This window comes from Myxocyprinus asiaticus, chromosome 11 (genome assembly GCF_019703515.2).
Source record: "Myxocyprinus asiaticus isolate MX2 ecotype Aquarium Trade chromosome 11, UBuf_Myxa_2, whole genome shotgun sequence".
NCBI classification, from domain to species: domain Eukaryota; kingdom Metazoa; phylum Chordata; class Actinopteri; order Cypriniformes; family Catostomidae; genus Myxocyprinus; species Myxocyprinus asiaticus.
Window position 1 is genome coordinate 17,338,611 of NC_059354.1, and position 231,023 is coordinate 17,569,633.

Genomic DNA, 231,023 nt, shown 5'->3' on the forward strand with positions numbered 1-231,023 from the left:
GTTCCACCACCTCTCGTTTTCCCCGTTAACTCCGCAATGCAATCCGTTCTGAACAGCTTAAAGCCCAGCAAATGTAATGCGCTGTCCAGAATGGCTTCACTCAGCCAGGTTTCTGTGAAGCACAAGGCAGCAGAGGTTGAAAAGTTCTTGTTTGTGTGAGTGAGGAGATGTAGTTCTACCATTTTGTTAGGAAGAGAGCAGAGATTCGCAAGATGAAGGCTCAGCAGCGCTGTTCGAAATCCACGCAGACGGAGCTTGACCAGCGTGCCTGCTCGTCTCCCTCACTTGCATCTCCCAAACAACACAGCCTCACCTCCAACTAAAATGTCCAGCAAAACGTCTGAATATTCAAAATCCGGGAAAAGACTGACTGGTAGTGCCATTCAACTGATCACAAAGTATAGTCAGGACATTACTGATGTAAAAAACAGCACCATCACTATTTGAAAAAAAGTCAATTTTTGATCAAAGCTAGACAGGCCCCATTTCCAGCAGCCATTACTCCAACATTTTATCCTTGAGTAATCATGCTAAATTGCTAATTTGGTACTAGAAAATCACTTGCCAGTATATCAAACACTGCTGAAAGCTATTTATTAAATGAAGCTTAACATTGTCTTTATGTCTGTTTTTGAGTTGCCACAGTATGCAATTGATTGGCATGTCTTAAGGTAAATATTAGGTCAAAAATGGCAAAAAAAGAAACAGCTTTCTCTAGAAACCCATCAGTCAATCATTGTTTTGAGGAATGAAGACTATACAATAGGCATGTAACCTCTAAGGAGATCTTCCGATGCTGTTTTCTTGGAAGGAGGTTGTTTCAGCTCAGCTCCTGATCTGTCTGTCTGGTCAAGAGGCTGCTCTGCTGCAGGGGGGTGGCCACTGGCACCTTCTTCACACTCATTCTGCACAGAGGAATAGCAGAAATAAAAAGACTAAGTAAAATTTAAGTACAACAGTGACAGGGGTTTCACATTGTTATAAAGGCAAGATTTTAATATTATTTGTTATCATTTGAATCATTACTCTTGCAAGAGTTAACACTTGAACACATTTAGAAAAATATGCCATAATAATCACAAATTATTAAAAAATCAATTTAGAGAAAGAGAGAGTAAAATAAATACAATACCTGGCTCTGCAAGAACAGCACAGCTTTCTCCTTCAGTCTGTGGAATACATCCTCACACTGGTCTTTCTCTAGATGAGGCAGAGCCCGGAATCTGGGGTCTAATGCAGTGCACTCCAGCAGGTGGTTGTACTCTAAAGTGTATCTGTCTGAAAGGTTGTTCAGTATAGCTCTCTTCATGTTGCTCACAATGAGAGATTCTTCTTCGTTGAATGCCATGTTATGCTCGATCATATGCTGTAAGAGACACAGTTGTATTTTTTTCATCACACAGCACAGTGGTGGCCGTTTTGAGTGGCTTAAGAAGCCTCACCATGTCTTCCGCATCACGGATGTCTAAGCCATCCAAAGTATTGATGTCACGGACATTTTGTCGAACGTCGTTGCTCAGGAGAGTCGCTGTCACAGCCGCTTGCTGTTCGAGATAGCATTCGATCATATCCAGACTGCTGTTGCAGCGTGTAGCGACATCGATGATTAACTTGTGCGCCGGAAGCTCCAGTAGTATCTGTTTGGCTGCGAGCGCAGCTGTGGCTGTGGAGCTTTGGTGAAAGAAGGCAGCAATGCGCCTCACTCTGCCCAACAAACGGCTCATGCGGGGCAAACTCAAACCCGCTTGGCTGGCTAAGTTCCAAGTGTGGGCAAAACACCTGACATGGGGGGCTAGCCCAGCCTCTCTAACAGCAACATCCATATTCCTCGCATTGTCCATGACAACAGCAATTCCATGGTTGGCCTTTTGAAGCCTCCATTCACTCACAGCTGATTTTAAAACGTCAGCAATATTAGCCTCGGTGTGTGTTTCGAACAGAGGGCGAGTTTGGAGAACAAAATTAACTATCTCCCACTTGCTGGTTATCACATGGGCTGTGACTGTAATATAACTCTGGGCAGCCCTGGAGGTCCAGCTGTCGGTTGTAATTGATACGCTATCTGCTTTTCTGAGGTTCTCAACTACCTTAGATTTTGTTTCCCTGTAAAGTGCTGGCATGACAGTCTGGCTAAAGTGGGGGCATGATGGGATGGTGTATTTGGGCTCCAATGTGTTGACCAGTATCTGAAATCCTTCATTTTCTATGACAGAAAACGGCCTCATATCTTTTGCCATGAAAACAAAGATGCACCTTGTGATCTCCGTGACTCTCACACTCGCCGCCGCGAATGGGGCTGCAAATCCACCGGTCAGTGTGGTTCGTCCTCTTAATAGCTTTTTACATGCAGACGGAGGTGTCTGGAGCTTCACACTGTGGTGACGATTTGTATGCTGCGCAGTTTGTTGTGCTATTAGTATATATTAACATCTTCTTGCAGTATCTGCACACAGTTTTTGTTTTGTCTGTTACCACCTCACCGGTTTCATTTTTAGTCTTCAGAAAGCCAAAATGCCGCCATGTTTGCTACTGTTTAACGCTACAACTTGCTCGCTGCTATCGCGCCTGTAAAGCGAGGTCAAAGTATAGAGCTTCAGTGCCCCTGCTGTTTAAAACGTGTATTGCGATTTGTTTAACATCTCAACCGACTTGAATCGTCACATATTTTCATCGATTTTCAACCAGCTCGGAGTGCGTCATTACATTCCTACTATACAATGCTTGAAATTGCCAAAAAAAACTGAAGATTTCATACAAAGGTGTACACTACAGTCTTCAAAGACAAAGGACAACTGGCTCTAGCAAGGACAGAAAGAGATGTGGAAGGCCCAGATACAACTAAACAAGAGGATAAGTACATCAGAGTCTCTAGTTTGAGAAATAGACGCCTCACGTGTCCTCAGCTGACAGCTTCATTGAATTCTACCTGCTCAACACCAGTTTCATGTACAACAGTAAAGAGAAGACTCAAGGGTGCAGGCTTTATGGAAAGAATTGCAAAGAAAAAGCCACTTTTGAAACAGAAAAACAAAAAGAAAAGGTTAGAGTGGGCAAAGAAACACAGACTTTAGACAACAGATAATTAGAAAAGAGTGTTATGGATCTTAACCCCATTGAGCTTTTGTGGGATCAGCTAGACTGTAAGGTATGTGAGAAGTGCCCAACAAGACAACCACATCTATGGCAAGTGCTACAGGAAGAGTGGGGTGAAATGTCACCTGAGTATCTGGGCAAACTGACAGCTAGAATGCCAAGGATCTGCAAAGCTGTCATTGCTGCACGTGGAGGATTTTTTGATGAGAACTCTTTGAAGTAGTTTAAGAAGTTCTGATTTTTTATTTTAATTTTTTTTCAAATTGTAATAATAATTGTTCACATTATTAATGTCCTGACTATACATTGTGATCAGTTGAATGCCACTTTGGTGAATAAAAGTACCAATTACTTTCCATAAGAGCAAAATCTGAACATTATTCCAAACTTTTGGCCGCCAATGTGCATTTCTTTTCCACACATATAAATCAGTTTGTAGTAGATGAATATAGGGATTTTGAGTGAAGTTAAACAGATCTTAGATCTCAGAATTAATACCTGCTACATTTACCCCCCTTTGAATACACCAAAATACTTAAGGTACACCAAAGACAACCAAATTCATTCATACACTTTGCTCAGGTTTCTAGAATGTCTCTTCACTTACTTCAGCTTGAAAATGCTACCTTCTTAAAAGGCTGAGAGATATCTAAGGGTGATCATGCCTTAAGGAACTCCCAAAATAAGATGGTGCCTTTTACACCATACCAAACCTTATCCCAACATCTTTGACTCATTATGTAACAAATACATGAATCCCTTTGGATTAATTACTTTACAGTCTTAGAAACATGACTTAGGGTAAATTCGCACTTGAACAATAAAAGAACCCTGAAAAACAAAGTGAGTAGTGACTGGGAATTTTGTGCCATAGTCTCAGTGAGACGACTGACTTTCTTGACCACTCTACCAGTGCGTGTAACTCGTTCTTGAGTATTTCCTACACCCTGAATGTCTCGGTCAACAGTCCCATAACTAGACTGTTCTATATTGGATGTGACTCTTACTTCTATAGTAGGAGGGGCTCTGTCACTATTTGAGTCAGTCTGACATCTACAGTGCTCTGTAGCAAGACTGTCAACAACACTGAATTCTTCAGAGGAATCACCGTCCTGACTTCGCTAGGTTCCCCTGTGTAGGAAACTGCACAGATTCGTCCTCATTTTGTGAGCTTTGATCCTTAGAATGTCCTGATTCATTCAACACCCAAAGACTTGTTCAGCTCTCTGAACTTTCGTTTTCTAGACAATCCACAAGATCCTGGGATTGTGAGGCAACTACAGACTCCTCTGCGTCATCACATTCATCAAGGTATGGATTGCTGGTTCCTCCAAGTTTAGTTTGAACAGGTAAGAAACTGATATTCAACAAGAGATTTCGATGTACCACTCTCTTAACTTCTTTCTCATCTTGTACTACATAGGTGTGTGTCTGAGGATTCCATTTTATGACTACGAAGACAGCTGCTTCTCACTTATCCACAAGTTTCCTCTTCCCTCTCTCTCCTTTGTTTGCAATCAGCACATGATCTCCAACATTTAAGTGACTGCCCTTTACTCTTTTGTTATATCCCTGAGCTTGTTTTTGTTGCTCTTTGACAGCATGCTGTTGTGCAATGGTTGCTGCTTCATGGAGGTGGGAAAGGAGTGTCTTACGTGACTACCATAATCAACCATCACAAGATCTTGGAGCACCTGCTTGAACATCACATCTACAGGGAGTCTCGGTACGCAGCAGAACATGAGATAAAAGGGTGAATAACCGGTTGTTTCATGTACAGTGGCCTTGTAGGCAAATGTCAGTGTCTTGATTTGTTGGGGCCACTGATGTTTAGCTTTTAACGGCAAGGAACGCAAAATATTTCCTAGAGTCCTGTTAAATCGTTCGGTTCCTCCATTTCCCATTGGATGATATGCTGTGGTGTGTTATTTAGCAACTCCTGATAATTTAGCACATAGCTCAGCGATTAAACCAAAAAAATTTAAACTCGAAATTGGCTCCTTGATCAGTGTGTATGCGTTCTGAGAAGCCGTAAACACAGAAAGCATGATCCCACAGCTTCTTGGCCACTTGCTTCACCATCTGATTCGGACATGGGAATGCATGAGTTAATTTTGTAAAAAGGTCTGTGACCACTAACACGTCAGCTGAGTTTTTCTTACTGTCTTCCGCACTCCAGAAGTCAATTAGAGGCATTAAGCCTCCTAAATATACCAGCCTGCTTTGTGATCTTTCCTTTGCCCTTCCTCTTTTGACCAGCAGTGAGGGCAAACAAGGGTCTGGCAATGGTAGAACAATTCGATATGAAATGTTGATAGTAAAAGACCATTTCCAGAAAAGATTGAATCCTCTTCACTGAAGGAGTAGCTCCATCTTCCTCCATAAGATCAGTCTTGGTCATACGGGATATCACATCTACATTTTCAGTCTATGGAAGACCACTTCTAGCCTGCTCAAAGCTTCCTTCTCAGTAGCTGCAAATACCAGTAGGTCATCCAAATAGCACAACAGGTGGTTGAAGTTTAAATCACCAAATATACTTAACATCATTCGCATGAATGAGCTGGGCTATTACGCAGACCTTGTGGCATGCGATTATATTCATGCAAGCCAAGTGGTGTGGTGAACACAGTGTATTTTTTATCCTCTTCGTGCATGGGAATGTTGTTAAAGCCGAACGTCAAGTCTATAGTACTAAAATAGGCATTGCCGCCTAAAGCTGCCAGACAATATGATTGATGTGGGAGTGGGTGTGCATCCTTTAAGGTCCTGGCATTGAGCCATCTGAAATCGGTACAGATTCTCAGACTGCCTTCCTTTTTCCATACCATTACCAATGGCGAGGCGAATTCACTGATAGATTTCCTTATTATCTCTTGTTCCTCCATTTTCACCAGAACTTGCCTCAACTTCTGATAATGAGCCGGTGGAACTCTCCGGTACGGAAGGTGGAATGGTCGTTCGTCTGTCAGGCGGATGCAATGAGAGAAGCCTTTTGCTTCGTCACAATCCAAGTCATGTTTTGAGAAGACATCATCGTAGCTAACTAAAAGCTGGACTAATTCCCACTTGGTAGAGTGATTGACCTGGCACGAATCTATATCTACATCCTTTAGGCCCACTTCTGCAAGTTTCTTCCTCAAATCCTCACAACTCGCTATAGGGTTAGCCTTCACTTGGTCATTGGTCTTAAGCTGGCTAGTGTTCTGGAGAACCGTAAAATTTTCAGAAACCATACAGGGTGACACATCAGCTAACTTGCAGTTCCTTTTTAGGGTCATGGGCTGATTGGAAAGGTTCACTATCTTCATGGGGACGTCACCTCACATAGGTGTAACCATCCGGCCAACCATGATGTTTCACGGCATAGATTTTGAAGATTTAGGTTCAACAACCACTGTATATCCAGGGGACATAGGGACATCTTTCAGTAGCCTGCCCCACACGAGGTGTTCATGCTTAGCTAGAAGTTTTACAGCTTGTGTCAGTTTCACTGTCCCAATTTTATTTAGTGTTTCATCACCTTTCCATCTTGACAACCCATTCACATCATGTCATCATGTCATGTCACAACTGCGCAGGCCCGGTTCTACAGGGGTGCATGAGGGTGCTAAACACCCTCAAACGAACCTTAGAGCACCCTCAATTGCAGACCAGGGCAAACTACTGCCCGTGGGGCGACAATCCCGGTTCTACGGGGGTACTTGAGGGTGCTAAGCACCCTCAAACGAAACTTAGAGCACCCTCAATTGCAGACCAGGGTGAAATTTTTTTTGTTAGATGGCTTTTGGACCTTAATGTGGCCCCAGTACCAAAATAATTGGCAGTAATCATTTATCAGTGTAATGCAGCCTGCTTTATTCAGTTGTGTGCTGAATAGGGTGCCAAACATACCAATGATGAGACCCACATCATGACCCATGAGCATGTAAACAGGTTGATAATGTTTTGAGAATAAAACAACTTTGTCCATTTTGCGGCAAACATTAAAATAAGTTTTAAGAATCTATAATTTCCAAGTATTTTTTTTTACTATTAAAAATTTAGAATGTTAAATTGAATACTAAATTACCATTGCATTGAAATATGGTAAAATAAAAAATTAATAATTTTATTCAGCCTTTATTCAGTTTTACTAACACATGATAGAAAAGTAGCAGCAAAACTTCAAGCAATCGCAGAATGGTCCCATCAGTCTGTATACACTTCAGACACTTCAGAAAAGTTTGCATCATTCATTGACTGCATAAGTGCACTAGTACTTCTGGGCTTAAAAGATACAACTATGCAGAACTTTTGATCCTCTCTCTTTCATGTTCTACTTAACAGCTGATGTGGCCCCTGTACCAAAATAATTGCACACCCCTGCTCAATTAAACATGTAAGACTAATACTGTAAACTGGCAAGCAGATTTCCTTGAATCCCAGCAAACACACAAAAATCCCTGCATTTTGTGAACACACAAAATGCTGCATCAATTTATAAACATGTATGATTTTGCAAATCAATATGTCCTAATCTGCAGGTGCAGCATTTTGCTGTCATTTTCAGTGACAGATCATGTGGAAAAAACTAAGCAATAAATGTTTTGTACATTTAAAAAAAAAAAAAAAAAAAAAAATCTACCTTGTTTTAGTAGCATTTATATATGATTTAATCTAATAAAAAATTGTAATTACGATACATCTCCACTTTATACAGAGCACCCCCACTATTTTCAGAAGCACCCTCAGTGATTTTCATCTGGAGCCTGGCCTGCAACTGCGACACGCATAAAACTCATATAAACTGTAACAAATACATTTATATGTTTCTTCCACAAAATAATTTCCTCCTTTTCTTTACCACACATATAAATCAGTTTGTTGTAGATAAATATAGGGATTTTGAGTGAAGTTAAACAGACTAGAATTAATACCTGCTGCATTCACAGAAAACAAATATTCTGTGAGGTAACCTAAAATGTGCTTCATAGGGTAACGTCTGATGTTTTTTTTATTCAATTAAACAAATATATGACAATGTACATTATAAATTAGGTTACACCAACAAAAGTTATTTGTATGGGTTAAATCAAGTAGAAACAGATCCTTTAGGAAACATTTGCAGTGTACGGTGATTTTCTGTTTGCACCTTTTGACCAGAGAGGGGCGCTGTTTTCTAATTTATAAATCAACTGAGCGCACCTTAATTCTGTAGGCCTATGTCGATAAAATGTTATATATATTTTTAAGCGTACCAGAAAAATAGTCATACTTTGTGGTATTTGCCAAGTGTTTTTTTTTTTTTTTTTTTTTTTTTTTGTTTGCTTTTTACACAATGCTGGAGAGAAAACGACCACATATTTAAGGTTATTTTAAATATAAATTAATAACAACAACAACAAAGAGCGTGTGGAAGAATTTATACAGTAAATACTTATATTTAATCATGCGTTAATTGTTGTTTATTCTTATGACTAAAACACATTTAAACTGCTAAAGCTGATTTAGCATTATTTTGTGGCCATTGGAAGTACAGTGTTAAAGAATGAAGCCATTAAGGATACAGTATTTTTAAACATGAAATGAGGGAGTGAGTGTGTGTGTGTGTGTGAGAGAGAGAGAGAGAGAGAGAGAGAGAGAGAGAGACGATTTCTCAGAGTAGGCAAGGGAGGCAATGTCTCCTCAAAAATTCGGGTGAGCAAAATAAACTACTGTACATAAATAAAACAAATACAATATTACGAAATGTGAACTCAAACAATGTGTTTGGCAGTCATCTTTCTGCATTCATTCTGTCAAACAGCGACATCCAGTGGATAAAGTTTCAGTGGGAGGCAGCGTCTCTCAAGCCTCCCTTCAGCTCATTGTTTTCTCATTCAGTGCCTATTCGCTTTATGCGCCAGAGAAACTAGCACGCAGCCATCTTGACAGTTTTATCTCGGAACTTCCGTTCTAGCGGTTCTACGTAGATATCTATGGCGTTGATGTCAAAGTGTAATTAGTTGGTGAATTGGATTTACAGGTTATAGAGTTGTCAAAAGCTATCAGGAGTATTTTAAAGTGTTCAGGGGATGTCATAATAACAGAAAGCAGTGCTGTGAGATTTTAAAACAAGAGTATTTTATTCATAAATACACAAGATCCTGCCTTCAAGCTGTGGATATACTGATGTGCCTCTGTGCTCATGAAACTCCAAGAGACAATAAGAGACACCACAAAGTCGTTTAAAATATCTCATACGACACCTCTGACCATCTTCTCATGTCATTCACCCATCATGTTATAGTAAAGGTAAACAGATTTTTGTAGTTAAACCGGGACGGGGGAGGGGTGCAACTATATTTACACACACACAAACACATACACATGTGAAAGTGTATGTTTTATTTTATATTCCATTTAACAACAATTTTAATCACATTTAAGCCCCTAAAAATGTAGGGTGACAAATTAATTAAAAAAAGTACAATTGTAATTTTCTTAATGTTGAACTTGCATGTGTAAAAATACAAGCTGTCACTGTTTGAAATTTCATATCAACTACACATTTTAACACAAATTATTGACAAGTTGTAACCTAAAAATTAAGTGGAATTACACGTATAACAATTAAACGCCTGTATTATGAAAAAGTGCAGTGTGTCATAGCTGTCTGAATGTGATCTGCCAGATCCAATTTACCTCTGAGTGTGTTGGAAAAAACAAACATTTACAGTGACATTAAAAACACCTCACTAGCATTTTCACATAGTAAAGGGGTGCTGTAGACTCACACATCAACTCTTGGTGGAAAATATTTTCTGTGCTCCCATACGTAATCCATTTTGATTGACTCTTCTCAGTAGGTTCAATAAAACAGGAAGTTAGATGACAAAATTCGGAAGAGCGGAGCGCTGAAAAGTCAAGTAATTTTTATTTGTATAGCGCTTTTCACAACACACATCATTTCAAAGCAGCTTTACAGGAAATCATGCATTAACAGAAAATGAAACTGTAATATCTATAAAGTCTTAGAGTCATCATTGTGTAATTTGTTTAAATATGATTGTAAATTGTGAACAAAAATAAATAATTAAATAATAATTATATTTAGAACCCCAGTGTGCAAACCGATGGCGACTGTGGCAAGGAACACAAAACTCCATAAGATGTTGGTTAATGGAGAAAAATAACCTTGGGAGAAACCAGACTCACTGTGGGGGCGGAGCTGAATAAGGTGAATAGCGTGGTGTGAATGTGAGCGAATACAGCGAAAAGTCACGTGAGGGGAGACGCTGGCTCCGATTAGCGCTGATTCATTCAATACGATGTCAGTCAATCAATGCGATGATGCCCGCTTCTCATGCTTTCGTCCTCTGCGTGTCTGGGACGAACTAATGGAAGTGCAGAAACTATTTGCAGAGAAAACAACTAGGCCTAACTGACACAGATAACCACATTTTTGGTCACATCCAAATCAAAATGAACTTAAAATTACTTGAAATCTGAAATGGTGTGTGAGTGACATGCTTTTTTAAAGAGCACTCGCTCTTAAAATTACAGATCCGTGCAATCACGAACCCTGTGTTGTTTACCAAGGAGTAGATGACAGATGATCCAAAAATAAGATGACTATGAAAATAAGAGGTGAACAGATTAAATGTACATGAAATATGCTTGTTGCTGTAGTCTTGTAGGTATTGTTTTTTATGCAATGAAAAATGTATAATTATAAAACAATGCATACACTTGATGAGTCTTTGTCTTGATTTAATAAATAGTGTTAATATCACCTTACAAAAATAAGTATTTCATGCTTATTTACAGTGTAAGTTTAAAGGTATTTAATATGCATTCCCGTACAGAAATCTGATATATGGCAATTAACATAAATAATATTAATTTTTTGGGCGGCATATATGTACAGTTGAAGTCTGAAGTTAACATACACTTAGGTTGAAGTAATTAAAACTAATTTTTTAACCACTCCACAGATTTAATATTAGCAAACTATAGTTTTGGCAAGTCATTTAGGACATCTACTTTGTGCATGACACGAGTAATTTTTCCAACAATTGTTTACAGAAGATTGTTTCACTTTTAATTGACTATATCACAATTTCAGTGGGTCAGAAGTTTACATACACTAAGTTAACTAGTGCCTTTAAGCAGCTTGGAAAATTCCAGAAAATGATGTTTGACAATTAGCCAGTTAGCTTCTGATAGGAGGTGTACTGAATTGGAGGTGTACCTGTGGATGTGTTTTAAGGCCTACCTTCAAACTCAGTGCCTCTTTGCTTGACATCATGGGAAAATCAAAAGAAATCAGCCAAGACCTCAGAAAAAAAAAAAAAGTGGACCTCCACAAGTCTGGTTCATCCTTAGGAGCAATTTCCAAACACCTGAAGGTACCACGTTCATCTGTATAAACTATAGTAAGCAAGTATAAACACCATGGGACCACGCAGCCATCATACCGCTCAGGAAGGAGACACATTCTGTCTCCTAGAGATGAACGTAGTTTGATGCGAAAAGTGTAAATCAATCCAAGAACAACAGCAAAGGACTTTGTGAAGATGCTGGAGGAAACAGGTAGACAAGTATCTATATCCATAGTAAAATGTGTCTTATATTGACATAACTTGAAAGGCTGCCCAGGAAGGAAGACGCCACTGCTCCAAAACCACCATAAAAAAGCCAAACTACAGTTTGCAAGTGCACATGGGGACAAAGATCTTACTTTTTGGAGAAATGTCCTCTGGTCTGATGAAACAAAAACTGAACTGTTTGGCCATAATGACCATCATTATGTTTGGAGGAAAAAGGGTGAGGCTTGCAAGCCAAAGAACACCATCCCAACCATGAAGCATGGGGCAGCATCATGTAGTGGGGGTGATTTGCTTCAGGAGGGACTGGTGCACTTCACAAAATAGATGGCATCATGAGGAAGGAAAATTATGTGGATATATTGAAGCAACATCTCAAGACAGCAGCCAGGAAGTTAAAGCTCAGTCGCAAATGGGTCTTCCAAATGGACAATGACCCCAAGCATACCTCTGAAGTTGTGACAAAATGGCTCAAGGACAACAAAGTCAAGGTATTGGAGTGGCCATCACAAAGCCCTGACCTCAGTACAATAGAAAACTTGTGGGCAGAACTGAAAAAGCGTGTGCAAGCAAGGAGGCCTACAAACCTGACACGGTTACGCCAGTTCTGTCTGGAGGAATGGGCCAAAATTCCTGCAACTTATTGTGAGAAGCTTGTGGAAGGCTACCCAAAATGTTTGACCCAAGTTAAACAATTTAAAGGCAATGCTACCAAATACTAACAAATTGTAACTTCTGACCACTGGGAATGTGATGAAAGAAGTAAAAGCTGAAATAAATCATTCTCTCTACTATTATTCTGACATTTCACATTCTTAAAATAAAGTAGTGATCCTAACTGACCTAAGACAGGGAATGTTTTCTAGGATTAAATGTCAGGAATTGTGAAAAACTGAGTTAAAATGTATTTGACTAAGGTGATTTTAACTGTACATAGCCTATACAAAATTGATGATAAACTGGTTTAAGGAAAATACTGTATATGTTACATATAAAACAACAGCCATTTTTAGTATTTTGTTATTATGTTGTTGAATTTATAAGCAAAATATGTGACTTTTTATATTATATATTTTTATGCAAGGCTACTTTTTATCCGAATAAATATCATATGTTGTGATAAATCAGATTTCAGATTTGTATAGGCTTAACCTTAAAGCTATTTAAATGTTAACTGGAATTGAAATAGGAATTTATATTGGACTTGAAAAAAAACAAACAAACGCTGAGATGGCACTCTGTCTCCTCATTTCAAAAGTCCACCACACGGCACTGTGTGTGTGTGTGTGTGTGTGTGTGTGTGTGTGTGTGTGTGTATAAACTGTTCAGAAAGACTTAGGCTGAGAACTTGATTACTAATAAACTTACATGTATGTCATCCAAACCATTTAATTCTAAGGTATTTATATTGATTACAAAAAAACATATAAAAGGGTTCACTTCAAGTCCAAATGCATAAAATAAATCAATAGACAAAGATACTGTAAATAAATCCATTTTTGCATGCATATACATTTAGGCTATTCATAATCATTTACTTACAGAAAAAACAACCCAGCAAATAGGTAAAAAAATAAATAAAATAATAACCCTGCAGTTTTTAGAGTATACTGTATATTTAAATTTTTTTTTATTTTATGTATAAATAAATTATAATCTTTTCAATGTATATTTTTTTTATTTAAATAAATATATGAAATAGTTTAATATATATATTTTTTTAAATCCAGTAAAAAGAATAGAGGCACTTGGTCTTGTGTTTCACATAATTCTGTCAGACATTTCCAAGCAGCTTAATTATAAAGAGGTCAGATTTTCGGCACAGTATTGATTGGTAGTTCGACACCTCTTGCATGACTGTGCATATTCTCTACAAGTTTCTTGACATGATTATAGGGCCTTGTGACATTAATTACACTTAATTAGAAACACAATCTACATTCAGTTGTAACTGTAAGATCACAACTCTTCTATTTTCCTGTCCTATTTTGGAAACTTGTATCACATTGTATACTGCTGGGACAACAGCACCACATTTTAAGTTTGCTTTTCTAAGTTATGAAGGCTTTTTGTTTTGTTCTGAAGTTGCATCAGTCTATGGTAATACTAACGTATTAACACATTTACATATTAACGTCAGTTTAATTTGTTCTGAATAATAAATCAGACATTCTTGTCTGCCTGTTTTTATTCTCAAATATTTTCCCCTGACCACTGTACTTCATCCATGGCTTAGTTACTGGGTGTGAATAGTTCAAACTGGCGACTTGACTTTCCATAGTGATGTAATCACAACTCCAGTTCTGCAAATGTAACCCTATCCAATAACACGTCAGTCTAAGTCTCATTAAAAAAAAGATCTGTTCAAGCTCTCTCTCACCTGAGAATTTAAGCCATACCTTACTGCACAGTATTGGACTTTAATCAGGGTCGCTGAAGGGTACAACCTCAATCATCTTCAGTTCTGTCTGAAAGGTAATACAGAGCTTAATGTAAAGCCATCACGACCTATAGTTCAACAGAGCATGGGTTCTCTAGCAACTTTGTTTGCTTTGTTCTGTAAGTATGTGTGTCAATTGGTAAGGGCACAGCATGGTGACCTGCTGAGAGTTTGAATTGCAGGTGGTTTGTCACAATGCATGTTTAATTTTAAGTGCAGGTGAGATGGTGATAGCCCTACTGGGTTACTTCATTCAAAGGAGTTTTCAATAACTGGAAAGGATATTGAATTAGTTTAGCTAATGAGTAGCTCAGGCTTGGGCACAGAAAGCTTCCCTTGTTTGTAAGGAGTGGTTGTCCTCTATTTTATTGGGAGATAATTTAGTTTAGTATATAAACACATCCCTAAATTCTTAAATCTTTACACAAGGCAAGCACTGTTTCTTTACAGTTAATATTAATGCAATTAATATTATTATAAAATATTAGTAAGATTATTAATATAGTATGTTAATTCGTGCCACAACCCCCACCCCCCACAAGATGCCGCCCTGGGCAACTGCCCATGTCGCCCATGCCTAATTCCGCCACTGGATGAGGTCGTTGTGTCGCTGGCAGTGTGAACGCAGCTGAAGGCAGTAACGAAGGCAAATGGGATGAGGTAAGGAGAGGAGAAATAGGCAAGGAGGGGAAGAGTCGGAAAAAAAGGAAAAAAGATGAATTCAGTGTAGGTGAATCGGAGCGTGAAGAAAGAGAGGGTGAGGATAGTCTGTTGAATGTAGTAGTTAGATTTGAGGGAGAAGGAGGAGTGAAGAAGGCTGACCCAATTAAACTTACAAATATCATTAAAGGTCAAGTTGGGGATGTTAAGTATGCGAGAATATTAGGTGATGGAAACCTATTAATAGGATGCAAAAATGAAGCGCAGGTTGTAAAGGCAAAGAAAATGAAGAGCATTGGGAAAGTTAAAGTGATTAAGGTGGTAAATGTCAGGAAAAAAGACTCAGTGGTTGAGGAGAAAGTACTTCCAAAAGTGGTGTATTTTGGTTTTTAAGGTACAGTGTTAGAGAATTCTTTCTAAAAACCTATGAGATGTTTTAATTGCCAGGAATTCGGTCATGTAGCTAAGGTATGGAAGGGAAAAAGAAGATGTGCTAGGTGTGGAGAGGGTCATGAATATGGGAAATGCAGTGAAGGAGTAAAACCAAAGTGCTGTAACTGTGGAGGAAGTCACAGTGTAGCTTATTGGGGATGTGTAGTGTATAAAAAGGAGGTGGGGGTGCAACAAATAAGAACAAAAGAGAGTATCACATATGCTGAAGCAGTTAAGATGGTAGGACAAGGTAAACCAAATAAGGAAGGAGTAGCAACTAAAGAACAAGTGATGATGAAGGAAAGACAAGGCAAGAAGAAAATATGGTCGGAAAAGAAAAAGCTGGTAACATTTATAGCAGGTGTGATAAATGCAACGTATGAGATTAAATCAAAACGGAAAGGATTCAGATTATAGCGAAGGCAGCAAAACACCATTTGGACATGGTAGGGTTAAAATGGGAAGAAATAAATGATGAGCTAAGAATGCAGTCAAGCCAAGAGGCAGCATGTGTAGGATGTTAACATTAATAGTGTTAATTTTACAATGGAATGCGAGATGTCTGATTGCAAATGGACAAGATTTTAAACAACTTAAAGATAATAGAATAGGAAAACCAGATGTAGTGTGTATTCAAGAGACCTGGCTAAAACCAAATGTAGAATATATATTATATGGCTGTGTGGCAGTAAGATGTGATAGAAAGGAGGGAGGAGGAGGATGTGCCACTTTTATAAAACAAGGAATTCCATATAGAGTTATAGGTGTAGGAAGTGTGGGCTAAAAGGAAAGAGTTGGTAATCATAAATTATTATAATCCATGTAAAAGATTAGAGGCAAGGAATCTTAAGGAAATTGAAGGACAGAAATATGGTAATGTTGTGTGGTGTGGGGACTATTTTATGGGGAAGTGGAAAAATGGACAATAACGGTCAGGTAATAGAAGAAGTAACTGAGGAAATGAATTTAGTATGTTTAAATGATGGAAGTGGTACAAGAATAGATCTAGATACAGGAAAAGAATCAGCTCTGGATCTTACACTGATATCAAGCAGCTTAGCAGCAATATGTTATTGGTCAGTGCATCATGAAGGAACTATAGGAAGTGATCACGATCCTATTTGGTGTAGGATAAACATTGAAATTCCTTTGACCAGAGGAGGCTCGGGTGGGAAATGGAGGTATGAGAAAGCTAATTGGGATAAGTTTCAGGAGATAAGTAATGCCTACTTAAGCCAGGTCAATAATGAAATTAATATGGACGCACTAGATAATAGAATTAAGCAAGGAATAAGGTTGGCTGCAATAGAAGCTATCCCTAAGAGCAAAGGAAATATAAAGAGGAAAATAATGCCGTGGTGGGATGACAAGTACAAGAAAGCAGTGAGGAATAGAAACAGGGCATTTAAATTGGTGAAAAGGACTCATCATTTCCAAGATTTAATTCTATATAAACATGCACTGGCAATAGTAAGGTGGACAATTAGACATGCAAAAAGAACATGCTGGGAAAAATTTTGTGACAAAATTGGAAATTAAACACCAGAAGGAAAGGTGTGGAAAATTATAAAAAGAATGGGTGGGGATAGGACTGGAGTTATCCAATGCTGTTTGAGGGTAAAGAAACAGCAATAACCAAAAAAGAAAAAGTGGAGATGATAGTGAATACTTTTAATAATCTATCTGAAGAAGGAAGAAGAGGTTGAGAGAGAACAAAATCTAATTATAGAGAGGTGTTGTGTAGGAAAAATAGTAGTGATGGTGAACTAGATGTTCCTTTTAATATTGGAGAAATTAATAGAGCATTGGAAAAAAACAGGAAAACAGCCCCAGGAAAAGATCAGATATGCTACACTATGAGAAAACACTTAAGCGTAGAAAGCCTTGAGAAGTTATTATTGCTATACAATAAAGTATGGGAAGAAGGCAGAATGCCAGTAAGCTGGAAAGAGGCAATAATAATACCAATAAAGAAGCTGGGAAAGGATGATAGCAAGCCAGGAAATTACAGGCCTATTGCCCTGACATCACACATATGTAAACTAATGGAGCGTATGATTAATGAGAGATTAATATACTTCCTGAAGAGTAGAAATTTGGTTTCAAATTATCAAAGTGGATTCAGAAAAGGGAGAGGTACTATGGATCCAATAATTTGTTTAGAAGATGATGTAAGAAAAGCACAAGCAAAAATAAAGAATCAGTAGTGGCTGTATTTTGTGATGTAGAAAAGGCATATGATATGCTTTGGAAAGAGGGACTTTTAATTAAAATGCATTTATTGGGGGTTGAAGGGAAATATTTAATTGGGTAATGGACTTTTTAGATAATAGAACCATCCAAGTGAGGATGGGAACAGAGTTATCCAAGCAGTACATATTAGATAACGGAACACCCCAAGGGAGCGTGCTAAGCCCAACTCTTTTCTCCATTATAATTAACGATATATTCTCAAGTGTCACAGTAGACTTAGGAAGGTCATTGTTTGCGGATGACGGGGCGTTATGGAAAAGAGGAAGAAATTTAGAGTATATAATAAAGAAAGTTCAAGATGGTATTAGCCAAGTGGAAATTTGGGGAACAAAATGGGGTTTTAAATTCTCAATTGAAAAAACAAAGGTTATGTTCTTCACTAGGAAAAGAATCAGAGAAGACCAGATGAAATTGTATGGGAATTGTCTGGAAAGAGTTAGTAGCTTTCAGTTCCTGGGAGTATACTTTGACACTAATTTGACATGGAAACATCATATTAAATATGTAGTCGATAAATGTAAAAAAGTAATTAATGTCATGAGATGTTTTTCGGGACTTAAATGGGGGGCCAGTGTCATAGCTTTGAAATATATTTATATAGCTTTAATAAGATCAAGTTTAGACTACGAAAGTATTGTTTATAGCTCAGCGTCAAAGTCTGCGCTATCAGCTCTAGATATTGTGCAAGCCCAAGCTTTAAGAGTTTGTCTAAGAGCAGTTAGGACAACACCAGTGTGCGCAATGCAACTAGAAGCTTGAGAAATGCCATTAGGGCTACGCTGAAATCAGTTGGCAATTAACTATTGGATTAACTTGAGGGGGCAACAAAAAAGGTGCTGCAATCATGTTGGGAAAAGGAGAGGATACACAGAGAAAGCTTTGGGTGGACAGGAGATCAAAAAGCAAAAGATTTGGGTATATGTGATAAGGAATTTGGAGAAACTGTGATATGGCCTATTACACCAGTATGGGTGCTGGAGTATCCAGTTGTAGATTGGAGCTATTGAGGATTAGACATAATAACCGGACTTCTGATATCATAAGTGAGTACTATAGGTATAGGGATCATAAACATAAGGACAATGTTCGGATTTTCACTGATGGGTCAAAAGACTCAGAATCAAATGCAACAGGGTCAGGTGTTAGTGTGCCTAGTCTCCAATATATGGATATTAATAAAAGAGCATCTGACTGTCTAAGCGTCTATGCTGTCGAGTTACTAGCCATAATGTTGGCAGTGGAGTGGACTAAGCAAAACAGGGGTAACACATTTTATATATGCAGTAATTCCATAGTCTCTCTTGTAAGCATCCAATCAGGATCAACCAGTAACCATCAGGACCTGCTCTATGAAATTTTGTTTAGTTATTCTAGAATAACTAGACAGGGGGAAGACCATTCAGGCATCCAGGGTAATGAAAGAACAGACAAATTGGCCAAAAAAACAAAACAAAAAAAAAAACAAAAAAAAGCACTTAAAAAAGAATGTGTTGAAATCAGTAGCGGATTTAGGCATGGGTGACATCTGCAGTTGCCCAAGGCGGCATCTTGGGAGGGGGGGTGTCTCGTATCAGAAGGGAAAAGCATTGTGTGGAAGGAAATAAACCAAAATTGGCACCAACAGTGGGATAACGCGACAAAAGGGAGACATTTATACTCTATCCAAAGCAGAGTAGGTAATGTGAAAAATAAAGAAGGGAGTAGGAGGGAGCAGGTTATCATAAGTAGGCTTAGAATAGGACATAGCAACTTAAATGGTACACTTCACATCATGGGGAAACATCCTAAAGGTCTGTGCTCTCAGCGCCAGGTGGTTGAATCAGTGGAACATATTCTTGTATCATATGAAAAGTACAATCAAGAAAGGCAAGAAATGTTGTCGGATAGAGGGCAATATTAAAAATATGTTAGATTGTGCAGACAGTATTCAAATCTATTTAATTTTCTAAAAAAAAAAAGACTGAGACTTTAAACAAAAGGTACCTAGTTAAAAGGAGAATTGAAGATGGCAGTAATGCAACAAACCGGATGCCAACTCCCATAAAATCCCAAAGAAGAAGAAGAAGAAACTTTTATTATGTAGTGTGTATATGGCAGATAGGCAGGCAGCAGCACAGGCAGCACGAGGCGGGTTTCTCGAGCGCGAGACAACAGTAGAAATCACCGTCATACCGAGCCGGTAAGACACCTTTTTTTTAACCGTTTCAAAAATAGACTTCGGTCTTTGTATTTTACAAAAGAATAGACGTGTTAAAAAGACGTGTTTGTCCCTACAGAAGGGTGCTGGTAATATTGTATATGTGAAGAGAAAGTGTTGTATGTTCAGCTAACAGTTAGCCTCACTTTGGCTGTGGCTCAAAATCTAGTGTGCTGTCTACGTAGCTGGCTTAAAACGCGCATACGATGCCCAGAAATGCTGTCTAGGTAGGCAACTCACAAAATATTGATACACTGTCTGTATGTCTGCTGTGAAAATCGCTTGTTCATGTGTGTAAGCGTGCTCAGTGCCAGCCACACGGAAAGCCAAAACTATAACAAGCTGTTTCTTGAGGGAAGTTGTTGGTGTTGGCTAGTCTCATGGAATTCTGTTTGAATGTATTGGCATGTCTGATTGCCCTGGAGATCCTGAGAACAGCGGCTGCCTCAAACCTTACAAACTGCCCACCTAAAAAAGCGTTTTTGGGCTTTTTAGGTGCCCATCAATCATCCCTCGTCACACTACATTTCATTGGCTGACGAAATAGTCTCATATATGTACATATACTGCACACACGTTTACTGATCATCATGGTTAATATGAATGCAGTGGTGATTAAAGAGTGTTTGCCCAATTTCAGATGCAGAATGACTTTTAAAAAAAAAATAAATAAATAAAAAGTGATGCCAGATGTAGGCTATTGGCCACCTAGTAATTCCACCTGTGTTTTGGTCTCCACATTTAAGGGTCCCACATGGAAAACCTGGAAACATAAGGAATGTTTAAAATTGGGATTTCCAGGTCTGGAAATGTTATGGAAATTAGCTAAATCTGTAGAAGTTATGGACATTTCTATGGTGAATCTGCTATATTGTTCATTATGAAAGTTGTGGCGAGTAAAACTTACTCGCAAGCAAGTATGATAACATTGTCTGTCTGTTAAAGAAATAGTTCACCCAAAGGGAAAATGATCTTGTCATTTTCTCACCTTCATGCCATCCCTGATGTGTATGACTTTAATTCTTCTGCAGAACACAAAGATTTTTAGGAGAATATCTCAGCTCTGTAGGTCATTTTAATGCAAGTGAATGGTGGCCAGGCCTTTGAAGCTCCAAAAAGCAAATAAAGGCAACATTAAAGTAGCCCATACGACTCCAGTAGTTTCATCAATGTCTTCAGAAGCAGCACAGTTGGTTTTGGGTGAGAACAGACCAAAACATGACTCCTTTTTTACTGTACATCTTGCCATTGCAGTCTCTAGGCACGATCATGATTTCAAGCTCGATTACACCTCCTAGTGCTTGATGCATGCGCAGAGCGCTAGATGGCACTAGGACGTGCAATCGAGCGTGAAATCGTGATCGCCAAGGAGACTACTGTCAAGATTTATATTGAAAAAGGAGTTATATTTTTGTCTGTTCTCATCCAAAACTGATTGGTCAGTACAGTTGACATTTATAAACCCACTGGAGTCTTATGGATTACTTTCATGCTGCTTTTATATGCTTTTTGGAGCTTCAAATTTGTGATCACCATTCACTTGTATTGTATAGACCTTCAGAGCTGAGAATTCTTCAGAGCTATTCTTTTAAAAGTCTTTGTGTTCTACAGTAGAAAGTCATACACATCTTAGATGGCATGAGGGTGGCTAAATGATGAGAGCATTTTCATTTTTGGGTGAACTATCCCTTTAAGGGTCTTATTGGTGGCATTTGTTCATTAATAGGCTATAAAGTATTAATTTAAAATATTTGTACCTGACATATTAATGTAAATATTGCCAGCAACATTTTTAAAATGATTTCTAAAAATCCTTCAGTAATCGTGTGCGACAGGAAAAGTAATGGGAATTCACTGGTCAAAAAGTGTGGGAAACTTTATTTAAAATATCACAGATTACATTTGTCACACAGCAGGCAACTGCACTTCCGGGTTCTTTTGAGCAGCAGAATTTAATGGTGGATATGAGCAGTGCTGCAGTTATAATAAGTGTTATTTAATGTAATAATGTATATGTTAATAGAAGCTAATATAAATTGACATTTTTGGTTTACAGTGAAGAAATATGTTTTGGTTCTTTCTGAACTATCGGCAAAACCATTTTTAATTTGGTTCAAATTGCCTGCATAAATATGTCATACATGTAACAGGTTGATGAATACACATTTAACACACTTCTAAATCCTGAGAAATGTGGCATATTAATATGAAAACTACCATCAGACATGCAATATGCATCTTTACTTTATTGGTCTACTTATAGGAAATAATAATATTTGACCTAATAGCAGCCGGTTTCGACTGAACAAGTTACTTTACAAGTAAATTACAAGTTAATTTTCGAACTATTACATTATTTTTATTGGCATATCGTTTTGCAAACAGCAGCATATTTGCTGCAGTGGTGGACACGAGGTCCCATTCATCTTGTTAGATCTTACATAGTGGTAGAAGATCATTGTTAGATCATATCAGGCCTCTTATCTGTCATAGTGATTGCACTTTGAAATTAAAAACAGCTGTTTGTGATCAGTGTTTGTGTGATTCCCTTGTAGAAAGTTCACAAACATTAACAATAGCTGCGGATATTGGTTTTATAACAATGATGGGGATTTGTGAAATATCATAAATTGTCAAATCCTGATTTTGTCCTGATCCACTAACCCTGATAAAAATGTAAAGAAGCCCAAATCTCCAATAACCTTTAGAAACGGGGTGTTTCAACCCCAAAAATAGCACTTTTTGACTATTTGCAGCTGAGTTTGAGTGAAGCTCCCATTCAAAGCAGTACTTTTTTTTTTGGGTGCCAAAAGAACCCAGAAGTGCTGCCGCCGAGTGTTTTTGTAAACAGTCACTTCATCTATTGGTAACATGTTGAAATCAAATTTGAGAGACACAAGGGAATGTTAAAACTCAGCATGAGCATCAGTGACTAATTATTTAATCAATAACCAATAATTTCTCTCACTTATTTGTAGATTCTTCACCTATGTGTGTGCCTGAGCCCATGCCAGGGGGGTGTGAGATGGCAATTAATGGCCTCCAGTGGAGTTGAAGACTTGAGCAATGGGGCATCACGGCCAGCCCTCATCGTTCAAGCAAAGTCTGCTGTAGTCCATTCACCCAATGTTCGAGGGTCCTCCAACACTGAAAGAAAGAGATCGCAAGGTGCTGCGGGTGATTCGGTGTCTCAGCCTAATGTGAGAGTGCTGGATGATCAGCCCTATTGTGTCTCAGGGATCCCCTCACAACGTGCCTATCCACATGTGCCTATAGCCTCTTCCGCCTCAGCCGCAAGAGTCAGCCGAGCACAGAGCACAAGTGCTAATTCTTTAAATGGTGCTAGTAATGGTTTAAGGACACACCATCTTTTATCTAAGAGCTTGCCACATATTAATGCTGCTTCCACTGCATGCCGTAGCCTCAGTCAAACAGAGCCGACTACCTACAACTGTCAACCTCACTGGAACCTTGCTTCATTTAGGTTAAAGACAGGACTGCTAGGAAAACGGGCTTTTTCGCCTCAGCTTTCTGTTTGTCCTGCCTGTCCCTCTCCACCCAAGTCCTTCTCTCAAAGGGCCTCGGTAGTAATTGAGAAAACCATGCCTGCTAATCAGTCTTTGCCTTGGACGAGCAACAAGCTCAGGAATAACACCAATGGAGTTGTACGATCCCCCAATGCCAAAATTCCCTCATACTCCAAACAAGAGACCAGTGACTTGCACAGCACTGACACTATTAAATCTGGCTCTCACTGCAATGAAACCATTTCCAGAGGCCTCAAAGCTGATGCAACAAAACTTACCCAACCAACTGTGCCTTTGAAAGATAAATGCACAGATGTGCTTTTGAATCATAGCAAGGCAGCCAAGGATTTGCTTCAGTTTGAGAAGATATTAGCGGAAAATTGCAGAGAAAAAGAGCATACCCTTGAATGCTGTTTGGTGCGTGGCACCGGTCAAGCTGCTGTGCAAAAACTTGCCAGAAACAATGTACATTCAAGACACAGGACACTCAATGGTCTGAACAAGCAACCAGAAACCAACATGAAACTTTTCAGCAGTTTAGGTGGTGAAATAACCACAGGTAGTACTGTGCCCAACTGCCATACTACTGAAGATAAGGAATCGTGTTTTGCACCCATTGAAACCAACAGTGACCTCGGTGCCATTCCACAGGTAACAGGCCACAATATGGCCTCTCCTCAGTCACCTTCTGTTTACACGGTGACAAACCAGATATCTGCCATTCACCTCACAAAGGAGGGGTTATCTCATGAGGATCCAAGTCTTTGCTCCATGGAAATTATAGAAGAGCAGGATGATGCTGATGTTCAGAGGTTTGTGCATTTATTATTTAACTTCACTATAGGGCTGGGTGATATGGCAGAAAAATTCAAATTTTGATTTTTATCAAACTTATGGTCTATTCACGATTAGATTTTTTCAATATTTAAATGTACTCCAACATGATTCAGATTGTTTGTTCTTTATTAGGATGCAAGGCAACCTTGTTAGAGAAAGTTCTTTTCATTAAAGGAAACAAAGGTGTGCAAGAAAAATGTACAAATGCACCACAGAGGGAAGTTGTCAACAGAGTGTAAATGTAAAATAACTTAAAATCTAATAAACCCAGATGTTCAGAAATAATAGAATAAGAAACCTGCAAAATACTTCTTAGCCAGTGTAGGTATTCATTTGATCTAAACCAAGTCTATCTAAAAAGTAATCTAGAAATCAATATCTATAAATTATCAAGTTTATCTAGAAAGTACTCCTTGTATATCAAACAATTTGTGTGTACCGGTATATTCATAAACCCCTGCAGATAGAGACGCGCCCTGTAGCGGTTCAGGCTAAGCAGCGCAGTAACATGAAATCATTTATCATTACAAAGTTTGTTAAAATGATCACTTGCCAAATGTTGGCTACAGATGTAGTACACTTGAAACATGTCACAGAACAAAGCAATAATTAGCAATCTATCTGAATCATCATGGCAAAGAAGCGGTGGATGTTTGATTCTCCCATATATAGCCTATCCACATGATTTGAAATGAAGCGCCCGTAACTGGCATGTAACTAACGCTTTTTTATGGGTAAAAAGAAAAGAAAGCAGACCGTTCATCAACATGCACACGCTGAGGCCAGTTATGGTCTTTAGCTGGTGTATACATGCATGATGGACGAAGTTGAGCTACAGTCGCACAGTGTACAATCGTATTGGGAATATTACCGCTGTCTTTTATATCAGTCTCTGTTGTTAACTTGTCATTTTCATTTGGAACGCACACATGTGCAGCTGATCAGATCGGGAGCGGCATTAAGACAAGTGTTGAGAATACTTTTTCTTTTCCTTATTCAGCCTTTGGTAGATTTACCATGTATCTAACTATAGTGTTTGCAATGTTTTTATGCAAAATCTCGAATTTTCAATTAAAAAAAAAATATAAGTAAAAATGCAAATTAAAATTAATTAGAAGAATCAGAAAAAACTCACAGCCCTACTTCGCTAGTACTATTTTTGTAGGAAGTTCTGTAGAGGTCTTAGCGTTAGGAAGTGAGATTCATTTTAGTTAATCAATTCACTAAATAGTTCATTTCAATCCAAATTTTCAAAATATGGAATCACTGATTAGTTTTAAAACACCACATAAAAGCAAAGCATTCCCCCAAATCCCCATGTAGCATTTTTGTAGTAACAAATTAAAGGTGATGTGTAACTTTTTTTTAATGTCAAAATACAGTTTGTTCTAGTATCCCAGTTTATTGTTCATTGACAACTATAAGTAAGCCATTTTTGGGTTTACCTCCCCAAAAAATATAAACACTGAGCCTCTAAGGCACTATCAAAACATTGATGTTTATATTTTGAGCAGCCCACTCAGCTCCACCCATCCCTTTCTCTCTAAACCTATAGGGTGAGTTTGGGGTGTGGCTACTTGTAGTAAACTGTTGTAACAGTTAAAGGTTGGGTGAGGAGGAGGTGGGAACCGGCTGAATAGTAAACAAAGTTTAATGATAAAACTCAACAAAACAAACCTAAACAAACACAGACACACACATGCAGAGTGGCCGTGAGCATCTCTCTCTCTCGAACTGGTGCCTCCGGCTCGTCTTTATCTCCATCTTGGCTGATTAGCCCGATTGAGGGCCGGCCGTGTGTCTTCAGGGCCCGGCCCTGCCCTCCTCGTCACAACTGTTCAACCAGGAGATTATGAACATCCATGGGAGACGTGTTACAGAGGAAATGAAGCTTAGCTTTGCCAAAATTCGAAGACTTGCAAAAAAGAGACAGAGAACGGAGTAAAACCAGAGTGAACATTTACAAGATGGAGGACTTTGAGGGAAGTTTCGGGGTTTGATTCTTACTGTGTTGCTTCTCGACAAGTAAGCTACACTCTGGTATTGCCACACAAGTTAACTCATTACTGCCAAGCTTCAGATAAATTTGTAAGATACTCGGAATGTGTATCGTTATGCTTGCTAGTTACCAAGAACTATATCCTGCCTCTTGTGCTAGATCCTCCGCACACCAACTGCCGTTCAATCCGGCGATGTTGTCGGACAAGCCGATTCCTCCACCACGCTTTCTGTCCGGTGTGTTTTTTATAGTGGTCTTGTTTATTACGATGTTAAATGTTTATCACCTTTTATTTAGTATGGCCTAATTGTTCAAAGGGAATCGGAGAGTGCGTATTGGCAAAGTATTTTTTTGAAAACATACTTTATTTTTGTAATTCCGTTTGATGCCACTAGTAGCACAGAAATGATACACAGAATTTCACCTTTATTTTTTTATTTTTTTTGTAGTTTGTGATTCCTACATTTTCTTTCAAAGTTCTCAGTTTCATTGGAGTAATTTACAAAGGCTTTACAAGTTGTTTTGACTCAATCATGAAAGGTATAGTTCTCCCAAAAATGAAAATTCTGTCGTTTACTCACCCTAATGCTGTTCCAAATCTGTATGACTTTCTTCTGTAAAACACAAAAAGAGATATTAGACAGAATGTTAGTCTCAGTAATCATTCACGTTCATTGCATATTTTTTCCATACAGTGAAAGTGAATTGTGACTGAGGCTGTCATTTCATTTTGCTTAATATCTCCTTTTGAGTCCTATAAAAGAGACAATCATACGGGTTTGGAACAACATGAGGGTGAGTAAATGATGATGGAGTTTTCATGTTTAAGTGAACTATCCCTTTAACTGGAAAAAAAGGTTTGGAATTTGTACATCACTACTAGAACTCCCAAATTTTGTACATGTCTGTCTGAAATGTTTCTTGCATTTACTTTCAGACAAGAAATGCTAATAGATGGTGATGAGGAGGAGCTTCCGGATAAGCTGGAGAATAACTTCAGTGGCGATGGTAACAGAACTGCCTCTTACTGTTACTTCAACCTCAGCGAGCTTGCGAACCCAGAGCTTATTTAGTGTCAACCTTGGTTACCCTTTGTCTTTGTCTAACTTTGTTCCATTAAAGCCAATGTTGCTTTATTTGCTCCTCAGATGACTCGGATTGTGATATCTCCTCAACAACGTCCATGGCAGCCTCGTCAAAGTAATCAATTACTCTTATCTTCAAAACATTTAATCAAGCATGGAAGAATCTCAGTATTATATATTCTGTTTTTTGTGTTTTAAATTATGAATACATTTTCTTGATACAGATACACAGGGCTTTAAGTTTTTCTATGTTCACCTATGTTTCAAATCCCCATTTTTTTTTTTTTTTTTTTAATCTTTTTGCTTATTCAAAGATCTCATTTTATTAGCTAATCCTGGCTTTGTCTAGATTGCTGAGGGTTTACTCTTGACTAGTGATCGACTGATATGGGTTTGTTAATGGTCGATACAATGCCGATAAATCACACAATTTAATACAGTAAATGACATAAAAATAAAATTGCTAAAAATTTATAAACTCTTATTTAGTAGTATATTTACTCAATTTCACACTAAATTTTAACTTTGTAAAAAAAAAATATATCGGTTGACCACTACTCGACACAATTTTGAGTACAAAGTAGACTAAGACTATTTAAGTTAAATTACAGTGGTAGAGTTAATAACTTTCCATGCTTCTTTCTTCTGGCCACCTGACATTACTATGGTAACAGTACCATGAACACAGGAGTACCTGATTTTGTTCTGGTGGTTGCTGTCAAAGAAAAGCTTTAAAGCTAGAGGCCAGTAGAAAGGTCCCACAATTGTGCTTGTGTAATAGAAGTAGAACTATCCCAGTATAACAGGAAAATGAGTCTGTAGTGAATTGTTTCAGGTCTGTGGAACCATTGTCATGAGGTGACGTCCAGCTGATGGGTTTGTTTGTAGTAGGTGTTTTCTGGTTTCATTTTTTTTCTTTACCACTCAAAGTAAAGGCACATGGTGAGTGTAACCTCAAACTCTGTGAGATTTAGTGCCAGGAGTATCCAAAGTTTTAAATAGGAGAACCTCATCAGGCTACTTTGTGCTACATGACTGTCATGTGAGTTATGTTGTTCATATATCAGTATGCTGTCTTGAACCAAGTAATCAAGTCTTATCACAGTATATTATGTGTTAGTGTTAAATCTAAGTTTCTTATTTGAATCTATTTCTAAATGGTTATCATTGGGTTTTACATGACTGGCTTCAACACTCTTCTTGTACTGTGTTTTAAGGCTACAACAACAGCGTATAAGCGTATTTTTAAATAAGAATTCAAAACTAGTTTGCGATTCCTCTCCATTTTGTTCACAAGCCAATTCTGATCATATTTCTGAGCTCTGAATTGTTTTGTAATTTTTGAAGCAGTGTATTGGAGGGATGAGCAAAATGGTCACCTTATTAGCAGTATGGTGAGCAGTATTTTCTTTGCATGTAAAAGCTCTCAAGAGTAGTTGTGTCCCTAGTGTAACAAATCTACTGATTTGAACTATAAATTTCAAGACAATTACTGTCAGACTCAAATCACAATGTTCCTGTTTGTATACATTATCTGAAGGTCTCCTTTTTTTAAGAGAACTATGATGTTTTGAGCAATAAAAGTTTTCGCTATTTAGACTTTTGATTTAAGTTATTTTTACTTTAAAAAATTGTCTCAAAATGCCTGCTTTCTTTTCCACTCTCTTACAATCCGACCAGTTGTTATTTAATGCAAGAACAGGTCCTGTGTGAACGCTCCCTAAAGCCTAAAGTTTTCTGCATGCTGGTACATCTCACACACAGTGCACATGATGCAAATTTTGTCATCAGCACAGTCTGTGTGGACTGTCTGTGTGAAGCTTAGTTTTTCTAGAAACATGGACAGTCTGTGTGTGATGTCTGCACATGTACCTGCTGTTGACTACTAAAGACAATCACAAAATAGTCGTGGTGTGCATGCGTCCAGCACGTTCGTATGGTCTCACGATAAAGAGTATGCTTTGAAAGGCTGAGCGTTTGACTATGCACGAGACAGAATGACACATGTAAAAACTAAATGTACCCTAGCCTTTAGAAATGTATCTTTCGGGCTCTGGTGGACCCAAATTATACAGGGCTTCCTTAAAGGGATAGTTCACCCAAAAATTACAATTCTCTCATCATTTACTCACCATTATGCCATCCCAGATGTGTATGACTTTCTTTCTTCTGCTGAACACAAATGAAGATTTTTAGAAGAATATTTCAGCTCTGTTGGTCCATACAATGCAAGTGAATGGGTGCCAAAATGTTGAAGCTCCAAAAATCACATAAATCAGCATAAAAGTAATCCATAAGACTCCAGTGGTTAAATCAGTGTCTTCAGAAGCAATATGATAGGTGTGGGTGAGAAACAGACCACTTTCACACTCTTTCTGGGTGATTCATATTTTAAGCATACTGCCCCCTACTGGGCAGGGAGAAGAATTTCAAGCAAAAAAGGGCTTGAATATTGATCTGTTTCTTGCCCACACCTATCATATCACTTCTGAAAATATGGATTAAAACTCTGGAGTCGTATGGATTACTTTTATGCTGCCTTTATATGCTTTTTGGGTCGTCAAAATTTTGGCATCCATTCACTTACATTGTGAGGATCTACAGAGCTGAAATAATCTTCTAAAGATCATAATTTGTGTTCTGCAGAAGAAAGTCATACACATCTGGGATGGCATTAGGGTGAGTAAATGATGAGAGAATTTTCATTTTTGGGTGAACTATTCCTTTAAGACCAACTAGTTGACACATTGTTTAGAAAACACTGACTACTCTACTAACACAACACTATTTGGAAAATATGCAATTTTGCACATGCCTAGTGTAATATTGACTGTACTAATTAGTGCTTGTGTTTTCTAGTGTTGAGGATCCTATGAGTCCTGATGTGGAGGGGGATCTGGTGGAGAGATCCGCTCTTGTGCCCAGTCTCTTCCCCCACATGCCCCCCACGCTGTACTTCAGCACTTCCAATGAAAGAGGTTGGCACACGCATACACACAAGCCATTCAGGCCATTACCTTGAAAGCTATGACTTGCAGTGGATCTTTTTATTCATTTATAGTATGATTCCTTAAGTCCTTCTCTTTTAGATTCCAACCCTTGTATTTTAAAGACTGATTTTTGTAATATTTTCTCCCCATTTTACAGTGGAGCTGTTGCCTTCTGAACAGAGGAAGCTACTCAAATGGAAGATAACCACAGTCACTCCCAATGTAGTGAAAAACACCATCTCAAGATCACACTTTAAAGCCACCAAAAGTAAATTAACAGCTTTTTTTTTTTTCATGTTGTTTTGTTAGAGATGGTAAACTGTGTGAGAGTATTGAAAACGTGTGTTAGCTATTTTGTTAGTTACCATACTGCCATAGTTTCCACTGCTTGCTTTAGTCTGCAATCTGTTGTCACATGTTGTTTTTTATTCTAGAGAGTCATGATTGGCTGGGCTGCTGGGGTCACCATATGAAGTCACCAGGGTTTAAGGCCATTAGAGAGTACCAGAAGGTATGTAAAGTTATTTGTGCTATCAGACGTTGGTGTTTTTCCATCTTTTTATTAACATTTTTTTGTTGTGTAATTTTATATGACCTAGAAAATGATTCAGTCAAGTTACTGGTGTTAATTTGATGCTTTTCGTAATTGCCTAATACTTCCTCTCAAATGAGTGACAACAAGCATGCGTTTCTGTTTGGCAGCTGAACCACTTTCCAGGCTCCTTTCAGATCGGGCGGAAGGACAGACTGTGGAGGAACCTATCCAATATGCAGGCACGCTTTGGCAGGAGAGAGTTTGGCTTCTTCCCACGCTCTTTCATTCTCCCACAGGATATCAAGCTGCTGAGGAAGGCCTGGGAGGATGGAAGCAGCAAGCAGAAATGGATTGTCAAACCGGTACCATCAGAATAACAAGACACAATGAGAACTGTTACGAAATTGCTCTCTGAGATTCTTGTCATTGATGTGCTGCCATTTCTTGTTTTTAGCCAGCATCTGCACGCGGAATTGGCATTCAGGTCATTCACAAGTGGAACCAAATGCCACGCAAGAGACCACTCCTCGTGCAGAAGTATGTTGATAAAGGAAGATGTCAGAGACAGACAGTGTTTCAGCAATGTATATTTTTAACTGTTAAACTGGATGATCTGTATTTATGCAGATATCTTCACAAGCCCTACCTCATCAGTGGGAATAAGTTTGATCTGCGCATCTATGTGTATGTGACCTCTTATGACCCACTCCGTGTTTACATCTTTAACGATGGACTAGTCCGTTTTGCAAGCTGCAAGTGAGTATATGTAATTGCACTAAAAGTGACAGCATTTAAACATTTACAAATAGGACTTCGTGTTAAAGGAACAGTTAACCCAAAAATGAAAATTCTGTTTTTATTTACTCACCCTTATGTTGTTCCAAACCCTATGCTGATGATTTCTGTGCACCAAATAATAATTTTTAAAGAATCTTCATATGGATCTTTTCTATACAATAATGCACAAAGCTATCAATTGGCTTCAGATGACTTGGAATGTAGTGCACAAGTCACCTTGACATTTTTGGTGCTTGTCAGCCCATGGTCGCTATGAACTTAATCATTAATCAACTTAGTCATTTAATGGAAAAGTTAGATGTGAAGAATCTTTTTTGTGTCTGTGCGTTTCACGGGAAAATAACAGCATACAGGGTTTGGAAGAACATGATGGTGAGTAAATGACAGTATTCATTTTGTGGAGAAATTTCTCTTTAATTGCTTGAATTTTAGGGGAAACAAGTTGAAATTAAAACTTCATTGCAGGTGTCTTCTGTCTTTTACTTGACACAGGTACTCCCCTTCTATGAAAACCCTCAGCAACAAGTTTATGCACCTTACCAACTACAGTGTAAATAAGAAGAACTCTGAGTATCAGAGTAACAGCGATGACAAGGCCTGTCAGGGCCATAAATGGTATAAAGTGATAATGTTTTGGAATTAAGGGTGGGCCTGTTCTGTACTGGTTAGATATGGACCTCATGATAACCATTATAAGTGAAATAGTAAAACTGGCCTCAGGATAGTATGAACTCTAATGCTACTGGGAGTGTTTGTTAATCAGACTCCAGTTAAGTGAAGGTTGTTTAATGCAGGGCTTTGAAGGCACTTTGGCAGTACCTGGGCTCTCAGGGAATCAACACCACTCTCATATGGGAGAAGATCAAAGATATGGTCATCAAGACCATCATTGCGTAAGTGTCATTCAGTTTTAGTGTTTTTGGGTGATTTATTTAACTTTCCTTGTGTATGTGCACATTTATGTCTCTCTTCCCATGGCAGGTCAGACCCATATGTGAACTCGCTGGTGAAGATGCATGTCAGTTCTCCTTATAGCTGTCATGAGCTATTTGGCTTTGACATCATGCTGGATGAGAATCTAAAGCCGTGGGTGCTGGAGGTGAATATCTCACCCAGGTAAATCATACAAGAACTGCCCTTCACTTCTTAATACAAATTCTTCATACAAAATTGAAGAATGAATGGGTGTGATGTCTTTTCAAACAAAACCGGCCCAAAAGGAAGGTGTTAAATTTGTTTTGGCTGTTCGTAACAGCTCGCTAGCGTGAACTTTCAGGAAAACTTCATACCAGCTGCTAAACACCTTGCTGCCATTGGTCCACGTCTTCGGTAGGTGTGACCTGGAGCTCAGTCAATATGAACACACTGGTGTGCAGTTATTAACGAGCTGGTGCAAACTTACCTACATCTGTATGGTCATTTGCATTGAGACATTTTCCAAGAATATGTCATGTGATATTTTTTTGTTTAATTAGGCTACAAAAGGAATGTAATATTCTCAAATGCTCTTAAGTGCCCATTCACTCTATTGTTTCATATGCTGCTTCACTCATGTGCTGTCTGCAGCCGAAAGCCATTCACACATCTACCCAAAGTGAAATACGTCTATCATCAAACTGTGTTCTGCCCATTAACACACACTTTTATACACGCATCTTTGCAGAAGTATCAGTCATCATAAATTACAATAACAGATTGTAACCAGTGAAAATTATGGTAAACATTACATAAATAATATGATGGTATAGCGCATTAGCGCCTTGAATACAGAATGTAAACATTAAAAATGACACATTATCTACTGCATATACAGTACTATATATCATTATCGAGCAGTTAAACAGCTTCTTTTACTAATCTCGTGTGAGTTCTACTCATAGAATGAGGTATGAAGTCATTAACACATTTTAATGTTATATTAGTTGATGTTTTACATGTAGTCTTGTGTGCCCTTTAAATGTTCCTCTAAACACCTCCCCAAGCAGCATGGCCAGTGTCTGAATGTTCACAAATATTATACAGTTGCTCAGCTGTTTCAAACTTTTTTGTGGCTTTAGTAAACCAGGGCCTTTAAGCAGAAGCTCAGTTTTTAAACAAACCAGTTCTCAGTGTTAGTTTGCCAAGCTACAAGCTAATGAAGAGTAGTTAGACAACAGTCAGATGACTCTTGAAAAATTAATTTTTAGACTACATGTTACTAACAAAAACTAGCTAACTACATTGAAATTCTATTATGTTACTATTGGGATACATTATTGAAACAGAGCAATATTTATCTGGCACATACAATTAGGATCTTAATTAGAGTTACAGCCTTAAACTTGTATACATTTACATTTAAACAATAAACAAAAAACAAAAAAAACACTAACGATATTAGTCATAAAGAGCGAATTCACTAAAATGAATCAGGCTTCCCAATGCTCTTTATGATGGAGACATTTTAGTTGAACGTGTTTTAGCATAAGCTTGCTCATGTAATGTTGTATGTGCAAAACATTGACATACAAGCCATGATGTATCATTTTGTCTCACTACCCTGCTACAGGCTGGAAACAAAAAGCTTGATACCGGTAAAGCTATAATGTTTTGATCTATGTGAACAGCTGAACTGTTGTCATGCTGCTGAAAAATGAAGTCAAGTCTACAACTTTTAGTTAGTTACTCCTAGACACTGTCAATACGATAAGATCAAGATGTTCGTTAGTGATGGGATCGTAAATACACTGAACCTGAGAATTTGTCCCACAACAGCTGCACATTTAATGTACGTATGAAACAATTTCCCCTAGCTGTTCTGTTCCAATGAAACCCTGCCGCCTTTACCAATAATTTTTATCATAGAGTTTCCTCTGTTTCTTATATATCTCTCACTCTCTCTAGCCTGCATTCTAACACACCGCTGGATGTCAGTATTAAGGGTCAGATGATACGGGACCTGCTGAACCTTGCTGGCTTTGTGTTGCCATTGAGAGAAGACATTGCTCCATCCAGTTCCACTGCCAGCAGGTCAGTTCTGGTATTACAATGGATTGCACAGTTAAACAAGTCAGAGTAAAACAAAATAAAAGTATTATTATTTTGTTTATTTTTTTTTATTTTTTCAGGTTATTTAACGTTTTATTTTTATTTATTTTTTGGATCACTTCATTGCTGTATATTTATATATGCACAGTACTCATTTAATTTATGTAATTCATGTAAGTACATTAGTTTTCTAAATCATTTCTGCTTGTCTCTTATGGAAGTTTTACTGTTTTCGTTCAGTTTATGTGGAGTAGCACGAGAGAAATGGAGATCAGTCATTTCAGTTGATGAGAAAGTAAAGAGAGCCTTTTATCTGAGCCAGCACTTACGAGACCAGGTACTCAAACACACCCCATCTTTAATCATATATTGAAATATTGATGACTGATGGCATGGTGCTTACTGATGACTGCCTTCAATCTCACGCACATTTGAAAATATTTAAATTAAAACTTTCTATTTCCTTAATGTGTATTTTGTAGGATTTCTTTGCCACAGTTCTGGACGTGCTGACACCTGATGATGTGCGTGTCCTGGCAGAGAGTGAGGACGAGTTGAGTCGTAAAGGAGATTTTGAGCGAGTTTTTCCCTCTCACAATTCTTCCCGCTACCTCCGCTTCTTTGAGCAACCGCGCTACCTCAACATTCTCCTCAACCAATGGGAACAGAGATACTGGCTCACCAGGAGCAAAGGTGTGTAATGCGACTTCTCTCGGACATTCTGTTTATTGTGAAGACTGTCAGCATGTGTTTGCCATGTCACTTTCTGTACCACTGTCCCTGATTGTGTAACTGATGAGGTTGACTCATGTCTTACTGTGTTTAGGTATCAGCCTACTGAAGGATCTGTGTGAGAAGAAGGTGCACCTGGGTAACCTTGCAGATTCTGTTCATCACGTAAGTATTGAAGTCAGCAAAGCAGCTCCACAGTTCATGGCTGAAACAGACTCATGGAGTACATGATTCTACACTCTTGGAGTCAAATTACAGTGTTCAGTGATTAGCGACAGTGAGTACAGAAATGTACTTAACCATGAAATGGCATCTGTTAGTTATGTAACGTGACGTATTTCAGAATGAAGCAAAACATTTGGCTGGAAATAATATAGGACCGTTCTTAATTTTATCCCTCGGGATTTGATTGGATAGACTATGATATTTTTAGTTAATATTGTTTAAGCTCTGCAGATTTCCACAAAATATGAACACCTATCATTTATAACGTTTTACACATCCCTCACTCCTTGCATTAAAATATTTTCAGATTGTCTTTCAAGTTAGAATGAATTATTTTATTAAATGTTGCACATATGTGTGTTGTATTCATAGTGGTCTTCCAAGTCTTACCGTGGACACAGATCTGACACCCACAGTTTAACATCTTCCAGATGTCAGCTGTCTAGGTCTGGGTATGTACACACACCTAAAACCATCTCACTCTGGCTAAGGATGTTCCTTAGGCCTTGAACATCTTACATTTGACCTTATTTTCTCTCTCTCTCTACTCTCTCTCTCTCTCTCTCTCTCTCTCTCTCTCTCTCTCTCTCTCTCTCTCTCTCTCTCTCTCTCTCTCTCTCTCTCTCTCTCTCTCTCTCTCTCTCTCTCTCTCGTTCCTCCTCAGAGTGATGGTCAGTCAGAGGTCTGATGCTGAAGATGATGACTGGTCTGATCATGAGGTTCAGTCAGTATCTGCAAGTCTTCCAGACCTTAGTTTGTTGAGTACCGTTTGCCTGAGCCCCAATCCCAGCTCTAGTCTAGCCAGTGACAGCCTGCCTCGCCACGATGACCTTTGTGCTTGACAGTTAAACGCTGGCTTTCAAACAACGCACAAATATACATACACACGTGTATATATACTCGCACTGTATATATATACTCGCACATCGGTGTGTGTATATGTCATATCTCAGCTGAAGCTCCTAGCAGAACTCTCCTTGTATAATTGTCTGCTTGTGAGGGAGAGAACAGTGGAAAAGCAGACTGAATTAAATTGCCAACTGAATATGTTAAAGGGGATGGTTCAACCAAAAATGAAAATTCTCTAATTTACACACCCTCATGTTTTTCCAACCCGTAAGACTTACTTTCTTCCGTGAAACTCAAAAGGAGATGTTGGCAGAACATTAGCCTCAGTCACCATTCACTTGCATTGCATCTTTTTTCCATATAATGGAAGTGAATGGTCTAAATAAATAAGTCTAAATAAAAGTGAGTAAATGATGACAGAATTGTAATTTTTGGGTGAACTATTCCTTTAAATGCTAAATTCATTAAAAGTACTTTTAATTCTGGACCAGACATACAGAGTATTTATACATGGAAGTTTTGCTTTAGGTGGACCAGTGGGTGGCAGGTGAAAAGAGCTCTTTGAAATTTTGTTTCCATATGAGCCTATAGGATACTTCTATTTTGTTTACATCACAGGTCATTGCACAAACTTGAGGTTGGTACAGGCCTCTGTTTGGCTGGTTGTATTTAAACGTGTGGAATGAAAAATTTGAAGTTTGGAAAAGAGATACCATTGTGAGAATAGAAATTACTGTCAAGTCTTTTAATGACATTTGCATGCCCTGTTGAATGGAATTAACATGCTTGGGTTAAGAATTTTAAATTAAAATTGCTGTTTCAAATATGATGGTTGTTTTGTTTCTTTTGTTCACTCCATTTTTGAGTATCTCATTAAAAGCAGAATCTATAGGATGAATATTAGGAGTGTTGAATGAATATAGTGTACCATGTGGACCAGGATGTTCCTCTGCTCAGCAAAAACCTAAAATCTCACTTGTGCCTTTGGTTATTTTGAGTGTCACAACTATTTTGGCTGTCTGGTATTTCAACGGCATGGGTAAGCTATAGAAATAGTGTTGTATAGAGGCAGTGTGTGTATTTATTCACCACTGAAAATGCATGTTTAATCAACCATTATAATCAGTGACGCTTGCTAAGGCAAGTGTCATTATTACTATTGCTCATGGGGATTTGAACAAACTCTTAACCCCCTTAATATTTAGATAATTTAAATGATGACTTAAATCGTGTAGTTTTAAATTAAGAGGTGTGCTATTGGTATAATCGATTGCGTTTCCTGCCAGTCCAGTCATTTTAATTTGTATTATTAAGCGTGCTTTACAAAATACACAGTTTCAAAGCTGCTTTACAGAAAACAATATTTTGTCAGTAATCTAATAAATGTAAAGTCCCCAGTGAATACTTCATTAACATTTTTATTGAAAAACATGCCTTAACATTTTTGTCTTTAAGCCTCCAGTGAGAAAGCCAAAGGTGATTGTGGCAAGGAACAAAAAATTCATAAGATTTTATGAATAAAATAAAATAAAAAACCTTGTGAGAAACCAGACTCAGCTGGGGGAGCCAGTTCTTCTCTGTGTATACAGCATGAATATAATGCATACATCAGTTTGCCCTGTGTAATACAAGGCATTACGTAGATTAAGTTATGTAGCTTTTTTGGTAGGCAATGTTTAAAACTAGTTGGAAGTGATTTATTGTATGTATTCTCTTTTAAGGGAATGAAGTGATGCAAGCAGTGGCCAGTAAAGTGATATTAGAACTAGGAATGTTGCGGTTCTTTGCAGTTTGTCTGTGAAGTCCATCCTAAAGATCAAGATGATGCAGGCAGTGGTCAGTGAGCTGTGCCTAGTTGGCGGATGATAAAACAGGTTAAAAAGAAAAAGTTCTTTGACCTAAGTAGGCGTACACCCTAGCTACCCCATGGCAACACAGTGACAACCACTCCCATCGCCATAGCATTGTGGCAATGAGTTTTGCACGGGCAAATACCACTCAGAAGATTTGAAAATCTAGTGCTGAAATAACATGCCTAGATACACAAGCGTAAACTTTATGGAATTAAATATGTGCCTCTGGGACTTGAATTTGAACATGTTTACTTGAAATTTAATTTGCAGTTTTGAACTTGAATCACATCAAACTTGAAATTCAAATGTACGTGGCACGAATTCAGGTTAAATTTTTTTAACTGATCACTGATTCAGGTTTTTTTATTCAGGTTCGGGTAAATTTGACGAAGACATCCGGGGTACTCAGAGCAATCGAGCCTCCTACTTGACCAATCACAACATTGCTCACAGTTCACATTTGGAAGAGGAAGGATCCGCTGTGAAATAGTGCCAACGTGGGATCACGGCTGAAGTAGAGCCACCACCTCACTCTAGCGTAAATTACTTAATCTGCCCTGATGCAAGCTCCAGACGTTATTAGTGTGATTGATAAACAGGCTGTTAGATACATTAAATACATTTTTATCTGATATCTGACGTTTACTTTTCGATTAAGTGATTCTCGCTCTCAATGGGGCGCGTGGTAAGTTGTGCGTGGATCGTGGAGAGTAGCATGAGCTTCCACATGCGGAGTCTCTGCGGTGTCATGCACAACGAGCCACGTGATAACATGCGAGGATTGACTGTCTCAGAAGCGGAGGCAACTGAGACTTGTCCTCCGCCACCCAGACTGAGATGAGTAACCGCGCCACCACGAGAACCTAGTAAGTAGTGTGAATTGGGGAGAAAAGAGGATGAAAAAAAGGAGTTTGATTGCTCTTTCTGAGTACCCCGGATGTCTTCGTCAAATTTACAACAAATCTGAATATAAAGCCTGAATCGTATTAAAAAATTTAATCTGAATTCGTGCCACATACTGTACATTTCAATTTCAAGTCTGATGTAATTCAAGTTCAGAACTGCAAATTCAATTTCAAGTCCCAATGGCACATATTTCATTCCATAATACTGTAATCAAGAAAACACTTCATTTTAGCTGTGGTGCAGTGGGTAGTGCACATGTACACAGGCACTTGGGTTTAAGTTTGGACTGATCCCATTCCCCCTCTTTTTACTTCCACTCTCCTAAATACACATTGTGTATGTTCAGTGTCCAGAGATCCAGCCTTGGAAACGGAAATTGCGAACAAAAGTGGTCCAAAGGCATCATCTGGTCACAGGAGGCAAAAACAGTCTGCAAACAAGTCTTGAAATGTTTAATACTCATGGTTTTGGATATCTGTACAACAGAAATGATTAGGTGCTGTATTTAATACTGGTGTGACTGCTGTTTAACACTCAGTGCAGTAACTGTTGTCTAATGTCAGCAGTATGCTTTTCTGCTGACGCTGTTTTCAAGTCAGTCATAACTGTCTTAAATTCTGGTAGAATCCCTAATAGAGGTCAAGATCAAGTCATCTTAAACCTGTCCTTCTAAAATACAGGGACAGCAGCAAAGCTGAAGTATTGCTCAAGCAGTGAAGCCCTTTGTCTCACTCAGCCACCCAGACTGAGTGGTGGGACCCTGACATGGACCCTCTAATGGAGGTAAGACTCAAATAGGAACCTGCTACTTGAGTGCTCACATTACCTGATTTCTGATTACAGTGTGAGTCACATTACAGCAGCAGTTGTGCCATCATAGTGACTGATCTTAATATACTGTATTCTTCTGCAATTTTAAGACCCCAAAGTTTTCGAGCCGCTTGCATTGTGTTTATGTTTAAGGTTATTTTTTAAGCCCTGAACAGTGCATGGGAGACATGACCTCAAGTTTTAGAAGAATATTTCAACTCTGTAGGCCCATACAATGCAAGTGAATGTTGGCCAGAAATTTGAAGCTCAATAAATTGCATAAAGGCTGCATAAAAGTAGTCCATACAACTCCAGTGGTTAAATATCTATCTTAAGTGATATGATGTGGTGTGGGTGAGAAACAGATCAATATTTCATATTGTTGAGATAATGGACCCTCTTATGCAGGTCTCTGTGGCAGGTGCAGCAAAACAGTGTTACTGTGAATGCAAACTTTAATACAGTAAAAAAGACTCTATTAGCATAACATAAATATATATAAATAAATAAAAATTTCCAACATTCTTTTGAATGTCCATGTACTAAAATAAAATATGTGATGCCATGAGTGTACCTTCATTTACTAGTACTATTATTTTGAATGGCCATGGAAAATGAGGCACTGTGATAACAAATTTACCTGGTCGCAAAAAAGTAGTCTGTTAATTTACCCGATGAACTTTCACCTTTTGCTGACCCTTTATGCTTCGCAGAGCTAATGTGTGCTTCTAAATCACCTTTATTAGCAACTGACACATAAGTTCAGTTCCAGCTTTACATGTCATACATTCTGCTTCCCACGGATCTCGACCTGGACGAAAGCATGGGAATTTTTTGTGCAAATCTTCTGTAAATTTGCACTTTCATTTGGGCATTGTTTCTACTCAGCTGTCATTTGCTGCAACTGTTTGATGCTGAACACAACAGCGATTTGCGCGTTCACGGAGAGATTGACAGGCAGGAATTTGGCCAATAGTTGCTGCAAGCCTCTTATAATCGACCAATTGGTGTGCGAGAAGGTGGGACTTACAAAGAGGGGTTAAAGCAATGCAAATATGCGCGCACACACAATGAAGTATTAGACCAGATGACGGTATCATTCGGGCCGGGTAGGGTCAGGCCACACGGTCTCGGGTCGGGTTTCATTTTAAGGCCCGTGCAGACCTCTACGGCAGATTTCTGTGCGTACCCTCAGATTAAATCCTACAGGCGCCCATGCCAAAGAGCATATTGTGTAATTTAATGGAAACAAAGAAATCGTTTGAAAAGAAAAATCTAGAAATCTTCTTTAACATTTCTTAGTTTGAATTTTTTTCAAAATCCTAAAACTTTGTGCTTTATTTCCAGGTTTAAAATAGAGTTTGAATCCCATATGTTATGTTTGGACTTTTGCACCCCACGTATTTACTGTATATTTTGTTTTCATTCTCTTAAGGGAAAGTGGTGGCACTTCACTCCATTCATACGTCATTCCTAAAACTGTGTCACCAAATTACTATGTCTTCAATAGAACTTGGCTGCACAGAAAAACAACAACAACTTGAACATGACGATGCAGGAGGCCATTCAGGGCCGTTTGTGCTATATTAAAGGGGTGCTGAAGTGCTACCCTTATGAAACATTCAAAACCATCATTGATCGCATCGCTGAGGCAGAGGTATTAAGAATAAATAGTTGCCACTAGCTGGGATTACTTCCACATATTTTAATGTGAATTTTGTGAAATTGGATTAAAAATGTTAGATGGAAATACCAAGATGCGAATAAAGTTTTAAAAATGTGCATCATTTTTTTATTTTTTTTTATTTGGTAAGACTGTCTTCCTTCACATAAGCTAGGATGGAAACAGTTACCAAATATATTCCTATAGAATGTATATAGGAATAAAGATCAAAAGACTCAACAAGCCAAGTGAATACATAATTAAAGAGCATCTGTTATGGTTTTTCAAATATTACCTTTCATGTAGTGTTACAGTGGTGTGAAAAAGTGTTTGCCCCCTTCCTGATTTCTTATTTTTTTGCATGTTTGTCACACTTAAATGTTTCAGATCATCAAACAAGTTTAAATATTAGTCAAAGATAACACAAGTAAACACAAAATGCAGTTTTTAAATGAAGGTTGTTATTATTAAGGGAAAACAAAATCCAAACCTACATGGCCCTGTGTGAAAAAGTGATTGCCCCCTAAACCTAATAACTGGTTGGGCCACCCTTAGCAGCAACAACTGCAATCAAGCGTTTGCGATAACTTGCAATGAGTCTTTTACAGTGCTGTGGAGGAATTTTGGCCCACTCATCTTTGCAGAATTGTTGTAATTCAGCCACATTGGAGGGTTTTCGAGCATGAACTGCCTTTTTAAGGTCATGCCACAGCATCTCAATAGGATTCAGGTCAGGACTTTGACTAGGCCACTCCAAAGTCTTCATTTTGTTTTTCTTCAGCCATTCAGAGGTGGACTTGCTGGTGTGTTTTGGATCATTGTCCTGCTGCAGAACCCAAGTTCGCTTCAGCTTGAGGTCACGAACAGATGGCCGGACATTCTCCTTCAGGATTTTTTGGTAGACAGCAGAATTCATGGTTCCATTTATCACAGCAAGTCTTCCAGGTCCTGAAGCAGCAAAACAGCCCCAGACCATCACACTACCACCACCATATTTTACTGTTGGTATGATGTTCTTTTTCTGAAATGCGGTGTTACTTTTACGCCAGATGTAATGGGACACACACCTTCCAAAAAGTTCAACTTTTGTCTCGTCAGTCCACAGAGTATTTTCCCAAAAGTCTTGGGGATCATCAAGATGTTTTCTGGCAAAAATGAGACGAGCCTTAATGTTCTTTTTGCTCAGCAGTGGCTTTCGTCTTGGAACTCTGCCATGCAGGCCATTTTTGCCCAGTCTCTTTCTTATGGTGGAGTCATGAACACTGACCTTTACTGAGGCAAGTGAGGCCTGCAGTTCTTTGGATGTTGTTGTGGGGTCTTTTGTGACCTCTTGGATGAGTCGTCGCTGCGCTCTTGGGGTTATTTTTGTCGGCCGGCCACTCCTGGGAAGGTTCACCACTGTTCCATGTTTTCACCATTTGTGGATAATGGCTCTCACTGTGGTTCTCTGGAGTCCCAAAGCTTTAGAAATGGCTTTATAACCTTTTCCAGACTGATAGATCTCAATTACTTTCTTTCTCATTTGTTCCTGAATTTCTTTGGATCTCAGCATGATATCTAGCTTTTGAAGATCTTTTGGTCTACTTCACTTTGTCAGGCAGGTCCTATTTAAGTGATTTCTTGATTGAGAACAAGTGTGGCAGTAATCAGGCCTGGGTGTGGCTAGAGAAATTGAACTCAGGTGTGATAAACCACAGTTAAGTTATGTTTTAACAGGTGGGGCAAACACTTTTTCACACAGGGCCATGTAGGTTTGGATTTTGTTTTCCCTTAATAGTAACAACCTTCATTTAAAAGCTGCATTTTGTGTTTACTTGTGTTATCTTTGACTAATATTTAAACTTGTTTGATGATCTGAAACATTTAAGTGTGACAAACATGCAAAAAAATAAGAAATCAGGAAGGGGGCAAACACTTTTTCACACCACTGTATATAGCTGTTTGTGAATGTAAAAAAGTCTGAAAAGTGAAAGTTTCAAAAATCAAAGTGCACGAAATATGGAGTTATTGACTCCCAAAAGAAAGAACCGATTCTGAACACCTGAAACGAGTCGTTAGTAATTCCAGACTTACTTCCTGTACTAACCTACGTAATTTGGTAACAAAAAACCTGCCTCTGGTCTGTTTACATGTACAGCCAGTTCAGCCTCTGCTAACCGGCTAACTCACGTTATTGTCAAACTACATATAAACTACCACTGAGAAACGTCCTGTTCTCGTCGTGCTTCTGATAGTGGTTCGGGTTGATCTTCCGATGTATCACTATTGGAATCGGGCTCAAATTGGTAAGGTAAAACAGACATTTTTTCAGACGGAGCTGAAACTCGGATATGGTAGTGGCCCTTTCCTTTCCGACACGTGCTGTAAGCGGTACACCAATCACAACAGACTGGGACATTTGACCAATCAGAGCAGAGTAGGCTCTCTGAAAGGAGTTTAGAATGAATCCTTTAGAACGGATCATTGAACGAGTCGTTTTTGACACTGGGAAAAAAAAAGGTAATGCTGCAATTTAAATTATGAGCGAATTTAAGTGTTTTTTGACCTTGCATGTGGATGCATGTAGATCTATTGTATGAGACCTTTAAAACAAAATTAGGCACGTTTAAAAATCATAATAGGTGCACTTTAAACACATTGGATGGAAACGTTTTATTTATTTATCTTTGCGTGAAATTTAGATAATTTTATTTTTTTGTTACATAAATTAATTTCGTAACTTGGATGGAAATATGACTACTGTTGCATTTAATGTCATTCTAAGCTCCTGCCAGTTCTCTTCCAGTTTTGCCGTTGATATACTGAAATGTATAATTTATGGGTGAAGTGTCATTTTTTTTTTTAATGTTCTCCTGTCCCGGTTTAATATGCAGAGACAACTAAAATAAGCAACCCATAGCATGATTTTCCCAGAAACGTGTAAACACTGTGGTGCTTTCAAAACATTGCTCTGTTGTTTGAGCACCCTGATCAGCTCAACATAGCAACATTTGCTCAACCACTGGTGTGAGTTTGGGCGGGACTATCTATCTGGCCGACCAAGAGAAGACGGAGGGAGTGTTCATTATTTTTGCAATTCTGTTTGGTGTCACTATAGAGGCACAGAAACTACTCACCCTTAAAAAAAATTTGATTATAATGACAGGTGATATATTTGAGTAATCTCACGAACATCATAATTCTGTCAGGTTCACCGGCTTGTGCTTGTGGACAAAGAGGATGTGGTGAGGGGAATTGTCTCGCTCTCTGATTTGCTGCAGGTACTGGTCTTGACTCCTGCAGGCGTGGCTGCACTTTTCTCTTAATACCAGTGGAGGGCTCCCCTATCCATAACTGTCCTAATTTAAGTCCCTCCCCATACCAGATAGGCAGCCCATCTTATGTTCCTTTTGCTGCATGGTAGTCATGTTTCTCTGGTGCTTGTACTTGTATCTATTTTTATTCTTTGTTAGAGAAGACAAATAGTTGTTTGTGTCTGAAAGGATATTAGTGTAGATATAAGTTTTTCTGTGAGTGCAAGAAAGTTTCTTAATTAACAGATAAAAAGAATCATTTTTGTGCTGCGTAATTCTGTTTTCCAGAAATTAGTCACAAAACAAACCATGAGACTTGAAGATGTGAAGGGTTGAAGATTGAAAGTGTAAATATTTTTTTAATGTCGCTGACACTTTGGGATTTGATGTACCACTTAAAACATGTCTAATGTTATTTTTCAATTTTACTTTTATATTTGAATAATCTATCAAACAATTATCGCATAATTATTTAAGTGTGCTATTTCTAATCAGACTACAATATTGCCATTTTGTTATGTACCATTAACAATGCTAATCCCTTTTTGCAAAAATGTATAAATTGATCTATAAAAACTTCTCTGTGAAAAACCTCTTGACTCATCCTCATATTGTAAATAAACTGATAACGCTGTCATTTATGTTTTTCATATAATTTACTTTCCATATTGTGCAAATATTGTTTGGGATCTTTTTCTACCACAAAAATGGCAAAAAAAAAAAAAAAAAAAAAAAGTACCACATGACATGTGACGGCTGTTTCATTTAATTAAACCATAAAAGTTATTCTAAAAAAAATTAAAGAACTCCTGAATAACTGTGCTGTTCCTATATGAAAGTAGCTGCCTTTGTGGTAGGATGGCACATATACCTACTGCAGTTTTCCTGTTGTATGTTCCAGTTTAATCCACATCTACTGAGGAAGAGCTACTATACTAAAATGAGAAATATTTGACTGTCATTAAGTTTCAGTTCTCTTTGAATACATTTAAATGACATTTTACTTGGTTTTTACATTTTTTAATTCAGCATAATTTATATTAATAATTTTGTAAAATTACTTAATATTATTAGTAATATTTCACAGTATTTTTAAATATATTTATAAAAAAGGAAACAAATAGCGCAGCATTGAGATGGCAAATACAGAGTTCAATGTTTGATTTCTTGTGGTGCCTATATTTACCAGAGGTGTATCCTTGTACATCCTGCTTTCACTCAAAGTCAGCAAACAGTGTCTTGCTAAGTGTTAAGTAGGAGTTTAACAACCTAATTTGCATAGTTTGAACATTTGTTGAACGATGATTTCTATATTTAGAAACTGAACACTGTAGTCATGAAATATCTCATTATCAAAAAGTGATAAATTATGACTAATGTTTTAAGCACTTACAACAAACTGGTTCAGTTACTAATGTCCTAAAGGGGTAGTTCACCCAAAAGTAACACATTTTGTCAACATTTACTCACCCTCTTGTTGTTCCAAACCCATATGACTTTTGTTATTCTGTGGAACACAAAAGGAGTTGTTAGGCAGTATGTTATCATCAGTAATAATTCACTTTCGATGCATTTTTATTTTCCCCATACAGTAAAAGTGAATGGTGACTGAGGCTGTCATTCTGCCTTACATCTCTCAAAGAAAGTCATACATTTTTGGAACAAAACGAGGGTGAGTAAATGAAGACAGAATTTTCATTTTGGGACAAACGATCCCTTTAAGACATTGCAACTTGAATTCTAGTGAATTCTGTTTTTATGGTTTTTATTTTTTTCATTTTATTTTATTTTTTTATTTTTTTTACTGGTGTCTTGTTTTATTTTATTTTTTTCAGTGATAATCATAGCCGAAAGAAACCAGATTACAGGTCAAGGCGTTCAACTGCCATGTGTCAAATGTTGTTTTATAGCCTCATGATATTCTGATAAAGGAGTTCTAAATGTTAAACACTAGGATGCAAGTTACTGTACCTTTGGCGGTGTCAATGTTAGGTGTATTTACAATCTTGTTTACATTTCTGAAACTTAAAGTACTGTACATGATCTTTTTTGAGTCATCATAAAAACACACGTACTGTCTTCCACCCTTGTTTGTAATGCAATCACTCAGCAACAGAAAGTCAAACAGACATTCAGGGAGGTAAATTCACTGTCTCGTCTTCTCTGTCTCCTTGGATGGAGTGGGTTAAAGTCACTTACAACATCATCAGGAGTATTGTGGCCCTACATTTCTTTTTCCCAGTGACAAATTTGACTTTTTTTAACTGGATATTTTCAGGAATTTCTGAATAAACTGAATGTGGAACTCTTGACTAAATTCTTTCTAAAAGAATGGAGCAAGATAAAGAAAGGTCTGGACCACCAGGGTAAGCTTTTCTGGCAGCACTTTCTCAAGATTATGCTTGTTTACTGGCATGCTGAATAGCAAAGATTAAAGCAAAATAATGTATTACAAGCAAATTCATAATTTAATATAAATTAAAAAATATGTAGTCATCATCAGATGCTTTTTTACAAAACAATATACAATACTCTTTTGAATTTGGGAGTTATCTTGTTCATAGGCACAATGGTGACAGCTCATAGATTGCCCCTTGCTGGGCTTGAACCTCCATTCTTTTCATTCCTATCCCAGATATTTTTCAAAACAATTTCCAATGTGTTTTTGCAGTAAAAAGGTGTTTGGAATAAAAGTGAAGAAGAAACAAAGAAAAGGAAACAAGGGTCTTGTAATCTCTAACAACGGTGCTCTAGGTAAGACTATGAAAGCAAATATGTAGTTAAGTAGTGTGGTGCTCTCTTAACTTGGTGGTTAAATAAATTAATCCATAGGTAAATTAATCCATAAATTCAGACATGCAACAGCTAAGCTTGAACTTTAACCAAGGTTTAAAATGCTTGTAAATCAATGCCTTATGCCTGATCTTGTTTAATCTTTCCACTATATAGAGGCTGAGTTTGAAACAAATCCTAATGACCCAGATGTGTTAGATGTACCACACCCTGAAAATGCTCAAGCAGGCACTTCAGGACACTCTTCCTTAAAACAGATTCCTAATTCTAAAAGGCACTTTTTGTTTTTAATCTCAAATTATATCTTTCTTTTCCACTCAAATCTTTACAGTGTAACGTTGTATTTCTTTTCATTCATGCATATATATATATATATATATATATATATATATATATATATATATATATATATATATATATATATATATATATATATATATGTGTGTGTGTGTGTGTGTGTGAGTGTGTGTGTGTATATATATATATATAACATTTTTGTATTTACAAGGTCTAAACCTATGGCCAAGATATTGGAAAGTGAAAGCAAACCACAACATTTCCAGGTAGAATCAAAGTCAAACTTGAGCTTTAAACCCAAAATTTGTCCATTCTTGTTTTAAGGTGAAATGTTCATGCTAAGTGTTGAAAGCATAGTCCAATAAAATTTGCTGCTGTCTTCTTCCTAAGATTTCCATCAATATAACAGAGGCTAAGCAGCTGGTAGGGGACAATATAGACCCAAGTGTTGTGATTGAAATTGGAGATGAGAAAAAACAGGCCTCTGTTAAAGAAGGAACAAATTCTCCCTTTTACAACGAGGTTAGGAAATACTGTATTTTTACACAAAACTTTGAAATAATGGAATTCATTTATAATGACAAGAATATTTCATAAGTGTGGTCTTCTCGCTTCTCAACAGTATTTTGTGTTTGACTTCTTTTGCCATCAAGATATCTTTTTTGACAAAGTCATCAAACTTTCAGTAAGTATGTACTGTATGAAAATAAAAGAGTCTTCTTGATGGTACCTGCAGAGCTAACATTAACAAACTAATGGACTTCTCCCAAAGGTAATGCACTCAAAGATCATGAAGAGTTACTGTGTGGGTACATTCAAGATTGATGTTGGAACCGTTTACGCCCAACCTGGTAAACACTTTAATGATTACAGCTGCTTGACATTTCTTCCTCAACCCTTGGTTATGGTGTGATAAAAGTTTATGAATCTGGTCTCAGATTTGCATGACTGGTCTGCTTGCCATTCCGCTTGTACACAACTAAAGCTGTCCTTGCTCTGCCAGGCCATCAGTTCATCAACAAGTGGGCCACACTCACGGATCCAGCTGACATTCGTACAGGAGTGAAAGGTCACCTGAAGTGTGACATTAGCATTTCAGGAAAGGGAGATGTTGCACCACCATCCCAGAAGTTCAGTGATGCTGAGGAGCAGATAGAAAAGTAAGATCTCAGTGGCATAATAGCATGATAAATCCTTTGTTGTGGTCTTTATTGGATGTTGAATGCACTGAATGAAATACAATTATCCTACTATTCTCTGATATGATTATTTTGCTGGATTGACATAAATAGACATACTGTAGCTAAGAAGCCATTCATATTTCAAGACAAACAGAAAAGATAATTTCAGTGACCTTCCTTTCTGCTGATTAGACAGACTGATCTCATGGGAAAGTCAGCAATAGGAGGTCAATCATTTTGTCTGATAAATTCATTTAGGCTGATCTCACAGTGAAATCAGAAACAGTAGATTGACTTTTCTATGGTTAAAATTGGTCTGTCCTTACCGAAATTCGAAACACTGCCCCCAGTGGTCAAAGTGGTAAGTGTTGTTGGGTGTATGGACACTTGTGAGCTACATTTTTTGCGTGAAATGTCCAGGGAGAGGCACCAAAAGCGAGTTGTGAGGTGAGTTCTTTTCAGCTGTACAGGATGTAATACAGTGAAGAGGAATGCATATTTTATCAATTGTACCCTTAAACCTAACCATCAGTAGAGTAAAAATTAAATATTAGAGGAAAAAATGCTACCTCTGAATCACGCTTGTCAGTGATTATGCGAACACGATTACTTCCTGGTGGATCCCATGGATCTCCCACACTGCTGAAACAATGTGTTTCCTTTTGCGCCACAAGGGAAGATAAACATGCTGGAGCCGATGCAAAAATGTCTGATAGGAGATGGCATTTGTCAGTGAGTTGGCATAATGTGGCCGATCCTAGGGTACTGGAACTCTCTGAAACAATATCCCATCTTCTGGTGTGATCACGTTGAATCAGTCTATGCTTCCAAATGTATGAACTGCCCCTGAGTAGCCGAAGCTGGAACTTGTGCGAATGTGCAACAGTACTGAGACCAAAACTGTGTTTTTTCACTTACATCTTTGAATAGATGTGAGGTGAAAAACACAACGCTTTTGATTTTTGGAAACATTTAAGTACTAATTACTGTACTTTAATATACTCCTTACCCTATACAAACCCTAAACCTAACCCTTTCCATAATAGCACATAGTGAAACAAAACAGTGTTCTTTCACATCTTTGCGAATGTAGTAGCTCAATTACTAGGGATATAAAGGGATGTGACATCAAAGGACGTCCCATGGTGGCACTTCTCCAAAATTTGGGGATAAAAAACTGGAACTAACATCATGTTAGATTAAAGACTTTGTGTTTCCACTACATCTCATTGCAACTCTATTACTCTGCCTTTGTATGCCTCCAGGAACCTCTTGCTACCTGAAGGCTTAAACCCTGAGCGGCCGTGGGCTCGATTTTATGTGATAATATACCGAGCAGAAGGTCTTCCTAGAATAAACTCCAGTATTATGGCCAATGTGACCAAAGCCTTTGTTGGAGACACCACAGCCCTCATAGATCCATATGTAGAGGTGTCCTTCTTCGGTCAAGTTGTAAGCTCACAATCCAGCGCTTACTTAAACCTAAAAAATACCAGTTGAATGTGCTTCTGTTTCTGTTTGATACTTACTTTCTTTCCTACATGAAAGGGCAGGACATCTACTCAAAAGAGCACAGCAGACCCAGTGTGGAACGAGCAGGTAGTGTTTAAGGAGATGTTTCCTCCACTGTGTCAAAGACTGAAGATTCGGGTTCTGGATGAGGGAAGCATGAATGATGTGGCCATTGGGACTCATTACATTGATCTGCACACCATCTCAAATGACAATGATGGAGACAATGGTTTGTCGTTTCAAAGCATTGTTTAACAAGAGGTTTTAAAATACACTACATGGCCAAAAGTATGCGCACTCCTGCGTCTTCATTTGACTAAGCCCCTTAATTCCATCGAAAACAAATTTGAGTGCTATAACCTACAAATACATTCTAAAGAATTCTGTGCTTCTAATTTAGTGGCAACAGTCTGCCTCAGACCTAAACCCAACTGAACACCTTTGGGATGAATTGGATTCCCAGTTGTGAGCTAGACCCAATCATCAAACATCCTTACCTGAACTCACTGATGCTCTTGTGTCTAAATGGGAGCAAATCATTGCAGCTGTTAAAGAGGACCAATTCCTTGTTAATGCCAGTGCTTTGAAATTAAATGATCAAAAGGCACATATTTGGACATATAGTGTATGTTCATAAGAAACCAGCTAATCAAAATATCCATAGCTACACATTCTTTCACATGTACCATAAATGTCAAGACTTAAGTAGATTTCTCTCTACTAGCAGGGGCTAGTCAGTAACACATTTGTTCATCATTCATTGCTCCTCCCAAGGTTTCCTGCCCACATTCGGACCGGCATGGATCAACATCTATGGCTCACTTCGCAATTCTGCACTGGTGGATGACAGTCAAGAGCTGAATGAGGGTGTTGGGGAGGGTGTGTCCTACCGAGGCAGGGTTTACATAGAGCTAAGTGTGGAGATCCTTTCTGGAGGTGCTGCAGAATCTAAATCCCTGCACTCGACAAAGATCAATCTGAAAGATGTAAAGGGAGGAAAAGCTGTGGCCAAAGATCCCAAAACTGGAGCAGGGGCAGTAGGTGAGGAGGAGAAGACCAAGGCCATAGGACCTGAGGTCCTGCCAGTGGAGCCCCAAGAGAAGGTAGTGTTTGCAAAAGTCTTTTGGTTTTTCACTCTATTGTTACAAACAGATGCAAACAGTACACTAGAACAAGTAAAAACAATTCCATTCAACCTACCTGCCTATCGTATGTCTAGGGATCCTTACGCTACTGCTAGTTCCATTCATAAACTAAGTGTGCATGTAATGTGGTCGTCAATATGTCCTTCTTTGTGTTTGTGTGTGTGACACTGAGGAACAGTGAGATTACCATGCTCCAGGACACCTGGCCATTTCGTGTAGCTGTCAGGCCGAGTTTTCCCTGAGGCAATGGGCTAGCTCAGTCCTTGATAGACATTTGTTCAGAAAGGGGGGTGAAAAGGGTAAACACTGTCTAAAATCCAATGGTTCAATGTGCAACTAAAAGATAGTCTGGCGTTCTCCACCACACATGTCTACGAACACACCTCTACCCAGGGCTTTACATTTATCCAGGCAGGTAAGCCCCACCCTGCTCCCCAATGTATGTGTAAAATGGAAGTGTGGTATCTAAACTAAGGTAAACCCTTTCCCTAATATTCCCCCACCCCAAAGAAGAAAAGAAACAAAAGATGACAGTACAATGTTTTTTTCTTTCTTTTTTTTCTTGAATTTTAAATTATTTTTTTCAGTATTAAAAACTAAAATATTTACTAAATAAATATTATTTTCAAACCATCTCCTGACATCCATAAATCATGGGAAACATGAGATTGGCATTATATAAATAAACAAAGGCCCAAAAAAAATCGCATGCTACTACCAGCTTTAACTCTAGAGTGTATCTGCGATTACATTCTCTTGTCCGGCAATATGCTGAATCATCAGATTAAATGGCTGTAAAACTAGGCCCCACTTAAATATTTGTTTGATAGTCAGCTTACATTTTTCCAGGAAGGTCAAAAGATTGTGATCTATGTATACCACCACCTCTCCTCCTGAACTGGACCTCCTTCAGCAGTCCAAAACGTGAAAAGACCTGCAACAAGGCTTCAACAGTCGTTCGTGCCTTAGTATTCCACAAAGGCACCATCTCTGGAAACCTAGTGGTCACATCCATGATTGTTTACAGAAACTCATTGCCCTTCCATGTGCATGACAGTGTTCCCACACAATCTATTACCACACGTGGAAAAAGAGGCAGGCCTAGGAGACCTCACCTTCCTCACCAGCACTTCTTAGACCAAATAAAAGCCATCTTATCACTCTCATCTACAGACACTGCTGTCTCCAACTGGGGAGTTAACTCAGGGTCTTCTCGCTGTTGTTTTACAAGGACTTCAATAGTGAATTGAAAAGGCTTTTCCAACACCCCCACAAGCCACCAAGAAAAGTCTTAGCCAACTGAACAGAGGTGTCTGGGGCTACAGCATCAGGAATAGTCACCTCTGTCTTTGGGATGCCCACCTGAGGTTGAGAATGGGTGAAGACACAAGCTGGAAATAGGCCTTGTGGTCTTGTTCAAGGGCTTTGATCTCTGGAACTACACAAGGGGTCTGGCTAATTACTGGAGTCACCTGAACCTTATTTCCTGCCAGATTATTTACCAAAAGCAGTGTAACACCCTCTACAGGTAGTGACTGCACCACTCCTAAACTCTTAAACACATCATGTTAGCCTCCACTGAAACTGACCCAGCCATACCTCCTAAAATCACAGAAGGTTCCTGCCTAGTCACCAGGCCAACTGACTTCACTGGGCTTCACCTCTGGCAGCTTTTACTATTTTACAGTACTTAAACTGGGTGGTAAATCAAGTTCACCAAAGATCAAAATCAGCATGAACCAAGTCTTTCCTGAAAAATGTACAGGGATCAAATTTCACCATCGTTTTGATTATGCACAAAATGCTAGACACTTCACACTACCAAAACCTTCTCAAACCTCTCTATTACAGTAACCACTATTTGAATGTGAATAATCACACAGTATGCATGCAACCCCAGTTACACACCTGGCTAGCTAGCTAGTGCTACCAATTACACAGTAGTCCTGTTAGTAAACACACTAACACATGACAACTTGATAACCCGTAACCGATTACCTGCTACCTATGCTCAACCCATGTTTGCGGCCATGCAAACACACAATAGTTTTAGCGACAAACAGTCACGTACAATAAACCGGTCAAACTCACAGTGATAGCTAAATAGCTAACACAAACACTTCTACTAGTTACCACAGCAACGCAACTATTTCAACACACCTACACACTGCTAGTTAATGTTAAACACAACACATGCTAAATACCAATGTAAAACAAAACACAAACAAATCCCAGACGAACCTCTCAACTGTTACGAACACTAACGGTAAACTAGAACATTTGACATAATTCCACTCAACCTACCTGCCTATCGTTTGTCTAGGGATCCTTACACTACAACTAGTTCTATTAATAAACTAAGTGTGCATTTAACATGGTTGTCAGTGTGTTCTTCTTTGCTTACCTCGCTCCAGGACACCTAGCCAGAAATCGTGTAGCTGTGGGGCTGAGTTTTCTCTGAGGCACCGTGCTAGCTCAGTCCTTGATAGATGTTTGTTCCGAAAGGTGGGTGAAAAGGGTAAACACAGTCCAAAATCAAATGGTTCAACGAGCAACTAAAAGACAGTTCTGCGTTCTCAACCACACAACATGTCTGACTTTTTCCCCGCGTCTCTTCCCAGGGTATCGCACACACACAATTTTACTTGTATCTGGGCAGGTAAGCTCCACCCTACCTCCCAGAGTATGGGATGTGTAAAGTGTAAACTAAAGTAAACCCATTCTGTAATACTATCTCTTTTTCCTGCTTAGTTACTCAGTCTTTCTGTCTCCCCTGTTGACAGGAACAGGATTACTAGTCTCAATCATATGTTGTGTTTTGGATGCTGGCCCCTAGTATAGGATGCTTTGGATACTTGTGTCCTTACTAGGCTTCTTAAGAAGCTTAACCCACCCAACATGATCACACAGGAAGTTGGCATGTTGTTTCTGAGAGTTTCAGTACCCTAGGATCGGCAACTCACTGACAAGCACCATCTCCCATTCCTCACAAAAAATCTAGAATAAAGAAAAGTCAACCTACCGTTTCTGATTTCAATGTGAGATCTGACCAACCAGTTAGACCAGCACCAAACCAACACTTACCAATATAAACTAGCTTGGACCACCATGAAAATTCTGTTCTCAGCTGGTCTTTTCAGCAGGGTATTGTCCTTTCATTCTCATTCCACTTCAAAGGCAACCAACCCATTGTTGAAAGGAACTGTTCACCCAAAATGAAAATTCTGTCATTATTTACTCACCCCAAAATAGTTTCAAACTCGTATGACTTGAATGACTTCTGTCAACACAAAATCAGAATTTTTAAAAAGTCTTTAAAAGTTTATTTGCCATTTCTATTCAAGTGAATAGTGATTCCAGTCTGTCAAGCTCTAAAAGGGTCACACACACACACACAAAAACACTTTAAAACTACAGTAAAAATAATCGATACGGCTCATGCACTACATTCCAAGTCTGCTGAAATCAAATTAAATCATTAATAAACTCTGTACATCAAATGTGTTAACATCGAACCTCTTGCAACAGAACAGTTCGTTCTGTTCATCGCACAAAGTGATTGTATGGATTCAGAAGACTTTAAATGAAAATTCCTGCAGAAGAAAGAATGTAATATGGGTTTGGAGTTACATGAGGGTAAGTAAATAATGCCGGAATTTTCATTTTTGGGGAACTATCACTTTAACTGTCATTATATATAGATGGCTGATGAAGACATGGAAACCTTCCTGCTCTTTGGCTCTGTTTTCGAGGCCTCTATGATTGACAGAAGAATCGGTGACAGACCAATCAGCCTTGAGTTCACCATTGGTAAGTAGGATTTAGATTCAACAACACAATTTTATAAATTAAGCCAGAATGTTAATATGTGTGCTCTTTTATTCAGGCAACTTTGGAAACTTAATAGATGGTGCTGCACCACTCCCTGCTAAGAAAAAGTTAGAAGATGTGTCAGTTGCCACTCCTCTTCTGGACACTATAGCAACAATGCCATGCAAATCAACTACAGCACCAGAGAAGCCCCTCTTCGGAGATGTGCAGAGGTGCTCAAAACAACAAACACTAATATTCTTTAGGCTTAGACCTTCATTAAATAATGGAAAATACTTTGTTATGAACAAAATTGGACACACAATCTGGTCTGTGCAGGCACTACATGTACCTACCCATTTCAAAGCGAAAGCCCTGCATTTATGTTTATAGCAGCTGGGAAGATCGAGCATACCGGCTCCATTACTCCAACATGCTGGACACAATTGCCCTGATGTTTGTATGTGAGCCTTCAGTACAGTATGAGTTAATAACATCACCATGTGATGAGTTCATTGTTTGTGTGGTTATTTTTACTTAATGTTGGTCCGATGCAGGAGGAAGGAGTTGCTAAGGTGTCAGAACTGGATAAAATGTTGGATCCAGAGGCAGAGACTCTCATGCAACGTGTTCTTCAAGAGTTCTGCAGAGATGCCAGGTAGGCCAACAGCCAGTGGGACATCTCAAGGGACAAAAGGAGATGTTTAAGTAATACAAGAACCTATTCCATTCTTGACTTCTATCCGTGTCATATCATTATTGAAATGACACCTCTGTATCAGATGGTAATCAAGCTGGTTTGGATGTAACGGTATGGTATGTGTGATTTACTACAGGGAGTTTATTGCTTTTGCTGAAAAGAAGGTGAAGGGAACCAACTTGACCTTACTGGACAAAAAGAGACTTACTCTATGCAAACAAGAGCTGGTAGGTCAATCATATGCATGTTACAGTATGCTGATAAGTAGGTATAGTTGGCCACTATCTGCAATATTTCACCTATACCATCAGGACTCATTCTTTTTCTATTCTTATGAATTGTTACCACATTGCATTAAGGGAAACAGATGATATTGTTTTTGACTTTGAATTGTTGTTCTTTACTACAGGCAGCAGAAGTTTTCACTGAATAATGTATATTTTGCTAACATATTGTTTTATGTGCTGCTCTTCAGGAGAGCATGACTGAAGTAGCAGGAGGAATCCTTGAGCCCAAGAGGAGATCTTTGACAGTCAAAGAGATGCTGCAGGAAGTCCAGAAAATTAAAAAGAAACTGAGATTTCTGGTGGAAGAGGTGATTATTGTGTTTCATGATGTTATATGCTAATGCTTAAGCTCCCATATGTGTATCATAGTTATCTGTCATTACTAAAATTATTTCCATCTCACGCCTGCCTCAGCCTCAACACACGTTACCAGATGTGTTTGTGTGCATGGTCAGCAATAACAAGCGTTTGGCATATGCCAGAATCCCTGCTCGTCACCTGCTCTTCTCAGAAAGCCCAGAACAGAGAGGAAGAGACTGTGGAAAGATCAAGACCCTGTTCCTCAAGGTGGGAAATCTAATATACAAATCTCACCATCTGGCTTTTACACTTTTAAAAAATTCTCCAAAAAGATTGGAGATAACTAAACTTCAGTTGGATGGGATGGGATGGTACTGCGAAATTGAGGTATTAACAGCAGTAGACATAAATACAGGATAGGAGAAAAACAAAAACAATAAACAATAAATAAAACACAGAATAATACAAAAATACAAATTAAGATTACTTAATTCAATTTGATGGAATTTTACAATGAAATTGAAATGCTTAAATCTTTTTTGAGTTTAAGGACTAGATGGATGAATTAATTAATATGTACAAGAATGAAATGACAGTAAGACCTTATCAAATGAGCTGTAGATGGCAATTTGACATGTTTTAATACCTTTTGTTTCCAGTCCTCATGTAACATTCATCAGCGATAAATACAAATTATTGGGATCTTTCAGCCTCCAGGGAAGCGTGGACCAGGGTGGACAGTCCAGGCTAAACTTGATGTGTATCTCTGGCTGGGAACTTGCAAGGATTCATCCCATGTGTTGGAAAATCTCCCATCAGGCTTTGAGCTGGAAAGAGTGTCATCTGAGGACAGGAGCGGTCCTCCTCCTGAGAATTTACTCTACACAGGTAATACAGCTCAGCACTACAGGTGCATCTCAATAAATTAGAATGTCGTGGAAAAGTTCATTTATTTCAGTAACTCAACTCAAATTGTGAAACTCTTGTATTAAATAAATTCAATGCACACAGACTGAAGTAGTTTAAGTCTTTGGTTCTTTTAATTGTGATGATTTTGGCTCACATTTAACAAAAACCCACCAATTCACTATCTCAAAAAATTAGAATATGGTGACATGCCAATCAGCTAATCAACTCAAAACACCTGCAAAGGTTTCCTGAGCCTTCAAAATGGTCTTTCAGTTTGGTTCACTAGGCTACACAATCATGGGGAAGACTGCTGATCTGACAGTTGTCCAGAAGACAATCATTGACACCCTTCACAAGAAGGGTAAGCCACAAACATTCATTGCCAAAGAAGCTGGCTGTTCACAGAGTGCATGTTAACAAGCATGTTAACAGAAAGTTGAGTGGAAGGAAAAAGTGTGGAAGAAAAAGATGCACAACCAACCGAGAGAACCGCAGCCTTATGAGGATTGTCAAGCAAAATCGATTCAAGAATTTGGGTGAACTTCACAAGGAATGGACTGAGGCTGGGGTCAAGGCATCAAGAGCCACCACACACAGACGTGTCAAGGAATTTGGCTACAGTTGTCGTATTCCTCTTGTTAAGCCACTCCTGAACCACAGACAACGTCAGAGGCATCTTACCTGGGCTAAGGAGAAGAAGAACTGGACTGTTGCCCAGTGGTCCAAAGTCCTCCTTTCAGATGAGAGCAAGTTTTGTATTTCATTTGGAAACCAAGGTCCTAGAGTCTGGAGGAAGGGTGGAGAAGCTCATAGCCCAAGTTGCTTGAAGTCCAGTGTTAAGTTTCCACAGTCTGTGATGATTTGGGGTGCAATGTCATCTGCTGGTGTTGGTCCATTGTGTTTTTTGAAAACCAAAGTCACTGCACCCGTTTACCAAGAAATTTTGGAGTACTTCATGCTTCCTTCTGCTGACCGGCTTTTTAAAGATGCTGATTTCATTTTCCAGCAGGATTTGGCACCTGCCCACACTGCCAAAAGCACCAAAAGTTGGTTAAATAATTATAATTTTTAATTATAATATAATTATAATTTTCTTTATTTATCACACATTATACATTTTGCACATATATAGTGAAATTCTTCTTTTTCACATATCCCAGCTAGGCTGGGGTCAGAGTGCAGGGTCAGCCATGATACGGTGCCCCTGGAGCAGATAGGGTCAAGGGCCTTGCTCAAGGGCCCAACAGTGGCATCTTGGCAGTGCTGGGGCTTGAACCCCCACTTGAACCCCCGACCTTCTGATCAGTAACCCAGAGCCTTAGCCGCTGAGCCACCACTGCCCCATGGTGTTGGTGTGCTTGACTGGCCAGCAAACTCACCAGACTTGAACCCCATAGAGAATCTATGGGGTATTGTCAAGAGGAAAATGAGAAACAAGAAACCAAAAAATGCAGATGAGCTGAAGGCCACTGTCAAAGAAACCTGGGCTTCCAGACCACCTCAGCAGTGCCACAAACTGATCACCTCCATGCCACACCGAATTGAGGCAGTAATTAAAGCAAAAGGAGCCCCTACCAAGTATTGAGTACATATACAGTAAATGAACATACTTTCCAGAAGGCCAACAATTCACTAAAAATATTTTTTTTATTGGTCTTATGATGTATTCTAATTTTTTGAGATAGTGAATTGGTGGGTTTTTGTTAAATGTGAGCCAAAATCATCACAATTAAAAGAACCAAAGACTTAAACTACTTCAGTCTGTGTGCATTGAATTTATTTAATACACGAGTTTCACAATTTGAGTTGAATTACTGAAATAAATGAACTTTTCCACGACATTCTAATTTATTGAGATGCACCTGTATGTATTGCTAAGAAAAGTGTACAACAGAAATGCTGTTTTCTTTTTTTTTTTTACGTGTTAATGCAAAAGTGGTGAGTAAAAACTTGTAAGGGGTTTTATTCTACATTTTTAAAAGGTGAAGTGTGTAATTTCTGCACCACTAATGGCACCAAATGGAATTGGAAACAGGTTTCCCAAACAATTCCCCCATCTGCCATTGGTCAAAAAAAAAAAAAAAAAGGATAGTCCCGCCCCAAAACTCACTCCAGAGGTTGAGCTAATATTGCCATGTCGGTCTGGTTGGATGCTCAAACATATACAGCAATGTTTTAATAGTGCCACATTTTTTTTACACTTTTCGGGGGAATCCTTCTACATTTGGTTAACTATGAGTGTATCTGCTTATAATTGTCTTTGCATTGCAAGCTGGGATAGTGGGAGATTAGAAATACTTAGAAATAACTTCAACAAATTTATACACAGTGTCTTTAAATTATTATTATTCTTATCTATAAGATTTGCATGTTTTGCAGAGCAGCACATGTTCCAGCTGAGGGCTCATATGTACCAGGCTCGTGGTCTCATCGCAGCAGACAACACAGGCCTCTCAGATCCCTTTGCCTGGGTGTCTTTTCTGTCCAATAGCCAAAGCACTGGTGTAAGCATGAGTTTATGTGACAACAAAGGCCATTCTTGACAAAAATCTTATAGATGGCGCTGTTGACTGCACCACCGATAGTAGTTCCCTTTCTCTACTGAATCATGTCAAAGTACATTTTGATTGGTCAGGAGACTAATTAAGTTTTACTGTAGTGAGAGCACTTCTTTGCATATACCTGCTCTTTTTGAAACTAGATAATTAGTCCTAATTAAAGCCCTTAGAAAGACACCTTTTAGTTAAGCTACTCATAAAGCAAATAACATTGTAATGTGAAAAGCTCTGTTGAGGTAATTCACATGAGGATTGTTCTTAAAATTCATACATTTTGCAGATTGTCAAGCAAACTCTGACACCCACTTGGAACCAGATGCTCCTGTTCAATAACGTGTCTCTGTGTGGAGGGCTTCATGAAATAGTCCAGGAGCCTCCAACAGTTGTAATTGAAGTGTACGATGACGATGCAGTGGTGAGGAAAACACATTCATTAAAACTATCACATTGATGGGAGTGTTTCATGGAACTGAATTTAGTATGACAAAATGCATTGTAAACAAACCACAAATGCAGTTCTTCTCCTAGTGTGGATAGTTCTTTTTTCCCCCTCTCTGTTCTGCTTTTGCAATGCAGCTCAATTTGCATAAAAGACCACATTAAATTACTAAACAAGCACAGTTTTCAGTCCTGTGTTGTTGACCTATTTCCTATTGAAACAGGAATTGTGGGTGGGACTGATAAAGGACTGGTAAACAGACAAAAAACAGATTCATATTGCACTTCACAGACTTCTGTCCAATCAAATGCTCTCTATAATGAGAATGTCCCTTCCCCTTCAATCGAATAGCTAGTAGCAAAACATGTTTGTGATATTACATTTGGCTCTTTTTTAAAGAACAAACCAGCCTTTTATCAGTCCTACCCACATTTCCTGTTTCAATAGGAAATAGGTCAACAACACAGGACTGAAAACTGTGCTTGTTTAGTCCTTTAACATAAATTGTGTTTATGTTGTACAGCTGTAAGTTCTTTTTCCCCCTCTCTGTTCTCCTTTTGCAATATAGCTCAATTTGTATATAGTACCAGCAAAAAGTTACTTTTGGCAACTTTTAGGAGTACACAAGAATATATAGATAGCCTCAAAGCTAACAGACATGGATTAAAAGCCACAAAACTTCAATTATGATTTTATGGGGTCTTTAAATTTATGTATGTGACCTAAAGCAATAGTTTGCACATCCAGGGTACAGAATATCTGGGGTCGACAGTGGCTCTTCCAGTGGTCAGACTGTCAGAGGAGCGATACTCCCCTCCTCAGCTGCAGTACAGCCCACTGTTCTGTGGAAGCCTGTCAGGAGGTGACATACTGGGAGCCTTTGAACTCATTCAGGTCAATTCATACAAACACAACACATGAGAATATGTAGAAACTAGAAAATAACTATAAAAGGCAAGTTCGTCATGACAACTTTAGATAAACTTTGTCTGAAAGTTTAAAGAATGAAACATCCTTGAAGTATAAAGGTTGTACAGGCTTTAAGTAGACAGATAGACAAAGAAACAAAGATAGACAGAAAGATTGTTTGACAGTTTGACAAAATTTGAATTCACAAACGTTCCGAAACAAATTTTAATCCATAAATCTGATCAGTTATAAAAGATACTGTATATATATATATATATATATATATATATATATATATATATAGCAAGTTATAGAGTCAGAAGGAAGTCACAAGGATTATGCCAAGTTTGGTGGATATATCTTGAAAGCTTTAAAGTTTGATCTCAGGAATTTAAAAATGTGTACAGTATTTTTTGGCTTTGTCGAAGCAACATAATAGTAGTTTGATCTACTTACTGTACATAGAATTTAATTTTCTGTCTGTTGCTTGTCTTACCCATGATCTTATAGGTCTCACAGTCAGGAGAGGACACACTCCCTGATGTAGATGAACCAGATGGAGGGGTTTATCTAGTACCCTCATACATCCGACCTGTGCTCTGCATGTACAGAATTGAGGTGAACAAATTTTGACTAAATGGCTATGCATATAGACGTTCTTACACACAATTGGAAATATGTCACTGCCAAGCTGAGACAAGCATTTCTAGGTCACATAAACCCTACGCTTTACAATAGCATCAATCCTTCCTTTTTTTTTTTTCTTTTTTTTTTTTTTTTGGTTAATCCACAAAATGAAATTTCTTATAGGCTGCATTTCCCTGTAAAACTGATCCAGGCCAATTCCTACAAATGCAACACATGAGAATATGGATATGGAATTTGAAGAGATATGGTTAAAGGAATGGTTAAAAAATGTCACAAACCACTTTTCACAGTTGCTAAGTTGATTTGTTTGCCGGTTAAAAGAAAAGTTGCTTTCTGCTAAATGTAAACATATTTGACATTGATGACAAACCTCTAAACAAAAATAAACATAGTATCTTAACATCTCTTTCTCATTTACCAAAAGCCTTGTGAATTCCACTTATCTCTATTATATGGGGTTTCAGCTTTTAAAAATCTCACAAAAATCCATTGTAATAGTTAAATGTCTATTTACATTACCAAGCCTTAAAGGTATAGTTCACCCAAAAATTATAATTCTCTCAACATTTACTCACCCTCAAACTTGCATGACTTTTTTTCTTCTGTGGAACACAAACAAAGATATTTTAAAGGAGATATGAGGTGTTTTTCTGCCTTGATGTCCCTTTTGGAGCTTGAAAGTGTTGGACCACTTTAACGTACATTGTATTGACAAAAATATCTCATACATCCTTAAAAAAAATCCTTGTTTGTGTTCTGCATAAGAAAGAAAGTCATATGAGTTTGAGAGTAAATGATGAGAGAATGATCTTTATTTTTACATGCTTCAACATACTATTAAATTTGTGCTCAAATTGTTTTTTAAATTGTAATGTGTAGTTGCATGCATCTTCCATCTTATCTCACTGGTATATAGAATTAGCTTTTTAATTGGACACTATTGGCATTTTTTTATTTACTGTATGTCCACTGCAGGTTTTGTTCTGGGGCCTGAGAGAGCTTAAGAAAGTTCAACTCTTATCTGTTGATCGGCCTCAAGTTTTCATCAAGTGTGCAGGAGCAGGCGTCAACTCCTCAGTGATACAGAGTTACAAAAAAAACCCAAACTTCACAATGCTTGTAGATGCCTTTGATGTGGTAAGTCAACTGCTACAAAAACAGAGTCCTGTGTTTACTGTTTATGTGTGTGTTCCATAGTGTTCTGCTGATCTCAGCATGTCTTTGGCTGCTGTTGTCTCTCTGTAGGAGCTGCCAGAAGACGAATACCTGCTCCCGCCTCTCACCATCACTGTGGTGGATTGGAGGGCTTTTGGGCGCAGCACACTTGTGGGGAGTCATATGATTAACAACTTGGCCTTATTCAAACACATCCCCACATTAACCCAACAGCCCCAACCAGAGCCCAGAAACACAGCAGGTAAAGAACTTACTAGTAGCAGTTGCAATAACATCACAATCATCATATAATTTTCTTAAAACAATAAAGGTTTTCAACACCACATTAATTTCTTCACGACAAATTACTACAACTTAAATTCTAATCAACACAATCTTATGCCACTACAACCAAATAATTAATTTCTTGGGAAAATACTAGCATCTGATCTAGTGAAAATCACGTGACTGTGGTGACTAAACGATAATTCGTGGCACCATACACATATCTCGGCAGATCCAGGATGAAATGTCCACTGAGTGGTGCTAAATAAAAATTTGTGGCGAGTTAAAGTTTCTCCCAAACAGACTTGTGTATTCCATGCACAGGTTTTAAATCAATAAACCAACCTCCCTACTCTAAACTTTAAACCTAAACGTAACTGATAGGGTCATAAAAAACAAATGTAAAATGAAAAGCGTAATTGCTAAATTAAGTATCAGTTGTATCATCAGCTATATGTTTAGCTATTGTGCAGTTTGACTGCACTCAAACAAGCTTAAAAATGTAGTTGGTTTTGTAATGAAACATTGAAACGTATCATGCTATAATAAAAGTATTTTGATGTCACAAGATAGCTTTGTATGAGAAACAGGGCAAAAAGTGTTTATGAACTGATCATCTGCCCTTTTACTTTTCATTTGTGTGAAAGTGAATAAAAGTCATTGTTGTTTTTATGCCTCTAGTGTTTATTTTTATCAGGAAAGTGCTGCAATAAGTACAATGAGCCAAGTAAAAAATAATTTTGCGAGCAAAGGCGCTGACTACCACCCCTGGAGTTGTGAGTTTGAATCCACGGTGTGCTGAGAGACTCCGGCCAGGCTTCCTAAGCAACTAACGGGCCGGTTGCTAGGGTGGGTAGAGTCACGTGGGGTTACCCTCCTCGTGGTCGCAATATGGTGGTTCTCGCTCTCGGTGGGGCGCGTGGTGAGTTGTGCTTGAACGCCAAGGTGAAGAGCGTGAGCCTCCACACGCGCCAAGTATCTGCGGTAACACGCTCAAGGAGACATGTGCTAAAATGTGCAGGCTGACTGTCTCAGAAGTGGAGGCAACTGACATCTGTCCTCCGTCACCTGGATAGACGAGTAACTGCTCCACCACGAGGAAGTAGAGAGCATTGGGAATTGGACATGCCAAATTGGGGAGAAGAAAAACTAAAAAATAAAGATATAGTAACATGATTCTGTGAGACTAGGTTGAAATATTAAGATCCCGGATGAGTCCCCAATAGTTTGTGGTCTAGGCCTGGGTGCTCAATCCTGGCTCTGGAGATCTGTCTTCCTGCAGTGTTTAGTTCCAACCCTGCCCTAACATGCTAGCTTGTTATGTCAAGTGAACCCCAAGATCTTTGGTAGCTGTTTCAGGAGTGTCTTATCAGAGCTTAACTCTGCGAGAAGGTAGATCTCCTGTTCCTGGACTGAACTGGTGGGTCTAGGGATATAAGGGTAAAACTTACTGTAAATTTGCTACCATTACTAGGTAGCGATTCTTAAAGGGGAATAAATTCTTATTATTCACATTATTATACTCTACCTGTTTTACATCAATGTTATTGTTATAACTCAGCAGTGGATCTGAACAATTAATTACAATATTCTGTTAGAAAGTGTTTTAACTGTTTATCATGTTTTGTTATCACATGGTTTTATTTACATACTAAAGCTACTTAATGATATGGTTTGCATTCACTTGTAGTGGCTCTACTGGGTATTCAGCAGACTGTTGTGCCACAGGCAGAGGAGGAGATTGCCATTGAGATTGAGCAGGAAAGGACACTCACCCCTCTCCCCAAGACTGAGCCAGAGTTTCAGGACAAGAGGGTTTGTTTTTTGTGCACTAAACACATGAACAAGTTAAAGCACATGCCGACAAACACATACATGCACACTCTGTTCTAGTCTACTGACTATAAAACTTTTTATCAATATCAGGTGTCAAAGAAGAGCAAACGCAGGTCTACAAAAAGAAAGAAACGCACAACAGCTGATGAGTCTGCAGATAACGTCATTGATTGGTGGTCTAAATACTATGCATCTGTGGAGAAGACCCATCTGGTAAATATTGTTTTATTAGCAATGGATAAGGTGGTCCAGTTGGTTTTATTTGTTTTGTCTGTACTAACTATTTATTTTGCACCACAACTTCATTCTTAGGCAAAGCAAAAAGAAAACAATCCATTTCCACTGCTCTTTGACAAAGGTAAGTGCTTCCTAATCATCCTAATCAGAATAAGTCTTTTTCTCTGAACACTGCAGACAAGTCAATTTGCAATTAACCACTATAACATTAACTACCACAGACAATGAGGGTGGCATTTGGTTCCTCTCTAATCTTGAATATGTGGTTAAATTCTAGTTTCAGTTCCTCTGGAGAACATAATTTCAGAAGGATTGACCAATCTGGGTAAGAATGACTGAGAGACTATTTTGTCAATTGCACGGCCCTTCCCCTTCCCCTTGTCAGTAGGGTTGCCGAATGTTTTACTCGCAATGCAAACAATGTGCACCAAAACACACTACAAGATGCAAATGTAATGAAAAATGTTTACATATTCTAAGCTTGTGCATTTAAAAATGGAACTTTAATAAATGCTGCACTCACAAGAAATCACATTTTGCAATCCTGTACCGATCGGCACCTCTGTTTCCTGTGTATACGTACACACTGTATTGGTGTCAGCATAATTGTAGCATTGTACACCTGGATAAAGATGTATTGTGCCTGGTGAGAGTTATAATGTGATATGTATTAAGCAAACACTTTAAAACTAAACTTTACAGACTGGTATTTGGCTGGCTGGTTTGCTCTGGATTTTTAAGAAACTCAAAACACTTCTTTGGTGGAGGTACTGAAAGCATATGTATTTGCTTCTTTAACCCTCTTTGCTTCTTTAACACTCTCTAGTCTATAGCAACTGATTTTTATTTCCACTAATGATGGATTGTGCATTACTAATTTTGATGATTTATGTTTTGTGTCGTCTTAAGCATCCGGTTTAAAGGATAGGAAAAAAGAGATGAATTTCAAGAGTGTCGCAGAACAGCCTAGACTTGCAACATTACAGGTAAGGAAAAATTGTTTATTGCAGTGCTTTATTTACCTGCAGATATTGTCTACTCATTAAATTAGGATTTCCATTAAAATTACATGCAGTCTGACTTTCTATCATTCCAGGTGTATGACAAAGAGCTGGAGGCTGAGTTTGGGCCTTTTGATGACTGGGTTAAAACCTTTGAACTCTATCGAGGAAAGGCCAATGAGGAGGAAGGCTCTGTAGAAGGAAGATTTGTTGGGAAGTTCAAGGTAAAATGTTATTGCAACTAGTACCATGACATACATGGTGGCTTTTTAAGATCACAAGCAGTGCAATGACACCAGTTCACAGAATTGAATTCCCATTGTCCATTTTTGCTCCCAGGGCAGGTTCTGTCTGTATAAGCTGCCAGAAACAGATGATGATAAAGAAGATGGATATTTGGATTCTGGGCAGTTTAAGATAAACCAGGGTATTCCTCCTAACACTGCAGTGAGCGTCTTAATCCGTGTGTACATAGTTGCAGTAGGTGTCTTCCATACTTTACATACATGAATATCACTTACCAGTGATGCAGACTAATATACTTGTTCATTTTTTTGTGATTGTTACTTATTGGTCACACTTACATGTACAGTAAATCTTTTTCTGATTAAGGTCCATATTCTGGTTAAGCCTTTATTCTGAAAAAGACATTTACCTGCTCAATAGCTATTGGAATATCCCTGTACAAAGTACAGGTTATCAGCATAATCCCAGTTTTAAAAAAAAAAAAGACGTGTTCTTTTCAAACTATTTTCCTCTGGAAATACAGGAGATGCTTGCTCTTGCCATTTATTATATTGCATTTTTGTAATTTTGGACTGTAACTTAGTCAACTCATTAATTCTCACCCATTTCCTTAAAGGGATAGTTCACCCAAAAATGAAAATTCTCTCATTATTTACTCACCCTCATGATATCCCAGGTGTGTATGACTCTCTTTCTTCACCAGAACACATTTGAAGAAAAGTAGAAAAATATCTTTGCTCAATAGGTCCTTAAAATGCAAGTGGATTGTGATTTCACAGTCAGCATAAGTGTCATTGATACGACTCCAGCAGTTACATTAATGTCTTCTAAAGTGACACAATCGCTTTTGGTGTGAAAAAAAAAATCAATATTTAAGAACTTTTTCTTTAACTTTATATCATCCTTCCGGTCAGCAGCAGTATGCACATGTGACGTAATTGCGTTGGCACGTGCGACACAGATTGCAGAGCAGCGATGTTTACAAGTGAGTAGGAGGAACACTGTACAGAAGCTTCATCTGTATTTTTGTTTCTTTACTCACAATTATGCATTTGTGTGCTTATCCTGGATGTCTCAACCGAGAGGAAAACGTGAGATTACTTCAGTATCATGTCAACGTGAATACATCACACGAGGCCGCGTGAACTCCGCCCTCTAGTGAAGCTTACCGGAATGGTTTATAGTTAAAAGTACTTAAATATTGATCTTTTTTCACATCAAAAGCGATCGTATCTTTTAATTTAACCTGCTGGAGTCATATCATGATGTTTATGCTGACTATCTGTTTTTTTTGGAGCTTCAAAAGTCGAATCACCATCCACTTGAATTTTAAGGACCTAAGACATTTTTCTATTTTTCTTCAAATGTGTTCTGCTGAAGAAAGAAAGTCATACATACCTGGGATATCATGAGGGTGAACTATTCCTTTAAAGATATCACTTTAATCCCTTTTAAAAACACTCAAGAGGGTGAGGGATTGCAAAATCTAGGTCATGAGACAACGTTTCACTTAATGTTTGTAAAATGTTATTAAAAAAAGTCTCCTTACTGCAAAATTGTGTTCCTTAAATAGATTTACCTTTTTACAACTGTTTTATCACTCAGAATTACCTTTGTTTGGACATGCATATAAAGAAAGTTTATAGTGGATATTCACAATAAAGAGTTAACACGACCCAATTTCTGATTAATAATCAGATTTATACAATCCAGAATATTGGCTACATCTAGTTATAGCATCTGCTACATCTAGGTATAGCATTATTATATAAATGCATTTACATGACACTTATATAATAAGCAAAAACATGACAACCAAATTCTGATTAATATCTAAATATTTTTGCACTTGTAAACACAGTTCTTGCTTAGCCATTCATTTCATTGGATCTAGTTTCACTGAATAAGATATTACCAGTAATACAATCATACAGAGGCTGACACAAACTACCACATTATACTGAAGTTTGACACTGTCTTATGTATTTTAAGGCCTTCAACTTGCACCCAGCAGACCCAGATGGCAAAGCAGACCCTTACATAGTGCTGAAACTTGGGAAAACTGAGATCAAAGACAGAGTCAACTACATCCCAAAGCAGCTCAACCCAGTGTTTGGCAGGTGAACAAGCACAATGATTGATTAGTGTCATGACAGGGTGTTGTAAGATATTCACTTTAAAATTGAGCTAACTGCACATTTCTTTGAGTGAATTGGGTCATTCACTCTCCATATCCCTCTTCTTCTCAGATCCTTTGAAATTCAAGCCACATTCCCCAAGGAGTCCCTGCTATCTATTCTAATCTATGACTATGACACTGTTGGTGGAGATGATTTGATTGGAGAAACGCAGATTGATTTGGAGAACCGTTTTTACAGCAGGCATCGTGCCACCTGTGGTCTATCTACTGAATATGCCATGTGAGTTATATGGTAACATTTATTTTACAGTCTTTATCCTTCACAAGTTAGTTTTATGCTGTTTGTCCCTTGATGTTTTCATTGGACACTCTCATGTGTCACTTAGTGAGGGTTATAACGCATGGAGGGACTCCATCAAGCCAACTGACCTGCTGATTAAGCTTTGCAAGGAAAACAGACTGGACAACCCTCGCTTCACTCCTGGACGAATTACCATCGGAAACAAAGTCTTCATGGGTAAAACCGTATTTCCAGATGAAGGTAAGTTATTTATTTTTTTGCTTCTTACATCATGACACAACTGTTGATTGTTGATTAGTAATTGAGGGAGATGTGCTAAGAGTGTTTGCTGTCCCTTTACAGATCAGATTGTGGAGTCATACGAACACCTGGCTTTAAAAGTTCTGCACAGGTGGTCTGAGATGCAAGGTGTGGGCTGTAAACTTGTCCCAGAGCACATTGAAACACGGACCCTCTACCTCAAAGACAAACCAGGAATGGACCAGGTAATGTAGAGCAATTTGAATGTATGTTATATAGTATCTTAAGTAAATTATGATAAATTTTGTTGGTGGAGTGATTCCTAGAATGTTGTGTGTGAATGTTCCTCAGGGCCAGTTGCAGATGTGGGTTGACATTTTTCCAATGGATATGCCGCATCCTGGTCCTCCTGTGGACATCTCCCCTCGCAAACCCAAAGGGCAAGTTAAAGACCCACAAAACCATTTTACTGGGTTGCGCAGTTAAATTAATACTTGTTTGTTCTGTCTTTTCATCCAGGTATGAACTGAGAATTATTATCTGGAACACTGAAGATGTAATACTGGAGGACACAAACTTCATAACAGGACAGCAGTCAAGCGACATTTACATCAAAGGGTAACATTAAAGGATATCAATAAACATAGAAAAAGGTTTAAATTTCTTTTGAGGTGTACATTTTAAATATTCTAATGTAGAAACTGATCTAGGATACAGTCTTCAAAAACCTCAAGATAAGCTTCTAAGAGCATTGAATATGTTTTCTAAAATTAGTGCATTCTAACATTCCTTAGATGCGTAATATTGTGTTTTAAGAACAGTTTTCCCCGACATCAGAATTAACAGTCAATTATAAAAGATGGAAATGTTGTTGTAAAGAGTGGCCCATGACTGATGATTCATGTCATGTCATGTTTTTGTTTTTTTTCTTCAGGTGGTTAAAGGGTCTTGAAGATGATGCTCAGGAGACAGATGTCCATTACAATTCTCTGACTGGGGAAGGCAACTTCAACTGGCGCTTTGTGTTCCCCTTCAACTACCTGCCGGCTGAGAAAGTGGTGGTGGTAAAGAAACGAGAAAACATCTACTCTCTGGACAAAACTGAGCAGAAGATCCCTGCAGTCCTTGTTATTCAGGTGTGGGACTTTGAGAGGCTTTCTTCTGATGACTTCCTGGGTAAGAAAGTCATGTCATCAACAAATGCTTACCATTACATCTGTTTATATGTAACATGTCCACCCTAGCACAGCTCTGTAGCCTCTCCTGATGGGATTTCACCATTGCTCTAAAAGATCTGCCATTAGAATTGCTAGAGGAAAATTGTACTGTACCTGGAAAACCTGGCTGAAATGTATTGATATACAATAAGTACATGATAATGGTCATTTTTATGTGTTCTTCTCAGGCTCAGTGGAGTTGGACCTGCATTGGTTTCCACGTGGTGCTAAATCAGCTAAAGCCTGTAAGATGGAGATGCTGACAGAAAACACTGAGAACGTTTCTATCTTCCAGCAGAAACGCTCCAAAGGCTGGTGGCCCTTCATTAAAGCTGGAGAACTCACAGTGCGTCTATTGTATTATTTTGGTTGAAGAAAAAGTGTGAATTAAACTGCCAATATGAAGCTCCATCATTTTATGTTTGCAAACATACAGTATCGAGGTTAACACACAAGTATTTTTTTTATGAATGTACAGTATATGCCCATCTATTGTTGTCCCAGTTGATTCCAGACAGTTGCAAGAATTATGAATTTTACCTTTGAAACTTCTCATCATTTGTCCATGGAAAAATGTGTATATGTGATAATCTAAGAGTACATTAATCTCTTTTAATTAATGGACACTTAGATTAGATTAAAAAGTAGATTAATATTTATGTAAATAATAAAGTAAGGCAAGTACAATTGTCCATACACATTAGTACAATACAAAAAAACTAGATTTGGTTTTGAACAAAGTACCAGCAGATTCCACCTAAAATAAAATAAAATAAATTAGCGATGAAAATTTGTATTTTAACTGTTTTCTTTTTAATTTAGGGGAAGGTCGAAGCAGAGTTCCACCTGGTGACAGCTGAAGAGGCAGAGAAAAATCCAGTCGGCCGTGCACGCAAGGAGCCAGAGCCTCTGGAGAAACCAAAGTAATGTAACAAATACACTAGTTAAAATGTCTGAAAATGGGTATTCACCTTATTATGCATGACCTCATTGCAGCAGACTGCATGTTTTTATAATTTGTATGACAGGAGTATGTGGTGTTGACCAGTGTGTGATCCAAAAATGGGTCGCAGGTCTGTTCTGACAGTTAGGGACGGAGGAAAAAATAAATCAGTGCTAAAAATGCAAATGAAGCACAATTCAGCAGTCATACATTGTTAGGATAGCAAAATAAGTGGGCCTATTATTAACCAGGTAGTTGAAAATGCTTTCCATATCTTTAGTTGTTGATCAAATGTCATGCATCCAGTCAAACTCATCCGTCACTTGGTAGAAGATAGTCAAATGCCAACATTTACAGGTTGCTTGATATGCCCTCATCCTTGAAAACCCTAATATTCATAAATTCCAATAATATTTTGATTGTATAATATTTTGTATTTTAACTTATTCAATATTTTTTAATATATTTGATTTTAAGGACATCTTTGATTTACTTTTACAGTATATAATAGGCTGTTTTGTTATGTCTTGGGTCACCACTTAATGTCTAAAGTTAAATATGAAGCAAAACCAATTGAAAACCACTAGTTTAGACAGTGCTGATGTTGTGCTGACATTTGCCTACTTAAATCAAAAATTTGGGTTGTGTGGGTTGTTCTGTGGAAGAAATACTTCTAATACCAAATTTAAACTTTTCTCTAGTCGGCCAGACACATCCTTCTCCTGGTTTATGAATCCTTTCAAGTGCTTCTTTCACCTAATCTGGGGGAACTACAAGAAATACATCATTGCAGGCCTGGTTCTGCTGATTGTGGCCTTGTTCCTGGTTCTTCTCTTCTACACCCTACCAGGGGCAATCAGCAGTAAGATAGTCAATGGTTGAGCAAATCACACCAATATAAAATGACTGGATACAATGAAGCAGCACAAATTAACTTGTTTTTGTTGTTGCTTTAATGCAATGAAAGCTTGTAGCACACAATTAAACACTCTCAATGCTGGTAATTGGACTACTCAGGAACATAGCATATCTCGCTTTGTTGATTTTAGGAACAATCCTATATTTTACATTATATATCCACCCACCACTGTATGTGAACTGTTGACGTTAATAGTTTAATTACCATTAAACATCATAAAAACACTGTACATAGAATATTCTATTGATAAATTTATTACTGTAGGAAGAAAATGTTCTACCTAGTGTAAACGTTTGGACTTTGTCATAAACCTACTCTAATGTAGAGCTTTGAAATTTGATAAATGATTATAAAATGCAACTGAACATTATAAAAAATTAACGTGTTTTAATACAATTACATAAAACAAGCAAGCTCAACCACTTATGCGCAGTGTAAATGTATGTTTCAAAGAGTTTAAATGGTCATTCATCACAGAGTTTGTGAAAGACTGTGTATTGTTATACATAAGTGCAATTATGATGCTCATGCTTTGTGTTGCTTCTCATAATCCTAATATTCTTTTTCATATACAGTATTTGAAGTATTGGTAATATTGTCCAAATAAATGCACATATTTAGATAAAAATAAAAAATGGTTCTCGTTCAAAGATAAGTTTGAAAGAAGCTAATATTTGTATCTTATACATATACTCAAAGCACCAAATATTGTCCTGAATCATGAAAGAATCTGTCACAATACCTTATTTGCACTCATTTTACAAGTCATTTAAAAAAAAAAAGAAAAAAAAAAAAGATACACGTGAATCAATACCAAAACTGATACAACTCTTGGTAGTTTTATTTACTGACACCAGTTATATTCATTTCTATTCTAAATGTTATATCAGCAAAACATTCCAACCCATTACACATCAGCCACCAAAAACAAAAACCCCACTAATTTCCCAAAACTATAAACAGCAATCACCACTTTTCACACAAGTGACTGTTCAACCACATTTGCAAAACACTACCAATCTGTTCAAAATCTAACACAAATCTGCACATTTTTGCATGGCACAACATTCTCATTTAGAAAGTACTGCCATTCAATAGTAATCAACAAATGCATGGTTATAGCCAAAAATGTCATCTGTTAAAGAAAAATGATGACACTATAATGAAGATTAAGGAATATATCAATTAATGGACTGTTTCCACATTGACCACGTCTTAAACCAATCAGAATGCACTGTGTTGCCATCAGCATTGTCATACAGCTCAGTTTACTGAAGAATGTACTGTACAATCACTTAACTTTGAAATGTGCTGTATTACCAGAACACTATTTAATTCTACTTAATTTGGATTAATATGATGGAAATAAGTTAAGGCTGCTCTGGAATAAAAATAAAACTTTTATCACATAAAGGTTCTCATCACATTGTAGATCTCACCAGTGTGTTCCATTTTGTGCCATCTGAAGGTAAAGATTGAATTCAACAGAAGATAACATGTTTTTAAAATAGTTTCATTTAGTCAAATATGATCATTGTGTGGTTTTGTTTCGACGTTCATAGTTTTGGGAAAGTGGTATTTCTTTGCCAAATATCAAACTTTATTAACCATTACATTTGACCTTTTGAAACCCAATTACCTTTCTCCATTACTTCGTGTCAGTTTCCCTAAATAAATACACTGCCCTGTATCACATGCAGTATTATTGGTAAATTGATTTAGTTCCAGAAGTTCTGTGCTGGGACAGAGCTGTAGAGCCAGACTGCAGCAGACTGTCATTAATGCCATGTGTTTGTGCAGACTGGGCAGGATTAGTGCCCAGTTGCAACAGCAGATTGTATGTTCCAGTCCTTTTGAATCCATGCCCACCACGCTGCACTGTCGCCCCACCTCGCCTGCAGACAGGCGTCATGCCACCGCGCTGGGCAGGTATACCCTGAATGGGAGCGCCATTGAACTGTGCAGCCTGTGAGGCCATTAAACAGGCTTGCAATTTGCGTTTGGCACGCCAGCGGGCCACTCGAAGTCGGGTTTTCTCCCTTCGCTCCCTTACCAGGTCTGCTATCAGAGCCTGTGGTAGTGTCTGTTCCAGCTCATGCCGTCGGTTTGTGTTACGACGTTTCAGGTCAGTCCGGCCACGTTTGTACTCTTCATACAGGTTCAGATCCTTACGCTTTGGACGTAACTGTTTTTGCACCCCCGCCATAGATATCTGAGAGTCATCATCTAAATACGAGCAGACAGGAGAGGGATGAGATACATTCAAACAATGGCAACATATACAAGTAGATAGTACTGGTAATTGTTAAAACACATTTTCAAAAAAAAATTTTTATTTTATGATCAAAGTGATAGTTCACCCCAAATGAAAATATTTTCATTATTTACTTACCTTCATTTTTTTCTAAGACTCTTTTATTGTATGAGACCCTAGACTTAATTTTAATTTTTTGAGTGAACTATCCCTTTAAGTATTTTGTTTCTGCGCCTCCAGTGTCACCAAATGGAATCACAAAAGATTTGGTTTCCCAAACAATCACACTTTTTTTTTTTTTTTTTTTGTAATTCAAACAAATAGCCCTGCCCCAAACTCATGCCACTGGTTGAGCCAATGTTGCCATGTCTGGCTGATCTGGATAACCAACAGAGAAATGTCTTCTGGAAAATCAACAAACGAATTACAGTTGTCACTAGATATTAAGCTGGTAAAGGAAAAAGTTTTTAAACATGGCTAAAATTAATACACACTTCAGCTTTAATGATATTAGGTGTCCCATGTTCATGAATGTATTTGTACTCATAATCACTCAAAATAATTTGCCTAGTCCGAGGATGGCCACTCTCTAAACTACAATAATTTAAATATGATTTTGAGAAAGAGCTATATAAAGCAAATATACAGTGCATCCGGAAAGTATTCACAGCGCTTCACTTTTTCCACATTTTATGTTACAGCCTTATTCCAAAATGAATTAAATTCATTATTTTCCTCAAAATTCTACAAACAATACCCCATATAATGACAATGTGAAAAAAGTTTGTTTGAAATCTTTGTAAATATATTAAAAATAAAAAAACGAAAAATAAATCACATGTACATAAGTATTCACAGCCTTTGCCATGACACTCAAAATTGAGCTCAGGTGCATCCTGTTTCCACTGATCATCCTTGAGATGTTTCTACAACTTGATTGGAGTCCACCTGTGATAAATTCAGTTGATTGGACATGATTTGGAAAGGCACACACCTGTCTATATAAGGTCCCACATATCAGAGCACAAACCAAGCCATGAAGTCCAAGGAATTGTATGTAGACCTCCGAGACAGGATTGTATCGAGGCACAGATCTGGGGAAGAGTACAGAAAATTTCTGCAGCATTGAAGGTCCCAATGAGCACAGTGGCCTCCATCATCCGTAAATGGAAGAAGTTTGGAACCACCAGGACTCTTCCTAGAGCTGGCCGCCCGGCCAAACTGAGCGATCGGGGGAGAAGGGCCTTAGTCAGGGAGGTGACCAAGAACCCGATGGTCACTCTGACAGAGCTCCAGCATTTCTCTGTGGAGAGAGGAGAACCTTCCAGAAGAATAACCATCTCTGCAGCACTCCACCAATCAGGCCTGTATGGTAGAGTGGCCAGACGGAAGCCACTAAAAGGTAAAAGGCACATGACAGCCTGCCTGGAGTTTGCCAAAAGGCACCTGAAGGACTCTCAGACCATGAGAAACAAAGATTGAACTCTTTGGCCTGAATGGCAAGCGTAACGTCTGGAGGAAACCAGGCACTGCTCATCACCTGACCAATACCATCCCTACAGTGAAGCATGGTGGTGGCAGCATCATGCTGTGGGGACGTTTTTCAGCGGCAGGAACTGGGAGACTAGTCAGGATCGAGGGAAAGATGAATGCAGCAATGTACAGAGACATCCTTGATGAAAACCTGCTCCAGAGTGCTCTGGACCTCAGACTGGGGCGAAGGTTCATCTTCCAACAGGACAACGACCCTAAGCACACAGCCAAAATAACAAAGGAGTGGCTCCGGGACAACTCTGTGAATGTCCTTGAGTGGCCCAGCCAGAGCCCAGACTTGAACCCGATTGAACATCTCTGGAGAGATCTGAAAATGGCTGTGCACCGACGCTCCCCATCCAACCTGATGGAGCTTGAGAGGTCCTGCAAAGAAGAATGGGAGAAACTGCCCAAAAATAGATGTGCCAAGCTTGTAGCATCATACTCAAAAAGACTTGAGGCTGTAATTGGTGCCAAAGGTGCTTCAACAAAGTATTGAGCAAAGGCTGTGAATACTTATGTACATGTGATTTGTTTTTTTTAATAAATTTGCAAAGATTTCAAACTTTTCACATTGTCATTATGGGGTATTGTTTGTAGAATTGAGGAAAATAATGAATTGAATCAATTTTGGAATAAGGCTGTAACAACAAAATGTGGAAAAAGTGAAGCGCTGTGAATACTTTCCAGATGCACTGTATCTGACAAGCCTTGCCAGATAATTCATTACATGAATCCAGAAATTGTTTCTGCTATCTTATAACCATTTCATAACACCCCCAAACAGGTTTTAATATACACTTTATGAGAAGTACACAACAGAATATAACAAGTCTGTGTGAGCTAAAACAATATACAACAAAAAATAGGCAGTGTTTACTTATAAAGACCATACTATAGCTGTGCCAAGTCATAGCATGGCACAAAAGTTCACTGTAAAGCACCTCATATTAAACCCATGAAATAGCAGATCAGTTGTGATTCCGTGCATACCGGTAATGCAGTTTCAGCATGTGGGTTACACAATGGTTTCCTGAAAATTGTTTCGGCTGCTAACTGGCAATTTGTTTTATCAGAAACTCTCTAAATTTCCTGATAACTACTGACCTCAAGTATGTTCTTATCAATGTTTTGAGTCTACATTTGTCATGCAAATGTTCTAATCTTTTTGAGAAACAGACGATTCATAATGTTGCTTTACATATTTTTCTTGGGGTTCCTGGTTTTTAAAAGACATTTTATCCAACACATAATGTATCCAAGTGTTTTTCCATCTCACAGTGAAATTGAAAACAGTAGGTTGACTTTTCTTAACCTAAAATTGGTCTATACTTAACTGAACTTCGAAAAACTGCCACCCAGTGGCCAAAGAAGTAATTGTTTTTTTGTGGATGAGTCCACGTGAGCTCTATTTTCTGGGTGTAATGTTCACGGAGGGGCGTCAAAAGCGAATTGTTAACAGAGTTGTTTTCAGCTGTACATGCATTAATACAGTGAAGAGGAATGCATATTTTATAAACTGTACCCCCAAACCTTAACATCAGTGGAGTACAAACGTAATGTTAGAGGGAAAAATGCAGCCTCTGAATCACACTTGTCACTGATTTAGCAAACACAATTTCATCCTGGTTTTAATGCGGGATCCAAACCCAGGTCTCCCACACTGCTGACGCAAAGTGCTTCCGGTCACGCTACAAGGGAAGGTACGCACTGAAGCTGGAGATGGCACATGTCAGTAAGTCACATTATGCCAATCCTTGCCCTGTGTATCAGCTTAGCTGGCATATAAAAACAGGCCTGCAGATGAATTTAACTGACTATTTTTATATAGTTTAATATGCATTTTGTTTTTATTTCTATTGTTTGAAAGATGACTGATGTGTCTAGATGGTGATCAACCTACTTTGAAAAGTCTAGACGTGACTTTTCATGAGGCATCTGATTTATGTAGCGCATACCAGTATATCGCCATTGTATTACGATCCCTCCTGCTTACTGTCGTAAATGATTTTATTGAAATAGTGTCAATTACAAGTAGATAAATCTTTCAATAATATAAGAATAACATTTACAATATTAATAATAATTCCTAAATATGAAGCTATTAAACCATGCAATAACCAAAATGAATACTTAATCATTTCAACTTCTGAACAAGAGAACAAGTAGTTACTAAATTATATATTCAACAGTGGATAAGGAGCATGCAATACAGTCATTCTTTTGACAAACACATTTTTAAGTATAAGGCATAACTAACATTTTTTTACAACTGATTAGGAGGATGCCCTCCCTGGGGCCAAACGCAGGTAATCTTTTATACATTTCTCCGCCTCTGCTTCATTAGGAGCCAGAAGGACATTGTTCCTCATAGCTGCAGCTGCATGTTGTAAAGAGAGTAGATAATAGTTAAAAGATAAAATAGGTTATTAAGAAACAGACCAACACACTTATTTCACTTATAATAAAAAGGTAATTAAATTATATTTAGTCATTTGCATATAAATCACTGGGACAAGGACATTTCTATCAAACAACAAAACTGTCCCAACATGCAAATAAAAGTGTCATTCAAAAGTACTGTATAATGTTGCCAATTTTTATATATAAGTTAAAGGGGTCATGACATGAGGAATCAAATTTTCCTTGATCTTTTGACATATAAGAGACCATTGTTCTATAAAAACATACTGTAAGTTGCAGAACTGAAAACTTCCTTAATAGAAAAATAGCATTTATTTAAAACAGGGTCTAGAATCGGGCCTTTTAGAATTTGTGGAACTTGTGACGTCAAGGACCAAATACATCTGCATATGACTGCCTCCAGCAAGACATCAAAGCCTATTTTTCGTCATTCGTCACTTTTATTGAAAGATGGGATAGTTAAAACAGTATTGGACCACAAAAATGTAAATAATTTCATTCATGAATATTTCATATGTCATGACTGTTTGATAGTTTATGATGCTGTGTGAATAGTTTAATATATTTGAATGAAATGTGCTAGATGAAATGTAGTTATATAAATGTTGTGGTCTTGTGGAGTTTGTTAATTTTCTTCAGATTGCGTTTCAGATATGTCTGTACTGAGGGGCTGCACGATGTTAGCCAATCAGAACAGTGGCCGTTTACATTGAAGTTTTAAAGGGCCAGAGAGCTTGAAACGGGGCATTTCAGACAGAGGGCCAGAGACAGGGTGGGAAATGATTATATATTACTAAATTATGACTGTTTTGGTGCATAAACAAAAAACAAAACAAAAAAACCACTATACTAATATTATACGTAGACCTCAGGAAAGATAATAAAATAAAGAGTAATTCATGACCCCTTAAACTTTATCGCCCCCTTGAGTTCTGAGGTTTGTTACCGCCACAGTAGTGTTCAAGTATGTTCTACCAGTCTGCGTGTTGGCCAAGCACTATTTAATTCTGAATTACTATTCAATTAATTTAGTACAACATTTTGGACATACCTATTATTAGTATCCCAATATTTGTTCTTCTTATGCCTCGCTTGTCTCCCCTTCCGCACCAGTTGAGCTGTTTAGCCACACTGGAGGAAAAGACCTTGTTGCAAATTCTCCATATGGTTTTTTTCATAGTTTGTCCTCCACTAATAGACAATCGGTTCACCTATAACAACAGAGAGATAAATATAAATAATTGATCAAAAAATTACATTGGCAATTGTAGCTCTGATATTGTGGTCCCTGCTTCATTTATATTATTTAACAAGTCTTTACCAATTTTTGCATCAAGCCTCTATCCATGAGTCTTCGCTCCAACCTGTCTAGGTCCTCCATTGACGTGAGAGGCAAGACACATTCCCCTACTCCATCCTCCATCAGCATTGGGGGTACAAATCTATTACCCAAAAAAGACTGAACCAATGCAGTAAGGTGGTTGATTTTCATGTCCATCTCTCCTTGCGACTCAAGAATAGCCCTCTCAACACCTGCAATACCACAGTTCATTTAGTTCAGACTGCAACCTGTAAAATGTACATATTTCTAAATGTAATTGTTTATTGTAATTAGGCAATTAAACTTACGTGTAAATTGATTTGTTTCAAAACTTCCTGGACTCAGCTGTCTCCCGTCAAACATAGCTGTAAAAACAAATGCACATAAATTAAAATTTGATGAATTTTAGAAGTGTAACACGAAAAGGAAGAAGGGATATCAACTGTTGATAACTTTCTATAAGAAAATAGCAAACAATAAAACTTCCTAGAATTTGGTGTCCCTCATGAGTTTTACTGTGGCATTTGTTCAAACACTTCAACAAAATCCCATTCCTTTTTTCATGCCTTTTTGGCATGTTCTGTTTTACTTCCTACTGCATTTGCAAATACACACAAAAGAATTAAAACAAAAAAACTAAAAGCAATTTATATTGAATATTGCTATCTATATATTGAAGAAATTGTCTCCCCAGGTTGTGTCAACCCTGTTACCGTCACAACTACTGTATCTCTTATTTATATAATATAAACAGAAGCCATAAAATCATCAAATTCAGTCAACATGACATCATTATCATTTTTTCAGGAAGTGAAATCTGCAAGGACAATTCTCCTTTGTATCACTTTATCTTATTGTTTCGCCCCTTAAACCCTGTTACCATGAGTTTTAATAATAAACAACTAATTGAAAAGTGAATATCTGTAGAAATATCTGCATTAAACATTCTTTCTAATAAGCACCCTGTATGTCATGACCTTGAGCAAAAGGCTAATTAAGTCTAACTGAACTGTCAACTCTTTTACCATCAACCCTGTTACCATTCTGAAGGCGCAGATATATTCCAATACACAATAATTTAGCTGGAGATTGAGCACAATGCAAATTATCAACATTCTGTCTGTCTTTAATTAAATGTAAAAATAATAAAAAAATAAATAAAAAAACACATAAATAAAAGGTAAATAGCCTACATATGACACAAGGTTGACATTATACATTTTAAAGATTAAGTAAAACAGCTAGACTCACCTGTTCATGCATGTCTCTTGTGATCCTCATCATGGAATGGCTTGAGATAAAGGCAATGCACTTTTAAAAAATCATACACGTCCTTGTAGGGGGTAAAAAATTTGCTTGTTTCTTACTCAATCAGTCAGATTCATGAATGTAAAATTTTGTAGAGAAACTCCATACTGCCTTCAAATATGGAGCTTTCCGAATATTCAGTGTTCAGTTCTGGCTTATGGTTTGGTAAAAATTCTGCTTCATGATGTAACCTCCAAGTTTTATAAGAGTGAACAAAATCTTTATTTTTTTAAATATTTTCAACCTATCCTGTTGGGTGCCCTTTCATGGGGGTTGGGGGGGGGGTCTTAAATTGTATCATTTCATGAAAAGGTTTTTGAAAAGGTTGCTGAGCATTTAAGAAGTACTATTTACCCACCTCAAGCCCAAAGTATAACAATAATTTCTTGTAATTGATTAAAAAGTGCTTCATTATATAAACCTGGTAGGAGTATGTTTGGAATTTATAGACTAGAGAATGTGGTACACTACTGATCACTCCAGTGTGAATAAAAAAAACAACAATGACGTAACAGGGTTGAACGCAGTTTAACAGGGATACAAATGATAACAGGGTTGAAGAGACTGCTTTTTTTTTTTTTTTTGTGAAACACAATCAGCTGAATAATTTATTTTGTTAAAGATTTTTACATACAACTACTTTTCATACATACAAAGAATGAACAAACTGCGTCCCAAATTGCATACTTCTGCACTACTCTATGCCATTTTATAGTGCTCACGTGAAAAATGCAACAAAAAGAATTGTACTAGTATCCGAAATAACACATTGCAGAATGTTGGGCCCTTCATGCACTTTAGTGCTCGCAGCTTACCCAATGTAGTGGAAGGGGTGGAGTTATCTGGCTGCGATATTGGCCTGACATTGTAATCAAAGGTGAATGTGGCAACTAGCAAAACTAGTGTGTGTTTGTTATTTGAGATACAAGTGTTGGACTAAAGGTTGCCTGACGTGCTAAAGCTAGCTGCAACACATTGTGTGCTTGTGCAATATCACTTCCATCAGCTAGAATGGCAAATGCTTCAGTGTAGTAAAAAACACGTTGCATTTGACACTATACTTCACTTTGAAAATCCATTCACTAGATGGCCAAGTGCATAGTGTAACTGCAGTGTATAGTGCGTCTTTTGGGACGCAACTATATTTATTTAGCGTGCCCCACATATACTGTCAAAATATAACATTGTTGGGGGAAAGAATATGTTCCAGCACATCCTTACAACCTGGCCATAAGAACATGTTTGGCCAGACTCTGCACTTGGGAATCGTCTGTGGCAAAGATGATTCCTGAACTGTATTATCAAACACCAAGTCCCACACATACTGTAATCTTCTGTACTACCCCTCTTTCCTTTAAAGCTGAAATACTGTGTATTGAAACACTTAAAGTCCACAGCTGTTTCTGCATTGGCAAGTACTTTTATTGGGTGCCACCTGCGAGTTACCATCTGGTAGAGCCTCACTGTTGATGGAACTGCCTTTAGGTTAAATGGCATCCTTTAAAGGGCTTTACCAACCATCTCCCCAGGCTATGCTGGTCTGTGTACATGCCCTGACGAGTTCACATGCACCTGGGATATCCGTATTCTGGCTTAACAGCCTGTCTGTGGTCCTCTTCAGGGTTGCAGCCACACCATAAGACTGGATTCGGGATTGTTTGGTGGGGAGGCAATTATTTTGAAAATCGGTTCCCTTTTCTTTTGCCGTTCTTTTGCCTCTCTCCACTTCTTGCGCCTCCACCTTTGAGCCTTCTCACCCAGGTCACCAATTCTCTTCTTTTTTCCTGTATCAATATCCCTTTTCCATCTCTCTCTCTCACTCCTGAGGTACTTTTCCCTGCGTACAGGATCAGCATTCCTTCTGGCCCTGTACTCTCTCTGTCTTTCAGCAGCTGTTTTTGCCATTACGGTGTCTGAAAAAAGGAATCCAATAGGAAGACTTGCTCAGCTTCTCCATGTTCGACAAGAACAGATGCTTTTAAAACTTAGCATGACTTAATGCATAATATGTACAGTCAAAAGCTATTTGTAATTTTGAGATTGAGTTGAATAATTTCTTATATTAATACAACCAAGGCCACTGTCAGTATTGATCCTGTTATGAATAAAGATGTTATTATTTTTAATGATAACTTTAACCATGTAACGACCATTCAACCCTGTTATATTTAAAGTTTCAGAATCAAACGGTACAGGGTTAAAGTTTGGAGCGAAAATGGCAAATAATGGCATGATCTACCAAATATCATGGCACAACACCACACAATTCAATCAATATATTTGTACTTTGCACCAAGAAAAAAAGACCACTCTGATTGTTCCACAAATCAGAGTATTGTGGTTGGGAATATTGATTTGACAATGCAAACATGGGTCAGGGCAGTTCATGAGTTCATGTGGACTGCAGTACAATTTACAATTGGCATGAAAGCAATCCAGTCTAATTTGCTGAAAAAGAAACCACGATTGATGACTTATAATTTGCCTATTATATTTGGATGCATTTCTCACCGCATTAAACTATAACAGGCAAATATAATGGTGTCTTCAGTCAGTGACTCCCATCTCTTGAAATGCATCCACGGCAGACATCCTCAAGAGCTGATGAGTGTATGTTACATTTTGGTTGTAAAAACCAAAAGGGACATAAACATAAGAGGAAAAAAAAGGCAAGCAACTTTTTCCATTTTTGCTGCATTCTCCTCATGAGTCATTTCCTAGCTACACTGCTAAACAAGTGCTGCTAGTGCTCAAATTGTTGATGCGAATGTACAACTGTTAAGAGCCATATAATACAATGTGAATGCAGCAGCAGAGATGGCATCAAATTCAGGTTCGGACCAAGCAATTAAACCAAAAGTGAAAACAGCCAAAGAGAAACTTACCTCCAGTCTTTTTGTTGTCAAAAAGACTGGATATCACTCTCTCAAATATGATGTCAGAAAGATCAACCCATTATTTTTTAAGTTTCATTTAAAATTTTCTTTAGCGTTACACATTTAACGAAGGTGAAAACATCAAATAATTCAGTATCTTTTATTTTCTGTTAATGTTATCTGTAGTACATCATGGAGACTCAAAGGGCAACAAATCCTTAAAGTCATACTTCTCTCATGTCTTGAGACTATAATTTTGAAAAGTGTTTTATTTAGAAATTTACTCTTTATTGCCTTACCCGGTGTATTTACATTGTAAGTGCCTTCTATAACCAATTTTTTTTTTTTTTAACTGAGGAACGAGTCAAAATTTCTGTGATAATCGACATTATGCCACAAGCGCTGTTGCTTAAGTTTCATTTGTATTGAACTCAGAACATTGAAAATGCCTGTTCATTTTTATTGATTTTTTCCTATAAAAAAAAGAAACAAAGAACTAGACTACATACTGTATACTCCGATGTCTCTTTTTGATTCCTGAACATGTTACAGATCAAAAACAAAGAGGAATCCACACAACATGTAATAAAATGATTAAACATTTGATCCAACTGTCATTTAATGCAGTGCTTCTGTCCAAGTTTCCTGTGTTTGTTATTGCAGTTTTAATGTGTATAATGCCATTTGCCCATTTAACATTTTACTGTTTGAGACTTTCAAGAGTGAACTTAAATCAACATAAATGAAATGGTTGATATTTTACTGTATTGTAAAATATCACAAGACAGTAAACCAGTTCGTTAAAACCAGTTCATTAAAAGCACAAACCAGTTCTTTAAAAGCACAAACCAGTTCTTTAAAAGCAGTCTTAATTTCGTCAATCTGATTCCCTTGTTCAGCGTTTTATAGTGAAAATGTTTTCTGAGAAAAAAAATAATTAAAGATTTAATCTTAAATGTTATTCATATTGTTTTAAAAAATAAATGTTTTTACAACACAGTTATGACATCACATCTTGGCACATGTATGTCTGTTACTTGGGACTAAGCACTAGAAAAGGCATTAATGATGTCTACATGATCTTAATGATCCAAATAAACAAAGAAATTAAGTCAGTGATGTGAGCACTGTGAGTTAAAAGTTTTTAGGGAATACTTACAGGAGGTTGGGTCCACACTGATGTAGGCTGGGACAGCAAGTTCTGCTGAAGTGCCTGGACTCTGAAGAGCTTGAAAGGATCCAGGTAGATCTAGTGAGCCCCCGAACTCTGGCACCACCAATGGCTGGTGAAGTTCAGGGTTGGAATAGTCAAACCTAGATGTGCTGGCTGCTTCTGAGTCTTCATCTTTAACACAGACAATTTCAATCTCTGCTTCCTCCTGTTTGATCTTAAGTGATGCTTCTCCAAAGGCCACAGTTTGGGTGGTTGTAGTTTGGGTTGGGTCATCAGTCATCATGGGTGCTGAGAGGACATTGGTGTCTGGCATGTCTGTGGGCTCAGCCACAGCAGGGATCAGAGGGTTTTGTCCCCAAATCGGGTCATTGGTCTCACACAGTAGGCCTTGACTGTCCACCAGATGACGGCTTGAATTATCAACTATGAAAACAACAACAAAAAATGCCTGTTGAAAAAATATTTCCAGTTTTCAAATATTTTAGTGAATTGAGAACATATTGTGTAAAAGTGCCTATTTAAATGTATTATGCAGTACATTTTCATGTCTATACCATATGCTGTATGTTGTAGTATATTAAATGCTGTGCACTAACTTCTAAAATATTCTTCCGGATGTTTTTTTCTTTCCTTTCTCTAATCACAATGTTTCAAACAAAGATTGTTTATTGTAATATTGTTTTAATTCTAATTAATTTGTAGGTTTTTCCTGTGTACTCAATTTCACTTGTCATCCTGTTAAGTCTTTTGTAAAATTCCTTTAACTAACAAAAGCCAGGGCCCAGTTGCAGAAAACCCCTTAAGCTAGGAAAACCTTTAGTTATAGTTTGTAAGGATAGTCAATAGAAACAGTCAGCAAGGAGGCCCCGCCCACTTGCGGGGGAAAGCAAAGTGCTGTTATTATAGTTACTCATACATTCCTATGAGGAAAACGGGGAGAAATATCCAATAGATTTAACAACGAAAAACATGACGAAAAGCCGTTGTGTAGTTTTTTGCACTTCTAACAATGCCAAAAAACCCAAAACTGATTTTTTATTACCCGACAACTGACAGAAATATAAGCCTAAAGAAGAGCACTGCAGCTGCAAGCTGTTGAGCCATAAATTAGTTTATCAGCAGCGCCAGGCCACCCCAAGACAGAAGTTTACGTTTATAACTATCACGTTAATATTTTGTCATTCGATTGGTATCTTAAAACATTTTTATTTATACCTTAATATGAGTGATGGTTAATGAAATGACTGTACACATAAAACAGCTAAAATTTCACATTTCACAGCATCTTTACCAGAAACCCCATTTACTAAACACTTCGCCAAACCGAACTTACCGAGAAACGCATCCTTTTAGAAATGTTTGATTGATTAAAGCATGAAAACCATTAAGCAGAGCTCCACTCCGATCATGTCAAGTTTTCTCATGTATTTTATCTTGTTTTCTGGTGTTAACTTGTCATTATGTCTCTGCTGGATCCGCTGTTTTGATAATACTGTATGATAATCGATTTAGTCTTGAATCCACTAGGATGTTTCCCAAATACATTGAAGCATGTATCCAGCATATGGTTGACTGCAACCGGAGTGCTCTTCTTTAGGAGTCCATTTCTGTCAGTAGGCGGGCAATTAAATAAAATCAGTTTTTGGCAATGTCTGGAGTGCAAACAAACTACACAACAGCTTTTCGTTATGTTTTTCATTGTTAAAATAGCCATATTTGTCGGATATTTTTCCCCTTTTCCTCATAGGAATGTACGGTTGAAGTCAGAAGTTTACATACACCTTAGCCAAATACATTTAAACTCAGTTTTTCCACAATTCCTGTCATTTAATCATAGAAAACATTCCCTGTCTTAGGTCAGTTAAGATCACTACTTTATTTTAAGAATGTGAAATGTCAGAATAATAGTAGAGAGAATGCTTTATTTCAGCTTTTATTTCTTTCATCACATTCCCAGTGGGTCAGAAGTTTACATACACATTGTTAGTATTTGGTAGCACTGCCTTTAAATTGCTTAATCTGGGACAAACGTTTTGGGTAGCCTTCCACAAGCTTCTCACAATAAGTTGCTGGAATTTTGGCCCATTCCTCCAGACAGAACTGGTGTAAATGAGTCAGGTTTGTAGGCCTCCTTGCTCGCACATGCTTTTTCAGTTCTGCCCACAATTGTTCTATTGGATGGAGGGGCTTTGTGATGGCCACTCCAATATCTTGACTTTGTTGTCCTTGAGCCATTTTGCCACAACCTGAGGTATCCTTGGGGTCATTGTTCATTTGTAAGACCCATTTGCGACTGAGCTTTAACTTGCTTGTCTTGAAATGTTGCTTCATTAATCCACATAATTTTCCTTCCTCATGATGCCATCTATTTTGTGAAGTGCACCAGTCCCTCCTGCAGCACAGCACCCCCACAACATGATGCTGCCACCCCCATGCTTCACGGTTGGGATGGTGTTCTTCGGCTTGCAAGCCTCACCCTTTTTCCTCCGAACATAACAATGGTCATTATGGCCAAACAGTAACATTTTTGTTTCATTAGACCAGAGGACATTTCTCCAAAAAGTAAGATCTTTGTCCCCATGTGCACTTGCAAACTGTAGTCTGGCTTTTTTATGGAGGTTTTGGAGCAGTGGCTTCTTCCTTGCTGAGCAGCCTTACAGGTTATATCGATATAGGACTCGTTTTACTGTGGATATAGATACTTGTCTCCCTGTTTCCTCCAGCATCTTCACAAGGTCCTTTGCTGTTGTTCTGGGATTGATTTGCACTTTTCACACCAAACTACGTTCATCTCTAGGAGACAGAATGTGTCTCCTTCCTGAGCGGTATGATGGCTGCGTGGTCCCATGTTGTTTATACTTGCGAACTATTGTTTGTACAGATGAACATGGTACCTTCAGGTGTTTGGAAATTGCTCCTAAGGATGAACCAGACTTGTGGAGGTCTACAGTTTTTTTTTTTTTCTCTGAGGTCTTGGCTGATTTCTTTAAATTTTCCCATGATGTCAAGCAGAGAGACACTGAGTTTGGAAGTAGGCCTTAAAATATATCCACAGGTACACCTCCAATTCAGTACACCTCCTATCAGAAGCTAATTGTCTAAAGGCTTGACATCATTTTCTGGAATTTTCCAAGCTGCTTAAAGGCCCAATTAACTTGGTGTATGCAAACTTCTGACCCACTGGAATTGTGATAGTTAATTAAAAGTGAAACAGTCTGTCTGTAAACAATTGCTGGAAAAATTACTTGTCAATGTAGATGTCCTAAACGACTTGCCAAAACTACAATTTGCTAAAATTAAATCTGTGGAGTGGTTAAAAAATGAGTTTTAATGACTTCAACCTAAGTGTATGTAAACTTCTGACTTCAACTGTATGAGTAACTATGGTAACAAGGCTTTGCTTTCCCCCACACTAAACCACACCCCAGGTATGACGTGTTGCCGACTGTATCTATAAAGACCAGTTTATACTTCTGCGTCCAACCCATGAGTAGGTTCCGCATGATTTGCATTTATAGTTCTGCGTTGGTGTGTCTGCATCTTTTTGCAAGTACACAGCCAAAATGCTAGTGTATTGAGAAAATGTATTTCTGAATCATAAATGTTATAAATAAACAAAAATAATGTAATTTGTGGACTAAAATATTGTATCAAAAGCAAATTCATCAAAGTACACGTTGAGAATAGTATTGTCACGGTACCAAAATTTCACTAGTTGGTACCGATACCAGTGAAATTTCACGGTTCTCAATACCAATTTCGGTACCACAGCATAAATATGCTAATATGACAATGTGCTATTGAACACACCTGTTTAGCCTATTTAAAAAGTTAATTTTCAATGTAAATAATAAATTAAAAGAAATCCATGTTTCCTTCAAGTGTTTCTCAATCAAGGATGCATTGTTTAAGTGTTTTAAGTAGCGCCCTACTGAAATCTGTTTTATTCTTTACCAAATCTTGTTTTCCTTTTTGTTATTATTATTATTTTCCAGAACTCCAAGTTTTAGTTTAATTTCATCATCAAAATGGTGTCTAATAAATTAATTCTTAAAACTTTTAACAAGTGAAAATAGAACTTTTCAACATGTCCTTGCATATTTTTTGCCAAACTTATATTCAACAACAGTCTTGCTTGTGATGTATTGCTTCATTATTATTATTATTATCATCATCATCACATCATCATTTCAGTGAATATTACATTTAATATACAGTTATTAATATTTCTGTCACAATTTCTTCAATTTCAGGGCTCTAGCTTATATTTTGAAACATGCTAATATTATGACGTGCATTTTTTGCCTGAATCTTCACTTTCCAGATAAACAGTTTGCGACATGGCCCAGTGTAATCATTGAAGACTTTTAAGTCACGTCTGAAATCTCATCTCTTTACACTGGTCTTTGAGTCTGACAAATGAAAGTAGGACACAGTTTTGGAGTGTTTGTATTTTGTGTTTTAGACTACTGGTGTATGTGGTAATTTTTAAATGTTATGTTTTATATTTTATTACTGTGAAGCATTTTGGTCAACTCTGTTGCTTTATATGCTACATTAATAAAGTTGAGTTGAGACTAAAGCGCAAATGCTGTGATTTAATTACATAAATATATAGTTTACATGTGCTGCATGATTCACAGTAGATTAGTGCTCTGCTTGGTCATCTGATACAACGTGAATGATTCTCAACGTCTGTGCAGGTTATGGAGTATGAGCGGTCCGATTTATGCATTCATTCAAAGTATGCATCTCTTCCACACTTAGATTGCAGCCTTTAGCGGTTTAATAAATCACATTAGGATGTCACGATTTTAATTTGATTAATTGTCCATTTCAGTGTAAGGAGTAACAGAGCATGTGCTCAAAATGAGAATTTTAAAACAGTCGTGTGTCAATCATACTGTGCGCTGGTACCGGATCGAGTCGGTGCTCGGTACTACTAGTACTGCAGAAACACTGGTATCGTTACATCTTTTTTATTTTAGTATCGACTTGTTACCAAAGTATCGGTACTTTTGACAACACTAGTTGAGAATTTGGTACATATTTATTTTGGTGGATCAGTACTCCACCTTCTAGAGAAGTACTTCCTTAAATTACAACACGGAAATATTCATTTTTAAAGTTACAGAGGTCAAAAGGAAGGCTACTGCATACCAGGACTCTTAGGCAAAGGGTGGAAACACTAAAAATAAAACACAATATGTTGGCTCAACAACCATAACGTTTAAAAATAAATGTCTTCTAAAAAAAAAAATTTATTTACTTAATTTTCATTAAGGTGTACTACAACAACGAAAAATATCAATTTTAAGGTGAACCTAGAGAGTTACATAAAGCAAGCAAATCGTGAGTTCCTTGAACTTCTTTTGCATGCATATACATAAAATGAAGATTTTAAGTACTACTAACTCAAACAATCAAGTACAGAACTGAGGTTGTGGTGAATACCTATAAGCTTTAATAATTTAAGCATGTTTGTTTGGTCAAAAGGAACTTATGTGGGCATTTATTTGTTATTTAGAAATCATAGAGATTACAGCCATTTTTAGTATTATCGATGACGTTTTACTGTAAATATCTGTTTTGTGTCACAATTAAGGTGATAGTGTTCCATTAGTGGTCAGCTTGAATCTTGTTCAATCCATGTAATTTTTTCCTTGTGCATGTGAATATGCAGCTTTTTGTAGCTGAAGTGCAGCTTTATGTGCACTTCTTTGAAGAATCAAGTTTAAAGGGATAGTTCACCCAAAAATGAAAATTATCTCATTATTTATTCACCCTCATGATATCCCAGGTGTGTATGACTCTCTTTCTTCACCAGAACATATTTGAAGAAAAGTAGAAAAATATCTTAGCTCAGTAGGTCCTTAAAATGCAAGTGGATGGTGATCTAAAAATCACAGACAGTCAGCATAAACGTCATCCATTTAAGTACTTTTTAACTCTAAATCATCGCTTCCGGCAAGCTTCACGAGAGGGTGGAGTTCAAGCTCATTCTCCACCCATTTGAGACATCCAGGATGAGCAAACAAACGCATCATTGTGAGTAAAGAAACAGTTAATAACAGATCTAAACCAACCAAGCTACTAAGGCTGGGTGGTTTTTCCGATTTTTCCAATCAATTCAAATTAGCGTTTTGACCAGATTTTTTCAAAATCGTAAAATCGAGATTTTGCACAAAAACACTGCAAGAGCTATAGTTGGATATGTTGTAAATCCACCAAAGGCTGAATAAGGAAGAGAAAAAGTATTCTCAACACTTGTCTTAATGCCGCTCCCGATCTGATCAGCTGCACATGTGTGCGCTCCAAATGAAAATGACAAGTTAACAACAGAGACTGATATAAAAGACAGCGGTAATATTCCCAATACGATTGTACACTGTGCGACTGTAGCTCAACTTCGTCCATCATGCATGTATACACCAGCTAAAGACCATAACTGGCCTCAGCGTGTGCATGTTGATGAACAGTCTTCTTTCTTTTCTTTTTACCCATAAAAAAGCGTTAGTTACATGCCAGTTACGGGCGCTTCATTTCAAATCATGTGGATAGGCTATATATGGGAGAATCAAACATCCACCGCTTCTTTGCCATGATGATTCAGATAGATTGCTAATTATTGCTTTGTTCTGTGACATGTTTCAAGTGTACTACATCTGTAGCCAACATTTGGCAAGTGATCATTTTAACAAACTTTGTAATGATAAATGATTTCATGTTACTGCGCTGCTTAGCCTGAACCGCTACAGGGCGCGTCTCTATCTGCAGGGGTTTATGAATATACCGGTACACACAAATTGTTTGATATACAAGGAGTACTTTCTAGATAAACTTGATAATTTATAGATATTGATTTCTAGATTACTTTTTAGATAGACTTGGTTTAGATCAAATGAATACCTACACTGGCTAAGAAGTATTTTGCAGGTTTCTTATTCTATTATTTCTGAACATCTGGGTTTATTAGATTTTAAGTTATTTTACATTTACACTCTGTTGACAACTTCCCTCTGTGGTGCATTTGTACATTTTTCTTGCACACCTTTGTTTCCTTTAATGAAAAGAACTTTCTCTAACAAGGTTGCCTTGCATCCTAATAAAGAACAAACAATCTGAATCATGTTGGAGTACATTTAAACGTTCTTAAATATTGATCTTTTTCACACCAAAAGCGATCATGTCGCTTTAGAAGACATTCATTAAACAGCTGGTGTTGTATGGATGATGTTTATGCTGACTGTCTGTGATTTTTGGAGCTTCAAAAGTCGGATCACCATCTGCTTATATTTAAAGGACCTACTGAGCCAAGATCTTTTTCTTTTTTTCTTCAAATGGGTTTTGGTGAAGAAAGAAAGTCATACACCTGGGATATCATGAAAAATTAGAGAATTTACATTTTTGGGTGAACTATCCCTTAAATGTCTGACCTCAGTTATATTGTCTTGACAAGTAAATTGAATAAAAACAGTGATATTAATGTTTATTAGAAACAACTTGCTATTAGATCTTATTCAGGTGATGTGACATACATTTTTAAGTAAATAAAGTTGAATGAACTGATACATTTGTGTACATCTAACAAAGGTTTTCTAGTTGTGCTGACATAAATTGATCATAAGCCTTACCTTAATTTGGTAATTTAATTCTTTCTTATTTATTTGCACTGTCTTAGAATTTCATTAAAGATATTTATTAATTTATGTATGTGACTGATGCATAAATTAATGTGTTTGATTAGTTTTAAAAAATCTTTCATTTTGTAATTCTGAAGCAGTTATGCCTGATAATAAACTAGAGTTGATATTTATTTATTTTCAATGTAAACTATGCTTATTTATTTATGATGGGTGTGTTTGGTTAGGTGTACCTGTAGGTGGGGGGGGGGCCTCCATTTTGAAAATTTGCTTAGGGTCTGTCCTGATCCAAAGTGCTGTACATTGCATTCAAGGTACGTTTATCAGTATGCTTATTTTTTGTCATCAAACTTGAGATTTTTCATACCTTTATGGACTGATGATCCTTGAATCTCTTCAATATGCAGATCAGCAAGCTGATGTTCAGTTCTTAATGGCTCTTGGCCTATATTTTGAGCTTTGAACGTGTGCATCTGCTGTCTTGCCCATGAGGGTCCAGCAACAGGGGCAGGTTCCTTGACTCTTGGTCTGGCACAGGGGTTTGGGGATTTTGCACACATTGATACAGTGCTTGTTGGCCCTCTGCAATGCAATGCCATTTCTCCATCTCCCTCATACATTCTATGATTATTAGGGTCTTTAGCAGCCAGGACGCTGATGTACTTGCGCATGGTTTTCATCTGGCAGCGGTGAGTCTCCAAAATCTTCCTGATGTTTTCGTTCTCCTTCTCTTTTGCGGTCATCTCGTGTTTGATCTCCTCGAATTTGAGCCCGACCACCCGGATCATCTCTCCTAACACGGTCTCCACCGCGACGTTCACGGCTTTCTCTATGACGGCGCCCATCTGGCCCCGCATCAGGGAGATGGTCAAATTCACATCCATGATGATGATAATGATGATGATGGGCGCTCGCGTCTCAAACAGGCTGATCGGCGAGTTGACTGACCGGAATCTGATCAGCTGAGTCTGAAACTGAGTCGATGACAACAGTGCGATTAAAAGAGTTTAGAGTGATCGGTCGATATTCGAATATATTTGTGCACAAGTAGGTTTGCAAGACAATGCCCAGGCTCAGTCCGCCATGAGCAATGCAACGACAACACACACACAGAGACGGACGAAGCGGGAATCGCATCCGGTTCACAAGCAGCGTTAACCCCCCTGTGGGAAACATGCATACTTGAGTGCTGCTGTGCAGCTTTTAACACACAAATGATGTAGTTGCTAAATAAATAAAACGTTCACAAAAGTATGGGGTGAGGGCAGATACATTTGTATGTCTTGTAAACTTAAATTAGCGTTATACTAGAACAATGCTATTATTATTTTTTTGTTTTGGTAGCCTACACCATGATAATACAAAGTGTATTGGAAATGCACCATTGTTACACCAAGTCTTTCCAGATCTGTTATTTACAAGCTGTAAAAAAATAAATAAAAAAAAAAATTGTAAAAATGCTTCAGTGCAGTGTTGCAGTCTATCCTGATAAAAATAATGAATGAATCAACATTAGAGATTAAAAAAATTACTAAAATAAAAAATATTTCACAACAGGATATGAGAGTACTTTGCAAGCAGAGTAAAGCTGCATAATTCATTTATCGATTTAAATTAAATCAAGTCACTTTTATTGTCATGCATCAAAATCAGGACAAATACAAACACTTGATATTAATCATATGAGCTTGATTGTTGAAAGTGTCATGATAGTACCATTATTTCAAAATGAAGAGTAGTGAATGTAAAATAGAAATTGTGATGGTATGGTTTACGTAGAAGATTGGGATTAGGAGGCTTTTTTCCTCATCACAAGATTTGATCTGACACACTTGTGACCTCATACATTTGTACTTGTGGACAGTTGGTATGGTTTCAGTAAGATTTAATTCCAGCTATAGATGAAGCAGATGTTTATTTCTTAGACAGATCAAACTATTCTTGTTATAACCACTTGACCTGAAAAGTAGAGGAGACGGGGTTTGTTTGGCACAGAGTTCATTTCTGGTAATTCTGGTATGTTTACAAAAGTAACATCTAAATGTTCACTTTCTTGACTTACACAGACTGATTCTGTCAGGGCATGTGAATTTTAAAATCTGTGTGTCAAAACAAAAATTAAACTCATCTGCTAAAAATGTAAATATAATATATTAAGTATATTAAAAATATATTCATTTCAGTTAACAGTGGTTAGTATCAGCTATGTTTTGATATAAAATTTGTAAGAGTGTGATATGCTAGCTGGCTAATTCATCAAAAGAGTGTGAGTGGTTTTGGTTGACACATTCATTTTGGGTAGGTTACCACACTGGGCATAAAAAAAAAAAAAAGAATAATTCATAACCTTAACACACTATTTACCAATTTAATACCTCTAAGTACACACATATATAACATAAAAAAATTTATAATATAAGTTATTATTATTATTATTATTATTATTAGGCCTATTATACATATACGTGGTTCAACACCAGCAAATGATACAATTAGTTCCTTTTAAATGTTTTACATTTACAGTATATAAAATGAGTTTACCATATTTAAGTAAAGATTTATCTATTTATACAAGTTTATGTATGGAAAAACTGTTCATAGAATTCCAAACTGTGAATTTGTATATATTAATCATAATCATATTTATAAAATACTATATTAATTACATAATCATAATTCATATTAATGATAGAAGACAAACATGTGTTGTCCTGGTTTATAGTAAACTGTTGTTTGTTTTTCTGTGTGTTGCCTGTGCCAGTGAACCCCAATATGTGGTTGGTTGGCACAGATGCACAACACGACTTTGACCCTTAATTAACAAAAGGCAGTAAATATTTGATGACATTGAATGGGTTTGTTTGTAACCTAAGAAATTAAGCTTTCATTTGCACTACTTGAGGTATCTTTATCGTTTGTTCCACCAGAGATATTCAACAAAGTATGAAAGGTGTGCCAACCAAACCCTGGTCTCCCCTTAATATCCTGATTTTATCAGTAAATCTCTGGAAAAATTCTAATTAGTCAGATTAAGAACAAATACATGTTGTCAGTATATTTAATAACAAAGCGGTTCAAATACAAAACACTCCTCATCTTGTTCTGATAAACATTATTATCTTTGGAGAGAAAAAAAAAATAACAATCAAGCACTTTCACGTTCATTGGTCAGTTGAATACATACAATTTTTTAGAAAATTCCCAAGATACAAACATTATGAAATGATACATTATATACTTTCAGCTTTGCATAGCCATAATGACTGAATATAATAATTAGCATGAGGCTCTACAAACCACCAGATGAAAATATATTTGAGCAGAGATGGTGCAGCAATATGCAGATGTTCTGGCATTAAGGAATGTATTTTCATGTCCGGCAGTTAAGTAGAGTATAAGGCAATCATTTTGTCCTGTGATATTCTTTAGTGTAGCTTAACTATATCCCATCCAGCTGTGGGAGTAGTATAGCAGGGAAAGTGTATGCTCTGATATGCCAACGTGATCATGCCACTGGAGATTTGCTGTTTGGCTCAGAAAGATCATCGGATCGGATGAGAGTTGTGGTTCATATCTCTGATGGATCCTCCCTGTTTCTGCACCTCACGCATGTCCATGTATTCTGTGTTGTCTACATCATATCGTTTAACTCTCCTCTGGAATACAGTAAAAGCAATTGTATTTTAAGGATTTCATGCATTATTTTTTCTTCATATTCATCTTCAGAATATTCAGCCAATGCTAAAAGATTGGGAACATGGGTTCTTACCTGCATTGGCACATACGTCAATGTGTCAGATGATTCAAGCTTTGTGACATGGGTAGAAGAAAAAAATAAATAAACACCAAAATAAATGGAAACATGAAGCATAAAATAATGATTTATTTATTTGTATCATGATTTGAGTGACAAATATTTGATTCCTATATTTCATTCTGTTTTCAGTCAGCCTACAAAAGTCTAAAAATGTTTACATAACAGTAGCCTATAGACAGGGTACAATGGGGCTAAAGGCTCCGTGGGGTAAAAGGCTCCATTGATTTTATTTTCACCCAAAACACTAAATAGCAACAAAAACTACCACAGCACTTTCCTAAACACCTGTTTGACACTATAATGCAAGATTTTCCTGATCCATGAGATCTTTGCACCTAATGTTTGATTCTGAGGCAATCTGATCTAATTTTTAATATTTTTTTAAATGTTGCAAATTTCTGTAGCTAATGAAAATCCCTGAAATTAACATTTCTTTTGAAACAAAATACTAATTTAGCATTTTCAGTTTTGTGTAAGGTCATTGAATCAAACATTTTCCAATACATTTCCAGTAAGTGTAAGGATGGTATTTGGGGTAAAATCCCCCCTGTTGTAGGGGCTAAAGGCTCCTATTAAACACAGTTTTTTTTGTTTTTTTTTTAAGTGGGGTGAATAGATTTATTATTAAAAATGTTCAAAGTGTGCTCACATTGACTCATCCAATCATAATAGAGATTAGTTTGTTTACAGAATACTTGAGATGTAATAAAATGCCAAATGTGTTTGAAATGTGTTTTTCTGAAGTGTTTATTTTGAGTAAGCATCATCTTAATTTATTACTCAAAAAAAAAAAAAAAAAAAAAGCATGTTGGTGTCTCAAAATGATTTGCATTAGTTAACCAATTGTGCCCTATAACTATTGTTCTGGTATCTACACAATATCACTTTAAACCCCTTAGGGGCCTTTTACCCCAAGTGTGGTGTAAATGGCTCCCACACCACTTTTTTTTTTTTTTTTTTTTTTTTTTTACTGAACTTTTAATCGAAACGTTATTAATTCTTTTCACAAAAATTATGTTGCTCTATCAATATTCAATAAAAAATAAATTAAAAAAAACTCTTTTTTTTTTTCATTCTTTCTTTTTTTCTTTATTTCTTTATTTAATTATTTGTATACATTTTGTGACCAGAAAAAAAGCAACATTTCTTTAAGGGGTGCCTTTAGCCCCATAGTATCCTATATATTTAGGTTGTCTTTTTTGCAGGTAACACTGAGTTTGTTAATAACAAGATAATAACTTATAGCAAGATGCTAATTAGTTAAGATATTAATAAAACATCTAAATTAAACGATTTAAAAAAAAAAGTCAATAAATAAGAATTACCCTCAATCTGATGTAGATGCAGGTAAGAATAATGCTATAGAGAGAGAGCAGTACCACCACCACACTCAGTCCCAAGATTACAATAGTATAGTTGTTTCCAGGTGAGGTAATGTTTGGAGATGTGTGATTCATCAGTTCAGCTGAAGACCTAATGCTTGGACAGTTTCTCCTTGATGGTGGATAAGGAATATTGACTCCTAAAAAATTAAAAATTAAAAAATTTCATAAAAGTTATTGTTTTATATTGTACATTTCTTGGGTACTCCAAGAAAAGGATTGGGAAGTCACAGGCAGGTGTGCCGGATAATTGCCCGTCAGGAGTGGATTTGAATAGCTTTTCTGTACTGTGATGTTACCATCAGAGATTGCAAACTGTTCAAGGAATGAAAATGAACAGAATTTTTGGCAGAACAGAACAGAAAATTTCAGAGTGAAAAAGTTCAGTGTTTATATGATTTTATTCCATTAATTTTTCATGTAACCAAATAATTTTTCACAGTGAAATTTCGGGATTACATCATGTTCTGTTGCCTGAATCTTTTCAATGCCCTCACGGTCTCATGAGGGGTTCACATGTACATTGCTGACTGTGACGACTGTAACAAGAAGGCTCTGCTGTGTCAAACAATAAGTGAATCAAAGGTGTTTTTTTGTTTTGTTTTTTTTGTGTGTTTTTTTTTACAGTAACATTGCTAAGAAACAGGAATAATTAGGTAATAATTAGATGCAGGGGGGCCTGGGTAGCTCAGCGAGTATTGACGCTGACTGCCACCCCTGGAGTCACGAGTTCAAATCCAGGGTGTGCTGAGTGACTCCAGCCAGGTCTCATAAGCAACTTAATTGGCCCGGTTGCTAGGGAGGGTAGAATCACATGGGGTAACCTCCTCGTGGTCACGATTAGTGGTTGTCGTTCTCAATGGGGCACGTGGTAAGTTGTGCGTGGATCGCGGAGAGTAGCATGTCATGCACAACAAGCCACGTGATAAGATGTGCGGATTGACGGTCTCAGAAGCGGAGGCAACTGAGACTTGTCCTCCGCCACCCGGGTTGAGGTGAGTAACCACGCCACCACGAGGACCTACTAAGTAGTCGGAATTGGGAATTCCAAATTGGGAGAAAAGGGATAACATTTTTTTTTTTTTTTTTTTTTTTTTAAAAGATGCTTGCAGATGCCATGTAGCCTGTGTTTTTTTTTTTTTTTTATTCTATTTTTTCTTAACTATTTAAATGTTTTGTAGACTAATAATTTTTTTATTTTATTTTTTTGCATCAAATAAAACAACTGCTTCTGTTTCTAAATAGATTCAGCAGTTGATTTAGTATTGTTGTTTCATTTGGAAATGTTTAAGCACAGTGTACTTTCATTTTAAAAAGACTATTTTGAACCATTCTGTATCATTGTAACCCGTTAACAATGGGACAGGAGGCTATGGAACGGCAGAGGCGGAATGTAAAAATAATTTTTCTGTACATAACACACCAAAACATTTCATTTCTAATCCCTCAATACCGTTTTGTGAACTCACCTGGGAAAAGCTTTGTTTTCTTTCCTTCTTTTATTTTTAATGGATATGGTCTTATTCTGGATATCTCACATGAAAACAGTTGATCTTTGTGTCTGGCCTCCAGCTTCTTTAAGGTAAACTTGAATGTGTTGTTTTCATGATCCCAGTCACACATTTTATCTTCTGTTTGTTCTTCTTTTTTGTAAAGCTTACAAACACATTCATTGTTCATTTTCAGCTCAGCGTCCCATTCCGTGCCTTGTCCATCATACTTGCATATGACAGATACTGAACCATCTTCATTCAGCGTGTGATTGAGAGGTTCACTCACGTCAAAATTATCAACTGAACAACAAATTGAGGTAAAACAAGAAACTTCATTCAGAAAACAGACATTTATAGTTCAAATATCTTACTGTATATTATGTGAGACAACAAATGAGGGTGAGTAAATAATGAGAGAATTGTCATTTTTCGATGAACTATCACTTTAACTAGCCAATTAAAAGGAAAACTCATTCCAACACCAGATCATCTTGGTAATTAACTGGTCTAATCTGGTCTAAATTGTTTTGCCCAACAATGATTTGTATGGCATGCACACAGACGAGTAACTGGCAACAGCATGAGAAAGATTAAAGGTATTTAGCTTCTTACCATTCTGAAGTATTAGAGAAAAGCAGAGGGTGAGCAGAATAAACCTGTCAGTCATGTTAACATTTCCTCGTCAGTTTGACATGATGATGGCCAAAGCTCTTCAGTTTGTTTTTGATGGAGAGAAAAAACACAGGAAGTGTGTGGAGGTTAGATGATCAGTGACACCTACAGACATCATATTTGTCACTCAGTCTGGTGTGAGACGTTTGTGATAGTAGGAAACAGCAGCATCTAACATGTTTAAAAGATTGTTCTCTACTGTGGAAATAAAGACATAATGTGTGATATTATTTAGATACTGTGATTAATTTTTCACCTTTTGCTTAAGGTGTCCCAGCTGAGAAACACATCTGTCAACGAGGAAGTGAGTGGGTAGCTTTCTTGTAATATGAAGTTGTTGAAAGGAAAATGTTTTGAAGTACAACCGTGGAAAACCCCATGTCCTATCAAATGAGCAATAAAGTCATGTTGATCCACTTGCTTTTAAATGCAATTTAGGTTTCTACTACTCTTACACAGTATATAGGCATATCCAGTATAAAAGAATAACACTAGTTCACACTAGCTATGACCAGAAGATGTTCAAGCAGCCTAATATTGTGTGTAAAGGAAATCTTGCTTGTTCTTTACATCTGTTAGCAACATTTTATATTCTTCACCACAAATAAGGCAAATAATTAAAGTTAAACTTCTTAAATCTGCACTTAGCACAGTTAATGTCCTAGTTGTGGTAAGGGGTTGTGATTCAGATGTCCTTATAGTAAACTAGACCATTTTCATTCCACATCCTCTGAAGTCTGTTGAAGCGGCACAAAAATTAAAGCTTAGCAACTTATCAGATTCTCATGTCCTATTTTTTTTTTTTTTTTTTTTTTTTTTATATGAATAGCTGAGGTTGACAGATTTGAGACACAGTGCATTAGCTCTTTTTTCTAGGTGATGGCAAAGATAGCCAGCATAGTCATATTGACATGTGACATATGCTTGACATGTTCTTACTGATTACATATCAATACCATTTTGCCAACTGCATTACTATGAGCGATGTTCAATCAGGTGACTTTATTCTTTAAAAGGAGTTGGTATCTGTGGAGATTCATTCATCATTGGAGGTTTGGAGAAATCCTCTTAAATAATCCTCTTATGCTCTAAAATACTAACATCATAAAATATTTGCTATAGGTGAACACAACGAAACCACACTGGCATTCATTGAGCCAAATGTCAACTATATAATGAAGGTACATTTTAACTGAAAAGTTTAACTTATGTTTATGTTAAATGATGTTCCACAGGGTTAGGAGGGTTACTTTTTAAATGTATTCCACTACAGATTACAGAATACATGCTGTAAAATGTAACTTGTAACGTATTCTGTTAGATTACTCAAGGTCAGTAACGTATTGTAAATACTTTGGATTACTTCTTCAGCACTGGTAGATTTTTTCACTTGTTTTGACTATAAAAACTCTCCAATACAGTAAGACAAAATACACATGTTAAAAATACATTCTCTGAAAAACCGAAATATCTTATGCAGTGTTGTTTCTAAAAGAAGATCAATCAAATTGATCTTGTTTTAAGGATTTTTAGATATTTTTACAGGAAAACAATACAAAAATTATTATCAAGAATATGATTTTTGACCTAATATCAAAGGTCTTACTAGAAAAAAAGAAATTATTATCCAACATGAATTTTCTTGATTAAAAAATATGATCGTGCCTGGTAACATGTGCATGTAAAATGGCTAGAAATAGCATTTTAGCTTAGCGTAAAGCTGACAATTTACACAAGGTTTATTTCTATTTCTTCTGCTCCAAACTTACTTCAAACTTACTTCTCTGTCTGCTCGTATGAATGTAACACATCATAAGAAAGTGTTTCACTGCTGTTCAAATGCACTTTGGATCGCATCATTTATATGTATAAATGTTTTCCATCTGAAAGGACTAAATATTAAATGAAACAAATGACAATAAAATGCAAAGTCATCTCTTCAGTAATCAAAATACTTTCTGAATGTAACTGTATTCTAATTACCAATGATTTAAACTGTAACTGTAGTGGAATACAGTTACTTATATTTTGTGTTTTAAATTCGTAGTCCCGTTACATGTATTCTGTTACTCCCCAACCCTGCCAGGACAAGGGTATTTTTCATAAATGCCAGGTCGTGGCAATTTGCCACATGTTTTATGCAGTATATGTGTGTTATAAATCTATAGTTATGTTTTTTTTTGGGGGGGGGGGGGGGGGGGGCGAAAAATGGTTCAAAGTTTTTTTCTGTTTAATTACGTAATTGTTTTGTGTTTCATGATCATGTTGATTAAATTTGCTGAAAAGCCTATACTGTTTACTGTAATGGTATTTTCTGTGACAACATACATGCCCATAGTTTTTATTGTTTTAAATATGGAATATACAGTACATACTTTTCTGACACTTTATTGATCTGTTGTGCTTGACTATAATAGAAAAAATTTGCAATGTGCAATTCTGATTTTGCTGTACAGTGTTATAACCACATGCCATTATTATAGCTAATGAAACTTATAAGAAAAAACATTAAAAACCATCTCACATAAAGAGTTATGTTACAATGTAACAGTTGTTAGAACTGTTAGAATAAATATTTATTTATTCCTGTTATTTAACCTTGAAGAAGCAGTTAGTCAAACACTGTATTTAAATACAATGAAATAAAATCACAAAAACAATCAAATATACAAATACATGTGAATACATGCAGATGAGAATGCATGTGAGTACATGCAGATAAGAATACATGTGATTACATGCAGGTGGAAATTACATGTGATTACATGCGGTAAGAATACTGTACATGTGATTACATGTAGGTGGAAATTACACATGAATACATGTGAATGCAAACATTTGAAGATTACGCCCCTAGAATTGTCTATAGCTCTCTTTTTGTGAAGCCATGGATCCAGTGTCCCTCCATTTCCATATGTTCTTCATGATCTGTACAATAGAAAGTGACATTTGGGTCATTCACATTCTAGTCACACAAAAACCTAAATAATATCATATGGAGCTAAAATAAATAAAATCTTGAGTAAACCTTTGTAGAAAAAACAGATCTAAAGAAATGGCCATACAGCGAGTGGAGTAAAATAATTCAGATCTGGTTCTATTAATGGAAATTATTGGGACAGACAGTTGTTTCTCACCTGTAGAAGAAAGCTGAAGGAAGTAATAATTAGAATGGCATATAGCAGAGGAAGTGGACCCACATCACTGATGACAGATGCCCGCTGTGCAGTTTGGCTCTGGCTCTGGCTCTGACTCTGGGTGAATGCAATAGGGCAGTTTGGGGTTTCTATGAAACAGCAAGACCAGTTATTATACATGCTCTCTGGATAGGAACACACACACCACAATTTAATTGCCCTGAAAAATATATGTACTGTATGTGACCCATTTATTGTAGTTAATGGTAGTTTTGTTTTCACATAATTTAGTGAATACAGCCTTGTTCTTTTTGAAAACAGGATGCTAGCAGTGTAACTTTCAGTTTTTTAAATGTTGCTTTTGTGCACTTACGTCATAAAGAAAATGACATTTTCAAAGAAAAACATCATTCACACGTAAATTCAAAGTTTCCACAGCGTAATGCGATAACAAATTATAGAGTGAAAAGTGCTGTAAAGTCAACTGTGCTGTGTTGGGGTGGCCCCATTTCCACCCACACATGTTCAGAGGTGACCACAACATTCATCCTATTATAAAATTTACCCTCTGGCTCCCTCTATAGTATTGACAATGAATCGTACGTAGGTCTTCCATAACTAATTACATCACATTTCAAATTGTACAGTACATCAGAACACACACAATAAAAGACATTGCATCAAGGCTAGCACATAGCTAGAAACTCAGGATTTGCAATTAAACTACTTGAAAAAGAGGGATAATAAACGTATTAGACTTATCGACAGACAGAGAATGAGGCAGAAAGTTTGATATGTCTTACCTTGTATGTAAACAACAGTGCCATTTCCAACCCTCCTGAGATATGGAGGTGGGTACAGAATCTCTATTTCACAGCGATAGATGTCTGTGTCTTCCCCCTTCAGTCCACTGATGATGATTTCCACTGTTCCAGAGCTTATATTCCCTTTGCAATGGACTGCACCATCTGTTATAAAGTAGGGCTCAGAGAGGTTGACATAGGCAGTACAGATCCTCTCTTGGCCATGCAAGCCCTTATACAGAGATACCTGTAATTCCTCTGGCTTAAACTTTGAACTAAAGGAGCAGTGCAGAGGGGCTTGTCCCATTTCCCCTTCTACACGATAAGGCTGAGACACATGCAGAGCTAGAGACAAAAAGATGTGGGTGAGATGTGTGCATTAGGTAAAATAAATGGAACATCAGTAACTTTCCATAGATATTTAATGACCAAATATTATTACTGTACTATAACAATACAAATTATTTTGTTTTTTGTGTGTGACATATTTTAATTACAGGACATGATAAAGTTTTGGTCTGCATTAATTGCATTTATCATAAAACCACACAAAGATTCACTAAACGTCTCCAAAAAGGGCCTCTGAATTCTCTCTGAACTTGTTCCAACCCTGTTCCAAGTTCTAAATGTAGGCCAAAGCTTGGGCCAATTCACTTCAGTTGCTGCAGATCAATAGCAACATTTCAACTGTCAGAGAACACAATCCTAGCCATAAATTCAAATGAAGGTATTTAGATTAGATCACCTTTTGTTCAAGCTCTTTAACTTTCAAGATTTTCTGTCACCCAGCCTACTGATATAAGCTGTTGCCATCTAGACTATATCTGCCTGAAATCCAAAGACACACAAATAAACATTTGAAGCCCAGCAGGTACTTACCGATTCCCAGCGGGATATATATAATGGTTGTAATAAGGATGATAATCATTGTGTCATGTGAGAACACAAAGATCCCCTTGTCTTTATATACTTTTTATTCTTGAGTGAGTTCTGGAAAGCTTGATGACATCAGTAACGAGGCAGGAAACCTCAAGCTGACTGCAAATGCCCGTAAAGTGCTCAAAATTTTGCATGTAATGTAGCAAATTTGCACAATATGTGTAATCAAGTGGAAAATATTGAATGAGTAGAATGAGATTTGAGCAAAAACAGCAATAACATGGAACTGGAAAACTTGGTTAGGGTGGGGTTTGACTTACTCTCAGCCAATTATAGCCCAATGGTCAAGAGATAATCATTTCTATGAATTTGTAGAAAAAATTAAAATCAGATGTGCTCTATTTGAAGAATGTACAGAATTAGTTATAGATAAACACTTTGTGTTTTGCAATATGTCAGCATATTGTCTGCTTTTAGTTCTGAATTTTCAATCTGACTGTATTAACTATATCAAGGTTTCATTACATTTTATAGTGGTAATGCAGTTGTACAACATAACATTCATTCATTCCCATAAAAGAGGATCTTGATTAGCTCAACACATTGTGTAGCCCTCTAATGCATCAATTCTTAGATCACAAAAGGAAAACATGTCTTATTGTTTTAATGTAGTTTATTATAATAAACAAGAATGTAATAATTTCCAATCTTTTCCCCCCAAAATGATGTATTTTGAGAAAATTACACATCTATCCACTTTTATTGAAGAAAGCAGTAATTATTCCAGAGATATACTCTTTAGAAACATTTTGATAAATCACTGAATTCACATCCTGTCTTTGTAGAAATGTAGGAATGAGAGACATTTGCATCATAAAAACACAGGTTTCCATTAAAGTCAGAGTTTCATAGTGTTTCAGTGTAAAAAGAATAAAATACATACAAAACTTACAGTAATTCAAGAGCAATTAGTAGATCTGTTCAACAAACTATACTGTAAGTGGCCAATTGATACCCAGCACAGTAAAAAGGTAACAGTGCGTGAAAAATGTCATGTATATCATTGTGGAATCTCTTCACTGTATGCTGAGCTCATCTGCATCGCCTGAATCCTCCTGGTCTTGTGTTTATGTAGGGATTCTCAGGTGGCTCCTTGTTCTTGATTTTATACTAAAATAACAACACATTTTAAACAATTTCATAGTGCAGGAACATTTGCTTGAAAAAGTCAGTCTTATCAAATCTTGATACATGAGAACTAAACATGAATTTACATGATTAGATATAATGAATGTGCAGTTTTTAAAGAGTATATCTTCATAAAAATAATCTTTTTTTTTTAGATTATTAATTTGCCAAAGGTTACATTTGTCAACTTTCAGGAGTACACTAGCATTTAGTTTCAAAGTTAATAAACTTGGACTAATAGCCAAAACTTTAACGGAACCATACTGCAGAATACATGCTTTGTATTTGTTTTATAGGACACGTTGTCCCTGCTGAAAAGACCAGCTTAGATCAGCATAGTTTTCCATGCTGGTTCATGCTGGTGTTTGCTGGTTTGGTGCTGGTCAAGCAGGAAATCTTAGCTGGTGAGGGTAAACAACTAGTATATTCTTTCTGGTGAAGCATGCTCATTAAGATAGTTAAGAAGCATGGTGGGCACACCATGCAAACCTGCATCCCGTACTCTACATATACAGGTGACTGGCTATGCTGGTCTTTTCAACAGGTTTTGTGTGTGTGTGTGTGTGTGTGTGTGTGTGTGTGTGTGTGGGCAGGTTTAAGTGGTTTACGAGGACTTTGTTTTAGGTTACAAACTGGTAATTACAAGGGTATTAATGTGGTTTATGAGGACATTTGTAGTGTCCCCATATTGCTTAAAGAACATACTAAATGATGTTTTATTGAAAATGTAAAAATGCAGAAAGTTTTTTGTGAGGGTTAGGTTTAGGGGATAGAATCTATAGTTTGTACAGTATAAAAATCATTATGTCTATGGAGAGTCCTCATAATGATAGCTGCACCAACAATTTCTGAACAATGTTGTGTGTGTGTGTGTGTGTGTGTGTGTGTGTGTGTGTGTGTGTGTGTGTGTGTGTGTGTGTGTGTGTGTGTGTGATTGCAGATATGGATACTCACACTAAGAAAAAAGGCAATGGCTGTAATTAACAGGTTGTATAAAATAACAATCCCACAGCCAACACTCAGCAGCAGTGTATGCTCTGGAAGACAGGTGGGTGATGGTTCTGTGGGCTGCTGAGCATCTGAAATTATACGCATACATAATATAAACAAACAAAATTAAATTATAGGCGTCCAGAAAGAGCGTAAAAACAAAGCAAAGCAAAGAACAAAACACAAAATAATAAAATAAAACAAAACAACAAAACAAAACAATAGTAATTCATAATTTGTAAAGATATTATTTAAATTTTACATTTAAGTAAATTTCTCAGCCTGTTGCTTTAATTTTCATTAAGTGACCATCACTACAAGACAGCAATGACAAAAAGAATGACATCATATTGTAAAATCATAATAAACTCTGGGATTATGCAGATTTTAATGTGAATTTGAAGTTATTATGTTATAACTTGCTTTGTACCTTTAATGAGCAGGATAGTCTGTTTTGTTTTCCTGATCTTAGTGTGGATTGTGCAGCTGTAGATTCCTGTATCATTATCTTCAGTTCCCTGAATCATATAGAAGACACTGGAGTTTTGGAAGGACACCTGAATATGCTGCCATGATTGGTAACTTTTGTTTCTTATGTCAACAAAGTGCAGTTTGGTCCCTTCCTTGTATAAACTGGAATATATGAGATCTTCACCCTCTTCCAGGTCAGGGCAGAAGACTGTTGCTGTTGCATTTTTATCCACTGTTTTTATTGGTATGTTCCTGTCTGAAAGACAAAAGATGCATGCTCTTCATTGTACATTTTGTTTTTGAGAAAAAGTTAGAGAGAGAGAGAGAATGATGTAGGATGTGGTGCACATGGATTGGAGCCAGCAGTTTCCTTTGCTTTTTATCAGGTTGGTTTCTTTATTTTAATGCAAAGTTGTGTTTTGTAGTATAAATGTATACATACTTCAACACCTCTCTTTAAAAAATATTCTAGATAAATCAGTTATGAATATAAACAAGGACACAAATTCACATGTTGCACTTCAACTAAATATGTGTGTTTAAATAAAAACAAATGAAATAAAGAAGCATCAGAAATTTGCAAACCTTCGATGAGGCAGCCACACATTTTATTATCCTCACAGTTTGAGGAGGATTCCGTAAGTTTTGGATGAAAGAGAGTAAGGAGAACAGTCATTGCTATGATCCACTGCTCAAACATTTCTGCACTGCTGCACCGAGCACGTGAAAACAGGGGAATATGACTTCAGTGCTTTCACAGACAGACGCATGGGACAGGCAGAGTGCTGAGGGGGTGGGGGCTGACACCTACCTGCGTCACAATTCTATACTATGCAGGACTGAAGAAAACAGCCTAAACTTTGACAGGGAACTGAAATGTTTGCAGCAAGCATTAAGTAAAAATTATGAGTTTTCAATTTCCTTTTTTATTTTCTTTAGTTCTCGCTGTAATGAAAACAGGCTGTAGACGAAAAGGAAAATTGGCCAAATTTCCATAGAATGGACACCATTCCAATATAACCAAATACTTTTTTTTATAAAGAAAGAAAGAAAAAATAGACTAGATATTTTCCATCCTTCAAGTGTAAAGTGATCTTTTAGTGTAAGGCTGAAAAACAGTAAGCAAGGTCTGAAGTCATTCCGGCAGTGAGTCATTTTCCCTGCTGTGGCTTTACACATAACTGAGAGAATAATTGTTCGTTATTTTTTTTTTTTTCTTCTCTTTGTGCAATGAAACTTCTCGACACTCCTCTGCCTGTCACACCTGCAAATACATATTGCCTGCAGTGCAGAATTGCAGTGGTAAGAGGAAGTGAATGATAACAAGAGGAAAGAAGAGGTGTTATCAGCAGTGTTGTGGTTTGTTTGCATCATGAAAACAATTGTTTGCATGTATTGTATATATCATGTGCACTGTAAAACGTGCCAGCTAAAAAAGTGCATTTTACCATCAGCATTTATAACATTTTGTAACTAGCTCACATTTATGAGCACTCACTCTCTAGCTCTGAATGCTGTTTTGCATTCCCTACTGAGGGGAAATTCACTTCTAGCACCTGTACAATCAGCACTGGTGCCCCCCAGGCACCTTCTCTTCTCCCTCTACACCGATGACTGCATCACCAAGGACCCCTCTGTCAAGCTCCTGAAGTTTGCAGATGACACCACTGTCATCGGCCTCATCCGAGATGACGATGAATCTGCATACAGAAAGGAGGTTGAACAGCTGGCTGTCTGGTGCAGTCAAAACAACCTTGAGCTGAACATGCTCAAAACAGTGGAGATGATTGTGCACTTTAGGAGAAACACCCCAACACTGACCCCCCTCACCATTCTAAACAGCACTATGGCAGCAGTGGAGTCATTCAGGTTCCTGGGCACTACCATCTCACAGGACCTGAAATGGGAGACCCAGATTGACTCCACTGTGAAAAAGGCCCAGCAGAGGTTGTACTTCCTTCACCAGCTGAGGAAGTTCAACCTGCCACAGGCGCTGCTGATACAGTTCTACTCAGCAGACATTGAGTCTGTCCTGTGCACTTCTATATCTGTCTGGTTTGGTTCAGCTACAAAATCAGACATCAGAAGACTACAAAGGACAGTTCAGACTGCTGAGAGGAATATTGGTTATATTTCTTATATTTATCCAACATATCACACCTCTTCTGCCATTTCATTCCTCTGAAAAAAAAAAAAAAAAAAAGAAAAAAAACATTTGCAATGTACATATCAGATTGTATTTGAACTGTACATAACAGATAACAGGTTTGTATTAGATTTGCACTACGTATGTGTATGTGTGTATATATGTATGTGTGTGTCTGTGTGTGTATGTACGTATGTGTATAATTATTTTTTATTTTTTATCATTATCTATGTCTTGCTGCTGTTTTTGTATTGTTTATGTGTTGTTGTACACTGGAAGCTCCTGTCACCAAGACAACTTCCTTGTATGTGTAAGCATACTTGGCAATAAAGCTGATTCTGATTCTGATTCTGAATTACAGCAAAACATGAATGTAGAAATAGTATATATACTATAGTCAACTTTTCTAAAAACTAATTAGTATTAGCCTACACAAAAAAACTTCATTAGAAAATGCACTGCCATCACAGTCTCCGAGTAGGAATTACTTGTGGTAACCCAAATTGCTTAATTTCTGAACAATGTTTGTGTGTGTGTGTGTGTGTGTGTGTGTGTGTGTGTGTGTGTGTGTGTGTGTGTGTGTGTGTGTGTGTTGCATGCTGGCTTCATAATGTCTGTCTTCCTAAATGATTCTTGCATTTTAAATATAGATCATTGCTACTTGTTTACATTTGCATTAAACCAAGATGTGAAATTCACAAGCAGTAACATGATGCAGTAACAGATATTGCCACTAAATGGCAGAATACACATGGCATCTGACAGACTACAGCACTTGTTGCTTGGTTTACCACGATAGGGCTGTGAAATCCAGTTTTTACTTTCTGTGATACATGTTTTGCAGCATAGTTTTTTTCTTAGTACTATTATGACCCTTTTCTTTTTGAACAAATTTCTAAACATTATTTCCTCAGATTTTATACTGCACACAATGCAGAGGACTTATGATATAATGCACTTTTGCATCAACAACATACTGTAGTCTCCTCACTAAGAACATGAGAGGATAATCTACACCACAAATATATATGGTCTTGCTGAGATTAGTGGTCTCAGTTACACATAGTGTTGATGAGTCATTGACTCGCATGTGTTTGATGTGGTTAGCCTTCGGGCCTTTTCATCTTACTTAACGTACTCCGATCTACTCCGCTTTCATACCCTTTTGAAGCCCCCAACAACCATCATTATCTATATGTCCACATGTGGAGTCACCTAGAAACTTGTGTTGAAGCAAAATATTGAAATAAGTACAGTTTTCCTGGACAGGTTAAAATATGCCACTTTCTTTGAATGACTACTGTAATTTTTTGTTCCTCACTATTTACATTTGCATCATAAAGTGAGGTGTAATTTTTTCCCCATTAAAAACGTTTTACTCCTAAAGAAATTAATTGCAATTTTGAAACATATGTATAAAATCTTGACCACTCACATGAGATGAGGACTCTAGTTATATCAGTAACCTTATAAAGGTTGTTTTATTCTACATGGGGCAGGGATGTCCTAATTGGGGGCTGCCATTTTAGAATCACATGACCAGCCGAATACTACTCACTTAATCTCACTACGTTTTGTTATTGGACACTTTCACTCTTGGATTAAATGAATCATGACTGATTGTGAATAGTGAATTTCTACAATGGCATCTGTAACTGATAACTATTGATTTTGAATGGTGCTGCATCCACACCACTAGGTGTCACTGTAAGTCCAAGATAACATGAGCAAAAAGTTACTGAGTGATGGTACAGATGCTCCAGATGCTCTTATCCAGAGTGACTTACAATAAGTGCTGTAGGAAGGTTCACGTGAGACTGTCGTGGCCAACAGATGGCAAGCAGGCAGTTCAGAAAGTTACCTGCTTGGAAACAAAGCCCTTTATACAAATACAAGCAAGTGCTATTAAATACCATCTTTACAGCTGCAAATGCAGCACAGAAGCTGATTCTAAAGGGCATATGTAAGAAACAGTGCATTTACAAAGTCTGTTTACAGTCATTTTGCGCAGATGCGAATATTGCCCTCAAATTTTCATAATATATTGTTGTCAAAATTCTGTGTAAAGATAAAGACAGTTTTTAAATAAAAGACAGTTTCTTTTTTTTTTTTTTTTTTTTTTTGCATGATCAGTCATATCTTCAAAATCAATGCCAAAATTTCACAATTTCTGCCAGGGTATGCAAACTTTTGAGCACAACTGCATATATATATATATATATATATATATATATATATATATATATATATATATATATATATATATATATATATATATAAGATCATATTGAATGAGTAATTCCAAATTAAAGGTGAATTCAGTTGAATGATTCCAAATTCAGGCTCCATTATAACGCATGATGTAAATCTAAGAAAATCCCGAATCAGTTTGAGCAAATCAGAAACAGGGAATTCAATGCAATTTTGTTTTATTACTAGATTATGTCTGAAATTGAACAGAATGAGATAATGTCGTAGGTGAGACGATGGTCTTTTTTTATCTTCCGCCACACCAGACACACAAAAACCATATAGGCATTTCCATTTGGCATCTGTATGACCCCACCAAACACTGGCAACTGATAACTGGCATCACTGTTATTTTCTTTGAACGTTGTCAGCCACTAATGCTGTTTTTTTATTTATTTATTTATTTATTTATTTATTTTTTTAAATTTTGTTTGTTTGTTTTTTCAATGGGAGAGAAGCCATTGTAGTGTCAAAATCCATCTGAATCGAATTTCCATGCCTTCTATGACGTCACAATGGGTAGGGCGCAATCACATGGATTTCGGGGCTGGACAGGAAACGGAGACGGCAGGAACGCGCATCTGTCCGCTCTTCAGCTGCGAGCAGCCACACTAACAACGGGAATGGAAGCGGGAGAGAAACGGGAGGCTCGCTCGTCTCGTCATCATTAAAAATAAGGAGTTGGTTCAGCCGGGAAAACCCGATCTATTTCAGAGAAGACCCAGGATTCGATCGCTGGATTTGCGCAACACGTCGGTGGCTTTTCCCCATTGTTACGGTTTTCTTCGGTAAAGACACAAGCCGCAGAACCGTCGGCTTGGTTTGCGACAGTAAGCGGCTTCTCTTTATTTATACTCGCTGCTGGTGATAATTGTAACCCCTCTTTGAAATAAAAAAAGACATTGATGAAGCGATCGTGTTTATTTCATGTTGGCAATGAATTATTAGCTCATTAGTCAGGGAGAGATTGAGGAAAATCTAAGGAGCAGCCCTGAAATTCAGAAAGCTGTGCGGTGCCTTCTTCAGGTCTGAATTACAGGGCTGCTCCCTGTTTTTTCATGTGTAAAAACCGTATTGTGTTACATTCGATAAAGAAATACTGTAATGATTAGGGATGTCCTGTGGAGATGCTGACTTGCCTGATTTTTGCTGCAGGAATTGCTGCGAGAATAAGGAATCAGTGAATTTGGAATTAATCAGATTAATGTCTGTTACAGAGGATGAGGTGCATCTCCATTGGAACTGCACGATTCTGGATAAATTGTGAATCACGATTAATTTGCTTAGAATAAAGATCACGATTCTGAAGAAAAAATGCTTATTTCAGTGATTCACAAAACCTGGACATAAGGGTACTAAACAAAGTAACGTAATGTACTACAGGTTCTGACAAAATGTTCTCTACTTCAATCTATGAAAAATGCAATAAAGTTGTAAATCAAATATATAAATTTAAAATCTCCTAAGTCCACAAGAGGGCGCAACAAATACATTATAAACCAAACAGCACCTTGTGATTATTGCATCAAATACAAAAATCCTGTTAAAAAAACGATTTAACCTCTTTTTCAGTAAAAAAGCAAAACGAGCAGAAAAAAGCTTCATTAACAGTTCTATGTTAACTTGGTGTTGCACTGGTAAGCAAATATACAATAAAACACTGTTATTTTACAAAAGTAAAAAACATATTAACAATTGAAATTAAAACAATGTGGCGTTCAGTGTCTCTCGTAAAAATTGCTTCAAGCTTGTAAAGGAATTATTCAAAAGCCAGTAATTAAATAGAGAACAGAGTAAACAGTGCTTTAAGATTTTTTTTTTTTAGCAACAGTAGCAATTAAACATTTAAAAAGATATAAAACATTAAAAAAGATAATGTAATGCAAAATGAAACTACTTAAATACTTGACACTCTTTACTGTGTGATAGATCTACATTAATACTGATTTGATGCAGTAAGAATGCCTGAATGCCTATAACAGACAGCATGCAGTTTATATACAGTACATCTAGACATCGCGCAAATCTTAACATTTTGAAGAATCTGTCCCGTCTGCTGATACATTAACGTCTGTGTTTGCTTTAATATCTCATCAAGACAGCACAGATTTAATCCCATCTGTTTACACTGGTAATTCATTAACAGCTGTGTTTACATTAATTTCACCTAAAGAGGGGTATTTTGATTAAAAACAGTGCAGATTCTCATAAAGGAGCACTGCATTCATCACAAGACACAAGTGCATGGGCAGACACATGCATGTGAGTGTTGGAAAGCAAACAGCACACGGGTAGCAAATTTAGTCAGATCTTGGTAATGCTGGTGTTCTGTCGAAGTCTGTTCCCCCTACGTTTCCCCGTAGGTTAGTGATTCCCATAGCGCGGTTAAACATTAAACATAGGGGGAACAGACTTCGTCACTAACCTAAGGGGAAACATAGGGGAACAGATTTCGACACTAACCTTAAGGGGAAACATAGGGGGAACAGATTTCGACACTAACCTTAAGGGGAAACATAGGGTGAACAGACTTCGACACTAACCTTAAGGGGAAACATAGGGTGAACAGACTTCGACACTAACCTTAAGGGGAAACATAGGGGGAACAGACATCAACACTAACCTTAAGGGGAAACATAGGGGGAACAGACTTAGACACTAACCTTAAGAGGAAACATAGGGGGAACAGACCTCGACACTAACCTTAAGGGGAAACATAGGGGGAACAGACCTTGACACTAACCTTAAGGGGAAACATAGGGGGAACAGACTTCGACACTAACCTTAAGGGGAAACATAGGGGGCACAGGCTTCGACACTAACCTTAAGGGGAAACATAGGGGGAACAGACTTCAGCAAAGGGGAAACATGGGGGAACAGACTTCAACACTAACATTAAGGGGAAACATAGGGGGAACAGACTTCGACACTAACATTAAGGGGAAACATGGGGGGAACAGACTTCGACACTAACCTTAAGGGGAAACATAGGGGGAACAGACTTTGACACTAACCTTAAGGGGAAACATAGGGGGAAAAGACTTCGACACTAACATAAGGCGAAACATGGGGGAACAGACTTCGAAAAGGGGAAACATAAAGGGAACAGACCTCGACACTAACCTAAGGTGAAACAGGGGGAACAGACTTCGACAAAGGGGAAACATGGGGGAACAGACTTCGACAGTAACGTTAAGGCGAAACATAGGGGGAACAGACTTCAACACTAACCTTAAGGGGAAACATAGGGGAAACAGACTTCGACACTAACCTTAAGGGGAAACATAGGGGGATCAGACTTCGACAAAGGGGAAACATAGGGGGAACAGTCTTCGACACTAACGTTAAGGGGAAAGATAGGGGGAACAGACTTCGACACTAACCTTAAGGGGAAACATAGGGGGAACAGACTTCAACACTAACCTTAAGGGGAAACATGGTGGAACAGACTTCGAAAAGGGGAAACATGGGGGAACAGACCTCGACACTAACCTAAGGTGAAACATAGGGGGAACAGACTTCGACAAAGGGGAAACATAGGGGGAACAGACTTCGACAGTAACGTTAAGGGGAAACATAGGGGGAACAGACTTTGACACTAACCTTAAGGGGAAACATAGGGGGAACAGACTTTGACACTAACCTTAAGGGGAAACATGGGGGAACAGACTTCGACAAAGGGGAAACATAGGGGGAACAGGCTTCGACACTAATGTTAAGGGGAAACATAGGGGGAACAGACTTCGACACTAACGTTAAAGGGAAACATAGGGGGAACAGACTTCGACACTAACCTTAAGGGGAAACATAGGGGGAACAGACTTCAACACTAAATTAAGGCGAAACATAGGGGGAACAGACTTCGACACTAACCTAAGGCAAAACATGGGGGAACAGACTTCGACAAAGGGGAAACATAGGGGGAACAGACTTCGACACTAACCTTAAGGGGAAACATAGGGGGAACAGACTTCGACAAAGGGGAAACATAGGGGGAACAGACTTCAACACTAACGTTAAGGGGAAACATAGGGGGAACAGGCTTCGACACTAACGTTAAGAGGAAACATAGGGGGAACAGACTTCGACAGTAACGTTAAAGAGAAACATAGGGGGAACAGACTTCGACACTAACCTTAAGGGGAAACATAGGGGGAACAGACTTCAACACTAACCTTAAGGGGAAACATGGGGGAACAGACTTCGAAAAGGGGAAACATGGGGGAACAGACCTCGACACTAACCTAAGGTGAAACATAGGGGGAACAGACTTCGACAAAGGGGAAACATGGGGGAAGAGACTTCGACACTAACCTTAAGGGGAAACATAGGGGGAACAGACTTTGACACTAACTTTAAGGGGAAACATAGGGGGAACAGACTTCGACAAAGGGGAAACATAGGGGGAACAGGCTTCGACACTAACGTTAAGGGGAAACATAGGGGGAACAAACTTCGACACTAACCTTAAGGGGAAACATAGGGGGAACAGACTTCGACAAAGGGGAAACATAGGGGGAACAGACTTCGACACTAACCTAAGGCGAAACATGGGGGAACAGACTTCGACAAAGGGGAAACATAGGGGAACAGACTTCGACACTAACCTAAGGCGAAACATAGGGGGAACAGACTTTGACACTAACTTTAAGGGGAAACATAGGGGGAACAGACTTCGACAAAGGGGAAACATAGGGGGAACAGGCTTCGACACTAACGTTAAGGGGAAACATAGGGGGAACAGACTTTGACACTAACCTTAAGGGGAAACATAGGGGGAACAGACATCAACACTAACCTTAAGGGGAAACATAGGGGGAACAGACTTAGACACTAACCTTAAGAGGAAACATAGGGGGAACAGACCTCGACACTAACCTTAAGGGGAAACATAGGGGGAACAGACCTCGACACTAACCTTAAGGGGAAACATAGGGGGAACAGACCTTGACACTAACCTTAAAGGGAAACATAGGGGGAACAGACTTCGACACTAACCTTAAGGGGAAACATAGGGGAACAGACTTCAGCAAAGGGGAAACATGGGGTAACAGACCGACACTAACCTTAAGGGGAAACATAGGAGGAACAGACTTCGACGCTAACCTAAGGTGAAACATAGGGGGAACAGACTTCGACACTAACTTTAAGGGGAAACATAGGGGGAACAGACTTCGACAAAGGGGAAACATAGGGGGAACAGGCTTCGACACTAACGTTAAGGGGAAACATAGGGGGAACAGACTTTGACACTAACCTTAAGGGGAAACGTGGGGGAACAGACTTCGACAAAGGGGAACCATGGGGGTAACAGACTTCGACACTAACGTTAAGGGGAAACATAGGAGGAACAGACTTCGACGCTAACCTAAGGCGAAACATAGGGGGAACAGACTTCGACAAAGGGGAACATAGGGGGAACAGACTTCGACACTAACGTTAAGGGGAAACATAGGAGGAACAGACTTCGACACTAACCTAAGGCGAAACATAGGTGGAACAGACTTCAACACTAAATTAAGGCGAAACATAGGGGGAACAGACTTCGACACTAACATTAAGGGGAAACATAGGGGGAACAGACTTCGACACTAACCTAAGGCGAAACATAGGAGGAACAGACTTCAACAAATGGGAAACATAAGGGGAACAGACTTCGACACTAACGTTAAGAGGAAACATAGGAGGAACAGACTTCGACACTAACCTAAGGGAAAACATAGGGGGAACAGACTTCGACACTAACGTTAAGGGGAAACATAGGGGGAACAAACTTCGACACTAACCTTAAGGGGAAACATAGGGGGAACAGACTTCGACAAAGGGGAAACATAGGGGGAACAGACTTCGACACTAACCTAAGGCGAAACATGGGGGAACAGACTTCGACAAAGGGGAAACATAGGGGGAACAGACTTTGACACTAACCTAAGGCGAAACATAGGGGGAACAGACTTCGACACTAACGTTAAGGGGAAACATAGGGGGAACAGACTTCGACACTAACGTTAAGGGGAAACATAGGGGGAACAGACTTCGACACTAACCTAAGGCGAAACATAGGAGGAACAGACTTCGACAAAGGGGAAACATAAGGGGAACAGACTTCGACACTAACGTTAAGGGGAAACATAGGAGGAACAGACTTCGACACTAACCTAAGGCGAAACATAGGGGGAACAAACTTCGACACTAACCTTAAGGGGAAACATAGGGGGAACAGACTTCGACAAAGGGGAAACATAGAGGGGACAGACTTCGACACTAACGTTAAGGGGAAACATAAGGGGAACAGACTTTAACAAAGAGGAAACATGGGGTAACAGACTTCGACAGAACACCGGTATTTTTTAGCATCGGTCGGTGGCTATTAAAATATTGAACTAAACAGAGATTATGTCACACTTCTAGCTTATCGTGGCTGCACGCTGCAGTTTGTAAACCACTGTGCTGGACAAGTGTTGTTGGCTTTTGCGTTTTAGTTTATTCAGCATCTCGTGCAGGAATGCTGTGTTTTGTAGATGACGTATAAATTTTATCAACATTTAAAAATGCGTCGAAGTGAATTTTGAGTTTAAATTTGACCGCCTTACAAATGCATGCCACTGGAACGTTAATGTACATTGCAGAATCGTTGTCATTTAGAAATGAGATCGCATGGGTGTCTGAATCAAGATTGCAATCTTTTAACAACTTATCGTGCAGCTCTAATCTCCATAATGCTTTTATACAGGCTCTTGATGGCAAAGAATGCCTTTTTCAGATTTTCATTTGTGATAATCCATTATGGTTTCCAGGACCTTTGCATCCGTGATTTTGGCTGTTATTGATGTTTATCTTTTTCTTTCATCTTACCTGGTTTAGCATATTCTGCAGTAGCACATACTGCAAGCAGATGAGCTATTGCCAAGTTGGACCTCCCCTACACACACACTTATGTTTTGAGTCTCCAGAGTCCACCCTTTGCCATGACAGCTGTGGTTTTAGTGCCAGTCTTGGTGCCTGTGCAGTGGAGGCCTAGTTGCTCAGATATTTGTACTGCTTGGTCGAGTATGTGTATCTACTGGTAGAGCCTTTCTCATTTTGATAGACCAGTCTGGATACTGGTCTTCTTTTGGAAAACAGTCAAAATGTTAAAAAAGCTTCAAAATGGCATAGCTGCATCTGTTACATGAAACACAAATGCTGTTTAGCTGCAGTCATGACACCTTAAAGGAACAGTTCACCCAAAAATGAAAATTCTCTCATCATTTACTCACCCTCATGCCATCCTAGATGTGTATGACTTTCTTTCTTCTGCAGAACACAAATGAAGATTTTTAGTAGAATATCTCAGCTCTGTAGGTCCATACAATGCAAGTCAACAGATCAATATTTAAGTCCTTTTTTTACTGTAAATATACACTTTCACGTCAACATTCTGGTGTTGAAGTGACTTTCATTTGCACAATCAGCCACCTACTGGTTGGGGCTAGTCAAAAGAGGAGATTTATAGTTAAAAAGGACTTAAATATTGATCTGTTTCTCACCAACACCTATCATGTCACTTCAGAAGATATGGATTTAACCACTGGAGTCTTATGGATTACTTTAATGCTGCCTTCTTGTCCTTTTTGGACCTTCTAAATTCTGGTCACCATTCACTTGCAGTATGATGACCAACAGAGCAGAGATATTCTTCTAAAAATCTTCATTTGTGTTCTGCAGAAGAACGAAAGACATACACATCTGGGATGGCATGAGGGTGAGGAAATGATGAGAGAATTTTAATTTTTGGGTGAACTATCCCTTTAATGGCTCTTTTTTTGTACCTTTAAGTGCTAAGGACGATCTAAAAAAATGTGTTAATTGTAGATAATCTTTCAGATTAATTATTCAATTAAATGGCTGCAGTATGCATAGAGGGTTAAGTCAGAATGGAAGGGCAACATTTCGCATCTAAAACACAAAAAATGGATTCTAATGTATATTATTGGTATTTTAACAAGCTTGCTCAGATCTTGGAAACTCTTGCTGCTGGTAATGCATTAAATTACATTTTATTTTATTTTTCTGTGCAGGTTTTCTTCTTACCTCATTTTAGTCCAGTGGGAGCAGTAGAATATCTGGATGTAAAACAATGAAACCGTTTTGCTTCTTATTATAATGGGTTTATTTTGGATTTCTGGTGCGTTTTCATAAATCGTGCTAATTCTGTGAGGCATTTCTCCTAAAATGTGTTGTTAGTGTTTGCAGTTTTCATTTTCATTAGCTCAGACTATATGTGCAGCAGTGAACAAGTGACCATGCCCCACCAGATCTTCTTTCTGGAGCTGGCCTCCTTTACTAAAGTGACATCAAGTGATTGTGAAATTAGGGTGGATGTTGCCTGTGTGGACCCTTGGGTCCAGATGCAGAGTCTAGCAGCCTGAAATGTTTCCTGTTCAGGAGATTCTATGTAATAAGTGATCTTAAAGGAATAATTACCCCCAAAATGAAATTTGTGTCATTATTTATTCACCCTCATGCTGTCCCAGACCCGTTTGCAGTTTTTTCTTACTTGGAACACAAAGGGAGACATTTTGCATAATTTACTTTTTTCTATGCAATTACAATGAATGGGTACTAAAACATTCAAGCTTCAAGAAGGATGCAAAAAAGTATCATTAAATTAGTACATATGACTTGTACTCTATACTCCTATTGTTCAGAAGATACATGTTAGCTTTGTGTACAAAATAGACTAAACTGAAGTAGTTCAATTATGTTTTTTCAAGGGATGTGCACAAGCAATTGAGTACTCATTCTGCACAAGCTACTTGAGTATTAACCCTTGTGCACTGTTCGTTTGTGAGTCACACTTGTGATATTCTCGGGTCAAAAATCACCCGAACAGATGTGTAATGTTTTCCTTTTTTTTCTTCTTTTTTTTAAAGGCATGTAATAACACTCATTTTACTAAAGTAAAAAAACTAAAGTTGTGCATAGACCTTATTTAGCTCTAAATTACTAAATTACACCATTTATTTTAATATTAAACAAAAACATTTTGTTATCTTCAATAAAAAAAAAGAAAAAAAACTTTCAATTTAAAGTTTCAAAACATCACAGTTTGTCAAGCATTGGGGGTCTCTGGTGATATCTGCTGGAATAAATAAAATTACATGAAATCACAACGATGGCCAGTAGATGACTTCACTGCTCCATGCATTGGCTGATCTCTATAAGCTCATGTTCTAACAAACTTAATTTCTAGGTATTACCACAAGTTATGCATTGGATATATATTTAGACATTATATATATATATATATATATGTATAACTATTATTTGTCAAATTGTAGCATTTTTTCTAAACCACTTGTGTTGAAGTGTCAGGTTTTGCAATGATGCTCCAATATGCCATCAAACCTGACCATGCTGCCACTGTCTTTTCTTTGTTACACAGTCAGATTTGACTGAGTTGTTATTTTGTTACCTGTCATTTATTTTAAACATCAAAATTCAGACTCAGACTTCAACCTGTGTGGTACATTTGGTATATTTAGACAGTTTGTCCACACTTGTGAGTGCAATATATCCTCATCAGTAAAAAAAAAAAAAAACAAACAAAAAAAAACTTAAATTGGTCAAATGATGCTGATCTTCAAATCTAGTGATGTGCACATGTTTGTGTGATGTTAGGTTTACGGGTACAGTTTGGGAATAGAAAATATTGTTAGCCTGTTATGAAATCACTAATATAGTCAAACAAACCTGTATGTGTGTTTGTGTGTGTATGTGTATGTGAATCAGGTAAAGAATGGCACGAAGTTGAGAAAACAGGTGTACGATCCCTTTAAACAAGGTCCTGGTAAAAATCCAGCAGGATCTCAATAGAGCTGACCTTTGCAGGAGGAGCAGCTATCCCTCGACTTAGGACTGAAACTGGACACGACCATAAGGCACTTCAGGAAGTAGAGAAAGGGAGAAAAAAAGGAGGCAAAGAGGAAACAGGCAGGATCAGAAGCAGTAAAGTGATTTAAATTAATAGTGTCCCATGAGTCCTGTACGAAAGGACATCTTTGTTGGTGCAGTAACAGGTCACTATTTGCATCAGTCTTCATTGCAGCAGCACTAGTGCAATATTACTAATGTTTCGTGAGCAACTTCACATTTTAATCAGCTCATTTTGGTGACATATGCTGCATAGCAGTTCTAGTGTATTGCCAGGTGTCTGTGGTCTGTCATCAGTTTTGTTTCACTCATGAATGGCACTCCTCTGTCTCTATGCAGATGTTTGCTCCCTTGTATATAATAGACCTTAGACCAAAGCCTGATTTGACATCAGACTGATTTGTCATTACCCCCCCCCCGCCCACCTCCAATGCAGCAAGGGTATTGCAAACATGTAAAGGTAGAAAGAGGTGACTCATGCGAGAGTGTTTGTACATGGCTTGTTGACCTAAGTTTTGTTGACCTTTGCGTTGTGATCCAATTAGGTTTTATTTAGGTGTGTTTCTTTTTGTTTTAAATTCACATAAATCTCAAATTGTGGCGTCACAATGGTAGATTTTGTGATGGAAAACATATCCAAAAACTCACCGCGCATTATTTGAAGTCCAAAATGGCTAGGTGCGTAGGCCACGGAAATGCAAAAAATACAAAAAAGGCCTGCACACTATAATAATGAAACAAAACAAGAACACTCAGTGCACGTTAAAACCACAGCTTTACTAGAAAATGGCAAATGTGATGGAAAAATCAACTTTGCCCCATTGCATTGTCCCCTCCTTCAACAGGACTGCATACAGAATGACCGGTCTTTGTTGGGTAAAATATTACAACTGTTAACGTCCTCTCACATGGAGTTTTAGAAACCTTGGCAGCTGCAACCAGGTAGTGGCATGGTTTCATCTGCTCAGTGAGTGCGCACGCGCGCATGTGTGTGAGAAAGAGAGAGAGAGAGAGAGAGAGAGGCAAACAGTTTGAAACAGATCTGCTTTCATAAACAAATAACCTATAGCAACCCAATTCCGTCACAATGCCGTCACAATGCATAAATGATTTGGATTGACCCAGACCCATAACGTGTGCAGTGGTTTTATAAGGCTTCTTTGTCATGCTTTCTACCTCACAAAAATATTCTGGGTTGAAGTCAATTTAAGCTAAATTGAAATATCTGTTGATTAGTGCAGAAATCCCTTCAGTTTGTATAAAAGAACAGAACATTAGTTTACAGCAATGTCAGAAATTATTATTATTATTTTATTAAAGGGCAATATTTGCCCACCTGGGCTTTTTTTTTTTTTTTTTTTTTTTTTTTACTTTTATGAGGACATTTTTTTAACGTTTCAAAACATGTGGCATGGTGTCCATGTCAAATACTAAAAAAACAACAGTAACATTGATAGGCCAAGGGTAGAATATGATGAAATAAAACAAAGATTAGATCATAATAGATAAACGGAATGGTCATGTCAGCTGATTCTAAAATGGCTGCCCCCATGAGGGCGCCCCTGCCCCATGTATAATAAAACAGCTTTTAGAAGGTTACTGAAATGACTAGAGTTCTCATCTCATGTGAATGGCCATGATTTTATATGTTTCAAAATTACAATTAATTTCTTAAGGAGTAAAACTGCAGAATGAGGCAATTGACTGATCAGAATCAAGTGTTTTGCACTTAGTATGAATTATTTATCACTTCAAATGTTTTGTGTTGTTTTCTGATACTGTTGAGAGTGCTGAGAGGATTGGTTGTTGGAAATGTGTCTGTCACACTGCCGTAAATCTCTGAGAAATCTGTTTGGGGAAGGTTCCATCGATTGCTATTAATAATATTAATGAAGGTGGTAAAAATTTTGCCTGTTTAAATAAAAAAAGAAAATAAAAAAAAAATTAATATCTAGGGAGCTTGTATTCCATGATAATATTTTGTTGATTCATTCTGTTGCTGTGTGAGCTGCTTTTGTTTTTGTGGAACAATGGCTCACCCTATGTAAATAGACTGCATGTTTAAGCCAATCAACTTTCGTCTTTGATGCTGAGAGTGCACAGCAGTTAGTATTTGGTTAAGCTGTACAGTTTCGTAAAATGCCACGGGTATGACTCTGTTGAAGCTGAAGTGTAAAATTTCTGCACCATTAGCGGACAAAAGACATAAGGGTGTAGGGTGGAATGGGTGGTCGGGGTGTTTGGGGAAACCTGCTGGAAAACAGTCATTAGTGGTGCTTGCTAGGATTAGGTTTTTTTAATTCATTATTATTTCAGCGAGTAACTTGTCCAACATTGTTTGGTCTATGGACATGAGTGATACCTCACATCATACAGCTTGTTTAGGAGAGGTGTATGATTACTTTTCTAAGTTGTTGCACTTACGATTTTCACCTGGTGAACGATAAAATACGCAAAAAAATTCCATAAACCTGCATTGAAAGTGGGTTCCGAGCCATGTGTAGGGACATGAGGCTTGACGGTAGACTCTTTTGATTTGCCGCAATAAAGGCTAGGCCTAGGGGTTGTACCTGCTGTGTAAACAGTCTTCTTTTGCCAAAAATTATGATGAAATGCATGTTTTTGTTCTCCTATTGCGTTTGTTTGGCGATATTTCTCCTGTTTGCGCACATTCCTGAAATTCTTGACCCAAGAACAAATGGTGTTGTTGTGCCTGCTATCCACTTTGATGGTGTTGTTTAAGATATATATGTTATTTTGTACACAACCTTAACACTACTTTCCTTCAAAGGTGACAGGTATTTTACTTGGAATTGCTGGCCAGCTGCAGAACATGAGCACAACTGACCCTTCGCTAAGCCCCGCCTTAAAAGCATTTCTGACCAATTCTGTCTTAGCAGCTGTTGCCATCTGCCATTTCTCTGACACACAATTGCTGTTTTCCAATGACAGCCAATGGGAGTAATGTGTGTTTGAGTAGTTTTAAGCAGAATTTTATTGAAATGATTCCAAATAATTAAAAAAACGTTGTTGCTAGGTCACATGTAATAGTGATAGAAGGTACTCAGAGAGGATACACACAGTGTTTTTCTTTCTTTTTTAAAGAATCTTTTAAAAAAATCTCGAGAAAAGCATACTATGGATTAAACTGTGTCAGCCCTCATTTCCAAATGAACATGTATAACATCAGTGAGGACACCTACATTTGCTCCATGGTAAATTACAGCTAATAAATTAACGGTAATTCATTTATGTATTGACTCAGGTCTTAGTAAAGGCGATAGAAAATAAAGAGTTCATAGCATCATAGTGATTGTGATGTGAGACGTTACAAATATTATCATTCCGTTTATGAGAATATTTTGCCAAAAACCGCACCGCTCACAGCTATCTCCCATTCATTCCTATGGGGAATTCTGCTGAGCTTGTCAGAGCGAGCAACCGTAACCAAGGAGGGTGGAGCCCAGCAAAGGGTCAATTACGTTTTTTTTTTTTTGTTTTTTTGTGCACAGTAAAGGGATTTCAGATTCTTAAGGGGATTCTAAGGGTACGAGCAACTTTTGGAAAACGTTTGAAAATGGCAGTGTGGAGGGGTATCGGTTTGAAACGAAAACGCTGTTTTCAAATTGATCAGGATTAACGTGGACGTAGTCTAAATGACCCCATGTTGTACAAACACCTTTAGTTCATTCAGGAGAAAAAAAGTTCGGCTTCTTCTATAAAGTAGGCTTAATTAAACACCTAGCAATCACATTGCAACATTTCAGAACACCTTAGCAACTACATAAAAATGCCCTGGCAACCACCCAGAAGACCCCAAGCGTCATAGTGGCAAGTTTTACTCTGGCAATCACCACTCACGCACTGGCTACCTAAAGAAAGAGACAGAGAGTGAACATTTGGGATTTTAGAATGAGAATGAAAGTTATTGGTGGATAGGGAGTTGTCTTATCCAAAAAGAAGTGAGTGAGTCATTTTTAGGTTGTTTTAGATATTAGAGATTATTACGAGGAGGAGGGCGTGGCCGGGCCGTGATGGAGCACGGCCGGCGCTGAATCAGCTGATCAGCGGGAGAGCAAGATAAGGCGCAGCTGGAGACACTGGTTCGAGAGAGAGAGAGAGAGAGACGCACGCGGCCGTGTTGCATGTGTATCTGTGTCCTTATGTTTTATGTTGTTTTAAGTTCATTTATATCATTAAAGTTTATGTTTGTTGTTCAGCCGGTTCCTGCCTCCTCCTTGCCCATCCTTAGAATGTTACAGAGATTATTACTGTTATTTTTATTCAACATGACCAAAGCAGCAACCTGCCAGTGACCCGCTGTTAATGCCTCTGTATCAGGCCTGACCATACTCGAAAAGTATCCAAGTGTGTGTTTGGGAAGTGAGACAGAGAGAGCAAATGCGAGAGACTGAGAATGTGTGCAGCGTTCACATCAAACTATTACTGCTGCTTCTGTCTCTCTGCCGGCTCAAATAGTGGCAGATATATCTGTGACTGCATGATTACTGCCGAGTTATCTGTGTTTCCAAATTTCAGCTCAAACCTAATCTCTGCATGTCCTTGACAGGGTAATCGGTGTGTTGCAAGCTGTTCTGTCTTGACTTGTTTGTTTCACTCTATAAAGGGTAATTTCAGAGGGCTAAATCTCTGAAATCTTACCTTGATGTAACCATGCAATCCAGTTTGTTATTGGTTTTGTGGAGAATGTATAAAAGTTGACAATTTTTTAGCAGTAAAATTGTAGACTTAGAAAAGCCAGATTGTTAAAAAAGAATAAAATAAAAATAAAGAAACATTCTGGCTAGTTGATATAATGTTGAAGTCCATACTTGGAAAATCTAACCTCATTTTCTTTTAGTACAGTGTTCTTTCTGTTAATATTGTTGGTTCTTGGCATACCAAGCGTACTGCTCTGTTCACTGTGTGGTGTACTGGGGGAAGAATGAGAAGATGGAGTTATTCCAGCTTTTTATTTTACTGGCTTAATTTCCAAGAGCACTGTCAGCTGGTTAAAGCAATAGTTCACCTAAATATGAAAATTCTGTCATCATTTACTCACCCTCATGTTATTTCAAACACTATGATTTGTGCAACCTTCTATGGACACGTTGGAGAAAGGACCGCAATTGGCTATTCAATTTGTTTTTACTCGTCAGACTTTTGACGACATATAAGCATAATGCAACTGAAAACTGAAAAAGATATTAAGTAAACCGCGAAGTGGGCTTCTTCACATATCTATAGTATTCATACTTATGACTTCACGCAATATAGTAAACGACATTGTAAAACATTTTTTTATATTTCTCTTTTGATAATTTTAATCACTTTTGAGCTTTTTCCCCCCAATAAAAATTACTTAAAAAGTGAGATTCGATTGACCCTTATTTTTGAGCCCCACACCTTTTAGCCTTTCAAAGCTCTCACAGTGAATGTTAAAGTCTTCGAAGTGCATAGGGATGATTACTTCTGAATAGAACGCACCCTCATTCAAAACAACAGCTCGAGGCGCTTCATTTATAGCAATTTTAACATGATTACTAAGCCCGGCAAGTCATTTACTTTTACATTTAGTCATTTAGCAGATGCTTATCTAGAAGAAAGAGACAAGAAAAGTATTTAATCATTAAAAAAATAAATCCTTACCTTGTCCGCAGGTCATGCAGACAGTTTCATTGAACAGCTTCATTGAGTATTTACAACCAGAGACTATTTAGCAGATATGGGTCAATTCTGTTAAAATGAAAGGGAGAAATTGGAATACCCAACGGTCAACATATGTAGAAAGGAAGTTCCACCTTACAGGTAAAAGAGCCAATCACCTTTAGATATAGACATCATCTGTCAATCAACTCGAGAACGCGTATGCATAATCTGAGGTAAAGAAGCACTATTTATGATACCAGTGTTGTCAGATTTTACTGCTGATTTGAAATATGTTCTTTGATAGTAATCTTGAAGAATCATTTTGGGGATTTTGTTCTTTTCCCATTCAAGTAGATAGGAGCTGCACTTGTATGCTGCTTGTTTACATATAAAATAGCTGCCAGAGTGTGTTCCTAAGATGTCCGCAGAGTGACCTGACATGCCTGAAAATACATTGTTATAACAGGAGCAATCATTCAGCGGTCTGCTGAGGAAATAATGTTGAGAATTTAAACTACGATACATTTTCATCGCCTCTCTCGTGTAGATGCTCAGTATCAACAAAATGTCTGGATAAGTCACTTTAGGTAAACGTTTGATGTTGAGGAAATTATTTAAACTCAGAGCCTTATTTAAAGGATCCGTTAATGATACCGGAGGTGCTGCAGGAAAATTTGCATTTGAATTCCTTGTTATTGTTTACATGCTTGAAATGATCTATAGCCCATATTTTAGGCCACATTTATAAATATACAGGAAGAGTCAAAGATTATAGGCAGTGCAAATATATCGTCGTATCGATATTTTGCACACAGCCCTATGGTTGAGTAAATAAAGGCCCTTGCACATTCATGGCGAAGTGCTTCTGTGATATTCGCTCAGAGCCAAATACACTTTCGAAACAGCTGAGCAATGGTACAATGTTTGTGAACGTCAGACACCCATCAAATAACAGAGTGAATGGGCTCTTAAGAGTATTTGAGTAGATTTGATTCCTTTTTGAAGAGTAATTAAACAAAACAATCACATGACATGTTCTTAAAAAGTTTCTCTACGTGAGCGATCATACAGATGTACTGTAGGTAAATTTGCACCAGCTTGCTAAAAATTCTGCATGCCAGTTTGCTCATGTTGACTGATTTTAACTGACTGAATGGGAATTAGGTGTTGGCTTCAAAGTAGACAGAGCTTCAGGTCACACCTACCAATGACGTGGACCAATGACAGTAAGGTGTTTAGCAGCCTGTATGAAATTTTCCTGAAAGTTTGCCCTGGCGAGCTGTTACAAACCACCAAAACTAACTAAACACCTTTTTAGCCAGATTTTTCTAAATTATGTCACACCCGTTTGTTCTTTGATTTCGAAAGAAGTGTGCAGGAACATTAAATTAAAATTTATTTTTGGCAGAACTTTCCCTTTAATTTCAAATTCTTATTAGGTGAATGAGAAATCTAGAGGCATTGCCAGTATCATATCAATGTGTCAGCTGACTCAGACCACCGTGAAGAGGGCTATGAATCAAAGTTTCAGTTGACATTGAAGCTGATTTTAAGTACCAATAACCGCGTGCTGGAGAGTGTGTGTAGGGGGATCGAATCCAGATCGGGCCACTCTCGCTCTGGTGTTGTTTTTGTCTGAGAAAGAGATCAAGATGGAGAGAGAGTGAGATATCAGTCACTTCTCATATTAGTAACTGTATCCTCAGTATATCCAGCTCTAAGAGAAAACTCCTTACTGTGAAGAGAGCTCAGAAAATCATTTGATCGTCATTACAGGCTTTCGTGCCTCTCGTGTTTTGACATGCCTGGAACAGCTGTTGCAATGCAAGGAGAAACAGAATTGCATCCTAGCTGTTTTTCTCTCTGACACGTCTGGCACTGGGGTGAAGGAGAATATTTTTCTAGCCTTATTCACTTTGACACCTTTATACAATTTAATTGAGATTTATATGAATAAAAATGTACATTTTGCCTCTTCTGATAGGGTTCATTTTTGTTCATTTGACGGCTATTTTGAAGTTTTACCATGGAAGTTCTTTTGAAACTCAAGATTTTCAAGATTTAGGTTACAGTTCAGCAGAAATGTCTGAAGATTGTAATGTAGAAATTGCATGTTGGAGCAGAGTGTTTTTTTTTTTTTGTTTAGTAAGGGAAGGTGACTCAGGCACCAGAGGGGCACGCTCTCCAAAACTAAGACTTAAGGCAGCTTCACATTGAATCTAGTATGTTGTAGCCTTGTAAAAACCTTTGTTATTAGTTTTATAGAGAAGAAAGAAAAGATGGCAGTTTCTTTGCAGTGAAATCGCAACCTTAGAGCCAGGTAGATGAGACTTAATAAAAGTAAATAAAAATATGTACAGAAAAGCTTTCTAGTGAGTTTATATAATGTTGAAATCCATGCAAGAAAAATGTAACCTAGTGAATCTCAACTGATTTTGCTGCAGGTCCCAGATTTTACTTTGGACATCAAGTGGTGACCCAACATATACCAAAATAATTTCTTAATGAAAAAAGTAAGCTAAAATGTACTTAAATCAAACATTGGAATGGAGTAATTATTGTGAACTGCATACTGTAGGCCCAACAATACGCACAAATATTAGCATGACATAAGCTGAATGGAGGACGGAAACTTAAACGATAGGATTTATTTTAAAACTCAGTAGATAAATAGCTTTTCAGCTTTAACAATCACACAGCCTTAGCGGGTGCATGTGCAGGGCCCTCTCTCTCACCTCTGGCATGGTTCCTCCTTATATCGCTCTCCCCAGTGCTTACTGCAATTAGAAATAGGTGTTAAACATTATAGCGCTCAGGTGTGTGCACCCTTACCGCTTTCTCTCTCTTCGGACTAACGTTCGACCATGCCCCCGCTGCCACACCAGCCTAACATGCACTCGCAATGGGTGTGCTTACTGAATTTAAACAATTGACACAGCAAACCTCTCCTACCGGAGGCGGCTCTCTCCTATGCCTGCACAAAGTGTCCTCAAGGACTCTAGAGAGGGCGTGATATAGCCGGGACAGCATCAAGACAATGAGTGCCTGGCCCCACCCTTCTAAACCTATCGCCCCTCTCAGTCCGACCTTCATTTCCCCCAGCACAATGAGGATCACACCACTTTCTGATTCCATGTTTCTCTAGGGCACTTTAATCACAGTGTTGATTTGTATTTTTTATTTATGTATTTAATTATTTTGAATTATTTTAACATTTTAAATACAAAATGTTTCAAATAAAACTGAAAATCTTTAAAGCAGAAATGTCCAGATATGTGTAAAGGCAAGTGGACATGTGCTATTTTGAAAATAACATTTCCTCATCTGTATGTATGTGTTACAATCTTTGTTCTTAAAGTCAACATGAAATAAAAGTTGACAATAATTACTTTCTTAATACATGTTTCTTTTCTTACTGTGCACGATTCATTGGTGCAAATTATTCCAAGTAAAAAAAGTTTTAAGATTTTAAGATCAAAACTTTAAGTCTTAATCTTATATCAAAATCAATTTCCCCTTTTGACTGATGTCACAAATCCTTCTTTCTTTCCAGCCCCTCCCTCTTTGCTTCATTCTGGTATGTATGGGCGCTTTTCACAATCCAATCAATTCCCGATGGATAAAATCAACCTGCCATACAATTTGTTGATTCGTTGAATTTCCCGTTTCACTCTGGTTTTACTTGGGATAACTTGCAATTGTCTTTTGTTTCCTCAAAATTAATACATACTTCAGTTTGTTATCTCTTAAACATGTCTAGGGATTGCATGAGAAAAAGAGCACGGGCTGGGTGAATCGTGTGTGAACCTGTGTAATGGATACGATCCACCCCACGGGCTTTTTTAGATAAAACTCTTCTTATACAGATTCAAAGGTCAGCAACATCCAGGGGTTGGTCAAATCCTGTAACACTGTGTCTAGAGTCGGTTATCCTGCTGTAGATCTGTAAAGATGAGAACAGTTACAGTCACACAATGGATCAGCAAACAGTAATTTACTGTTGTCCAAATCTAACGTGAGTTTGATTGGTGCACAATGAACAGATTTCCTCCTTTTATCCTCTTTCATACAATGTTCACACAATGAGAAAGAGCATTTATAACTGATGTCATAGCTTAGGGGGCTGTCATGCAGAATGCATTCTTGCGTTAAAAACAACTTAGTCTTGCGTAGCCAGACATTTGACTTGCGGCATAAAGTCTGGGCCATATTGCAGCTTATGCTGACCAAGTACATATATGAAGTCAGAATATTTAGCAGTAAACTTAAAATATATTTATTCTATACTTGTAATAAATAACTTTTAAATATAATTTTCGTTTTTTTCTCATCATGTTTTATTTGATTACGTCATTCGCAATGATTGCAGTTCATTACCTCATTAAAGATGTTAATAAAAAGTCTTGTACTTTTTATATTTTTGTCCGATTTTCAAATATTTTTTAGCTTCAAATCAAAGTTTGTAATGCTGTGATTCACCTTAAAGCTGGTTGGTTTGGTTCGTTGCTTAGAACTCTTTTGAAGGAATTTATAAAATGGAACAAAATGGAAAAAAAAAAAAAAATGAAAAAAATATTTATGAGATGGTTGAAAAAGTGGGCGTGCACTCTTACATTCTGTTGATAATGCTACCATGCACTTATTATTCCCCACCCTCAGTTTCCTCTGAGTGGTCCATTGTAGGGCTGCAACTAACAATTATTTTCATAATCAATTAATTTTGGATTATTTCTTTGATTAATTTTATAAAAATAGCCAAACTTTATTTTCCATGTTTTCAGTTTTATTAATTAAAAAACATAAATGTTTGTATGCTATACATTGTGTAAAAAAAGGTTTAAAATATAAATGTTTCAATATAAATTGCATGTATTTTTTTTAATTGCATGTATTATAAAGTATTCATATAAGACTTAAAGCGCTATATGTATATAGGCTATAGTATGTGAAAGTTTTTTTTTTGTTTGTTTTTATTCATCACATTTTAGCTTTGTAAAAATTTACAAATTCCACATTCTTTTCTGTTTCACAGAAGTGTTTTGGTTGAGTGCACTTAATGAGGGAGAGCCGTATATTCTTGCTATGTGTGATTACAGTTAATTAGGGATGCACAGAAATGACAAAAAAAAAAAAAATGCTATTTTCAGTTTTCGACCGAAAGAGAAAAAAGGCTGAAAATCTTAGCCGAAAATCTGAACAGAAACTGTTACTTTAAAATCCAGTAACAAAAACTCTCACATGGAGAAAAAGCATAGTTTATATTGCACATTAAAGTCCACATCCCCAGAAGTGAATTGATCGCTCTCTTGGTCATTAGAGCATTAATGAGGAGTGTTTTCCAGTGCTCTGATTATGTGCGATATTTGGTATCATAGCTGTTATTGCTGTAATATGACATTAAAGAATCATAAAGGCACCATAAAATTAGTCCATATGACTTGTGCATTATATTCAAAGTGTCTGGAAGCCACACAATAATTTTGTAAATTGCAAAGGATGCGTTTAATAAGTAAATATGTAGTCTGCATGCACAGCGCACTTCAGTGAATGTTGCTGACACACTCATTGTGGCATGCATGGCTTGTGAAGGTCTGCTGTTTTTTCTGGAATGTTCCGCCAAAATAAAAGCTAGAGGGTTTTTAAGTTGAGAAATTACGACTGAAATTGTATTATTGTAAACATAACTTTATTAATAATAATAATAATAATAAATTACAGTAATATTTAAATTGACTGGATAATGTGATATCCCATCACAACTAAAATGAACACAAAAGAGATCCACTAAAGAATTCAATTCAGGTTCACATGTGCCAATGTGCCAATAAATCTTGTTAAATTTAGAGCACCAGCTGACTGTAAATAACATAAATTATATTAAAAGAAACGTTTATTCAAAGCATTTAAATGCATAATGTTGTGAAAACAGTCTGTGGAAAAGTTTAACCAAAATCAAAGTTGACCTTGTTTAATGCAATGCAAATGTAACTATGGCATATTACAGCTCAGCTAAAGAGATGGATACATCCAACAACTCTGGATGCACTGCAGCCAAATAAGGAAAATTGCGACACATGGAGTGAAAGGATCTCTTTAACAAACAAACACATTGCTAACTACTGTAAAGTGACATCACTGATGGAGTTTCACTGCGCACCGCAAGTATCTGACTAATCCATAATGAAATTTGTTACTGATTATTTTCATTATCGATTCTATAGATTACTTTTTGCAGCACAAGTCCATTGTTTTACAATGGATGTTGATCCGCTGTGCCATGGTTTTAAGTGGAAATGGTGTCTAAAAAAACACGATGCTCATGACGCAACATGCTGAAAACAATGTTGCCATACAGTATATGATCTCTGCCTTAGAGCTGCCCATGTCACCACTGAAAAATTCCCACCATTGCGTGCTTCTTAATACTCACCATGTGTGTCTTCTGAAATGGATCGCACTGACCCTCCAATGGCGCAGACCATGGTGCGCAGAAACAAATCAGCTACCCTGTGATGAACCTAGACATGCGTATATATACACACACACACACACACACACACACACACACCGTTGTGTGTGTAAATGTGATAAAGACTGCTACTGTGGTGTGAAAGTAGAGCTTTATGGATTTGTGCTCAATCCTCCTGGCTATGGTGTAGAATTTCAAAGCAGGACGAGAGGAGTTCATTTGATGTGTTTCCACCAGACTTTTGCCTATGGCATTTCATTAACTCCCTCCTTCGAAAAAGCCCATCATTATTTCTCGCTTTCATTTTCAAATAAGATATTGGGGAATCATCATGTTTCTTTATGAATAATGCACATTCTTAATTGACTTGCAGTCCTTTGCATTTCTCATGCTTAGATTACCTACCTAATGGCTGTGTTCACACAATGTCAGAGTTTGGGACTGATAACCATATTTATTAACAGATGTGACACTCAAATTGTCCATCATATACAGATGTTTACAGTAGTAAATGTCAGTCGAATACTGTCTGTATGAACGATTAACTGAAGTCAAGCCCCTGTTTTCTTCTTCCAATTGCTGTGAGTAATGTGTGCAAGGATGGACTTTTCACAACTGGTGCAACATTATGTTATAAAAACTTCTAATCAAATCTTAATTAATCGACAGTCTTTGTTTTTTGTTTTTTAAAGAGTAGATAGCAACATTTGGGCCGACAACTAGTTGCCCACATTCACATGGCACAGGTTGACCGAACTTGCTCTCAAATGTGGGTCCAAGTCCTGAAAATTTAAGGATAGAACTGTTGACCTAGCAAACTGAATTTGAGAGCTGAAATGGAATCATGCCTTGTACTGCCATTCCACGTCTACTGGCTGATCCCAATGCACAGAGCTGCAGTTTTACTGGAAAGGCCAGCAGCCTGCAGAGAGATCGATAAGGATGAGGAGTATTCTCAGACTTACTCTTCCACCCAGAGGGACAAAGAGGAAGACTTCCCTCTGGCCATAATGTCTTTCAATTGCTGATTTTGCGTGGAATTGATGCAGAAATCTAATTCGGAGGAAAACGTTTTTACTCAGACAAGCTGGAACATTCTGCTCATGCCCATTAGTAGCTCTTCCCGTCTGTACATGCTAGCTAGTTTAAAAGTAACAACACTTCAACCTCAGGGAGAAGTTTCTATTTTAGTATAGCAGGAAATGGCTGCAACCAATATTGTTCCTTCTTTGTGTTGTTTCTCCTCCAGCACCATTTTAACACCATTCTTTCTGGTTGCTGTGTTTTCCTGCTATGATCTAATGTTGAATCAGTTGTCTCCAGAGTATCCTTATTGACCCATGCTATTTTAGTCAGTGGCCATGCTAACACAAAGCATCCACTTGTTTCTTTTTGTTTCTTTTTGCTTACTCAGCGGGAAGGTGGGTGACTGCTGTGTAAGTCTATGTGGTCCAGTTTAAGATACCCAGGGTAAAAAAAAAGCCTGACATGTGGTCATGGGAGCTGGGCCACTCAAAGCATAAGTCTCCCATAAAACACAAGCACACAGAGGGGCTTTTGTGTGAGATTTGTTGGAGGTCCTTGTGGGTGGTGGGTGAACATACACACACAAAAATCTGACTCATCCATGTCATCGGCCTGAACAGTTTCTGAGTCTAGATGCATTCTTTCCTCATTACTTCATGTACGTCTCATATGTGGAAGTAGACTCAACATCAAGTTGCAAGCACATTACATGTGCTTCTTCAGTAGCTTTGTGGAGTAAGATATTTTAATAGCTAGAACACAGCAGACAGAAGTGTAAGGTTCACGCAGCAATTATGATTTTGATCTGAATGAGAATTAAAATATTTTAAATAATATAATTTTATATTTTTCAAAAGATAGTGAAATTGGAGACACAATGCATTTGCTGAAGGAGCATGTTTCCATATTGTTGATTTTTTTTTATTTTTTATTTTTTGCATTCCCTTGCTTTTAATTTAAAACACTGGATTATCTTGTTAAAATAACAAAATATGCATTGAAGTGAGGATAAAAATATGGATCAATATTGTCAGTGATGAAAGATTTAGATACAGCAAACCTTCACGAGGTGTCAGTGATTTATTTATTTTATTTTTTATTAGAAAAGTAAAAGCACACCTTTCCTTAACAAGCCACACAATTTGAGGCATCATTTATGCCTCTAGAACAAAGTTTTCATTCTAAAATTGAATATATGGAGGTTTTAAAAAATACCTTACCCTTAGCAAGCACCACTCATAAATTTTTCTGCCCTCTGTTTTGTCATTGAGTAACTTAACTAAGAATGTCCTTAGATTTAGAATTCTTCAGGTGCACTGTTTGGAAGGCTGCGTCCTCTGGAGGTCGCATTTGTCAGCCGCATACATCATCGAAGCTGATGTCTTGTTTAATTTTTTTTATTTTATTATTGGGAATGCAAAAAACAATTGTATAAATGTAAGTGCATATACATAAAAGGCATTGACAATAGATAAAAAATAAGAAAAAGATTAAACGAGACAGCCTCGATGACGTATGCGGCCGATAAATGCGACCTCCGGAGGACGCAGCCTTCTAAAAGAGACACAGCCTTTGTTCATGTCTTGTCTGTCACTCTGTCGCCGTTTATTGTTTCCACCAGGTACCTAAAATGCTGCCACACAGACGATTTAAATGTGGCGGGGGCATCTTCTATGCTAATTTCTCCCTCACACTCTGTCATGCTGATATCGTGAGACAGCTTTTCACCTCAACGAGAAATATCGTCACGTTTTAATATCGCGAGATCTCGTGGCACGAGATCTCGTCACACCCCTATCATTTACACGCTCATGTTGTTCGAAACCATGACTTTGTTTCTTCTGTGTAACTCAAAAGGAGAAGTTTGTCACAATTAATGGATCTTTTTTTATATATACAGTGAAAGTGAATGGACTCTCAAAATTAGTTATGTGGGTTTGGGAACGGGGCAAATACATTTTTGGGTGAATTATCCCTTTAAAGCACAGTTTATATTTCAACTTATGAATATTGCTTTTGGGGATTGCATAAGATCCTCTCTTGCTGCCCCAGTTTCACTGGTTGTAAATAAAATAACTGTAGATTGCCTCATATTCCTGTTATTTGTTCTCCTGAACTCAATGACTCTCATTGGACTCAGAAGACCTTGAAAAGAGGTATTTGAAAAAATTGCCTAGAAGTTTAGGATAGTGTGCCTCCAACCATTTGCATGACCCAGTTGTTTCGGTACTTTCCTCCTGCCTTTCTCTCTTGTGAGCTGCTTCTGTTCTGATTAACACCACTAGCTGTATGCTGAGTTTTTTCTTCAATGGGTGATAGTAATTCTTCTCTCAGGCTTCAGAGACAGATAGCGCAGTTGATATTGCTGTTACACACCCATTACATATCAAAGGCATAGTCTGGCCTCTCATTCATTCCTACTGACATAATAATGGCCCTTAGCCTCCGCTGCCTCTCTCCGCACGACCAGCAGCTCTTCTGCTGCGCACAGGTTCTGCCAGGTTAATTATTTCAATTTGAAACGGAGCCCTCGAGCTCGAGAAGACAGATGACACACTAAAACCCCTGGCAGTGCAGTCAGATGCTTTTTGCAGCGCCCTACTTTCCCGTTTTATTCTGTGTCTGTCCGGAGGGGGAGAGGAGCTTCCTCTTTACTGCTCTGACTTCGAAATGAGAGCTGTAGGGACAGAGAAGTGCACAGATAGGCACGCGCTCACACACACAGACACACGCATTAATAAAACAAATACACACAGCTGCTTGCCTCATCTGCAAAAGGAAGCAAAACAGGGAAGCTGAATGACCTGATCAAAGTTTCATGTTTGTTTACCAGCTAGGGATGAGCAATTGACCAAAATCTTAAATCACTGTATGAGTATTTTTACGCATCATGATTTTACATGTCATGGTAAGGGTAAACGACACGTATAAATTGCAATATAGCACCAACGCTTTATTCTAAAACTTTCAAATTCCCTGGTGTATCCTGTCATTCCACCCAGCCCTACCACTTACTGAGTTTTTTTTTGTTTTTCAGTTTTGTCGCATCAGAAGCATGATAATTTTTGTTGCATTGAAAACAAGCAAGTTTGCCTGTTATTTTCTGAATGAAAAGCTCATGGTGTGACAGATTCTTCCACTAGTGTAGTAGTATGCGAGTAGAGCTGCAGTATTAGGTCAGTGCATGCATGTGATCCCTGCCTACTCTGATGCTGGCTGACAGCTCTCTCGCCCCTTTTGGACTCCGTATGCCAGAGTTCTGGATGCCTGTGGCTGGACGGTAAAGCAATACATACCGTTTGATTATAGAAAAGTTTGAACGTTTATAGAACGATATATTACAGCATGATTTTTTTTAAAAATCTGACACCAAGCAGAAAACTACAGGATAGTCTGCTTTGCGTACCATCACATACATAGATTCCAGTGGCGACAGCTTCTTAGATTAATGGGAGCGATTTGCTTTGGTTCAGCGTAGGCACTGAGTAAATGTAGTTTGTTTGTTTGCAGTGTCACAACTTTTTGGATTAAGATGAATAAAATAGATAGTTCCAACTCTGAATTCTGATTGGATGAGTGTGACGAGGAGGAGGGTGGGGCTGGGCCGTCAGGGCTTATCAGCCCATAGGGGGAAAAGACGAGCCGGAGGTGCCAGTTCAAGAGAGAGAGAGCCACATGCGGCCGCTGTGTGTGTGTGTCTATGTGTTTAAGTTGATTTGAGTTAATTTTATGTTATTAAAGTTATGTTGACTGTTCTGTCCTAAACCTCCTCCTTGCCCATCTGTTACCCGCTACCATGAGAAATAGGGCTGGGTATTGATACATTTTTCCCGATTCGATTCCAATTCACAAGCTCTTGATTTGATTCCGAATTCGATTCAAAATCGATTCATATGGGTATATTTCAGTTATAATGTCCCTTTTGCTTACATATGAAAGAAATTCTCTCCCAGCTAATGCTGTTAGTTATAAAGGGAACCTTCTAACTATGTAAATTACGAAAATATTAATTTTACTAATTATATTTTATAAGTTTTTCATCATTTTGGTCACATTTTGGCTTTTTAAAAATGAACAAATAAATGTATTCAATCAATAAATAAGATATTATATTTAATATATTATTTTTGTTACATTTTTATTTTTTAATTGCATAATTTGTACTGTTTATTAAGCATATACATTTATTTGTTGAACGTGTTAAAACTGGTACTGTCTCTTTAACAAAACCAGCATTTCTGCAAAGAGCATCTGTAAATAAGAGCATGTTTACAAGAGAGTCTTGAATAGCTTTGCATCATCTCTGCTATGGTTGATTAGAATTAAATGTTTATTTTTTGTTGTTTTTGATCAACAGCTTTTATACTCAACACACATTGAAAGGATTTCGCTGCTGAATACTCCACCACTATACTACTCAATTACTTTTGAGTGAAATATGAACATTTGCCGCATAGCGCGAAATGTGGTTGCAAATACCGGTGATGTCCTCTTATTGTTGTGAAGGGTTGCGCATAGAGTAAAAGATCGATCTTGGGATTTAAGAATCGATATCAAGATCGTTCAAATGAAGACTGCGATTCATCGAAAAAAAAACAATATTTTTACCCACCCCTAATGAGCTATGTTCGCAGCCATTGTAAAATGACTACAGGCCAGTACCTGTGAACACACATTCTGTATTAAAGGAATAATTAACTCAAAGATTAGAATTCTCTCATCATTTACTCACCCTCATGCTGTCTCAAACTTGTATGATTTTCTTTCTTTTGTGGAACACAAAAGAATATTATTTCGATAGCGATATGATGTGTCTGTCTCCATACAATGCAAGTCAATGTGGTCCAACACTTTCAAGCACTAAAAAGGATATAAAAGCATCATAAAGGAAATCCGTATGACTGAAGTGGTTTAATCCATGTCCTTTAAAGGGTTACGATCGGTTTTGGGTAAGAACAGACCAAAATGTAACTCCTGTTTCACTATAAATCTTGCCATTTGCAATCACTTATGATTTGAAGCTCGATTTACACTACCTCGTGCTTGATGCATGCAGAGTGTGTGTGTACAGCATGTGTTCATGGGCCAAACCTATATGACTTTTTTCTTCAGTGGTACAAAATAGGAATGTAGCAGGAATTAAGCAGAATGTAAGCCTCAAGCCCAAAGTATACTTCGGTCAAACATACAGGACGCATGACGCAAATCTTGTCATCAGCAGAGTGCGCGAGCACTGAATGTGCACAGCCCGATTTTTCTAACCGTGTGTCTTTGAACATGCAGAATGTGCAAATCAGTGGATCCACAGGGTGGCAATACTCACATTTGAGCCATTGTTGTCATGAAGAAATGCTAAAAGTAGATGTAATCATTGCTAAACAACAGGAGACAAAAGTAAAAACAACAACAGTGGATGTGCACGTCAGGAGCGCATGTGTGAGGAGGTCAGGAGATACCTGCATTTGTATAACTCAAGCCTGAAGGAATATAAAGACATCTTTATGTGTCTAAACTCCTGAAGACAAATATTTCCGCGTCACATAGCAGTCAACCACCTGTGTATGCGCGCACTGTCAACTGGAGTATACTAGGCTCTCGTTCGACTGTACCCAGACACTGAGCGTTCGTGTCAAAATCGAAGTATACTTTGGGCTTTAGTCACCATTCACATTCATTGAATGGAAAAAAGATGCAGTGAAAGTGAATGGTGAGTGAAAATGGTAACGTTCAGCCTAACATCTCCCTTTGTGTTCCACAGAAGAAGTCATACGGGTTTGGAGCAATGATGAGTGAATGATGACAGAATTATAATTTTTGGGTAGACTGTCCCTTTAATTTGAAACAGCTGTTTTTGCACTGATAAAAGAATTGTCATTTATTTGTAATGAATAATCTTTTCTTTTTGTTTGTGTCCATCAGTTCATAAATCAAATAATAAAATACATTTAAATTAAGTACCTTTCATTTGTGAAGGATTTAATCTAATATTTAAAACATTTTGGAGTTAAATTTGCAACAGAAATATAAAATATTTATTCAGTTACCATACTATAAAATTACTTATACTGTGATTTAAGATTTTATCATAACGCCCACCCCTAATATCTATGCTGCTCTGCACTACACTCACTTCTCTCCTCTTCCTACCATCACCATTTCAAATCAAATCAATAAAATTATTTTATTGTCACTCAACCATATACACAAGTGCAACAGTGGGTGAAAATCTTGGGTGCAGTTCCAAGCAACATAGCAGTCATGACATAGATGAGACATATACCGATTTACACAACACAATTTACTTATCTAATATACACATAACTACACACAACACAATATACAAATAATAATATACAATGTACAGTATACAATACAATATAGAATACATATACACACAATATGGAATACACAATATACAATAAAAATAGTATATATAAAATATGTGCTGTATTGACATTCAGGCTGTCGGTTGATAGTCAGTTGCCAGTGTTTTGTTAAGAGAGAATATAATAATAATATAATTTATGACAGTCCAGTGTGAGATATTAAGATTAATAAAGTGCAGTGCTGATGTATGTTGATCGTGAGAGATCAAGAGTTCAAAAGTCTGATCGCTTGGGAGAAGAAGCTGTCATGGAGTCGGCTGGTGCGGGTTCTGATGCTGCGATACCGCCTCCCTGATGGTAGCAGTGAGAGCAGCCCATGGCTCGGGTGGCTGGAGTCTCTGATGATCCTCCAAGCTTTTTTCACACACCACCTTGTATATATGTCCTGGAGGGAGGGAAGCTCACCTCCGATGATGTGTCTGGCAGTTCGCACCACCCTTTGCAGGGCTTTGCGGTTGTGGGCAGTGCTATTGCCGTACCAGGCGGAGATGCAGCCAGTCAGGATGCTCTCTACAGTGCAGGTGTAGAACCGTGTGAGGATGTGGCGGTTCATTCCAAACTTCCTCAGCCATCTCAGGAAGAAGAGGCGCTGATGAGCCTTCTTCACAACAGCCTCAGTGTGGAACAGACCATGTGAGTTCCTCAGTGATGTGGACACCCAGGAACTTGAAGCTGCTGACTCTCTCCACTGGTGCTCCATTGATGGTGATGGGACTGTGTTCTCTGTCTTTTCTCCTGAAGTCCACCACAAGCTCCTTTGTCTTGCTGACGTTGAGGGAGAGGTTGTGCTCTCTTGCTCACTGTTACGGACAACCCCTTGCTCGTTCTTTTATAATCACCTAAAGAGAATGGCCTAACACGTATGATAAATCACAGAGGCTTGAGGTTTGGGTTTGTGATGTCCAACGTCTTCGGTTTTATTTACAAACAATAACAACTTGAATCAAACAAGAAAATTAATATGTTTAACTTAGTGAGCAGATAGACTTAACCAAAGCAAAACAAAATCCCCTAACTGTTCCCCTCAAAAGATATTACCTCGCTCCCAAAGAAGGGGAAAAAGGGAAAAACACAGGTGAATCTTCCAGGCCAATGCTTCCCTAGTCTGGTCTCCACTGATTAAACATACGTGCTCAAAATAAATAAATATAAATCCCTATCTGCTCCTTGTCCTAGGAACAAAGCGAGTGATGCCGCCATGAGGGAATGCGGGAGGACACCTGAGAGAGACGAGAGCCAAATAAGAAATGGAGAGGGCGTCTGCCATTAACCTCGTGGTTTTATACAGAATCCCTCTGTTACGTCAGAGAGCTCAGAAATAGGGGCGGATCCCCTTTTCACCATGCCACCTAGAAACTAAAATAAATAACAGACAAAAAATAAATAAAAAATGAAACAACACAAATACGAGTCGGAACACGTAACACTCGCCTATTAATCATTAGCAAAAGGTAAGTGAATCAACTTTCTCTGCATGGGCAGGGGGATGCAGGCCACTGGAGGAGGAGGCAACACTGATAATCACTCTTTGTTTGTAGTGTCATCGGTATGAACAAGACGTAACAAGCTCATAACATTAGGCTTTATTCAGCTTCCTGCAGCAGAGAACAGAACCTTCCATTTGAATTGCAAATGGTTGTGATTTTCCTCACTTGGGGGTGCGGAAATTGTGAACTCTGTGCACTTCTCATGCTCATAGGTGAACAGGTTAGACTAGCTGTCTGTATACTGTATGTAGACCCAATCTCCAATGGTTGAGAAAGAAGTATTTGAAATAGGAGAGAGAATTTTAACATTGAAATATTACACATTTCACCTTTAAGAGTTGGATTAACTATTTCAGTATGTTTAGTTGCTGTCCTCTTTGAAGACAAAGTGTGAATACTGATTGCTGGAACATGAGCATACACACAAAGACTGGCTGTCTCTATCAATTTCCCTAAATAGTGTGTACGCACAGTTGTCTAGTGAACAGCTGCATAGGAGACGTGAAGAGGGTGTGTGTGTGTGTATCAAAGTGTTTTAGCCCCAATCTATGTATAAATAGCCTGACCCACTGACCCACACACACCCCTACAGTTCATTGTTTATTTATAGTTGAAGTGGTGCTTATTTCACTCAACAACTTTTCAAGAACATTTGTAGTTTATTTGAAGCACTAAGCCTTTTCTCTTATGGTAACAATTACCAGGAAGGTTCTTACTGTGTTTTATACCATGTAATCTTAGAGATAAACAGTTCCCTGTAAGGTATACCAATATGCTATATATGTTTTGAACATATTCGAGGTGTTAAGGCCTTTTCACACCAAAGGCGATGCGATTAAAAGAGGTGAATTGCAGATGAATGGCCCTTGCACATAGAAAGTGAAGCGACAGACGTTAGCACATTCACATCTTTACAATAGGTGCCGCTAATCGATAAGGAATTTTACGCCGATAGGGGTAATGTTTCTCATGATCTTAAAAATCGTTTGATCTGAAGGCGTATGCTTAAATGTTTGAAAATAGTTTTGTAGACAAAAATAGAATTGTGCCACCATATTAATTTAATTATAAAGCTAAAATGTAATTTAAAAAAAAAAAAAAAAACAGTTTTTGAAATTTATGACTTGGACCAAATAATAAAGAAAAGCAGCCAATAAGTGCCCAACATAGATGGAAACTCCTACAATACTGTTTAAAAAGCATCCCAGGGTGATACCTCAAGAAGTTGGTTGAGAAAATGTCAAGAGTACATGTCTGCAAATTCTAGACAAAGGGTGACTACTTTGAAGATGCTAAAATATAACACAGTTTTGATTTATTTTGGATTTTGTTTAGTCACAACATAATTCCCATAGTTCCATTTATGTTATTCCATAGTTTTGATGATTTTACTATTATTCTAAAATGTGAAAAAAAAAAAAAATTATAATAAAGAATGAGTAAGTGTTTTAAAACTTTTGACTGGTAGTGTATATCAATGAGCGTTTTTCCAACAACAAAGCACTTGAACGCGAAGTACTCGTAATTACCACTTAAACGGGGAAGTAGGATAATTTCGATAGCACATGAAGGCAGCATTATTGCAAGTGTATCAAAATTTGTTCAAAACATGTTACTAATTAAACATTACAACATTTAAATACTCAGAGTCTTTGTTATGCAAGAAATACAACGCCTCACCCAACAAAACCATCTTCAGTCTGACCTATTATTAACGACTATTAACAATTGCACAGAAATAACAATTTTGAGGAGAAACTTCCATGTTTAAGGTATACAAAGGCATTTTGAATCAAAGACATACAGTGCACTGCAAGTCACAGCATTAATTTTATTAATATTTGGCAAATAAAAACACTTAACACATAGAGTTGTTTATTAAAAAAGGTGATACAAAGGAAAATATGACACAATATGTCAAATTAGAGATATAAGAGAACTCATGTAAGATTTAATGCAAAGGAGAAAAAATATAGCAATATGAAAAGATCATTGAGCTTTTTAAAGGGGATGCAAAGCAGTGATGCAGCAATATAATTTACACGTCTGAACTACTTTGTGTCACTACGTCCATTCTACCTTTCCAGGGAGTTTCCACAACTGTTTTTCACCATTGTTTATATTCATCCCCAAGCAAACTCAGTTAAAACATCAGAGGTGCTATATCAACTTTCACAAAGGCTTGAAACGTTTTCCCCCGATGCACCCAAATGTATTTTATGGGATTTTAATAACTGTTCTTTGAAAAACTGTCTACGTACATATTATCAGTATGTGAACTGTTATACAGGGAGGAATAAGACACTGAATAGGTGTTATGGCACTGTTAAAGGTGCATTTTCTGCTTCTCCCTTGCCTCCGTTAGGAGCGTCGGACCACAGTGTGGTCAACCTCCAACCAATATACCAAAGACTTTTAGAAAGAGAGAAACCTGTGGTCAAGACTGTTACGATCTGGGACAGAGACAGTATCCTGTGTCTGCAGGGAAGCTTTGATTGTACTTTATAGGAAACCTTTGAATCCTCAAATTTAGACATATCAAATCAGGTCATTTTTATTTTTATAGAGCTTTTCACAACACATATTTCAAATCAGCTTTACAGAAAATCATGCATTAGCAGAAAATGAAACTGTAATATAATATGTAATATCTATAAAGTCTTAGAGACATCCTTGTGTAGTTTGATTAAATATCATTGTATATTGTGTATAAAAATAAATATTAAAAATTAATTGTATTTAGAACCCCAGTGAGCAAGCCGAAGGCGACTGTGGCAAGGAACACACAACTCCATAAGATGTTGGTTAATGGAACAAAATAACCTTGGGAGAAGCCAGGCTCACTGTGGGGGCCAGTTCCTCTCTGGCTAAACAGCATGAATATGGGGGCTTGGGTAGCTCAGTGGTAAAATACGCTGGCTACCACCCCTGGAGTTCGCTAGTTTGAATCCCAGGGCGTGCTGAGTGACTCCAGCCAGGTCTCCTAAGCAACCAAATTGGCCCGGTTGCTAGGGAGGGTAGAGTCACATGGGGTAACCTCCTCGTGGTCGCTATAATGTGGTTTGTTCTCGGTGGGGCGCATGGTGAATTGAGCGTGGTTGCCGCGGTGGATGGCGTGAAGCCTCCACACGCGCTATGTCTCCGTGGCAATGCGCTCAACAAGCCACATGATAAGATGCATGGGTTGACTGTCTCAGACGCGGAGGCAACTGGGATTCGTCCTCTGCCACCCGGACTGAGGCGAATCACTATGCAACCACGAGGACTTAGAGCGCATTGGGAATTGGGCTTTCCAAATTGGGAGAAAAAGCAGAAAAAAAACAGCATGAATACGATGCCAGTATTAGTTATTTATGTGCAGTGCAAGTCATGGTTTAAAATTAGTAAGCTAAGGAAGTGTTAAAGGCCAGGGTTTAAACAAAGATTTTGTAAGAACTGTAAGATTAATGATTAATGTATTTGAAGTTCATCCAGAAGTTCATATAGATGCATTGTTCACATAGATGCATTGTCCTTTATTAGTTGGCTGATGAAGGCTTTTGTTGGCAATTAATTGATAGTCTATGTATTCCATTTTAAGAGTGTAGTCCATCATTAGACCAAGGTGATGCAGGCAGAGATCAGTGAGGTGCATCGCATTTCAACCGGCAGGTCATTTCGTTGAGGTCCAAGGTTCAGGCAGTGGCATATGAAGTATCCCATGTCTTATGGTTGAAGTTGGCATCAGTTCATCCTCTGAAGTCATTGTAATAGACTGAAGTGATGTCTGGATGGCACCGTCTGCATTTAGTTGTCATCACTCAAAGACGCGTAGCAGTGGAGTCCGACACCAAGCAGGAATGGAGCTGGATCTGGCCAGCTCTGGTAACCTCGGGATATGAAACAGGGAAACAAATAAAATAATATTAGCGTAGATGCCATTCAATTTTTTGCAGAGTTATAGATCATGATAAATGGTTATGATTCCGGCAGACTTAACTAAAGCAGCTTTATTGTGAGTTGATGGATAAATTAGGTGTATGCCTGGCTAAGTAGATGAGTCTTTAGTCTAGACTTAAACTCAGTGAGTGTGTCTGCGTCCGGAACATTGTTAGTGAGACTATTCCATAGTTTAGGAGCCAAACAGGAAAAGGATCTGCCTCCTTTTGTGGATTTTGATATTCTAGGAACTATTAACAGGCCAGAGTTTTGTGATCGTGATGAATGTGATGGAATATAGTGTTGTAGAAGGTCACTTAAGTATTGTGGGGCTAGCCATTCAAAGCTTTGTATGTAGTTAACAACATTTTAAAATTAATATGAAATTTAACAGGTAGCCAATGTAACGACGATAAAATGGGGCTAATATGATCATATTTCTAGGTTCTAGTCAGCACTCTGGCTGCTGCATTTTGAACCAATTGAAGTTCATTTATTGAACTTGCAGGACATCCTCCCAGTAATGCATTACAATAATCTAGTCTTGAGGTCATGAACACATGAATTAGTTTTTCGGAATCAGCAACAGAGAGCATGTGTCATAACTTAGCAATATTTCTGAGGTGGAAGAATGCTGTTCTACAAACATTGGTAATTTGATTTTCAAAGGACAGATTGGTATCAAATCTAACACCTAAATTCTTCGCTGTTGAAGATGATGTAATAGTACATCCATCGAGAGTCAAATGATATTTTAGCAGTTTATTTTTAGAGGTTTTTGGTCCAATAATTAGTGTCTCTGTTTTGTCGGAATTGAGTAGAAGGAAATGTATGGCCATCCAATCTTTGATTTCATTGATACACTGCTAATTTGGATAATTGTGAAATTTAATTAGGTTTTGAAGAAATATAAAGTTGGGTATCATTGGCATAACAGTGGAAATTTATTTCACAATTCCTGATATTATCTCCCAGGGGAAGCATATATAAGGAGAAAAGCAGAGGCCCTAAAACTGATCCCTGTGGCACTCCTTAACTTTAGTTTGATTTGACATTTCGTCATTTACATAGACAAAGTGGTAGCGATCTGCGAAATAGAACGTAAACCATGCTAAGGCAAGTCCACAAATGCCAACATAATTCTCAAGCCTATCCAAGAGAATGTCGTGATCTATTGTGTCGAAGACAGCACTAAGATCTAAGAGCACTAGAAGAGAAATGCAGCCACGATCAGACGATAAGAGCAAGTCATTTGTAACTCTGATAAGTGCAGTCTCTGTGCTGTAATGGGGCCTAAATCCTGACTGAAATTGTTCATATATACTATTTCTCTGTAGAAATCGGTCTATAATTAGCCAATTCTCCAGGATCAAGATGTGGCTTCTAAATAAGCAGTTTGATAACTGCCATTTTAAAGTGAGAAGTTAATAATATTAAGAAGAGGTTCTGGAGTCGAGTGGCACCATACGAGGACATGTGAACGGCAAGCTCTGTGCACTTTGCTAGTTTTAATACTTCTGTGTCATAAACCGGTGAGATTCTATACACACTGATTCTTAACTGTTCTAGGAAGACAATATGTCAAAGAATTCAAAATCCTCAGGCTCTGGAGATATTAAAAGACACTTACGTGCTCAAGCTGAAGCCCCTGAGCAGCAGGTCGAAAGCACGGGAGTCAATTTGGACAGCGAGGTGAAGGAAATTCGGCATCAATGGAGGAACATGTCGGCAATACTGACGAAGGTCATTGCTGACTTGTAGGATCTTGTTGTAATATGTCGATCGATCACTGCCATGGAGATGAAATTCACTGAGATGGTTACAAGAGTGGGGGATGTCGAAAAACAGATCGAATATCTGGAGTCATCGGAGAGGGACCAAGGCAGATTTGGAGCGCATCTGGGAAAAGTTGGAAGACTTGGAGAATCGTAACCGGCGAAACAACATCCGAATTGTTGGAATTCCTGAGGACGAAGTAGGCCGAGATATGGTGAAATTCCTAGACGGGCTCTTCCCGAGTCTTCTCGACATAACAGGCCATAAGCTGGAAATCGAGCAAGCTCACAGAGTTCCGGCTCAGAGATCCGCGGAGGGAGACAGGTCCCGAACAATTCTGTCCAAATTTCTGAGATCATTCGATAAAGATCTCGTGTTACATGAGGCAAAGAGTAAAGGAAGGCTTTCTTAGAAGAACCACAGCATTTTCTTGTTCCCAGACTTTGCGAATTTGACGAGAGAAACGTGATTGATTAAAGGAATGCAAGAAACTCTTACATCAACAGAAGGTCGCATTTGCACTGATGTTCCCAGCCAAATTGAGAATAGATACTAAGGATGGCCGCAAAATATTTACATGCCTACAGCAAGGAATGGGTAAGTCATTTTGTGGTACTCTCGATGCAGCCAAGTGAGCCTGACTCACTGAACATTCACTTGACTGTCTGAGGAAACTGAGCGCATTTTTTGTTTCTTTTTGTGCTGGTTCTGCCTAGAGGCTAGAGTTTGTTTTGTGGAATAACACTCCTTCGGGACTGTTTGTGGATGAATCTGCACATTCTTTGTGCTTATGCCTCCTATTGGCTGGAGTTTGTTTTGTGTAATATTTCTTGGAGGACAGTAGAGTGATTAGGTCATTTGTTGCACTCATTTAGCAGCTGAATGAGCTGGCTCACTGAACATTTGTTTGACTGCCAGAGGAAACTGAACGGCTTTTTTTTTTTTTTTTTTGTGCTAGTTCCACTACTGGCTGGAGCTTGTTTTGTGGAGGAACACACCTTTGGGACAGTTATATGGATGAATCTACATGCTCTTTGTGCATATGCCTCCTATTGGGATAATCCTGGGAGGAGACTTTATTCTTTTGATGGACTCAGTCCTTGATCATAGTGAAGCAAAAGTGTGTAAGCCCCCTAGAGCAACAGTGATGCTTCGCAGGATGTGTACAAATCTTGGTCTTACAGATATTTGGAGACTTTTGAACCCATCTTGTAGGGACTATACATTTTTTTCATCAGTCCATAAGATTTAGTCTAGAATAGATTTTTTTTTTATATCTAAGTCCCTCATTTCATCTGTTGTTGATTGCTCAATTGGAAACATCTTAGTCTCGGATCACGCCCTGGTGAGTTTAGAGGTGTTGCCACATACGGAGAAAAAGAAATCATATAGTTGCCGCTTTAATGGATCCCTTTTGCAAAATCCTGAATTCCAACAAATGTTAAAGGCTGAAATCAATGTCTATATGGAGACCAACAGGTCCTCAGTATCCTCTGTGGGTGTGGCTTGGGAGGCACTGATGCCTCATTCATCAAAAAATCCAAAGCTCAATACTCATGGAGTTGGAAAGGAATATTAAAAGTGCAGAGGCAGAGCTGAAGCACCAAATGTCGTCTGATGACCTCAGAGAATTGACCCGATTGAAATACAGATATAACACTATTTTGTCATGGAAGGTGGAGTTTTGGCTATTCAGGGCAAGACAGTCATACTTTGAGTCGTGGGACAAAGCAGGAAAACTTCTGGCTAGATATATATATATATATATAGCAGAGAGAGTCTTTTTCTACCATTCCTTCAGTGAAATCTGCTGGTGGTGAAATTTTTACCTTGGCCATTGATATTAATAATGCCTTTAAAGAATTCTGTCTTGAACTCTATAGCTCCATGTCTTCGTCTAAATTTTATGGAACCATTAGAACTCCCTAAACTGACGACTGAGCAAAACAATTCTCTTGATTCTGAGATAATCTTGGTGGAGCTTGCGAGGTAATTAAGGCCTTGCCTACGTGCAAGGCTCCGGGGCCAGATGGCTTTGCCGCTGAATTTTTTTAGATCTTATGCTATAGAACAGGCTCCACTTTTGTTAGAAGTTTATACGGAATCATTAAAGAATGGAAAGCTTACACCAACCATGACACAAGCCCAGATCAGTCTGATTCTTAAAAAGGACAAAGATCCAAGCGAGTGTATGAGTTATTGTCCTATTTCCCTGATCCAGCTAGACATAAAGATATTGTCAAATTTTGGCTAACTGATTAAGTAAAGTTATGACATCTCTTATACATATAGATCAGGTGGAGTTTATTCGGGGCCTCAGCTCTTCTGATAAAATTAAGCATTTCATCAATATCATGTGGTCAGTGGTGAATGATCAGACTCCGGTTGCTGCCATCTCACTTGATGCCGAAAAGGCGTTTGATATAGTAGAACAAGATCCTTTTAAGATTTTGGAAATATACGGGTTCAGGAATACTTTTACTGGATGGATTAGGTTGCTTTATAGACACCCGGTAGCGGCGGGTCAAACAAATGGATTAATTTCAGATTATTTTACTCTGAATAGGGGCACTCGGCAGGGTTGCCCTCTTTCCCCATTATTGTTCTGTCTTGCCCTGGAACCATTAGCAGCTGTGATAAGAAAGGAAGATGATTTTCCAGGGGTGGTGGTGGGAGGTGTGGCACATAAGATTTTGCTTTACACAGATGATATTTTATTATTCGTCTCTGACCCCACTAGAATTTGCCTCCACAGAATAATTAATTCCTTTTCTAAGTTCTCAGGATACAGTATCAACTGGTCTAAATCCGAAGCTTTGGCTCTGACAGCATACTGCCCATTGACGGCTTTTCAGCCGTGCATCTTCCAGTGGCCCAAACAGGACATTAAGTATTTAGGCTTTATATTCCCAGCAAATTTGTGTGATTTAGTTAATTTTGACCCCTTAATAAAAAGTTTAAGTGAAGTGGGCAGGTGGGCTTCATTGCATTTATCTATGATTGGGAAGGTTAATGTTATTAAAATGAATTGTATTCCAAAATTCAACTACCTGCTACAATCTCTTCCTGTAGAGATTGTCCCCTTCTCTTATTTCAAGCAATTTGATAAGACAGCGAAGTCCTTCATTTGGAATGGTATGTGTCCCAGATTACATTTCAATAAGTTACATAGGCCAACTGACAAAGGTGGGCTAGGCCTACCCAAGATTTTGTTTTATTATTATGCATTCGGTCACAGACATTTGGCTCATTGGTTGCTTCCACCTGAGAGAGCCCCTCCCTGGTTTTGTATTGAACGGGAAGTTCTGCCCCTATTTCTCCATTGCAAAGTCTTTCTATCAAACTAACCGGAGAAGTTAAATTAAACCCCGTTATCTTGCATTTGCACTCGGTATGGACAAACGTGTCCAGAGTGTTTAATTCAGACGTTTATTTAAATGTTGCCTCGAGCGTATGGCTTAACCCAAAATTATGTATTAATAAGTCCCCTTTCTGCTGGTCAGAGTGGATTGTGAGGGGGGTTGCTACACTCGGTGATCTATATGAGAGTGGAGCGTTGAGATCCTTTGAAAATTTGGTTCAACATTTTGGGATTCACAGATCTCAGTTTTTTAGGTATTTACAGCTGCGCCACCTGCTCTGTACTATTTTTGGGAGTAGCATACACCCCCCTAAAGTGGCAGACACTCTGGGAGTGGTGATACTGCTTTTGGAAAAGGTCATGAGGCATCAGTGTATTACTCCCTGCTAATTCAGAGTCGGGGAGCTTTAACTTCTATCAAGAGATTATGGAAGAAAGATTTTAACTTGGTATTGGAGGAGGGAGTGTGGGCTAGGATTCTAAAAAACATCAAGTCTGTATCTAGAGATGCAAGGGTGCACCTTATGCAATTCAAGATTTTACATTGATTCTGTTGGACCCCCTCTAGATTGTATAGGCTTGGTCTTAAAGACACACCCACCTGCTGGCGATGCCAATCGGAGGATGGAGGCATGGCCCATGTTTTTTGGTGGTGTGCTGAGATCCAAGAATTTTGGTTGAAGGTTCAGAGGGTTGTGTGTGACATGTTGGGCAATCGGGTTTCGTTTTGCCCCAGACTGTTTTGGGCGATTGGGCGGTCATCGATATAGGAGATAAATACATAAAAAATTGGGTCTGGACCAGTGTTATGACAGGCAGGCAGATTGTTTTAAGGGGATTAAGTCGGTTGTAGCGCCCTTAATTCAGGAGTGGTGCATTACTATTGTGCAGCGACTGGTTCAGTCGAGGCTTTATTCCTAACCAATTTATCCACAGTAGTGAATAAACACCTAGGATTGTTGTGGTTATTTTCTATGAGTTTGCTAAAATATGCTGACCTGGCAGCTTTTAGTGCCTGTCAGTAGCTACAGACACTATCCTTCCATGCACAGCGAAATACCTCTTATTTTGTATTCTTCCATATGCGCTTAATTTTCCAAGCTGCTTTCTTGAGAGCGTGAGTGTGATCATTGTACAATGGTGTGGGGCTTTTTTCTTTAATTCTTTTTAATCGAAGGGGGGTGACATTATTAAGAGTGCTAGAGAAGACTGTATTTATATTTTCTGTTATTAAATCAAGTTCTTCTAGACTTTTTGGCTTACTGAGTGTATGAGATAGATCTGGAAGATTATTAGTGAAGCTGTCTTTAGTGGTCGAAAGATTAGTTCTGCCTGAACGATAGTGTGGTGTAGATTGAGTAACATCAGCTGATCACAGCATAGAAGAGACGAGGTAATGATCTAAGATGTCATCCCTCTGCGGCATAATTTCTATAGTATCAACATCAGCTCCATATGACAGAATTAAATCTAGCGTATTATTATGGTGATGAGTTGGTCCTGTCACATTTTGTCTGACCATGAGAGTTGAGAATATCAATAAACACTAATCCCAATGTGTCATTTTCATTATCTATGTGAATGTTGAAGTCACCAACAATTAAAGCTCTATCCACAGTAACTACTATGTCAGATAGAAAATTTCCAAATTCACCAAGGAAATCAGAATACGGCCACACAAACTACTGTGGTTTCAGATTATATAAAGTTTTATATGGATTTAGTTTAACCTACAAAGACTTACAAATTTTTTCCAAATAACAAGCCGTGGGTATCCAAGAAACTTAAATGTCTTTTAAATAAAAAGAAATTGGCTTATATACAAAATGATGAGTTAGCTAAAAGAGATATCCAAAGAGAAATTAGAAGTCAAACAAAAATAGATAAGGCCCTCTACAAACAGAAAATTGAAGATAAAATGTCCCAGGGAAACCCAATGCAGGCCTGTGAGGGTATCAAAACCATGATTAGTGCACCACATAAGGGTAAAGAGAAGCATTATACCAATTTGGATGCGGGAAATGGTGAATATGATGATATAGAGTTTTCCAATAAGTTAAACACATTTTTATCATGTTTTGAATATACAAGCAGTGTTAAAAATAGTCAAGAAGACTATTTTTTTCACACCGACACGTAATCCTATTATTAAAGAGTCAGACGTTAGGAAATTGTTTCAGAATTGTGATATACATAAGAGCCTGGGGCCTGATATTATCTGTGGTCATGTGTTAAAATATTGTGCTGAGTAACTATCTCCTGTTTCACTTCAATTTTCCAATCCTCTTTAGATCAGCATATAGTACCAGTCTAATGGAAAACTTCAACCATTATACCAGTTCCTAAGATTTCCAAACCTGTGGAACTAAATGATTATCATCCTACTGCCTTAACTTCCCTGGTGTTTAAGTGCTTTGAAAGGTTTATTAAAAGACATATTATTTTAACCACACAGCACCTATTGGACCCATATCAATAATCAATCAGTCCAACAAGGGAGTAGATGATGATACTTTAACTTTGCTGCATCTTGTATACTCTCATCTTGAGTCCTTTATCCTATCCCAGTTTAATGTACAGAGACAGCTTAAAAGAAGCCACTGGTAGTTTGATTTCCCTCAAAAAGTGTAAACAATGTGGCTATGTGGCTCAATCAAAACATTGCTGTGTTTGTTTGAGAAACCCCCAAATAGCAACACTGATTCAACCAATGGTGTAGATTTGGGGAGTGACTACCCAACCAATGGCAAACAGGTGGAGTCTTTGTAAACATGTTTGAAAGCACTCATTATTTTTGCAGTTCCATTTAGTCCCGCTAGTAGGGGTTTGACGACACACTTAGCTCACGAGACGATACACGATACTGGGTTCACGAGAACGAGACGAGACGATATTTTAACACTATATACACTACCGGTCAAAAGTTTTGAAACACTTACTCATTCTTTATTATAATTTTTTATTTTTTTTATTTTATTTTTTACATTTTAGAATAATAGTAAAGTCATCAAAACTATGGAATAACATAAGTGGAACTATGGAAATTATGTTGTTACTAAACAAAATCCAAAATAAATCAAAATTGTGTTATATTTTAGCATCTTCAGAGTAGAAGTATATTTTCACCCTTTGTCTATAATTTGCAGACATGAACTTTTGACATTTTCTCAACCAACTTCTTGAGGTATCACCCTGGGATGCTTTTTAAACAGTATTGAAGGAGTTCCCATCTATGTTGGGCACTTATTGGCTGCTTTTCTTTATTATTTGGTCCAAGTCATCAATTTCAAAAACTTTTTTTTTTATTAAATGTTAGTTTTATAATGAAATAAATTAATATGGTGGCACAATTATATTTTTGTCTACAAAACTAATTTCAAACATTTAAGCATACGCCTTCAGATCAAAAGATTTTTAAGATCATGAGAAACATTTCAGGCAAGTGTTTCAAAACTTTTGACCAGTAGTGTATATGACTTGAAAAATAGTCTTTTATTCGACTGAAAGTCACAAAATGCAAAACAATGCAGGTGCATTTTGAAATGTTTTAACTAATCATCTTGTAATGAATGTCACTTCAGTTCTACTTTCTGAGTATGAATTATCATATGCAGTAAAAGACAGAACAATATGCAAACACTGTAAAAGGTTTTGCCACAAACTCAACTGACTGGCTTCTCTCCTGTATGATTTCGCATGAGTCTCTTCAGACCTGGTTGATTTTAGTTGAGAGCTGCAGTGTTTCTGTAGGTGTCTTTGCATAGTGCTTGTGTTAGCCGCGGTGTACGGCACTATTTTCTTACAGTGCTTACATATTGGCTGTGTCTCGTTTGGAAGGCTGCGTCCTCCGGAGGTCGCATTTGGCGGCCGCATACGTCATCGAGGCTGTCTCGTTTTTTTTATTTATTTTTTATTGGGAATGCAAAAAAGGTTAACAATTGTATAAATGTAAGTGCATATACTTAAAAGTCATTGACAATAGATAAAAAATAAGAAAAAGAACGACAAAAAAAAAAAATTAATGAAACGAGTCAGCCTCTGACGTATGCGGCCAATAAATGCGACCTCTGGAGGACGCAGCCTTCCAAACGAGACACAGCCTTTGTTCATGTCTTGTCTGTCACTCTGTCGCCGTTTATTGTTTCCACCAGGTACCTAAAATGCTGCCACACAAACTATTTAAAAGTGCCGGGGGCATCTTCTATGCTAATTTCACCCTCACACTCCGTCATGCTGATATCGCGAGACGGCTTTTCACCTCAACAAGAAATATCGTTATGTTTTAATATCACGAGATCTTGTCACAGATCCCCCTAGTAATAAATAAATGTCATGCTTTGCCATTAACTTGCGTCAAAAGATTCGTTGGCTTTTTTCTCTAAACATTCCTGAATATTTCCATAGACACATGATGACTGTTTTGAAAAGAACATAATGTCTGTGGACAGACTCAACCAGTAAAATCTTCCAGAAGTTAGCAAAATCTTAAATATTGCTGGTTGAAGGATTGGATCCTCCTGTGTGCTCGCCAGAGAGTCTGGCTTCGTTAGTAATTCCATTTTAAAAGTGAGAGCATGTGGGGCTAAATGAAAACAGTAGACCCAGGCTTTATGACTGCTCTCCATAGGGACTCTGATGTTCCAGAATTACATCCCTGTATGTCGTCTGCCCTGTTATCAGGCCCGAAACCTGCTGTCTGCCGTACATTCCACCACACGTGTCCACATAGCCACACTATCATTAACCCCTAAACTCTGCCTTGAAGAAACTTCTGTGCCCCGTTCCCCCATCCGCCCTCTCAGTTTGTGCCTCTTGATTCCTCGCTTTCAGAGGGAGGTGCAGAAGTGTGGTTATCTCCTCAATGCCGCCTGTTTTAGCTGTGTTAATGAGAGGGTGGCAGTAGGAGAGGACAATAAGCCCTTGGGGGCCCCGCCACAGCTCGAGCAAAGGTTTTACAGTCTCATGTTTCTTGGAACAATAATTACACAAAGTGTCATTTTTCCCATCAGTGTGGTGGAGGGGAAAAGTGTGAAAGTTTTGGTTCTGGATTGGATTTCTATACCAGTGGTTTTTTTACCAGTTTTGCTTTAGAATCCAGATCAAGTGGCATCCCAACACAGTATCAAAATTGTTTATTGTACAAAAGTACATAAAATGTCCTTATAATAAAATATTAGTAATGGTATTAATGGTAATTCTTTATTACTATGAAACATTTTTTTTTTTTGAAAAACTTGTCCTCATGGTTTGAGTGTTTGGTTTCAGAATGTTTCTCAAATTTTGATGGTTTCATGTTCTTGGCAGCTGGTAATTCATTTCACAAAACACATTGTGGACAGCACAATCCATATGTATCCTTGTTGCAAGTAAACTTATTTAATATACTCTTGGTCATATTTTCTTTTACCTTTCGAAGATGAGGACATCTCAAGCAATCTGTCCATGTTAGCATCTGCCTGATTTGACTAGCTTCTACAAAGTGGCAGATGAATTTGCGGCAAAATATCTAAAAAAAAAAAATGTGTTTTCCGCCCTTTTAAAAATGGATTAGCCTATTCATTTTGCCTTCCTAACTATGCACCATTATTGCATTTTCTCATATGCATTTAGCATTGTATTTTCCCTGCTGTTTGTGACCTTTTCAGCACAAACCTGCGACCCACCAGTTGAGAACAACTGTTTATTTGATCAATTTACCAGACACTAAATTGATTGAATTCCGTGCGAGTTTCCATAATGTAAAAGGATATTATAATATTGTTGTTTGTTTCCTTTATAATTACATGATTCAGTCATACAGGCATCAGGGGAGATGAAATGATGAAATCAGAATGTCAGTAGCCTTGAAGAAATGCTGGGATGTTTTTAGTTCTGCCAAAGAAGCAGCTTTCCACGCAGCCTGTGCAGAGGTGTTGCTTTTCTAATTGTTATGGTTTAGATTGAAACACAATCTGAAAGTATGTGCAGCTCCTGGGCAGCCAAAGTTCTTGCTGTTCTACTGTGTGATGTGTTTGTCGTCTGCAGCAACTTTTGAGTTCAGCTGCTACCTAACGCCAACATGACCTAGTCGCATGCATCACACAGGCCCACTGCAAATCACTGCTTCAGGCATATCTAGCACTTTCCACAAATAGGTTGCAAATTGGTATCCCATTATTATTTTATTTTAATGAATTAGGTATACTATTAGGTATATTACATAAATTAATCTAACATACAGTTAGCATAGCATGTAAATTAGCTAGTTTTAACACATCAAATGTACCTGCTCATTGGTCTTGATCGTCACAACTGTATATAACAATCAAAACAACAACAGCATACATACAACATACAATCAAAACAATCACAACATACATACATGTCATAATACTGACATAATCCAACTGACTTTCCAGCCATTGTAGAAAATAATTGATTCATAATTTTTATATAATTTTCATGATTATTAAATCATTCCATTCCAGTCTCAGTTTTTACACTCAACAATACAACCTTGTTACAAAAGTTATAGGAAGAAAAATTAACAAACAGATATCTTTCTCTAATTTATCAGAAATATAACTTTCATCAATAACCACAAACCAACATCTGGGGCCGGTTGCATAAAACTGTTTTAGACTAGTCTTACTAGTTAGTCATCTAAAATGCTGGTCTTAATTTTTTTTAGTCAGTTGCATAAAAACTTAGATCAGTCTAATTTAAGACTGAAATGTAAGACAGCACACCCCTAGGCTAACTTTCATTGACATTCTATGTTGCCATGGAAAATAACTGTCAGCTGAGCCAGTTGAGGGCTGAAAGGGGCTTGCGTTGAGACTTTGTAGAAGACTTTGGCTCAACGATGGTAACAAAATGTCATGTATTTTTTATTATTTGGGTTAAAATCACTAAATTTGTTCATTACAATCAATTTTGAAGCACTGTAGTCCTCTAATAAGCAAATATTTTCAGCAAATTAAAACTGTATTGTACATACACTGTCAGCCATTTTTTAAAGCAGTTCAGTGTCTTACATTTCCCACAATGCAATGCAAATTAGACTGTCTTACTAAAGACAACTGTGAGCTTGTTTTATGTAACAGGCTTTCTATGGCGTCTTTCGCTGGTCAAACTAATTGTTAGACGCAGTATTAAGTTAATGGCTGTTTATGCAACCGGCCCCTGGTCCCAAACTAGCTAGTCCCTACTGGGTGAAAGTTTTATTTAGGCTAAATGCGCTACCCTGTTAACCATTCTTGTTTTGTTTTGTCCCAATCTGAAAACCTTATGTAAGTACATGGGAAATAAAATGACTTGTATATTTAGTTTGACCTTAGGTGGACAGACATTTTCTGAAGGTTAAGCAACACCTTCCAACACAACACACACAATGGAAAATTTCATGGAAAGCTTGGTCAAGGACCAGTTGCTGTGGTGACCAAGTGTCTCCCTCTAATGTCGCCCTGTGGAGAGGCTGTGAAGACTAGTTTTGATTCTATTCCTGTGCAAATCAGGATCTTTGTTTTTGTTGGGAAGAATGGCCTTTGGCTGGCTCATAATCTGTTTCAGATGGAGTTCCTGAAGTGTTGTTAACCTTAGCAGACTTATTATACTGAATACTGTTTCACATTGACCTTTCAGAGGCATACAAAATTAGTGTTATGATTGTGCTTGGTCCTTGGAGATAAGAAAAGAGCAAGTGGGTACAGGAAGTGATGGAGTGATGTCATTGAACCCACAGGAAGGTGTGTAATGGAGGATTGCTGTGTGCTTTCATCTACCCATTCAAAAGTCTCTCCTATCTTCCTCCATCCATTACCACATTAATAGAACTGTTTCTTTCCATTTATATCTATAATGCACACATTTACTTGCATTGTACACCCTAATAATTTGGTGCGTTTACACTGACAGTGATTTAATTGCTTTAGCTTACCAGAGAGGGCCGTCTTGCGGAGCCCCCTTAGCAAGACAGGGCCCTGGGCATCCACCTATATTGCCTTCACCAGGTGTTCTTTTACCAAATTGCTTGCTTTTTAACTTGCTTTTCTTGTCATTTGCTTGCTTGCTTAGAAGTATTTGCTTAGAACATGATCTACGTTTGAGAACTAGCTCCAGGCTGTGTTTGCATTAACTCATATTAGTCATCAATGAACTGCAGGTCATTATGGTGTGTACACATAAACAGTCACTCCTGCCAGCCTGGCCCGTGTTCAAGGCCTGTGGGATTGCTTGAAAAGAGAATGGGCAACAGTATTGATTTATAGTGTGGCGCATTATCTTGTTGTGGATGCACACAGACCCCCATGCGGTGTGTTAATGGGGTCTCAGCTGGGCTGTCCTACACCGGAATCATCATTCATAATTACATTCACTGTCTGCTTTTAAAACCCCTGTTTCTTTTGAGTCATTAAATGTAATAGCAACATCTCGGGCTGGACTGCTTCTGATTGGTCTCTGCACTGTCACTGGTGAAACAAATTCAGGGCCCCTCATTTCCCTAAGTGCCCGAAGGCAGACAGTGCTGCCCTCTTTTATCCCAGCCAGGGTGTAACCCTTTAGATGACTTGGTCATATATTTCACCTCTTAGATAGCTGTGAAATTAGAGAAACTTACCTGTAGGGGTGGGAATCAGCAGTGACCTGGCATTACAATATAAGTGCGTTGATGTAAGGAATGTTTTGCTTTCACACACTTGCTGTGAGTGTTGACCAATTATTTAATGTGAAAATATTGATGTGAAAAATGTGATAAATTTTAGTCGTTAGGATATCAATACCATAAGATGAAGCTAAATATTGTTCACACGTCCTGTGTGAATAATTCTTTACACCTTTCTGTTCTGTAATGTCTTCCCCTTGGTATGTGGGTTGGGGTATTTGGTGACTGCAAACTCACCAAAACATAATTTAGGTGCTACTTTGGATGACTTTAAGCTTGATTTGCTGCTATGGTAGCAAAATCCCTTATTATATATTATGTTCCTTATTATTATGTATTATATCCCTTATATGGTAGCGAAATCCCTTGTATATGTATCCCTTGTCCCCATGTCTCTCTTATTAAATGTAAAAAAAAATTACTCATTATTTGATACAATTAACTAACATGTTAAAATGACAGCCCTAGTATTGGTGTAGTGGGGTTTATTTTTATTTTATATATATATATATATATATTATTTTGAATTACTTGCATTGTACTGTGCATTATCAGGTGTGACCCTGTTACTGTGCAGCTGGGACTGGAAAAACTGGAACATTTGTGCTGGTTGCTACGACTGGGGAATTGCTAATGTCTGTCATTGGCAGACACCACACCCTTCTGGGCTTTCACGTGTATAAAGGAGCAAGAGAGGATGCATAGTATGTCATCCAGAATGCTTAAGAGCTGCATTTGCACTCAATATTTGAGTTAGTATCCATCAGATCAGCTTGTTTGAGAGCTGTCTGCCATTGGTTGTGATTGAGCAAGTAATTAACAGTCTAATTAAACATAAACAATTAAGAGTTAAACTTAATGCAGCTGCTTGTGGATCTAACCTCTCTTTTATTATGATTTCAGAATAGATCATTTGGAAACAAATTTGTTATTTTGGAGTTTGTTTTGGATTCCTGTTCTTTCTTCTCCAGTTTCTTATTGAGACCCTTGTGAAGTCTCTCTCCTATTGTGTGTGTTGCCAAGCCTGCTTGGGGAGTCTACATGCACGTCTCCAATTGACAGCACTTAGATGCACGTGAACGATGTCATTAGCGATGCTAGGCAGTAAATTGGGACAACTCACTCCTCCTTTTCAAACCTCATCTTCTGTCAATAATGTGAATTGACTGTGACTGATAAGAGACAAGTGGCTGGAATGCTTGGCCAAGCTTTGGTTCCAGTGTTTAATTTAGTCACAAAGAGGCAGCTGTTCTAGGGCCAAAGAACATCAACTATCTTCACTCCAATGAATTCCCATATTTAGTATCTTCACTAAGAGTTTTTCAGGATTTTAATTTATATGATGAGATTGGATTGATTGGGAGTTTTTTGTTTTATAAGGATGGTTTTTGGTAGTGCTGTCATGATTATGAAGTATGGCCGACGATTAATTGTCAAACAAGAAATTGTGATTATGATGATCAATTTTCATTCATAATTGTCATACTTCTTAAGGTGTATTTGTGATTCATACACTCTCCAAAAAATATTTTGGCTTCATAACAAAATTCCATCAAATTTAATTAATAAACTTAAAAAACAAATACATATTTCTTTTGTTTATTTCATTAAAGATTACTCAATTCAATTTGTTGATATTTACTCATTACATTGAAATGCATAAATCTTAATTTTTTTTATTGTACCTTAAGAAGTCATTTATTTATTTATTTAACTTGGAATTATAATATAAAATAGGGATACAGTTTCCTTTAGGGAAAAGATCTCCTTGTAAGGCTTTAAAAACATATGAATGGCATGAAAATAATTGTAATTTTACATTTTGAAATATTTCCAAAAATTGAAAATATGTCTTTCTTTTTGGCCATTTTACATTTACACTGTTATTTTGGGAACCCAGCCAACCTGTTAATTACTGCACTGCATTACATTATATTACATTACGCAGTGTGCTGTATTCTTTACTTTTTCACATTATTTTAAGGCTCTATGATTAAATCCAACGATTCTCATGAAGTAAGTCCTTTGAGATTCTGTGCAAATTTAAAAATATGTTTCTTTATTTTATCATCCTCACAGAAAAAAAGTGGCCGTCTCCTCCTCTGTGTCACTGTGTTTCATTAACACTGTGTGTGTGTGAACCAGCAACGACCAAGAACCTTTGGCATTACACGACTGTTTAATTAGAGTGAAGCCAAAGCGCTTTACGTTCACTATCAAAATCCTCTTGAATTTGGCGTGAACCCCCTCATCCCAGCGCTTCAGAGGTGGTTCATCCTCACGCGCTTTTCACTTGCTGCTCTCGGTGTGGTACGTTTTGCTGATCTGTGAGATGGTTGGATGGCCGCCTATCCACTAATCTTCAACATGTTTTACACTCAACAATCCTATTGGAGTGAAAAATGTGTGGAGTTTACTACGATAAAAATGGCTGTTTTTTTAAGAGTAGTCACGGACGATTTTGCAACATGTAGGTGTCAGTTTACGGCTCTCCCCATTCATATGGTGACGGCAATATTTTGAATTAAAACCTGCAAGTGCATCCTTCATTTGACAGCAATGAATAATGTCTTTAAGTTCAACAGCTGCGTGTGCAGCTTTTGAGCAACTCAAGGTGAAGCCATTTTCCCAACCAAACAGGTATCAAAAAGTATTTTTTTTTTACATGTAAATTGGAGTACTATGTAAATACCATGGTGTACAGCAGTATTACCATCTGATACCATCACAATACCATGGTCCTGCCACGGCAGGCTATTTTTTTGTAAATGTAGCTGATTTTGAGAAACTTTAACTATTGCTAGATGTGCTGTCCGGATAAGTCTTTTAGCAATGCTTTGTAGCCCATAGTTGCATTAATTGCTACACAAGATATATAAAAATGCTGCTCCTAAAGTCACCAGAATGAAATGCTTTAGTTCCGTTTTTGCAAAAAGTTTCTCCCGGAGGAGCATGTCCCCAGACCCCCAATAAGTGTACACTGTTTTGCTGTACCTGTGCTTCAGACAGTACTGTAAAAAGCTGAAAACACCCCTGAAAGTGCCTTGCCTGTTTTATTGAGGCTGCAGGTAGAGATTTCACTTCTGTTGTCACCACGTGCAAACTGATATTAATAAAATTGCTTGGCCATGCTGGGTTTTGCACATATTTAGTGACCAAAGCTCAGCTTCTCCTGTCAGTGATTTAGCACCTCTTTAGCACTAGCAATCAAAATTAGCTGGTGCCACCCCTGTTTCATAGGGTCTTTTAGGCAAATTATGGCCTGATATGCATTTTCAGTTTGGTTTCTGTTGGTTGCCAGGTGATGTCGTTATGTGCTTTGCGTGCATGCTTCTGACTTCATGGTTGGACCATCATCTGTCCTGAGTGTCACAGAGGCGATTGAAAGGAGAGAGTTTTGGATGGCTTTTTGTTTATCCAGGTTGGATTATGTGGAAATGGCAGGCAATGGAAGCATGGCAGATCTGTCTGAATAAATACACGTCATCTTGATTATTAACTCACATGATTATTTAAGCACAGTCTGAAGTGCTCTGGAAATCTGCAGATGGGGAAAGATTGATGATAGTTTTGCAATAATGTGAATGAAGAGGAGGTAACGGCACGGAAGTGTTATTCACTTGGGGAAAGAAACACTACATTTCTTGTTTTAATGTGTAGCAAATGGGGCTTTTTGTGCAAGTCTGCAGCAAATTTCTTGTTAAGATGTAGAGTCAAAGTCCTGGACCAAATTAGCTGACACATGGTTTTCTTTATGCTTCTATTGTGAAAGCCGGGATATGGCAGATTCCAGTATTGCAACTTTCAAACTTGATGTTTTAACATGGATTGTATGAAGAGAGTGAGACAAATAGCCTGAATGATTTGTTCATTTTTTTTTTTTTTCTGGTCAGCTCAACCATATGTCTTGTCAATATAAGATTGTTTGTTTGGCTCCAGTTGGATTAAGCTTTTTCATTAGAAGACTTGTTCTGGAGGTAATAAACAATGCAAATTAGGGACTTTTTGTGGTGGCGCTGAGATATTATTTGACTTGAGTTTTATAAACTTTAATCCAATACATTTCTTGGTTAAAAAAAAAAAAAAAAACCTCTCCACTTCTTCAAAGAGTATATATTTAATATATTTATTTGAAATTGTATTTGTTTATTCTGTGTTTTATACTGACAATCCAGCTAAGGATAGTGACTTTTTACATCTACTCAAGAGAGATGCATAGTGGACTCTCCACTGTTTTTACTTTCTTTTTTTTTTTTCTTCAACAATCCAAAAGTGAGTTGAAGTTATTGCTGCTGGGTTTTAGAAGACCTATATGAGCTGGCGGAGGCTTGATTTAAATACCTAATCTGCCTGCTGGATTGCTATTGGTTCATCAGTGACCACACAAGGCTGAGTGTAACTAGATATTCCTGGATATTCTACTATGCTGTGCACCCCCTATACTCACGCCGGCAGACTTTAAAAGTAGATCCCGTCTTGGCCTTGTGCATTTTAATGTTAGAAGTCTTCTCCCCAATGGACATGATAAAGCTCTGGGCTGTCACAATGGACATGGATATTATGGTTTTATCAGAAACTTGGTTAAACAAATCAGTACTTGACAATTTGATTGTGATTGATGGTTACAATGTTTATAAATCCGATCGAGTTGGTAACTGTAGTGGTGGTGTTATTTACGTTAAATCCAATCTTTGTAGCTCCATGTCATGGTCTATGACTAAAGCAGACAGTTTGAGCTCTGACCCCAGCTTAGTTGGGATATGCGAAAAAAAAAAAAAAGGATTTCACTGTATATTTGCAAAATGTATAATGTGTGACAAAATAAAGGCTTCTTCTTCTAAGGTAAATATATCCAAAGATTTTCACTTTACTGTCGTTGGCTGTTATAGACCGCCGTCAGCTACAAAAGAAGCCTTCTCTCTTTCTGATGCCTTACACAGTCTAAATGATTCTGAATTCATTCTCATGGGTGATCTAAATTGGGCTTTCCTCTGCATCAGATTGCATTAAGGAATTATGTGATTCTTTAAATCTCATGCAATTTATTAATGCTCCTACTTGGCTCAACCCAAAAGATCTAAATAAATCTACATTACTGGATCTCATTCTTATGCGCCCCACAAATATACCTCGACTGCAGTATTCTGTAATGATGTCAGTGATCATTGTGCCATTGCCTGTGTAAGAAATTCAAAATTACCCAAGTTCAATCCTCGTTATGTTTTTTAAAGGTATTTTAAAAGATTTGAAGAGCAAGCATTTCTGCATGATCTGTACAGTAGTGATATTGGCAGAGTCAGTATAATCCACGATGTGGTGTGAGCATCGGAACATTTTTATACTTCTTTCATGTCGATTTGCAATAAGCATGCCCCTATAAAGAAATTTTGGATCTCTGGGAGGGACAACCCTTGGTTCACAGTTAAACTATCTAACCTGATCAGGAAAAGGAATGCCTTCTGGGCCAAGGCTAGATCCACTAACTCCCTTGCTGACTGGACTGCCTCAAGAGCTCTGAGAAATAAATGCACAAGTCAGACATCTAAGTCAGAATATTACTTAAAATCTATTTAGGAAAATTTAACCAATCCTACTAAATTCTGGAAACAGATACATTCATTGTCATGTTCCAGTGATATCGGGTTGGGTGTCTATAGAGTGGTTCAAGAACTACCTTGCAGATATAACACAGTGTGTATATACAGATGGACATACAACTATATTGCCAAAAGTATTCGCTCATCTGCCTTTAGACGCATATGAACTTAAGTGACATCCCATTCTTAATCCATAGGGTTTAATATGATGTCGGCCCACCCTTTGCAGTTATAACAGCTTCAACTCTTCTGGGAAGGCTTTCCACAAGGTTTAGGAGTGTGTTTATGGGAATTTTTGACCATTCTTCCAGAAGCGCATTTGTGAGGTCAGACACTGATGTTGGACGAGAAGGCCTGGCTCGCAGTCTTCGCTCTAATTCATCCCAAAGGTGCTTTATTGGGTTGAGGTCAGGACTCTGTGCAGGCCAGTCAAGTTCTTCCACACCAAACTCGCTCAACCTTGTCTTTATGGACCTTGCTTTGTGCACTGGTGCGCAGTCATGTTGGAACAGGAAGGGGCCATCCCCAAACTGTTCCCACAAAGTTGGGAGCATGGAATTGTCCAAAATCTCTTGGTATGCTGAAGCATTCAGAGTTCCTTTCACTGGAACTAAGGGGCCAAGCCCAGCTCCTGAAAAACAACCCCACACCATAATCCCCCCTCCACCAAACTTCACAGTTGGTACAATGCAGTCAGACAAGTACCGTTCTCCTGGCAACCGCCAAACCCAGACTCGTCCATCAGATTGCCAGTTGGAGAAGCGTGATTCGTCACTCCAGAGAACGCGTCTCCACTGCTCTAGAGTCCAGTGGCGGCGTGCTTTACACCACTGCATCCGACGCTTTGCATTGCACTTGGTGACGTATGGCTTGGATCCAGCTGCTCGGCCATGGAAACCCATTCCATGAAGCTCTCTACACACTGTTCTTGAGCTAATCTGAAGGCCACATAAACTTTGGAGGTCTGTAGCGATTGACTCTGCAGAAAGTTGGCGACCTCTGCACACTATGCGCCTCAGCATCCGCTGACACCGCTCAGTCATTTTACGTGGCCTACCACTTCGTGGCTGAGTTGCTGTCATTCCCAGTCGCTTCCACTTTGTTATAATACCACTGACAGTTGACTGTGGAATATTTAGTAGCGAGGAAATTTCATGACTGGACTTGTTGCACAGGTGGCATCCTATCACAGTACCACACTGGAATTCACTGAGCTCCAGAGAGCGGCCCATTCTTTCACAAATGTTTGTAGAAGCAGTCTGCATGCCTAGGTGCTTCATTTTATACACCTGTGGCCATGGAAGTGATTGGAACACCTGAATTCAATTATATGGATGGGTGAGCGAATACTTTTGGCAATATAGTGTAAGTCAAGCTTTTTGGAGATCCCTAAGGGAGTCCCCCAAGGTTCAGTTTTAGCCCCCCGTCTTATTTTCTATTTTTATAAATAACACCGGGAAGGACATACCTACAGCTAAAGTGCGTCTTTATGCAGATGATACTATAGTCTGCCTCTTCTCTGAGCCAGGCAGTTGATGAGCTCCAGACTGCTTTTCAAAAGCTTCAAGTCTCATTGTATGATCTTAAGTTGGTACTTAATGCCAAGAAAACCAAATACCTCAGATATTGATGGCATTCACACTTTGGGAGGGGACTCAATTGAAAAAGTATCATCCTATAAGTACTTTGGTATCTGGGTGGATGAGAAGCTCTCTTTTAGAGCGCAGATTGAGCACCTAGTGAAGAAGCTGAAGATTAGGCTGGGTTTTTATTATCGAAATAGGGCCTGCCTTAATTTAGCAGTTAGGAAAATGCTTGTACAGGCTGCATTCTTAAGTGCTCTAGACTATGGGAATATTATTTACATGCATGCTGCCTCCTCTATATTTCACTGCCTAGACTCTGTGTATCATAGTTCTCAACGTTTTATAACCAATTCGTTGTCAAGTATATGATTTGGTCTCTTGGCCTTCATTAAGTTTAAGGAGAAAATATATTTTTATTTACAAAGCCATACTGTGTGAATTCCCTATTTATCTGTGTAATCTTCTATTGCTTATCAATAGCTGTTATGATTCTCGCTCCTATAGATGGCTACTACTCTACAGGGTACCCAGGATTTGCTCAGAACTTGGTAGAACGGCTTCCTCTTATTTTGTGCCCAGGTCATGGAATAACCTTCATAACTCTCTACAGCTTAATCCTTTGATCTCCTTGAGAGAGTTCAAAGCTTTGATAAAAAAAACTGTGTGACTGAAGAGTGCAATTACTATTCATAAGCTGGATTTTGTATTATTTATTTGTAGTATATATCCTTTGTTTGTATTAATGTGTTTTCAATTTTGTCCTATGTCTGTTTTTGTTGTGTTTGATTTTATAATTTTGTTACCTTGTAATGGTGTGCTTTCTTGGCCAGGTCTCCCTTGAAAAAGAGATTGAATCTCAAGAGACTTCTTGGTTAAATAAACGTTAAATAAAATGAAATAAAAATATTTCTTATGTTAACACCCCTTAGAAAATTTTGACAAACTTGCCTCAAATTTCCCACTCATTATTTTCACATGCAAATGAGCTTGCAATTCTCAGTAAATGTTTATCAGAAGTTTGCAGCTCTTCACCAGTAGTGGTGAACCTGCAGAAAACCTTTTTCAACAATGAAGAGTTTGCCACAAAGCTTATTTGCTTGTGAAAATCTTGAGTGGCAAAACTGTGGCAAAGTTGCAGCAAGTTTGCCAGAACTCACCATTTTTTTAAGGGACACTGAAGGAATGTACCACCAAAGTACTTTGTTTTGGCACACACTTTTGTTTACAAATGTTGAGCATGTGTCTGCATTCATTAGAAATGGCTGGACGAGTGCACTTTTTTTCCTGTACTGATGTATTTCATGTTGGACATATCAATGAGCTTGTCCCATTTTTGTTTAAATCGCCAATTGCGCTTAGTTTACATCACAGCTGTGAACCATGATTTACTATTTGCTTGAGCTAATCAGAGGCTGGTGATATGACACTGCAATTACAGTGCATGGTGTTTTGATGAACAATCATTTCCATGATTTGTTTACAGTGTTGATCATGGGAAATTATTAGCCAGAGTTATCTGTAAATGTTATTTCACTGATCTGTCTTTACCAATGGTAAAATTAATTTGGAAACTCTTTTCCAATTTTTGGAAGATATTGTACACTTGGATTTCTGCCTTCAGCACTTGATAAAAGCCAATAAAAAGCTCAGTTGTCGCTCAACAATTGGCCAGTGGTCCACTGTCATGATGAAGCAGATACTGGACCAGCTTTCTTAATCACTTCCACAACACCAATTTCCTTGTGCTGAAAGGAGGAAGTTCTGTCATCTAATTGGCTCAACAAATTGGACTGACAATGATAGATTAAAGAGACTATGGAAAACCACTAAGTTGTTGAGGTAGAGGTGATAGAGCAAGGAGTGCTAACTTTACGTCAATATGAAACTGCCTGCGCAACCCATTTTACTTCCGTAATGTGGCATTTATGAAGAATATTCAACATGAAAAAAAAATTTTTCCCTGATTTTATTTATTAAGAATTGACTGGATTGTAAAAAGTGGTCACTTTATAACAGAAACTGGCTTTTTGACTGAGACATGGAGACTGAAGGTCATTTTCACCATTAAGACCATTCTGACGTTTTTTTTTTTTTTTTTTTTTTATGTACAATTCCCATAACCGTTACTGGCATTAAATTACTGCTGGCAACTATTAGCAAGATATCAGGCTTCATTTCATTGCCTACAACAGTTGCCTAAGACAACATTAACATTAACCAATGTCAACCAAAGGCCTGTGTAGCCTTGGTTATATCTGCCAAAAAGAAAAGTTGTTTCAGAGTTGGAGCCAGTTAATAAATTTTGATGACAGATTAACAAAGAAAATATGGTCACTTTTGATTTCATGTACCAGAACCCTGTAAGAATTAGTATTTATTATATTCATAGAATCTTTGATAGAAGTGTGAATAAGCACTTATGTTACGACTTATGTTACAAAGTTCTTTGTTACAAAGAACACACTAAAGTTAGGTATCTAGCATGTTATTGGGACTCTGCTTGGAGCTGCTTTCATGGATTGGAATGTAGAGCTCAGAAGAACGAGCAATCAAATGTAAACATATGTTCATGATGAGAAAAAAAAAAAAACAGCTCATGGAAATAACCATCCAGGCCTCCAGAATTAAATGGAAAAGCAATCATGACTTTGTTTGTCAAACCTGTTCAGTAGAACATAGTCTTTCACTTTTTGGCAAAATACTCCCATTGTAGATGTCTTGACATTTCCACCACATGTCCTCAGAAGGACTCTTGCTATTTTGTTTTTCCTCAGTCTCTCTCTTCATATTTTCAATCTGTTTTTTCCAAATACAACGTGGCACTCAGTCACATGCAGACTTTGCTTTTTTTCAGCCTCTCTTGGAGATAACTGTCTGTTTTAATCATTCTTAAGGATCTCAGTGCCATAGCAGTGGTTTTGGATCAGTGGGAATACGGTCTGTGATCACTCCCATATGTAGGCATTGTGCCAGAAACAGTGACATTGTCTGAGCACTAGCATCCCTGCACCTCAATACGCCTGTTTGATGCAGTCTCAGACAACCTGTACTGCAAACAAGTTGAGAACCTTACTTTGCTTTACATTTTAAAACTTTGTTATATCTGGTCATGTCTGTTTTATGCTACAAACATTCTTGTATTTGTTGAAAGTGGAGAATGTTATCCTATCATTTTAATAAGTCAACTCATCCATTATAGTTGGTAATGACCTTTTGCAGAGCTGTAACTTGCTCTTTTTTTATCTGTGAGAACCACAAACCCCTCTTAAAATTTGTTTAGCTATTTTGGTCCCCATCTATATTGAGATGGTGTCCATACACAGTGGCTCAAAGCTGCACCAGGGGACCTCCTTTAGATGCTGGAAAGAGATAAAAACCCATTTTACTGTTCTTTTCCTACTGTCCTCTTTCTCCCCTCTCTTTTGTTCTCTGTTTTGAACTTTATAAAGCGTGTACACACAAATAGTTTAATCGCAAAGCCACTGTGCCCTGAACTTCAGTCTAAACACTGGCCTGGTAATGTTTATATTGACTATGTGGATGGCTGTCTGGGGAGTCATCTCAATCAGATTGCAGTGAAGGGAGACAAACAGGGAGGAAAGAGAAGTATGCAGGGAGGAAATGGTTACTGAAGCTCAATATTGTCAAGCTTAAAGTGATATTTCACCCAGCTGAATTATAATTTGAGGGGTAATCTATTCCTTTATTATGAATTGCTTTGAACGTGCATAGAAGTTCCAATAACATTCTTGTTCGTCAAACATTTTGCCCCTAGTTCTGATAGTTTTCAGCCTATTTTAATTGTGGTTTTGGAGGCAACTGAAAGAAAGATGGGACATTATGTGTTTGTGTATTTCGTGCTTGCTCACTCACATCTGGATTACTAAGTTGAGAGTTGGACTCTCTTGTTGATTCATTTTCATTTTTTCCTTCGATGGCTGAGGCCAGCTCATCCTCACCACGACTATATTTGTTTTTCTCTTTGAAACAAAGGCAAAGGTGAAAAAAAGGCAAAACCTGGATCTTATTTGAGGCAGTTTCTTTCTGCCTGATGTTCTGCTTGTATCCTCACCACAGCTCAGCTGGAATCTGCCTCGTGCGAGGAGCTCTTACTGCAGTCGTGTATGGAGTCACCCACCTCAGAGGATGACAGCTGTACTGTAGTCACAGTCATGGGAAAATGCTCCTCAATGCTCCCCTCTGTTTCACTGAGAGTCATTGGACTTCAGTTGGTTATGTGGTTGGAGTAACTATCGCCCACAGAGGACCTTCTCACACAACCAAACTTATTTTTAAGGATGGCCAGTCATCGCAGAGAGACTGTTCTTTAGTCCAGAAACAAGCCAAATCCCTCTTGATGTCTTTATTGCTCTTGAAGTGGAGGCTGAATAAACCAGAAATCTGCCAACTGAAGCAGCCATTGTAATGTACAGTCTAGGACATTGTAATAGACCACATCTGTATCAGAAGAATACTGGACCTGCAAATGGAAAATCCTTCCTAAATGAACTGATTATAGCTTTTTCTGTAAGTACCTACTACCCTTATGTTTTTGATCAGATCTTACCATCACAACAAAGAGTATGAATTTACAAAGGAAACTTCATTATCTAAGGTAACTGTCAAATAGAATTGGTATTTTAACAATCTTGCTAGCAAGTGGCAGTTCCTTCATCTGTCTTGCCTTTGTTTTGCCCAATTTTTTTCTTTCTTGTTCCCTTTTGCCTCTACTCATTCTGTGTGTTCAGTAGTTGGTATTGAATAAGAGTTGCATGGATGCAAATCATTCAGAACTGCTTGGATTGAGCCATGTGTTCACAGTTTCATAAAGCAGACCATGAGTCTGCTGCCAAATATAGATTTTAATAAATTAATTTGATGTTTGCGTATTATTTGAAGAGTTGCAGAGTCAGAAGTGGTTCTTTGCCACCTTTTTCCCCAAAATCAAATCATCAGGCCATGTGATTTAAAGATCATGCATTTAATTAAACTCAACATTTTTATTCATCAGTGTAACTAGATACTATGTTCTTGTTTTGGAATTGTGGAAAAGGCATCCAAGCATGACTGAAAAAAGACTTGAATAGTTCTCCCAAATGGTGCCTTTGCCCATCTGTGTCCGTAAATTACATGAGATTGTAAGGTATCTTATATTCCATTTAGTTTTTATAAGGGTCCGCTTCTCTTGGCATTCACTATGCACCCTTTTTCTGAACCCGCAGTGGTGTGAACATCACGTTGCCGAACAGCCAATGGGGCGAAGTGTAGACTGACTGTGAGGACTGATGTTGCTGTTTGGCACAGGGCCGTGATTAGCCTGTTGATATTTGTTAATTTAATATAATCATATTTTGAGGGCTCAATTGATGCATTACAGGTCATTTAATGTGCTCACAGGTGATGAGTGTGTTGATGTGCTGCTTCCTGCAGACCAGCTGGGCTTTGAAAAGACCTCTGAGGTCTGTGGTTTGTTTTAGTGTCTCTGCTATTTTTTGGGCTTTACCATGCTCCCATTAAACACACACACACACACACACACACACACACACACACACACACACACACACACACACACTCTCGTTCTAGGCCATGTGTTGTGTGAAGAATTTACAAGGGTCACAACCCCACTTCAAAGCTTACTTCCATTTTTAACAGCTTGCATGAGAACAGACTCACTCTGAGTTAAATGCCTTTGATAGGCCCATATAGCCAATCAGTCCACTTTAAATCACATTATTTTGCTTCCTCTGTGGCAGTTGGTAATAGCATAAATTGGTGCTTATTGTAGAAATTATGTAGAATACTCGTACCTCTTTTCCATTGCAATGGTGCTGGCGCTCAGATAAGGGTTTCCACTGATTTAAGAGTTGATGTTGCTACATAACCTGCACCAGCACTGGCAACCTGTCTGTGCAAAAAGGTAAAAGTTTAACAGATATGCCTGACACTTGTGTTCCAGGACAGACAGATGGACTTGGATACCAATTCCTCCATTACACAAATGCCTCATGACCTCTTACCCCAAGATCAAAGATCATAAGTTCAGGCTGTGGGATGCACAATTCACACATTTGTTCTTAATTTGCAAACAGCATGAAGCTGCCATCATAGGAACCACAGAGTATCTGGGAATACAGCCTCACTGTTTCAGGTGTCTACTCACACTCTGTTGCAACTCCTACTAGATCATCTCATTGGTCTTTTGAGTGGTCAGACGGTTTTATACCATCCTTGGTTTTAGACTTCATCACTGAGTAAGTAAACTGGTATTTCTAGCGTGTGTTACAACAACATTTGGAGAAGCCTAATGGTTATCACTCTTATGATTCATTCTTCAGATTTAAGTGCATATTTATCAGGGTGTATCTGGCTCTTTTGGATTAGAGAGAAACACTTGACTTATCTCAGGAAGAGTTTTGATTCCTCTGGCACTCTAGCCTGGTAGAGTAAGAAATACCATCCATAGGTGGAGACATAGGGTTGTTCTTGATTAAGATGCTATGTTCTGACTCAGGATCAGTTAAGGATTTAAGGGACAATTTGTTACATAATCTAATATGTCATTGAGGGGAATGAATCATCTCTTTTGATTAATTGCTTTCGGGAGTGTATGTTTGTTGTGACATTGTAAAAATTTGGCGTGACTCTCATCTTGAGGGATGATCATCTTCTTACACAAGAAGCCGCGAGGGGGATAAAGAATCCATTACATCCTGCACAATTCCTGTTCATGTTAGACTGTCCTCCTACTCACATGCACAGCTACAGTGCCCTCAGATTTGTTTCCTCTTGTGGTTTGTTATCAGTACAAATGTAAATGACTTGTAACGTCTTCCAAACTGGCGTTCATTAAAACTGCTTATTTTATTTCTCCACAAAAAAAAAAAAAAAAAAAAAAAAAAGATTCTGGCTGAGCTAAATATGTTTGAATTATTAGTGGTTTACACTCAGGCAAGCGTCACTACTAATATTGCTCATTCTAAGGGTTGGGAAATAGAGCAAACTCAAAAGTACCGTATTTAACTTTAATATGTAGCAACTTTTGGCAAATTTGGCATGCACAAACTGATCTCACTGTGAGTTCAGCGATAGTAGGTAGAAAGTTCTTCAGCTGCAGTCGGTCTGTGCTTAATGAAGTTCAAATTACTGCCCCCAGTGGCCAAAGCTGGAAGTGTTGTTGAACATATGGGCATGTGTGAGCTCCAATTTCTGGGTGAAATGTCAGAGTGGTGCCAAAAGAACTGTTGCCAATCCTTAAGAGCTGCTAAACTGTTTTTCGTTGTTTTTAAAACAATGACAATAAAATCTAAGGATGTAATACTGTTAAGTCAACAGGAATGCATATTACACCCAAACTCCAACCCTAACCTTAACTGCCAGTGGAGTAAAAATGTAATCTTATAGGGAAAATGAAACCTTTGAAAAACGTACTGGTTTTCATGGGACCAGAGGCCGTTTCGCTGAGGCTGTGCCAGTAGCACCATGGAAAAAGTTGAACACGACCATTAGAATTGATGCAAAAATATCTAAAGGGGGATGGAGCTTGTAAGTAATAAGGCTGAATGTGGTTGCTACTGAATATTCTGGTACCAACATGTTAACTTTCCATGTGATAATGTTGTGAAGAATGTGTTGTTGCTTTCCATGGTGGATAATTAAACAGTTAAAACAGTTAAAAAAAAATCCCATGGACTTGGAATTAAAGGGGAACCCAATCCACATCTAGGGACCAGAATGGGACCAGAATAACATATAGCCCCTTTCCACCGAAATGATGCTGGTTCTCATGTGGGAGCCTGTGCTCGGCTCCCACACGCTTTTCCATTGACTTGAGAACCGAACAGTGATGTAACGTGTTACTTAACTACGTGGTAGTTTTGAGTGACTACCTCACCTTCCCGCAAACAAACATGGCGCGTCACAGTGTTTGTGTATAACTTTTACTCCTGTTATTGAGGACATATTTAAACAATACAGAGAAATGCAATTCAATGTTATTACATTGCTTAACAAGATTGCCAGAGATGAAATCTATGCTCAAGATGACTTATGATTATAAAGTAATCACATTATTTTGTATGACCTTTTTAATGTGGCTTAACTTGTTAAATACTATTATCTTTAACATTGGAATTGTTATTAACATTGGTGTAGCAGATGGTAATATTTTGATTTTTGCCATCGCATGTGATATTTATTCCCCTTACTGAACAAAACAATGCACAAAATAAGAGGAGAAGAGTGAAAATAAAGCTAACAAAGTTGGCAAAAATAATAATTTAGTGGGATCAGCTACAAAGGACACCGGCGATTCTGTGTTTTTCTTGAGCCTGACTGACTGAATTCAATGCCCCAGTTAGTCAGGTTAGTAAAGAACCACTCAAAACACAATAGAAACACCCTAGCAACCTCCCAGAACACCCCAGCAACTGAATAGGAACACGCTGACAACCACTCAGAACACCTTAGCAACCACATAGCAATGTTCTGACAACCATCCACAACAACCAAGCATTGTGGCAGTGTGCCATGCATGGGTAAGCAGCTCACAATATTCTTCAGAAAATTAGTTAGTAACCACTATTCCGTAGGAGTATCCTTCTACAGTAATCCTTGTCTTTTGTTTAACAAGTAGCAACTAGTTTTATGAGCTGACACATCAAAGTATCTGTAAACTTGCACTACCATGATTTAGAATCTCCTATGACAAGATAATTATGTTGATACGTTGATAAAGTATGAAACAATGCCAAAACATCTCAGCAAAATCCTCTGAATGCGGACAAAGCGAAAGCATTACAGTGTTGGTAGGACACGTGTAGCTGTGTTTAATATCTATTAACACTGCTAGTTCTTCTGTGTAAGAGGCAACAGGACTGCCTGCTTTACTCCATCAGAGCGAAGTGCTTGCTGTGTTTGGAATGTGTAAAGCAGTGATGTGAAACAGATGCCTCCTCTGCAGGCTTGACGCTGCACGTGGCCACTGTCTCTCCAGACTGAATCTGCATAAAGCGAAGAAAGTGTGAGCCAAACAATCCCGGTCCAGGTTCTGTTAGACTGGAATGCCGTGGCATGACTTTGCAGCACGTGTAAAGTTCAGATCACAGAGTGTTTGATGATGTTGTCATTGTCACATGTACACATGCACATTCACTTGCTCTTTTATGCCCAGGGTCCAAAATTAAAACTCTGCGGCAAATGTGAGTAAAAATGGGCTTTTCCGTGTAAATATAAGTGTAAGTGTAGTTCTATCAGGCATCTCATCCAATCAAAATACAGCCTCCACTTTATAAGCCTGGCAGCTGCCTCTCATTGTTCACATGCTTCCGTGTTTTCACCCCCCATCCCACCCCATCTCCACCAGTTTAAGTCCCGTCGTGGGCGGGGGTAAGCTCCGCCCCCCTGCCGGCATCGCCTCCAACAGTATCTGATGGTTCAAGTAGCATCGGAGCACTGAACTGTAGGACAGGGCTTATGCCAAATTATATAAGTATCTCTTCGTTCATATTATTCCAATAATCTCGAGTCTTTCTGATAAAAATACCAGTGGCTGGTAACTTCATAAACTATGACAAAATGTATGGCATAAGTCGAGCTGAAAGAACTATAGTCTAACCCTCGCTGATGTAAGTGATATTAGTGAATCAAAGGTAAACATACCATCTGAAATTGTACTTCTTACAACATTTACATCAGTTGAAAATTTACCATAAGAAGTTTATGTAGAATTCTTTTTTTTTTCTTCAGAACTCCATGTGGTGATACGTGGAATATTCCTCATCTAAAGGAAATGAAAACAATAATATGATGAAGAAAATCAGGATTTGTCTTTACATTTCTGTATGAGGTGCAGTTTTATCAAAAGACAGTGACTAGCTGGTATATGATGCTGCTCTATATGATGACTTGTGCCATTTGTCACAAATATGCAATAGCTAAATAAAGTAATTGTCTAATATAAAAATGGCCTTTAAGAAATATTTGTGGTCAGTCAATTCACTTGCCATTGGCATCCTTAAAAATTGGCATACCCGAGCCTGACAGTCCAGGTCCAAATCACAGGGCTGCGAACCGCAGGGAGCTAATTGTAGCACAGCTTCCTGTAAAGCTTCTCTTTAATTCTCTCCATGGTTTTGCTCACTCTCTCCTCAGATGAAACATAAACAATTACTGATATAGCTTGGAACGTGTAGGCTCCAGAGATAAGCCAAGATGTGAGAAATGGAAACTTAATTGGAAAGCTTTAGGATTTCAACTTGAGACTGATATGTTTTCAAATCTGTCTTAAATCCATTATTGTAAGATTCAGGGGCTTTCTAAAAGAAGCAGCATGGTTTTAAATAAGCAAATTGTGATTGTTTGTTTTTAACCAGACCAGGAACTCCACAGAACTACACTTAAAGCGCTTTTCACAGAGAACAGGGGACTCTCCTCAACCACCACCAATGTGCAGCATCCACCTGGATGATGCAACAGCAGCCATAGTGCACCAGAACGCTCACCACCCACCAGCTATTGGTGAAGAGTAGAGAGTGGAGTGATAGAGCCAATTAATGGATGGGGATTATTAGGAGGTCATGATTGAGAAGGGCCAGTGGGGGAATTTAGCCAGGACACCGGGGTTACACCCCTGCTCAATTTAGCCAGGACACCGGGGTTACACCCCTGCTCTTTACGAGAAGAGCTCTAGGATGTTTAATGACCACAGAGAGTCAGGACCTCGGTTTAAGGCCAGGACCAGGCTCAACCCTGCTTAGCTTCAGTGGGCAACCGGTCTTGAGCGATATGATATGACTGCTGCATAGGGGTAATCTAATGAGCATTCACACCTTGTGCTAAAATAAACTAGACACAGCGGCACAGAATGTAGGTGTCTCAAGATGTTTTTAACAGCTGAAGTTCTTTTAAACTTGACACGTCGTCAAAAAATGCTGCACTCCGGTGCAAGACGCTAAACAAAACTGCAAGATGCGGCGCAACGGTCAAAAACGTCCATCTAGTGCATGTTTACACAGAAAAAAATTATTGAAATACAGCACAGATGGATGCTAAAACATGCTTGGTGCAAACGGCCCCTTAGTTATTAAATATTTTAGTTAATTTGATGATTCTTTCAGCTACGAATTATAGTGTTACTCTCAGCTCAGAGCACATTTTATCATATTTAAAACATTTCACCTAAAAAAAATACATTAAAAAAATCTACATGCACTAATAGAAAAGTACCAAATTGTACTATGGTATTACCTTTGTTTATCTTTGTTTTTTTGGACATGGTACCGTGGATTTTTGGGCATGTACCATTTTGCCGTGGAGTGCCATTTAAATACAATGATGTATGAATATGGTATTCATTTAGTACCATGGGAGATATCAAAGTACCGTAGTATTATCATCTGATACCTTAACTGTACAATGGTATCACCACATGTATTTTTGTTAGGGTCTTGTAGTTGATGTTGATAATACCTCAGATGTGCTGGTGTGTAGAAGTGATTTGCAGTGGTCTCTGTGGCGTGTCTAATGACCCTACCGGCTGTTTTGATGAAGAACTAAACTGTGGAACATCTGGCCAGCACTTCATCATCTCACTGCCCAGTTTCCTTTCTGCTTGATTGAGAGGGATTGACCCACAGTTACAGGGTTGTCAGATTGCAAATGATCCCCCGTATCGAACATAACCTATGGAATGCTGGTTTCACAAGGACTAGGCTGGAATCCGTTCCAACAGATCTATCAGAGCCAACTGTTTATAATGACTTTGTTGCGCCTGGCTTTTCTTTCCATAACATGGTTGATCTGTGTGGTGGGGAGTTCTGTGGCCTGGTACAGCCTGTACACGAGGTTTCCTCACCAGTGACAGGAAGGAGCCATTTTCAGACCAAAGTACCTGAGAAGAATTTTAATAATCTAAGAGGATTACTTTCATTGTGCTCCGCAGTATAGTTATATTGCTGTGAATTTAGTTCAGTGAGGCTGTAGCACATAAACTGGTCTCAAAATGCACTTGAGGCACACTTCAAATGTGTGTATTTCATTCCTTTAGAAACTAAATAACAAACCAAATGATAAACTACTGTTAATTGCTAGAGTGTGAATTTTCCATATGATATTTGAGTGTTGGTGCGTGCAGTAGGAACATTAGACACTGGAGAGCATTACTGGCTCTGTTATAACAGTGATTCAGATGCGTTTACACTGAGCTTGCCAAAACCATTTACAACTGGAAGGGATGATTTCCAAGCCATCTGATATTTACATAGATAAGACACTGATATACACAGATGTGTAAAACACACAAGCACCAGGTCTCCATCTGTCCTGCTCAGTGTGTTAAATTGTACAGGATGAATTCCTTTTTATGAATAAATCATTTAGGCTTGTGATAATACAAAGCCCTTCATAATTTATAATGTGACAACATTGGCAGAGACAAACAATAATTTGTTTAGCCTCTGTAACATACGATTTCAGGCAAGGTGTGTCCTACATTGCCACCAGAGGGCAGTATATGATATACAGTTTCTGGCCAGTGATTATGACATCTGAGGTCAAATGCCTTAGTAATGCATGTGCAATAAAGTAAAGTGCCATAATTTGAGGTTCATGTGTTGTCTTTTCAAATGTTTCGACATCAGAAAACATTGGTGTCCAGTGTGTGTGTGTGTGTGTGTGTGTGTGTATGTATATATATATATATATATATATATATATATATATATATATATATACATATACATACATATATACACACACACACACTATATGGCCAAAAGTTTGTGGACAGCCCCTTCTAATTACCGAATTTGGTTACTCCATTTAATCCAGTAAAGAAAAATCTTAATGTTTCTTTATGTAATGGCTTTGGCTTTGTGTGCTTCCAAATTTGTGGCAACTGTTTGGGGATAGCCCTTTCTGTTCCAGCATGACAATGCCCATGTGAACAAAGTGAGGTCCATAAAGAAATGGTGTACTGTGTCTGGTGTGGAAGAAATTGACTGGCCTGCACAAAGCCCAGACCTGAACCCCACTGATCACTTTTGAGGTGAACTGGAACAGCAACTGTAAGTCAGGCCCCATCAACCAACATCAGTTCCTGACTTCACTGATAGCCTTGTGTCTGAATGAGAGCAAATCCCTGCAACCATGTTACCACATACAGTATAGTGGAAAGCCTTCCCAAAAGAGTGGAAGCTGTTATTACAGCAAAGGGGGAAATTGATGCCTAAGGTTTTGAAATCAAATGTTCATCAAGCACATATGGTGTCCACAAACTTTTGGCCATATAGTGTGTGTGTGTGTGTGTGTGTGTGTGTGTGTGTGTGTGTGTGTGTGTATGTATATATATATATATATATATATATATATATATATATATATATATATATATATATATATATATATATATATATATATATATTATAGAAAATGTATATCTAAAATTCTGATGCCAAATATTTTAAAATGGTACGATATCATCTTGTTGCTAAATTTGGTACCTTACTGCAGTATGGTGCTATTAGCAAAGTTGTAAGGGATGTGACATTTTATAGATTAAATCAATGACAATTTGACAATTCATTCAAGTTCAAATCTCGATATGGCCAAGTGTGATCATTAAACAGCAAATGAATGTCATTTATTTAAATGAAAAACAGTCTGGTACATTTGATAAAGTTGTACTGCTGTAACTAAAGTTTTGTACATTATGATTAAGGCAAGCATCACTATTAATATTGCTAATACTTGGATATATTGTGTATACTTGGGCTTAGGGGTTTGTTCAATTCCCTAAGTATTTTCAACGTGTAACTCATATAAACTTAAGCACATAATTTGACCCGCACCATTTCCACTACAGATGTGAATGATACCTCAAGTTGTGTGGCTTCTTTAGGAATTTTGTAAGTGATCAGACTTACAATTGAATAAAACATGACTTGATGGGAAACGCTCGCAATTTTTTTTTTTTTTTTTTTACAATAAAGTTTAATGTCACATGATTTCCAATCAGTCCTATTTCTTATGTTTCAGATGGAACAGTTTTCAGATGATGAACTTGATCATGCAGCAGAGGAGGACAGTGATAAAGAGGACCAGGACCTTGATAAAATGTTTGGAGCTTGGCTTGGAGAGCTGGACAAACTAACAAAGGTAAGACAGAGAGATGATGTCCTTTAATAAATATTGTATTCTGTTGTCACAGTGATGGTAATAATTTCATACCTGTCATGACTGTCAATAAAGATTAGTTCTGTTATTTCATAACCCATGAGGCTTTAAAGACCCCATAAAATCACTTTCTTTCCTGTTTTGATGTATTTATTATTGAAATATGAAGTTGAGGTGGGATGTACACTAATGAAGGGCTCAACCCTTTATTTTAAATGGCCTATAGGCTTTATATCACAGCCAAGAATCATAATTTGCTACTTGTGGTGGTAGGGGGCAGGTGGGATTAGGGTGCGAGGACCAGGGTTGGGAGGGTTACTTTTGAAATGTATTCCACTACAGATTACAGAATACATGCTGTAAAATGTAATTTATAACGTATTCCGTTAGATTACTCAAGGTCAGTAACGTATGGTAAATACTTTGGATTACTTCTTCAGCACTGGTAGATTTTTTCACTTGTTTTGACTATAAAAATTCTGCCAGTACAGTAAGACAAAATACATGTTAAAAATACATTCTCTGAAAAATGTAAATATCTTATGCAGTGTTGTTTCTAAAACAAGATCAATCAAATTGATCTTGTTTTAAGGATTTTTTGATATTTTTACAGGAAAACAATATAAAAATTATTATCAAGAATATGATTTATGCCCTAATATCCTCTTGCCTCTTACTAGAAAAAAAGAAATTATGATTCAACGTGAATTTTTTTGATGATAAAAATATGATTGTGCCTGGTAACGTGCATGTAAAATGGCTAGAAATAGCATTTTAGCTTAGCGTAAAGCTGACAATTTACACAAGGTTTATTTCTATTTCTTGTGCTCCAAACTTACTTCTCTGTCTGCTCGTATGAATGTAACACATCATAAGAAAGTGTTTTACCGCTGTTCAAATGCACTTTGGATCTCATCATTTATATGTATAAATGTTTTCCATCTGAAAGGACTAAATATTAAATGAAACAAATGACAATAAAATACAAAGTAATCTCTTCAATAATAAAAATACTTTTTGAATGTAACTAACTGTATTCTAAATACCAATTATTTAAACTGTAACTGTAGTGGAATACAGTTACTTATGTTTTGTATTTTAAATACGTAATCCCGTTACATGTATTCCGTTACTCCCCAACCCTGGCGAGGACATTATCATTCTAGGGAGCATTTTAGTGGACAAAAATTTAAATGTTCCCTAATAAATATTTTTGGTCTGTTTTCCTGGAAGAGAGACTTTTTTGAATGCATATATCTGCAAAAATTTAGTTTTGTCAACTTTTAAGAGTGCACTAGCATATTGATCTCCTCAAAGCTAACAGACTTGGAATAAAAACCGGAAAGCTTCAATTTGACTATAATGGGGTCTTTAAGCAGTGTGGTGACTCAAACGGCAGCTGTCAATCATTCAACCAATGTACAGTGCCCTCATATCACAAATATATGCATTATATTTGACCTTTTACCAACTTTAATAGCTTTTAATGTTATGTAACAAGGGGTATTAAGAGTAATTGTCATCAGTGATAATCTGTATTTTTCTAAATTAATCGGATAGTCCTGTAATCACATAAATTCCTGTGCAATGCTTTTCAATACTGGCGCAGGTGCGACTACATGTGTACAGTCTTGCCACCCTGTGTGTCTGTGTTATCTTTAGAGTCTGGATGATGGGAGACCAGAGAAGGTACAGAAAGCCCCTCTCAGACAAGAAACAAACATGGCCAACATGGCCTACCGCTTCTCCGTTTATAACATCAACGGTGAGTGCCTCTCTATATCAAGAGACCAAAAAACAATCATAATTCATAATATCATCATGGCATCATGTGGGGAACGTACATTCTGCAATAGTTACGACTTCATATGGGGGTGTAAATTCCAAAATCAATATGACCTAATTAGAAGGTCACATATTCCTTTAATGTGAAAATGACCGAGGTGGGGACTCCCCACCCCCCTCCATTCCACTGAAATTCCACAGATTTTCTGCCAAAATCATAGTCGAAAATGGCAAAAATAAAAAAGCCATTCTTCATTCTCATTATAATTTCACTACATTTGTATAATTAGAACTTTACAAAATAGGTTTTACTTCAAGTGGGCAACATATATTCTGAAATCATTGTAACTTCATTAAGGGCTAAACATTTGGAAGTCATGATGACATTTTTTACCTAAACTCATTGACTTTATTGAGGGCTATACAGTCTAATATCATAATTACTTCACAAGGGGACTTTCCAAAAACGTTATGACCTCATGAATGTGCTATACATTTAAAAATTATTTACTTAATTGGGGGCTATACAGTCTAATGTCAATTGCGACCTCATAAAGGGACTGTAGACTCCAAAATCAAATGTCTATCCCACAATAAAGTTAATGCTAAAAATGCTCTCATGGTAAAAGGATCACTAGATTCTAAGACAGAGCCTGCAAGTTTTTTCAATAAATATTTGCCATGCTTAAAGGTGAAGGGTGTAATATCTGTGCTACTAGAAAAAAAGATTGTTTTCAAACATGTTTCCCAAACATTCCCTTGTCTTCCATTGGTCATCAAACAGTCTCGTTCCAGTGTCTCACACAATTGGTTGAGCCAGCGTTGCTGTGCCGGGCTGGACTGGCCGCTTAAACCAACAGAGCAATGTTTTGACAGCATCACAAAGCCACATTATTTTCTCTTTTCAGGGAAATCAACATTAAAAACATCTATTATACTTGTCTCTTCTTATTAAGCTGGGATACAAGAGAGTATTTAACATAAAAAAAATTACATACTTAATCTTTAAGACTGAGCCTTAAAGGGCTTTAATGGCTGATTGCATATGCAAGGAACTCTTGCAAGGAACCTTGATCACAGGGACAGATTACTGTTCATAGTAAATGTCATACATGGTACTGTCATAGTAAATGTTTAACATGCTTAAATAAGCTTGTTTATTTGACTGATTACACGTGTGTACATTTGGGTTTTCATACAGAGGCTCTGAATCAGGGTGAGGCTGTGGATCTAGATGCTCTGATGGCAGACCTGTGCTCAATCGAGCAGGAGCTCAGCACAATCGGTAAGCCCAGCAGTAGTTCGTCTCGTCTTGGCCTGTCCGGGGACCCCAAAGTGCGTCAGAAACCGCCGGCAGGCCGCAGTCACAGCACTAAACACATGGGCAGCAGCAGCAGCAGTGGAGGGGCGAGCAGCAGTGGAGGCAGCACCAGCAGCAGCACCCGCGCCTCGCCAGCTTCTACAGTCAGGGTAGGCAACACCAGCAGCAGACCCCCATTGGCATCCAACTTCTCTCTAGATGACATCACCGCCCAGCTGGAGAAAGCCTCCCAGAGCATGGACGAAGCAGCCCAGCAGAGCTCCACATCTTTTGGCTCTACACCCTCCGCGGCGTACTCTTCCTCCACTGTGCGACGGGCGACCTCCCATCATCATCATCATCATCGCAGGACGGGGTCTGTGGGTACGGTTACTGAGCATGAGGTACGGTCCTTTGTCCATTCCTCTTGCTCAAGCATTAACTCGGCCTCTGCGTCCAGCATGGACTCGCTGGACATTGAGAAACCCAAGGATCAGGACGGGTTACAGGATGGACAGGACCAACAGAGTTCGGAGGTAAACAATGCTTAATAGCATAGTACTGCTTAGGTCAAGCAGATTTGAGTGCTGCATTTTTTCAGTGTCCCCAAAGGAACATAGACACCAGGGAGTTTGCTCCACAAGCTCAGTTAATGTGTTTATCGGTTATTTATAATTGTTTGACACCTAACCTACTGTTACTAACTGTTGCCTTCAACTTCGAATACAGATTTATTCTTTTTAGAACAATAAGGATGCATGTGTCTGAGAGAAAGAGCACTCTCTTTGAAGTTAGGTCAATGGGATAAATAGTAGTAGAACAGAGCAGGTGCTATGCTGACAGTGATGAATATAATACAGAAAGAAAGACAGAGACATGATTCTGTTCCAAATCTAGTGAGCTGCCCTGCTCTCTACTGCCTAAATAGGCAGCTAGCTTAGAAAGCAGGATCCTGACTGAAATAGAACCTCATAAGTTACCGATTTGGAACACTCAATGAAGGCAGTGACATTGAAAGAGTGCTCCTCAGGCAAAGTACAGTACTGTGCAAAAGTCTTAGGCACATAAGATGTTTCACAAAAACATTTGTCTTAAGATGGTTATTTATATCTGCTACTTTAGTGTGTCAATAGGAAATGTACATTTTATACTCCCAAACATTCCTTTTGCAAATAGAACAGAATAGAATAGAATAGAAGAACAGGGAGCCCTGCAACAGATATCATGGCCTTCACAAAGCCCCCCACTGAACATCGAGTCAGTCCGGGATACATGAAGAGACAGAAGTAATCGAGAGAGCCTAAATAAATAGAAGAACTGTGGTGAACTCTCCAAGAAGCTTGGAACATCCTATCTGCCAACAACCAAGAAAAACTGTGTCCAGGTGTAAGTAGGAAAATCGGTGCTGTTTTGAAGGCAAAGGTGTTCACACCAAATATTGATTTAGCTCTTTTTTCTGTTTACTTTGAAAGTTTTTCACAAGTGCCTAAAACTTTTGCACAGTACTGTACTCCCGAGTCTCAATTTACCATTGAATTTTAATTGAGTTTGGCATTAGCATGTGGCTATATCTAATGGCACAACACTCTTATAAGGGTAAATAAATTAGTGAGCTAGTGAGTTAGAAAAAAGAAGAAATCTATTTGCCAATGAGTTAAGAAAAAGAAACTTATTTTCTGTTTGAATTAAGCAAATTAAGCAAAACATTTTCTCAAAAGTTTATCTAAAAAGTTAGTTTAAGGATGTTTAGGTATTTTCACTAGAAAACAAGACAAATACTGAGTAAAGCCCTATTTTCAGATGGAATTAGTTTTAAATGGGAAGGTGGGGTATTGGAATAATTTTAAACCTGTTTGAATCAGTTATATCAGTCATTTTGTAGGACTTTTAAGGACTGCGTGTTTGCGGACCATGAAAGATTACAGCACCTTATACCTTCTATAAAATGCCCTTGAAAATAACCCCTTGTAAAGGATGTCCCATGCGAATAGACATGCTGAATTGTTTTTTTTAATTATTATTCTGCCTACCTTTTTGTAACAGCTCCTTTTACCCTCAAGGCAGACTTAATCAAACAGATTTGTGTTTTTACAGCAGTTTTGGTTGTTTTAAGTTGGGAGTTAGTTGTATTTAGACATAATATGACCTAAATATTTAATCAATGAACTCTGAGCCCAGGCTTGGGTTCAACAAATGAAAACTTCTCAAATTGGCATGAAAGCAGTTGCAGTTTGTCATTCTTTTTCATTGACTTTCTTAATTAAGAGGAAGGCTATCATGCATTATGTGTGTGACAGTAAGGTACCATTAGACCCACTTTATATTAGATGTCTTTAACTACTACGTATTTAAGAATTTGATACAATGCACTTATTATGTACAGTCTGTTGTTGCATTGTACTTGCATTTAAATTACCTGCATTCAATTACATATGTGGTTACACTGTTAACCTGACCCTAAACCCTAACCCTTAACCCTTCTTCTAAACCTACCCTTTACTTCAGCAGCAGTAAAGTCAATTAACTGCATGCTTTATTTTGACTGTGCAGTAGAGCAGTATCTGAGCGCAGACTGATGTAGAGCGATTTCACTAATCCATCCTTCTACCCTCACTGACAAACATGATTGACCTACACATGTTTGATAGACAGCTGTCTTTCTGTTTGTTTGCTTCTCCCTAATAAATAAAATACAGTCCAACACACACACAAACATGCTCATTACTTATATTCTATATAAATCTCACTGGTAAAGTGTCTAATATACTGTTCCATGTGCTTCTTAAACCACACTGCTTTAGTTTTCAAGACTGTTCATGTGGAACAATTCACATCAAAATTCAACATATGTAAAATGGTACCTTCCATTTTCAGTGATTTATTGCTCACGTTTTTTCCCCATGCTGCTTTCACACATGTAAAATCATAAAGCACTAATGACTCTTGTTTGTCTCTTTCTCTGCACAAAGCATTCGTATCTGGACAGGGAGACCTCTCTCATTCTGCAAAGCATTGCAGGAAAGCCCTCTCACTTGCTGACCAAGGTGACACACTCTTTCCCTCTTTGGATGAGATGAGTTTCCCCTGTTGGCTTCTTTACCCCTCTGTGCATGCCAGCATGATTCATTTTTCACTATTTCCTGTTTTCTTTCATCAAGAGATTGAAATAAAGTTGTTGAGATTGTATAATCTTGTTACTAATATCTCAGTATGTTTCTGTTAATTTCATACTGGCTTATAATCTTTGCTGGCTTGCCCCAGGCATCATGCTAACACTTGGCCTGATCCCAGTCAATTCAGTAGATCAAAGAATATCTAACTTTGCAGTGTACCAGCAAATGAACAATTGATTGACATTGTTGTGCAGCATCGTGCATGGTTACGTTACATCGTGTACAGTGTTTGTGGTGTTTCATAACACAACAGGAATGCCCAGCCCTGTATTAACTTGAGCTCTCCATTTTGGTGCTCTGCAGTTTTAAGGCCTGTTCACACCAAGTCCTATTCTTGCACCCAAACTGTTCATACAGAGTGCAACAGTTCTATCTTTAAACAAAGTTGAAAATTAATGGTTATCTTGTAGCCCAGTTGGTAGACCATTGCCCTAGCAATTCTAATGTCATAACAATCATCACTCGTAGATATTTGCCCATTACCCTGATTTCGTATCACATGTAAACACTTTTACCACCGGTCTTACCGGCTTATCCAGAGTGCACAAGTGTTGTGTGCATGACTGTTTAAGTTTTGGCAGCCTGATCTTATGAAATTTATGTGAACATGACAACATTTTTGCAATTCAAAATGTATGTGCTGTATAACACGTTTGGCTGCAGGTTTCCACTGAAATGTCCAGCTGGGGGCGCCAAAAGCAAGTAAAATAATGTTGTATTCAGACTCGTAAAACTTTTGCTTGAACCTAACCATTAGTGTTTTAAAATATAAATGAGACGTTTAAAAAAGACGTCCTTACCAAATCAATGCCTAAACCTAAACATTAGCGTTTTAAAATATAAATGAGACTTTAAAAAAAGACATCCTTACCTTATCAATGCCTAAACCTAACTATCAGTGTTTTAAAATGCAGAAGCAAAATGAAAAATCATATTTTCTGAACCAACCACATCATGTCATGCTGCTTCTATGACTCTGTAATGTCACATGTCAGCTTGAGTTCATGGCTGGATTTGAACTGTGGTCTTTGACTCAGAGTCCAACACCCTATCAGGTGACCTACCCCACAACCTATGCATATTGGAATAAGTGTATATACGTATTTAGGTGGGTCTGTAATTCAAGCATTAAAATTGATAGTTTTTTGAAAGATGAATAAAATAGCTGGGTCTGAGTAATAGAGAGAAAAATAAGTATTGTAAAGTCATAATTTACATTTACATTTATTCATTTGGCAGATTCTTTTATCCAAAGTGACTTACAAAAGAGGAAAACATAAACGAATCATCTTAAGGAGACAGTGGTATGAAAAGTGCCATATTACAAAGTTTCACTAGCATCAGAATAGTAGTATTCAAGACAGATTAAAGTGCAACAAGAATTATTTGTATTTTTTTAGTGACTGGTTAAGTGCTCATGGAAAAGATGTGTTTTTAGTCGTTTTTTTGAAGACAGAGAGTGAGTCAGCTTCACAGATGGAGTTGGGAAGGTCATTCCACCATCGTGGTATGATGAAGCTGAAAGTCCGGGAAAATGTTTTGGTGCCTCTTTGTGTTGGTACAACAAGGTGATGTTCCTTAGCCGACCGCAGGCTTCTAGTGGGTGCGTAGCTCTGCAGAAATGATTTTAGGTATGCTGGAGCAGACCCAGTGACTGTTCTGTATGCCAGCATCAGAGCCTTGAATTTGATACATGCATCAACCGGCAGCCGGTTAAGAGAGACAATGAGTGGTGTAACATGCGCTGTCTTTGGTTCATTAAAGACCAGATGTGCTGCTGCATTCTGGATCATTTGCAGGGGTCTAACTGCACATGCAGGGAGGCCTGCAATGAGAGCGTTACAGTAGTCATGAGAGCATTATAGTAGTCAGTCATTAAATAATATGATTAATAATCAGTCATTAAAGTCATGAGTTGAGTGAAAGTGAATAAAACACACAGTTGTTGTAGTGCGTCTAGTGCTCATTTCACTTGGAAACTGCAGGGAATTGTATCTTGAGACACGTGTAACAAGTTTTGCAAAAATGTATGTAGAGTCATGTTTTTACTATGAGACCAGGTTGAGTTTTTACATCAAAAGCAGAGAATAATAAGAATAATAACTGAGTCAAATAAAAGCTTCTGCAAAATGTGTAAATTTAAATAAATTTTTCAGCATTCGAACAATATAAAAATTACACTGACTCTGAATTAAAAAAAATAATTGCTAAAAATTCAGTACAATATTTCAAAGCTTAAAGAGTATTGGATAAAATTATAGAGAATTATAGAGTGTATAGAGATTGTGTCATTTTAATATCTCATCATGCGTGTTTTTCTTTCCCAAAATAAATTCAGACTTGGTGTGAATAGACCTTTAGTTGTCTTAATTATTTGATTATTTATATGAATTTACTGCATCTAATTCACTTTGCAATTGATGCATCATCGGCGAAGGCTGTTTACAGAACAGGATGCCGGTGCCTGAAAATAAATACAATTGTTTAGCACTATGACTATTGGCTTAAAGTGTATCTGGAGAGTATGTACCGTACATGTATGCATGCTTTGAAATTTTGAGCCTTGTGGTATCGGCAGCTCTTAAGGACTGCATGTCCAAATGTCATTAAATGGGTACTGTATATGTGAGTGTAATTTGATGTACATCATGTGGTCTTACATGCAGAAGGTTAAACATTTGGACATGATTTCAACAGGGAAATATTCTACTTATCATATAAGAACATGAAGTTAGTGTTACAACACATTCTTGAAAGCTGGCACTTGATTGATTAGGTTGAATACAAATAAAAGTGGGAAACTATTTGCCATTCATCTCAACTACAAAAAGTTCCCTGCTTTACTTGAATTGACCCTATTTATGATTGCTTTTAAATCAGAATCATTGCTTTGGTTATCATGGTAGGAAACTTTGGGTCGTACTGGTTATGTAACACAACATCTGTGACTGTAAATGATGCTTGAATGTGTGATCCCTCAGGGCTAATACTTACCTGTTCATTAGAGAGGTACACCCCCAGATCTGTTAGCTGAGGACAGATGGCAGAAAGACCCACAAGGTGGCGAGTGACATAATCATCAGCACAACAGATGGATTTCAGGAAGCGATCAAGTTTCTTAGGAAACAACAGGCTGTAGTCTCACCGCAAATAAGTGATGGGCTTCCACAGAAATAACGAAAGCAGTGGTTTTCAAATGGTTTTGCTTCAGGACTTAGATTTTACTTTGGACATCAAGTGGCGAATATTGGACAAATATTGTACTAAAAGTCTTAGAACATAGAAATGTATGATAACTGCTGAAGCCCAGTAGTTTGCAAAATTATAAACATATCATAGGCTGAATAGAAAAATTGAGAGTTTTGTAAATGCATAAAAAACAACAGAAATGTGATTTACCCACTTATTTAATGTAGTCTGGGTCGTATTGTCCCATATCTTGCATAGATTTGTTCTTGGTTTTTGGGGATAAGGGCATGTGGTGCAACTTGTCCATTTTGGCATCTACCTAATTTGACTGTTGCCAAGGGACTATAGAATTTGATTGGACGCAAGGTGTTTAACATCAACAATACAATAGATACAGGAAGCATTTCTCCTCCCCGTTAAAAGTTGAGAAGTCTGTTTATTTTGCTATCCTAACTATACATAATTATATGGCTATTTGCATTTAGCATTGTTTTTTCCTGCTGTAAATTTTTGGGTTGAAAACCACTGAACTATACGGCACTTTCAACCTTAATGCATTTTTTCCTTGCCTTTTTTGAGCTTTTACTCAGCTCTGAAAGATAAAAGTACATCAAAAGCTGTCTGTGAACCAAACAGCCATCAAATTCAATAGACCATGTTTAGGTCTTAAGCATTCTTAGCACAGATCAGTTCATCCTGTTAAACTTTGCCATGTTCCACAGACCCAGAGACCTGCAGCAGCCTGCTCTCTCTGACCTGTGACGTTGCCTACAGCCCTGAATCGGTAGTGTTCATCCATTTACTGTAGTTGCTCTTAGACTAAGCAAGGTCATGTTGAGTGACTATCAGGGTGGAGATCACTGACTCAGCAGCACGGCAGTTTTTGTAACCCATATACATATATACGAAATCCGTTTACAGATGTGCCGGCAGTTAAATTGTCCTTTTATGTGTTTGTATTTGTTTATTTACTGTTTGTGTTCATGTATTGGACTAATGCTGAGCCTTAATGTTTGCTATGGGTGCAGTGTGTCAGTTGTGTCGTGCTGTTGGCATTAGCAAGGCTTGGATTGTTTGAGGTGATCTGATTGGTTGCAGGAGCTCAAACTGAGGGAATGGGCACGATCTGATAATCCTATTTATTCTTAGGAAGATTCATCACCCAGATCTTCATTCCTTAATCTGTCAATGTCTATATATTAGTGTGCAAATTAATAAGCAGTGAGTGGAATTTGACAGCAGAAGGGTTTGGTCAAAATACTGTGCAGGTCAAAAGTTTGAACACACCTACTCATTCCTTTTTAGGCCTATTACCATTTTCTAGCTTGTGGCTAGAAGAATCTAGATGAAAAGTCATCAAAACAAATAACAAGAATGGAAGTTTTATAGTGACCAAAATTAAAAGTTGATTTTGAATTTTTTTTTTTTAGTTAATTAAAGACACCCTTTGCCTAGATTACAGCTCTGCATACTTTTGGAATTCTCTCAACCAACTTCATAGATACAGTTGGCAAGGAAGCCTCACTCATGGGGGAAAGCAAAGCCCTGTTACCATAGTAACTCATTCATTCCTGTGAGAAAAAAGGGGAGAAATATCTGATAGATTTGGCTAATTTAACAACGAAAAACGTGACAAAAAGCTGTTGTGTCGTTTTTTGCAATTTAGACTAAGCCAAAAAATATAATAATATAATGATTGATTTAGTCTTGAATCCACTCAGATGTTTCCAGCATATGATCGACTGCAGCCGCAGTGGTCTTCTTTTGGCTTCTATATTTGTCAGTTGGAAGGTGATAAACAATCAGTTCCGTTTATTATTATTTTATTTTTTTTAGTGCAAAAAACTATATAACAGCTTTTCGTCGTGTTTTTCGTTGTTAAAAAAGGCAAATTTATTGGATATTTCTCCCTGTTAGAATTACTAGGTTTCAGTTTTTACTGGTAGCGCTTGTCCTACCTTATATTTTGATTAACATATGTTGTGAAAATGTTTCAGAAAAGTTCTGTTCAGGTTCAGCCTGTGAGGTCATTACAGCTGCTCATTGGTTTGTGAGGTGTCTCTCATCATACACCCACTCTTCCTTTCATTTGAATCATTGATAACTGAAACATTGTTCATTCCTGACCTCAGGGGCCACACCTGCTTACAGAGGCGTCTATCTTTCTCCTCTCCCTGAACAAACTGCTGTGGCTCTCCCAATTTCCCAAAAACATTTCTGACTTCACAGTAATAAGGTTAATTATAGTTTTGATCTGTGGCCTGGTGGTTTGTAATGTAAAATAATGGGTCAGGAGAACAGCTGCTGGTCACTTGCTGCTATTAATAATCAGCTCAGTTTTGTTTACTCTGTCAATCCATTTTTCTTTATTTTTACATCGAGTCATTGAGGATTTTTTTTTTTTTTATTTTATTTTTTTTTTTTTTTTACATTGTGGCATTAAAATTCAATTGCAAACATCAGCCAGTCTCTGAGTTCTGAGCCTTGATCAGTTATTTTTATAGAAGAATATGCAGTGATATACTTCTTTTTAATTTGTATTTCACTAGCTATACCCCATTTCTAGTATGAGTCAGTAAGCTGCATTATATACGCCACAGAAAGCAGGAAGAAAATACAACTACAATTCCACACTTGCCCTTTTCCCCTCTAACAGATCAGCAATCACTCCAGAATTTATTGGATGGGGTTGTTTTGAAAGTGTTCTCCACAGTAAGAGTAGAGACAATTCCTTTTAAACCTAAATTACCATGGTTACCATAGTTTCTGCCAAAACAGACCATAGATTTCATTTGTATGCACAGGAATATTCTGATATTTTCTGAATTGATCATATTCAAATTATGAACTGTATGTATCATGTAAATGTTATCCAGACTGCCATATAACCCAGTTAAGCCAGTATTCCGGTTTCTAGGAATTTGGGTCAAAAACGTATTCGGAATATCCACTGTAATAGAATATTAGTTTATATCTGTGCATGTAAAAAAATAAATAGGTCTGGGTGGCAGTTGTCATATGTAAAGCATACATTTTGTAGTGAGTAGGAGACAATCAAATAAAAGAGCATACATCAGAATATGGATCTTAATCAGAAAATGCTGTGGATGTAAAAATGGCATCAAGAATTTCAGTACAGATACAGTAAGTGACATAATTTCAGTTGTAATACTGGCCTAAATCTGAATAAAAATGAATTAAGCCCAAAGCTTAGTAAAACATATGGCTCTGATCATGAATGTTATGGTACTTAATGGTATGTTACTACCATTAGTGCTCATGCAAAGCATTAGTTTGGAGATGATGGATGCTCTTACGAGACTTGAGCTGTAATTCCCTCAATTGCTTTTTATTAGTTAAAATTATGTGTGTGTGTGTGTGTGTGTGACCATAATTTTGTGTCATTGTATGTAGCTAGGAGTCAGTCTTTCTCTTCCCATTTGTGGCTGTTTTCTCATGTGTGTTAATGTGCTTTTTTCACTGCAGTGTGGAGAGGATAATATACTCTGACTCGATACAAACTAAAGCCAACACAAAATGTATTGCACACAAAAACACACACACACACACAGAAACAGAGATGGGGAGGGCTTGACAGAAGCATGTCTGACAGAAAAAGGGGAGGTCCAATCCCTTTGTTTTAAAGAGAGAGAGAGAGAGAGAGAGAGAGAGAGATTAGCAATTAGACAAGAGGTACTAGAGTGTAGCTAGTTCTACCCATCCTCCACCTCTTATGTGGTTGTGGCAGATGTGTTTTATGCTCACTGGGCAAAATAGCTTCTCTGCTGGAATTATCTGTGCTGTGGAGACTCTTAGAGGTGGATTCCTGGTTATAATGTCTTTACATGTACAGTGCTTGAACTGCTATCAGCATGGGTTTGCACACCTCAATGATCGCCAGAACAGTGATGGACAGACATAGACCAGCTTCACACTATGGGATACTATGAGATATATTTGTGTTTTCCCTGCGGATATTTTGTTTAAAATTTCTGTTCTGAAAGCCTTTTTATTTTTGGGATTTTGTCATTCTCTGTGACTGGACCTGTAACTCCAGATGTGACTATTGAAAAGAAGCTTTCTATAATCTGTTAAGGTGAATCTGTATGAGGGATTGCAAATGGGGCAAAATCCAGCAGAGGAAAAGCATTCAGATTGTGTTTACCAACAGATGTCTTAGTTCTGCTTCACCTATATTCTTTGGACCAAAGAATCAAAGCTTGTGTTCTACTGCAAGGTCAAAAATAAACTAATACAATGGCATCTTGCTGGAAAAGTCAGGTAAATGCATGAGTGATGTGTTTGGATATTATATTGATTACCAACCAGGGTTACATTTACCCCAGGGGGATTTTGATTTTGCCTCTTAAACCTGTAAAACTGAAATTATTAAAAAATACTTTTTATTACTTTTATTTTTAGGAATGAATACAAATGTGTCTAATAAGCGCAAATGTGTAAAAGGATCACATTCCTGGTTTGGTGTCAGTAAAGGGGTACTAGAGCCTTAAGGCCCAGGTATACTTCGTTTTTGCGTGTTCCAGATCGGCTCGTGCCTGGTTGACCACGTTGCTTTTTGAGTAAACTCTTCTGACCGCGAGTGAATATGAACGCTTTTGAACCATGCCCACTACAACTTCTTTGTGATACTTCTTTTAGTAGAGTAAATGACTGGTGCATGCGGCGACGATCACTGGATTATGATGAAATTTACATCACACATACTGTGCGTGGAGCGATCAGCAACGTGGATGCGCCAAGTTTACTTAGGCCTTTACTGATGGGCCTGTGGTACATAAGACAAAAAGGTTGGGAAACACTATCATAGATTATCAAATGTCCAAATGTTTAACCACAGGAAGCCATGAGGAACCCCACTCCCAGCATAACGTTGCACTTATTAATGTGCTATTTTTATGTGGTAATCATGTTTGTATGTGTGCATTTAGGAGGAACAAGCTGCCAAATATAAAGCTGAGAAGATTCGAGTGGCTCTGGAGAAGATAAAGGAAGCACAGGTTAAAAAGGTAAGATGAAAAATTGTACCAGAACGTGCAAACACAACCCTGGAAATAAATGTTTTCTAGTGTGTTAGCTGTAGTATATTACTGTTTATACTTGGGCTGGGTATTATTACAGATTTCCCGATTCAGTTCGATTTCAATTCAAAAGCTCTCGATTCGATTCTGATTTCGATTCAGTTCGATTCAACATCGATTCATATTGGTTTATTTCAGTTATAATGTCCCTTTTGCTTACATATAAAATAAATTCTCTCCCAGCTGATGCTGTTCATTATACAGGGGACATTTTAACTAGGTTCATAAGGAAAGTATTAATTTTACTAATTATATTTTATTACTTTTTCATCATTTTGGTCACATTTTGGCTTTTTAAAAATGAACAAATAAATGTATTCAATCAGTAAATAAGATATTATATTTCATATATTATTTTTGGTACATATTTATTGTTTAATTGCATAATTTGTACCATTTACAAGTATTTACACTGATTTGTTGAACATGTGCTAAAACCAGTACTGTCTCTTTAAAGCTGCGCTATGTAAGATTTTTTGGTTAAAAATGAACAAACTGCCATTATTGATTGAGTACATAAACAATCAGTGTTCAAAACAATGTCCTTACCTTTCCCCGATTCACTACGGTAAGCCTATAAAAATGATTTGTATTTTGAGCTGTCGGGTTCGATTTGGCGCTGGCTTATGGCGTTCATCTTTGTGTCATTATGTCATGTCCGCATGCACAGGAAAGAAGTGCCGGCTGTCTCATGTTCTGACTGGAGAAACTAACTAAGCTGTTCAGTAACACTCACACAGTTCAGGACAGCATCGTTGCAGTCTAGATGGATGTTTATCTGTTATCTATTTGGCGATAGTTGTTTACCTGCTATAATGATTGGATATGTTTTCTGGTAGGGTTGTTGAAGCTTATATTGCTTGTCATGCTTTTATAAATCAAACATTACTCGTGTGTTAGCCGATCGTGATGTATCTACGTTGTCCGGTGAAGTTACTGTTACATGTTTAAAATGTATGACTTCAGAAATGTACTTCTTGTAATTGTTATATTGCAAATTTAAGCATATTATTTTTAGGTTTAATAAAGTATATTTTATTCCCATCATTACTGAATCCTCGTTTTATGTTTTAGTTTACAGTGTTATTGTGTACATTGCATAGATATAGTGTTGTAGTAACTGAGGCTGAACAATATAGTATAAAAATAATTAAGTCTTCTATTTTTTTTGTATCAGCCATATCACGAGTTTAACCTCTTAAATTGAAAATTGTAGTACAATTCAAACATTAATAGTAGATAAAACACTTGAATAGTCATATTAAAGTCTACTGGTGGTGGCTGAAGAGAGTCCCCTGTTCTTTATTTAAAAGTGTTTTTAGTGTAGTGTCAGAATAGCATATATGTAAATAAGAGTGTTGTTTGTCTTCATCAAAGCAAGTAATATTTCCATTTCAAATGTTTAATCGTATAACATAATATCAGCATGAAAATAGCACATTATGACTCTGGCTCCATTCATGATCTCACATAAGCTCAAATTGGGAGATTCATCCCCAGAAGAGCAGTGCCAGAACATGACTGCCGTAATGTATTTTTCCGCAAACTTTTTAGCAATTTTAAGTTTCAACCACAGATGTTGCTAGAGAGCACAAAGTTACGTAGTGCTTTAACGAAAAATGGCATTTCTGTAAACAGTGCCTTTAAATGAGCGCATGTTAACTAGAGAGGATTCGAATGGCTTTACCTCATCTGTGTGATGCATGATTAGAATTGATGTTCTTTTTTTTTTTTTGTAGTTTTTTTTTATCAACAACTGAATGAAAAGAACTGAAAGGCTATTAAAAGAGACAGTATTTAATGACAAATGGGTTGTGTGGATCTCGTCTTGGACACACATTACACGGAACAACTCTTACTCTAAACACGCAGTGAAAGGATCTCGATTCTGAACAATTCACAACTAAACTACACAATTACTGGTGAGTGAAATGTAAACATTTAACAGCCAGTTGCCAAATATATTCACTTTAGTCGCACAGCATGAAATTTTGTTGCAAATGCAAGTGATTTCCTCTCATTGTAGTGGAGGGTTGCGCATTGAGTGAAAGATCGATCTTAGGATTTAAGAATCGAGATCGTTCAAATGAAGATCGCGATGCATTGGAAAAACAATATTTTTACCCACCCCTAGTTTATACTACAACATTTGGCATTTTATTTCCACCTTCAATATGTGTAATGTAATGTAACGAAGCACATTTACACTGCTGAATTAAGGCCTCCTGTGACCTGGGAATGATTTTGTAGCACATATTAACAGAGTAATCCAAGTATTTAATCTTTGGAGGAGATGTGTTTTCTTGGTTTGTCCTGATTGTTGACTTCAGATGTTTAGTGGATATTTAAGTCTATGTTGGCAGGTTTAGATGTACAGGGGCCCCCAAGAAGTATTTGGCCTCACATAAAATGTATGAATGATATTATGAACAAATCATCAAACCTAGTGGAATTTTTTTGGAAGTATAGCACAAACACAATTTAGCAAAGTATTGCTCCAAAAAAAAAAAAAAAATGAAAGATATAGATATATAGATATAGATATATATGTGTGTGTGTGTGTGTGTGTGTGTGTGTGTGTGTGTGTGTGTGTTTCAAATCATAAAACCATAGATACCATAGATAGATCAGCCACAACATTAAAACCCCCTGCCTAATATTGTGTAGGTCCCCTTTCGTGCCACCAAAACAGCGCCAACCTGCATCTCAGAATAGCATTCTGAGATGCTATTCTTCTCACCACAATTGTACAGAGCGGTTATCTGAGTTACTGTAGACTTTGTCAGTTCGAAACAGTCTGACCATTCTCTGTTGACCTCTCTCATCAACAAGGCATTTCCGTCAACAGAACTGCCCCTCATTGGATGTTTTTTGTTTTTGGCACCATTCGGAGTAAATTCTAGAGACTGTTGTGTGTGAAAATCCCAGGAGATCAGCAGTTACAGAAATACTCAAACCAGCCCATCTGGCACCAACAATCATGCCACGGTCCAAATCACTGAGATCAATTCCCGCCCCCCCCCCATTCTAATGGTTGATGTGAACATTAACTGAAGCTCCTGACCTGTATCTGCATGATTTTATGCACTGCACTGCTGCCACACTATTGGCTGATTAGATAATCGCATGGATGATTGTTGGTGCCAGATGGGCTGGGATTTTCACACACATCAGTCTCTAGAATTTACTCCGAATGGTGTCTGAAACAAAAAACATCCAGTGAGCGGCAGTTCTGCAGATGGAAACGCCTTCTTGATGAGAGAGGTCAACAGAGAATGGCCAGACTGGTTCGAGCTGACAGAAAGGCTATGGTAACTCAGATAACCTCTCTGTACAATTGTGGTGAGAAGAACATCATCTCAGAATGCTATTCTGAGCTACACCTGTGGTTTCTGTGCTAGGACACCTGTGTGAACTTGAGGGGAACTGTCTTGTACTGAAAATCACCTTGAGACCAGTTGGTTAAAAGTAATTGCAGAAAATGACTCTGAAAAGTGACATTAGTTCTGAGAAAAGTTCTAGCGTCAATTGATTGCAAACATTGCTTGGTTTGATATTTTGTATCTAATGCAGTGACATTCCGACATTAAGTATTACTTAAGTGTCCAATTAGTTGTGTAATCATTATAGTGTAATCATAAATGGTTGTCTTGTGTCAGGACATTGTCGGTGATGTTTCTGTGCTGTTATCTGGGGAGGTGAAACAAGGCTGTGTTGATGCAAACAGCCAAGATGGGATCATCAAAACAACTTAAACACATTGAGGGGATTAGGCGTTTGGCTGTGTGCACGTGTGTCTGCTCTGTCAGTGTGTGTGTGTGTGTGTTTGTGTCAGCAGCCCTGATGGAATGTTTTCTGGGTCAGGTCACGATACACACAAACTGAGTCAGTGACTCAGTGATGCTGCTCTGAAATCTCCCTCCGAGTAAAATCTCTGTAAATGTGCTCTTAAAATTCAGAGTTAAGCTGGGATGAGAGAATGTAGAAATTTAACAAGCTGCTGGATTAACGACAGTGCTCAGGAAGAATGAAGTCACCTTGTGTTACGTGACCAGAGATATCACTCAAAGAATCTCCCAAAATTGTTAACTTATGAGATGTACAGAGAGAGAAAACAAAAGATTGGAAAGATTTGAAATGAGAGAAGCTATTTTTTAGGGCTGAGTGATATAGCTAAATAATTATATCTTTATATTTAGAAACTTTTTGATTCTATATGTCTCAATTTCTGCACTGTAATTGTCTTACATTTTTTTAATCAAAGGAAATATTTTTTCAAAAAAGCAGCCATTGTTGCCTGGTCAATTAAAAATAAAGTATAGAAGTAAAAATCTAGCATTTTTCACTAAATGAACTTAAACATTTCTTAATGATGGGTTAAACAATTATTGAAACTTTGTGCTTTAAAGAGATTGAAACAGTTCAAAAGAATCAAAATTATTCACTGAATGAATCAAACCTTTCAAAAAAACTTGCATTTCATGGCCAATTGAAAAGCATATTCATGATATATTGTCAACAAAATAATATTGAATGTATTATAAATATATGGTATCGCCTAGCCCTACGCAGTAAAAAAAAAAGAAATCTGTTAAATTTACGGTAAAACATTGGCAGCTGTGGTTGCCAAAAAATCATTGTAGAAAATACTGTGACAGTCTTTCAGGCATCACGTAATGTCATTTTGGCACCTGTGTATTTTACAGTTCTCTGCCAAATCATTAAATGGTAACACTTTACAATAATGTTCCATTTGTTAACATTGGTTAATGCCCCCTAGAGTTCGCTAGTTCCAATCCCAGGGCGTGCTGAGTGACTCCAGCCAGGTCTCCCAAGCAACCAAATTGGCCCGGTTGCTAGGGAGGGTAGAGTTACATGGGGTAACCTCCTCGTGATCGCTATAATATGGTTCGCTCTCGGTGGGGCGCGTGGTGAGTTGAGCGCGGTTGCCTCGGTGGATGGTGTGAAGCCTCCACACGTGCTATGTCTCTGTGGCAATGCGCTCAACAAGCCACGTGATAAGATGCGCGGGTTGACGTTCTCAGACGCGGAGGCAACTGGGATTCGTCCTCCGCCACCCGGACTGAGGCGAATCACTACACGACCACGAGGACTTAAAAAAGCACATTGGGAATTGGGCATTCCAAATTGGGAGAAAAAAAAAAAAGAAACATTGGTTAATGCGTCAGGTATCATGAACTAACAATGAACAATACTTTTACAGCATTTATTTATATTTGTTAATGTTAGTTTACAAAAATACAATTGTTCATTGTTAGTTCATGTTAGTTCATAGTGCATTAACTAATGTTAGCAAATACAACTTTACATTGTAAAGATGTATTAGTATATGTTGAAATTCACATTAGACAGAATTGATAAATGCTTTAAAATTATTGTTCATTGTTAGTTCAAGTTAACTAATGAAGTTAACTAATGTTAACAAATGTAAATTGTTACATTGTTAATGTAAAAGACGAACCTACTGGAACTACAAAAATGTGCTTTTTCTTTAGAAATATTGTTAATCACTGTAATAACAACATAATGCCACATGATCACTTAAAGTTCAGCAGGAGTGGCCCTTGCAGGAGCAATGACCACATTTACATGGACACCAGAAAGCCGTAATCGGTGTACATGAGCTGTGTTTGCGGCTTTCTCTTTACTCCCGTATACATGCGGCTCGTTTAGTAAGCAGCGTTCTCCACAGCAACGTAATTTCCCCACGATGCTGTGTAAATAACAAACATGGCATCTAATGAAGACTTCGCTATTTTTATTCTCTGTTGTTTCGCTTTATTTCCAGATATTCCAGAGTTGTTGATGTGTTTGTTTTTATCGCAGCTTGCAGGAGAATTGCACTGTAATATGGTTTTCCTCTTACGTAAAACTTCCACATGTATACGAGTACTCATACGCGAACATGAGGGACAGTCGATATTTTACTACTTTACTATAGTTTATAGTGTATGTGCTTTTCCCACTGTACTCACAGAAATGTTGGAAAAACCTATAACAATACCGCTTATGTGTTTACATGACCACAATAAGCCGCATTATCCAGGAGAAACCTGGGTGTGTTAAACCGCTTTCTCTTAATCCCTTAAACAGCGTAAGGAAATCTGCATTCTTGTATACATGGTTTCAGAATACCGCTTTCTGCAGAAACCCTGGAATAAACCGTTTTCTTAAGTGCATGTAAGCGTGGTCAAAGACCAATACACATGTAGAGATGTAGAGTGCACATACCATACAAACACAAAACACCATCAGGACAACATATGTGACATTAAAAAAATGCAGTAAACATTAACTAAACAACATAAACTGTAACATAAAAAACACATTGTACATAACTATTTAAAAAATAAATTTCACCGTAATTTTAACAGTAGTTAATCGTAAAAGTACATGTATTATCTTGTTATGAAGATAAATTGTTACTATTAACTATAAGGTGAAATCATACTTTTACTGTAAAAAGTTGTTTTTCAAATGTGTAGTAAAGAAGTTTCGGTTCAATTGTAAGCACAGGATTTAATGACTTTCCATGGAGGGGCGAGAAAATGAGATTTTATAGTGGAGGTTTAGCTTGTCTGCAGTAGATTATGGTAGATGGTAGATTAATGACCTGTGTAGATTAATACTGTATGATTACTGTGGGGTGATAGAGTGTTGGGGGTGCATTCTTGATTTTCTTCTCATTTGTATGTGCTTCTGTGTATGCCTGGAATTCTGGGCACCGTTTTCACTGGATTGGAATTCTGGCCTTTGATCATCCGTATGGTAAAATGTAGGTCAGAGAGAGAGAGAGGTTTATGTGTGTTCACAGGCTTATTGTTGCTGGGACTTTTATTTGACTTAAATAGAAACTAAAATAGAGGATATGCATGTGGAAAGGTAGACGTGGAAGGATTAGATCATTTAATCTCATCTGTGGGATGTAGATGTTGTTGTTGTTGATGATCTCAGAGCTGAGGTGAAGGGATGCCTGGGGTGCTTTCAAAAGATCAAATTCCCCAGTGAAATGTCATAAAAATAGATGTCAAGACGTAACCCAGAGATGAGAGAGAAAAGTCTGGGTTAGGACTTAAGAATTTATTCAATTTAATAATTGCTTGGCAGCCGTAAACCAATGCATCAAAACTACATCACTCACTTTATAATAATAATCAAATAAAATAAATCTGCTCTGAAGTGCTTGTATGCAACACAGTTTGCAGAGTAGACCAGCTTTCTGCTTGGTGATTGATTTTTAAATTCACACAGCGAGCATACCACCGTATAAACTGGATAGCCGGTTAACACATTTCTACCATTGCACTGTACAGTATATACTGTCATACCACCCAGCCCTAATCTCAAGCACCCAAAAACCTACAAACATACAGTACATAACCATTGTCATGTCTTGTCTCTCCCTTCAGTTGGTAATCCGGGTGCACCTATCAGACGAGAGCTCAAAGACTATGATGGTGGACGAGAGACAGACGGTGCGTCAAGTGCTGGACAGCCTGCTGGACAAATCCCACTGTGGTTACAGCCTGGACTGGTCTCTGGTTGAAATCCTCTCTGAACTCCAGATGGGTAAGAGCCTGTAGACAGGTCCATACTTTCCTTTATCACAGAGCCAGAGTGTGGTCCACACTGTAGCTTATTTTGGCCAAGAACCACCCACTTAGACAGGAAGAAAGAGTCTCTGAGCATCATGTTAGGTGACTAACTACAGTTTTTTTTTTTTTTTTTTGTGACATTTAAGGGGTGGAAAATCTGGACTTGATGATCGCATAATATTGGACCAGTGTGCAACAAAGTGGTCCTTCGTTCAAATAATGGTGCAGAAATCTCTGCAAAGGGTTGAACAGACAACACAGAAGAAATTAACTGGAAATAAATGTAGACTTGTTGTCAGAATTTCCATTTGTCCAAAAGTAATGATTACCGATTATAAACAGACATAACTCTTCAAATACAGCAAAATATACATTTGAGCTAGTGGATATCTTGTTTACTTGCTGCTAACTGGAACTCTTGAATGTCTTAAGATTTTAAATGCCATACCATGAACAGCACTAACTTTGGCTAACCAAAATTTTGACTATCTTTCCTTGGATTTGCTCATTGTATCAGCTTGATACTTTGTAAACAACTTCCCGGCAGAATGATAAAAACCTGTGCGCTGGTGGAGTCGTGACCTGCCAGGTTTCGCAATGGCACATATTCTGCATCCAACACCAATTTGTTTCCAGCTCGGTCATTTTCCCATCCTTCCTGTCACCTCTCCACCATCCTATATATTAAGGCAAAACACCATAAAAATAGTAATAATTAGAAAACCCTGCACCCTCACTCTTGGAATTTGCATGGCAGCCAGCCAAACTGAAACTTCCAAATATGAAAGTCAATTTTCTGTTCTATATGCATCATACAGATCTGATCACAAGTGATCAGCTGAGACACATCGCTGTTTCCACCCGATATTACCATGCGTCCCAAATGTGTCTCCTGTGACCACTTGTGTTCGGATTTCGAGGGGAGGGTCTCTGATTTCATGACAACATTCATCAATCACTATGTCAATGTGTTACTGCATGATTATAAAGTCATAAAAGACAAAGAAAGCACAGAAAAAAATAATGTTTCTCCCAGATGCAGCTGAAATTTGATCTAAGCACAAACGCAACATTACGAGCAGAATTCTCTGTTATTTTAGTATTAAACTGAGCTTCAAATGTGTGTTCTGGTCATCTGTGACACACTGAAGAAGATCCATGATGTTATCTTGCTTGTTGTATATGTATTCAATTTTTAAATTTTACGATCAGATGGTTATTTCCTTTTAAAGTGGTTGATTGACAGGTGAGGGGAGGCACTTCACTGCTGTCCAGGATGCATTTAGAATGGATTGCGTTTCACACCTCAAATTCGATATGGTCACATGCGTTTTTAACTACCGCCATATGTGGTTTCAATAATCCGATCAAAAAATTTTATGGACCCAGTTTCCACCTGTATTTAGCGCTAACCACTTGTGATCAGATCACCAAAAATGCATCTTAACACCAGGTGGAAACAGTGCCAAAGTCCCTTGGCAAGACTATTCCATTACTGACTAGTCTAAATCTTTCTTCCTCTTCCACTCTAAGTATCATCTAAAGAGAGCTACAACATTGAATCAATAAAGACAAATTAAAATGTGGATTAATGGCAGATCATAATGCACATCTTTTTCATTTTTCGCTGGTCTTCAAAAAGATGACAACATTGGTCCTATTCGATTTATTTGATTACTGCTGCAGATTAACAATGAGTTTAGATTAGCAAAGTGTATGTCTGATATCCCAATAGGATTACCCCATGCAATCATGTGTGGTCTGGGGGAGGGGCAGCATGACTAGGTAGATGAAATATTACTATTACTATACCGTAAGTAATTCATTAATCCAACTATATTAGGATAGTAATATTTTACTAGGAGGCAGTGGAATTAATGATATGCTTGGACAGTTGTGGATGGAATGGGGGAATTTAAGGGAGTTATGGGAAATCTGGTTTGATAAATTAGGGATTTTTAAGACCTGATTCGAACCCCTAACCTCTGCATTTCATATTTTAATATGCAGTCTGTCAGATGTTTTGTTCATTCAGGTGTCCTTGTATCATGCAAAACTTACTGGGTTCACTGGCTTTAAATGGTCATGAGAGGAGTTGAAAGATTGGATATAACTGTTTAGAAGAGTTTTATATTTTAACGTTTATCTCTCTGCTATGACTTGCCCCATATACTTTAACTGGAAGTGCACTACTGTAAACATGTTTATTTTTTTTTTTATTTATTTTTTTTTACTGATAACTTAATTTATGTGGTAATCTACAACTTGGATTGGACCTGAAACATTGCTTACGTAAATCTGCAGCGTTATGGCCCCCTCCTTTGCAGTCTTCGATTTGTCTGTTAGTCAAAGTGCAATAGTGTGTGTAGCAGTGGCCTCATATGCCGCGCTGCTTTGTGTAGGTCCTAGGTAATCATGCATACAGCTGTAGCCAGGTGTTGGGGCGTAACGGAATACATGTAACGGTACATATTTAAAATACTAAATATAAGTAACTGTATTCTACTACAGTTACAATTCAAATAGTTGGTAATCAGAATACAGTTACATTCCAAAAGAATTTTGATTACTGAAGAGATTACTTAGCCTTTTATTGTCATTTGTTTCATTTAATATTTAGTCTGTTGAGTTGGAAAACATTTATCCGTATAAATGATACAATCCGAGGAGCTTTTAAACAGCGGTGAAACACTTTCTTATGATTTGTTTCATTCAAACGAGCGCTTTCATACTGTTGTGAGTGAAAAGGTGGATATGACGTGATTGAGGAACTTTCCCTTGGGAGCTTTTAATAGAGGAGCTACACGTGTTTCTACAGCTTAACAGAAAACAGTTAGAAACGCTTTGACAGATGTAACATAAATCCAGTAAATACACGATTACATGCCTTGTCAATGTTTTTTTTATGTGGTTAGAGTATTTTTACAAGAAATGCTAACCAATGTAGCCTTTAACATCGTATAAAAATATACAAATAATATATTTTCTGCCTCATTCTATGAACAGAATCCACATACAATCAGAAAAGGATGTCGTTGTGTTCACTCTTGGGGTTTTTAAAGTTTGGAGCAGCAAAAATAGTTTATAAATGGTTGTGTAAACATTTAGCTTTATGCTAAGCTAAAATGCTATTTTACATGCATCTGTTTTTCAGGCGGCAGACGCAATTATATTTTATAACGAATTCTATAACGAAAATGTTTATATTAAGTATATATTTAAGTATAACTTTTTTCTCTAGTAAGATCTTTGATATTAGGGCAAAGATATACTGCAAAAATCATATTCTTAATTTTGTTTTGTTTTTCTGTAGAAACATTCTTAAATTCTTAAAACAAGAAAAATTTAGTTGAGTAGCGAAACTACATAAGATATTTAGCCTTTTTTTCAGAGAACGTATTTTTACAGTGAAGTGTATTTTCTTACTTTATTTACTTGTTTATAGTCAAAATAAGTGAAAACATCTGCCAGTGCTGAAGAAGTAATCCAAAGTATTTCAAATACATTACTGACCTTGAGTAATCTAACAGAATACGTTTACAAATTACATTTTACAGCATGTATTCTGTAATCTGTAGCGAAATACTTTTTAAAAGTAACTTTCCCAACCCTGGCTGTAGCCTACATCTCCAGGGCTTCAGTTTTTCCTCTCTTTTGTATTTCAGTGGAGGGGAAAAAGAGGCAGGTAAGAAAAAAGATACATATAGTGGTACAGTAGTGTATAGAATTACCACCAACTGCGCTACTATACTGAACTTTGCTAATATAATAGCAAGAGCAGGATCTTTTACAGAGGTATTTTGTTGTGCATAGGTTTTGATGAATTATTGCAGTTTACAGTTTATATATATCCTCAAGCTGTGAGTGGCTTCTGTCCCTCTGTTCAGAGTGAGTGCATATATACTGTACACAAGAGATTTCATGCATGTAAAAATAAAGCATGTCTTGAAGTGTATTTTCTTGTGTTTAATTTTAATATTGTTCTTAAATTACAATTTTCTTGCTGTTGGCAGCTAGTAGGTTTTTTATACATTGTTTGTTTTGGGGTGCTGAGTGTGTCCAGGTTAAAGATCACTCATTTAGTGTTGGGATGTGATGGAATCAGGTTTAATCCTGGTATAAGGATCAAGAGTGTAAGGGAGCGTTAATTCCTCAAGTACTTTTAATCACTTAATAGACTGACCTGAGTAATCTAACAGATTAGGGATTAATTATTTTCATTTTTCTTCAGGAATATCACTAAAACCTCATTCACACTGGGCTCTGATCCCGGGATATTCCAATATCAATACTGGGGAGCCTTCTGTGTGAACGCAAGCCAGAGTCGGAATGCAGGAAAATTTGTTCCCGGGATCAGAACCTAGTAACATTGCCAGAACCAATCCCGGAATGTGTCTGTGTGAACAAAAGGCAGAGCCGATACCCTGGTGGGTGTGTGTCGTAGTGATGACGTATCATACTGTTGCCATTTTCTATTCACGATACTGTTTAATTACAAAGTCTGGATTTTTTTTAGATTTTTAATTAATTTTTTTCAAATTCAAAATGAATGAACTTTTCCATTGTAAATATTTGTTCAATTAAGAAACAATCGACTACTTTTACAGTATCACAAACCTGACGTGATAAAATAAATTCCTCTTTCATTCAGAGCGCAGCACGTCAAATATCTGAGCTTACTTTACTCTCGTTTATGGTGTGCTTGAAGTCTGCGATGTAGGAATACTTTGATTATTTAAAATATCTATGATGATCACCCTGTTTGTAATTTGTGTTCAAAAAAGTGTGATCTCATGCAGGGAACACTTCAGATCTGAAGTACAATCTCCGTGAGCATCATCCCACCGTTCCCACAGAATTTGCGAAAATGATAAGTGAAAATACAGCAGGGTTAGGCTAAAATGGTAAAAAAAAAAAAGAAAAAAAAAAGATGTTTTTTTAAATGAATGTTTTTTGCACATTCACACTAAATCCATCATATATACAGTATATATATATATATATATATATATATATATATATATATATATAATTGCTTTTAATTAAAACATGATAATTTATCTGTGGCTAAAAAGTTTCTGACAGTCTACCATTTATAGAAAACTCTTGTTGACTTCTGGTCAACAATGTTAATGGTAGGAGGAGGCCATAACCTTGATAACAGGGAGAGTCATAGCCATTTCGGTTTGAAATGAAACTGGTCATTCTTGCCTGCTGTGTGCCCATCTCATTTTGTCCTCTTCCTTGTTCTTCCAGAGAGAATCTTTGAGGATCATGAGAACCTGGTGGAGAACTTACTGAACTGGACCAGGGACAGCACCAACAGACTGATGTTCATCGAACGCATTGAGAAATATGCGCTTTTCAAGAACCCTCAGGTGACACACACATGATCTCTGACACACTCGGCACTAATTAGTGTAAGTTCAATCAGTAGTGGTCATGTAATGTTGTTTGTAGTGAAATCTAGATGTGGATGTAAACATTTATTTCAGAATAGTATTGTAATTATTTGTATTTGATATAAAAGAGAAGGGGGAAGGAGTTTGAGAGTGACAGAAATATAAGTTTGTTTGGTATGGATGTTCTGGTAGTGAAATACTCAATGGATCAGTGGTTTTATTGGTTTGTGTGTGATGTAGGTCAGTGTCATGCAAATGTTGAGCTGAGATGAATAATTGATCTGAGTGGAGGCTGTGTCTAAAGGGTGTTCTCTGGCCAGACTGCTGCACTGGCCTTTTTCAACTTTTCTTCAGAAGTTTTGTTGTGATTGATGCCACAGTAAATCTGTAAATCAGTGTGTTTTGTAAGTTTACGTGACAGTCACACATCATTTGCTTACCCCAGACACTTCAATATCTCCCTAAATCATGTGTTTCCTCAGAACTATTTGCTGGGGCGGAAGGAGACGTGCGAGATGGCAGACAGAAATAAAGAGGCTCTTCTGGAGGTGAGACAGACTGTGAACCTACTTGCACACAAATACACACATTCTCCCTGAGTGCTTTAAACATCATGACTTATTTAGGTCACGTCAAAAATGTTATGCTCTCTCAGATCGCTGATAAAGGTGTGTGTGTGTGTGTGTGTGTGTGTGTGCGTGTGTGCTTGTGTGCAGGAGTGTTTTTGTGGTAGCTCTATCAGTGTGCCTGAGATGGAAGGGGTGCTCTGGCTCAAAGATGACGGCAAAAAATCCTGGAAGAAGCGCTACTTTCTGTTACGAGCCTCTGGAATATATTATGTGCCAAAGGGGAAAGCCAAGGTCGGTTAATATGTGTCTCTTTCCCAATGCTTTATCTCATAATCTGTCTCTCTCTCTCTATGTTTTTATAATTTTGAAATTCATGCTCTTTTCACTTTCACACACTCAGTGTCTGACACAAGCATAAACACACACACAAACTTGCTGACTGATGCATAATCACTCTCATACAATATAGCTCAGTTCCTAAACCTAGAGTGCTGCCTACCTAGACACCATTTTAAGGCATCGTTGGCATGCTCCTGGCGTCAAAAAATATGTTCAAAGATATATTTTTTAGGCCAAACTCATGTATCCTTCACAGATAAGTCAGTTACATAATGTTACATAATTGCGGCGGGGACAAAAGATGGTAGACAAAGTGAGAGAAATGGGAATTATACTTATAATTCATTCAGTGCCAAAAAGAATAGTTATAAATAGCTTAATCTGATTTAAAATTCACTATTTTACCCAATATTTGTGTGTGTTATGCATTTTTAAGCTTACTAAAGTATCATATTGTTAGCTTAGCAACATGCTAACACTGAACCCTATTTAAATCAATTGTTAGTCAAGTTGCTGCATTTTAAGTTGCAATTTAAATCACTTCGAAAGTTACATTTTAGTTAGGATGCGTGCCACGTAAAAAGCGTCGCACAAGACATGATTAATGCTCTTTAATGCACTAGTCTATTGTCTGAGCATGTATGGTGTCAGATATACACTAAATGAATGCTCATGTGCTCCATAATCTTCCTAAGATCCCTCTTCCCGACTGAGAGATCTCTATTAACAACATAAAAAGAGATTCTGGTATTATGTTCTCACATGAGAGAGATTATATGTGCATAAGTGCACATATGCTCTTGTTGAATATGCTTAAGTGTAAACACATTTAAGAGCGGATATACACACACACACTACACACAATCATAAAGCTGACACAGTAGTGTTAATACACAAAAATACCCTTTCATTTTTGAGAGTGGTCCGTCTACTCCTATACTCTCTCTACATCTTGACAGAGCAAAGGGAGATCATTATCAATGACTTTTTAGCAAAGACACACTTGCTATCAGTTGCTATCAAGTAATTTCTGTGCTTTTCAAGAGATATTGGCTCAGTTCACCCTCTCTGCTGACACAAACAAATTCCCTGTTGAAAGATATGCTAATGAGGTCAAGTTTAAGGAGGCATGAACTAGTGACTGCTCATTACCCACAGACAACATGGAAGCAGAGGGTGATAGAGAGAGAGAGAGAGAGAGAGAGATAAAAGAGTAGCTGCTGCACATCTTCAAGCCATCACTCTAGCTTTGACAGCTGCTGGTCATCTGCAATACTAACATCCTGTTTCATACCTAACACTGATAGCACATGCGACCGGCCAGACTTGAAATCAGACAGTGTACAGAATTCAGTCATGCTGCAATCCATCCAAGAACGTTCACATCCGGGTCCTCTAATTTCATGTAATTTCCCTCAAATGTAGTGCTCCCCCTAGTGGATTCAGCAGTAAACAATATTTATGTGAAAATAATGTCTGAATTAAATTTCTATGATTAATTGTCACAAAGACAATATAAACAAACAAACAAGGTCCACAACGACAGATCCACAGTACTGTACATCAGAATATTCCATTAAATAATGGAATATTATAATTCACTGATTCTTGAGACAGTTTTTTTTATATTAAATTTATTTTAAATGGTTATATTTTAGGCCAAGTTGTCAGCTTATAAACCATATAAGGGAACAGGTGTTTATAAAAACGCTGGTAGCACTATATTTTACAGTACTGTTCTTTATTTACTTACTATATAATTACAACAGCTACAGTAATTACTAGGTTCTAACCCTAAACCCAACCCCAACCCTAACCTTAACCCATATTAAGTAGATGTAGTTACCTAATTTTACTCTTGGGTAAGTACACTGTAAGTATACTGAAAGTACACATACTGTAAGTGCAACCAAAATGCTTTTTTCTGAAAATTGACATTTCTTCACTTCATAAATTACATCTTACTCCGTCAGACACACTAAAAAGCATGCTGTTTTAATTTTATCCATCCAACAAGAGTGTAAAGTCTTTAATTATATAATAACGGTGATCAGTAAAGGAGTTAAGATAAAATACTTTCTATATTTTGTTTTTCTGTTTTCACTCTATTCTAGGAGTTTTCCAACTTAACCATGTGTTCTACACTGGAGCTGTTTAGTTTTTTCCCCTCAGTTAAAGCTGCCTCTATAACCTCAACTAAATGCCAAAATGTATCCCACAATTCAGAAATGATCATAATGAGAATGACGGAGTTGATATGTTAAAGCTGTGACCACAGAGACTTAAACACTGTTTGTTTAAAATAGGAAAAAATATCAAAGTTACCAGACCACGTGTCCTACTGTTGCATCCACCATAAGCAGGAAGTGGGAAAGGGGTACTCTTTCAGTACAGCTGAATTACAGCTGATCATGACATTAGCTGTGTTTACTTGGACCATGGTAATCTGTTTGTGATTGGACTAGAAGCTCAATCCGAATAAAAAAAGTCTCATGTAACCACGTCAATCGGATTAAATTGGCCACATCTGATTCAAATTTCATTCGGATTGTAAGGGGTGGTGTAAACCTTTTCTAAAAAAGGTTTTCTTTAAGAATTAGAATTTTAGAATTTTTGCCATGTAAACACTTGATTGGATTGCTTTGTGAAACTGGGATGATTTGCACATGTTCAGTACTGACGCAGTAATGGCGTCATGACGTTTCACGCACAACGACACGCTATCATCACAGTGGGCATATTTGTGACCATCAGCGTAAAGAAGCAGCAGCCATGAATGGAGAAACATCTGTGAAATGATGTCAATAAAAGCATCCAAAAGTTGTTTTTGATCCATGCCAAGTGCAAGGAAAAGTGTGTATATGTCTGAAGTCAGCAGAAATGTGGGCAGATTTGACTTTCACAAACATTTAAATACATTTTATTCACAATTCATCTCCGTACGCCAGCCAGTCTGACGTGTGATTGGCGAGCACACACGCCCAGCAGTATGTCACCGTAAACATCTCTCATTCAGGGGTTACAAATGTTTGTGTTGTTTTCTGGTCTGATTCGGTCACTATATTACTAAACGTCTGTGATGATCCCGCCTATATGAAAGTAAGATCTGCTTTTATCTCATAAAGAGAACACAGAAAGCAACCGAGGCAAACAAACCTATGCAAATTATTAATTATTACTACTGTGTTTTATTTATGTTGTCATGCATATGTTGTCTCTTTTGTAGCGTAGTTATTGTAGTTAATTAAAAAATATCCAGCATTTTCCATTTCAACTTGTGTAAATATGACTATATTTACATTGTAATCTGGTGCCGTGAATAAATTCTGTGCTTCAAAATCTTGTGTTGTTTAATGACTAATATTAGTATACTGTATAGCCTACAATTAAATATATACTGTATAGTGCCGTTATAGTGCTTTTTATAAAATATTTTACAATCGTCACACATCTTACATGGCCGTGGTATTATAAATTGAAGTGTTTAATCGCTGCTCTCCCCCTTCATCACTGGTTGACTGTGATTTTGGCTCTGGTATGTATTCCTCAAATATTCTCATAATAGAAATATAATAACTAGTTTTTACTTTTCTGAAGAACGTAGTGTTTGCCCATGCAAGATGCAGGGTGTTTTGTGTGGTTCCTAGGGTATTGCTATGCTGTTGCTAGAGTACTCTGGATTGTTGCTAGGTGGTTGCAAGGGAGTTCTTGCTGGTTGCTTGCTGACCCAAGTCACTATATTCTGATCCTTAGTTATGGATCAAGTTCATTGTAACTCTATGGATTTGTTTTACGCCTGGAATATTATTATTTGCCAAGCAAAAATAGTAAGTCTGATTTGCTTAGAAAAGAAATAGCATATCTCTACTTTATAAGCTGCATGTGATTAAACCTGCATTTCAGAATGGACTTTTTTTCTGCAGTACTACATTGCACGGTTCTACATTGATTTCTAATAATTAAAAGATTAATTATATTCCTATGGTCTAGCATTGCTTTATACAAGTGCATTCCCAAATATTAAAGTCTCGTTTAAACTATGACAGGTTTTTCTTCTTTAGGTTCTAAAATGCAGTCTTTTGTCTTTCTCTCATCCGTTGTCATTTGTAGGCCTCTAGAGACCTGGTTTGCTTCCTGCAGCTGGATCATGTTAATGTGTATTTGGGTCAGGACTATCGCAGCAAGTATAAAGCACCGACAGACTACTGTATGGTCCTGAAGGTGAGGAACAATTATCAGCTTTTCCACTCTGTTTCATGTAAGCCACTTATAATTATTGTCTGTAAATTCTCATCTCTCATTATCAGACATCAGTCACAGTTGCTTTAGACACACATTTTGTTGATACAGATGAGTGGTGCTCTTTAAAGTCTTGTGGTCTGAAAAGGCACTCACATGACTAAAACAATAATTTATAAGTTATGGAAGCAGTAAAACATGTCTGTGACTCTGCATATCTCTAGTGTTTGTCATAAGATATGTGAAGTTTCCAGATTTCCATTCCTCTATGGTAAAAGCAGACAGAAGAGAAGGGTTTTGCCAGAGGAATTTTGAAGCACTTGAGCCTATAAAAGCCAGATCCCAGTCTGCTTTACATTTTTGTAGTCTAAATTTTATTATTCTGGCCTGAACATTGTTGAAAATATTTTATGAGTTTATGCTGACACCCTCAGAAGTAAAGCAAAGCACTCGAAAAAAATCAGACACAAGTATAAACTTTTTTTATTTAGGTTACCGTGAATAAAAGTATGATTAGTTTAACCAAAACATATACTGTGTGTGTGTGTGTGTGTGTGTGTGTGTGTGTGTGTGTGTGTATGTATGTGTATATATATATATATATATATATATATATATATATATATATATATATATATATATATATATATAGCCTTAAAGCCTTTTAACTGTGGTAAAATCTCTGTAAAGGAATGGCTTGAAAATGTGTTGCCTTGAGAATAGTATTTTTAGAATGGTGACAACAGCAATATACTGTAATAAGACACACCAGTGTTCAATAAACAGTTAAATGTATTATTATTAATAATGCCTTGAAACATAGCGACTTGGCGTATTGATATAGAATGACCATTTCCAATGATTCAAACATGGCTCATCCAATCTGAATTTTGAGTCTATGCTTCACACACAGACAATAAATTGCATCAATACAAGTAACATGTCATCTGATTTCCCCGAGTAGCACCCTCAGATTCAGAAGAAATCACAGTACGTCAAGTACCTGTGCTGTGATGATGTCAGAACACTGCATCAATGGGTCAACGGATTACGCATTGCCAAGGTAACATCTCTTTGACTGATGACATCACCCTGCCTTGTGTAAATTGAGTATTGCTTGGTGCTTTAAAGTGGCAATGGCTAAATCTGTGTGATTTTAAATGCAGTATGGGAAGCAGCTGTATGTGAACTACCAGGAGGCTATGAGGCGCACAGAGGCTGCTCATGACTGGTCCTCCCTGTCCAGCTCCAGTATGAAGTCTGGTTCCAGCTCTTCCAGTCTGCCAGGTGAGTTCAGCAGTAAAGCAGTAGAAATACAGGTAAACTCCCACATGAGACAGTTTTCTATACACTATATGGCCAAATGTCTGTGAACACCCCCTTTATTTAGCATGTTTAGCTATTCCATTAATTCCACTGAAGACAAATTTTAATGCTACAGCATACAATGGCTTTGTAGAGAATTGTGTACTTTTAACATTGTGACAACAGTTTGGGGTGGGCCTTTTTTACAAAATGACAATATACTTGTGCACAAAACTAGATCTGTAGAGAAATAGTGAGTCTGGTATAGAATAACTTGACTGGCCTTCACAAAGCCCGGACCTGAACCCCACCGAACACCTTTGGGATGAATCAGAATGTAGAATGCAAGCCAGACCCCACTGCCCAAATTTAGTCCCTTAATTTGGACATTTCTTTTAGTAAGCAATTCTCTTGAATAGATGGGTCAAGTGTGATTTTTGATAAAGTTTCACACTTTCATGCCCACAGAATCTCAATCCAACCTCTCCAGCCAATCAGACAGTGGTGTGTCAGAGACCACATCCTCCGGTCATGTGCGTTCTCAGAGTGTGGTCAGCTCCATCTTTTCTGAGGCCTGGAAGAGAGGCAATCAGTCAGATGACACCAAGGTAACCATTAGAGTATTTTACTTGTCATCTCATGCTCTGCTTTACATTCCACCTCTTATTTTTCATCCTAGTGCCATTTCATTACCTCTTAGCTTTTTTTTTTTCTGTGATGGCTGCTTTATCCAAATCCATTCTAAAATATCTGGTTGTGTAGGACTGTTTTTAAGCAATAACGTACGCGTGGCAGTGACTACATTTACAACATAGAAGCCTGATTGCTTTTATAAAGCTGTTACTCCATAGTAAAAATATCTCAGACCCAATTTTTCAATGAAACCTTGTTTTGTTAAGCAAAGTCGTTAATTACCATCCTTCCGCTAGAAGATATTTATTGGTGCTGCGCAGTAGCACAGTAGCTTGGTGAACAGGTGTTTCACATCGTAGCTGTTACTATATTTTAACACTGTATTGACCAATCAGCATCCAGGACTGGTAAAATCCATTCTATAATAGTTGTAATAGTAACAACATCAACTTGAAAATAATTAAATGTTATTATACACCAAACAGAAAGAAACTAAGATGTATGTGCAGTTCGATAGTGTTAGTGTTTTGATTATAGTTCGTAGTTCCGTAGCCTGTCAATAGAATTTGCGAAAACATGATATGACATCACATACATCTGTCTGAATAGAAAGTATTTCTGAATGCTTTTTCTCAGTGTATTGGTCAATCTCAGAGGACAAGGACCATCTGAGTCAGAATGATTGTGGGACATTAAAATTATGTCTTGCTATACCCCCTCTCTATTTGTCTACCCAGGATGTGAAATTCAAGTCTGGAAAGTCTTTGCCCTTATGCACGGTTGGGGATCGAGGTTTGAAGTGTAGAAAACTGTCACACCCTAGTCCTTTATATTTGATATAATCCTCACATGTGAATCTCAAAAGCAACTAACCACTGATATATGTGTGTAGCAGTTCATCTTATGGTTGTTTTCATGAATGCAGGGTAACTGGGGACTGGTGTTGGACACCTGTTGTGTTGGTTTGTGTTAGCTATTAATTAACAGACAATGCACGGGTGTTGTAGTTTGATTAACCTATTTCATAATGGTTGGAGTGTTAATTGGTTTGTTCTGTGCTGTTAATGAGAGATATTCTCAGAGAAGGTAAGCACCACTCATAGGACAGATACTGTTTTGGGAACGATTTCGGTAACACTTTACAATAAAGTTCCATTTGTTAACATTAGTTAATCTATTAGGTATCATGAACAAACAATTAACAATATATGTTTTTACATCATTTATTAATCTTTGTTAATGTTAGTTAATAAAAATACTATTGTCCATGGTAAGTACATGTTAGTTCATTGTGCATTAACTAATGTTAACAAGAACAACTTTTGATTTTAAACATGTATTACTATATGTTTTAATTAACATTAACAAAGATTAATAAATGCTTAATAAGTATTGTTCATTGTTAGTTCATGTTAACTAATGTTGTTAACTAATGTTAAGAAATGGAACCTTATTGTAAAGTGTTACCAAGATTTGTAATCGTATCATACCAAACCATGCTCAAGTAGAAATGCTTCTTAAACCATTACTTACTGTGCTCAGAAGCATTCGGCCCGGTAGTTCAAAAGCACTTTATGATATAAGAAAGGGTCCCGAAAGTGTCCTGATTTTGGAAGAGCAGATCTTAGTATTTGTTTATACTAATAGTTCTTCTTCCGTTAAGACTTTGTATAATATTTCATGCCATTTCATGTCACTCGTTTAATTGCACTGGCTGCCGGATATCTTCTTGCACTTAACTAATACATTTGAATATTGTTCACTCGTGTGACACTGCTGTTTTGTGGTCTCATTCATTCTATTCTAATTCATTAGGTTTGTTCATTTTCACAGATGAGAATGGACTCTGCCCCACCAACACAGCCTGCTAGAGCTTCATACCCTCTACAGCTTCCCCAACTACCCCAGATGACACAGTCTATCCAGTCTCGTAGCAGCTACTCTGGTGTGTCCCCAGTGTCCTCCCCCTCGCCTCCATCTCCACCACCTCTGCCTCCACCACCTCCGCCACTCCCCAGTCCCACCCACCACTCCACTCCGGTTATGTTTACCAAATACAGTACCATTGCTAGGCTGCAAAACATCTCCCAGGCACCAAATCATTACAAACAGACCCCCTTGTTGGCAGCACAGCAGCAACAACTACCTGTGCCACCTACCCCACCTCCACAGTGTCTCAAACCTGTGATGAATAATACTGCAGAACCTGACATCAGTTCCCCTCCACCCCCACCACCCCCTCCTCCTCCAGAGATGCCAGTGCCTGGGTCAGCCATGGCGGTGTTGAAGCATGCCCCCCTCAGCCCCCAGTATGCTCACCCTCCACCTCCAGAAGAAGACCAGCTGCCAGCCCCAGTAATGGCAATAACCAGTAACCTACACAGTAATGGCATCCTACCTCCACCACCACCCCCGGAGCTGTTAAAATACCCACCTCCCCTCAGCACCAATGGGCTCCAGCAGTTCTTAGCTCAGAAGTTCCCTAATATGATCTATGACTTTTCACCTGTCCAGCCAGATGACGAGCCTCCACCGCTTCCTCCGCCTCCTCTACCCTCACAGCCTCCAGTGTGTTTCTCTCCACCTCCTCAGCAGTTTGCAGGTCCTCCACCTGCCCCACCCAAAACATTCACTGTTGGGTTTCCACCACAAACTGCTCCGAAACTTAGCCACAGCATTTCCCCTGTTTCCCCCATCCCACCGTCTCTGTCTCCAACCCCTCCAGCAACCATCAGGAAACAGCAGAGCCTCTCCAGTGGCCACAGTCCCAATCAACCTCCACCCACCCTTCCTAAGCAATATAGCCTTTCTTCCAAAGCTCCACCTGTATCCGCCCCCATCTCTCCAACCCAATTTCTTGTAAAGCAGATTGTAAACCAGTTTCCCGACACCCCTGATGGATCCAAAGGTACTATTTCTCCTCCTGTGGTAAAAACCAAACCAAAATGGCAGCCAGGTGGGCAGGCTCAACCCCAATCGCCTGAATTTCCTCCACCTCCACCGGAGAGTAGCCTTGAATTCCCTCCACCTCCTGCTCCAAGTCCACCTCCTGCCCCTTCTGGGAAATTGGGGTCACCAATAAAGAAATCCCCATCAACATCATCAAATTCCTCTACTGGTTCAGGTGGGAAGAAGCCCCCTCCGACCCCACAGCGCAACTCCAGCGTAAAGTCTAACTCTTCCATCGAGTACCAGGAGTCCAAGAAAGTGGAGGATCTGGTGAGCATGTTTGCTCAAACCAGTCAACCCACATCCAACTCCCTCTCAACTCCATCTTCTACAACAGGATCACCTTCCAAGGACTCCTCTGCAGGACCTCGGGCAGCAAAACCAGGCAAGATCAACTTGGCAAATCAGCCTCTGGCTCTCCAAGGGAAGCCAAGTCAGTATCGTCAGCCCAGCTCAGACTTTCCCTCTCCGCCCCTGGACTGTGACTTCCCACCTCCTCCTCCAGACTCAGAGCTCCTTCCTCCCCCACCTCTCCCAACAGAACTGCACACCGGGGCTCCCAGAGTGGCTGTGGTGAACCCCCAACCCCAACTCTCCTCCAGCACATCCTCTTGGAAGCAGAGCTCCTTGAAGAAAACACCACCTGCGGCTGTGCACCGCCGCAGCAGTGGCCCACCCGAGCCGCTTGCCCTTTCTCCACCTCCACAACAAATCCCTCTATCATCTTTTAACTCTCAGATCCCTCCAACTTCCCCTAAGGGCAATCTGTCCATCCAGTCCAACTTCCTGGAAGATCTGAATAGAACTCTGAAAAGGAAGTCCATGACCCGACATGGCTCCCTCACCTCCTCCCGAATCTCAGCCAAGCTGGAGCCAGTAGCCACCATGGACGATATGGCTCTCCCTCCCCCTCCTCCAGAGCTGCTGCTGGGCCAGCAGAAAAAGGGCGGCTACATGGCCACCAACATTTCAGGCTATGCAACATTACGGCGGGGGCCTCCACCAGCTCCACCCAAACGGGACCAAAACACTAAACTGACAAGTGAGTGGTAGTTGGCACACGTGCCGATTACAGATACGCTACTTTCCTTTTCCACTCTGTTTATCTTTGACGGCTGAAACATGACTGCATTAAAATAATACTCATTTTAACACCAGATTATAACCACAATATGAAAAAGCCAAACCATCTATAACATAAGCTTCTCTGCGTGTTTGTGCCGCTTTGCTATTAAGTATTAAGCAGAAATACAAAAGCACTAAGAAAAAGAGAGTGACATTGTTATTATACAGTAGGTACTGCATGGACACTGCTGTGAGGAAAAGGGTATAACGTACATGTATCATAAATATATATATGTGAAACTCTGGGGTTGGAGGGAACTTGTACCTTTTTTATATGAAATTATTTAATACCTGAAATATATTCTTATTTTAAAGTTTAGTTTTGAAACCCTTGGCTGTAAGCGTTTAACGTGAATAGAAAATCAGGGTTGTTGAACCGATGCTTGTATGTGTGTGCGTGCATTTTGACTGAGTGATTTGGTTGATCCAGTCTCAGAAAAAAAAAGTGAGGGCCTGGTTATAATGCCACCCTTGCTCATCATTAAATGTGTAAATCCTGTATTTGGGGATTGCACTTAAGTAGCATACATTCGAAATGAAGTATTCTACCAAATTTTCCAAATTTAATTTAAATGGTTTAGAACCTTTCACTAAAATGTCAAGAAAAAAAACCAATTACCATTGTGATTGATAAATATGTTCTGTTGTGTTCCTGTGGATCCTTACTTTTCATGAAGATGTTCAAATGTTAGATGAAGATTAAAACAAATGAGCCCATTACCAGTTGAGTATATCTCTGTGTGTAGCTGGGCTGTGTCTGGGATGGGATGTGCTCTGTCTGTGTTGGTTACATTGCTATCTATCTGTACATACAGCTGCAGTTCCTGACTTTATCAATGTGCATTAGCTCTGCATGTGTGAAACACACACTAGGAAGTTGTCATTCTGCCCATTTTGACCACCTGCTATGCTCCCATGCTGACCTCTATCTATACTCAGTGCTGTGTATGTGTCACATGTCTGGTACATCTATCTCTCATGTCATGGCAATGCCAAAAAATTTACTGACATTAATCTTGCATGCATGCTTCCATAGCATGGTTACACACTTTATAGAGTTTTAGGATCATAGCCACAAAATAAAAAGTGTCATGTCAAGTTTACTTGACTTAAAATGCAAAAAATTCACTGTGTGCCTCCTGTCATTGTCATCCATCTATCGAACTTGAATGCGTAGGTTGACAAAGCATTTACATGTTGGTTTTGCATCTCCAAACCCCCCCCCCCCCCCCCCCAAAAAAAACCACTTTATTTTTGAAATTCTGAATGCAGAAATGTAAGAACAAATAGAGCCCTCTTCTAGGAAGGAGTACAGAGCTAATGGTGCTTCTTAAAGTCAGGAACATTATAGTTAAATAAATGGGAAAGTAAATGTCTGTTACATTTAAACTTAACAATATAAATGTGTAAATCACAATGTTGTCCATGTTTTTATTCTTTTTACAGTTGTAAGCTTCTTATGACTTATTCTGTGATTTACAGTTAGTAAAATTCCTGGTTCATTATTTTGAAGGTCCCTCTGTTGTAAATGCATACAGTTTTAAAATAGACCTTTGTAATCTCTTAAATTTATGTGCTTGGGCATTATTAAACACTATCCTGATCATGATTAAACTAAACAATAATGTGCCTTGGGTAGAACATTGCTCAATAGTCTACAGCAATACCCCAGCAATTAATTGAAATGAAAAATTTCATGTCATTGTTTACCACGAAAATGTCTACAGTGGAGTCAAAGCTGAATTTTAAATTGAAAATATTCTTGTCTTATATATTGAAAATGATCTCGACTTGAGGACCATAACTTCCAATGCATAAAGTTAATTTATATTCTAGATATATTCTTTAAATGAAAACATCCAGGTCCACCCCAAAATCAAAACTTAATGAATATAGTGCATAAGAAAATAAAGATTCATTATCATAATGAGTCCACACATTTTACTTTTGAGTTTTTAATCCCAATTGTTCTCAGTGGTGATTCTCATTAGATTGTCATTACTGTAAACATTAAAGTATTTTTATAGTAAAAGAATTGCTTTAACAAAAACCTTTTAAAATCAGCATGAATTAAAGGCAGCACAACAAATACTACCATGATGTATAAATACTTTACTATTTAAATATATTATTATTTTGCAGTGTAGTAATACAAATTGGCATAATTGTCATGAAAACAATGTCGCAATGCAATTAATTTTAATGATCCTAAAAGGCTTAATTTTAAGCTAATATTTTTGTTTATTTTTATTTTGGGTTGAAATATGACCCAGCCATGTTCATAACAGGATTCAGCCAAAAAGTTTATTTTTGTATTCGTGCTAATGAGCATCAACTAGTAGTCTGTTTGTTTGTTTTAATTACATTCTTTGAAATCACAGCAGTAATCTTGAACAGTCTAAAGCTCCTTGACATAGAATGACTCCTGGAGAGAAAGAGCCCAGTGGGGCCCGTCTTGTCCTCCGGACAAAGATTTCCTCAATGCTGGACTCTGAGCTGGACCCTAGTGCAGCTAGATCAGCAATACAGCTGATGCCCAGAGGAGCTGTGAACCTACTGCCAGCACGCACAAGACTGGAGCACTGTTCCTTAGACTACAGAGAAGAAAATGGTAGAAATATTTCAGGTAGGCCTATATTTGAAGAAATAGTTCACCCAAAAATGAAAATGATCTCATCAATTACTCACCCTCATGCCATAAAAAAGCACATGAAGGCAGCATAAAAATAATCCATACGACTCCAGTGGTTTAATCCATTCCTTCAGAAGCGATATTATAGGTGTATGAGAAACAGAAATATTTAAGTCCTTTTTTTCCTTTTTTTTTTTTTTTTTTTTTACTATAAATCTCCCCTTTCATTTTCACTTCTTTTGTTTTTGGTGATTAGCATTCTTCGTGCATATCGCCACCTACAGGGCAGGGAGAAGAAATTATAGTAAAAAAGGACTTAAATATTGATCTGTTTCTTAACCACACCTATCATATCGCTTCTGAAGATATGGATTAAACCATGTAAAGTTATGTGGATTACATTAATGCTGACTTTGTCCTTTTTGTTGCATCAAAATCTTGGTTCCCATTCACTTGCATTGTATGGACCTACAAAGCTCAAATATTCTTTTAAAAATCTTCACTTGTGTTCAGCAGAATAAAGTCAAACATATCTGGAATAGCACTTAGTTCACCCAAAGATGAAAATTCTCTCATCAATTACTCACCCTTTATGCCATCCCAAATGTGTAAGATAATATGATTTAGGTACCCTATTATTCAGATATATACACCTGCAAAAACAACGATTCTGCAACAAATACAGGAAAGCAGTAAACATTTAAGCTTTGTCTTAACGCGTAAAGTGCCCGTTTGAAAATGCATCTATCCGTGTATGTTCTCCCATGATATTTCAGACAGACTGTATCCTTTTACCCGAAATCAAGCAGGATACAAGTATTATCCGCTACCAGTGTGATCTTGAAGGAACACATCAAAATAATTTGTCATTAAAGCAGCAAAGGTATTTCTTTAACAATGTTTGATTACACTATTACTACACATTATAAAAAGCAAAAATACACTACATAATCCTTTCTCAAATTATTAATGTAATTATATATATATTTACATATATATAAAAAGGTACTTCATTTAAAAATGAGCCTAATTGCTAGCTGAAAATGTATTAATGAAAGTCATTAGTATTGCTAATTGCATTAGGCCTACTATTATCTTTCATTAATAATATAAGCAAATACTTACTGGATGAATTATGTTGTTTCATTAGTATTATTTCATGAATAATGTTTTTTTTTGTTTGTTTGTTTTTTTTTTTTTTGGCATTTTATAATGTATAGCAGATAATGCATGGAGCCAGATTTGATATAAGAGCCTATTCAATGGCTTCTGAAGACTTGGAATAAAGCACAAGAGTCATATACTTTTATGGGGCTTTATGGTGTCTTTTGGAGCTTGACAGACATTGTCTCTGAATTGTCATTGTATGGAGAAGAGCTGTATAAATGTTCTGTTCTGTGTGTTTGTTCCATGAAAAAACAGCATACAGGTTTGGAAGACGTAAGTGTGCGTAAATAATGACAAAATTACTATTTTGGATTAGTTGACAAACATGTCAAGATCCACTAGAGGGTGTTATTGTACTATGAGACTGACCGTATTGACTAGCGGTCTCCTGTTGCTGAGACTGCAGTTTATGATGGCATTCCCTGTGGGTTTGTGGGGTCCTGGGTGAAATCATGAAAATGGCCAAAAAAAAAAAAAAAAAAAAAGAAACACTATACTCTATAGCTCAATATATGGCAAATAACGTGTCCAATAATATATATTTGTAAACAAATGTAAAGAAAAAACACAGAGCAGATTAGATCAGAGCAGAGCTCTTTGCAGATTAATTGCTCATATTTTCACTCTGAGTTTTTTGGCGTCTTTATATCGGCAGTGTCTGAATTCCTTCCCCAACAGATTATTCTTGAGAAAACGTGAAAAGCCCTAATGATTGGACAAGAGCTGTTTCTGTTATCCTTTACACAAAATAAGCCTCAAAGTCTCAAATAGTCACAAGGCAATATTTTTCATAACTTATTTCCTGCATTTCTGTCGGGTGTGCGCATTAGTCAGCAAGGTGTGCGATCTGTGTCTAGTAATACTGTTATAAGTAACCGCACTTCATTTCCCTCCCAGTGCTTTGTGTTATGAATAAATTATGCAGATTAGTGTGTGCTTAGCTTTACATTAGATATACTGCTATTTCATTTGATGTAACTCAGTTATTTGTCTTTTAGTGATTATTCAGAGCTCATTTTACACTTATATGTTAAGTTTTCACAGTCATTGTGATGTGTATGTGAAATTTGAGGTCCTCGCACATTGCACGAATTCCTGTCTGTGCGCTATAAAAACCATAGGACGGTGGAGAATTTATAAAGTCATCAATGTTTCTTAATCTCATAATTTGTTAATTTACTTTTCACGTGTTCGTGCCTTTGAGGGGTTCCCCCATGCACGTTGGTGCCCTAGGCGGCCGCCTGTTTCGCCAATAGGAAGGGACGGCCCTGGGGATTCCCATTAGAACATAGTGTAAATGATAGCTAATTTAAAAAGGAAACGCAATCACCTGCCGGACCACTCTGCTGGTTGCCCTATACAGGCTGAAACTGCTGGACTGCCTATTGACTTCATCAACAGAAACCCTGAAGAGGTCTGAAGTTATAGCCTAACAGAGGCTGTCCTGTTTAATGAGGACAATTGATAACACTCATAACTTTCACTTAATAACGAACAGTCAAATTCAAATATGATTATGTGAAAATGTGTGAAGTTTCATGACATTAACTTTTGAATGTTGCCACTATCACATTTTTAAGCATTAACATGCTTGGCAATTATTAAAGATTCAGTTCTCTTGTCACTTACCTCCATATCCACATTAAAAGCAATTACAGTCACATTAATCTATTTTGATGCTTCTCTTGGTTAAGTCGTGGATAGTTTACCTACCTAAGACATAGCAGCATTGCAAGAAGATCAGTCGAATGAGGACTGATGTCATTTTCTTTCTTTCCGTTTTAAATCACTACTGCTCGTCTCTCAGAAGGAACATATTTTCTTTTACTGCAATGGATGCTGTGGCTTACAGTGTGAAGAACCAAGATGATAGACTATGTGTCTGATAAGATGGCACAGAGTGTTGCAGACAGCTTGTGCACCCATACAGCACTTTTAATACATAATGTGGGGAAAAACCAACAACATACTATCAAACCACTTTTACATCTGGACCTGTACACCTGAGGTCTGAAACACCTTAAGGAGCGAGGAAGCATTCAGATGAACAAAATAAGTCTACTAATGGAGTACTGGAAAGGAAAAGGTTAACACATTAAGAGATTTTTCTTCATAGTTTCACTTTGACACATGAAAATCCTTATGTCCACATTTTTTATTAAGTATACTTCTTTGCACACAAGAATAAAAGTTAATTCAACCATAATCATATTTCTTATGTTTACAAAAATCACTTTTAATGATAAAATAAAAATATTCTTCATCTCTCTGTGGTGGTTTCCTCAGACAGTGGTAATAGTGACACTAAAACCTCTGAATGTCACATTTTTGTCAGGTATTATTGCAAGGTAGAGCGAGGAATATGTAAGCACCTCGTTCTACCCTGATAGAGAACCTCTATGTTTTGTACAAATGATTCAAAGTTAAAGAGCACCTATTATGGTTTTTCAAATATTACCTTTCATGTAGTGTGTTATATAGCTGTTTGTGAATATAAAAAAGTCTGCAAAGTTTCAAAAATCAATGTGCACGACAAATGGTGTTATTAACTCCCAAAAGAAAGAATCCATTCTGAACACCTGAAACGAGTTGTTTGTAATTCCAGACTTACTTCCTGTACTAACCTACGTAATTTGGTAACAAAAATCCCGCCTCTGGTCTTCATTGGCTGCTCATGAACAGCTTTGACCCGCCCTCAAACACTACACTAAGCGGTACACCAATCACAACAGACTGGGACATCTGACCAATCAGAGCAGAGTAGGCTCTCTGAAAGGAGGAGTTTAGAATGAATCCTTTAGAACGGATCATTGAACAAGTCGTTTTTGACACTGGGGGGGGGAGTAATGCTGCAATTTAAATTATGAGCAAATTAAAGTGTTTTTTTGACCTTGGATGCATGTAAATCTATTGTATGAGACCTTTAAAACAAAATTAGGCACATTTAAAAACCATAATAGGTGCTCTTTAAATTCATAATGGAGGTGGAGTGATTGTCAAAGAGTATCTTATATACAGATTTCAATAACATTACAAAATTGCACAACAATATATTGAAACACTTCAAGAGAACCCAAATTAATACTCATAGTAAGGTTGTAATGTTTGGACTTACTTTCCACATCATGTCTTAAAGGAATAGTTCACCCAAAAATGAAAAATCTCATTTAATCACCCTCATGCCATCCCAGATGTGTATGACTTTCTTCTGCAGAACACAAAACAAAGCTCTGTAGGTCAGTTCAGTGCAAGTGAATGGTGGCCAGAACTCTGAAGCTCCAAAAAGCACATAAAGGCAGCATAAAGTAATCCGTAAGACTCCAGTGGTTTAATCAATGTCTTCTGAAGTGATCCAATTTGTGTGAGAACAAACCAAAATGCAACTCTTTTTTTCGCTGTACATCTTGCCATTGCAGTCTCTAGGCACGATCATGATTTCAAGCTCAATTACACTTCCTAGTGCTTGATGCATGCACGGAGCTCTAGATGGCACTATAGAAAGTGTAATCAAACTTGAAATCATGATCGCCAAGGAGACCGCTGATATCAAGATTTATAGTGAAAAAGGAGTTACATTTTGGTCTGTTCTCACACAAAACAGATTGGATCGCTTCAGAAGACATTGATTAAACCACTTGAGTCTAATGGATTACTTTCATGCTGACTTGATCTGCTTTTTAGAGCTTCAAATTTCTGGCCACCATTCACTTGCATTGAATGGACCAACAGAGCTGAAATATTCTTCTATAATCTGTGTTCTGCAGATGAAAGAAAGTCATACACATCGTATGACATGAGGATGAGTAAATAAGAGAATTTTCATTTTTATGTGAACTATCCCTTTTAATGGTTAAACAAGCATCAACAACAATCGAGTAATGAGAAACTACAACCCTAAAGTGTTAAGAAAAAAAAAGTGGTTTGTAAATTCTATTCACCCTGTGCTATATTGACAGCACTACAACAGCACATTATTTGATGTTTTACCTTGTGAATTTAATTATATATTTTTTTAATATACACTCATTTCAAATCAGATGATTGCAACATGCTCCAAAAAATTTGGGGCAGTCGAGTGTTTACCACCTTGTAACATCACCATTTTGAAAACAACAATTTGAGTTTTTATTAGCATCTTCCATATGGTCACAAATTTTTCAGAATGGGGGTTGTAATTACATACAGGGTTCCCACACTTTTTGACCAATATACTCTAAACAACTTGGAGACATTTTAAGTCCTTCATAATTATTGGATAAGGTTTTTTTTATAAATCATTTTACACATATTGCTAGGCAGATTTTTATTTGTATATCAGGCAGCAATATTTTGAAACAACATCCACCAGTAAATGACTTTGTCTTATTAATGTAGAAATGTCGTCTACAAGTACTCAAAACATCTTGTCTATTGAGGAAGTTTTATTCTGCACAAGCATTCATAAAGAGCAATATCTAGCCAATAAAATATCTTTAAATAAAATTTTTTTAAAAAAGAGCAAAATGAGAAAAAAATATTTTGACTAGAAAGTTCCATGACTTAGAATTTTTCTAATTTCCAAAACTTTTCCAAGTGTGGAAATCAGTATTTTAAAATTCCCTGATATGTCCAGGTTTTCCATGATTGTGGGAACCCTGTAGATAAATGTGTGTTTGTGTGTGTGTCGGTAGGGGGATACACTGAAATGTAAATGAATAAAGTTTGTTTTATTAAGCATGCGGTCTATGTAGCACTACATACACATAGCAAATATTAACCATTGGCCATTTGGTTAGCGTCACAACACAATATTTACAAGTAAAAAGTACAACAACATAAAATATTACGGAGTACATTTCAAGGGGTTATTAGATGTCAAGTACTGCATGTGTGTGTTGGGGCTGACCGGTTCTCAAGTTAACACCAAAATGACAACCCATATCACCATTTATAAAGAGCAGACTGGATTCATCAATTCATGAAATATATTTATGGTAAAGGTAACCAAAGGGGGATTTTTGTGCAAATGAGTCTGTCCCAATGCAGACACCATGACTTACACTTTTGCACTTTGGTCTTACAAATATAAACTATAAAAAAATTAAATAAAAATAAAAATCTCTGGCTAAAGCAGATTAATTAGGAAGCAAAGATATCCAGAAAAAACAGACAATACTTTACGGAGACTTCGCAAACAAGTAAAAAAAACTTGTAGATATTCAATTCCACACTTTCTCTGTTCCTCATGAAGGCTCACAGCCTCCAGTACAATATGATTGTAATGAATTCCCTTTTTGAACCTCACTGTAAAACACACTATGAACCAACCTCAGGCCATTCCACAAAAAAAAAAAAACAATTTCGGTCAGCCCCAGTTCTCCAGCCTCCCAAAACTCTGCAATGCGGAATAAGCAAAGGTTATGAAATACGAGAAAATAAAAACAACAATGGTGCCCACTCAATTCTAGCTTATAGACATCCTATCCTTCATTTGAAGTAAAAGTAAACTCATTAATGGTTTTTATTGTTATCACTAATATATACATACACATCGATCAGCCACAACTATAAAACCACCTGCCTAATATTGTGTAGGTCCCCCCACGTGCCGCCAAAACAGCGCCAGTCCGCATCTCGGAATAGCATTCTGAGATGATATTCTTTTCACCACAATTGTAGAGTGGTTATCTGAGTTACCGTAGACTTTGTCAGTTCGAACCAGTCTGGCCATTTTCTGTTGACCTCTCTCATCAACAAGGCATTTCCATCCACAGAACTGCCGCTCACTGGATGTTTTTTGTTTTAGGCATCATTCTGAGTAAATTCTAGAAACTGTTGTGTGTGAAAATCCCAGGAGATCAGCAGTTACAGAAATACTCAAAACAGCCCATCCGGCACCAACTATCATCCATGCAATTATCTAATCAGCCAATTGTGTGGCAGCAGTGCAGTGCAAAAAATCATGCAGATACGGGTCAGGAGCTTCAGTTAAT

At 37.8% G+C, this 231,023-nt stretch overlaps 7 protein-coding genes across 13 annotated transcripts; 3 read left to right on the forward strand and 4 right to left on the reverse strand.

Annotated features, from left to right (window-relative positions):
• The first annotated feature begins 19,536 nt into the window (after positions 1–19,536).
• On the forward strand, positions 19,537–36,641 carry LOC127447693 (tubulin monoglutamylase TTLL4-like). 2 transcript variants are annotated; one of them, XM_051709700.1, is made up of 19 exons: positions 19,537–19,627; positions 22,624–23,984; positions 26,946–27,016; positions 27,157–27,208; positions 29,953–30,071; positions 30,241–30,351; positions 30,518–30,594; positions 30,786–30,980; positions 31,073–31,155; positions 31,246–31,374; positions 31,909–32,031; positions 32,211–32,309; positions 32,398–32,532; positions 34,300–34,425; positions 34,684–34,780; positions 34,926–35,136; positions 35,270–35,340; positions 35,773–35,852; positions 36,065–36,641. In XM_051709700.1, the coding sequence occupies exons 2-19, from the start codon at positions 22,681–22,683 to the stop codon at positions 36,240–36,242; spliced, it is 3,261 nt and encodes a 1,086-aa protein (XP_051565660.1). In that variant the 5' UTR covers positions 19,537–19,627; positions 22,624–22,680; the 3' UTR covers positions 36,243–36,641. The 2 variants fall into 2 exon arrangements, with proteins under 2 accessions (XP_051565660.1, XP_051565661.1); XM_051709701.1 differs by lacking the exons at positions 19,537–19,627; positions 22,624–23,984; positions 26,946–27,016; positions 27,157–27,208 and adding an exon at positions 27,908–28,135.
• Positions 36,642–50,336: 13,695 nt separating this feature from the next.
• Positions 50,337–72,766, forward strand: LOC127447690 (fer-1-like protein 6). The gene is made up of 34 exons (XM_051709694.1): positions 50,337–50,497; positions 50,594–50,786; positions 51,332–51,660; positions 55,404–55,512; positions 55,589–55,745; positions 55,852–55,972; positions 56,070–56,170; positions 56,349–56,439; positions 56,688–56,807; positions 56,914–57,066; positions 57,510–57,687; positions 60,088–60,212; positions 60,547–60,681; positions 61,453–61,599; positions 62,125–62,232; positions 63,238–63,399; positions 63,508–63,679; positions 65,393–65,517; positions 65,629–65,751; positions 65,851–65,896; positions 66,053–66,100; positions 66,685–66,761; positions 66,872–67,000; positions 67,116–67,223; positions 69,015–69,142; positions 69,272–69,442; positions 69,549–69,703; positions 69,806–69,948; positions 70,055–70,143; positions 70,223–70,321; positions 70,638–70,879; positions 71,109–71,266; positions 71,743–71,843; positions 72,565–72,766. Exons 1-34 carry the CDS (start codon positions 50,414–50,416, stop codon positions 72,743–72,745), a joined length of 4,608 nt encoding a protein of 1,535 aa, XP_051565654.1. The 5' UTR covers positions 50,337–50,413; the 3' UTR covers positions 72,746–72,766.
• A 27-nt stretch (positions 72,767–72,793) lies between these two features.
• Positions 72,794–94,661, reverse strand: LOC127447696 (uncharacterized). Of its 4 annotated transcripts, XM_051709710.1 has the most exons (7): positions 93,683–94,597; positions 85,658–86,095; positions 80,623–80,679; positions 80,315–80,526; positions 80,045–80,204; positions 78,830–78,949; positions 74,882–75,008 (listed from the first exon to the last, which is right to left on the reverse strand). In XM_051709710.1, the coding sequence occupies exons 1-6, from the start codon at positions 94,197–94,199 to the stop codon at positions 78,846–78,848; spliced, it is 1,488 nt and encodes a 495-aa protein (XP_051565670.1). In that variant the 5' UTR covers positions 94,200–94,597; the 3' UTR covers positions 74,882–75,008; positions 78,830–78,845. The 4 variants fall into 4 exon arrangements, with proteins under 4 accessions (XP_051565671.1, XP_051565670.1, XP_051565668.1 ...); XM_051709708.1 differs by lacking the exon at positions 74,882–75,008 and having other exon boundaries at positions 77,201–78,949; positions 93,683–94,596; XM_051709711.1 differs by lacking the exons at positions 78,830–78,949; positions 80,045–80,204; positions 80,315–80,526; positions 80,623–80,679 and having other exon boundaries at positions 72,794–75,008; positions 93,683–94,602.
• A 1,698-nt stretch (positions 94,662–96,359) lies between these two features.
• On the reverse strand, positions 96,360–100,730 carry LOC127447698 (uncharacterized). Its single transcript, XM_051709715.1, has 5 exons — positions 100,620–100,730; positions 99,984–100,307; positions 98,458–98,654; positions 97,085–97,123; positions 96,360–96,971 (listed from the first exon to the last, which is right to left on the reverse strand). The coding sequence occupies exons 1-5, from the start codon at positions 100,672–100,674 to the stop codon at positions 96,858–96,860; spliced, it is 729 nt and encodes a 242-aa protein (XP_051565675.1). The 5' UTR covers positions 100,675–100,730; the 3' UTR covers positions 96,360–96,857.
• A 2,512-nt stretch (positions 100,731–103,242) lies between these two features.
• Positions 103,243–105,588, reverse strand: LOC127447699 (cytotoxic T-lymphocyte protein 4-like). Its single transcript, XM_051709716.1, has 4 exons — positions 105,499–105,588; positions 104,620–104,964; positions 103,817–103,965; positions 103,243–103,607 (listed from the first exon to the last, which is right to left on the reverse strand). Exons 1-4 carry the CDS (start codon positions 105,545–105,547, stop codon positions 103,533–103,535), a joined length of 618 nt encoding a protein of 205 aa, XP_051565676.1. The 5' UTR covers positions 105,548–105,588; the 3' UTR covers positions 103,243–103,532.
• Positions 105,589–106,164: 576 nt separating this feature from the next.
• Positions 106,165–108,867, reverse strand: LOC127447700 (uncharacterized). Its single transcript, XM_051709717.1, has 4 exons — positions 108,733–108,867; positions 108,107–108,403; positions 107,641–107,765; positions 106,165–106,668 (listed from the first exon to the last, which is right to left on the reverse strand). The coding sequence occupies exons 1-4, from the start codon at positions 108,845–108,847 to the stop codon at positions 106,591–106,593; spliced, it is 615 nt and encodes a 204-aa protein (XP_051565677.1). The 5' UTR covers positions 108,848–108,867; the 3' UTR covers positions 106,165–106,590.
• Positions 108,868–113,101: 4,234 nt separating this feature from the next.
• LOC127447691 (ras-associated and pleckstrin homology domains-containing protein 1-like) lies at positions 113,102–222,669 on the forward strand. 3 transcript variants are annotated; one of them, XM_051709698.1, is made up of 15 exons: positions 113,102–113,373; positions 182,392–182,511; positions 184,192–184,294; positions 185,516–186,150; positions 188,584–188,658; positions 196,926–197,003; positions 204,506–204,665; positions 209,948–210,069; positions 210,576–210,641; positions 210,810–210,953; positions 215,112–215,222; positions 216,205–216,303; positions 216,407–216,527; positions 217,014–217,153; positions 219,012–222,669. In XM_051709698.1, exons 2-15 carry the CDS (start codon positions 182,392–182,394, stop codon positions 221,178–221,180), a joined length of 4,143 nt encoding a protein of 1,380 aa, XP_051565658.1. In that variant the 5' UTR covers positions 113,102–113,373; the 3' UTR covers positions 221,181–222,669. The 3 variants fall into 3 exon arrangements, with proteins under 3 accessions (XP_051565658.1, XP_051565656.1, XP_051565657.1); XM_051709696.1 differs by lacking the exon at positions 113,102–113,373 and adding an exon at positions 172,594–172,884; XM_051709697.1 differs by lacking the exons at positions 113,102–113,373; positions 188,584–188,658 and adding an exon at positions 172,594–172,884.
• Positions 222,670–231,023: the final 8,354 nt, after the last annotated feature.

Bases quoted from the DNA above. Each gene is read 5' to 3' on its own strand.
- LOC127447693 (XM_051709700.1), top strand. From the start codon at position 22,681: ATGGCCTCCAGTGGAGTTGAAGACTTGAGCAATGGGGCATCACGGCCA. The intron at 23,985-26,945 runs GTTTGTGCATTT...ATTTACTTTCAG, and splicing joins GATGATGCTGATGTTCAGAG to ACAAGAAATGCTAATAGATG. The intron at 32,310-32,397 runs GTAAGTGTCATT...TTCCCATGGCAG, and splicing joins GTCATCAAGACCATCATTGC to GTCAGACCCATATGTGAACT.
- LOC127447690 (XM_051709694.1), top strand. From the start codon at position 50,414: ATGGCCAATGTGACCAAAGCCTTTGTTGGAGACACCACAGCCCTCATA. The intron at 55,746-55,851 runs GTGCTCAAAACA...TGGTCTGTGCAG, and splicing joins CTCTTCGGAGATGTGCAGAG to GCACTACATGTACCTACCCA. The intron at 70,880-71,108 runs GTAAGAAAGTCA...TGTTCTTCTCAG, and splicing joins TTCTTCTGATGACTTCCTGG to GCTCAGTGGAGTTGGACCTG.
- LOC127447696 (XM_051709710.1), bottom strand. From the start codon at position 94,199: ATGGATGTGAATTTGACCATCTCCCTGATGCGGGGCCAGATGGGCGCC. The intron at 80,680-85,657 runs GTAAGTATTCCC...TTGTTTTTACAG, and splicing joins CAGTGTGGACCCAACCTCCT to CTATGTTTGACGGGAGACAG. The intron at 78,950-80,044 runs GTATGTCCAAAA...TACAACATGCAG, and splicing joins TATTGGGATACTAATAATAG to CTGCAGCTATGAGGAACAAT.
- LOC127447698 (XM_051709715.1), bottom strand. From the start codon at position 100,674: ATGACTGACAGGTTTATTCTGCTCACCCTCTGCTTTTCTCTAATACTT. The intron at 100,308-100,619 runs GTAAGAAGCTAA...TTTGTTGTTCAG, and splicing joins TTCTCTAATACTTCAGAATG to TTGATAATTTTGACGTGAGT. The intron at 98,655-99,983 runs GTGAGTTCACAA...TTAATTTTTTAG, and splicing joins GAAAACAAAGCTTTTCCCAG to GAGTCAATATTCCTTATCCA.
- LOC127447699 (XM_051709716.1), bottom strand. From the start codon at position 105,547: ATGATTATCATCCTTATTACAACCATTATATATATCCCGCTGGGAATC. The intron at 103,966-104,619 runs GTAAGACATATC...GCTGTTTCATAG, and splicing joins CACTGTTGTTTACATACAAG to AAACCCCAAACTGCCCTATT. The intron at 103,608-103,816 runs GTGAGAAACAAC...TCTATTGTACAG, and splicing joins CCTTCAGCTTTCTTCTACAG to ATCATGAAGAACATATGGAA.
- LOC127447700 (XM_051709717.1), bottom strand. From the start codon at position 108,847: ATGTTTGAGCAGTGGATCATAGCAATGACTGTTCTCCTTACTCTCTTT. The intron at 107,766-108,106 runs GTACAAAGCAAG...GTATAATTTCAG, and splicing joins GACTATCCTGCTCATTAAAG to ATGCTCAGCAGCCCACAGAA. The intron at 106,669-107,640 runs GTGAGTATCCAT...TTGTTATTTTAG, and splicing joins CCATTGCCTTTTTTCTTAGT to TATAAAATCAAGAACAAGGA.
- LOC127447691 (XM_051709696.1), top strand. From the start codon at position 172,783: ATGTACAGTCTAGGACATTGTAATAGACCACATCTGTATCAGAAGAAT. The intron at 204,666-209,947 runs GTAAGAGCCTGT...TTGTTCTTCCAG, and splicing joins CCTCTCTGAACTCCAGATGG to AGAGAATCTTTGAGGATCAT. The intron at 210,954-215,111 runs GTCGGTTAATAT...TGTCATTTGTAG, and splicing joins TGCCAAAGGGGAAAGCCAAG to GCCTCTAGAGACCTGGTTTG.